This window comes from Lynx rufus, unplaced genomic scaffold (assembly GCF_022079265.1).
Source record: "Lynx rufus isolate CCGP_SWC_20201006 ecotype Redwood Valley unplaced genomic scaffold, mLynRuf1.p SCAF_8, whole genome shotgun sequence".
In the NCBI taxonomy this organism is placed as follows: Eukaryota; Metazoa; Chordata; class Mammalia; order Carnivora; family Felidae; genus Lynx; species Lynx rufus.
The window spans coordinates 105661747-105925229 of NW_025814896.1; the positions used below are offsets into that span (position 1 = coordinate 105661747).

The 263483-nt window shown below is 43.3% G+C and overlaps 3 protein-coding genes and 1 non-coding gene across 6 annotated transcripts; 2 read left to right on the forward strand and 2 right to left on the reverse strand.

Annotated features, from left to right (window-relative positions):
* Positions 1-23514: 23514 nt before the first annotated feature.
* On the forward strand, positions 23515-37086 carry ARID5A (AT-rich interaction domain 5A). Of its 3 annotated transcripts, none has more exons than XM_047068112.1 (7): positions 23515-23608; positions 31899-32014; positions 33488-33626; positions 33970-34022; positions 34504-34601; positions 34906-35065; positions 35485-37086. In XM_047068112.1, exons 1-7 carry the CDS (start codon positions 23605-23607, stop codon positions 36721-36723), a joined length of 1809 nt encoding a protein of 602 aa, XP_046924068.1. In that variant the 5' UTR covers positions 23515-23604; the 3' UTR covers positions 36724-37086. The 3 variants fall into 3 exon arrangements, with proteins under 3 accessions (XP_046924068.1, XP_046924067.1, XP_046924069.1); XM_047068111.1 differs by lacking the exon at positions 23515-23608 and adding an exon at positions 27808-28225; XM_047068113.1 differs by lacking the exons at positions 23515-23608; positions 33488-33626 and having other exon boundaries at positions 31925-32014.
* Positions 37087-50309: 13223 nt separating this feature from the next.
* Positions 50310-50720, forward strand: LOC124503959 (pancreatic progenitor cell differentiation and proliferation factor-like). The gene has a single exon (XM_047069209.1). It carries the CDS (start codon positions 50310-50312, stop codon positions 50718-50720), a length of 411 nt encoding a protein of 136 aa, XP_046925165.1.
* Positions 50721-59569: 8849 nt separating this feature from the next.
* MTA3 (metastasis associated 1 family member 3) lies at positions 59570-235352 on the reverse strand. The gene is made up of 17 exons (XM_047069159.1): positions 235325-235352; positions 233583-233650; positions 224289-224382; positions 176665-176791; positions 153485-153548; positions 150550-150667; positions 136781-136883; positions 132740-132839; positions 112662-112850; positions 103501-103575; positions 101459-101517; positions 96236-96360; positions 92439-92590; positions 91268-91490; positions 82050-82136; positions 79176-79322; positions 59570-62361 (listed from the first exon to the last, which is right to left on the reverse strand). The coding sequence occupies exons 1-17, from the start codon at positions 235350-235352 to the stop codon at positions 62252-62254; spliced, it is 1869 nt and encodes a 622-aa protein (XP_046925115.1). The 3' UTR covers positions 59570-62251.
* TRNAK-CUU (transfer RNA lysine (anticodon CUU)) lies at positions 202447-202519 on the reverse strand. The gene has a single exon. It is a non-coding gene; the product is annotated as a tRNA-Lys (tRNA).
* Positions 235353-263483: the final 28131 nt, after the last annotated feature.

Below are 263483 nucleotides of genomic sequence, written 5' to 3' on the forward strand. Positions count from 1 at the left end.
GTACTGCGTGGGATGAGAGCTGGGAAGAGGCCGTTGGGTTTTTCCAGGAGGAGGTCAGTGGTTGGAGGGGTGGTGGCAAAAGCCAGGGGGCAGCTCCTGGGGAAGTGAAGGTTGTGTGAGCGACAGGATCCTATAGGCAGTGAGTATAGCTGCAGGTGACAGAGGTTCGAAGTGGCTCAGCATAGAGGTTCATTTCCTTCAAAGTACAAGTTTGGGGGTGGGGGCTCCACTCCGCAAAGCCAGCACGGGCCAGGGCACTCCAACTCTTGCTTACCCTCGCTAGGGTACTGGCGTCCTCTCTGTGGTCCAGAATGCTTGCCCCACAGCATCGTGCCGCCAGCAGGAGGAAGGGGGGGCCGAGGCAGCACATGGCGTGCCCCCTTCCCTTCAAGGGCACAGCCAGGAGGGTTCCCGGGACCCCTCAATTCAGCTGGAATCCCATTGGCCAAAGCTTAGTCACTTGGCCACACCCAGTGACAAGGACTAGGAAATGTCGCCTTTATTCTGGACAGTCCTCTGCTCAGCTAGAAACTGGGGCATGCCGTTGCTATGAGAAGGAGAGAATGGCTATAGGAGGAAAAGCGAGCAGTCACAGGGTGCAGGGGAAGAGGGAGGGGGTGGCAGCCAGAGGGCAGCGGGTGAAGGAAGGAAAGCTTTGAGCATGAAAACGCCAGCACACGGGGGCAGGGCCACGTGTGTGCACCCTGCGGGGGCCTGGCCTGAGTGCCATGACGCCTGTACCCCATTGTGGAGGCGCTGCAGGTGGGTGGGGAGGGGAGCTATTGTTGCTGAGAACTGGCTAGGAAGACAAATCACTGGCCTTTCCAGCAGAATTTTTCAAGATTCCCTGGAGGTCCTTCTGGCCCCAAACCAAAGCCAAAATAGCATAGAGAGAAAGAAAATATTTTCTTTCCACTCCTTTGAGCTTCTGGCCATTGTCACTGGGTCCAGTGCCGGGACCATGGGCACAGTCCTTGGGGGAGGAGTGACCACCCTCCCAGACCCCTCCGCCGTGGCAGAGCCGACACTACGAATATACGGCCAGAGCGGGCTCCAGACTATTCTGTCCCTCTAGGGGCCTCTCCTCTCTCCAGGTGAGCTTTAGGAAGCAGGATAAGAACACACCCATTGCCTAGGAATGAAGGGGTTAGCAATGGGGGTGTCTCTGTCCTCACTGGGCTGTGCATCTATTGCCTTCTGCTGCCTCTCTCTGCTCCTCATTGTGTGTAGACAATATATGTCGGAGGGAAGGAAGACAGGGTCTTTGAATTCCGTCTCAGTAGGACGAAGTTGTCCGGAGGGTTGATTTCCCCCTGGGTCTTTTGACAATGGGATGCAGGCGTGTGCTTCGGGCACCATGTTGTGAGTTTACAAACGGTTTGCCCCTGTATGCTTCATTCTCTCCTTTTGTGAGGGGACACGTGTCTCATCCTTGGTGTGTGCCTTCACTGGGGACCTCATTAGCTCGATTCTTTCAGTCAGACAGTTGGCAAACATTCCCTGGGGCTCGTGTCAGCTAAGTACCACAGACTAGCTTCGTGTGGTGGCAGCACAGAGTCAGGTCTCTGTCACCCACGGGCTCTGGGACTTGGGCATGTTACAGATGGGGAAACTGAGGCTCAAGGTTGCGTATAGCTAGTATAGGTTAAACCAAGATTGATTCCAAAGTTCTTCATTCTTTTACTCATTCTAATGTTATTTATTTTTAAGAGAGATGGGGGGGGGGGGGAGAGGGAGAGAGGGAAAGCAGGACCCGGGGAAGGGCGGAAAGAGAAAGAGGGAGAGAATCTCAAGCAGGTTCTGCACCACCAGCACAGAGCCCGATGCGGGGCTCGAACTCACAAAACCGTGAGATCACGCCCTGAGCCAAAACCAAGATTCTGACGCTTAACCGACTGAGCCGCCCAGGCGCCCCCATTCTTTTACTAATTCTAAAACAAAGATAATTGGCTCCTGAGTGAAAGCACTAAAGGCATTTGAAAAGTGTGCAAAAGGTACTTACACATAGTTGGCAGCGTATGTTGTTTAAAACCCCATTTCCTTGTTCTCAGGTGTGTTCCGGATAGATGAGGTGGCCAAACCCGGGGCTTCTGGATAAGTGAGCAGGTGCCTCTCTGGGTGAAATTGCACACGGGCCATGTGTCTGCGGGAGCCACACTGAGAGCAGGGCCCATGAGTGAGCTTCCAGCCCCCTTGCACAGTGGGGTGAGCCCTTCTTAGAGCTGAAATAACAGGCCTGAGCTGAGCCTTCTTTTTCAGGTCCAGAAGGGAGACCCCTGCCTCCCCTCAAAGTCTCCGGGAAGAGGTCAGCAGAGGCCCCCATGTTTCTTTAGGCTCCTCTTGGCCCTGTTTCTTCCTTCTGCTGAATTCTCCTTTCCTGTGGATGTTTTCTTCCCTGCAGGCAGCACACCCCGAGATGGGCTCTTCCTTGGTTTTACGCAACTACCACGGGCACAGGCATTGGTGTAGACCCCTGCTGCACGAGAGGAGGGAGGATTCACAGCAGCAGAACACAGAGAACAAAGTGAAATGAAGCTTCACCGCTATTTTCACGGGTCCCGGGATGTCTCCACCGCCAGGATTTCTTGCTGTTTGTTCTTTAGGAGCCAAGGCCCTTCCCTTATCCCTCCAGGCCCTGTGGTCTTCCCGTGTCTCAGAACCAGCTCTCACCTCCTTACCCTCCAACTCCTGTTTATTTCCTATGCAGAGATGTTCAGCTCCCCACCCGCAACCCATGCTGTCTCCAGGCCTCACTCTGCAGGTCCCAAGACTCCCTGAGGTATTCTGCTGGCCATCCAGACCATCGCTTGCAGATTCTGGCAACATCCTGGACTCAACCGACACTGACACCCCTCCCCTTGAAAACACGGAGAAATGTAGAGTAAAATATTAACTGAAAGATAATAGAACCGCAGTGGAACTTTGAAGAAAGGGTGGGGAAACGCCCGGGTGTCTGGTGGGCAGAACGAATCTGTAGTCAGAGTTGAACTCTGACCCTGGATACGTGGGCCCTAATGACAGGGGCCAGAAGAATCAATGCCCTCCACGGGTCAAGGGGCGTGGCCTTAAGAAAACGTGGAACAGAGACCGCTGTATAAGCTAGAACACCGGAAGGGCTGCCCCTCAGGAAAGATTCTACCCGCCAACCTAGAGAACTGACAGTGAATCTCGTCTTGGCTTAGGGCTCTGGGAGAAAAGATTCCCAGGAAAAACCAAAACTTAAAACCTGAACTGTTTGTGGAAGTAGCATCTAAACGTATGCTGTCCACGGGGCAAAGAATTCCCAAGTTCTTGTGCCATTTAATTTCTTGTGAAAATTTAACACAAAAATATTCCCCGTGGGGCGCCTGGGTGGCTCAGTCAGTTAAACGTCCGGTTCTTGATCTCAGCTCAGGTCTTGGTCTCAGGGTCATGAGTTCGAGTCCTGCGTTGGACTCTGAGCGGGGCGTGAAGCCTGCTTAAAAAACAATAAAAAGGGGCACCTGGGTGGCTAGGTTGGTTAAGCATCCGACTCCTGATATTGGCTAGGGTCGTGATCTCGCAGTTGTGGGACTGAGCCCCGTGTCGGGCTCTGTGCTAAGTGTGGAGCCTGCTTGGGATTCTCTCTCTCCCCCTGCTCTCTCTCTCTGTCTCAAAAATAAATAAATAGGGGCGCCTGGGTGGCTTGGTGGGTTGGGTGGCCGACTTCGGCTCAGGTCATGATCTCGCGGTCCGTGAGTTCGAGCCCCGCGTCGGGCTCTGTGCTGACAGCTCGGAGCCTGGAGCCTGTTTCGGATTCTGTGTCTCCCTCTCCCTCTGCCCCTCCCCTGTTCATGCTCTGTCTCTCTCTGTCTCAAAGATAAATAAACGTTAAAAAAAATTTAAAAAATAAATAAATAAATAAACTTAAATTAAAAAAAAAAAATCTCCTGATGAACCCTTGAGGCCATTGTAGAAGTAAATACCAAACAGATCTCTGAGGCCCATTTTCCCAACTCAGGACACACGACTCCCACAGAACAAACAGCCTCACTGAAGGTGAGCTCACAAACACCAGGGACAAATCACATGAAGAAACCATCTACTGTGAAGGAGGGTCAGCAAGTATAATAAATAGAAAAGTCATTATCTCCAAGGATTTGGGATGATAGAACAAGCTGAAAAAGATGTCAAATCAGTATGTTAAACTAATTAAAAATATAAAGGAAGGAATAAAAAGGATAGTGAAAGAACAGGATACTTTGAAAAAGAACAGATCGAATGGATGAAACTTTGCTCGAATGGAAAAAAGATATGGACCTTCAGACTGAAAAGGCACACTGGATCCTGGGTAGGATAAATAAAAATAAATCCACATGTAGACACGGCAGAGCACCAAAGATAATCTTAAAAGCAATCAGAGAGGAAACACGGCTTACTTGAAAAGGACCAATAATTACACTGATTGCAGACAACTTATCCACAGTAATAGAGGCCATGAGATAATCCGTGTATAAATCTAAACAGTCATTGATTTTAGCATTGCTATGTTTATTGCAGCATTATTTACATTAGCCAAATGATGGAAGCAGCCCAAGTGTCCATCTATAGATGAATGGATAAAGAAGATGTGGTATTTATAGCCAATGGAATATTACTCAGCCATAAAAAGAATTAAATTTCACCATTTGCAACAACATGGATGGTTCTAGAGGGTGTAGTGCTAAGCGAAACAAGTCAGCCAGAGAAAGACAAATACCCTATGATTGCACTCATGTGTGGAATTTAAGAAACAAAACAAAGGAAAAAAAAAGAGACAAACCAAAAAACAGACTTTTTTTCCCCCCAAAAGTAGACTCTTAACTATAGAGAACAAACGGGGGGTTACCAGAGGAGAGGTAGGTAGGGAGACGGGGGAAATAGGTGAAGGGGTTAAGAAAACACTTATCACGATGAGCAGTGAGCAATGTGTAGAATTGTTGAATCACTGTATTGTACACCTGACCCTAAAATAACACTGTATGTTATACTGGAATTAATATTTTTAAAATTAAAAATACAACAAAAATGTCACTGATTTATACCACCACCAACAATAATAAATAATTTGAGATGTTAAAAATAAGATGAAATAAAATATTAGATAACAATGCATGGAAAATGAGAGGTGGGTAATTGGAGTTGAAGCCTTTTTTTTTTAATTTTTAAAAAATGCTTATTTATTTTTTTTTAATTTTTTTTCAACGTTTTATTTATTTTTGGGACAGAGAGAGACAGAGCATGAACGGGGGAGGGGCAGAGAGAGAGGGAGACACAGAATCGGAAACAGGCTCCAGGCTCTGAGCCATCAGCCCAGAGCCCGACGCGGGGCTCGAACTCACGGACCGCGAGATGGTGACCTGGCTGAAGTCGGACGCTTAACCGACTGCGCCACCCAGGCGCCCCGCTTATTTATTTTTGACAGAGAGAGAGAGAGACAGAGCATGAGCAGGGAGGGGCAGAGAGAGAGGAAGACACAGAATCCCAAGCAGGCTCCGAGCCTTTAGCACGGGGCTAGATGCGGGGCTCGAACTCACAGACCACAAGATCATGACCTGAGCGAAAGTCAGACGCTCAACGGACTGAGCCACCCAGGCGCCGCCCCCCCAATTGAAGCTTTTAAGATCGTTGGCATTGTTATGGGAAGAGCATAAAGATACTGATTAATTTCATCCCTTGTTAAGTCAGATGTGCATAATAGGGATGTAAATTGACCACTTAAAAGAATAAAAACCCAGTATGCAATATCCAAACCAGTAGAGGGAAAAGGGGTGAGCATGAAGAAAATTTGAAAATTTGATCAATCTAACAGAAGGTAGCAAAAGGAGAACAGAAGTAAAGCAAGAACATGGTAAATATAAGATAAATAAAAGAACAAGTTATGAAATATATCAATAATAACAAGATATGTAAAAAGACTAAAGTTGCCACTTACGTAGCAGAAATTCTTGGACTATATTTTTACAGCTCTAGCTATATGCTGTTTATAGGACATATATCTAAAACATAATGATACAGAAATATTGGAAGTATTTTTGTACTAAGCAGATATGAATCAAAAGAATGATAAATGTAGCAATATTAATAGTAGACAAAAGTCACTAATAGGGAAAAAGGAGTCACTATACAATGATGAAAAGAATAAGTCACCAGTAGACTAAATCCTGAACCTGACTACACCTAATGTCTTCAGAACATACACAACAAAATGGGGTACCTGGGTGGCTCAGTTGGTTAAGCAGTTAAGTGGCTCAGGTCATGATCTCACGGTTCATGAGCCCCCATCGGGCTCTGTGCTGACAGCTCAGCCTGGAGCCTGCTTTGGATTCTGTGTCTCCCTCTCTCTCTGTCCTTCCCCCACTCACACTCTGTCTCTCTCTCAAAAATAAATTAAAAAAAAAATTAGAATATACATTACAAAATATTTACAAAATTACAAGGAAACACTGGCAAAGCCACAATCATAGTGGCAGATTTTATTTTATTATTTATTATTTTTTTTATGGTGCAACTTAATAAGTTTTTATAAGTAGCATGGGGACAGGACTCCTGGGCAGAAAGAGCTGTAATTTTTGCTGTGTGAGTCTGGTGGTTATATACTTATTTTTTTTCCCAAATATAATTTATTGTCAAGTTAGCTAACGGTGTTTACAGTATAGTCTTAGCTTCAGGAGTAGATTCCCATGATTCATCACTTGCATACAACACCCAGTGCTCATCCCAACAAGTGCCCTCCTCAATGCCCATCACCCATTTTCCCCTCCCCCCCACCCCCCCCTCCCGCCATCAGCCCTCAGTTTGTTTTCTGCATTTAAGAGTCTTTTATTGGGGGTGCCTGGGTGGCTCAGTTGGTTAAGCGACTGACTTTGGCTCAGGTCATGATCTTGCAGTTGTGGGCTCAAGCCCTGAGTCGGGCTCTGTGCTGACAGCTCAGAGCCTGGAGCCTCCTTCTGAATCTATGACTCTCTTTCTCTCTCTCTCTCTCAAAAATAAATAAACATTAAAAAAAAAAACAAAACACAAAACCCTTGGATGTTTGAAATACTAAAAAAAAAAAAAAAAAAAAAAAAGTCTCTTATGGTTTGCCTCCCTCTCTGAGATTATTTTTTTCCTCACAGTGGCAGATTTTATTTATTTTTTTATTTAAAAAAAGTTTCTTTATTTATTTTGAGAGAGAGAGAGAGAGAGAGCAGGGGAGGGGCAGAGAGCGAGGGAGACAGAATAGTGGCAGATTTTAAACAAAGTGCTATCGACCCCAGGTCTCCCTTGCCCAAATCACAGAAGCTTTAAGATTACAGTCTTTTGGGGCGCCTGGGTGGCGCAGTTGGTTAAGCGTCCGACTTCAGCCAGGTCACGATCTCGCCGTCTGTGAGTTCGAGCCCCGCGTCAGGCTCTGGGCTGATGGCTCGGAGCCTGGAGCCTGTTTCCGATTCTGTGTCTCCCTCTCTCTCTGCCCCTCCCCTGTTCATGCTCTGTCTCTCTCTGTCCCAAAAATAAATAAACGTTGAAAAAAAAAATTAAAAAAAAAAAAAGATTACAGTCTTTCCTTTAACACAATCTAACTCTAGACATAATTCCTTCACCCGCCAGCATCTGTAAACTGAAGGAAGCGGTACATATTTTCCTCACCCTGTGTGAATAACTGCACACTTACTAGGCAGCAGAAATGTACATAGCCAGATGTTTTTATTCAAATAGTCATTTTTTTTCCCTCTTGCCACAAATGCGTGGACCTCAAGGGGTAGCAGCTGTCCCAGGATGTCCTTTAAACCTAGAGGAGCCCTTATTTTGGGGAGCCTGGGTGGCTCTGTCAGTTAAGCGTCTGACTTCGGCTCAGGTCATGATCTCACGGTTTGCGAGTTCGAGCCTCTTGTGGGGCTCTGTGCTAACGGCTCAGAGCCTGGAGCCTGCTTCGGATTCTGTGTCTCCCTCTCCCTCTGCCCCTCCCTTGCTCATGCTCTGACTCTCTCTGACTTTCAATAATAAATAAACATTAAAAAAATTTTTTTAACATAGAGGAGCACCTATTTTGCACTTAGGGTAGCTGTGCTCCTTAAGACACCGGGTTGCAGGGGTGCCTGGGTAGCTCAGTCGGGTAAGTGCCCGACTCTCGATTTCGACTCAAGTCAGGATCTCATCATGATTCTTGAGATGAAGCCACTGGGCTCTGCACTTTAGCGCGGAGCCTGCTTGGGATTCTCTCTCTCCCTCTCTTTCTGTCTGTCTGTCTGTCTGTCTCTCTCTCTCTCAAAATAAACTTTAAAGAAACCCTTCATATTAAAAAAAAAAGACACTAGGCTACAGTAATCTGAGTTTTTGTAAATTAAATCCTATTCCCCAGCACATAGATGGTTAAGAGGTATATTGCATATTCACATATTATAAATGAGCAAAAGTGAGTACTTTCAAAAAACCTTCAATATTATCTTATTCTACCTCTGGTTTACAGATAAGCAAATGAGACAGAGCAAATGAGTTTCCCAGGGCCCTATAGCCAGTGTGGGGACGGAGGGGCGCCAGCACCTGCCTTCTGACTTCAGAATTGCATTGAATTTCATGTCACAAAAACCCAAGGATGGTGGCTTAACCACATGGGGGCTCGTCTTGTTCAAAGGACAAGAAGCCCTGGAGTGGGAAGTCCAGTCTGTACAGCTGCTCAAGCAAATCACCAAGGATCCAGCACCCTTTCAGCCTCCTTCTGCTTCTTCGGCAAGTAGCTTTCTTCCTTATGGTTTCAAGATAGCTGCCTTACCCCGCTGCACCTTCCAAGCAGGAAGAAAAAGGAAGTGACAAAGAGGAAGGGACAGAGACTAGAACAGGAAAGTCAAACCCTCCTAGAAACCCCCAGCTGACTTCTTACATCTCATTGACCAGCACTAGGTTTCGAGGCCACCTCTAGCTGCAAGGGATGCTGGGAATTTATTTACTTATTTAATTTTGCCAGCTCCCCCCAGATCAGTGTTCCGCCATGTACTCCATTAACATTTGTTAATTGCCTACTGTTTCTAGGACTATACTCAAGCCCTCACCTCACCTCCAGCTACTCCAGGTACCTCCAGATTAGGACTTTTTTCCTCACCCGCATTGTCCTCACTGCATCATATTGTAGCTATCCTCAACTTGCCCTGGAAACTAAATTGTCAGCTTTTTGAAATCAGGGACTACAGTCAGTATGAAAATGACCTCCTGGAGGAAAGCACTTGTGAAGTCTGCTGAGCCATACATACACAAAGTGGGATTTTTATTGTCGATATCGATACTAATACGTTTTGCACAATCCCCCCCTCCCCATAGTGGCTCTGTCTTTGCACACATATGTGTTCAGCACATGGTTCCTCTATTGTTTAATACACCACATGGGCATTTCCCCTCCCTCTTCCTCTACCCCTCCAGTTTCTGCTGGGTGTGCAAGAGCTCAGGAATCATGGCCAGCCTCTAGGTACCCAGGGATGCCGTCTCCAGTGGAGAAAAGCAGCCCAAGCGGAGTGAGACTCCCCCCCCCCCCCCGTCAGCACTTCCTGATGTCCACCACAGGCCCCAGTCCCAGCCTGGCAGGCCTCTATATGAAGCCAGGGGATACGGGGTGTGCTGTGGGAAGGGAGAAAGTGAAGTGGAGAGGCTACAGGACAGACTAAGCCGAGGGGCGACGGAAGCAGGACCAAGCACAGATGAGGACTAGAGAAGGCCTTTGTCCCCCCAGAAACCAAAGCCTGCATTGTCCCCTCCTGGGGCTGGTGGTAAGGCCCCGCCCACCCCTGGGCCAGATACAATTCTGTCCAGCCCTGAGAAGACAGCAGGATGCAGGTTGTAAGGCTAGTGAGCCACACAAGGCTGATTTTTCACACATTGATCTCACTGTCTTCACATCCGGACTAAGGTGTTTCCATTTTACAGATAAGAAGAGTGAGGCCCAGAGGCTAAGTAGCACGCTAGGGGCCCGCACAGTAAGTGGCAGGACTGGAAGCTGATTTGACTCGGAGCCCTGAAGATGGGCGCTGTGCCTCCAGCTTAAGGCACATCCCTGAGGTGGCAGGTGGCTGAGGCAGTAGGGGTCAGACCAGAGGGAAGAGGCCCTACGAGGTGAGGTGCCTGGTTGCCACCCTCCCATCTATGGCTCCCTCCTGCCCCTCCACAGCCAGCAAGAGCAATTCTATGGAGCGCTGGCTCCCGTGGGCTCCCCACTCCAGGGCAGGATCCTCAACTCCTCCATCTGGGGGCCATCAGAGAAAGCTCCCCAGAATGCAGCAGACTGAGACCTGCAGCCCCCCTCTGCCTCCCAATCCCCCTGCGCTTGCTGGGAATCTGGAGCCTGCCCAGCTCTCTCTCTCTCCAGACCAGGGTGCCCCTCATCCCCAGGCCCTCCTGCCTTCTCGGTGGCCCCAGAGGCTCCCCCTTCCCTGTCTCTTTCCCCGCTGGTCCTCTGGCGTGGTGGTTGCTCCTGAGTTGTGTGCAGGGAGGCTGACACGGTGGGGGAGGGGGGCGTGGATAGAATGCCAGGAAGCCTGAGCCCAAGCTCTAGCCTTCATCTGCTGACCCCTTCCCAGAGGAGGCGTGACAAATTCAAATGAAGACAGCGTTTAGGCTCCCGACCAAGAGTCCTCGGGTCCTTGCAGGCAGCCCTGACTGCACAGACTTTTATGAGAAAGCAAATCGTAAGAAGACCATCTCCTTGGGAGGACTTCGTGGGGACAGAAACTGCACATTGGTGCCAATTCTGGCCCATTTCCGTGTCAACATGGACAGAATGTACAACGGCATCCAATGCTAAATCCCAGCAAAGAGCCTCAGTCAACGGTGTGGTTCCTCCGATTGCAATGACAACAACACAGATAGTGGCTCCATTTCTAGAGCACACACGGCTCCTCTTTCTAGTGCCTGTCATGACCTAGAGAGGTATTGCTGTATGTATTTTACAGATAAGGAAACTGAGGTTACTGAGGTTAGGTAACTTGACCAAGGTCACATATTTAGAAAGTGGTGGAACTTTTCAAAATACTAAGTTGGGGAAATGCTCGCCATTTGTACAGAAGTTTTCGATAAAGCATAAGAACGCAGGTTTCCAGTTAACCCTCAGTTACCCAGAAAAGTCAATTCCCCAGAATGCCCCTACATATGTGTGCACGTTGTGCCTGCCAGCCCTTGGGTATTTTGATTAACAGAGCTCTTCACAGGGGCGCCTGGGTGGCTCAGTCGTTTGAATGTCCGACTTCGGCTCAGGTCATGATCTCGTGGCTCGTGAGTTCGGGCCCCGCGTCAGGTTCTGTGCTGACAGCTCAGAGCCTGGAGCCTGCTTCGGATTCTCTGTCTCCCTCTCTCTCCTCCCCTCCCTCTCCCTCCCTCTCTTTCTCTCTCAAAAATCAAAAAACATTAAAAAAAAAAAACCCCAGCAAACAGAGCTCTTGATAAACAGGCCAGACCTGTTTATCAAACCAGTAACTGTATTCTTGTATCCTTGGAGACCCCCCCAAGAAAAAGGTAGCAAAACATACTCCTTTCAGAGCAACCTCAGGGAAGGGGCCGGGTAGGAAGCATCCATCACCAATGGAGGCACAGGCATCCATTCGGGTCCCCTCTCCAACCCCTGACTCTCAAGAGCAGCTGACCCAGGGTTGACAGGCCACCTCCCTGTACTCGTTGCAACGCTGAGGGAAAAGCAGGAGACTGGCAGGCACAGAATAGCACTCAGCCACCAATCTGCAGCGTGGCGTTGAGCAAGTAGCTTCCTTTCTCTGGAGCTTTGTTTTTTTCACTTGTAAAATCAGGAGTCAGCAAACTGTTGTTTAAGGTCTCAGTCACACATATATTTTTTTAGTTTTTTTTTTTTTAATTTAATTAATCTCTACACCCAACGTGGGGTTCAAACTCACCACCCCTGAGATCAAGAGCCCCGGGCTCTTCCAAATGAGGTGCCCCACATATTCTTTTTTTTTTTTTTTTAGGATTTTTTTTTTTCGTTTATTTATTGATTTTGAGAGAGAGACAGAGACAGTGAATGGGGGAGGGTCAGAGAGAGAAAGGGAAAGAGAGAATCCCAAGCAGGCTCCTTGCTGTCAGCACACAGCCTGATGCAAGGCTCGAACTCATGAACCATGAGATCACGACCTGAGCTGAAACCAAGAGTCGGACCTTTAACCCACTGAGCCACCCAGGAGGTCACACATTCGTTTTGTTTTGTTTTGTTTTGTTTTGTTTTGTTTTGTTTTGTTTTGTTTTATACAACCCTTCAGGGGCACTGGGGTGGCACAGTCCGTTGAGCATCTGACTTTTGATTGCGGCTCAGGTCATGATCTCACGGTTCGTGAGTTCAAGCCCCACATCGGGCTCTGGGCTGATGGTGTGGAGCCTGCTTGGGATTCTGTCTCTCCTTCTGTCTGCCTCTCCTCCACTTGTGCGCTCTCTCTCTCTTTTTGCTCCCACCTTTCTCCCAGGAGCCAGGGTCTCCCTTCAGCCCTCAGAGTTAATAGTCACCCACCCCCCTGCTCTAAACCATTTATAATATGAACATATTTCATGTCAGTGTTAGCGGCCACTCCAAGCCCCTAGAGTGGCCCCCTCCTTGGTGCCTTCCCCCTCCTCCGGACCTCCCTGGAACTTAGCAACTACAGGGGGATAATGCCAGGTGTTCTGGCACCAGTGGCCCAGCCCTGCCAGCCCCAACCAGCCCTGCCAATGGGCGTGTGTGTCTATGCACCTGTGTCCTCCTCACTTGGTCAGCTGACCCCACATGTCCCTGACCTTGGCCATGTTCTGTGCTCGTCCTTGCGTGGTGTACATCAGCCAGGCCCTCCAAGCCACTGCCGTCTCGTGTCTGTAGGCTCATCTGCTCGAGAGCAGCTGTGTTCCTGGCCCTTCCTGGGAGCTCCCGATGGTCCTGCTTACGGGGCGAATTTTGTGCTGAGGTGGTGAGCTGGGCTGAGGGGGCAGTGCAGCAGGCCCAGGCCAGGTGTTCTCGGTGGCCAGGAAGATGAACCATCAGCATCTCCTTTCCACACCTGTCCTAAGGTCAGAATGAACTTGAATCCAGCAAGGGCCCTGAACTAGAGAGTTTCTGTGACTGCAAAGGCTGGGCAGTTGAGTCGGGGTCCAGAGGGGTCAGAATCCACAAGCTGGATGAAGACAGCCCCCTAGGCCCCACCTGGCAGTCTAACCGGAAAAAAAAGATGAACTACTACATATGAATCAATGTTTCTCTCCCGGTTAACGACAATTCAAAAAAAAAAAAAAAATCTTGTTAATTTGGGCCTCACTGTGTCCACTAGGATGCTGGCCAGAAGGCTAGCACTGCTGAGCTAAGGGGCCTGGAAGTGACATTGAGTGTAGGGGGCTGTGTCAAGGATGTTGAACCTACTTGAGTGATTCTTTTCAAATTGGTTTTAAGCTGGTCTCTACGGTGGGAAGACAGGCCTATTGGAAGAGGGGGTAGAGGCCCCCAGGCGTGAAACTTCCAGGGAAAATTCTGAAGAGCTTCATACCTCTATCCTCAGGAGGGTGTACAGGCATTTGCAAACTGCTGGCGAGGGAACAGCAGAGGGAACAGAGGATGCGAACACACAGAAGCATGAGGGACTTGTTGAATGACCTGAGAAGGATGGGCTCAGGGCAGGGCTTACTGGGGTGGGTAGATGGAGTTCTCCTTCATCTCTGCCAGAGCACCCCAATCATCTGGGCCTCAAGGAGGATCCCCAGAAGGCCCCAGACGCCCAACAGAGCCTGTGGGACTGGAGGAAGCTCCATTTCCCCAACCAGCCCTTTCTGCCCTGAGCCCTTCCTGGCCCCTTTTCTGGGGAAAAGAACTATGTGGGGGCACGGGGCTTTCAGCGAAGCCCGAGGGGCCAGCGAGGCTCGGGCCCCGGAGCTCCCTGCCTGGCAGTAATTTGGGTCCCTGGGAAATATTGGCGGCCTTGGCTAACCGAATTATTCTTTCGGTTTGAACCAGCTCCCCCTTTTGACTCAGATCCGGCTGGGCAAGGAAAGCGCTTTCCGAAACTCCCGCCCCGTCCTGCCAGCCCAGACGGAGGGGGCGGGGGGCGCAGCGCAGCGGCTCCGAGTTGGGCTCCCGCCCCCAGTTGGGGGCCTGGGGTCCGCCCCGCCCCCACCCCCACCCCCACCCCCAGGCCGCGCCCTCTGCCCCCCTCCCCTGCGCCGCCCTACCCCCTACGACTGGCCCCTCCTCCCCTGGGCGCCCGCTGGGGCACCGGAGGACGGGGGCGCGAGCCTGGTTCACCAAGCACGTGCTTAAGGCACCAAAATAGAAAAAGAAAATACTTGGAAAGAATTTGATATTTCCAAACGAGCGTCGAAATCGCCTTACGGGAAAAGTCAGTCTTGTGGGACTTCTTTACACCAATGTAACCGTTCAGAGTTGTTTTTCTTTCAAATTACGCCACGGGGTGGGCATCCTGATCTTTTTCAGGGTTTAATGTCTACCCCCGCCCCGTCCCCAGGGGCCCTCAGGCCTCGGGGCCTCTCCAGCAGCACCCCATGTCAAATATTTTCGAGTCCGCGGGTCAAATCCCTGGGGCCACAGGGCTGCCCAGCTGTTATTTTGCAGAATTTCTCTCGCGGCTGCCCACTAGCAGTTCTGCTTATTGCTCCTGCCACTGACTCACAAGTGGAGGAGGGGATTTCTGAGCTGTTTCAAAACTTAACCAGAATAGTAGGGGGTTCATGCAGCCCTTGTTTATTTTTTTCAGAAAAGCCCCCAGAGCCAACAAAATATGACACATACAACAGAAGGGAAGGTGGGGTGGGCAGGGGCCTTCCAGGACCAAATGGCCTGCCTGCTTGTTAGAGCTAGACCAGGAGCCCAGGCTTCCTGTCTTTCTTCCCGGAGGCCTGGCTCATGCCATGCCTGCTGCTTTGCTCTGGGCTACGGAGAAGAGCTGGCATTTATGGAGACCTTCCTCCTGCCGTGCACGGTTCGAAGCTCCTTATAAGAAATAGCTCATCTAGAAGCTGTGCTGCCGTAGTTGCACTAGAAGGTGCGAGAGCTATTATTGTGCCATCCCCCTTTTACAGATGAGAAAACTGAGGGTGAAGAACTTCATTGACTTATGGAGAAAGATCCTGCTCAGCCACAGCAAGCCCCACGCTCACCAGAGTGGGGCTCCTGGGTGTCTGGAACTTCCCTATCGCAGAGGCCAGTGGGTTAGGAGCTTGGGGACTCTGAGATCCTGTAGGGACGTCCAGGATCCTGGATCCTGAGTGGCATCTAGGGCCCGAGATCTTGCTCACTGTCACCACCGAGGGTCCACCAGCAACAGGGATACCCAGCGCAGGGGCTCTGATCTAAGCCGCCAGCCTGGGGCCAGAAGGATGGAGAGACCACCAGACCTGCACAGTTACCCAGCCCTGGAACTCCAGGAAGAAGGGAATGTGTGTGACCTCAAGGTCAAAATATAGAGTATCTGCCCTTAAAAACTAGGAAGTGCTGCCCTGGGGAAGGCCTAGATGGTACATGGTGATGGGGGAGGGTGGTAGGACGAGGTGGAAATGGACATCCTGCCCTTTCTCCCTTCCTTCCCCTCCTTCAGCCCCCTTCTGTGGATCTTCATTATGCACCAGCTATGTGCCCACCCTCAATAGCCTCTCACTTGCTCCTCTTCCTTCCCAATTCCCTTTTCCACCAACGGAGATCTCCTGAGCCAGTGTGGGACCTCAGACAAGTCCCTTCCATCTCTGAACATCAGTCTCTCTGGAGGAGCAGTGGCCTGGGTGCTGTGGCCCTGCCAGCAGCATGGTGCAGGCTGATGGGAAGGACCATTCTTAACTGGGGGATAGGGCCTCAGTGGATGCTGGACAGTCACACAATGACATGGGACTGACCACAAGAGCACCAGTGTGGCAAATGTCACAGCAGAGGTATATGATGGGAGCACCGGGACCCAGAGGGGATGTGGATTCCTGCTTCATGTGGAGCCTTGAAAGATGAGCAGAGGTTCCTGGGTGTGCATGGCGGGACCTACTGAGCCAGGGAAGGGCCCTCAGACACAGAGGGAACAGCAAGCACGAACACTTGGGGTCAGGAACAGAGCATACAGCACCGGGAATACAGTCCTCTGGCTGTATTGCAAGATTGGTCAGGAGGGGTGAATGTCAAGCTGCCAGCATGCCCAAGAGCTGGGTGTACTGCAGGCCCAACACCCAGAGGAGCCACCTACGTGCAGCCTTGTGTCTTCAGCTGTGGCTAGTACCAGTAGTCGGGTCTGGAAGAGCCTGCTGAGGCCAAGGCAGGGAAGGAAGTCAGTTGCAACAGCAAAATCCCACAAGGCCAGCCCCATGGCTGAAGAAACCAAGGTACAGATGGACAGCTAGGGAGAGGCAGGAGGGCTGGACAACCATCTTCCCCTTTCGGAGGCCAAGGTAGGCCAACTTGGTGCCCCAGATGTGGAGAAGGAAGCCCCAGGGGTGTGGGCTCTAGTACAGGTGAGGGTGTACATATGTGTATGTGTTCCTATGTGTGAGCTAGGGGCTCCTCTGCATGCAGGATGCGTGTGCAAATGCACAGGTTTGTACACATGCTCTTGGGTACACAGAAGCAGGAAGGATGTACGGTGGGTGTAGGGAGAATTTGAGCTTCTGGTTGGCAGAGTGGGAAGGAAGGAGGGCCTGAGGTATAGGCAGGACCATTTGGATCTGAGCTCCCCTTTGGTTCTCCCTGCCAGGCACTGCTTCAAACATTGTTGGGATGTCAGGAAGGGAGGACAGGCCTCACCAGTGGCATTTGCAGGGCGGGTAATACTGAGATGATGAATGCAGAGGCCTGGCCTTCAGGCATGGGATTAGATGTGAGGAGAGGCATAGAGAGAGCAGGAAACTTCTAACGGACATGAGTTCTGGGAGCCATTGGGTCCCAGACAACTCCAAGCCTGGAAGATTTAGTTTGACGTTAGCAAGGTCCCATGCATTCCTTTGGGAATGCAGGAACTAAAGCAGCCTCTCCCACTCCCCCCCAAAGCCCAGGCTTGAAGTACTCAAGGGGTTGATGGAGACTGCTCAGGTTGGTAATGACTCACTTACCTTGCCCATAATTCCTCCTGGCATCCTGGCTAGACCCTAAGACCCCACCAGAGACTTCAAGACTTTAAAGCTACTACCTGAAAACTCAGAAAACTTCACCAGGTGGGAAGTCTCAGGGCCCAGCCCAGATCACCAAGAACAAGGCTTGGGGGTGGGATGGGGGGAATTCAACCTAGGTCTCCCCTGGGGGGCACAGGGCTGTGCAGAAGGGCCATTGGGGAAGATGTCTGTTGTGCTAAGAGATAGTTGGGATGGGGGGGGGGTGGTTGGAGGCTATTTAAGTATTTACTTCTTTACTTTCTTCCACAGGCTCAGAAGCACACTGAATTTGCCCTCACTCTAAGCTTCAATTATTCTGTGCTGCCTTGGGGGCCAGCTCGGGAAGCCAGTGGGCAGTCTCTGGGCCCCAGCAGCCTTACCTGGTAAGGATCCAGGTTAGGGCCACCGTGAGTGGGAGGATACCTGTGTCTGGCTCACAGCTGGCACGGAGTCTGGCACTCACCTCATGTTGTTGGCCCTGGAGGGGTCTCAGACAACAGGCTCCAGATGTGAAGAGGCAGCTTCTTGATCAGCTATCTCTCCCCAATTCATCATAATCCTGCCCTCAGGACTCCAGAAGCTGCGCTGGTGGTCATCGCCACGCCCACGACTTTGCTGCAAGTTTAAGGGAACTCCCAGGAGATCGGGGACCCCCATTTTCCTCGCTCCGTATCCCCAAGTCAGTCCCAACCCTTCATTCCGACAGTAGGCCTGCAGCTGCCGGGATATGAATTCTGGAATCCGGGAGGAAGCGGGAGGCACTAAAGAAAAGAGAGCTCCTCTGGCCTAGTCCCCCCACCATTCACCTTGCAGGGCTGCCCCAACGAGGGACACCGATTCTTCCGACAGGGGGCAGCTCCAAACTTTCCCCGAAGCCCTTACCAACGTAGTAAACTGAGGCCTGGCGGGACGCGAACCCCACCCCCCCCCACCCGCCGCCTTCCCCTCCTTCGCCCCCTAACCCCCCCCCTTCGCCCCCCACCCATAACTGACTGGTTGCCAGAGCCCAGGGTCCAGCTGTCAAGGCCCTGGCATCCAGCCCCTCCCCGGGGCAGGGCAGAGCAGCAGAGGCGCGCCAGCCGCGCCCCCTCCTGGCTGGGCTCCCGGCCGGGCCTCGGGAGCCTGCCTCTCCCCCTCTGATGTAAACTGATATTTTAATTCTCTTACAAGGAATGGTGTTTAGAGAAATGACTTAACCGGATTACTCATCGTCTATAATGACTTGGCCTGGCTCCGAGGCTATTCCTAGACATGACGCTTGAGGCTTTGATTCTTTCTTTCTCTGCTTGTGCTACTTTTTTTTTTTTTTTTTAATACCAAGAAATTACAGCCTTGTGCTCGCGGCGGCCCCGCCCCTACACGCCCCACGCACAGCATCCTGGGAGACGTAGTTCTCTCCTAGCCCGTCTGCCGCGCCGCGCCCCAGCTTTCCGCATCTTGGCCGGGGGCAGGCGTGCGGCGGCGTCCGTCCTGGGAACCTGCCTGTGATAGGGAACCCTACAGGAGAAACCCCTGTTGCGCGGCAACTGGGCAAGTCACTTAACCCGCATGTGCCTTGGTTTACTCCTCTGTCAAATGGGAGACAGTAGTAAACCATCGTGTTGAAGAGACAACTGAAATCTTATTTTAAGTAAAAGGGCTGGCTGCACAGACCCCAGGTTTTAAGAAGTCTTTGTCCTGTGCATATGTACTGACTTCCAGTCTACTTACTACTTTGTATCACAAAGTGACACAAAGAACCAGGCTTCAGTTATTCCCGTCCCTGGGGCTTAACCCGGACCTAGCGCACAGTGGGCCTTTCTTTACTCCTTACTGTTCGCAGATGAGCCTCTGAACTTGTCCAGCACTTACTCTCTGCTCCTCAGCGCCCTCAACTGTCATAAGCGGCTAAATACAGTGTCCACATCACAGGGTCGAGATGATACTAAATGACATAATTGACCTAAGATGCCTGGTATATCGTCTGATAAACATGGTCCAAGGCATTGCACCCTCCTAGGGCCAGGGTGTGGCTCAGTAACCGTGTGAAGAAGAAATTCTCTGCAGTCTATGAGGTTGGCAAGGCTACATCTTCTGATCCAAAAGATGAGACCTTTGTTCTAGTTGTGGCTAGGCCCTCAGGGCCTAGCCCAGTGCTGGCACATAGTAGGACGAACAACAAATGTTGGATAAATGAGACAGTACCCCTACTTTGTAGATGAGGAACCTGAGGATCCAACAGGTCAAGTGACTTGGTGAAGGCCACATAGCTGAGCTGTCTGACTAGGGATGGAAACCCCAATTTTTTCTCTTCGTCATTCCCCTCCCCCATACACAGGGGAATTGGCTTTCACCCTTCAGGCTCAGGAAGGGCAGAATCTCAGGTTTCCACCCAGCTAGGACCGTGGTGGGGTGGAGGAGCTCCCAGCCCAAGGCCTGGCCCAACAAAGGAAGTTGGTCCAGATTCAGCGAGGGCAGGGCTAAGGGGTGGGGGTGGGGTTAGAGGGAACAAGCAGTTGGGTGTAGACAGGGCTTCCAGTGTGGACAGAGCTTGGGGAAGCTAGTTTTCACGTGCCCTGGGGGAAAGTGGCCAAAACTCTTCCAGCTGGAAGTTGGGCCCTTGGCGAACTCAATCTTGGCTGGATCCCTGCCCCAGCACCACACCTCCTCACTCCCTCACCCCCAGCAGGTCCCCAAAGGCTGAAAGCTATTCTTGGCTTTTTCTAAAAGAGGCATTTGAAGCCATGAGCCAATTTTTTCCATTCCTGAGCTTGGGTATCATCTATTTTGGGCGTTTGTTGTTTTCCATGCGTCGCAATGCCACTGTGAAGCCGGCCTTTCCTGGACAGCTAGCACGAGGGAGCAAGGCAGGAGCAAGGCGGGGCCAGCGGTTAAAAATACTTCCCGCTTCATTTCTCCTTTGAAAACAAAGCCCTGGGGGCCTTTTGCAACTGCTGAGCCTGGGAACCGAGCTTCCCAGGGCAAAAACTGGCTGTGTGTTGTTTCCTGAGTGAGCTGGATGGGCTTGTGTGGGTCCCAGAAGAAGCAACACTGACTTGCTGTGTGATCTTCTGCAACACACTTAACGTCTCTGGGCCTAGTGGCCTCCTTTCTAAAATGAGGCCAGGTGGACACATCTTGAATGGTCTCTCCAGCTCTGTGAGCTCCTGGAGAAGAACCACCCCCAGGGCCAGATTTTCTTCCTAGAACTGGGCCAGCAAGGGGTGCTGGGACACGGAGGTCGCAGTTAGGAGAAGGCAGCTTTTAGCTTTAGCTCAGGCTCTGGGAAGGCTTTGTGAGCTTCTGAGCCCTGAGGTGTTCTAAGGTGGTCCTGAATGTTCTCAGAGGATTCATGTAATCGAAAAAAGATGAAAGGCCATTAAAGAGGGAGTTATTTAAAGATACTGTGATAGAGCCACACCAAGGCATGCAGCCCAGGAGTTATGAGACAAGCAGGTCCGTGTTCTGACATGGAGGGATCTCCAAAATCTATTGTTGGACAAAAAAGCAAGAACGGAACAATTAGAAATGTATCATTTGGGGTCTCTGGGTGGCTGGTTAAGCAATTGACTGTCGACTTCGGCTCAGGTCATGATCCTACAGTCCTGGGATCTTGGGAACGAGCCCCAAATCAGGCTCTCTGTGGGTTGTGGAGCCTGCTTGGGATTCTCTCTCTCCCTCTGCCTCTCCCCTGCTCGCACACTGTCTCTTTCTCTCTCTCTCTCTCTCTCTCTCAAAAAAAAAAAAAGTTTTATTTGTTTAAAAACACATAAAACAAAGCTAAATAATTTTTTATACCATGGATACATATATTTATGAACATGCATAGGGCACGTTCTGGAAGATTTTACCCAATCTGATAATAGTCCTTATCTCTGGGGCAAGGAGGGCACTGAATTTGGAGTGGTGTCAGAGAGTGCTGATTTGTTTGTAATGTTTTCCAGGAAGAATGCATTTACTAGTGGGGTTTATGTGTTTGCTTGTTTGTTTTTATTGAGACACACCGAAAGACACCAAGACATTGAGGGGCGAGGAGACTCCTCTCAGGCTGTCTTAGGCCGGGACCCCATGGACAGAGGGTAAAGGGGCAGAGTGGCTGTGGGCAACAGGTGGAGGTGTGTGAGATAGAGGCTTGAGCAATGGAAGTGTTTATGCTTTTAGGGAGGCAAATGGAGATGTTGTTCCCCTGCAAGATTTATTGGCCATTGTAAATTACGTTCTATTGCAAACAGTTGCCTCAGGAGGCAATTAAATTTAGATCATATTGTTCTCAGGTTGGCACAGGCAGGTGTTGACTTGCTGAGGCTTTGCACAACAGCCCCTGTCTGTAAGTGTGCGGTGGCCTGGATGGCAGAATAACCCTATTCCCTGGGGGGGATAAGCTGCTACTTTGTAAGGTAGTGAGTTCTTTGTCAGAGGGGCTAATCAATTCAGGAGGGAGGATCTGGCCTAGACTGTGACCCTGAGGGGAGCACGCAGGCTTCTGAACGGAAGCTCAGGCAATCAATCCTGATAGAATGGGTGAAAGTGGGACTAGAAAGGCCATTAAACTTCCTGATGGCATCCCATTGCAGGGCCGGCCACCACAGCCTCAGCTGTCCTGGAGAGTTTGTAAACTGGTAAGTGGGGCACATCATTACCATCACCATGATAACGACTGTTGTGAGCAGTTACTAAATACTGTCGGTGATGTGTCTGTTACCAAATCTCCAGGTGCTGGCTCTTAAGAACCAACCCACCGTGAGGGAGATGAGGGGGCTCACAGTGTTATCTGTGCTGGACTGAGCCTGCAGGAGATCTCGCCGCCAACCTGCAGCCCTGGTCCATTTGGGTAGGGGGGCAGTAATGGGTACCAAAAAGTTTGGTGGGTGCCTGGGTACGAGGGCTCCTCAACCACCTGTATTTCAAGTCTACACCTCACTCCTGGATTCCAGGACTCTGTTGAAGCTACTGGTGGGCGTCTTGCTGGCCCACTACTTCCTCACCAGCACTGTGTCTTTCCCTTCCACTCTCTCCTCAGGCTGTTGTCCCTGATTCTGTTAACGGCACTGCTGAGAAATGGCTGAGGTGACTGGTTAAGGAGGCTTGTTCTGGAGCCCCAGTGCCTGGGTTTCGCTCAGCCTCTGCCATTTGCCAGTTGTATCACTTGAGGCGAGTAACCTCCTAGAGTCTCAGTTTTACCCTATAAAATGGGGACAGCGATTTGATGGGAAATATCTAGAGTTGTACTAAAATAATCAACAGAAGAAACTGTGAGTGCCTACTATGTGTTAGGAACAGGGTTCAAGTCCTAGCTAGCCAAATGTTGAAACCTCAACCTCTTTTTTCAAACTGCCATAAAATATACGTAATATAAAATTTACCATTGTAGCCATTTTGAAGTGTGCATTTCAGTTGCGTTAAGGTTATTCAGGTTGTTGTGCATAGATCACCACCATCCTTTGCTCCTTTTTTCATCTTGCAAAACGAAAACTCTGTACTTACTAAACACCAATTCCCCTTTCCTCCCTTCCCCCAGCCCTTGGCAACCACCATTCTACTATTTGTCTCTATGAATTGGACTCTAAGTACCTCGTATAAGTGGAATATACTGTATTTGTCCTTACGTGACTGGCATATTTCACTGAGCATAATGTCTTCGAGATTCATCCATGTAGCATGTGTCAGAATTTCCTTTCTTTTTAAGGCTGAATGATGATACTCCATTATACGGACACACCACAGTTTATCCATTCATCTGTCCGTGGACACTGGCTTGTTCCCACCTTTTGGCTGTTGTGGATGATGCTGTGAGACGTTGGGCTCTCAAAGGTGAGCCTCAGTTTCCTCTTCTGTGCTGTGCACCTGGCCAAGTTACTCCTCCCTGCGGTGGAAGCTGCCTCCGCGGGCTCAGCAGCTCCTCGGGTGCCCATTCCACTCTAGCCTCACCCTCAGCTCCCCAAGCAGGGGTCATGCTCCCTTGTTGGAATGCTTTGTAGCTGCCAGTCCCTGGCCTTGTGACATCTGCAGACATTGCCCCAAGAGTTTCTGGGACCCCACAGAATTTTGACCAAAGGACTTGCTAGTTTGGGCTGGGGTCCTTGTTTAGCTAACACCAACCGCCTCTACTTCTATGTTGGGCGGGGTGGGAGTTGGAAAATACCCAGGACCCAGTTCAAGTCAAAGTCAGATGCACTTTGCTCAACCCACTCAGCCCCAGGGTCCCGTTGACGAGCAACGAGGAATTTTATTTCCAAGATTAGTTTTGTCCCTAGAGGCACAGGCAGCTGCGATTCCTGCGTGTCCTGCCTATCTCAGGTACCTCGGTCTCTGGGCCTGGGGAGAGGGAAAGCGCACTACAACTCCCAGAGGTCCTCGGGCTCAGGGGGCGGCCCCGGCCCCCGCGCGGATGAATTGGACCCACCAACCGGAGCCCAGAGCGGGGCGGGGGCGGTGCCCGGGCGGGGCGGGGCGGGGCTGTGGGGAGGAGGCAGGCTTGCTGCGCCAAGGGCCAGTTGCGCGGAGAGCGCGGGGTTGGAGAGCCGCGCGTGCGGAGGGCCTCGGGCGGGCGCCGAGGGACCTCTCCAGGCCATGGGTAAGCAGCTCCTTGGCCTGTCCCGGGACGGGGCTGGCGGCCTCGTGGGGAGGGCGAGGTTGCCCTGCCAGGTGCCCTCCGGGCCCTCGTGGCCATCCGGGCCCCCAGGAGGGGCGGAGCGGGGCCGGGGGTGGACTCCGGGGCGAAGGCGCGGGCACCCTAGCCCCGCTGGGGCGCCAGCGCCCTCCACCCTACGCGGGAGGGGTGAGGCTGGGTGTCGTCGCTCACTCTTCGAAAAAAGGAGAGACAAAAAGTTTTGGCGGCCAGGGGCTTCCCGGACGTTTATCTCGAAACTCTTTTCGTCGTCTCTTGGCTGAAATTTACCAAGTCCTGTACGGTTCTGTCATCCCACTTCCTGCTGTGGTTTCAATCTCGAGCTGGTCTCAGCTAATTTGTTGTGACAGGCTGTCCGCAGCAGTTTCTCTGCCTCCCAGCCCCCATTTGCCCCCCCCCCGCCCCGCCCCGTCACATCCCCGCGGTTCTCAGAACCCGCCGGCGCCGCCGAGAAGAGGCACCGGGGTCCCTGGGCGCGCGCGGGGCGCTTTCCACTGCGGCCGCCGTTTCCTGAAAGTGACTCTGCGCGGGTTTTGAAGAACTTGCTCAATGCACTTTGAAGAATCAACTGTTCCTCTTTCAGCAAAGGGGTGTTCTGATCCTTCGGCGGTTACCGGCTTCCCGCCCCCTACCCTTTCTCTTTCTCTTTTCTCTTCCCTTTTTCTCTTTTCTTCTCTGTTCTCTCTTATTCTTGTCTCCTGTCCACCTTCCTCTGCCCTCCCCCACTCGCCCGGCAGGAAAGAGCTATCTTCCCTCTTTGCTATCGTCCTCTTTCTTGTGTCTTCTCTTTCCTCGGGTCTCCTGAAGGGACTAGGTGGCGGCCCCGGGAGTGATGGGGTGGGGGGGAGCGAGAGAGTTGAAGCGCAGGCTGCGACCGTGCAAGGAGAGAGATGTTTGCCTTCGCGCTCAGCCGGAGCTGCGGAGTTTGGTGCATCTCGGTCCCTTCGCAGAGTGTCCGGGGGCGCCTTCAGGCGGGGTTCAGCCCCGCTGAAGTGGGTGGGGGGTGGCGGGGCTCTCTAAGCGCCGGACTCTGAGGGTTCAGGGTGCAGGTCCGGGGGCACTGTGCTGGCCGGGTCCAGCGTCCCTTTGTTTTCGGCCGGTCAGCTGTCAGGGAGGGGTCCGCGGGGCCGAGGGGAGGATAACAGGTGCTTCTCGCCCCCCGCCGGAGCACCACTGTTGAGGGAGTCAGCATCTCTGTGCCTACATGCCCCCTTGGGGCAAAGGAGGGGTAGGAGATAGTAACTAGAGAGTCTAGCGCCCAGAGTGGAGTTCCATACTCCGCCGGAGTCCTGGGGACCCGTCTGGGGTGTGTGGAACATAGAGTGGCAGAGGTGGAAAGGACCTCAGGGGATCAGTCCCTCTTCCTTTGATTTACAGATGGAGAAACTGAGGCTTAGCGTGAGTTCTGGCAGTGAGAGGGAGGCAGACCTCCCAAGACCTCTCCCCTCCCCCTTGCCCTCCTGTTACCTGATGGTAGGCCAGGGACTGCCCACACTCCCTCTTAGCCTCCTGGGGTCTCTACCAGGAGGGTGGAAACGCTGAAAGGCTATGGAGTGCCCCCTGGCAGGAGTTAGGCAGCCTTCCTCATGTCCTGGCTGTGTCTCTATTCGTGGGTCATGTCTTGGACAAGTCACTGAACCCAGTTTCTCCCTAGGTGGAATGGGAACACAAACTTAAAGTTCATGGGGACCTAGGAGACAGTCCTTACATGGAGCTGTTACTGTTATCAGATACCACCCAGACTTGGAGGGGGGGGACAGTGGGTATTCAGCCTATCCTGGCATAGGGTCTTTTAGGACATACCAGAGCTGACTAAGGGGGGACAAGAGTCCTAGTGCGGTTAGGAGACGGTAGTCTCACATTTGGAGCCCCCATGCCACCTACCTTTCTATATTTCTCTCAAGACTGTCGTCTTGGCCCCAGCTGCTCTCAAACCCCGTTTTCCGGTGCCCCAGCTGAGACACTGAGGCAGGGCTGGGGCAGAAGCTGCACCCTTCGGGGGTCCCTTGTCCGGCTCATGCGTCCTCAGCCCTTGGCAGTCCTCCCTCCCCAAACTGCCCACTGGAGAAAGCGCCGCACCGAGACTTTGCCAGGCAGCCGGCTCCTGGGCCACAGAGTGGACTGGCGGCCTCAAAGGCTGTCTTTGTTTCAGCTCCGGCTCAAACTAAGAGAAACTTAAGCCAACAACCTCAGGCGAGGTGGGGCTAGGCGAGGTGGGGCGGTTTCTGCTGGTTGTTATTGGGCTGCTGTTACCATTATTGTCGTAATTGACGCAATTGATGCAGTGCTCCCAGTGGGTGACTTTTCATGAAAGGAAGTGTTGCTTCCTTCCCATCACACCAAGGGTGAATGGGGCGGGGCAGGGCAAGAGAAAGAGAGAGAAGAGGAGAGGAGAGAGATACAAGTGGTGCGGTCTGGCACTGGGTCTCTGACGGGCTCTATGGCTTTGAACTAGTCACAGCCCAAGCCCCTCTCTGGGGTATCAGGAGCATCTGAGATCACGTGGTCTTACTGCACCCATGTGGTTGTTTATGGAGCACTTGTTCCAGGCCTCACGCTGCTCTGGACAGTGAGATACAGTGGGGAGTGAGCAGCACAGGCAGACCTCGGATCCCACTGAGGGGCATGGGTACACACACACACTTGTCTGTGGTTTGTGTCGGACGCCTTGTTTCTTTGTCCTGCTTAGAACATCGGGCCCATGGGGGTCTAGCACACCCACCCATGAAAGGGATACCGTAGTACAGAAGCAGTGGCTGACTTGGTAAAAGATGCAGCTCTGTGGAGCAGAGCCCCTTCCCACTCTTACCTGATTTCAGCTTGTCAGCAGAAGCCAGACTTTTTAGCAGATTAACAGGAGTGGTGTGACGGGAGATTGCTTCTTTCAGGGAGAGAAGCAAGCTTGCACCCTTTGAGCAGATAAGGAGCTTGGCGTCTCCCTGTTTCCATTAAAAAGTCCAGATCTCAGAGCTCAGTTTTGGGACGGTCAGACTGCTCTGGTTCTGAATCCCGGCTTTGCCACTAGTAAGCTGGGTGATTTCAGGCAAGTGATGAACCTCTCGGATCCTCATGTATTGTATCTGTAAAAGGGGGGAGATAGAACCCACTGGGTGGCTGGGAAGATTCAGTGAAGCGGTGTACAAAAATGCCTAGTCCACAGCCCGGCAGAGCACTGAGCTGAGTTGGTGGAGCGTATGATTTGGAAAGGGAAGTAAGGAATCGCTTGAGAACAAGTAGACTCCAGGGAGCGTCCTCTTTTGGAGTTAGTGACTGAAACTAACCTCTTCACTGCTGTGGTTTCAGGAGCTGGGGTTTAAGCTTGGACTTTAACACAAGCCATGGAGTTAAACAGATCAGATTCCTAATACCAGAAGGGCTTTGGGCAGCACGCCACCCCCAAGCACCCTGCCACCCCTGTTCACTCCCCAGTGAGGCACGGAGTCACAAGGGCCCAAGGGCTCAACTCCTGGCCCAACCAGCAGCCTCCTGTTCTCTTCCCAACAGTGAGAGGAGGAAACAACAGAGACTGTGGAGCCAAGTCCTGCTGTAGATTATCAAAGCTTTTCTCACACTGTTATCTAGCTGCCCAAAACACAAGGAGTAAGCTCAACAGAAAGCACACAGGGCCTTTAAGAAGGAACGTCTGAGGACAGCGAAGGGAGACCTGAATCTGGGGAGACATGTGGTCCTGAAAAAAGGAAGGTGCCGTATCAGAAAGGTGTTCTCTTTCTTCAGAGTAATTTCTAAGTTTAAATGCAATTCAACCAAAACCCCAGTGGTTTTTTTTTTTTTTTTTAAGGGAATGTGACAAATTATCCTGAAGTTCACATAATTATTTAAAAAGAGTAATGATGGGGGACTTGCCCTCTGGATAGTCAGTTGTTTTACAGTTAAAACAGCGTGCATGAGTACTGGCATTCCACAGTGAAGGAAACGGTAGAAAATTCCAGAAACGGTTTCAGGTGTGTTCCTTTCGTTCTTATTTATTTTGAGAGAGAGAGAGAGAGAGAGAGAGCGCTTGAGCACACAAATCAGGGAGAGGCAGAGAGAGAGGGAGAGGGAATCCCAAGCAGGCTCTGTACTGTCAGCACAGAGCCCGATGTGGGGCTGGATCTCATGAAACGGTGGTGAGATCGTGACCTGAGCCAAAATCAAGAGTCCGACCGCTTAACTGACTGAACCACCCTGGCGCCCCTCCTATAAATTCCTTATAAACCTTTAGATTATGGGGAGGGTAGCATTTCAAATCACTGGGGGAAGGGCATCACTCAGTCAATATTGGGACATGTAACCGTTGGGGGGAAATGTGATTAGATCCCCATCTCATACCTTATAGATTCCAGCTGTGTTCACAGTAAACAATGAAATCATCATCATCATTATTGTCATTATTGCTTCCTGGATGGAAAAAGCCACGTCTGAACGACATTCCTTTGACCAGCAGTGGTTTTCTTCTTGCAAGTTGGATCCACCTTCCCGTTACAGTGGGGCATCTGAGGCTTTGTGGCGATAGCAGGACAGTAACTCAGAGGTTCCTGGGCAGCAGCAGTCACTCAGGAGCAGGTGGGACTCTTCTGCCTCTGCAGGCTGGATGTGGTTGGGAGACTGGGATGGCCGGTCCCCGAGCCTCTTTCCTGCCCTGCAGAGCCGGGAGAGCAGCCCAGCCCTTCCTCAGAGCACTGGAAAGTATGGGAGCTGGGAACCTGGCAGGCAGGGGAACCCGCCTGTCACCTGTGGCAGGGGTTTCACACTTAGTTTTCCTAGCAGAACCCTCTTCCAAATGAAGATGATCTAGAACCCTGGGGTTCTATGACTTGGGGTAGCCAGGGACAGGACAGAGGGCACCCTGGAGAAGGAGGGAGAGGACTGTCCTCTCCCTCAGCTGAGGCTGTGGAAATGGGGCCCAGAAGGCCCTGCCAGGCAGAGAGCATGCTAGCCTGGTTGGGAGAGAGTGGAGGCTGAGTTCATTTGGGGACTCAGCTGGACACAGAGATAAAGAGAGTGTTTCCCTTTGTGGCTCTAGGCAAGAGCTCTAATCCTTTTCCTGTCTGGGGTTAAACGGCTCAGATTGGTGACCTCCTTTCCAGGTAACTTGAGTGCCTGGCTCCAGGAGATTTTCCCCTCAGTGTGGCCCAGGCAGAGCTCACCAATTCTGGAACCAAGCAGAAGGGATAGAGGTCCTCTGGCCCAGTGGCTCTCAAATTGGCTGCCCCCTTTAAGATCCCTTGGGGAGCTTTAAACTGATGCCCCTGCAGAGCCTTAAATCAGACTGGGGGTGGGGGACACAGTCACCAATGTCTTTAAAACGCTCCCTGGTGATTCTAATGGGTACTGATCCTACCACTTTATTTTTCTGCAGCTGAGGGCAGCCACTTACGAGGGTCACATACCAAGTTTGTAGGAAGGCTCCAGTGAGAAGCCCAGGATCACCACATGTAGGGACTCAGGGTGGAGAGAGTCCTTTGATGCTGAGAAGCTGAGCAAGCAGGAAAGAAGGCAGAGAGGGTGTGAAGACAGGTGGAGAGGGGCGCCTGGGTGGCTCAGTCGGTTAAGGGCCCGACTTCGGCTCAGGTCACGATCTTGCGGCCTGTGAGTTCAAGCCCCGCATCGGGGCTCCGTGCTGACAGCTTGGAGCCTGGAGCCTACTTCAAATTCTGTGTCTCCCTCTCTCTCTGCCCCTTCCCCATTCGCACTCTGTTTCTGTCTTTCAAAAATGAATAAATGTTAAAAAGAAAAAAGGACAGGGAGAAGAGCTGGGGGAAGTGGCTGTGCCCGTGACCTGGTGGACTTTAGGAATTCAGGGAGAGTGGCCAAAGGATTCCAGGGTCTTTCCCATTTCACAGAAGGGAAGACTGAGGCATAGGGTCACCAAGAACTTGGTTGGAAAGGCGTCAGTTGGGGAGGTGGGGGCAGGTCAGTTGTTAACACCTGGTTATTTCTGGATATTGACCATGTCTTGATTGGTCAGAAGTCAGCCTGAGAAGAAGGCCTGAGTGCCTTTCTCTTTGACAAGCCTTAGGATTGGTTTCTCTTCCAGGCTTATTTGGACTTCTCATCAAGGCTTTTTAAATGCTGGTGATGACAACAGCAACCACGATGGTGGCAAGGCCAGGCCACTTGGATTGGTGGTCACACAGACCTTACTTTGAACCCTGGTCTCCCAGGGAGACAAGCAGCTTAGCTTCTCTGGCTTCAGTTTCCCCCCTTTAAAAGGAGATCCCTGGGACGCCTGGGTGGCTTAGTCGGTTAAGCGGCCGACTTTGGCTCAGGTCATGATTTCACGGTCCGTGAGTTTGAGCCCCGCGTCGGGCTCTGTGCGGACAGCTCAGAGCCTGGAGCCTGTTATGGAGTCTGTGTCTCCCTCTCTCTCTGACCCTCCCCCATTCATGCCCTGTCTCTCTCTGTCTCAAAAATAAATAAACGTTAAAAAAATTTTTTAAAATAAAAATAAAAAAAATAAACGGAGATCCCTCCTGGAGGCCCCTCCGTGGCTCAGTCAGTTAAGCATCCGACTTCTGCTCAGGTCATGATCTTCGTTCACGAGTTTGAGCCCCACATCGGGCTCTGTGCCAACAGCCTGGAGCCTGCTTTGGATTCTATGTCTCCCTGTCTCTGCCCTTCCTCTGTTCTCTCTCTCTCTCTCAAAAATAAAGAAAAACATTAAAAAGAAATAAAAAAAACAAACTAAATGAGATCCCTCCTGAGGGCACCTGGGTGGCTCAGTCAGTTAAGTGCCTGACTCTTGATTTGGGCTCAGGTCGTGGTCTCACAGTGGTGAGATCGAGCCCCATGTCGGGATTCTCTCTCTTTTCCCCCTTCTCTGCCCCTTCCCCGCTCACGTGTGTGCACGCACACCGTCTCTCTGTCTCTCAAAATAAACGCTTTTTAAAAAAATGAGCTCCCTTCTGGGACTAAATAAGAGAACACACGTGGAAGAGCCAGGGACCCGTGCGGCACAAGCGAGTAGTTGCAAGCAGGGTGAAGCTTCCATGAGCGACCACCGAAGGGCACACCATCCCGTGGCCAAAGGTTCTGGCCTCGTGGGCCACGCTGGTGTGGGTTTGTTGTTGTCACGGCGATTCTTTTTCTCTGCAGGACAGAAAGGGGAGCTCGTAGGTGCCCAGTGGTAAGGATTTCCTGAGCTGGAGCAAACCGGGAAAATGGGAGCGTTCATACTAGGTTAACAAAAAGGAAGAGAAGGTTAGAAAGAAGGGGAGATCCAAAGCCCGGGGCTCCTGGTCTGAGGTGCACTGCCAGCTTGTCAGAGGGCTGGAGGCGGTTTCCAGTGTTTTTTGCAGGGACACGGGTGTTGTGCCCTTGCAACTATCAGCTTGTGGCTGCCCTTGGTAAAGTCGAGCGCCTCCTGCCCTCCATGCACGTTGTTGTGAGACACACTCCTTCTCACTGAAACCCAGCGCCTACTGTGTGGCTTCACTGAATTGTCAGGAAGCCACATGCGCAGTGGGCAGTTCAGTCTGGATGGCTGTGAGTGGCCGAGGGTGCCCAGCGGAGCAAGATGGTTGTGCTAGGCTGGGGTCTGGGAAGGGCCACCCACAAGAAGTGGCTTGTCAGGTGAGACCCTTGCAGGTGACAGGAGCAAGTGGCCTAATGAGGGACAGTTAGCCCTCTGCCGGTGCTCATAGAAAGGTCAGATGTTTCATAAACAGGAGCTTCTAGGCTTCTCGATTATTCCTGGAGGATCCAAGCACCCGCTGTGGTGCTCTTGGGCTCACAAACGTGGGAACCTCTGCAGCTTTCCCAGTTGGGCTGAGGTGCTGTGAAAACGCTCTGCCTGAATGTGGGGCAGGTTTTGGAGACAGGGTTTCCCTGAGCACCATGGCCCGACCTTACTCTCCTCTGACGTGACCCCAGGGTGGTTTAAATTTTCCTTCAAAGGATGTGGGGAGCTGGCTGGAACAGAGGAAGGAACAGCAGCAGGTGTGGGGCTCAGTCGGAGGTGAGCCTGGCAGAGAGGAGGGAGAGCAGAGTTGGCCACCGGGGTGAGCCCACAGGTGTGTGTAAAGGGCCAGCCTGTGTGCAGCCAGGGACCAGGAGGCAGGGGACACTTTGCCGAAGGAAGGGGAGGACTCGCTCCACACCTGGTGGGTTCAGATGGGGGATGGGAGGACCTGCCATCTCTCCCAGAGGACCTCTCCTCACTGCCTGTTCTTCTTGCCTGCGTCTCAAGTGCTCTCTCTCCCCCCTCCCCCACCCCTTCCCCTTCCCCTCTTTGCAGCACCTCCTGTCAAAGGGAAAAGGAAACAGTCAGAGGAGGGTGATCCCCTAGACCCATCTGTGTCCCCTCAACGCGATGGTGAACAGAGCAGGAGCCAGAGCCCCATCCATCTGGAGGTGAGTTGGGCGACCCCTGGGGGCCTCTTCCCTGCCCCTCCCCCCCCTCACCTGTGCACAGCCTCCCAGGTGAACTTCGGGACTCCCCAAGCTCTCAGGAGGATGTGTTCCCCACGCTCCAGTCTGCTGAGCCGGGCCCAGCCCTCAGGTGTGGGGAGCTGGGAGCCAGGGACAGGAGGATCCTCCCGTGACCCATGGCAGGGGTTTCAGACTTAGTTTTCCTAGCAGAACCCTCTTATCAAATGAAGATCTGCCTGGAGCCCCGATGAATGAAACCGATAAAAGCACTGTTTTAAGATGTAAAACCACGTGTACATCCGTGCATCCCTCCAAGTTTACAGCGTGGGTATTAGAGTCCCTCAGCGAGATCACTAAGGCCATTTCGGTGGGCAGGGTCTGAGAGGGAGCTGTGGGCGACCCAATGGAGCATTGGCCTGAACGTCCATTCGTCTTGGCCGTTTGCTTTGGTGGCACAGCCTGGAGTAAAAATCCTGATTCACGTAGAAGAGTAGTTGCAAATGGTAACAGTTTTTCACAGCTTGCGTGGAAGAGCTGCCGAGGGAGTGCCTTCATTCTGAGGCCTGCACAAGACCAGCTGCCTTGGTCTCCAGTGCGTCACAGTTTCATAGGTGACGCGTGAGTTTGTGTGCCATTCATTATCGGAGGTCTTCGTTCAGTGTCAGAAACACTGAAACGGTACTTGAATAGAATGTTTTGGGAATGCACAGCTGTCTGTACTGTTCTAGGCCCTCATGGTTTACATCCTTCTGGTGTTTGGGGCCTCCCCATCCAGGACCTGGGAGCTGTCTGCTCTCCAAGCCCTGAGCCCCAGCTCGACCATACCCCACTGCCCTGAGCCACCAGCCAAATGAATACCATCAGCAGACACTGCCCCTCTGGAAGCAGGAACCGAACGTCCTGACAGAAGTGTGTCAGGAACCCAGGATAGGGCTTCACCACCCTAAATTCAGCACGCAGACTGGCAGCTCAGAGAGGCAGGCCACCACAGCAATGGCTCAGTGGACACAGGACGCCGCAGTGCCAGAAAACACCAAGCACCTTTGCTCCTTCGGCTTGGGGACTCTGAGCCTGCCGCCAGGAGCTCACAGTCTGGTAGAGGAGCTGAGACACAGATAGAACACATCCAGAGCAAGATAGAGAAGTGCTCTGTGCTTGGAGAGAGGCCTGGGGAGCTGCAGGGCTGCTCCTGTGGCTGTCTCTGGAGCTGGGCCTCTGTGGACCCTGACTTGGGGTCCTGGGTACTAACAGCTGACAACTGCGTCTTTCTCATGCCAAGAGACAAATCACTCCATCCCAGAGCCGTAAGCTGGATGCTGGGAGCCTGCTCCCTCCTACGGGAGCCTGCGGTTGGGGACCACACGCTTCATTCCTCCCCAGCAGCCAGTGGCTCTGCCTGTCCCCGGCCACCCACCAACTGGGGGCTCATCCCAATGCCTCCTGTTCTTTCCCCAGGACTCCCCCGAGGCAGGCGGGGAGCGGGAGGAGGACCAGGAGCGGGAGGAGGAGCAGGCCTTCCTGGTCAGCCTCTACAAGTTCATGAAGGAGCGACACACGCCCATCGAGAGGGTGCCCCATCTCGGCTTCAAGCAGAGTGCGTCCCTGGGGTGCAGGCAGGGAGGGGGAGCCTGGCAGGGGATCCCATCCAGGTAGGGTGTCAGGGCAGGCACCTCCACTCTGGACACCCCTGGGTGATGCCAGCCCACAGAAAGGGCACCCCCCTCCAGGCACAGGGCTGCAGTGGGTGGGGCCGGATCTCTGTCCTCCTTGGCCACTGGACTGCCAGTGCACAGGGCCTAGGCCACCCATCCATTGCAGTGGCCCTGTCTGGGTGTGTGCTGGTTCTGTGCCTGCCTGACAGGTCCACGGGAATGGGCTGCTGGTTGTGCCCTCCCCCTACAGAGGCTGACAGGGGCCCTGCCCTCTCTTTTCTCCAGTTAACCTGTGGAAGATCTACAAAGCAGTGGAGAAGCTGGGGGCCTATGAGATGGTAAGGAGGCACCTCGCTCCTTGCCATGCTGCATCTCCCAGGCCTTCCCCACTGCACCCTGTGGGGTCCTGGGGAGGAAGGTCCCTGTCCCCACCTCCAGATAGGAGGCAGAGGCAGGGTCCCAAATCCTGCCCCTTCCCTAGCTCTCCTGCATGCTGTGTGCTGTGGGGGAAGAGGGCCTGCCTTGCTGGCTTGTACTTTGCTGCTCAAAGCAAGTTTTCCTGTCTTCCCATCTGTTCTGTCTTCCTCATGCTCCCTTTGCCTGGAAAGCTGCTGGGGCCAGCAGCCGGGCAGTGGCCCCTGGGAGGGAGGGTTGGCTAGCGGCCAGGCGAGCCCCTTCCCAGCTCCCCGCTGCCACTGCTGGGGGAGAAGCAGCTGCAAAACGCAGTCCCTGTCCCTGTCCAGTGGGGACCTGGAGCTTCCAGGACTCCACCAGCAGGGGAGGGTGTGCCGGTCGTGCCCTCATGAGGTGCCCTTGCAGGTGACCGGCCGCCGCCTCTGGAAGAACGTGTACGACGAGCTAGGGGGCAGCCCGGGCAGCACCAGCGCGGCCACGTGCACACGCCGCCACTACGAGAGGTACGGCCGGCCCGGGTGAGACCCTGCCTGCAGGACACCTCAGCCCTCACCTCGGGGCGGGGCGGAGCGGGGCAGAGCAAGACCTGGGGGCAGGGGGCAGGGTGGGGGGGGGGGCGCGGGTGGTAGGACGTCCACACCTCCCACTGGATGTACAAGCCTGAGCTGCCTGCACCGCATTCATCACCGCCCAGGCCCAGCTCGGCCACACCGAACGCCTCCTGGGCCAGATGAGGGAGAGAGGTGGGAGGTGTGGCACGTGCCTGCCAGGCTGGCCTCCTGGTGGACACGCTGTGCTCCTGCTCAGGCTGGTGCTCCCATACGTGCGGCACCTGAAGGGGGAGGACGACAAGCCACTGCCCCCTTCCAAGCCCAGGAAGCAATACAAGATGGCCAAGGAGCCCCGCGGGGATGACGGGGCCCCTGAGAAGCCGAAGAAGGCCAAGGAGGAGAAGCGGTTAGACCAAGTAAGCTCTGAGCCTGCCTGGGCCACCAGCTGACCCCAGGCCTCCCTGTCCCCTGGTCCCCTGCCAAACACCTCCCTCTTACCACCCACGTCATGGCCACAGAGCACCTTGCCCAGGGTAGCCAGAACCTACTCTGACGACAGATCCGTGGGGGGCTCCAGGGTCATGGTTGTGCCAGTTCAAATGAGAGGCCCTGTGGGGTCTGAACTCCAGCCCGCACCTCATTCACCAGGCCCTGTGTCCTGATACCATGCTGTGCCCGTTCAGAGGACCGGAGACCGTTTGAAAATTTTTCACAAAAGTGCTGGAAGAGTGAACAGAGGCTCTTGGGACCCCTCTGTGACTCTGCTCCACAGGGTCCCCAGGTCAGGGTATGTGGCTCACACCCAGCCCTGAGGTATGAACTTTTCTCATTCCAGATGATGCCAGGAAAGACCAAGACAGATGCTGCCACGGACCTGGCACAGCTTCCTAGCCAGGAGCCCCCCAGGGATGGCACAGAACAGCCAGGCCCAGCCCTGGGCACCTCTCTGCCCTTTGTGGGTGCCAGCAGCTGCCCTGAGGCCTACAAGCGGCTCCTGTCCAGCTTCTACTGCAAAGGAACGCATGGCATCATGTCACCACTGGCCAAAAAGAAGCTCCTGGCCCAGGTGAGCAAGGCGGAGGCCTTGCAGTGCCAGGAGGAGGGCTGTCGCCACGGGGCAGGCAGCCCTAATGGGGACCCCCAGGCATCCCCAGCTGTTCACCTCTCCGAAAGTCCTCAGAGCCCAGGAAAGCCAGCTGAGAACTCCAGGCACCGGCTGACACCTCAGGAGGGATTACAGGCACCTGGTGGCAGCCTCAGGGAGGAGGCTCTGGCCGGTCCTCGCCTGCCAGCCCCCATCTTCACTGGCTGTTTCCATGCGTACCCCACCGAGGTGCTGAAGCCCGTCAGCCAGCACCCCCGGGACTTCTTCCCCAGCCTTAAAGATGGGGCGCTATTAGGGCCCCCTGGCAAAGAGGAGGGCCTGCTGGTCAAAGAGCCCCAGTTGGTGTGGGGCGGGGATGCCAACCGCCCGTCTGCATTCCATAAAGGCAGCTCGAGAAAGGGCAGCCCCTACCCCAAGCCCAAAGCCTGCTGGGTGTCCCCCATGGCCAAGGTCTCTGCCGAGAGCCCTGCACCCCCACCTACCTTCCCTAGCATCCCAGGCCTGAGCAACAAGCGCAGCCTGGAAGAAGAGGGCTTTGCCCATGGTGGCAAGAAACTGCGGGCAGTGTCTCCCTTTCTTAAGGAGGTGGACGCCAAGGAGTGCGGGGCCAAATCCGTGGGGTCCGGCTTGGCCGTGTCCTGCCTGCTGGGCCCAGCGCTGGGGCCCACCCTCCCCGAGGCCTACAGGGGCACCATGCTGCGTTGCCCGCTGAACTTTGCCGGCACCCCGGACCACTTAAAGGGCCAAGCCACCCTTCCCTTCAGCCCCCTGGTCATCCCTACCTTCCCGGCCCACTTCCTAGCCACTACAGCGCCCTCCCCCATGGCCACCGGTCTGATGCACTTCCCCCCGGCATCCTTCGACAGTGCCCTTCGCCACAGACTTTGCCCAGCCTCGTCTGCATGGCACGTGCCACCTGCCACAACCTATGCAGCACCCCACTTCTTCCACCTCAACACCAAGCTTTAGGTCTGAGCCCACGGGGCTGTGCCGTGCTGTGCAGGGTCTGAAGTGCCCTGAGATGGGGAGGCACTGCCGGGGGTCTGGGCTGGAGCCTCTTCCCCGGGAGAGCTTGGCTGTGCCCAATGCAGGAACGTGCCCCCTGTCTGGGCAGCCTGGCACAGAGAGGGAGGCAGCGGGAAAACTGGGTTTGTCTCAAGGAAGCAGCCCAAGCCTGCAGGGCCGTGGGAGAAGATGGTGCTGGGCTGGCAGCTCCCAGCTAGGTCCCCAGAGCAGAAGCCAGGAACGTGGTGAAGGGCCAAGGAGCTGGGTAGCAGTTTGAGGTATGCAGGCTGCCCATGGAAAATCCAATAAAAGACCAATGCGAATTCACCCAGCCCTGAGGTGTGCATGGTTTGGACCTTCACAGGGGCAGGTGAGGCTGGGGCGTGTTCGTGGGTGGAGGCGTTGGTGACAGGGCTGGGGGAGCCAAGGAGAGAGACCTACCTTGCATCCACTCAGATCCAAAATGCCTCCACCCCCGCCGAAGAGCAGGGGGTCAAGTCTCCTGTTCATAATTCAGCAGGCTGCAACATTCGTCCTGTGCTTTCTGTCCCTTTCATAGTAGAGTCTCAGGGCAACTGCCTGTCAGGTGGGGGTCTGAGGCTCTGAGAGGGCTGGTGACTTGCCCTGGTTCCCCCAGGTAGTGACTGAGCAGAGCTAGCCACTTGGGTGTGATTCGAGTACTCAGAGCTAAACCACAGGACCCCAAACTATGAACAGCAGGAAGAGCCCTGGGGGCCAAGGGTGTGAGCAGGGAATCTGATTGGTCTGTCCTGGTGGTGGACTTACAGAGCCTGCTGCTCAATCCTCCCAGTGAGCCCCCTCACCTGCCCAGGGGTGGCCCAGGAGGTTCCCGATTTGGGTAGGCACCTAGAGGGGAAGGGGAGTGAAGGGGGCAGAATCTTGGCCTGGGCATCTGTGTTCATTAGATACGGTTGTTCTGGGGGCTCAGACCCTGCAGCCTAAACAACCTCCTTGCTAAAGGCTCAGTTTGGGGAGCTGTCTCAGTAGGAGGGAGGGCAGGAGGGCCCCTTTCAGAGGCTTCCCGCTCCTGCCCAGGCTGCCTGGCCTCAGAGGCCGGCACAGTAACCTGCTGAGCTTCATGTGTTCCTGCAAAGGCAGTGCTGCTCCAGAATGCAGGGATGGTAGGGGTGGGGGCCAGGCCCCCAACTTCCAGCCTCCAGCCTCAGATTGGCCAACGGGGGCCTTTGACCTGTGCGGTTGGAACTTTCCTGCCTTCTGGGATACTCATGACCTCAGGTCATGGGAGGGGCAATCTAGCGTGACGACTCCGCCCCCACCCCCACACTTAGTTAACAGATGTGTAGGCTGAGGCCCCCCCATGGGTTCTGTTTGCCCAATGCCACCGCTGAGTAGGACAGAACCCAGACTGGGGCACACACAGCATTTCTGACACCAGGGGGTGGGCTACCAGGGCTGAAGGCATCCCATCCAGCCTTGCCTCCAGCTTCCACCCCTGGAAGCTGCCTGTGGAGGGGGAGCTCAGATGGGCACAGGCCGGAGAGCTGCCCTCCTAGGGGTGGGGTAGCCAGAGGGTGGTGGTCACCGCTCCTGGCTCTGCTGGGGGTCCTTAGATTCCCCACCTCCCTCCTGGGCGATGCCAGATACCAGCCTGAGTAGCGGCATGACCTCCAGTCTTGAGCCCCCTGTTCCCACATGCTGCCCATGTCTCTAGGCTCCTGGAATCTCTGGTGAACAAAGAGGGGCGGGAGGGCTGAATTCTGCCACCCTCCCTGCGAGTGCCCTGGGTGCTGGGCCACAGGCCACGGGGTCAGATCCCCTAGGTAAGGGGGAGGTGAGGGCCACCTATTGTGTGCAGGGTCCTGCCTGAGGTGGGGCACGGCCACTGAGGTCCTTGTTATCTGCAAAGCCACAGTGCCCTCGTTCTGGCACAGAGGTGGGAGGTGCGCACCAGGCAAAACTTGGGCACAGGATGTTCAGAGCTGTGATGGTGGTGCCCTCTGCAGGCTGTTTGGGGGACTACGCCTTGTGGAGAGGCTGCGACCTGAAGTTGGCTCCTGAGAAGGAGGCTGTGGCCCTTGCTTGGGGGTCAGCAAATACCCAGGGCTCAACGTGGGCATTCTTCCTGGGAAACTTCTGCGCCCTGCATTTCCAGTGTGCCGCTTTACATGATTTTTCTCACTTGCCCCTCATGATTCTGGGGAAGGTACTGTCCTGATTTACAAACGAGGAAACCGCTCCGAGAGCCCTATTAGGTTCAGACGCTGCTGACAGGCAAGCCTGACTCACTGGAAGGACATCCTGCACGTGCTTCCTGGGCACTGCCGCCCTACGTGCACAGGTGTGCTCCAGGTTGTGCTGTTTTCATACCCTATTCCTTTGCATTCCTGCTGTGTCCTGACAGCCCTTGCCTCTGCCCTGGGGACCCACAGGCCAGCAGGACTGGCCAGAATCTACCGTTGGGGCATAAGCCATGTCTCAGGACCATTTTAAAGACCGCTTTCAAACTGTCTGTGGCATTCGAGCTGTTGAGGGTGGCAGTGAGGGCTTGCTGCGTGGCGATGAGTGGAGGCAACTCGGGAAGGAACATCCCTTTTCCTGGTGACCGTTGAAGCAGAAGGCCGTGTGTCAGGCATTCGACAGTGAGCTTCCATTCCTAGCGGGTTCCAGGCACTGGTTTAGGTGTTGGGATGGACACATCAGTGGACAAAACACTCAAGCCCCCGCCCTCATGGAGAGGACATTCTATAGGCGAAGAGGGGGCAGAAAATAAGTGAATCAAATACAGAGCATGTCAGGAGGAGTTAAGCCCCAGGGAGAAAAATAGGGCTGGGGAGGGGAGTGTGCAGTTTGTTTTTGCGGTAAAATGTAACTTAGCCTAACATTTACCTCATTCTGCCCATTATTAAGTGTGCGTTTGAGTGCACAGCGTACAATGTTGGGCTGCCATCACCACCATCCATGTCTAGGTTAAACAGGGTGGCCAGGAGTTCTCAGTAGAAGGTGGCATCTGAGCAGTGGCTGGAGGTGATAGGGGGAGCCGTGTGGCTCCTGAGGAGGGCAGAGGGAAGGGGGTGGGGACGAAAGCCCTGGGCAGGAGTGGGCACGTGCGTGAGGAACTAGAAGGCCTATGGAGTTGGAAGAGAGTGAGCTGGGGAAGAAACAGAGTTCCACAGGTGGCTGAGGCTGGATGTGTAGAGCCTTCTGGGTTCCAGTGTGAGCCAGAGCAGAGGAGGGTCATGGTCTCCAGCTCTCACAAGAGGCTTGTGGTTTCTGGGTGGGACCAGGTGCCAGGGGGTGGGGGTGGCAGGAGCCCATCTACAGAGACACAGGCAGCAGGCTTGGGCGCAGGTCCCGAGCGGGTGGGGGCTGTGCACAGCTCTGGTGAGTGCTTTTGTTCTCCTAGGGAGTATGCAGGGAGGGGGGGCAGGATGGAGGTCTGAGGAGGGAGAAGGGCAACTAGAGATCTCCAAGAGAGGGGGCAAGGCTACACAGAGCAGGGTGCGGGGGCTTCTGGAAAGCCCCGAGTTCCCACCCCAAGAGGCTAGTGGCGGGAGTTTCCATGGGACTAGCAGCGGTGAGGTGGTCTCCCTGCCACTTGGGCCAGCTGGATGCAGAGCCGGGACTTGCAGAGGGGGCACTAGGTGCCACGTGAGTGGGAGCTGCACCCGGAGAGCCGGCCGAGCAAGGGCGACCATGATGGGGGGCGGCAGAGAGGAGGCTGGGAGGATGCAGTGAAGGACCCAGGACGGGTGGGACCAAGGGATGGTTGGTCCTGGTGGCTTCAGAGGAAGGATGAGGAGATGAATGTGCTGAGGGAGGGCGAGGAGGCCCGGGTACGGGAAGCTCTGAAATCAGCACAATAGCATAGCAGTGGTTTGGGGCAAGGCCTACCTCTGAGTCTTTGAGGATCAAGAATGGAGGATGGGGAGGAGGGAGTACAGCAAGGACCCTAGTCAGGGTCTCCTGGCATGACCTTCAAAGGGGGGAGCACGGGGTCTGGAAGCAGGGCTTTGCTCAGCCACCCTCAGGGGTGTGTGAAGTGTCCCACACTGGAGGCGCGGCAGGGGAGCATCTAGAGGTGGGCACAGGGTTGGCCGGCAGAGGAAGCCCCACGGGTAAGAGATTTCCATTTAAACTCAAGACCAGAGCATGCAGAGAGTGGCCTGAAGATGTGTTTGGTTTGTTTGAACCGATGTGATATAAAAAAGGTTTTTGTAACTAGCTGTCAGCGTTTAAAAATCAAGAGATTTCCCATAAAAGTTTGGATATCGGGCTTCTCTTTAAAAATCAGAACCTCTGGCCACATGAGACCACTTCCTGGAGCTCGGTAAGCGCTGCTGCCCCTTGGACAGGGATTCCTGCCCATTCAGTACAGTCTCCCCGACGCCCCTTGTCCTTAACCCCAAGGGACCCAGTTCCAGCCAGGCCACCTGGTCTCTCCTCTGTTCAGGCCAAAGTCCTGCTGCTGCGTGGCCACTAGGGGGCAGCTTTTGTTCTTTGTTGTCCACAAGATCAGTTTCCTAAGCAAGAATGTCACTGCTGGGAAACTCAACAGGGCTTCCAGACCAGAGGGCAGAGCAGAGTCTGGTTGTTGCCAAGTCGTCTGTGCAGTGTCCCCTGGTGTACGGGGACAGGGGCAGGCAGTGGTGGGCTGGCCAGCGCATGGGCATGGGTCCCCGTCCTGCCCGAATCCTGATGAATCAAAAGGCTTTGTCCCTCCCTGGGCCACATCTGTGTGTCTGTGAAAGGAGTATGGTCACTTCTAGGTTCTGCCTGTGACCCAGAATAAGATGCAGATAGGCTCTAGTGACTGATGAAGGACAGGTGACCTCTCCCCCCCACCCCCCCAAATCCTGGTCCTGGAGGACCTCCCAGCTTCTCTGGGTCCCTGGCCACTCCCGGAAAGCCACTTCTCATCTGTGCACAGCAAGTGACAGCCACTGCCCAGCCTGTTTGTGAGGCCCCCACAGGGAGGGGAGGGGCTGCCGGAGGGAACAGGGAGAAGGGGCTCCAGGCAGGGGGTCTTAGAAGGATGGCTGCACCACTACCACCACCCCTGCCAGGCTTCCAGCTGTCTCCAGGGTTCCTGCTTGGCCTTGTCACCCCTCCCTTGAGGGAGCAACGGGGAAAAGATCAAAAAGCTGGAAACCAGAACACGGGCCATGAGATGACTCCCCCACAGATTCAGTGAGGGTTCTTAGGCCCTTTACTTGCAAGCAACAGCAAGGAACTCCCACCCAGGCAGGAAAGAGCCTGCGGGGCTCAGAGACCCCAGGGAGAACAGAACAACCACACACAGGGACCGTAGCCATGCATCTCTGGGGCACTGCCATCCAGGAGCTGGGGCCGCCTCCTTCTGGCTCATCTCTTCCCAACGATGCCACGCTGGTAGCTTGAACTAGGCCACAGTGAGAGCGTTCACACCCCCCAGGAACCAGCGTAGGTACGAGTCAGAGCATCCCCCTTCCTTGTCGCTCCGTGCCCCCCAAGCTTGGGGCTCCAGCATTTAACGGCACACGACCACCATCAGTGGCTAGGCCTCCTGGTGGGCCTCAGCTCAAGGATAAATTTTGAGGAGAGAGGATCTGATCTTATGTCCTGTGCTCACCTGTGTTCCTGAGGCACCAGCCTGTCATTTCAGAAGTGTATCCTCCAGGTAGACCAGAACAGTAGCAGCCACTGGTGACGTCAGGGGAATACACTCCCCCTGGGCTTCCTTTTCCCCGTCTATAATATGGAAGTGAGTAATTTCTACCTCGAGAGTTGTGGGCAGTTAGCGAAAGTGCTTTGTAAACTAAAGTTCTGGATGCATGTGAATCATCACCTCCTTCTCTGCAGTTCTGTCTGGCCCAGCCTGACCACCCCCTGCCTGCCCTGTATCTCAGGGCTTTTTTTTTTTTTTTTATAATTTATCATCAAGTTAGCTAACATACAGTGTATACAGTGTAGTCTTGGCTTCAGGAGTAGATTCCTGTGATTCATCACTTGCATACTCAGTGCTCATCCCAACAAATGCCCTCTTCAATGCCCGTCATATCGCTCATCGTCAGGGAAATACAAATCAAAACCACACTGAGATACCACCTCACACTGGTCAGAGCGGCTAAAATGAACAAATCAGGAAACTACAGATGCTGGCGAGGATGTGGAGAAACAAGAATCCTCTTGCACTGCTGGTGGGAATGCAAACTGGTGCAGCCGCTCTGGAAAACAGTGTGGAGGTTCCCCAAAAATTTAAAATAAGAGCTTCCCTATGACTCAGCAATAGCACTACTAGGAATTTATCCAAAGGATACATGAGTGCTGATCATAGGGGCACATGTACCTCAGGGCTTTTGAAATTTGGGCTTATTGCCAACTGCTCTCCTGCCTGGCTTCTGACTTAGAGCCATCCTGACCTTTGTGTCCCGTCTGGGTCTGGGACAAGAATGGTGAATCTGGGGTGCCTGGTTGGCTCAGTCGGTTAAGCATCCAACTCTTGACTTTGGCTCAGGTCATGATCTCAAAGTTCATGGGATTGAGCTCTGAGTAGGGCTCCACACTGACAGCATGGAGCCTGCTTGGGATTCTCTCTCTCACTCTCTCTCTGACCCTCTCCCCATTCAAAATAAATAAACATTGGGAAAAAATGATAAATCTGCTTCACCCCAGGTACCAACTCTCATTGTTCCTGGTTGCCTGCAGTTTTGGGTTGACTCAGTCTGAGAGTGATGCATTGATTAGTAATGTCTGCCAAGGACCTGGGAAGTGGAAGATACTTACCTGCCACAGAGTTGCCGTCCTCATCTCTCTCTCTCTCTCTCTCTCTCTCTCTCTCTTCATGCATGATCATGGGCCAACTTAGCGCCACGTCTCAGCTGCAGGTCCTGTGCTCACGAGCAAGGGTTGTGGGACAGAAGAGCTTGGGCCAGGGATCCTAATCCTAGAAGCCTGGGTTGGACATCACTTGCCTGGGTAGTGATCAGGGAGGCAACTTCTTAGGAGAAATCCAGATAGGTTACTCCCTCCCCTCCCAAAAGAGGTCTCCCCCTTCCCATCCCCATGAGCTGTGTGGAGAGAGGTAATTGATGATGAACTCCAAGAGTAGAGTAGAACAATTTTAGTGTCATTGTGGAGTGACTGCCGTGCTTTGGAGGTTTGTGAGAAATTAGTAGATGATCCATTAAAAGAATTCCAAATTCCAACTCTGGTCGGCTCACCTCTTCCATAAACTTGGCCCATGGCCCTCTGCCCTCAGGTTAAACCCCAAATGTCTTAGTTTAGAAGGCTCTTCCCTCAGTCTCCTGGCTCCATGGTCCTCCCAGCCTCTGTCTGGGTTAAGCCCTGAGCTACTACCTCAGCTCTGGAAGCACAGAAAACATCTACCTGAAGAACTTTTCTCTGCTGCTCCCACTACTCCAGCCTCACCCAGAAGTTTTCCTCCCAGAGCCTTACTGGGTTAGGTGCCCATCCCCTGTGCCCCCACAGCACCTAGTACTGCTCACATACTGCCACTGCTGGACCTGTTAGAGTCTGCACCCTCCTGCCACACCATAGGCTCCTTGAGGGAAGTCCGTGTTTCCCCCCCATCACCACCAATCCCCAGTTCTACCTAGCCCATAGGACAGGTGTCCTGGTCTCACCCTATTTTTTAGCCCAATTATTCTCAGAAACACTCCCCTTCAGAGTGTTCCCCAGCTGCTTCTGAGCGGTTCCCAAACGACTTGCTCAGGAGTCATCCCCAGGTTATTTCTAGAGAACTCTTCCTCACTCCATCAGCCTGAAATGCTGGTGGCCCTTAAGAGGAGCAGCTCTTCCCAAGTGACCTCAGCCAATTCCTTGCCTGGCTTTGGATAAGGGGTAGAACCCATCCTTGACTATTGCTTCAGAAATATGGGCCAAGCCCCTTCTCATCCCCCTACATACACATACACATACACACATACACACACACACACACACACACACACACACACACACACACACACACGACTAGGCAAGAATAGTAGCAAGATTTCATTAAACTTTCAGGAAAAACAGCAGGGAGGCACAACCCATAACTGCTTCCTGAAATTGCTACTCAACCTAACCCAGATGGTGCCACACCCAGTTCCAAAGTTACCCTCAATAGGAACCTTATGAGGATATCTATCCAGTACTTTTTTTTTGAAATTTTTTTAGTGTTTAGTTTTGAGAGAGACAGAGTGTGAGTGGGGGAGGCACAGAGAAAGAGAGGGAGACACAGAATCTGAAACAGGGTCCAGGCTCTGAGCTGTCAGCACAGAGCCCAACGTAGGGCTAGAACTCAGGAAAGGTGAGATCATGACCTAGGCTGAAGTTGGATGCTTTTTTTTTTTTTTTTTTTAATTTTTTTTTTCAACGTTTATTTATTTTTGGGACAGAGAGAGACAGAGCATGAACGGGGGAGGAGCAGAGAGAGAGGGAGACACAGAATCGGAAACAGGCTCCAGGCTCCGAGCCATCAGCCCAGAGCCTGACGCGGGGCTCGAACTCCCGGACCGTGAGATCGTGACCTGGCTGAAGTCGGACGCTTAACCGACTATGCCACCCAGGCGCCCCTGAAGTTGGATGCTTAACTGACTGAACAACCCAGGTGCCCCAGCTCTTTTTTTTTTTTTTTTTATGTTTATTTTTGAGACAACGCATGCGTGAAAGCGGGGGAGGGGCAGAGAGAGAGAGGGAGACATAGAATCTGAAACAGTTTCCAGGCTCTGAGCTGTCAGCACAGAGCCCGATGTGGGGCTTGAACTCTCAAACCGCGAGATCATGACCTGAGCTGAAGTCGGACGCTTAACTGACTAAGCCACCCAGGCTCCCCTATCTATCCATTACTCTTCACATTTCATCATAAGGGATTCACCCATAAAAGATCATCAATTACCACAGCATTTTGCCCACTATAACCATCCCATTTACTTCTAGGCTTGTAATACACACTCCAACCCCTAGAGGCACACTTACCAGCAACAAAAAGGGACTTGGCCACTTTCCACCCACTCACCCCCACCTCCACGGGGAACCTGCAATACCAGTGAGGTAAGTCTCAACATCTCCCTCCTTGAAAATTCCAGCTCCTGGCCTGGGCCTATATGTCAGGCGCCAGATCTCCAGCCACTCTCTGCAGCCCCAGGCAGCGCCATACCTTGGTCATTAGCCAGACTCACTTCCTGCCTCAGGGAAAGGAGGACGGGTTTGTCGGTCTTCACCCACTTTTGAGGCTCTTCTCTCTAAATCCTCATATCCAGTCCCAGAATCAACCTCTGCTCCTGGACCAGTGGTTAAAACTTTCGAAACTGGGAGGTGCAGGGACTTTGGGTCAGGGATAATGAAATAAAAGAGGCCAGAGAGAGATTTGGAGGCGCTCCTGGCCACACTGAAGCCTTCTGCATTCCTCCACTTTACATTTGCTGGCAGGATTTACTCCTTTCTGTTCACCTTCAGTTCCTTTATTCTATCCCTCGAGGGACTCCACAAGGGAACTGCTATGGTCTGAACGTCGAAAACCTAATGTCCCATGTGATGGGTATTAATAGATGGGGCCTTTGGGAGGCGATTAGGTCATGTGTGCAGAGCCCCTGCAAATGGCATTCGTGCCCTCATAAAAGAGGCCCGAGAAAGTTCCCTTGCTCCTTCCCCTTTGTGAGGGACAGTGAAAAGCCAGCCTAGAAAGCAGGCTCTCACCAAACACTGCATTTGCTGGCACTTTAATCTTGGATTTCCCAGCCTCCAGAACTATGAGAAATAAATTTCCATTGTTTATAAGGCACCTAGTTTGTGGTATTTTGTTCGAGTAGCTGAAACAGACTAAGACAAAACCTAGGAGGAAACTGTTGCTGTGTGCATGAACGTGTATACATGTGTGTAAGGTGCATGTGGGTATACATGTAGGGAAGTACACATGTGTGTGTAACTATCATAGCAAAGAAAATATTACCCATTTCCCCATGTCCCTTCTCATCACATCCCCATACCTCCCAAACCAGAACTTGGGACATGTGGTTTGACAGAAATTTTCTTTTTTTATAATGTTTGTTTATTTTTGAGGGAGAGTGCACATGCACAAGGGAGCATGGGGGAGGAGTAGAGAGAGGGGGAGACAGAATTCTAAGCAGGCTCCACACTGTCAGTGTAGAGCCCGACGTGGGGCTTGAACTCACAAACCATGAGATCGTGACCTGAGCTGAAATCAAGAGTCTGATGCTTACCGATCTGAGCCACCCAGGCACTCCTAGTTCTAGGAATTTATTATAGAAAATGATTGGAGATATTTGGCAATAAAGAAGAAAGGGCTCGTAAATGACAATCATACCTCTGGTGAGAAGACCGTCTGCATCTGTGGCATTGAAATTATGAATAGGAAGACTATGTAGCAAAATGGAAAAATATATATATATATATGTGCATATTATTACTATCATTTATTTTATTATTTTTTTAATGTTTATTTATTTATTTTGAGAGAGCATGTACTCTCAAGCAGGAGGGGAGCAGAGAGGGAGACAGAGAATCTCAAGCGTGCTCCATGCACAGTGCAGAGTCTGACTTGGGGCTCGATCGCATGAGCAACTGACGGAGCCACCCAGGTGCCCCAATTACTATATTGTTCAAATGAGTACTTAGTGGCACTCTTGGAATGTAGGCAACAGGAATCGTTTTGGTGATTTAAGGAATGTCTGAAAAGGAGACGGTGGCTCACAAACTTGAAGGACTAGAAGACGATCAGGACCTGGAAAGTGTGGGCCGGATCAGTGCATGGAGGCCTGGAGGCAGAGACCGGCTGAGTCTCCTGGGGACGGTGGGAGGAGGTGGCCAGAATGAATCTGTTCTTGTGTTACTGGGCTCACGATTAAATGCTTGATCAGAAGCATGCCTACACAAAGCGCAGCAGACTCTGTCAGTTAACCACCTAACACCATCCCCTATTTGCTCTTGCTAACAGAATTCCAACCAGGTCCAGGGCATCATCCCAGGATTCATGGGACATGATTAATGTAAGCCAGTCAGAACAATGCTGTTCCCCACGTCCCTAGCCTCCTGGCAGCTGGGAGCCATCACCCAGCTCTGACCACTGAGATTTGGTAGGGTCAAAATTGTATTCCCACCAAATTTATGTTAAAGCTCTAAGTCCTAATATGACTGTGTTTGGGGATAGGGCCTTTAGGGAGGTCATTAAGGTTAAATGAGGTCATAAGGGTGGGGCACTAACCCAATATGACTGGTATCCTTATAAGAAGAGACATAAGAGAGCTCCAACTGCCCCCTGCCCCGCTCCTGCCCCCAAGGACCAAGTGAGGATTTAGCAAGAAAGCAGGCATCTGTACTACAGGAGGAGAGGCTTCATCAGAAACCAACCCTATTAGACCTTGATCTTGGACTTTGTTGATAGCATCTGTGTGGTTGTAATAGACAGCCCATGGTCATCTCCAGAATGGTCCAACAATATCTACTCTCCTTCCAGGGCCAGGCCATATCTAATTGGACTAATGGAGCTGAGTCAGGGTCATGGCTATGCTCCATGGAGACCCTGCATGTCCTGGGGCATCCCAAATCTTTCTTGGAGCCTGAGGGAATTCCCAGAATCCTCCCCATAAATCCCTCTTTGAGTATAAACCGGCCAGAAGCAATTTCTGCTACTTGCCACTTGAACACCACCAGCCATCCAGGTCTCCTTTATGGTGAATGTCCAGGGGCTCTAGCCATGGGTCCCAGCAGCCCCACATCAGTGGAGTTGGGCTGAGCCTTGTCCCCCTGCCGAGGCAGTAATGACCGAGAAGACTCCCCGGGGCTTGTGCTGAGCTGGGCCACCTAACACCCCTCTGTGGCCAAGACGAGGATATTGGTCTTTGGTGGCCCAAACTGCTTCTCCATCACTTTTGCCAAAGCACACCCCTGGGGGCAAGGAACTTCTGGTCCCCTAGTATCCTGGGCTTCCAGTTCACAAGTAAGTGAAGGACTCTGTCCAGACAGTAAGTCAGGCCTCTCTGGTTTGTAATAGTGGGAGGAAGACGTGCCAGACAGTGGAGAATCTGAACCACTCCAGAGTTTTCAGTAAACATTGCTCAGTGTTCAGCTACATTTGAGAACTGGGAGCAAGAGGAGCCCTGACTATTCTTTTCTAGGAAAAACCTAGTCATGAGTTGTATGCAAACAATGCCTAGAGTTTATAAGGCAGTCCTTGCAGCGTCTTTGCCCCACTGTTGGGCCTTGTCAGACCGGTGCTTGTACAGAAAGCAAAGGAAAGCTAAATCAGACACCGTGGAATTTGGAGTCTAAATCAGAGAGAGAAAGAGGGAAGAGACAGGGCAATGGGAAGGGAGGGGGGAGTGGGGAAGTAGATAGGAAGGCAGACTTCTAGTGACCTGCAGGAGGGATGAGGGAAGGTGCTGATAAATGATATAATGGTTTATAGAGGTCTTGTCCTTGTTGGTGAAAGACAACAAAGCATCTAGTTTGCTACTCTTCTGTTTTGTGTATTTTGAACTCAAATCAATTTAAGAATCGGTAAGCACTGAGAAGAGAACGGCGCAGTGATAGGAAATGTTCAAAAACTGAGTTTTGTTTTTCTCTGTGTATTTTTTCTCTTGTTTTGTTTTAGACAGAGTGTGTGAGCAGGAGAGAGGGGCAGAGGGAGAAGAGAGGGAATCTTAAGCAGGCTCCACACATTAGCACGGAGCCCAACGTGGGGCTCAATCCCACAACCCTAGGATCATGACAAAGCCGAAATCAAGAGTTGGAGGCCCAACCAACTGAGCCACCCAGGTGCCCCTTTTCTGTGTATTCTTGACCCATGGCTAAAATTTTGGAACTGAAGCTATAATCCCTATTTGTATGTTTGTGTCTGAGTGTGTAGTATTTTCTTACCTTCAGATTATCAAATTAGTTAAATCACAAATCTCTTACAGGACCTCTATTCTGATTGAGACTTATTTATCTTAGAGATGGAGGCTTATATAAACTGAATATTCCTAAAATTCCTCCAACTTAAGGAAATTGAACTTCTAATACTTTCAACAAGCGGGGGTGGGAGGGAGGGAGAGGAGGAGGAATACACATTATGTTTAAAACAACTCAAATGTTTTTTAAGAATTCAACATCACGGGGCACCTGGGTGGCTCAGTTGGTTGAGCATCAGACTCTTGATTTCAGCTCAGGTCATGGTCTCACCCTTTGTGGGTTCCAGCCTGGCATGAGGTTCCCCCCTGATCGTGCAAGTGCATGCCAGTGCGGGGGCCTGCTTGGGATTCTGTGTCTCCCTTTTTCTGCCACCCCCCCCACTTATGCGCCCACAAACTCTCTCAAAATAAACTTTAAAAGAAAAAAAAAGAATTAACTATCACATAATTTATATATATTTTTTGCAAGTGACACTAATATTATTTTAACAAAAACAGCTATGTCTTCTCTGAATTGTCAGCATTAAGCTTAGAGCAGGATTTGTGGTGGAGCTGCCTTAGGCGGTCTCTGCAAATGGGTCCTTAGCATCCCGTGCCTGCCACGGTGATCTTGATCGAGCGCCAAGGCCCTCGAGGGGTCGCATGGGAGGTTTCCACTAGCCCACAAGCGACAGCATGGCAGCCATCCCCTCTAGCGGTTTGCTCATGGCCACCCACGACTATTACCGCTGCCTGGGTTCCACTGCCAGTAACAGCTCCTGTGGAGGTGCAGAGTATCCTGGGGAAGCCATCCCTCACCACCCCGGTCCCTCCAAGGCCGGCCCAGGTCACTGGATGGCAAGTTTCTTTTTTGGGAAGTCCACCCTCCCATTCATGGCAACACGCTCAGAATCTCCCCAGGCTTCCAGCGACTTGATCGCCTGTGACTTGACTCTGGAAGCCATGAGGAAGCAGCAGCCTGGTGGCCAGTCTGGCAAAGCGAACACCGAACACCAGTCCCCAGTCCCGAGAGGCCACTGGCCCTCTTCAGGAGGCGCTAGGCTCATCAGAGCCCCTCCTGTCCCCTCCTCTCTCCACATAGACTAGGCAGGCTGCAGCAAGTAGAAACAGTTGGGTTATTTTAGATCAAAATAACAAAACACCAAAAAGGAAGTTGAGAGAATCCCACTCTTTACTATCCAAGCCACACACAAGCCTTCCTGACACCCTGTAATCGTGTGCCTTGCACCAGGTGGGAAACAAACTCCAAGCGGTCACTTAAAAAAAAAAAAAAAAAGTATAATATAAGCTTACATTTTATTCTATTTAGGTGTGTTCTTCCTAAACTCCTACAGATTTACTGATCAAATAAGCTAGCACTGCTTTTATTTAATGTTTAAGAATATGAAACATTTATGGGGCACCGGGATGGCGTAGTCGGTTAAGCATCCGACTTCAGCTCAGGTCATGATCTCACGGGTTTTGAGTTCAAGGTTTTTGAGCTCTGTGCTGACAGCTCATAGCCTGCAGCCTGCTGCAGATTCTGTCTCTGTCTCTCTCTCAAATATAAAAAGATAAATAAATAAAGAAAAATAAAATTATGTTTAATCAAATTGAATCATTATTCTGATAACCTTTCATTTCAAGAGTAATTATATTTTGCTGTGTGTCAACTAGAAGATAGTGTCCGATAACTTTAGGTAACCTAAAAATCTTAGATTGATTCTAAATTGGGTTTGATAATGGATATTCATTTAATTCCTAAATAATTTTTTAGTAAAATAAAATACTGAAACATTATTTCAAGCATAAGTTTTAGTTTATGTATTTTTGCCTCTTTATATGGTACTGAAGGATGGATATATACATATATATATATATATATATATATATATATATATATATATTTAGGTCTATTAATAAACATGTTCATTTTTGCCACCTTGAGAAGTTGCAATATAATGGGTGTGTATGGATATAGAAAGTTGTACTTTTGCAGAAAGAAATTTACATGAGTTTGGGTCACAGCTGGCTAAGCACTGATTGGTTTTTTGACATGATATTCAAAAAAAGCTTTAGAATCAAATTATTATACTGATCCAAAATCAGAATTTGGCTTTCTCTGTTAAAATGACAAAATTTTCTTGGATTATCGGTCCTCTTAATAAGGACTTGGTTAAAAGTTTTCTTTATCTTCTAGTTATCTGCTTAGAGGGCAAAGATTCTGTGTCTTAAAAGAATAAATTCTTGGGGCACCTGGGTGGCTCAGTTGGTTGAGCATCTGACTTCGGCTCAGGTCATGATGTCGCGGCTCCTGAGTTTGAGCCCCGTGTCGGGCTATGTGCCGATGGCTCGGGGCCTGGAGCCTGCTTCAGATTCTGTGTCTCCCTCTCTCTCTGCCCCTCCCCTGCTTGCACTCTGTCTCTCTCTCTCAAAAATAAATAAACATTAAAAAAAAATTATGCTTTAGGTTGACTATATCATGTCCTTGATTATTTAAGAGAATAAAGTCTCACTTTTGAAAGAGCAAAGGTTCTTTACGATCATGTTTCCTTTAAAAATTGTTTTACTATTATTTAAAAACATTGTTAATGTTTATTTATTTCTGAGAGAGAGAGAGAGAGAGAGAGAGAGAAAGAGCAAGCAGGGGAGGGGCAGAGAGGGAGGGAGACACAATCCGAGGCAGGCTCCAGGCTCTGAGCTGTCAGCCCAGACCCCAATGCAGGTCTTGAACCCATGAACCATGAGATCACGACCTGACCTGAAGCGGATGTTTAAACAACTAAGCCACCCAGGTCCCCATGTTTTACTATTATTTTAGTTAATTGTGGGAGTCAAGGGGCACCTGGCTGGCTCAGTTGGAAAAGCACGCAACTCTTGATCTCAGGGTCATGAGTTCAAAGCCCATGTTGGGTGTAGAGATGACTAAAAATAAAAAAATAAACAAACTTAAATATATATATATGGTAGGGGCGCCTGGGTGGCTCACTCCATTGGGTGTCTGGCTTCGGCCCAGGTCATGATCTCACAGTTCGTGATTTCGAGTCCTGTGCTGACAGCAGAAAGCCCACTTTGGATCCTCTCTCTCTCTCTCTCTCTCTGCTCCTTCCCTGCTCACTCTCTCAAAAATAATAAATAAAAAAAATATGGTATCCAAATATTGTTTTACAGTAATCCATAATCCTACCTTAAGTGCTCAAAACTCCTGACGGAAGCTTTTGATATTTTGTCCTCCTCAAATCCTCTCTTAAATGCGTATAAATAAGTGAAAGAAGCCAATCTGAAAAGGCTACATACTGTATGTTTCCAACTAAATGACATTCTAGAAAAGGCCAACTATGGAGACAGTAAAAAGGTCAGTGGTTGCCCCGGGGCTTGGGGGGGGGGCAGGGAGGGCGGTGTGGGTAGAGGTGGAGAGTGGGGGAGCAATAGGCAGAGCACAGAAGAATTTTAGGGCAGTGAAAATACCCTGTGATACCATAATAATGGATACATGTCATTTATTTTATAAATAAAATCTTTATTAAAAAAATCAAATTCTGAAGATTATCTTTCACACCTAAAACTGTCTTTGAGATTTCCCAGAGGGTCTCCAGAAAATCATTTAGGATTTTTTTTTTTTTAATTTTTGTTGTTGTTTATTTATTTTTGAGAGAGACAGAATGCAAGTGGGTTGGGGCAGAGAGAGAGGGAGGCACAGAATCCGAAGCAGGCTCCAGGCTGTGAGCTGTCAGCACAGAGCCTGATGTGGGGCTCGAACTCATGAACCATGAGATCATGACCTGAGCCGAAGTCGGACACTCAACCGATTGAGCCACCCAGGCACCCCAAGGATTTTTCAAGTTTGTAAAAAGAGAGGTATTACAATTAGGCTTATCTGATACATTACTATTAATGAGTAGCACAGAAAGGTTTGTTAAATGAAGAGATGCCTTCATTCAGGTAAAATGTTATTAACATAAGATTTTCATAAATTGTATGCTGTACAGGAAGTTCTAGAGAACTGTCAGTGCCCTGTCTATGACAGGTTTCCATTTATCAGAGTCCTAGTGCTGCTTTGCCTGATATTAGACAAAAACAGGTTAGTGTTATTAATCATAATTTGTTAGTTTTTATTTTTATTTTTATTATTTTTTATTATTTTTTAATGTTTATTTTTGACAGAGAGAGAGAGAGAGAGAGAGAGAGAGAGACAGAGCATGAGCGGGGGAGGGGCAGAGAGAGAGGGAGACACAGAATCCCAAGCAGGCTCCAGGCTCCGAGCTGTCAGCACAGAGCCCGACGCGGGTCTTGAACCCACGGACCACGAGATCATGGCCTGAGCCGAAGTCGGCCGCTCAACCCACAGCAATCCAGGTGCCCCAATTTGTTAGTTTTTAAATTGTTAACTTGGTTGCAACTTTACTTCTTTGATTCAAATCTAGTACCTTGTAGGCCAGTGTTTTTTGCTTTTCAAGTTTTATTTATTTATTTTGAAAGAGAGAGAGCACAAGCTGGGAAGGGACAGAGTGGGAGAGAGAGGATCCCAAGCAGGCTCTGTGCTACTGCAGAGCTTGACACAGGCCTCGAACCCACGAACCATGAGATCATGACCTGAGCTGAAATCAAGAGTCAGATGCTTAACTGACTGAGCCACCCAAGTGCCCCGGGCCAGTGGTTTTTAAAAAATTTTTTTATGTTTATTTATTTTTGAGAGAGAGAAAGAGCGCCAGCAGGGGAAGGGCAGAGATAGAGGGAGACACAGAATCTGAAGCAGGCTCTGGGGTCCAAGCCGTCAGCACAGAGCCTAATGCGGGGCTTGAACCCATGAACAGCAAGATCATGACCTGAGCCAAAGTCACAGGCTTAACCGACTGAGCCACCCACACGCCCCAGGCCAGTGGTTTCTGATTAGAGATTCACATTGCTTATTGTGGGGTTTTATTAATACATAGGCATTTATGACCTAATCCAAATTTACAGCGTCTCTTTCCTTGATATTCTTAACATATTCTTGGTGTCAAAGGAAAGATCAAATCCAGATTTAGTAAGGAGAGATTTTATCTGAAGGATTACTACAAGGGTGGCAGTGGAGGGGGGACACTTGCAAGGAGGGGTGAGGGCCGGCATATGTGACTACTGCAACAGGGAGCACCCTAAGACCTGCTTGTGTCATGTTGAGTTAGGCAAAAAGAGCTTTTCTTTTATAGAAAAGAATGAGTGCCAGGAAGTGAGATGAAAGGCATTATAGGATAGTAAATCGGAGTGTTTTACCCTGAGGCCAGCCTATTTCACCCTGAGGCCAGGGTTTGTGTGCTCGCTCAGGCTGAAGGTGGGCCAAAGTTCAGGGGCCTATGGGAAGGAGAGACTCTTAACCAAAGTTTGGTTAAAAAGCATATTGTTGCCATTAATCAGTGGGGGACAAAACAATTCAGCTAATCCTTCATGAGGCAAAGCTCAATGAACTCCAAAAAAGATAAACTCAAAGAGACCCACCTGCACTGACACATATTAGAAGCAAACTTTCAAAAGACAAAGGACAAAGAGAGCATTTAAAAAGCAGTAACAGGGGCGCCTGGGTGGCTCAGTCGGTTAAGCGTCCGACTTCGGCTCAGGTCATGATCTCGCGGTCCGTGCGTTAGAGCCCCGCGTCAGGCTCTGTGCTGACCGCTCAGAGCCTGGAGCCTGTTTCCGATTCTGTGTCTCCCTCTCTCTGGCCCTCCCCCGTTCATTCTCTGTCTCTGTCTCAAAAATGAATAAACATTAAAAAAAAATAATAAATAAATAAATAAATAAATAATAAAAAGCAGTAACAGAGGAGTGAATCATCACATGCAAGGGGGCTCATTAAAATAATAAGCAGATTTCCCATCAAAAACTTTGGAGGCCAGAAGGCAGTGGACCAATATATTCAAAGTACTAAAAGAAAAATCTGCCAATCAAGAACCTTGTGTGTGGCAACTTGTCCTTCAAAAGTGAGGAAGAAATCAAGAAATTTCCAGCGAGGCAAAAATTGAAAGGGAGTTTGTAACCACAAGACCTGCCCACCAAGACATGATGAAGAGAGTTTCACAAGTTGAAATCACAGGACACTAAACAGTAAGTTGAAGCCACATGTAGAAGTAAAGATTTCAATAAAGGTAAATACATAGGTATGTATTATGTAGTGTTACTGTAACAATGGTTTGTAACTGTACTTTTGTTTGCCTTCTACATGATTTAAAAGACTAATACATTGAAAGAAAAACAATGATTAGTATAAAAGCTAATATTACTATAACTTTGGGTTCTAACTCCAAATCTTTTTTTCTACATAATTTAATGCATTTAAAAGAATCATTAATTTATGGTTTTGGGCACACAATGTATAAAAATGTAATTCTGTGATATCAACAACCAAAAGGGGTAGGGATAGAGCTATAAAGGAAGAGAGTTTTTGGTACGTTATTGAAGTTAAGCTGGTTTAAATTCAAATTAGAGTTATAACTTTAGCATGTTAAGTGCAATCCCCATGGTAACCACAAAGAAAATAACTATAGAATATACACAAAAGGAATTTAAACCCTTCACTACCAAAAAATTAACAAAAGACAAAAAATGACAGTAATGTAGGAATGAGAAACATAAAAAGCTATAGTGCATATAGCAAACAAATAGCACAATGACAGAAGTAAGTCCCCCCTTATCAGTAATTGCTTTAAATGTAAATGGATTAAACTCATCAATTAAAAGACAGAGATTGGCAGAATGGATAAAAACATATGATCCAACTATGTGCTATGTACAAGAGACTCACTTGAGATCCAAAGTCACAAGCAGGTTGAAAGTGGAAGAATGGGAAAAGATATTTCATGCAAATAGTAACCAAAAGAGAGGGCTATATTAATACCAGACAAAATAGCTTTTAAATCAAAAAATACAAAGAAGGATACTATATATTAACAAAAGGTTCTATACAGCAAGATGATAAAACAATTACAATCATACATGCACTTAATGACAGACCATCACAATATATAAAGCACAACTGGACAGAATTGAAGAGTGAGAAAGACAGTTCCACAGCCATAAAGACTTCAGTACCCCACTCTCAATAATGGGTAGAACAACCACACAGAAATAAGTAAGGAAACAGAACTCACCACAATAAACCAACTAGGTCTAGCTGACACGTACAGAACACTCCACTCAACAACAACAGAAAACACGTTCTTCTCAAGTACATGGAACATTTTCCAAGATTAGAGCATATGTTAGGCTGTAGATTAAGTCTCAACAGACTTAAAAAGACAGAAATCATAAAAAGTATATTTATCTACAACAAGATGAAGTTAGAAATCAATAACAGGGGCACCTGAGCTGCTCAGTCGGTTAAGCATCCGACTCTTGATTTTGGCTCAGGTCATGGTCACAGGGTCGTGAGATTGAGCCCCGTGTTGGGCTCCACACTGAATCTCCTGCTTGAGATTCTCTCTCTCTTTCCCTCTGCCCCTCCCCTGGTTGCTCATTCTAAGAAAGAAAGGAAGGAAGGAAGGAAGGAAGGAAGGAAGGAAGGAAGGAAGGAAGGAAAGAAGGAAGGAAGAAAGAAAGAAAGAAAAAAGGGAAAAAAAAAGGAAAGAAAAAAAAACCCACTAGGGACAATGAATCACAAACAGCCAAGTAGCCTGTTAAGCTGTAGCCAATCAAATAATTAAAAAATAAATAACAAAAGCAAAACTGGAAAATTCATGAAACTGTGGAAATTACAGTTTTAAGCAACCAATGGATCAAAGAAGAAACATAAGATAAATAAGAAAATACTTAGAGATGAATGAAAATGAAAACAATTAAAAGGAAAAATACAACTACCATAAGATCCAGTAATTCCACTTCTGGATATTTATCTGAAGAAAACAAAATCACTATCTCAAAAAAAAATATCTGCACCCCTATGTTCACTGCAGCACGATTTACAATATCCAAGTCATGGAAACAACTGAAGTCTCTACTGAGAGATGAATGGATAAAGAAAACGCGGGGTGTGAACACACAGGCACATACAGGAATATTATTTAGCCATAAAAAAGAAGGACATGGGGGCGCCTGGGTGGCGCAGTCGGTTAAGCGTCCGACTTCAGCCAGGTCACGATCTCGCGGTGCGTGAGTTCGAGCCCCGCGTCGGGCTCTGGGCTGATGGCTCAGAGCCTGGAGCCTGTTTCCCATTCTGTGTCTCCCTCCCTCTCTGCCCCTCCCCCATTCGTGCTCTGTCTCTCTCTGTCCCAAAAATAAATAAACGTTGAAAAAAAAAAAATTAAAAAAAAAAAAAAAAAAAAAAAAAAGAAGGACATGTTGCCATTTGTGAGAACATGGATGGACCCTGAGGGCATTACACTAACTGAAAGAAGTCAGACAGACTTTGAAATTTACCAAGAGAGTAAGTCTTAAAAGTTCCCATAAAGAAACAAACAAACAAACAAACAAACAAACTTGTAACTATGTGTGGTTGGCTATTAACTGAACTTATTGTGGTAATCATTTTGATATTATATATATGAAATGATTGTGTTGTACATCTAAAACGAATACAGTGTTATATATTAATTATGTCTCAATTAAAAAAAAAAAGAAAAAAAAAGAAAGAAAAAGAAAACTTTGCAAAGGAAACAAAACACCTAGCCTCTCTCTCTCTGACCCCAGGGTCTGTGAAAGCCCGGTGGAGATCCCAGGCTGCATTTCTTCTAGTGGTAACAAAGCAGGTCCCCCCGTCTCACACAAGGCCTGCTAAAACAGAAGACTGAAATAAGCCCTAGAGTTTCATAGAGAATATACCCAAGACCTCTCGGTTTCAATCAAAACCACTCAACGAACATACCATGAACCAGGAAAATCTCAGCTGGAGTGAGAAAAGACAACGGACTGTTAACACTGCGATGCCACAGGTATCAGAATTGTCTAATGAGGATTTTAAGGCAGTCAGCATAAAAATACTGCAGTGAGCAATTGTGAACACACTTGAGACAAATGAAAAAAGAAACTTCTCAGGGCTACTGTGCTCCATCTTGAGGGGTCCCCCTGCTCCCAACAAACCTTCCCTGACCACTAGTCCTGCCTTACTGAGCCCTCTATCCCAGAATTCCTGCAAGAATAGACACAGCCTTAATCACCAGGCTTCTGGTCTCTGGTAACCTTGTACGTGTCAGTCTTGCTTCTCTCGTGAAACCCTGGAAAGAAACTCGGTGTCCCTCTCTCTCTTTTTAAAAAATCTCTCACAAATCTCGGCAAAGAATAGGTGCACTTCACAGACAGGGGCTGAAGGGGTCCTTGAGTGAACGTACAGTGGCTCCTAGCACAGCACCTGACACAGAGTCTACACTGCAGTCAAACAGGTTTGAAGCAATAAAATGCACAACAGAGAATCATTTCTACAAAGCAGGTTTCGACACTCAGGAAACAGTGGAGAATGCCAGGCATTTGGATCAGGCTCCCTGTCCCTTTAACAAAACTCAGACATTTCTCTTCTACTTACAGGCCTGAGAAGAAGGTGCTGGACTTCCATCTGTGTAACGTGCAGCTCCTGGGTCCATGTCACCTGCTCGGTAGCCTTCCTCTCACACGGGGGCCCAGCACACAGCCCCACAACCCACTGGGCACAGCAGTGCAGGAGTGGTTGATGGGGAAGGTTTCTCCTCATACCTCCAGGCCCGGGGGACATAGGGGTCAACGGCCACCTCCTGGAGTGACCTAGCTTCATGTCCTCAGGATGTGGCTTATGAGACAATAGAGGAAAATGCAGACCCTGGGGAAAGGCCTCTGAGAGTCTCAGTGTGGCTGGGGGCAAATCAGCCTAACCAGCCTGGCCTGTGAGCTACGCAGGGGGCCAGGGAACCCAAGACAAGGAGCACCTGATGCTGAGCGCTGGGGCGAGCGCGCACTGAGCCTTCCGGCTGAGCCACCATCCCAGCAAAGGACAGCATAAAACCAGGCATAATCTCCAGAAATTTATTGGAAACACGATACAAACTGATCAGTAGACAGCATCTACTTACAGACAGACAGTCCACACTGCAATATCACGCTCTGAATGAATTATCCTGGGGAAACACTCATGACCACTGATGCATGGTCCAGGCTAGTGTTCTCTGGCAGGGAAAATCAGAAATTGGGGACAGAGGGAATGGAGGGGAGGGATGGACAGAAAACTAGGACATGGCTTTCCTGAGGGGAGTGGTGAGGTGGGATTGCTAAATGCGTAAATTCCCCCAAAGGAAAACAGGGACAGCCGTTAAGAATAAAGGCTTTCCCCCCTCCCTTCCAAAAGCATTCTCCTCTCTAGGTGAGTGAGAGTCTATGAACCCCCCACAGGGGCAGCTCCTCTGTCTACCCTCACCGGGGTCTTAGGATAGCGTGGGGACATAAACACCAGGCTGGACATGACACAGGGCAGACGGAGGCCACACACGTACCAGCCTGCTTGCCCTCAGACCCTCTCCTCTACCTCCCCCGCTCTGCTCTGAGTGGTGGGCCTGACCACTGCAGCGAGCTTCTCCTGGGACCCCAGGTCATCTGGCTTCCAGTGGGGTTTAACTAACGAGAGGCACCTGAAGAAACTACAGAGCACGAGGAAAGCAGAAGCCAGGCTATTTGTCCCCCACACCTGGGGAGCAGGGACCTTTCCGGCAGGGACCATGCCTCCCCATGGCCCCAGCTCCCACGAGATCGGCCTCTGTGGGCCCCAGTTCCTCCCAGTGGCTCTAGTCCCCGTGCTCTGGTAACATAGCCTCTCCCCATGTCCCACCAGCTTCGGGTGGTGGCAGTTTCCTGCTGTCGTTCTCCACCTCTGGGCTGCCCCTCATTCTCCTGTTCGGCCTCTCCGCTCTTCTTGTTTCTGTGTTCAACAGTTCTCTGGATTAAAGCTCCTCTGTTTTAAATACTTGGAGTGGCTTCTGTTTCCCCGGTTGGACGCTGACTGATAGAAATGGGGCTGTGGGCAAGGTACAGCTGTGAGAGGCGGGCTGAAAACCAGTCTGTCCCCCTCTTTGACACCATCTCTAGGAATGGACAGGTGGTGATGGCAGAGGGGGAAGATGGCTTGTGAACTTCTGTGTCTTCAACCAAGGGAACACAGATCAGGCTCAGCACAGCGAGTGCCACTGGGCACGTCTGCTGTGGCCGTGCAGACGGATCCCGCATGTCCACCCCACAAGCTCACTGCACAATGGTGACACTCAGGCCCCAGGAACGGGGTGGCTGGGAAACCCTCTCAGCACCAACTGCTCAGAACGGCCAAGGCAAAGGTTAGAGGCTCCTGGGTGTCGTTCCTCCAGTCCCTGGAGTGTTCAATCAGAATGCTGGGAACTTTCCAGAGATGAAATGGGAACGTAAGATCTTCGTCAACGGCCTCTTTGTAGGAGGATGCGGCTGCAGAACCTGGAGTTCTTACTACAAGGTGAAGAGCTTTCTTGGTACATGTGGCTCAATGCAAACTGCATGTGTCCCAGAGCTAAATGGGAGCTACATCTGGGGTGGGTGGGCTTCTCTGTTCTCCTTTCAGACCAGGCTTGGCCCCCAACTCCAAATCTCCTGGGCCTGGGTGAAGAGGGACTCTCCCAACAGGCAGAGAGAAGGAAGCTGGCAGCAGAGTCATGGGCAGCAGACTTTTCTCTAATCAACAGTCACATATCACATGGGTCAGGAGAGGTGCGCGTAAGGGCCAGGGAGCCATTGCACCTTCTGTGTCCGTGTGTGACAATAAATCCAAGGCGGGACACAAGACAGCCTTCCCATGTCTTTCTTTAGAGAGAACACGCCATGTGGCATGGGAGGCAGAGTGCCGGTTGCCTCTTCTCCCAGGGCTTTTTGGAGGGGGCTTCTCTGCAGGGAACCCTGAGGGCGATGCCTATCACCTCCGCCCTGCTCCCTGGACACCTCTGACACAGGCCTTCCATCGGGGCCCCAAGCCACAACCCAAAACAGCTCCAAGAGTTGGTAGTGGTGAGAACATCCCCAGGTCACCCTTGCAAAAGCCAAAGGTGAGAAGCAGCCCCTTAGAAGAGAAGCCGTCCATGCTGGCTGCAGAACTGGAGGGAAAAGGCAGCTCGATCTCTCGGCATCACCTTCAGCCGTCATCCACTGTGTTCTCTTTGCTGAGCTGAACCCAGCCTCTGAGGATCTGGATGTCTACAGTGTCGTCATTTTAGCGATACTGCACTCTGCTTGGGAGGTCAGGGCGGGGGGGTGGAGGTAGGGGAGAGTGTCAACTCAATTGTAGTCATTCTGTCCTGCAACCACCTGGCTGTCTGGCCATTTAGCCAGCTGCAGACCCCAGGGACAGCTGGAAGGCCAGACTCCAGTTTTCCTTCACGGTGCCGTGAGCCTGTGCCCTGCAGCCTGTCCCTGAAATGGAGGACAGGGGAGTGGCCAGACTCATGTGCCTGGGGGGGGGTGTGGGACACTAAGCTATTCCTGCTCCTGCAGCTGTGTGCACAGAGCCGCAGAATGGCCAGCCTGCCGTGCCAGCGAGGGCTGGTGCTGAGGGCAGACAGGAAGAGCCCAAGCCAGGGAAAACTGGGTCACAGGCACGTCTCCCGGGGCCTAGGCACATGTGTTCACAGAACTGTCTGGGCCAGAAAGGTGGGGGGCTCGTGGTCATACACACACACTCACCTGCACACACAGATCTCTCACTTCACCCTCGTAGGCCAAACAGATTCCGTCTGCTTAAAACAAACCTGGGCGATTTGCGACTCGTGGAAGGACCAACCTGGCTGCAAGTCCTTGGTGGCTGGCTGGGCTGTAAGGGAACAGGGCAGTACACGAATGGCTTGTCACAGTGATATACACGCTCGACTCCATTTAAACACCTGCTCTTGCTGGAGCTGAGACCAGGGAGAACCAAGCAGGACACCAGCCTCTCTCCGACAATAGAATACACGTGATATGAAGAGCTCACAGGCTTACCAAAAACGATTTTCTTATTTTTCTGTCAGAATCTCATAATTCTGTACCTAGGAAGGGTGGAGGAGGGGGAGCCGAATATAGAATGCAGGGGTGGGAGCAAAATTTCCCCGTTAAAAAATATAAAGATGAAGCCTATTGAGAGAAAGCCAAGTGACAGTAACGGCAAGGATGGGGGGATATCATGAACGGCATAAACACTGGCACATTTCTTAAGAAAAATCCATTCAGAAAGATGCCACGTCCCTCCTGTACACCATCGTGGTGCCTACGACAGGGCTGAGCGGACACATGCAGGGCAGCCGCAGATCGAAGCTCTCAGCAGCCCCACTGCCCGAGGAGCCGCTGGGCCTAGGAGCAGAGGGCTAGAGAAGGAGGAGGTGCAGGGGCTCCCTCGTCCCCTCAATTTTCAGGCAGGTCCCGCCGTGGGACAGTGAGGTCTCTGAGAGGAAAGCGAGGTGACACGGATTCACACATGGAGATGCAGCTTTGGGGACGTGCACTCCCACAGTTTCTTCCCCTGCCCCACCAAGTCTCCAGGGGGCACATGTGTCTGTCTCCCACTGAGATGTACTGGAAATGGGGCTGCCTCCTTCCCAGGCACGACTGTGAACATCAGCAGGACAGTGTAGCGAGTCTTGGCTTATAGGATGAAACAGGGATAGCTCAGTCCGACACGCAGCATGTGAATTCTGGGGAAGGAGAGAGGGTCAAAGTTAAAAGAGTTCTGATGGAGGAGGCCAGGCGCGAGTAAGGACAGAATCAGCCTTCCCACCAACAGTGTCACAGACTTCAAGGAAAGGCGGTCTGGCATTAATTCAAATAAAAGCTCACAGGGTAGTTTAAGGCTGGAGGGAAGTCTAATTGAGGCCAAGAAAATATGTGAATGACACTGAAGTATCTTAAAAGCTGGGTTTTGGATGGGCGGGTTTGGTGGTCACGGCCAAGGCATACAGCATACCAGGCAGGTGCTGATGGGCTTATCAAACCGACATCGAGGAACGTCTCTGAGCAGATACTGAGGAGTGGGGAGCACAATTAGCCTGGAGGAGACACAGTGTGATCTGAAGTCACCGTAATTCATCACGGTGATGTGGGCACTCAGAGGCTAGGAACACATTTTCCTACAGGAGGGGAGTGAACCCCAAACACCCACAGTGTCATAGTGGCCCCTCCTTCCCACCCCCTCTGCTTCCCCCCAAAACCTTCAACTCTCCTTCCCAGGGTTGGTTATCTAGAGACTCTCAACAGAAACAAGTAAACGAAAAGCAGAAGTGGCCTGCAAACCACATCATCATCGTCTGGTATCACTCACAAGGTTGTGAAACCTTTTGCTTGGTTATTAGGAAAGTGGCTGGGAGGGCACTGGGGGTTGTTTGCTGAGATGGGACCAGGTGCCCCAGCCAAGGAAGTGCTCAGACATGCTCTCCCATCACATGCCACTCTGCAACCAGGAGAGGACAAGGGACGCTCACCTTCACAGCCTCCCGCCATCCTGAGGAAGGTCTGCAGGATGGAGCAGAGCTGCGCCTTCACTTCATGAGCCTTTCTAGAATAGGGGAGATATATGTACACAGCCTGGTAGTTGATAGGGCTTGGCAAATATGTGTTAAATAAAAACCCAGATAATTGAGTTTAGGACTCAGGCTAACATTCGCTTTATTGAACTTACTATGGGATATATAACTGCATGATTTAACTTTCATCAGAACCTTGTGAGCATCAGAAAGGGTGGGAACTTGCTCGAGGTCATACAGTGAGTAGGTTGAGGATTTGAACCCAGATCTTCTTAATACAGGTCAAGATTTCCCTACTACACCAAGCTGCCCCATTTTCCATCCATCCCAGTAAGAGCATACTATCCTCTTCAGTGTCTAAGTGAAGGGTTATGTATGTGTCAGAGCCTCTGATATTTCTTAGGAATCTCTCTCTCTCTCTCTTTCTCTCTCTCTCTCTTTTTGCAGGGGGTGGGGGGGGGGTGCTCTGTCATTCATTTTTTTGTCCAGCCCCTGTGGAATTAAGCCATCTGCAAGAAGAGCCACTTGTAATAGTTTCCCAAGTTTTTGACCTGCCTTGGTGAACTGTGCTTTCTTTTATTTGTGCCAAACTTACCTGCTTCAGTTTCAAAAGCAACCCTCTGGTATCTAGGTTCACACCTGGCTTCTTCACGCTGGCCGTGGTTTTGAGATATGTCACCTCTCTGCATTCCTGGCCGAAGAATCCCAGTGCTTACCATCTGCCCTTGCAAGGCTATCACTTCACTGCCCCGCGCTTAGAGCTTCCTCAGTCCCACTGCATTTCCTTGAAGCAAGGAACAAGAGCCATATGCGGGGCCCAGACACAGAGGCCCCAACACAGCACAGAGCTCCAGGACAAAATGGACACTCCTTCTCAGGTCTCCTTCCTAGATGATATAGCCCAAATCATTTCCCCTTTTTGCTCATAAATACATTCTCAAAAGCATTAATCTACATTTGCTACTTCTGTCTATACTAACCCTGATTCATAAGCACTTGTTTTTTTTTTACAAACATTTCCCTCTCGGTTTAAACTATTCAGAAGTACTTCATGTCCACGGACTTGGAGATTCTACACTCTAACCAATGCAATGAAAGCAACCTTCTTGAAGGTTTCCAGCTGCTGGATTCTGAGTTCATTTCCATCCCTTCTGTAACCCAGAGGAGAAGCCACCATCAGAACTTTGGAGGCTGGAAAGCAGATATACGAGTGATAACAGATTATGCACTCAAGAAAGCCAAACCTGAAGCTGGCAGTGTGGAAAGCCAAGAACCCGATTTGTCTGAAGGGCCCTCAAGTGGCTCAGGAATTAACACTAGAGACCTCTGGCAGTGAGGGAGAGATATTGAAGCAGGGAGATTAGTTGAAGGCTGTTTGAGAAGCAGCTGGACCCCGAGAAGCCCTCCTGACTCCATACCCCTACGCAACTGCCTGCCTCCCACAAGTCTGAGTGTGTATCCTCTGAAGAGGACCCGACAGAGGGTCTCAGTCCTAGGGGACACTAGGCAACAAGCACAGTTGAGGGCAGGGCTGGCTACTCCAAACCTGAGGAATCAAGTGAACATATGCCTACTGGTGGTGAGACCTCCAGCCTTCTTCCCATTTAGCTCCCAGAAAGCATGCAGCTAAACCTTCAACTTTGGGGGGAGAGACTGTTCTATGGTATGGCATTTGTGTCCCCACAAAATTCCTATCTTGAAATCCTAATGCCCAATGTGATGGTATTGGGAGGGGTAACCTTCGGGAAGTGCTCAGAGGGCGTAATCCTCATGGGTGGGATTAAGGCTCTTATAAAAGAGACCCCACAGAGCTCCCTAGCCCCTTCTACCATGTGAGGACACAGAGAGGAGTCAGCAGTCTGATACCTAGAAAAGGGCTTTCACCAGAACTCAACCATGTCGGCACCCTGATCTTGGACTTCCCAGCCTCTAGAACTGTGAGAACTAAATTTATGTTATTTAAAGGTGATCCACCCACAGTATTTTGTTATAGCAGCCCAAATGGACTAAGATAGATAGGAAGAATCTTCTCTGGGAAATGTGACCAGCCTATGAGACCAGCCTATGAGATACTGGCATTTGAGTCACCGAACAAACAGTCCAGCCTGATCACCATACTGGGAAGTGCACTACAATCTCCCCCCATAAGCAGAGCACAGAGCTTTCAATCTGATTCTATTTCCCTACTCTTAAACATTCGTAGACAACCACAGGTCACCAGGGAAAAACCTGCAACATAAACGTCAGAGGCCAAAACAAAGAGCAAAGAGAAGAATTAAAATTGGAAGAAACAGACTATTCATGGAGAAGAAAACTTAAAAAACAGAAAATGCTATAAATATCCTCAGAGGAGTAAAAAAAGATACAGTATCCATGCAACACAAACAGTATGCTATCAAAAAAATAAACAAGCAAACAAACATGAGAGAGCCAAGGGGAGCTGGCAGGGAACCTATAGAAAGACTGAAGAATTCTGCATTCTATAATGGTGGGCTAATTTGTATTAGATTAACCCTCCAGCCAATAATAGTAACAAACTTTGGATAAAATATTAAAAAAAAAAACTCCTTGAAGATTCTGGAGAGCAACCAAAAATCAGGCAAAAACTGGAGGGCATATGATCCTTGAAAAAAAAAAAAGTGAGATTAGGGGAGATCCACTCTTAACTGGCTTTTCCTTTGTGGGCACGTTTTCCAGTACAAAAGGGAAATGGCTCAAGCAGAAAACTGCAATCTAAGCGGGCTGAAGAATCAGGGAGAGTTCAGAGTTTGAGGCTGCCAATACAGCTGGAAATACAGGAGGAGGTCCTGGAAAGGAAGAGGACAGGGAAAAGGGAAGCTGCCATATCTACATACAAATCCCCCTCAAATCATTGGCTGATTCTGGAACTATGCAATTGTGAGGTGGGACCCTAAGAAGCCCAGATGGAAACATCAGCTGGAAGGCTAACAAAGGCTGAGCAGCAACCTCAGCAGCTGTCTAGTACTGGGAAGACAGAGTTTGGAGTTCAAGTTCTGACAAGTGGGAAGGGCTGTGCAAACAACTTGGTCTTTCCGTTGAAATCTCACGGAACTCAGAGCAAAACTGAAATAGACCAGACCTATTAAAGCTTTAAACCAAGCCTGCATAAAACCAGAAGAGACTCTTGGATACTGACAACAAACTGAGGGTTGATGGGGGGTGGGGGAGAGGGGAAAGTGGGTGATGGGCATTGAGGAGGGCATTTTTTGGGATGAGCACTGGGTGTTGTATGGAAACAAATTTGACAATTATATTTTAAAAATAATAATAATATAAACAAACAAACAAACCAGACTGCATAGAATCAAAGTGACCTGCCAATTTAATTGCTTGCTAGAACAAAACGCAACACTCTGCAGTGGAAAATAACAGAATCCGGAGTCTCTAAAACTTATCATCCACACTGACCAGTATTCATTAAAAACTAATAGCCTGATCAACCCACCAAAAGAAAATACAGTTAGTAGAAAATGACTAATGAATGATTCAGATGTTAGAATTAGCAGATATGGATATAAAATATTCACTATAGGGGCACTTGGGTGGCTCAGTCAGTTAAGCATCCGACTCTGGATTTCAGCTCAGTTCATGATCTCACAGTTTAAGAGTTTGAGCCCCGCCTCAGGCTCTGAGCTGACAGGGAGGAGATCCTCTCTCCCTTTCTGCCCTTCCCCTGCTCTCTCTTTCTCTCAAAATAAATTTTTAAAACTTAAAAAAAAAACATTAAAAAAATAGATGATTGTTGGGCACTTGGGTGGCTCATTTGGCTAAGTGTCCAGCTTCCACTCAGGTCATGATCTCATGGTTTGTGAGTTCGAGCCCCACATCAGGCTCTGTGCAGACAGCTCAGAGCCTGAAGCCTGCTTTGGATTCTGTGTCTCCCTCTCCTTCTGCCCACCCCTGCTCACACTCTTTCTCTCTCTCAAAAATAAATAGATATTAAAACAAAATTTAATAGATAATTATTTAAAACCATAAAAAAAGAAAATATTCTCTATAAGTTTGTTAAAGAATCTATAGGGACACCTGGGTGGCTTGGCTGGTTAAGTGTCTGGATCTTAGTTTTGGTTCAGGTCATAATCTCATGGTGGGTTTGAGCCTCTCATTGAGCTCTGTGCTGATAGCACGGAGCCTGCTTGGGATTCTCTCTCTCCCCCTCTCTCTCTCTCATGTTTGTGTGTGCACACTCTCTCTCTCAAAATAAATAAATAAATAATCTTTAGCCAAAAACAAAGAGAAAAATAATCTATAAAAAAAAAGATGAATGTACAGTGACATGCAGAATGAACCTGGACCAATTTCTTACACCATACACAAAAATAAACTCAAATGGGTGAAAGACCTAAATGTGAGACAGGAAGCCATCAAAATCCTCAAGGAGAAAGCAGGCAAACACCTCTTTGACCTTGGCCACAGCAACTTCTTACTCAACACGTCTCCGGAGGCAAGGGAAACAAAAGCAAAAATGAACTACTGGGACTTCATCAAAATAAAAAGCTTCTGCACAGCGAAGGAAACAATCAGCAAAACTAAAAGGCAACCAACAGAATGGGAGAAGATATTTGCAAACGACATATCAGATAAAGGGTTAGTATCCAAAATCTATAAAGAACTTATCAAACTCAACACCCCAAAAACAAACCAGTGAATGAGTGGGCAAAAGACATGAATAGACATTTCTCCAAAGAAGACATCCAGATGGCCAACCGACACATGAAAAAATGCTCAACATCACGCATCATCATGGAAATACAAATCAAAACCACAATGAGAACCACCTTACACCTGTCACAATGGCTAACATTAACAACTCAGGCAACAACAGATGTTGGTGAGGATGCGGGAAAAGAGGATCTCTTTTGCATTGTTGGTGGGAATGCAAGCTGGTGCAGCCACTCTGGAAAACAGTATGGAGGTTCCTCAAAAAATTAAAAATAGAACTACCCTAGACCCAGCAATGGCACTACTAAGTATTTATCCAAGGGATACAGGTGTGCTGTTCCAAAGGGACACATGCACCCCCATGTTTATAGCAGCACTATCAACAATAGCCAAAGTATGGAAAGAGCCCAAATGTCCATTGATGGATGAATGGATAAAGAAGATACACACACACACACACACACACACACACACACACACACACACACACAATGGAGTATTACTCAGCAATCAAAAAGAATGAAATCTTGCCATTTGCAACTACATGGATGGAACTAGAGGGTATTATGCTAAGCGAAATTAGTCAGAGAAAGACAAATATCATATGACTTCACTCATATGAGGACTTTAAGACACAGAACAGATGAATATAAGGGAAGGGAAGCAAAAATAATATAAAAACAGGGAGGGGGACAAAACATAAGAGACTCTTAAATATGGAGAACAAACAGAGGGTTACTGGAGGGGTTATGGGAGGGGGAATGGGCTAAATGGGTAAGGGGCATTAAGGAATCTACTTCTGAAATCATTGTTGCACTATATGCTAACTAATTTGTATGTAAATTTAAAAAATTAAATTAAAATAAATAAATAAACGTTAAAAAAAAAAGATGAACGTAATGGGTAACAAGATGGTGTATTTTAGGAGAAATATAAAAAAACTAAAAGGAAATTCTAAAGCTGAAAAATACAAAATCTGAAATGAATAATTTGTTAGATGGGATAATAGCAGATCCAATACTGTAGAAGAGGGACGTGTGCTTGGCTCAGTCAGTTGAGCATAAGACTTGATCTCTGGGTCATGAGTTCCAGCTGCATGTTGGGTATAGAGTTTACTTTAAAAAAAATACTGCAGGGGCACCTGGGTGGCTCAGTCGGTTAAGCGTCTGACTTCAGCTCAGGTCATGATCTTGCGGTTTGTGAGTTCGAGCCCGCTTCGGGCTCCGTGCTGACAGCTCAGAGCCTGGAGCCTGTGTCAGATTCTGTGTCTGCCCCTCCCCTGCTCCTGCTCTGACTCTCTCTGTCTTTGAGTAATAATTAAACGTTAAAAAATTTTAAAAAAATACTGCAGAAGAATCAATGAATTTGAAGATCTCTAAAAAAAAAAATTACTTGAAACTGACAATACGTACTGTATGACTCCATTTATATAAAATTCTAAAAAATATAGTCTGTGGTGACAAAAAGTGGATCAGTAGTCACCTGAGATGATGTGGGGAGATGGGGTGGGTGGGAGAGTAGATTATAAAGGGGTACAAAAAAGTTGTTGAGGGTGATGGATAAGTTTATCAAGTATATAATGGATGGATAAGGGATTGTGGTATTTCCTGGGGTATACATATGTTAAACTTATCAAGTTGTACATTTATTGTTATTCATTTAAAAAAAATTTTTTTTAACGTTTATTTATTTTTGAGGCAGAGAGAGACAGAGCATGAATGGGGGGAGGGTCAGAGAGAGAGGGAGACACAGAATCGGAAGCAGGCTCCAGGCTCCAAGCTGTCAGCACAGAGCCCGACGCGGGGCTCGAACTCGTGAACCACAAGATCATGACCCGAGCCGAAGTCGGACGCTCAACCGACTGAGCCACCCAGGCGCCCCGTTATTTATTTTTTTAAAGTTTGTTTATTTATCTTGAGAGAGAGAGTGTGTGCAAGCAGGGGAGGAGCAAAGAGAGAAGGGGAGAGAGAGACTCTCAAGTGGACTCCGTGCTGACACTATGGCTGTCAGTGGGGCTCAGTCTCACACACATGAGATCATGATCTGAGCTGAAATCAAGAGTTGGATGCTTAATCGACTGAGTCACATAGGCACCCCTCAAGTTGTATATTTTAAATATGTGTAGTTGAGGGGTGCCTAGCTGGCTCAGTCAATTAAGTGTCCCACTCTTGATTTCAGCTCGGGTCATGATCCCAGGATTGTGGGATACAACCCTGCACTGGGCTCTGTGCTAAGCGTGGAGCCTGTTTAAGATTTTTTTTTCTCTCTCTCTCTCTCTCTCCCTCTGCCCCTCTCCCTACTCATGCTCTCTCTTTAAAAAAAAAAAATGTATATAACATATATATGTACATATATATATATGTATATCTATAAGAATATATATAAGGATCATTTCACAGTGATAAAAAGGTACAAAAGACCTAAGAATTCTAATTATATATATCATCAATAACAGAATTTCAAAATACTAAGGCAAAAATTGACAGAATAAAGGGAGAAATAGACAAATCTGGTTGGAATGTAAATTTGAGAAAGTCTCCCAGAAAATAGAGCAAAAAGACACAGAGAAAGAAAACTGGAGAGACAAAAGAAAACCGGAGGACCAGTATAGGTCTAATGTCCAATATCTTGACCCTTTCTTCTGCTGACTTTACAGTTCCAGATACCTTAAATGTGGTCAGCCTTGTTTCCCCAGAACTCACTCTTGGCCTTGCTCCCCGGCTGCCCTGGAAAGGGGCTCCTTGTTGTCACTCAGTGAAGCTGCAGTTAGACTGTCATGGAAACAGTCTTCTCAGATTATCTTCTTCAGGCACCTCCGTTTAACAAAGTTGCCTTCAAGCTTGCTCCTCAGTTTTACATTAATTGCTTTTCATATTCATTTATATGTAAATAATTGTTGATAAAAATAAATATTTGGTTGAGGGAGAAAAATGCATAAATTATAACTCAGATGTTTTCTGAGCTTAAAGAGTACTCAGTCATCTGGAAGGGAAAACAGGAAACAGGAAAAGAAAATAATAAAGAGCAAGTTTGGGAAGCTTAAAATGAACCCAGGGGGAGGTCTCCAAATCAACTGGGCTGTGACAAATCCTTCCATTTCCATGGCCCTGGGGGGCCCCCCCGCAGATTCAGAACACTCCTCACTTCCATCCTGGGACCCAAAGAGAATGCTCAGGAGGATACCTAAATCAGTTGATTTCAGGAGTTGATCTTTACTTCCTCGGGGTATCAAGATCTAATACTGATGTCCTAATGCCTTTCTCAGACATCTGTGTCTGCTCTTTTGATGGATGGGTCACACTTACTCTAAGGAAGAGTTGTTTCTCAGGGACCTAATCCCCTTCTTCTGCTGTCTCCCTCACTTTCCTTTCCCAAGCATCTACCTTTCCCCACAAAAAAACCAGGACCTAGCTCTCAAGTCAGGGGTTCCCTTTCTTTCTCAGAGATTCATCCTCTACATGTCACTGAGAATGGGAATACATTGGGACAGGTTGGTTAAAAAGGTTTCCTGTTGGGGCGCCTGGGTGGCTCAGTCGGTTAAGCGTCCGACTTCAGCTCAGGTCATGATCTCACGGTCTGTGAGTTCGAGCCCCACGTCGGGCTCTGTGCTGACAGCTCAGAGCCTGGAGGCTGCTTCCGATTCTGTGTCTCCCTCTCTCTCTGACCCTCCCCCATTCATGCTCTGTCTCTCTCTGTCTCAAAAATAAATAAACGTTAAAAAAAAAATTAAAAAAAAAAGGTTTCCTGTAATGACCCTTGCAGGCAAACAGAGATTGACTGAGGAGGCCAGAGCTGCCCCTGAGGACCCTTGAGTAACTACCATGGACTTCTGTCACTCTTCTAAGATCTCCATATTGCTGAGAGGGTATCAAGTATAGACCTCCGACAGGCTCACACACTAGTATTTCCCTCAGGAATAGGATAAAAGTATTCTCTGGAAGAAACTGATATTAGTAAACTCAGGAATGGTCCCAGGGGTGGCCGATTTGACATCCTTCCAGAATATTCCAAAACACCAAGTTGTTAATTACTCATGCCTAATGTACTTGGGTCTTTCTCTACAATGCCACCCTATGGCATCCACTCCCGATAATGCTTCCATGTCCCGAAACTCTCTAGATATATTAGGTACTCTGCTACAATTACTTGACATTCAATAAACCCTGGGGCCATAATGATCCATTGGAAAATACTGAAAAAAAAAATTCAAAGTCACTTTTATCTATTAAACCAGGTTGTAACATTACATCCTGAGACAAGGAGATCAGAGGCAAATCCAGGGGCACTTGACGTTCTTCCATAAACACTATTTTGGAAGATAAAAAAAAAACATGAAGTCTCTTGAAATGATATAAAAATGTTGACAGAAGGTGGCCTGGGCCCAAGTGTGCCTAGGAATGCCATCAGCTGTTGCTGGCAGTCTATTTTTGTTGGGATTTGTGAAGACAGCAGAAGCATTCCCAGAGCGCTCTCCCTGCTCTCACTGGTACAGTGGACCTCCCACCCCCCATTTCCCGGAGTTGGGATGCAAACAGCTGGAGCTGTTGAATCACTGAGTCAGAAACAAGTCGTCCAAAGGACAGTCTTCACACCCTAGATCATAATATTGTACTTAGAGGCATCCACATTGGATACCCTCTTCATAGGAGACTTAGAGAAATGATATTACTCAATGTGGAAAACAAATAAGGAAAAAAACCTGGATCTGCACTGTATTCACAGACCCCAGGGGAAATAAGCCAGAAGAGAGCAGATTAAAAAGGAGTTTATTGTACCATTCATCAATTTCCTTGGCTCAGATGCCCTGACTCCGTCCCACTGATAACTCACCTCTCTCCTGAGCCTATTGGCTTTGGTATACTCGACACACTGAATCCGGCTTCAGTCGTACCCCTGGGACAAAAGCTGTATCATCTCAGAAAAAGATGACAAGAGCACCCCTCCAACTGATGTCCCCTCGGTCATATCACTACAAAACAGAAGTTGTTCTCTAGGGTCCCCATTTGATAAAGACAGAGACATAGCAGGCAGACGCCTGTCCCTGTGCAGCAGAATAAAAGATCTGCTCCCTGGGGCGGGGAGGGCCAGGGCATCTTCTTAGGGGTCAGGAGAGAGGGGTCAGCCCCTCTCTCTCCTCCCTGGAGTGTTTTCTGACTCAGCCCTCATTCTGAAAAAGATTCCGCTGTCTCAGGATGGTGATATTCTATCCCCTCTGCTGTAGGGTCTCTAACTGCAGGAGCCTACACGAGGCTAAATGAGCCCTCTTTATCAATCTGATTTCCTGTCTTTAATACTCCCTTAAATAGCTTAATCAAAGGCAATTTCTCTTTATAGATACCGGGCCCTTCTAATGTGCAAATATACTTTGGAACACACCCATTTACTTCCAAGCAAACCCATGAGTCATTTTTTGGAAATCCTATGTTTATGTCAGAAATAAATGTAAATAAATGTGTTGACATTTTATTTATATACAATCCACATATGACTACAAAAACTTTGGTTGATATCTTAACACTTTTCAAAATAGCTCTTCTAAAAAGGGTGGGGGGATAGAATCTGAGCACTTAATGAATACCTACCATGAGTCAGAGTCAATGCTGGGTGTACCCTATAATTTAATTTAAACACATTTCACCTTTAGGTGATTCTGTGAATTTTCTCTTGTTTCTTTTTTCTCCCCTCTCTCTGACACTAATATAGTTCTTATGCCCTACATTTCAGAAAATGTAGGGGGTATGTTACGGGCAGAAAAGCCTCACAGAGGCAGGAGATGGAGGGATAGCTTTGATCAGACAATCATGGCTTATACCTCACAGTCTACGTACAGAAAAACACCTACTATGTTCCTCTCTATATTCACAAACACACACCCATCTCCAACATGCAGAAAACATAAACATCTCCCAGGTACTTGTTGCACTGAGCACACAAATCCTGGTCCTTATACACCAAGTGGAAACAACCCCAGATTGGAGTTTAAATCTCATCTCTGCCACTTGTTAGCAGAAACATTGTAGAGTGTGGCTTTAGCGAAATCCCTCAACCTCTTTGAGCCTGGGGTTTTTCATTATTAAAATGCATGTTATAACAACTATCTCATAAAGAGTTTGGAAGATCAGGGGCACCTGGGTGGCTCAATCGGTTAAGCATCTGACTTCGGCTCAGGTCATGATCTAACGGTTTGTGAGTTCGAGCCCCATGCCTGGCTCTGTGCTGACAGCTCAGAGCCTGGAGTCTGCTTCAGATTCTGTGTCTCCCTCTGTCTGCCCCTCCGCCGCTTGCACTCTGCCTCTCACATTGTCTCAAAAATAAATAAACGTTAAAAAATAATCTTTAAAAAAAAAGAGTTTGGCAGATCAAGTGGTATAAGGTAGACGCAAAATCTTTAATCATTATCACAACCCCATTAAGGCAAATGAAATTTGTACTTTACAGAGAATCTGAGTGATTCACCCAAGGCCACACAGGAAGTAATCAGAGAAGTGAGCAGTTAATCCTAGATGGTTCCAAACACTTAGAGGTACGTTTTCCCCCATGGCACAGAGAAATCCCATCTGCCCTGTTGCCCTCTCTTTTGGGCTCTCACACATGGAAAGGCTTTTTCCAGTAATTGCTCTTCTCTCCCCACTGATCTCAGGGCTTTCTCTACTCCCAGCTACGTGGAATTAACCAAGTCAGCCAAATGTGGCAGGTACTTGGCTCGCTGGCAATAAAAAGGTCACCAAAGCACCTGCAAGTCAGCAAAGGAGATAGGATTTGGAAAGCATGTGATGGCAGGCGGCACATTACTGGCCCACCGCCTGACGGGAAAGACTGGAGTATAGCGGACAGTGGTAAGGAGCCGTGTAAGTCTATGTTTTGAAATTTCATTCTTCCTGCCATTACTGACCCCAAATAATGAGGCTTCTTACGTATGCAGATTCTGTTTTCACCCTTGGAGTTTAAGTTCCAGTAGGGGAGTCACAGAGGCCTGGGTGTGGCCCAGTGCCAAGGGTTAAGCTTAACAGAAGACACAGAGGTCTGATTTCCAACCATTGGTGCCTTTAAGAGGCCAGGGCCAGATGAAAGACAGTGACTTTCAGGAAGATGATAAGAAGCTGCCCATCATTTAAAAAATTTTTGTTTAACATTTATTCATTTTTGAGAGACAGAGAGAGAGCACAAGCAGGGGTGGGGCAGAGAGAGAGGGAGACACAGAATCTGAAGCAGGCTCCAGGCTCTGAGCTGTCGGCACAGAGCCCAACAATCATGGCCTGAGCTGAATTTGGACGCTTAACTAAGCCACCCAGGCACACCCCCTTTTTTTTTTTTTTTTTTTAATGTCAGGTAAAATCCTTCCTACCAGCAGGAATCCAGAGCCTCTTTATCCATTATCATGAACTTCCAGCTGAAGGTGGAGGGTGAATAAAGGGGGGCAAGCCCCTGAGAAGGGGACAGGAAGCCCTAACGCTGAGATATCTGGATATTTCAGTACAGTCAGATTTTGTTTCCAGTTAAATTAGTTCTGTCCACCAACATCCTGTTTGGTGTGCTCATCTGTCTGGCATGCTGGTAATTAAGTAGCAATGCTAACAGATTTTATTATTGGATCACAGGGCGAGGCTTTTCCATGAGTTTGTATCCATCAATTCCAGCAAGTGATGGTATTGACTATCTCATGAAAACTCACTATTGGCCTAATTTTTTTTTTTTCCCTAGTACTTTGAGTTCACTTTGGAAGCTCAGGTTAGTCTGGATCCTATGTCCCAAGGAAATAAGAAATAGACCCCTTTATCCCAAGGAAAAGCTTCACTGGGAGTACAAAAATGGGGACATTTTCTACAATGTGTGTTTCCCTTACACTTGTCTCTCAGCTCCACCCCCATCCATTTAAATTCAGCTTAGTGACGCTGGGCCTGGGACTCTGCAAATACTTCTCCTTCGCCATCCGGCTCCCTGATACACCAGTAGGGGGTGCTAGAGGGAGGCTGTAAGGCTGGCAGCCACAGAAGGCACTTGCCGGGTCCTGCTCCCGCCTCACCGCCCCCCCCCCCCGCCCCCCCGTAGCAGGTGCAGTTTGCTCCGTTCCCAGCTTTGCTTCACGCTCCCAGAACCAGCCTCATCACACTTGAGAGATGCCAGCACCCGCAGAGCAGCGCCTTTCCTCGGGGCCTCAGTTCCAGCTCCTCGGGCCTCCTCGAGCCTCTAGCATGTGATAACCGCAACTGCTTGCTTTTGCTCTCCCAGCCCTAGGGATGGCGGCTGCTTCCTGTGCCCCTCACCATGTTCCGTCACCTATTCTGTCCTCCAAGACCTGCAATATTGACTTCTTACGTTAAGTTAGCGAGAACGACTTCTGCGTTTTCTACTTTGCTGACAAATGTTTGAGAGCCACAACTTCTTTTATAACCGTGGTTAAGAGCAAACTCTGAAATCAGCCACACCTGAATAGGAATCCCAATCCCTTTATGCAGTGCCTGGTAACTTTGGAAAATTTAATTTACTTCTCTCTAGGTCTCATTTTTCTCAATCACTTTCGTTTATTCAATCAACATTGATTAAACACATACTAAGTTCCAGGCACTGTGCTAGGCAGTAGAAATACAATGTTATGCAAAACAGTTAAATGCCCTGACCCCATAGAACCTTCTGTCACGTGAATCAAATGAGATAACAAAGGTAAGGCACATGTCATCCAGCCTTCCTCTCCATACCATGCCGGGAGAGCAAAGACAAAAGGGTCTGGAAGGATAAAGGTGTCTCAACAGCTAAGTCTTTCCAGAAAATGAGATGAGTGTCTTTCCCTAAACAAGGCTGAAGGTCTCCGAAAACATAACACCAGGGATTCATTGTATGTCCTGTCCATTCCTCCTGCTCGGAGCAGAGAAGCAATGACCTTGCAGCAGCAATCTTCAGAAGGAAATGGGGCAAACAGGCGTAGAGAGGGAACACTATGAGGTGGCATTTTTTTAGAAATTCTAAAGATATAGGTAGCTGTGATACAAGGAAAGAGCAACGTGAATTGCAATGCGGGGCTAGGACTGGGGCCCAGTGTGAGTGTGACCATTGGGCCCAAGTGGAAAAAGAGAGTAGAGAGGTGTTATTCCAACTGTAGTCATTACAAGAGTCTTCTTACCAGAAAGTGTAGATGTACATGCATGTGTATGTATCAAATGAACTGGAACTTAATTTCTGCTTTCAACAACAGGACTATACACCTAGAGAGGCCAGAGAGGTCATGAGGTGGAAAAGAAAGATCCCTGATTCCATTTAAACCTGAATCTAAAAGCCCCAGGCTGTGGGCAAGCAAAAGCTGGAAAGAAATCCAATCTCCACATTTGGACACAACCCGTCCTTAGTCTTCTGCTATCCAGATACCAGGCGTATTGTGGCAGAAATGGCCAGTGTCCTTGTTAGCGAAGAAGTATCCTGCAAGACTACTGTGTAGCTAAGTTCTTGAAAGTCATATCTATAACATATTGATATCCTATAAATGCAAACTAAACTCTTCACCCTCAATTTTTTATTCATTTTGACATCACTGTGACCACGGAAAGTCATACTGAAGGAAAACAACCACGGGAAACGATTACTAGAAGGTCTATTCCACATCCCTGCTCTAGGGCCTCATTATAAATAATTTACTGTCATTGAAGGAATTTAGAAGCCCTGAAGACATGAAAAGCCTGGAGAGAGTTTTACTCGTAAATAAATACCAACATTTCAACAATCAAGACAGCTTCAAATTCCAGGACTGTTGAAATGAACAGTATATACTGCCTGCATGATTTATTATGCTTGTGCTGATGGTCCAAATGGGGAGGATAATTCAATTCCACCTGAAGAGTCATTATAGGGCCAAGCCCCAAGAGAAGTACTTTGGGTAAGAGGTGATATTTCTCAGCTTTTCCATTTCGAACAAATTATTATTTCTGTATTTGAGACATCACCCAGGCAATCTCCTTCATGACTTGTAGCACTCTTGAGCAATTAAAAAAAATTTTATAAGGTAAAAGAAGTAGGGGACAAATGCCAAATGCAAAATGATCCGCAGAATGCTGAAGAACCCTCCCCCCAGAGAGCACGGCTGCCTCAGACATAAGGTGAAATCGTCCCTTCTGCTCAAGAAAACATAAATGAGCAGTGAGTATGCATCCCAGCAAGAACATTATCGCCTAGCAGAGGCAACCTGATAAATACAGACTTCCTCTCCAAACAAGTCTCCTCACAGGGAATGTGAGCAAAGGGCCCCTTCTGAGGTGAATATCACTTGGCAAAATGTCCTCACTGTGGCACGCGGCAGCCTTCCCTCTTCTCCCCTTACCACACATTCAGTTCAATTAGAGGGTAGGAGAACCTGTTTGCTACACGTCTTGCATTTGTCACGGGACATGCTGAGAGCCGACAAGGGCAGAGAGGCCCTGGCCTATCAGACCAGCACCCCCCCAGGATTCCTGGGCTTACATACCATCCAGGCCATTGTGATGACTGTAGTTCCTTTTCCCCAAAATGCTCAGAGACGTGTGATTTGGGGTGGTTAGCATCCGCTTGGTAGTGGGGGTTTGCAGGCTTGGTGTAGATCGAATGACATTAGGTTTCTTCGAAGGATGGATCTCTGGCAGGGGGAGAAAAGGTTTCTCAACTCAGAGCATGGTATTAAAAATCTCTGTGTGCACTTACATTGCCTAATAGGCACACATCTTACTTCTTAATGAGCTGAGAGTCAGTTCCTTATGAGCCAGCCTGTTTTCCCAAGGACCTCCATAATGATTCAGCTTCAAGTGCTGTTACCATGGCTTTCCTTATCAAAAGTGAGCTGCCTCTTCCTCTGCTAGCTGGAGCTCTGAGCTTCATGTTGGGAGTACAAGCAACAACGACAACAACAAAAACCACCAACAGAAAGCCACTGCCGCTTCAGAAGGTCACTGAAACACAGATTTACTAAGGGAATAAGGCAGCCAACTCTTCAAGGTTTTAGAAATGTAAACATTATCTGGAGAAGTAGCCTGACAGAGAAAACTAACTCTGCTCTATCAAAACAAAAACATAGCATGCAGCATGTCTGGGGTGTGAGAGATTTCTGAAAAACAAGATTCCTCATCTGGCTCTGCAACCAGGGTTTAGGACCAGGGTTAATCACGTCCAGTCCAGAACAAGTGGATACAGCTGAAACCTGACACCAAACTCCAAATTCTACAGTCAAGACATAGTGGAAGAAAAGCTTTGATGGAGGATATATCACACAACGATAACATGCATGTGGCATACTGTGTTTACATCAAGTATGTTGTTGTCGGCCACATAGCCCAGAATTACTTGCGTATTTCGGATAAAGCAGGAGGACAGAAATTGCAGCCTATAGGAACTGGATTTGAGGATCTCAGTCTGTTACTGAAATGGACCACCTCTTGTCCAAAGCTAAACCTGCTTACTGATTCTGAGTCACCAGGTGTGCACAAGCCACCCTGTCTTCCCAGGGGAGGGCCAGGATATCAGCCTCATTTCCTGAAACTCAGGAAAACGGTTAGGATTGTTAGAAGTACTATATCTTGGTCTGGTCAAAACTCTACACTCGCCCAAATTCAGGAACAGATCAAGGGCTAACCAAAATGGAGTGCTGATTTTTTTTCACCGTGGCATTGAAGGCTTGCCAACCTTTTCATTACAACTTCCACACTACACTCCTTCCAGACCAGATAACTTGCCTTTGGACTCACTGAACCCTTTATTTATGAAGTTCCCTTGGCCTCAGAAAGGAAAAAAAAAATTTTTTTTCCTATTGTTCTACCTATTTAAATACTACTTTATCATTCGAGGCTGAGATCAAATACTGCTTTCTCCAGTAGGCTGCTGGAACTCTCATCATCAGAAGTCACTCCTCCTTCTTTTAACTGTCCAATGAATATTGCCTGTAATTCCTTTATAGGAGCTAATCATTTGCTGAATTGTCCTTACCTGTGCACTTTCCCTACTAAACTAAGATTTTGGAGGGCAGAGTCTTACTCATCTTGGTGTTCCCCCAAATCAATTAGCATAGTGTCTTGTACGTAGTAAAAACTCAGAAATACGTTAGGTAGGGATGTGTTTCAGCTAGTAAGAAGAGGACGGCTTTGGGCTTATGTAGTAGGCACAAAGACCAGTTTGCCCATAGGAGGAACACACAATTACCCGTGGAAAAACTAATATGCAATGTTAGCTGCATATTAGAAATATGCAAATATTAGAAATAATTCTATTTCTTATGATCAGAGACTTTTCCTTGCATGGTGGGAGAAGGGGCTTAGTCTAGGCTTACGTCCTGCAAGGGAATACAGACAGCAACCTTCGAGGACTTGATCACCATGACTAGGTCCTGCCTATGATACCCAGGTGATGTTTTCCGGGGCTATCAAAGCAACTCTTTAGGCTCTGAGAAATAAAACAAGAAATAAGGTGACCAAGTAAAATCAAAGAGGGAGCTGTGAGCTTCTGACTTTTGGATGTGCTGATGAGGACGAAATAATATACCAACAAGGCTACACTTTGAATTTTAAAGGCGTGTCTAGAGTCTGAACACTTCATAACCGTGTATCTTTCTGACAGAGCAATAAGGTTCAATGCAACTCTGAGTACCTCTTTCACTTTTACTGAGAAAATAAAAAAAGCAAGAATATTAGAAGCACAAAAACATGCCATTATAGTTCCTACATATACCAGGAACCATTTTAGGAACCATTATTTTGTAAATTACCTTAACACTTGCAAAAAACAAAAAGAGGGCGACTGCCTACTGATTTTTACAAATACTATTCTTAATTGTGCTATTTCAACATGTATATGGAACCATCACCTTTGGCAACTTCCAAGTTAAATAAGATGATAAAAACCAGAAAGCAATACAAATGTTTCCCTTTCAAAGTAACTTTAATTGGTACATTAAAACCATAAATATTTTTTAAAGGTGGGTTAAAACCACTTTTATCTCATTAAAAAAAATAAGTCAAGTGGAAGGATTTAAATCAAAACATTAAGAATATTCATCCTCTAAAAATTTAGTGATTCTTATTTTCCTCTTTTTGCTTCATCTGTATTTATATCCATAAATATACATTTTTAATTAATGATTTTTTGGGGGAAACAGTAAACATATCCATAACTGTGTGCATGTGCTGTGTGTATATGTTTTGGTAATACAAAGAAAAGTTTCTAAAACAAAATAAATGGACTATATATAGGAAAGTATCCAATTTCAGCTACTTGAAAGGCTTGGATTTAGTTTAAGTGCGTCAATTTAGAGTAGCCAAATACTGAGAAGATACCGAAATTGTTGTTTGAAATTTTCCCTCTGTTAGAAAATACCCACCTAAGTACCCAATGATACATGCCAAAGGTTTCCTAGTGCTTTTGCTTTTCAGTGGGCTTCCAGATAGTTCGGCATGTCTGTCTGCATCTGAGGAGAGAAGGAAACACGGAGACAACCAATGAGGCTGATTTCGCTACCTATACTACACATACTGCAGAAAAAAAAAAAAAAAGGTGCAAGTGGACGACGATGCAAAATATCCACCAGATTCCTGCATAGTTTCCTTTGGGTTTGAGAAAACTGTTTCTAGTTCTGGTTCCCAATTACTGAATGAAGGATTTACCTGGAGAACACTCACTTTAAAGCCTCACAGGAGTATAGCTAACACACATCTTACACATGTGCTTTGTTTCTGTGTGGGCCTATCGGCAAAATAGTAAAAATATGCTTCCTTTCTAGCCATGGCATTGCTTCGATACAGTAGAAAAACTTCTGTGCAGTATGATGTGAAATCAGTCCTCATGTAAGATGAATCTGGCATAGAAAACAAAAACGACAGCTGACAGAGGCAACACACTTGGCCATCCTTGACCTATGGGAGTGAGGCTCCGCTGAGAAGTCTTCATCTCTCTTGATTAAACTCAAGTCCATTAGATAAGAGCCTCACGTGGGTAAAAGTGGGTCACTGGCTTTATTGCTGGTTTTCTTATCCTTCATATCCTACTGTGATGTCACTAGTGCTGAGATTCAAAAGGCTCCCTGTATGTAGACAGAGTATGTCATCCATTAGTCAGAACATTACAATACTGAGAATGGATATTAGCATTCATAGAAGTTCACATCACGTTCCTCATACCCTACCAGAAGACATTTCTGACGGAGAAAAATAAAGCATACCACACAAACACTCTCTGTGTTGTAATTAGCCGTCATTAGGGTGGCAGAGTAGATGTGGAACATGACTGCTCTCACACCAAAGAGTTAAGTTACGAAAATACAATTTGAAGGGACAAAAAAAAAAAGGGTATTAAAATGTTTTTTAAATTTGCAGGTATTGTCATAAAGCTTAACAAGGTAGTTTTAGCAGATATTATTTTGCTACGTTTATGCTTTTTCCCCACCTTCAAATACTTGACAAAAATGTTCTGTAGGTTTTCTGTGGCTGAGACCACATTTTTAGGCGTACCTACAGAAAATTGCTTTTGACATCCATAGGAATATTCTGCACTGTTAGTGTTAAAATGTGCAATTCAATCTGGAATCTCAAATCATTTAAAATTAAAAATTAACTTTTTCATAAGCTCTAGCCCTCTCACCAAGGAAACTACAATTTTTTTTAATGTTTTTTATTTATTTTTGATAGAGAGAGCATGAGCAGGGGAAGGACAGAGAGAGAAGGGGACAGAGGATCTGAAGAGGGCTCCATGCCGACAGCAGAGAGTCCAATGCAGGGCTTGAACTCAAGAACTGTGAGATCATGACCTGGGCCAAAGCTGGACACTTAACTGAGCTACACAGGTGCCCCACCAAGGAAACTATTTTAACTATTAAACAGAAAGAGGTGGGAAAATAGTATTTAAAAAAAAAACCCATTTATAATAAACAAAGCACACATTGCAGACAGCCTCAAGTAATAGGAATCTGAATATGTATCCCAAGTACTGGCTAATTATTATACAACCATGGATAACTATAAATGATCCAATTTCTTTTCTGGCTCAGTGGATTTCCTTAGGAAGGAAAATTATTAAGATACGAAAATTTTCACCTGTTGTTGAACAGTAGTGAAAAGATAAGAAGAAATTCTAAGCATATTTTGGAAGAGTAATCTAAATAAACATTAAAAAGCAGCATGGGGATTGCCTGGGTGGCTCAGTCGGTTAAGCATTAGACTCTTGATTTTGGCTCAGGTCATGGTCTCATGGTTCATAGGATCAAGCTTTATTTCAGGCTTTGTGCTGAGTGTGGAGCCTGCTTAAGAATCTCTCCTCCTCTCTCTCTGTGCCCCTCCCCCCCCAAATAAATAAACATTAAAAAAAAAAAAAGGTAGCACAAACCCTGCAGGGATCAAATACCTGCCAAATCACTAGTATTTAATACTAAATAATTCCTTCGTAATATTGCTAATTCACGCAAATTTCAAGTTATACTTGGGATGAGGACAAGAGAAAATTTTATTTTTTTTATGAAGGAAAGAAAGCTTGAATGAATCAGCCTGGTACTTCCTCTGTGTTTTGGACAAAGGCAATCGTTATATTACCAGTAATACGACTAACTTCACACTTTGTTCCCATGGATAAGGCCCAAAGGAAAACTGCCAATGTGGCTGCAGCTTCTAGACTCCCAAAGGACTATCACCTTGACAATAATCAACAGAATGGACAGCCTATCAAAGGGGTCACCAGCACAATACTAAAGATATTTCATTTGAAATTAAACTAATCTGCTTTTAATTTCTCATTAAATCAGTAGGATTAATGATGTGATGTGCCAAGTGACAATTTACAGAGCACCTGAGTGGGGGATCAAAGCTCTTTAGAAAGATCACTAATCGCCAGTATGTTTTAAAAGAAAGTAGTTGGTGGCAAGAATTCTCAGTCTCAACGATGAGGAAATCAGGATCAAAAGTGCTAAAACTAGCTAGTTACTGTTTGATGTCACAACTGCACGCATTCAGTGATACACTCTGAATATGCATGGGAAAAATACCTTCTGCCCCAAGGGAATGATCATAAACATAGGATTATCGGGTCCACACGTGAGTTGGTTAAACAGAATCTTGGTCTGCACTCAAGAGCACGCCGGTGGTGCCACTTGTCAGTTGGTCCTGGCTCTCAAATTATTCACCTAACTCTACTGAAACACAGAGCATTCATTAGGATGCGTTAAAAGTGCACAGATAAAACAAGCCGCCTGAGAGATGCCCAAAGAACCCAGAAGGAATAAAAATTTGCCCAGAAAGAGGGAGAACATGGGCTCCTCACTCAAATCACTTGGTTGCACACAGGCACATTTCTTTGGATTCCTAGAGTTGCATCTCCTTGAGGTAAACCTAGAAAAACACTATTGCTTTTATTGCAACTCATGGTCATTTTTCTAAAATGTTTTGGAAATGTGTGTGTGTGTGTGTGTGTGTGTGTGTGTGTGTGTGTGAGTGAGATGGTTGGGGGAGGGAATAAAATAGAAAAACTACAAAAAGTACACACTGAATTAAACTTCACAAAAACATCTCACATGGGCTTCCAAGACTGCTGTCAAAATAAAACCACTCATAGAATTTTCTTAAAGGAATTGCAAAAGCATTTCTATTTTTATGTATTTATAAGAAAGCTTCCTGCCCAGCGTGGAGCCCAACATGGGGCTTGAACTCATGACCCAGAGACCAAGACCTGAGCTGAGATCAAGAGTCTGACACCCAACGACCCGAGCAACCTAGGCAACCCTGCAAAGGCATTTCTTTCCTTTTTTCTTCCTTCCTTCCTTCCTTCCTTCCTTCCTTCCTTCCTTCCTTCCTTCCTTCCTTTTTTCTTTCTTGCTTTCTTTCTTTCTCTCTCTCTCTCTCTCTCTTTCTCTTTTTCTTTCTTTCCTTTCTTTTTCTTTCTTTCTTAATGTTTATTTATTTTCGAGACAGTGAGCAAGCAGGGAGAAGTGGAGAGAGAGGGAGAAAGAATTCCAAGCAGGCCTCGCACTGTCAGCGCAGAGTCCTACGTGGGGTTCAAACCACAAACTGTGAGATCATGACCTGAGCTGAAATCAAGAGTCAGATGCTTAACCAAATGAGCCAACCAGGCATTTTGTAAAGAAGACGTAAAACCTAGGTGCCATTAAAAGAAATGATAAATTCAACTATGTTTTAAAAAAAAATCTGCTTGACAAATTCATCATAAACAAAGTCAAAGGCAAAATGGAGGAAAATATTTGCACCATTTATCACAGATCAAGAGCTAACTTCCTTAAAATATAAAAGTTCTCACAAGTCAGTAAGACTTCTAATAGAAAACAGGCCAGGGGCAAAAACAGTTGACAGAAAAGGAAATACAAATGGTTTTCAAATATATGCAAATATTTCTAGCTCATTCAAAATGAGAAATGCAAACTAATATAACTTACGTGTCACCTGTCAACTAGTCAAGGGTTTCAAATATGAATAACACTGATGGCAAGGTTCTAGAGAAACAGGCATTCTCTGCACATCGTGGGTGGGAGCTCAAATCATAGTTTTTCTAAAGGTTACTGGGTAGTGACTATTAAAATCTCAAATGCATGTTCTTTGACCCACATGTTCTACTTTTAGAGGTCTGTCCTGTAACCTACATGCACATTTCACACATTAGTATGAAATGCTATCTGCATAAGGATATTTGTTGCAACATTACACAACAGAAAATAAATGGAAATAACCTAAAAATCTGTTTAATAGAAAACTGGTTAAAATAAACATACAACAGATTATGTTTATTGAGTGTTGACCCTTGATTTTGGCTGTCACAATCCCAGGGTCATGGGATCAAGTCCCGTGTAGGGCTCTGTGCTGAGCATGGAGCCTGCCTGAGATTCTCTCTCTACCCACCCCTCCCTCTTCCCCTCTCCCCTGCTTGCTGTAGCTAGTTGTTTTCTTTTTTAATTTTTATTTATTTTTGAGATGGGGGAGTGGAGAGGCAGAGACAGAGGGAGACAGAGGATCTGAAATGGGCTCTGCGCTGACAGCACAGAGACCGATGTGGGGCTCAAACTCATGATGAACCGTGAGATCATGCCTTGAGCCGAAGTTGGATGCTTAACTGACTGAGCCATCCAGGAACCCCTCATGTTTAAATTTTTAAACATAAAAAAATTTATTTTTAATTTAAAAATAAAATTAAAAATTAAAAAAAGCCAGGTGCAGAACAATGTGGACATTAACATCTGTATTAAAACACAAAAAGAATACACCTCCTTAGACTGGTATAGATACACAGAATATCTCTGGATACTTTACATGCTATGACAACATTTACACTCTGAAGGTGGTAGAAACGGGAATGACAGTAAGATTTGTAACCACTTTGTATCTTTAGAAAAATTTAAAGTATCCATTCAGAAATAAATTTTTATTACAAATAAACTACCCCAAATACCAAAACTATTCTCTCCTAATATTGGAATTTGAAAATTTCACACAACTGTATATAAAACTTTTGCTGAAAAATCCCTAGGGAAAAAAACTCATAAAATATATATTAAAAGCTTCTGAATACAGGCCCTTGGGATACTTCCAAAGTTGAATTAGCATCTTCAAACATAAAAAAGTGGCTCCAGGGGTCTCTCGAGGAGCTTCATACTAGGGAATGATGGTCATTCAAGTCACAAACCAGTGAGTCACCCACGCAAGCTACCAAGGTGGCAGGTCAACTGCTTGGATCCACTTCCCTTGGCACTTTAGCTTTATCTATGGAATGCTGCTCACAGAAACCTCAGTTTCTGAGGATCCTGAATCTCAAGTAGTAACCCTGTGCTCATCAGGTGTTGGGTGATTTTATAAATCTTCGATAAAATCATCGGGGAGCTCAGTGGTAATGTCTGATGGCAATAACAAAGGAGGAACACCATTATCACACTGTGGCTTTCTTACTGGGTGGGGTGGGGTGGGAAGAGGGGGGAGACAAGGGTGACAAGGGGGAGAAGAGACAGGCTGTCTGAAACTTGGCAACCCATGCTGTTGGTCTGCAAATCTTGTCAAGGACACAATACTTCTCTTTCTGCAATGTTTTGGTTTTTGGTCTACCAGTCCACGTTTAATAGCACTATCTATGTGGTAGAACTGGCTGAGGCATTGTGTATTAACGTTAGTAATAAGTAATGGTAAATGTTAGTAAGTACTACGTCATGGACTTATTATATATTTACATATAAAGGTGTATCATTGGGGCACCTGGGTGGCTCAGTTGGTTAAGTGTCCGACTTTGGCTCAGGTCATGATCTCGTGGCTCGTGAGTTCGAGCCCCAAGTTGCGCTCTGTGCTGACAACTCAGAACCTGGAGTCTGCTTCGGATTCTGTCACTCTCTCTGCCCCTCCCCCCACTCACATGGTCTCCCTCCCACTCAAATATAAATATTAAAAAAAAAAATTTTAAGTGTATTATTAAACAAATAGATATTTGGGGAATTTGGTTTTTTAAAAAAATCACCTTCTGGGGTGCCTGGATGGCTCAGTTGGTTGAGCATTCAATTTTGTTCATGATCTCATAGTTCATGAGTTCCAACCCCACATCAGGCCCTGCGATGATAGTGCGGAGCTTGCTTGGGATTCTCTCTCTGCCCCTCCCCTGCTTACTCTCTGTCTTTGAAAATAAATAAACTTAAAAAATAAAAATAAAAAATCACCCTCTCTCTATAGATCTCATATGTATATATTTTTAAACATGTTGATCACACTATATACTTAAGTTTTTAAAATTGTTTTTTTTAAAATAGGAAATGTACTCCCAGGGCTCAAAGGTGAAAACGTATAAAAGGATAAACAGGAGGAAGTCTCCTTTCCACACCTTTGCCTTAGCCTCCCAGTTTCCCTTCCCACAGATACTATTACTTCTTACATTTTCTCTGTGATACTTTATGGATATACAAAGATTCCCCTTTTTACTCTGTTTTAATAGTTTTCTTAATGAAAATAAAGGCCAGAGGGTGCTATTTTAATAATAATAAAAAAAACCAAAAAACAAACAAAAAAACCCAACCAAAAACATTTTCTCTAAAAGGATCAACTTGTTAAGCACCAAGTTACGATTATGATCTGCACCATCTGAGAATTTATCTCATTAGCTCTTCACTTCACTCTTATGCAGTCTGTCACCCCATGAACTCTGGCTAGGACACTGGCTGTGATGGGGTTGCCAAAGCCAGAAGCCATGGGAAGGGTCAGCTTGTACAGTGCTTAGAACTCTCAAGTTCCCAGGGAAAACGATTTACCTTCGAAATATTATGAAGAATTATTCTAAAATGCATCAACGAGAGCTCTTGATCCATCAATATCTATAGAATTACAGACTTTCATCTGACCTGAAAGTACATCCATACTGCATCATAGGGATTCTTAACTTTTTTTGAGGAGGGATGGGGGGGTCACCATTGCCCTTGAGAAACCAAGGAAAGCTTACTAAAAACATAAATACACCTATACATTCCCACTGGACCAAAGACACGGTTGCCTCCAGACATCAGGTTATTAACATCTCATCTTCTCTGTAACAAGCCAAGATCAAGGACCTGCTGAGGAGGTTTTAACAAGGTACATATAAGAAGGGAGAAGATGGTGTAAGAATCAATCAGACGCTAGAAGAGTTCATTAGTTGCCTGTCTGAAAAAAAAAAAAAAAAATATGGATGGCTGCTAAAACTTTGTAATTTTAAATTTCAAGGTAAAATTATTCTGAAAATCTGATCCTATACGTAACTTGACCAATGAAGCAAAATACACAATAAAATATGCTCCTTGAATCTCATCACAAAATGACTATTTTATTATTATTATAGCTATATGTTTATAGAAATAAAACACATGTAATTCAACCTTGGACCCCCTCCCCCCAACTTTTTTAGCAGCATGGCCTTTCAATTGAGAATACATAAAATGAGGTAACAGAAAAATATATTTCACTGAAGAATAATCAAAATAAAGGAAACCTGCAAATTTACTGAGAGACTAATGGAAGAGACATGGGAAATAGAAGCTTCCTCAGCTGCCAATTTAGTTGATGATGAATTCTCTTCCATTCATTGGAACAAACAGGATTTTGGATCCTGGCCAGTTTTAATGGAAGAATTTCATTCATTTCTTCTCATGTTTTATTATCCTGTTTAGTTAAGAAATTATATAAATGTGTTTTAAATCAGCTAAGCAGTTTAGATGAATGTAAATATTTTCCAGTTTCTTAAGATGGGTAAGAAAGTGATAAGAGCATAAATCCATGAATTCAGAAATGCTAGCATGAAATTTCCTATCAGCCTAAGTTCCAAATATACATGAGTCTAATGTAGCTAAATTTCCCTCCATGGGACTCAAGAGAGTACTACCATTTTCCACTCTCCTTACACAGCACTTTTCTTCTCCTTGTAAAGCTTTTACCTGTAAGTTGTAAAGCCTTTCAACCATTCTGCTGAAAATCACCTTTAGGAACAAAAAATGATTTTCAATCATCACTCCTTAAATGGATATCCTCTTTAAATCAAAATGGAACATCTCATAATAAATTTCTTTTCTCGCAAAGAAAAAGCATCTACTCAATGTTTATAAGATTTCCTCTCTGTTAAGCCAGACAACAAGTTTTCTCATCCTTCAGGGGAAGAAGCTGCATGGTCTAACATGTCCGCCAGGCATGTGACTAAATGTAGCAAGGCTAGAATCAGAGCCTAACACGCAAATTATGGACACATTTTAGGGGTACATGGTAATAACAGAACCACCCACAATTCACTGATATATAAAACCTTTGTTCTAAGCAAAAAAATGAAACATAAGCAAGACTGAACATGTTGGAAATGAGAGTAACAGTCATGGAAATGTTACACGGTAATATATGTATGATTATGAAATGGAAACCAAATTGGACGAATAGAAAGAATGCTCAGCCACAAATATGGTCACTAGCCTATAAAAACTAAATACAAATGTTCAGAAAATGCACCCACAGACACTCAAGTTCATTTACAACTTGTTAAATCTTCAAAGAATTGTAGTGTTTGTAATGCAGCTTTGTGAATTTCCATAATACTGTAGAACTGTAAAAGGTTCATGGGAAAGTGAGAGGTTTACAAAGACAGGCAATTTCTAATTAGCGTAAATTGGCAACTTTTATTCAAACCTAACGAAGCCAGGTAAGACTGGACTGCATGTCTCAACCCTGGAGTTGCGCTGTGACGCCATCCTTAGGGATTACGTGGCGACACTACCTTATAGGTGAAAGCGTCTCTTCAGTAAGGGTTCTTAGGCACTTCCATCACAAAACCTCACTGGGCAAGGGCACCTCCCACCAATTCTCTGCCGGGCACTATTCTCTCTGCAGAGGGACTGCAAGAGATTTCAGTGTCTCCTTTTCAGGTTGGCATGATACAAATGGCAGCAGACAAAAACAATGTTAAAAAAATAAACCAAATAAAAGGCTGTACACAAGAACTTATGTTTATTGCAAACAAACAAACAAACGAACAACAACAAAAAAAAAAACAAAAAAGAGAGATAGAGAAGGAGAGAAAATGGTCAGAAGCACGACACATAAGGTTAAGAATTTAAAAGCATCTTACATTCTGCCCTAATGGCAGCATAATTAATAGGAACAAACGGCCGTCTTGCTGCCTGCCGCAGCCGAAGGGTATTTTTGCAGACCTGACGAGCAAATTTTGTGAAATATGTAGTGTGAAGGAAGAAAGCTTGGCGGGTCTTCACTGCAGACTTGGGGCTCCCAGTGTTTCGAACTGGCATCCCCTGCATGGCCTGGCGAGACACATGACTCCTGACACGAGGGTCCTGCAAAATCAGACACCAATAGACATGTGAAAACCAGAATGCTATTTGCATCAGGCTCAAAAGAAAAGGCAATTTTAAATTTTCCCACTGAACTTAATACTCTACCGCCACAGGAGAGAATTTAAAAGTATGCACTTTTGGGAAGAGGGTCGGGGAGGTGGGAGGGTGTGTGATCGTATTTTTGTTTTTTAAGTTTTTATTTTAAACACACAGTGTTACATTAGTTTCAGGTGTACAACAGAGTGATTCCACACTTCCATACATCACCCTGTGCTCATCACAAATGCACTCTTTCCAGTATTTCTGTCTTTAAATGGACCTTAACAATCCAAAATCACATACGCAACAGTAAAAGTTGCCAAAGGTGTTAATTAAATTATCTTATTTTTTTAATAGTGAAGGAGTCCTGAAATCCTGTTAGCCCTTAAAGAGAAGTCTCCCTCTGAAAGACATGGGTCTATAGATGTAGACATTGCCTGGTATCTGCAACCTACAAGAATTTTACCAAAATTGTATTTCAACTCAAGATTGAGTCCATACCACTTTCTCGTCCCTCTATGATAGCCCAGGGCAGAAAAAAGGTTCAATTTGTATTTATTACTTTATGTAGTAAGGCATAGTTTCAACAGTATTCAAAGGTTGCAAACTGTTTTCAAAAAAGCACTTAAAACATTAAATTTGCAAGCTTTCTACTTATGCTAACACCTCCCACACACATTGTTCTTTTGTCTGAGTAATCACACAAGACCAGTATTTTGAGTACCTGAAAAAATCTGGTATGTCCCTGCCTCTCTCTCCACGCCCACCTTAAATCTTGTGGTGCTATATTTAGTTATAAAAAACAGCTTTGTTTGTTTTTAAGTGATCCTATACTGTACTTCTGTTTCCAAGGAGTGACCTAGCCGTTGAAATGACATTTCTCAACATAAAAGACTATTGCTCATATACCTCTGTAGTTGGGCTGGGAGATAACTTCTCTTCTTCTGACTGGGTGGGCATTTTCAGGCCTCCATATTTTTTCCAATAGAGCCAACAGGTTGCACACAATCTACACTGCATATTAGGTGGGCCCCAAGAATACCACTGATGAGACTGTGTAGCTAAAGATAGAGGAAAAATAGAAAAAACAAAGAATGCTATATAATTTGTAACATTAATACACCTACCATCAAATATTTTGAAAAATATTCCAAAGCCATATTTAGCTTACAATGTTATTTTTCTTTCCCCAGTCCACCAAGACAAACATAAAAGTCTAATACACACATGTAGTTTTCAAGATTCAGAATTCATTAAACCTTTTATTTCTATATATATGAGTGTCTGTGGCTCCTGTTAAAAGAGGCTATTAGATGAAGTATCCTATATAATATGCTGTGCTATCACTGAGGGAGTTTTGTTCATTAAAAATACTCTCTACTGTGTACATTTCTGGAAATGAGTTACCAGAAAGATCATTATTATTAGATTAATGTTTAAAGTCTAAATCTAGGTTTCCAAATTGATGGTTCAGAAACTACCTCAGAGTTTAAGGTGCTCAGAGGGGCCCCAGTGATTAGGGCAGGAATCTGTCAGAAATGGGTATGGGGGGCAACTGGGTGGCTCAGTTGGTTAAGGTCCAACTCTTGATTTTGGCTCAGGTCATGGTCTCACAGTTCATGAGATGGAGCTCACAGCATGGAGCCTACTTGGGATTATCTCCCTTCTCTCTCTCTCTCTCAAACTTAAAAAAAGAATGAAATAGGTATCTGTTTTCCATTTCATTATTTTAATCAATGAGCAAAATAATTATTTTAATATTTCTCCCTTTCAAAACAGAATACCTTTCAAAACCGTAAGTCCAGATCAAGTGAGCATAGCAGCCAAGATCACAGAATGCTTAAGACGTAATAACTCGGCTGATTTATCACTTAGCTAAACACTGCAAGCCTGTGTCGGTTTTGTTATGCAGTTTGAATTACTGCCACATGACATTTAAAGTATTCTATTCTCACAATGGATGAGAAGTTTAAGACAGAAAACACTGACACTGAAACATTAAGTTAATGAGGTACATAAAAATTATTATAATTCTGTAAGTTTGCCTTGGAATACTCTTCCTCTTGTAAGTTACCTTCATCAGGTCAAAATGTTCAAATAGCATATCAAGGTGTCAAATAACACTTCACAAGTCAATATCAAAAAGATAAAATATACTGACCATTATAATCAAACTGCTTCTTAGTTGTTGTTTTTTTAAAATTTTTATTTCAGAGAGAGAGTGCAAGTGGGGGAGAGGGAGAGAGGGGAGAAAGAGAGAGGGAGAGAGGAGGAAGAGGAGAGACAGAGAGAGAGAGAGAATATCTCAAGCAGGCTCTACACTCAGCACAGAGCCTGACATGAGGCTTGATCCCATGATCCTGGAATCATGACCAGAGCCTAAAATCAAAAGTCAGACACTCAACCAACTAAGCCACCAAAGGTGCCCCAAAGTCCTTCTCAGTTGATTGAGAATAATACTGTATACATATCACGTGTTATTTCTGGTAGACTCCTTGCAGATAGCAGGACCTTCCCTTTTATAATTTAAAACATTTAAGTCAAATAAGTTGATTTTTATTAACATGAATTTTAAGAATCCTAAATATTAGGCATGGACCTATTTTGGATTCTGAATATGAAATTTCACTCATATTTAAAGATACATTTTTACTCATGCCATGTCATTTTAATGTTTATCAACAAACATCTTTCCCCTTGCATAATTAACTCAAATTAAAAAGTGACAAAAAGAAAACACCATATAAAGATAAATTTTACATGTATAAGATACATTTTATGATAAATATTACTTAAGGAGTCTATAAAATACTAGAAAATAAAAACTGCTTATTTGTCATACACGCATAAAAATGACAGAATAATTATTTTAAGGGATATGTGAGACTACATGAGTCTAAAAGGGGTAAGACAGATTAGGGGTGCCTGGGTGGCTCAGTCGGTTGAGCGGCCGACTTCAGCTCAGGTCATGATCTCGTGGTTCACAAGTTCAAGCCCTGCGTAGGGCTCTGTGCTGACCGCTCAGAGCCTGGAGCCTGCTTCAGATTCTGTGTGTCCGTCTCTCTCTCCCTCTGCCCCTCCCCTGCTCATGCTCTGTCTCTTTGTCAAAAAAAAAAAAAAAAAAAAAGACAGATTAAGCCCCAATTTGTTTGTAGGATTTTTATTTTCATTTAAATATACATAAACTTCAATATCTAAGAGTTTCCAATTCAAAGGCATCCATGATGCAACACATAGAAAATTTTGACCAGAAGAATCTAATATTCCCAAAACAATTCCCTTTTGTGCTTCCGTGGTACAGAGAAATGGTTAGGCATGTACCATTTCTATGAAGTTGGCAATTTGACTCACACTTTCCTTGGTTTCAGGTAAGATAATTATATGACCTAGTTTTAAAAGTCTTTTCTAGACTTTGAAATCTTAAAAAATAAATAAATAGAAGTATTTTTCTAATGCTGAAGCTTGGCGTGGAGTATGGAGCAGAGGCACAAGTGTTCTTCATTCCTACGTCCTTAGGGCAGTAAGCTATGTTTATCCTTCCAAAGAGCTGCTGAGAGACAAAAACTGGGCACCAAGTAGCCTTTCAATAAAATTAGTTTCTTTCCCTTCCAGGCCACTTTGACTGTAAGGAAATATAGATTATAATGTCACTAATGTCCATTAAGAGATTATGTGGTTGTTTGAGATTTTATTTTGTAAATTTTATTTTGAGAAAGAGAGAGAGAGAGAGAGAGAGAGAGAGAGAGAGAGAATGCTCACGTGCTTAGGGGAGAGGCAGAGAGAAAGAAGGGAATCCCAAGCAGGCTCCGCACTGTCAGAGCAGAAGAGCCTGACTCGAGGGTCCATCTCACGAACAGATCATGACCTGAACTGAAATCAAGAGTCAGACACCCAACCAACTGAGACATCCAGGCGCGTCAAGATTTTAAATAATGTAAAAATATAAAAAGTGAGGGGTGCCTGGCTGGCTCAGTTGGTACAGCATGAGACTCTACCTCAGGGCTGTGAGTATGAACTCCATGTTGGGTGTAGAGATTACTTAAAAAAATGAAATCTTAAAACACACACACACACACACACACACACACACACACACACACAAAAACAAAACAAAACAAAAAACAAAAAACAAAAGGCAAGATAAAAAAAACCAAAAGTGTACCAATTACTTCATCTCACCAAACCAATTTAACATCCGGGTCAAATATAACGTCTGTCAGTGTCTGACAGGTTTTGACATGGATAAATACCAATAAATATACTGGGGCCCTGAAAGCAAAAGCAAACACCCTAGAACAGCATCTCCCAAACCAGTGTATTCTGAGGGAACCTGGTCTGAGGATTAGAAATAGCAGTTTATCCACACACAGGTCTTTCTGACAGGATTTTCTGGAGCCTTTAATTTGTCAAAGTGTACTAAGAAACTCCAAAATTGGATTTGCTCTATTCTGTGGGACTGTGGCTTGCACAAAGCTAATAACCACTCTGCGGCTTAGCAAACACGGCTGCGGAATACTCAACCAACACAGGACTCCACAGGAGCAAAGCAAAGGAAACTCAATAGCAAAATACAGTGTTCAGGCGGACGGGCATGTATTCGTTCCGCTGCTCTCTGAGCAGCACCGTGAAAGGACACCCCCCACCCCTCAGTGCCATCGCAAATGTGCCTCAAAGGAGAGAAGAAAGGCCTGCTGGAGAACTCTTACCGTAGCAGCTCTCACAGGCTCGCCCTAGGAGGGGGTTCTGTGGCTGGAATGTGGTCCCCACGGCTCCATTCACGGCACCAGGTTTGCCATTGCTGGCGGATATTTGGTTGGGATTTGGTTTGCTGCTTTCAATGAAATATAAAGGGAGGTGATAAAAATGACTTGTATAACAAGGCAAAAGTCTCTGTATCTCATCGTCGACTTAACTACATATAAATATCTGAAGGTTTAGTAAATAAGAAATAAGCTGGTAAAAATAAGGTGTTAAAATGAACTCAAACCATTTATCTTTGCAAAACAAGGCCCTGTAAAAACCAATCTCTTATGCCTGATAGAAAATAAATAGGGCCATTGGCTTTTCTCCATCCAAATACAATTTCCTTAGAACACCTTCTGCTGCTTTTAAAAGATACAAGTTCCTAAGCTTTATTACATGAAGCTTTATTATCATGAAGTCTCCTAAGAATAAAAGATAATTTTTGGGGTCAAATAAATGAAGCCAAAGCAGAGTGTTGTGTTTAGAGAAAACCACTGTGCCATCCCTGCTGCAGGTGTGAAAGCTGCAGACTCTGTGCGTTGTTGGCTCTTGAGTGGAAGCTGTTGGCATTTCAGGAGATTTAACCGGTTATGATAATAATTTCTACTGCTACATTTCAATTTTTATGAGGAAGACTACAATAGCACTTTAAATTAGGAAAGCCAACACAATTTATTTTGAGTTTTTCCTTTTAAGAAAAAATTTTAGGAAGAGGAAAAAGGAGACACCTATCAAGTATCTACATGTAAATTTCCCAGGCCATCCTTCCTTAGAAATAGGTAGCCCAGATTACCTTGTACTTACTGTGCAAACACGGGTAACTTTTCCCCGTGTAGGGTAAGCTAATTCCCCTGCTTATAAAGCCGGGCCTAAGAATACAACACAGGTGCACATGACATGTTCTCAATAAACTCATAATTCATTAAACATATTTATTCAGTGCCTAGTAAACAAAAGTGCCTGACCTCAAGGAGCTTTCATTCTAGAGGAGCTTCCACTTCTATTTACTAGACAGAAGATAAGCAAAATAAAGTGGCCAACTATTTGTCAGCAATGAATGCTGAATGACTAAATGCAGATTATAGTCTATGTCCCCACAGCTACTGAAATAATGAGAGTTCACAATTAACAACACACTTGGAGTTTCAACACAGAATTGGCTCAGGAGTTTCCTCTTTGCTGTTCTGTTTCTTCAATTCCATTTACCGGTGAAAGCCTATTGTATAAACTTGGCCTGATGGCAAATTACGATTTCTTTCTGGCATTGGTACTGTAACTCTTAGGTGACACCCCTCCGCCACCCCAGAAGAAATCATTTAACTCCGTGTGCACTGAGGTCCCTATTCTGTAACAGGGCCATTATTTACACTTCTAACCTGTGCCAGCAATGTGTTTTCAAGACAATTCGTTTTTTAAAACATATTTTAAACAAGACAGAATGCATTTTTCTTCTTAAAGTTTGCAGCTGAAAACATACACAACTAAAAGTGGTGATTTATAATGACTAAGATTTCTAAGGGTGTGTAATAATACTCAATTTTAAAAAATCTACTATATATAGATAGAAGTGATGGCCCCTTAAATCAAATGACTGGTATCAGAAGGCTTCCCCCCAAATATGAAAATTTCTGACATTTAAACCCGGGCTAAATATATGTGTTAAAAAAGAGCTAATACAAATTCACAATTGAGCTGCCTTAAGCAAACACAATTTTAGTTGTTCAATTGAATTTTGAATGTTATTTGACTGAATAAATCACTGATCTTCATTCTAATTGTAAAAGGAGAACAAGTGTGCAAAGACTCAATGAATATAGACGTGTGAATCACTTAAAATTAGTTCTGCAAATTCAAGTACCTACAGGTTAATTCTCAGGTGACCAACGAGGTCAATGCGACCATCTGAATAAACTTACTCTAAGACAAACATACCAAAAAAAGTTTTTAAAGCTGCATTATATGAAACTGACCTTTAATCTAATACCCAAACCTCTCTTCCCTCATCTGTACTCCAGATTCTACCCCTAGTGCCCTCCTGAGAATTTTGTACATTCAATTCTCTTTCCTGGACCCTACTCATGGTCATGTAAACCTATTTCTCCTACTTCAAAAACTCCTGGGGCGCCTGGGTGGCTAAGTTGGTTAAGCATCCAACTTCAGCTCAGGTCATGATCTCACGGTTCATGAGTTCAAGCCCTGTGTCGGGCTCTGGGCTGACAACTCAGAGCCTGGAGCCTGCTTTGGATTCTGTGCCTCCCTCTCTCTCTGCCCCTCCCTGCCCCCCTTGCTCTCTCTCAAAAATAAACATTAAAAAAACAAAACAACCAAAAAAAACCTCTGTTACTCTTTTCCAACCAGCCCCTCAAAGAGCTCTCTCAACTGACCTTTCCAGCCAGTTTCGTTGAGTGCTGCTAGTCCTGTCTGCAGTTCCTTAGTTCATATGCAGTCTTCACCATTACATTATAGATGACCAGTGACCTACCTCCATGTTGCTAAATTCCCAGGCTATTTTTCATCAACATCTGACATAATTAATTAATCTCTTTCCCTCCTTGAAATACACTCCTCTCTCAGCTTTTGTGATAATGCACACACCTTGCTGTCCTACTTTATTGAAATTCTGGATTTCCTCAAGCTTGGTCCAAGACCCTTTTATCTTATTCTTCCTCCGAATAAAGCTCATCCATGGTTTCAAACACAATATTATATGCTGATGGAGCTCAAATTTCTATCTCTAGCGCAAAACTCTCCCCCGAGCTTAAGACCAATATATCCGACATCATATTCAACACCTCCTTTTGGGATAGAGCAAATTCAGAACGACCTAACTTGCTTCTCTGCCAGCGTCTTAGCTTGGTGAAGAGCACAGTAACCCACCTTGTTGTGCTGGCCAGAAATCTGGGACTCTAGCTTGATATTTCCCCTCTGCCCCTCCATACAAGTCAGTCACCTCCAAGTGGTGGACCATTTCCAGGGCCACAACCCCAGGTCAAGCTACTGTCATCTTTCTTCTCTAAGAACTTCAAAATTGGTCTCCTTACATCCACTATTACTCCCCTTCCCCAAACCGTTTTCCAAAATATAGCCAGTGATCTTGAAGTACAAATTTGGTCATGACACTTTCCTGTTTAAAATCCATTTCCACTGTTCATCAGATGGGTAAACCCTGGCCCCTGCCAACCATACCTGCCTCCCATACCTCACCAGTCTCTTTATAAAAGCTATACTGCCTTTCTCTCGGCTCCTAAACTATGTTCTGCCCCTTCCAATCTCAGGATCCCCTTGACCTGGAAAGCCTGTACCAACTGGTTAATTCTTCTTCCTCCTCCAGAGTTCATTCAAACTCACTTCCACAAGGAATCTTTCCTGTCAGCATCAACAGAGTCTGGTCCCCTGGTGTAAATTCTCATAAAAGCTATTCTATTCTTCTCCATTACAGTACTTGTCACACTAGGCAACTGTTTGGCATCTGTCTTCCCCACACTAGAATGAAGCCTGTCTTCTTAACCTTTCTATCTCTAGTACTGAACAAAGTGCTCTGCGTATAGGAGGCTGCCAGGCTCAAAAGAATGATAGCATAACGTAATTCTCAATCTATTATTTGTTCCAAAATACTCGATTTCACAGTTAATTGTGAAATTCGTCAAAGGACTCAGATTCTTATCCAACTCACCGTAACTTCATACCTTCTATTTAGATAAAGATTTATGTAACTTTTTTTCAAGTTATGACCAGAAACTGTCTTGATCTTCAAAAACCATTCACTTAGATCAAGTTGGCACTGTAAATATTTTAAGTTCCGTGGGTATTACAATTTATGTCAAACCACTGAACGCTGCCACTGAAGCACGAAAGCAGACATAAACAACACATAAATGAATGAGTATGGGTGTGTTCCAACCACACTTTCTTTACAAAAACAGGCGTCGGGTCAGATATGGCCTGCAGACTAGAGCGTGCTGGCCTTTGACTTAAATTGAGACTCCGACAAAGTCAATGCAAAACATAACAGAAACAATTATCTGGGTTAGTAGGTGAAAACTGGCTAAACGTACTTTTCCTTTGCTGTGACAGCACCACAACGCACAAGAAAGCTGCCACGCTGGTCTCTGAAAATCTGACACATGAATCATAACACTGTTCTCTTTGGGGAGTTGCCCTTTTGCGAATTACTCAAATAAAATATCCTAAAACACTGGAAACTACTGCAGAAGGGACATTACCTCTCTGAATAAAAATTAATGAATCCTGTCAATTACATATTATCTGCCTTGAGATAAAAAAAAAATCATTAAAAAAAATCACAATTCATGGTCTATGAGGCCTCATATATATATATATATATATATATATATATGTATTAATATATCAAAATTCAATAAACAAAATGCTATGTATAAAACAACTACACTAAACACAGAGTGAGAAAAATCTTGGAGCAGTAGATAGCACTTTGAGAAAATTTCATTTTAAACCCCAAAGAACCTAGTATAGCACTAGGTGCTTGATAAACGAAATTTTCCTGAACAAATGAACAACAAACTCTAAAGATCTCAAAAAAAAAAAAAATTACAATTCATTTAAAATATAGCAAATGAAAAGCAAACTGGCATTCATTTTGATATGATAGTGATTTCTAAGCCCCCAAAATAATGATAGAACACCAGCCATGTGAGACAGCTGACATCTATTCATTACTCATCCAACAAAGTATGGTTCTTACTACTTTCTCTAATCCTTCTCCCAAGCAAACAATGTAAAATCCTCCACCAAATCAACAACCTCAAAAAGGCAATGTGAACTACCCATCCCCCAAAACTCCGTTCCATAACATAGTTTCAAAAGCTGCTTAGCTTTCTGAAACACATTTGTTTCAAGTAATAGAGTTTCACAGGTTAGTTTTCTGATGCTTTCCCTGCAACGTTCCTAGAAGTATACTGTGGGTATTTTATTTTCCCTTTAGTCCTTTTGTCTCCTTGGGGTTTCACCCATCAGCCAATTTTCTTTCTAAAAAAAAGAAAAAATCACTGTCGTGGTATAATGGAAAGCAAGTCTCATGCTTTGTAGTGGAAGAAAATAAGATACACAAAGAAATCCGAATTTAGCTGAAACTGACCAAAATTACATATTTTGTTTTGATAGAATTAATACCATGACAAATATTTAAAAAGATTTCCATTACTTACTAAGTTGGGATATACACTTGTTTCAGTTTACTCTCAGCTTCTGCTGCCTTTAGACGTTTCTAATTCAAAAGACAGATAAAATATTTTACGTACAAGGCTAATAATTATTGCCACTTCATTGTCTTAGAAAATTCACATGAAAATGAAATATTAAAACACCATTCGCACAAATTGCCATTTTAAGAAGGGCCTTTCCCTTCCTGTGCACATTAAACTGCAGTGTTCTGTAAGACAACTGACTAGATTCTGAGGTACAGACTGCAAGTATTAATAACATTTGAGACATAGGTTTTAAAAATAAAGCTGTAAACAAGTGAAGTTTCCACTGCTCCCTGAGTGAGTAAACAGGGCTCACAAGTAACCATTTTTACTTTTCAAATTTAGTTTCTACTTTCTTTACAGCCCTTCTGGGAGAAACACACACACTCTGCTTTAAAAAAATTTTTTTTTGAAAAATGATTAGTTTCCAAGGTCCATGCAAAAGAAAGAGACAACTCTCCCAAGTACAATTAAATAAACATTTATCCTCAAATGTTAAGAGATACGCAATAAACTTTAAAGCTGGCTGAACTCACATCAGATTTTAAAAGCCAAATGTAGGTAAAGGAATAGGGGAAAGATTACGTAATCATTTCCAGAAAATGATCAACACAGTAAATGAATATAAGCAAGGAAGGAAAAAAAAATACATGTTGTAGATATCCAAAAAGAAGACAAAACAGAATGTAAGGCATTCATCCACTTTCTCAATGAGGAGAAAAAAAAAAAAAAAAAAAACATTTAAGGCGACAACTTAAAATTTTTAGAGACAGAGTAGAAATTTTTGGAAATAATTTAATTCAAAAACCACTTTTCAACCACTCATGATGCCATCATCTCCACCACCTTTAAGGGACTTTTTTTGCCCTGAAAAATTCAAGTTTCCAGAGCACATGGTCTTCACTTCTACCTATGTTGTTTAAAATAAGCACTTTTGTATTATGATGTTGACACCAGAAATTTTTCAATAAGCCATGGGTATCTCTTCATTATTCATGACCTTGACAACTCGCTATGATCATTTAGTATCCAACACTTGTCACTGTGTGATCACATAACTTAGGGAAAATGATGTCTGTGTTAAATATATTTGCTCCTTTCTTTACCACCTCTAACCTATGACTAGAAGAATCTAAAAACAAGTATTGACTGAAGTCACTAAGGAAAATGTACCTTTCCCCCAAAGTAACAGTACTCAAAATAAGTAATTTAGAGATTTACCTCAACTTGGAACGTTAAGGAAAGACTCAAATTAAAAGATTCCTTGCTTTTAGAAATAATTTTGGAGAAAAACTTATGCACACTACCAGACCATCAAACTAGTAAGACTAACAGTTAAGGTCAAAGATGTATATATGACACAAATGTCATCTAAGGAGGTTTTCAGAAGATCTTTTAAAATATCTCAAACTGGGAGCGCCTGGGTGGCTCAGTCGGTTAAGCGTCCGACTTCAGCTCAGGTCATGATCTCACAGTGAGTTCGAGCCCCGCATCAGGCTCTGTGCTGACAGCTCAGAGCCTGGAGCCTGCTTCAGATTCTGTGTCTCCTCCTCTCTCTGCCCTTCCCCAGCTCATGCTCTGTCTCTCTCTGTCTCAAAAAGAAATAAAAACACACACAAAAAATTTTTTTTAAATATATCAAACTATATGGTTGATGGCTTTGGTCTGAATTTCTAATACTTCATAAAATGACCTCACATCTTAGGCCATTCCTATCAACTATACTCAGAAAGAGACAAAGCACCAGGCAACTACAAGGATAATACTGCCTCTCTAGTGGTTATCTCCCCTTGTCATCCTTCCAAAATATTTATCATAGTGACTTTGAAGTCAGAAAATACTAGAACTAAAATCTTAAAACAACATCTTAAGGATGTTAAAAACAGTATAGAAAAGAGAAAGCCAACAAATTTAAAATTAAGTGTATTGCTAAGAAATACTAAGATATAAAAAGAAAGCTCACTTTAATGCAATAGGATTGGTAGCAGTATGAAGAAAATTACCTGCTGCACATATCGGTCAGTAGTTTTCCACATGTAATAATATTCAATGATGCTAGTCAATGATTTCCAAGGGAGCTGAAAAAATATTTAACATGATAATGAAAACAAGGCATTACTGTAGGAACGGCTCTCTTTTTTAAGTCATGTTTTAAAAAATAATGAGGCAAATATCCACACGGAAGATTCACTCTAGGAGAAGTATTTGAGAAAACTAAAGTTAATTCTTAGCAAAGTGTACCCCAAACAAGTTACATTCAGTCAGAAACTCTAAAACAACACAGTCTATTTCTCAGCTCCCATTTTGTTACAAATGATAAACATTATGACTGATAATATTTCGGGACCTATTCAGGAAAGTTATTCTCGGGCTACAGGTGGCACTGAAGTAGTACAATGTTTAGAAATGACATTTAAATAGATTTAGCCCAAGTTACTTTAACTTCCAAAGATGCCAGCTACAACTGGGTGTCGTTTGGTCTCTGCAGTAACCGTTCTCATCTTTTCCAAAACTGCTTTATTTTCACCTATTTTGTTATAAATAAAATAAAACCTAAGCCTCTGAAAGAGTACACAGTTGAGTGCAGTCTTGCATTTGAAAAACAGGAAGCTTATCCTTTGCTATTTTCCATAATTATTCAAAACTGGCCAAATGAGCTCCCACTAAGGAGACCCACAACCAAAGAATATATTCAGGAATATGTCAGTATATTCCCTCTGTTAAAGGGAAATCTGTCAGTCATTCCAGATGCACATCGGAATAGATCAAACCTTCGAGCGAATGACTGTCAACGGTCACAGTTTGTAGCGGTTGCATCAGATTCTACAGATAGGTGACTCAGCACTCTCTCTGACTTCTAGCTAACTTGCCCTAATGCACCATCGGGGTTAGAGAATCAAAACAGTTCTTCCCAGACCCCACTGCAGCTAGAGGTCTGCTTGAAATCCATGTGTACAATATCCACACTATTCTTTAATCACCTCAACATTTCACTCACCTGTTTGCTATGAAAAGAAAACAGATGGGAGTTTTGAGAAAGGAAATTATTTTAAGCTTAACTGGATAGCAGCTCCAACAGCAGTTACGAATGTGGTCTCTTTAAAGGACCCAATCAGCACAGCCACTGGCATGTGCGTTGCAGCTAAAGCAAACAGTTTTCTACAACCCAACAAGCAATCTAATGGGAGTTGAAAGTGTCTGAGGGATGGGGTAAGGAGCCCATGGCAAGACCTCACATGGCAAGACCTCACAAGGCAAGACCTCAGAGGACAGTCACGGGCACAGTCCCCTAGGGCTTCAAGCAAGCTAAGACATCTTCATCTGCTAACTATTCTTCACCTGAGAAACACCCTTGGCGTTCATTTATTTACCTGGAAGCCTGAGAAAAGGAAACCAAGTGACTATGTAACCTGAGCTTCATCATCAGCCAGATTTTATCTGAGCCATCAAGTCCTAATCAGCTATGCTCAGCACCACCACTCTCTTATCAAGAAGTATAGTCCTGAAGGCACAAATGACATGTCCCAGTGTGTCTACTCCTGTTGCAGTATCATTTCTCCCTCAACCCTCATGGCTCCACAGAAGTTCCCTATGACCTGTCAAGGGAGAAGGAAAAAAGTCTGAATGTGGCAGATGGCTTTGCATGATATACTGGCATGAGCCAGAATTCTGCTGCAGCATTTTGGCCCCGAGCAGGGGTGGCTCTAAAGCACAGTGAAGAAGAAAGATCCTTTAAAAGGGCAGGGCATTAGAGTCACCATCTGGTTTCCTAGTCTGAGTTGAAGGAAAGCTGGCCAGAGGTACTCTGGCCATACCCACTCAGGGAGAGTGGTTATCTACCTGTCACAATGATCAGGGAGGGACTTGAAAGGAAGCAGATTAGAAAGTTGGTAACAATGAGGCTTAGGAAAGAGGTTTGTGGGACAGACACTTCTTGATGGGCCTAAGTGTGAGGATCTTTATATCCCCATGTTTATCAAAGGCTCCTTCTGGAGAGGAGGGTCTCTTATATCAAGAGGGCAAGATGATCTCTAGGGTTATCAGCCAGCCTCTTTCCCTAGCCACAACAATGATTGTTCAAAGGACACATCAACAAAATGGACACAGAGGCAAGCAGATTACATATGGGTACCCCCACATGGACATCCTCTCACCAAATCTGATCTGATTACTCCAGGTGTCCAATCTGCAAGGAACAATGCACACTGGGCTTCCAAAATGGCACCATTCCTGGTAACATGCCAGTTACATTAGTCTCTCAGCATCCTAGAATGAACACACATCTTGTTCTTGTTGAATAGACAATTATTCTAAATATGATTTGCCTTTTCTGCCTGTAATGCATTGGCTAGCAATACCAACCACAGACTAATGAATGACTTATTCTCACAAAACAGCTTCTAACTCAGGGCTCAGAACCCTCAGGAATAAAGGTTGGGTTATGCTACCAAGTTGAGAACTCTGGTCATCAAAGGTACTAAGGAGAGAACATTGGGGGAATTTGATTTTGAATGCCAATGAAGGCCTCAGGATGAGTTTCAGAAAAGAGAAAGGAAGACTAAAGAAGCTATCTATATTTCCTTCCCTGTTTATCATAATTATTTTCCTTCAGCCGCCCAATTCCTTTTTTTTTTTTTTTAAGAGAGTGAACGAGTTGGGGATGAGGGGCAGAGGGACGAAGAGAGAGGGAGAGGGAGGGAGAATCCCAAGCAGGCCCTAAGCTAGATAATGTCATTCCCACCTTAAAAATGAGAAGAAAAGACCCAGATAACCTACAAAACCATACCGATTCTTGAGCTAATGTTACAAGACAATCAACTGAACTGGATTCCAAAGTCACTCAGTACTCAAAGACTAGACTCATGAGCTACTTTTACTTTGGCAAAGCACCAATAAATAAATAAATAAATAAATAAATAAATAAATAAATAAAGATAACAAATAAAAACAAAGTAAGAAGAAAACAGTCAAAAATTTACCAAATTATTAAAGGTCAACAGTGAGCTAGGACAACTGTTGTAGCATCTATGGGATCTCTAGACACTAGGGGAATCCATCCACATTTGCCACGGGTCTCCATCAGGTGTTCATCAGAAAGATCTGGGCCAGAGCAGGAAACCTGAGAAAGCCCCTGTTGGTGGTGATGTAATTTGCACTTGATCTTAGCTAAAAGGCCGAGAAGTGGTGGTGGTGATGTAATTTGAATCTACACAAATAAATGAAGAGGAGCAGAAGTGATAACATTTTTAAAAATAAATAACAATACATAAATAAACATGGGGGAAAATATTTTTAAAAATCTCTTTAAAAAGATCACTGTCTAAAGCCAAAAAAGTTATAATTCACTGTGGGATTTAGAACATAGCCAGAATTATATATGACAAAAAAAGCACAAGAATGGGAGGGAGGAACTAGAAATATATTGTCACATGGTTCTTCTTCTTCTTTTTTGTTTTAAGTAAGCTCTACACCCAATATGGGTCTTGGGGCTTGAACTCACGACCTAGAGATTAAGAGTCACATGCTCTATGGATGGAACCAACCAGGCATCCCAATCACATGGTTCTTATAATCTATGTGACCTAAGTGAGTTTGATTGAAGATAGACTGTAGGACATTAAAGATGTATACTGTAAACCACTACAAAAATAAAAGTTTAATTGGTAGGTCACTAGTAGAAATAAAACTAGAATAAAAAAATTAATTTAAGGGGCACCTGGGTGGCTCAGTGGGTTAGGCATCCAACTTCACCTTAGGTCACGATCTCACAGTTAGTGGGTTCTAGCCCTGTGTCAGGCTCTGTGCTGACAGCTCAGAGCCTGGAGTCTGCTTCGAATTCTGTGTCTCTCTCTCTATTTCTGTCCTTCCCCCAACTGTGTTCTGTCTTTCAAAAACAAACATAAAAAAATTTTTTTAATTAATTTTAAAAAGGGGAAAAGAACAAAGAACAATGGGACAAATGGAAAATTAATGGGAAGATGACTGGTTTAAACCAAAACTTGTAATATTGATAATTACATTAAAGGTAAATGGTCTAAACAATCCAAGTAAAAGGTAAAGACTGTTAGACTGGTTTAAAAAAAAAAAAAAAGATCCTATTGTATTCAGTCTACAAAAAGCCCACTTCGAACATAAGTAAGACACAAATAAAGTGATGGAAACAAGATATACCATGTAATCAATAGAATAAAGCTGGAGTGGTTATAATAACAGACCTCACCATAAGGAATATTACCATGGATAAAGAGGCATGATGTAAAGACAAAAGGGTCAATTCATTATGAGAACATAACAGTCCTAAATGTATGTACCTAATAACAGAGATTCAACATAATTAAAGCAAAAACCTATTGTAACTGAAAAGAAAAACAGAAAAATTCACAATCATAGCTAGAGGCTTTCAATACTACTCTCTCAACAGAACAGGTAGACAGAAAATCAGTAAGGCTCCAGAAGACTTGAACACCATCAATAAATCTGACCTAAGTAGCATTTATAGAACATTCCACCAAATAGCAAAATATCTCTTCTTTTCAAGAGCACATGGAACATTCACCATAGTAAGACCATATACAGGATGAGAATCACATCTCAAAAATGTAAAATTTGATTTTTTTTACAAAGTTTACAAACTTTTTTTTACAAAGTTTTCTGATCACAACAGAATTAAACTAGACTGCAGTAACAAAAATATGTGAAAAAGATGCAAATACGTGGAACTTACCTCTAAATAATCCATGAGCCAAAGAAGAAAATCAGAAAGAAAAACAAAAAATACTGATGCAATGAAAATGAAAACACAACTTATCAAAACGTGGAGACAGGCCCTGTAGTAGTTGGGCCTGCTGATGTTGAGACAGGAGCACTGAAGAAACCCTCCCACATTCCAGGCTCCACATTAAGCATAGGTAAGAATTTGATGTCTGTGAATGTTCAGATCACCTCCTATTTATTGCTTCAGTGAGGGGAGGAGCCTGCCCCTCAAAACAGTATCAGACGGCCAGGACGTACAACACACGACACTGAAGACAAAACAGACGAGTCTGACTGGTTTATTAGTCACAGATACTCACAGCCCAGGGGAAGATGACACCATGTAGGGCCACAGCGAGTCACTAGGGGCTGTAGAAGTGAGGTTCTGTGTAACAAGAGGGTGAGGTGTGCCCTGGTTCTGGAAAGAGTTCCCAGGGGAAGATGTGACTGGCCTGTCTCAGTAATTCTGCAGGCTAGCAGGGAAGTGAAACCCATGAGGTTGAAGGCTGCGGGGGAGCTAGAACTGGGCAGGTGGGGAGTCTTTCATGCTGGTGAAGGATATATTTGGCAAAAGGAGTGGAACTCACAGTGAAGTTTTTGTGGCCCAGTGAGGCTCAAAGATATCAAGGCAGCACATGAAATTTTTGGTTAGGCCTTCCAATACAGCGGTACCCTGAAGGTAAACAGAACAACAACCAAATCCAAACCTGGTCCAACTACAGATTAGATTAATATATTAAAGGATTGGGTTAAAAAGGTAAGACAGCACACATGAATAGATAGGGATTTAAACAGAGAAAAGCATAAAAAAGAAAACATAAATGTTAGCAAAATATGCTAACATATTTGAAGAATTCCTTTAAGAAGTTTATCAGTATACTGGACATGGCAGAGAAAATTAGTGCACTGAAAAATAGATCAATCTAAATTATAAACTATACAAACTTGGGGCGCCTGGGTGGCTCAGTCGGTTGAGCGTCCGACTTCGGCTCAGGTCACGATCTCACGGTTCGTGAGTTCAAGCCCCGCGTCAGGCTCTGGGCTGATGGCTCAGAGCCTGGAGCCTGCTTCCGATTCTGTGTCTCCCTCTCTCTCTGCCCCTCCCCCGTTCATGCTCTGTCTCTCTCTGTCTCAAAAATAAACATAAAAAAAAAATAAACTATACAAACTAATACACAAACAGTAAACCTTAGTTCTCAGAAATTCATTAAAATAATTACAAAGAAAAATATACCCAGGTGCATTGTAGTAATAAAACTGCTATTAAACAAACAAACAAACAAACAAACCCCAAAACTGAAGGTAAAGACAAAATCTTGAGCACAAAGAAAAAGAAACATTCACATACATAAGAACTTCTCATCAGAAACTATGTAAGCCAGATAGAGATACACCTTTAGAGCACTGAAAGAGAAAAAGAAAAAAAATGAATTCTACAAAGAATACCATTTTTGGGGTGCCTGGGTGGCTCAGTCGGTTAAGCATTCGACTTTGGCTCAGGTCATGATTTCACAGTTTTTGAGTTTGAGCCCCACGTTGGGCTCCGCTGATAGCTCAGAGCCTGGAGCCTGCTTTGGATTCTGTGTCTCCCTCTCTCTCTCTGCCCCTCTCCTGCTCACACTCAGTCTCTCTCTCTCTCTCTCTCTCAAAAATAAACAAACATAAAAAAAAAAAAGAAAAAGAATAACATTTTTGTTAAAGAGGACAGGAAGACAATTTTAAGATAAGGCTAAAATCACTGTCAGCTAAGTACACTCTCAACAAATGATAACAAGAAAAGTTTCAACCTTAAAAAGATACTAGGAAAAGACAAAGCACTTCAGCACAAAGCAAGCTGAAGAAAGGAAATGACAAACGTAAAAGCGGAAGTTAATGAAACAAACAAACAACAACAAAAATCAAGCAAGCAAAAAACTGGTTCTTTGCAAAGGTCAAAAACATCGATTAAGTCCTTGCTGGACTGATGAGGAAAACTACCAGTATCAGGAATGTGAGGGGGCATCACTACAGATCCATCCCACAGATCTTCGAAGGATAATATGAAATTGTGAACCACTTTAGAACAATAACCACTTTATAACATTTTATGACAGGAGATACCTTTGTATCCCACAGCTATGGACAATGAAAACAGCCCTGGGAGGACCAGAGTCAAAGAAGAAGCTATGGCAACACAGTGGCGCAAAAGATGAAGAATAACCACACAAAAAGGATCACCAGGGAGGTAGGCTTAGCTGAGACACCTGGAACCCGCTAAGAACAAAGAAGAAGGGTAAAGGCTATCAGTGTAAGTGGGTGCCAGTGTGGTCCGCAGTGGCCCGCTCTGCAGAGGAGCCTGGCAGCCACTGCCACTGAGGATCTCGAGGACCTCAACAGCCTTCATGACAGCTGCAGACTCCCTGCCATGTGCACAGCTGAGGACTCTGTAGTATTTGTTGGCGTGGACTCCAGCAGCCTACTCTGCAGAGGAAACTGACGGCTTCTGCCACTGAGGTAACCAACAGATACTGACCTCCTAGGGAGGGAGATGCTGCTTCACCCCTCCCAGACGCTGCTGTGTCCCCACCCCAGGAACAGGGCTGCCAGCTCCCATCTCCAACCCTGTGCATATCTGGGACCCCAGAACTCTGGCCACTCCACATGCACCCACACTTCAGACCTTGGTTCCATGGTGGTTCTGCATGTGTTCACCTCTCGGTCACTGACACTGCAGGCTAGCCAGCACACCAGACCCCAGGCTGCTGTCACTCTGGGAGCATACATGCTCCGCTCCTGGTTCTGACCCAAGCTGATCCAGGCACCACTGCCATGGCAAAGGTATCCAATGCCAAGAGGGATCCCTTCGGCAATGACACACCCCATGGGGGAGAAAGAGATCAGGAGATCCCCAGCAGCCTTCACTGCCACTGCAGACACCCAGAGAATGGGCCGTTGAGGACCCCTGAAATCTTAACTGACAACTGACCTCAGCAGATGGAACTGAACGTACACTATGCTGATGGGCCTTCCCAAGAGCTGGAACCATCATACACAAGCTTCCCACACCCTTGTATCCACGGCAGGCGAAGGTCTCTCCCTCCCCACTAAAACCAGTCTGTAAAGTCTGGTAGAGGTGACTGATCAATCAAATGCACAAACATCAGCACAAAGCTATAAGAAATATGAAGTTAAGGAAGCATGACATCACCAAAGAAACAGTAATTTTCCAGCAACTGACCCCAAAGAAATGGAGAGCTATGATTTCCTGATAATAATTTCAAAATCATGGTTTTAAGGAAGCTCAGTGAGCTACAGGAAAATACAGATAGAACTGAAATCAGGAGATAGACCCCAATACCAGGAAAACAATACACGAAATAAGTTCAACAGAGAGAAAGAAATCCTAAAACAAACAAACACAAGTTCTAAAACTGAAGAATACAATGAGAAATGTAATACGGAACATCAATAATGAACATCTGTGAACTCAAAAACAGGTCATTAGAAATTATCCAAAGTGAAAAGAAGAAAAATGAAGGAAAAAGAGTATATCTAGTCAGTAGAAGGAAGGAAACAATAAAGGTCAAAGCAGAAATAAATGAAGTATAAACTAGAAAAACAAAAGATCAATGAAACTAAGAGTCCCTTTTTTGGAAAGATAAAACCAAACTGACAAACTTTAACGAGTCTAAAAAAAAGAGAGAGAAGACTGAAATAAATAAAATCAGAAAGGAGAATCAGAGGGGACGTTACACCTGATACTGCAGAAATAAGAAGGAATAAGAGACTGCTATTCACAATTATACACCAACGAACTGGATAATCTAGAAAGGATAATTGTCCTAGGAAGTTATCAATGGACTTCTCAAATAGAAATTTCCCCATTTCAAAGAGATTAAAAGCTTAATTAAAGAGAGCAATTCCATACATACAAGGACAAAAGGAAGTACATAAAAGTAGACAAGATTATCTAGTAATTAAAATGCAAGTAAGAAACTATGTATCATTAAGAGGAGTCAAGGAGGGAAACCCCATAAAGCAAATTTTCCATACTGCTTGCTACAGGTTGTTTCCATATTAAAGGGCCACATCAAACTCAGGCTCAACAATTAGTAAGATAACTAGAAAAATACAGAAGGTCCAAAGGAGAGCAACAAACTTAAAGCAGACCTCAGAAATATTTTGTGCAAATGGTCAGAAAAGCCATCCATATTTTAAACTTGGAACTCAGAGCCTCCTGATCCCAGGTCTTATAATTGCTTCCCAGAACAAATGTCAATTTCTCTCCCTGTAAGACTAGCCTTCATTCTATGTTGAGCAGATAAACATTACTACGTTGCAAGCTTGCTAAATGAATACTTTAAGGTTTACCAGCTTTTTAACAAAGATAAAATATTCTCATCCAACATTTTATGTGCAGTTTTCTACTTACAAAGTCTTGACGTATGTCATTGAAGTCTTTGCCATATTTTTCCAGTGCCTCTTCAAATAAACTAGCTTCAGAAGCTGACCACTCTTCCATTTCATCTCTGCATAAAACAGGCCCTCCAAGTGGTACTAAGACACTAATTGCACTGCTTAAATCATAGCTGTGCCTATACAATGTATCCATAGCATGAAACTAAAGAAAACAAACAAAATGGAGAGAAAAGATCAGTCAGAAATGCAAACTTGCCAGATTATTTAAGAACAGGAATACTAAAATGCATGATGCACTTAATTAACACTAATATACTTAGGTGTTTATTTTTTAAGTAACAAAATTAAGAAAAAATTTAAAAAACAGATTACCTATTTAAAATGTCATTGACTGATTTAAGAAAATGTTGATTTATAAGGTGTGTATTTAAAAAAATGCATTCATTTGTTACAGTAACCTAACCATGAAAATCTAGGGCCTCCAGGCACAGGTATTAACTGGGAAGCCAGTAAGTTTCAGCATCCTTTCAGTTAAAAGTGCCAGAATCACTTCACCTATTATACAGGGTTGTCACAGCCTTCCTTGACAAGGGAATAACAGATTATATATCAGACAGAGAAAAAATATTCCCAGGTTGGATTAAGACAATGACGCACTATGAACGAGAGTTACAGAAAACAATGGAATTGAGAATCAGGGTGACAAAACAGAACTACACATCCGTGTTACACAAACAAAACAAAACACATATCCATGTAAAAACAGTAACTGGTTGAGATCTTCTAAGACCAAGAACAGATGACTAGGCTTGCTTGAATCAGCTAGGCTGGCATGGGTTTCCTACATATTTCAGGAGAGAATGATATAAAGAGTAATTTGAAACGAGGAAAAGATAGATTAGGATAATATACCTGTTTTTTTTGCAAAAGTACCTTGGGTCTGGCTTATTTAAAACACATTCTTCTTCCATCAGAAGCTGTGAAGAAACTTAGGTTCTAAAACTTTAAACTTTGAAAAACCTGTGATGGTATTTCTACTGGAGAACCAGAAATTCATTCATAACATATATGCACATTTGTATATGTGGAAGGAAAACTGCAGAACAGGGTGACTGGCTCTGCTGTGTCTGGATAAGCATGTAGGTGTGGCCCAGAATTCGTCGGCAAGGTGACCAAATCCTTACCAAGTGAGGACTAGTTCTATTTAAACTTTCTAACATATGGGGGCACCTGGGTGGCTCAGTCGGTTGAGCGTCTGACTTTGGCTCAGGTCATGATCTCACTGTTCGTGAGTTCAAGCCCCACATCTGGCTCTGCGCTGACAGCTCAGAGACTGGAGCCTGCTTCGGAGTCTGTGTCTCCCCCTCTCTCTGCCCCTTACGCCCACTCACGCTCTCTCTCTCTCTCTCAAAACTAAACACTAAAAAAAAAAAAAATTTTTAACTTTCTACCATATGAAAGCCAAGTCCCGCACCTTGTACACCGTATCTACCGATATTAAAATTTTCATAAATGGGGATAGTATCACATCCACGTGGCAACATGTCTCTTAAAATTTAGCTGGTGAGTTCCCTACTACTCATACAGGAGTATAAAATAAACTCAAATATCAACAAACACCTGTTAAAGAGAAAAAAATCATTGGCTACAGTATGCATTAAAAAGACCTATTTATACTGTGATACATTAAGATACTGAATATGAATTTGTTGACAGAACTAAAGGTGGGATTCAGGACATACAGACATGTTTAAGGTACAGTAACTAACTGCTTTAATAAGGATTAACATCTCTCTTAAATAAATCACTGGATTCTACAAAACAAAAGCAAGGAGGAATCTCATTATCTGTTCCTTAGTCATAATCACAGCTAGGACCACTGATCACGTACAGTCTTTTGCTGTATGTGTCACAATCATGGAATAACTTCAATTTTTAAGTGAATTTCTTCTCACCTTTCCACAACAACGGTTACAAAAATGTTAGAATTTTTGATCTTTGGATCTTTACTCTTTGCCTGTGCTCTGCAAACTTCATAATCAACGAAACCCCACTTTTCTAGCTAAACTTCTCACTTGACAGACTCATCAGTTTCACTGTACTGTGCACTGTTAAACAAGTTTACATCACTCCTGAAATTATTTAGTTCCTAGATAACTGATCTACAAAAATGAAAGCGAAGTTCAATAGCATGCAGGGATCCCTTCAATGACTAATATATTACTATAAACAGTTATTTTTGAAACTAAATTTACAATGGATAACAAAACTGAAGATTAAATGGTATTCAAAATCAATAATTATACAAATTAACTTTGCTGCTGACATTCCTCAAGAGGTAGTAGTTCTTATAATTAACAGGTGCTCTGAAACCCAAAGTCACAAGACTAAATGAGTGTTTCTCAGCTGATATTATAGCAGCCACTCAAAGCATAAAAGGATCTTCGGTCTTTTGTTCACGCGAGGTGATGAAAAGGCTTCTCTTACAGGCACTTTTACAAATGACGATAGGCTATTATCTCATAGAGTTTCAAAGAACCAAAGTAACATCACAGGCGTTATAAGTGATTATGACCCAAATCTGAAGCGAACAGATTGTTTTAATGGTTCTGTTCCTCACGGAGTGTGTGTTACTGGACACCGAAGTCAGCAATGGCTTTCGGAAGACTAACCTCTGCACTGTCACAAATCAAGTGGAAAGAATGGGTCCAACTTATAGGCGACTGGAGGCTATGAAACCCCCAGAGTCCACTTTGAAACGCAGCCCAGAGGAGAGCGCTGTCATGATCAGTATGTGTAGAAAAAAATCTACATCCCATCAGACGTATGCACTATGGAATTCCCAGGGAATAATTTTATTTAAATTGATGACCAAATTCATAAAGGAAAACAGAGGACCACATTATGGGCTACAAGTCCATATTAACTCCATCTTTCTGACACACATAGGAGGCTCCTTCTGAATGGACTTTTACGGAGTTCAACATCACGCTAAAAAGCTGTAAGCAAAACACAGAATCTACCTTCTATAACATAACAGACAACATCAAGTGAAGACTCTCAGAAACAGGCTAACACAAGACATAGAGGAGTCTGACATCTGACTTACGGTTTATCAGTAAGATAACAACAATTCCAAGAGCTAGACATGTAAGAGAACACACTGGAAGATTCCATTTATATGAACTTTGAGAAAAGTAACAATCAGTGGTGAGAGAAGTCAGAATAATGATTCCCTCAGAAGGAGGGGGCAATCAATGACTGGGAAGAGGCATGAGGGAATCTTTTGGGATTCTGGTAAAGTTCTTTACCTAGATCTGGGTGGTCGATTACATGAATGTATACATATACACAAGTTTGCAAACGATGCACCTAAGTGTACTGAATACACTTTACTGTGTATACGCCTCAATTTAAAGTAACACAAAGAATTTAAGGAGTAAATGTAAAACAACAGAAAGTCTTCCCTCCAGATAAATACTTTACAAAGATTACCATGTTTTCAATAGAGATACAGATACACACAAGATCCATTCAAATCTAAATTTAAAAAATCATAAGAACTCAGCACAAGCTGTTCTCTCTGCCAAATAGTGGTGAAGGTGTTGTCATATTTCATCTCATTCATAACAGATGGAGATGACAAACAGAAGTATTTTCGGAGAAAGACTGACAATGAAAGCTTGGCAGTGAAATTCTCATCCTTCGCTCATTAAGTACAATCACACAACGGTAGACTGGATTATTATTCAGCAAATATTCACTCCCTCCCCTGGGCCTTCACAGAAGAGGAGTCTTCCACTCCACTGATGTGGAGCCTGGCCACGTGACCTGACTGGCAGATAAGATGTTCAAGATACGTGACAGAACAGAGCCCTGGCATGTGTTTGCATATCTAGGTTTGCCCTCTTGAAATACTGGCTTTTGTCACCCGAGGAGGAGATACACATGGAGCAGATCTGGACTCACACTGTAGTTTGGCGCCTAAATTGGCCCAGTCTAGTTCAGCAGAATCCTAGACAATCTGCAAAGGAGTATATAAGAAATTAATGCTTGTTGTTATAAGCCACTGAAATACTAGGCAGTGTAACAGATACTGTGTTTTTCCTTTTGAGAGTAAAGAACTTACTCACTCTGTGCTAGATGTGCTATCAGCTGTCACCTTTGGAATGATTTCAATTCAAGAAAGAATCATCACCCAAGATCATGCCCTTTTCCTGGCACAGCCTTTATCCAATGATGCAGGAGTATACAGGCTCAGCCCGTCACCCGGATTTGGGACAACTCTTAGAAGAGTCCCGTGGAGTCGGCGGAGGCTTCAGGTATCATAGCCCACTTTCTTCCTCTGTTCAATCCTGCCTCCATCCCTCCTCTTCCACAGGTTTTTTTTTTTTTTCTTAAATTTTTTAATGTTTATTTTTGAGAGAGAGAGACAGACAGACAGACAGAGAAAGGACGAACAGGGGAGGGGCAGAGGGAGAGGGAGACATAGAATCTGAAGCAGGCTCTAGGCTCTGAGCTGTCAGCACAGAGTCCGACGTGGGGCTCGAACTCACGAAACAGGAGATCATGACCTGAGCCAAAATTGGACGCTTAACCAACTGAGCCACCAGGCACCCCCCACAGGTTTTGATTCCTAATAAATTTCCTACATACAAATCTCTATCTTAGCCTGTTTCTCAGAAACCCAGCATGTAACATGTAGCATTATTTTGACAACAGCTAACTGATATACATACATATTCAATCCTAACTATTGATTTGGTCAGAATGTTACAAAAACTTTGCATGTGTACCTCCAGCACAAACTATAGCATTCAGAACACTAAATCTATTCAAAATTAATGAGCATATGGTTTTTCCCAAGCAGAAGGTGAATATAAACTCTCAGGAGTAAACCACAAACCATGATCAAGGCAAAACATTTTATATATATGTAAAAGAGAAGTATGCCATACATTCTCAAGTTTTGCTTCAATGCACAGTATTCAAAACAAAATCCCAGGGGCGCCTGGGTGGCGCAGTCGGTTAAGCGTCCGACTTCAGCCAGGTCACGATCTCGCGGTCCGTGAGTTCGAGCCCCGCGTCGGGCTCTGGGCTGATGGCTCGGAGCCTGGAGCCTGTTTCCGATTCTGTGTCTCCCTCTCTCTCTGCCCCTCCCCCGTTCATGCTCTGTCTCTCTCTGTCCCAAAAATAAATAAACGTTGAAAAAAAATTAAAAAAAAATAAATAAATAAAAATAAAACAAAATCCCTCATTCATCATCAAATTTGTTAAGACTTAGTTGTCATTCACTCAAATCAATCTCCAAGACACCCTGAGTCATGTCCTCATGTGTATTCAGACCTTTTGATTATCACAGGAAAGCTACAGGGCTAGTAAGCCACTGTAACCCCATGGCCCTAAATGTCCTTTGCATAAGCAGAACTGAAAATTCTTCCCCCCTGGCTCTGATTCTAGACACAAACCAGACAAATACAGTAAAACCTTGGATTGTGAGTAACTGGTTCTACGCGTGTTCTGCAAGACAAGAAAACATTTCTAATAAATTTTAACTTGATCAACGAACATTGTCTTGCAAAATGAGTAGTACATGATGCTGAATGTCACACAATCACAACTGAGCCAATGGTTCTTTCTCCCCCCCCCCCCCCACCCTCGCTCTGTCTCTCTCTCTGCGGGATTGTGGATGATTGTCTCCCATGCTTGGATGCTTGGGTCTCAGGCCACGGTGTTTGGCAGAAACCAGTGATTTTTCAGAACATTGGAAGGTGCCCACAGCTGGCACCAGTGTATTTTTTGTCACTTCAAAGCACCTATGGACAGTCCTTTGCTCTTCCATCCAAGAGTAAGCTTAGCAATGCCATGCTTCATTCTAGGTCAGGCCGCCTGCAGATATAGGCCCTTTCCTCTGCTGCCTTATTGCCAGTCACATTAAATACAGTAGATGACAAGAGAGTATTCATACTGTACTACAGTCAACATCCGTTAGTGATAGTGAAAGTCGTCCTACACAATAACCTCCCCTCTCGTCTTCCTCACACCAGCCACGAAGGTTTTCAAAGGTTAAGTATAGGCTAATTTGTTTATTCTTCTTTATATTTTATCTTTTCTTTATAATTTTGTAATGATTACAGCAGTGTAATCATTTTTAAATTTTTTTTTTTCAACGTTTATTTATTTTTGGGACAGAGAGAGACAGAGCATGAATGGGGGAGGGGCAGAGAGAGAGGGAGACACAGAATCGGAAACAGGCTCCAGGCTCTGAGCCATCAGCCCAGAGCCTGACGCGGGGCTCGAACTCACAGACCGCGAGATCGTGACCTGGCTGAAGTCGGACGCTTAACCGACTGCGCCACCCAGGCGCCCCAGTGTAATCATTTTTATATGAATATTTTGGGGTTGTGGAATGAATCATCTGAGTTTCCATTATTTCTTATAGGGAAATTTATTTTGATATACAAGTGCTCTGGATTACAAGCCTGTTTCTGGAATGAATTATGCTCACAAACCAAGGGTTTACTGTAAAACAACTATGTGAGGACACTGAAGAACAACCAATGCAAGCAAGGGGAGACTAAAATAATTCAGGAAGAATATGTATGACACGTGAGCTTCCACAATGACTTAACCTTTACCTTGATGGCATTTTCTAGACAGAACAGACAAAAACAGAAAGCTTCTTTTGCATTAGGCCATGGTAAAAGTAAGACCCATGGAGCAAAATGCTGGGGAGGATTATATTGCAGGCCCTAAAGGAAATCACAATATAGTAAAAGAATTGGCCTATGTTTCTCTGACCACAACCCCCAAGGCAATTAAGATAAACTTATGAACCTCCTTTCCTTGGAAATTAACTCACAAGTAAATGCAAAATTATAAAGTAAATTAGGAAATACTTAGAACCAAATGATAATGAAAATACTACATATCAAACTTTAGGACATATAGAGGTACATTTATAATCGTAAATATTGATGATGGAAAACTAGACAAAGTTGATGGGCTAAAAAATCAGTCTTAAAAAGCTGGAATGGGAGGGGTGCCTGAGAGGCTCAGTTGGTTAAGCGTCTCACTCTTAATTTTGGCTCAGGTCATGATCTCAGAGTCGGGAGACTGAACCCCACGTCAAGCTCCCAACTGGGCATGGAACCTGCTTAAGATTCATATTCTCTCATTCTGTCTCTCTCCCACACACACAACGCCCCCTGCCCCCCGCGCCAAAAAAAAGAAAAAAAAAAAAAAAGCTGGAACAGAAATATCAGAGTAAAGCCTAAGATAAGTAGAAGGAGGAAAATAAACAGGAAAAAAAAAAAACTAAATAGAAAACATATAATAATAATAAAAAAAACATACAGGGGCACCTGGGTGGCTCAGTCGGTTGAGTGTCCGACTTCGGCTCAGGTCATGATCTCACAGTTCGTGGGTTCGAGCCCCGCGTCGGGCTCTGTGCTGACAGATCGGAGCCTGGAGCCTGCTTTGGATTCTATGCCTCCCTTTCTCTCTGCCCCAACCCACTTGCATTCTGTCTCTGTCTCTCTCAAAAATAAATAAACATTAAAAAAAAATTTTTTTTTTAAAAAGGGGAGCCTGAGTGGCTCAGTCGGTTCAGAGTCTGACTTCGGCTCAGGCCATGATCTCGTGGTCTGTGAGTTTGAGCCCCGTGTCAGGCTCTGTGCTAACAGCTCAGAGCCTGGAGTCTGCTTCAGATTCTGTGGCTCCCTCTCTCTCTGCCCCTCCCCTGCTCATGCTCTGTCTCTCCTCTCTCTGTCAAAAATAAACATTAAAAAAATTTTTTTTAATTAAAAAAAAATACAAAAAAATCAACTCAATTAAAATCTCACTGTTTTAGATAATAAAAAAGAAAAGAAAAATCTGGCAAAACTGTCAAAAAAATGGGAAATGACATACATAAACAATAACAATGAAAAGCTACTTATAACTGGAGACTTACCAATTTATTCTAATTAAAGAATACTCCGAAAACTTATGTTGATAAATTTGAAAAGTTAGGGAGAAATGGAAATTCTCCTGACTTAACTGACCAAAATGGACTTAAGTAAAATAAAAACTTATTTTAATTATAAATCAAATTATAACCACAACCCAAACTAAGGGATGTTCTACAAAATAAATGGCCTGTACTTTGAAAATGCCACGTCATGAAAGACAGAAAGAATGAGGAACTGTTCTGGACTGAAAGAAATTAAAATGATATAACTAAATGCAATAAATGATTTTCAAGGGGATCTTAAAGCAGAAAAAAATTTTTTTGTTTTGTTATAATGAACATAACTGGAACAACTAGAAAATCTCACTAAAGCCTCTAGATTAGATAACAGTGCTACAGTAACATTCATTTCCTGCCTCAGTGATAGAAGGAAGAAAAATTTCATGTGTCATATGATTTACTGCAGTGGTAGTCTTATTAGTTTTAATTCTAATTTATAGCCTTGAGAAAATGGACAGTACTCTTAAATTTTAAGAAAACGTGTTTTAAAAAAATTACATGGATTCTCAGTTCATCAATTTTACACTCATTTTGAAGACTAGATTTCTAACGTAAGCTGATAAACCTAAAATTTTAATCTGAAGATTTATATATTCTGCAGACTACAATTCCTTTAAATGCTGTAATGACCATGAATTGCAATCTATCCTCAAATTCCCAGTACCCTCAATGCCCTAAATGAAATACGTAATTTCAACAGGACTCACAAATGAAGAGAATGAAATGCAGGATTAATGGCTAGCAATTTTACAAAGAGTTAATATCTGAAGAATAAAATTACCGTTGGTTAAGTCAACTTTCTATTTTCAAGAAAATAAGTTACTTACTTTTTCTAAGTTTTTCTTGAAAAAATTTTTATCGTAAAAATTACAGCTTGTTTTAAGGGGAAGATCTTTATTATTTTTTTAAAGTTTATTTTTGAGAGAAAAAGAGAGCACAAGCAGGGGAAGGGGCAGAGAGAGAGAAGGAGACACAGAATCTTAAGCAGGCTCTAGGCCTGCATCAGCCCAAAGCCTGACGTGGGACTTGAACTTGAACCAGGAGATCATGACCTGAGCCGAAGTTGGACGCTTAACCGACTGAGCCACCGAGGCACCCTTCAGGGGAAGATCTTTATATCATATAATTCTTCATATCAAATTCTATATTCTTGGGACAGGTACATCTGCAATTTGTAGTTATGCCTGTATACCCTCTTCTTGTCAACAGATAACCCCCTGAAGCAGTACAGATAGGTTTCATAGTATTATTCCCATTGTGGATGAAGAAACTCAGGCACGGGGAGGCTACATAACTTGTAGAAGACTAAATGGATCATAAGCTATAGGTCCAGGGGGAAAAAAAACCCCAGAGAATCATAAAAGTATATCCACTTGTACACCCATGTTCATAGCAGTATTATTCATAATAGCCAAAACGTAGAAGGAACCTACGTTTCTATTGAATAAACACAATGTGGTATATGCATATGATAAAACACTACGCAGCCTTGAAAAGGAAGGAAAAGATGACACAGGACAATATGGATGAACCTGAAGACATTATGCTAAGTGAAATCAGCACGTCACAGAAGGGCGAATACCGTGTGGTTCCCCTCCAATGAAGTACCCAGAGTAGTCAAAATCACAGCAACAGAAATTAGAACGGTGGTTGCTAAGGGCTGGGGAATAGGGAGTTGTTATTTAATGAGTACAGAGTTTCAGTTGGGGAAGACGAAAACATCCTGGTGATGGCTGCACAAGAGTGTGAATACTTAATGCGAGAGAACAATACGCTTAAAAATGGCTAAAATGGCAAATTTTTATGTTGTGTATATTTTACCACAGTTTTTAAACAAGTATGTCCAGTGCCAGAAACTTTCTATAACTCCTGGTCTTTAGACCGTGTGTGTTCAGCTCTGGTGACACAATGAAATTATTTTCAAATACATATCACTCGTAGTGATGAGATGCATTCAAAAAAGACCTATTAACATGCTAGATAACATTTTAATAGAAATAACATACTCCAGGGGCGCCTGGGTGGCGCAGTCGGTTAAGCGTCCGACTTCAGCCAGGTCACGATCTCGCGGTCCGTGAGTTCGAGCCCCGCGTCAGGCTCTGGGCTGATGGCTCGGAGCCTGGAGCCTGTTTCCGATTCTGTGTCTCCCTCTCTCTCTGCCCCTCCCCCGTTCATGCTCTGTCTCTCTCTGTCCCAAAAATAAATAAATGTTGAAAAAAAAAAATTAAAAAAAAAAAAAAAAAAAGAAATAACATACTCCAATGACCTATTTTAATAAGAACCTATTGTCTTATGTCCCAGAGAGAGAAACTAATTTATTCATTCTCAGATATTTACTGAACACCTAGTAAATATATCCCAGGAACTATGCTTGGTACTGGGAATTCAACAGTGAGGAAAAACAGGTATGGTGACTATATTGATGAATACTACAAGCTGATATGTAGGGAAGGGGAAGAAGAAAGAGAGACACGTTAATGAAATAATCACAAAAACAAGTGTTTAATTACAAATAATTAACATGGAGGAATGTTGTTGGCTCTCTCCATGAGCACACCACAAGAGTAACCTGCCCTAGACGGATAGATTAGACACAATTTGAAAACAGATTAAGAGTCAATTAGGTGGTGGGGCACCTGGGTGGCTCAGTTGTTTAAGTGGCCAACTCTTGGTTTTGGATCAGGTCACGATCTCACCTTTTGTGGGTTCGAGCCCAGCACTAGGCTCTACACTGTCGGTGCAGAGCCTGCTCAGGGTTCTCTCTCTCTCCCTCTCTCTCTGCCCCTCCCCCACTAGTTAGTTCTCTCTCTCTCTTTCTCACTCTTTCAAAATAAATAAATAAATTTGGGGAGCCTAGGTGGCTCAGTTGGTTAAACGTCCAACTTCCACTCAGGTCATGATTTTGTGGTCCATGAGTTCAAATGCCACATCGGGCTCTGTGCTGACAGCTCAGAGCCTGGAACCTTTTCAGATTCTGTGTCTCTCTCTTTCTCTGCCCCTCCCCTGCTCACACTCTGTCTCTGTCTCTCTCTCAAAAGTAAACAAACATTTTTTTAAAAACCCTTAAAAATAAATAAATAAATAAATAAATAAATAAATAAATAAATAACAGTTAATTACATGGGGCTGTGAGAGCATCCAAGCAAAGGGAACTAAAGTTGCAAAGGTCCTGTGGCAGGAGACAGACCACGGAATCAAAGGAAGGCTGGCTGGAGCCCAGAAGACATAGAGGAAAGGCTGGGGTACAGGACAGGACAGACTGGCCAGGCAAACCCCCACAGCTTTTTTTGACTCTTTTAAGGATCTGGGTTTTTATCCTGAAAGCAATTAGAGGCCAGTAAAAGGATGTAAGATAGGAGACAGCAAAATAAAAATTGCATTTTAAAAAGATCAGATAGAATTAGAGATATCCCAGAATGCAGTCTTCTCCCTAGGAAATCAACACAGCCTGACCTTTCTCAGAACCAGACTCAGCATCAAAAATCCTGTTTCTAGCACTGAGTCTGTCAGAAATTAAATATGAATCTTTATAGAAGTTACTTCACCATTATCCCTAATATGATCTATCCTGGAAGATTTTTGAGGCCCCAAACAACTCAAAAAACTCTTTTTCTCAGATCTTTTCCTCCAACTTGCTTTAGTCCTCAGAGTTCAAGGAAAAGAGAAATCTAGCACTTCTTTAATTACCTGTTTTCCGAGACTGAGGCTATGCTCTGGCGATAGCTCCCTACCAATGCACATGGCACCCTCCGCCCCGTAACAGGCCTGGCCCTCCGCCAACTACCTACAGACCACTTCGGGGTTTACTGTGCTCTAAAGGATTTTGTTTCCACAATGGGGCGAAGGGAGGTCAATGTAGGTTGTAAACTGATTGTTTTTTTTCTTTGCATATTGTACAAAGGACACTTTACATCTTAATGAAATGAGGGTGAAATCTAGGAAGCCTCCATGACAACTTCAGTGTTGTAACAATTATAAATCTTATCATGTTTCTTAGACTAGCACTGTTTGAAATTCAGTCTAGCTATGATTGTAACAGGTCTCAAAATAAGGAAGTCAGACCTAGCAATCTGCAGGCATCTTAATTACCTGCTCCCCAAACATTACTGGTGATTTGACAAGTAGCATGCAGAGTATAGGATAAACAGATGCTTCAGATTAAGAATGCTGACAGTCAGCTGCAGTCCCTTACAGGAAAAGCCACAGTGAAAATCACCTAGGACAGACCACTGGAGTTCCCACAGTTCTGTAACCGTGCCCTCTCTGCAGTAAGAAGTCTTCAGAGAAAGTCTGGTCACCTGATGGAGAAAGGTACTAACCACATCTGTATAGGTCTGAAAACACTGAAAGGAAAATAAGAACCTGACTCTCCAAATTCAACTGAATGATGAATCTAATTTTCATTTATTTTTTTAAATCTAATTTTCGGGGCGCCTGGGTGGCTCAGTCGGTTAAGCGGCCGACTTCGGCTCGGGTCATGATCTCACGGTCTGTGAGTTCGAGCCCCGCGTCGGGCTCTGCGCTGAACACTCAGAGCCTGGAGCCTGTTTCAGATTCTGTGTCTCCCTCTCTCTCTGACCCTCCCCCGTTCATGCTCTGTCTCTCTCTGTCTCAAAAATAAATAAATGTTAAAAAAAAAAAATTGAATCTAATTTTCATTTCATGGTACAAAACAACTTACCAGCTTCTCAAATGATCTTTTTTGGAAAACAATCTGCAAAACTCACATTATCAATGTACAAGTAATCAACTTTTAACCACTCCCACTCATTTCCATACAGGTGCCCCAGGATTTTATATGTTAACATCAAAGAGGAAGGCATGAAGCTACCAGGCAAAGAGGACTAAAGGTGCAGGACATGGCATCTGAAATCACAAAGTGCATCAATTTCCTCCTGCTTTTGTGACTTCTGAAAGATATCAATTTCATGGCACTGAAAGTAATCTAGACACAAGAGCAACATATAGAAAGAGTCCAAGTACCGCTGAACCTAGCTTCCGTTAGAGCAGGAAACCAAAGCATTTCAATGTTGCAGACAGAAGACCAGATCTTCAGCGCTGCCTAATCCGATGCAAACAATAACAATGATTTTTAAACCCAAGCCATTTTAAGGAGAGTGAAACAAAAAAGATGTAATCTGGGAGAGAGAATCTCAGGTAGGAGTCAAGAACAGATCCAAATCCTGTCTCTGAAACTGAAACCAGCTGTACAAACATGACAAACACAATTCCCTGAGCCTCTGAGTACACTTCTGCTTTAAAAAGTAACAATTACAGGGGTGGCTGGGTGGCTCAGCTGGTTAAGCGTCTGACTCTGGATTTCAGCTCAGGTCTGATACCAGGGTTGTGGGATCGAGCCCCACATCACATCGGGCTCCACGCTAAGCACAGAGCCTGCTTAATATTCTCTTTCTCCCTCTGCCTCTCTCGCCCACTCCCGCACTCTTTCTCTCTCTAAAATAAAAAGAAGCAACAATTATAGTAGTAAACAATTTAAGATGGTAGATATAACACAAAGTGTCTTCCTAAAAGTGCTGAATACTAAAAGAAAAAAAACAGAAGAAATGCAAACATTGGAGGGTGTGAAAGCATCCAGCCAGAAGGAACATGTAGGCAAGTGCTGCAAAAGATAAACACAAAATGATGTTTAAACTAATTAAGGTACATAGGTTGTGTTCTCTTTAAAATGCTTCTTTTATAACCCGCCTTCACTGACAGAAACAAATACCGAATCTTTAAAAACTCTGCCCTCTTAGGGGGCACCTGGGTGGCTCAGCTGGTTAAGTATTTGACTTTGGCTCAGGTCATGATCTCACAGCTCAGGAGTTTGAGCCCCACATCGGGCTTTGTGCTGACAGCTCAGAGCCTGGAGCCTGCTTCGGATTCTGTCTCCCTCTTTCTCTCTCTGCTCCTCCTGAGCTCGTGCTCAGTCTCTCAAAAATAAACAAACATTTAAAATAAAATAAAGACTCTGCCTTCTTCCAAAAGAAATTCACCCGCTGTCCCACCAGTCACCACCAGTGGGAAGCAGAGAGTTGCTGTAGCCCGAAGCAAAAGCTCACATACCTGCTCTTCACCTGTTCACACCTATCTTCAGGCAAATCAGCCCCAACTATCACAGGGCTCTGTACCATCTCAGAAACAGGTTCTCCCTTGTCACTCCTCAGAGGGTGGAGGGAATCTGCTGCACTACAACAGGGTGAGCATCCCCAGTTATAATCTGGGAAGCATTATCTCGGAAGATGAGTGTTAAACCATAAGACAGTAGCTATGTAAGTAACAGTATATCTATACAAGGCACAATCACACAACATTAAAAAAAAAAATTCCAGGGGCGCCTCGGTGGCGCAGTCGGTTAAGCGTCCGACTTCAGCCAGGTCACGATCTCACGGTCCGTGAGTTCGAGCCCCGCGTCAGGCTCTGGGCTGATGGCTCAGAGCCTGGAGCCTGTTTCCGATTCTGTGTCTCCCTCTCTCTCTGCCCCTCCCCCGTTCATGCTCTGTCTCTCTCTGTCCCCCAAAAAATAAATAAACGTTGGAAAAAAAAATAAAAAAAAAAATTCCAGATTCTCATGATGATATGAAAAAGTATTTATTTTATATTGTTAGGGAATATGTGGTGGGGGAGGCAAAGTACAAAACTCTGATTTAAATGACTTCCACTATGTGTTAAAAAAAAGTTCACATGGGGGCACCTGGGTGGCTCAGCCAGTTGAGCATCCAACTTTGGCTCAGGTCATGATGTCACGATTCGTGAGTTCGAGCCCCATGTTGGGCTCTGTGCTGCAAGCTCAGAGCCTGGAGCCTGCTTCAAATTCTGTGTCTCCCTGTCTCTCTGCCCCTTCCCCACTCGTGCTCTCTCTCTCTCTCACTCTCTCAAGAATAAACATTAAAAAAAAAAAGAAAAAGAAAAAAAATGTTCATGTGGGGCTTATCAGCTTTTGTATAATGTGGTACTTGTGCAGGGACAGATCAACAAAACAGAGAAGAGATAACAAATCCAGAAGCAAGCCTAAGCATATCTAAAACCTTGAAAAAAGAGGAAGGAAGGATTACAAAATCATGAGGACAACAAATTCAATAAAAGGTATTGAGATGACTATTTTCCATATGGAAAAAAAGACTCCTATACCTCATTCAAGTCTCAAAAATAAACTCCAGATATATTTATAATCACGAATATGAATACTATTTTTAAACTGTTAGAAAAAAACAATGACACAAGTGAAGAATGGACAAAGGATAAGAATCTAAAATATAAAGAAAAACCACAAAGAGTCAATAAACAAGAAAACCTGCTTAACCTTATTAAGAAATACAAATTAAAATGAGGGAAGCATCAGGTTAGTAAAAATCTTAGTCTGAAAATAGCCAATGTTGAAGCCAATGTAAGAAAATGGATGAGGACAGGAAAACACTCATTGACTGCTTGTGGGATTATAAATTTCTACCAGGGCACCTGGGTGGCTCAGTCGGTTGTGTCTGACTGTTGATTTCGGCTCAGGTCATGATCTCACGGTTTGTGAGATCGAGCCCTGCATAGGGTTCTGCCTTAACAGGGCAGAGCCTGCTTGGGATTCTCTCTCTCCCTTCTCTCTGCCCCTCTCCATCACATGCTAGTGCGCGCGCACACACATACTCTGTCTCTCTCAAAATAAACACACATTTTAAAAATAAATACATAAATTTATTTTTGCCTTGTGTAGAATAAGTTGGCTGTGTTTGGGCAAATCCAAAGTGATCAGTGCCCTATGAATCACTATGAATAACTATTTCCATTCTAGTTATGCCAGAGAGTTCACATACACACTCACAAAGGGTATGTGTTGGGATTTTCAATGCAGCATTATGGGTAGTAGCAAATGAAAAATGTTTTGAAGGAGTCCAGATGTTCATCGGAAAGAGAATACATAAGTAATGTGGTGTAGTATTCCATGAAGGAGTACTACAAATACTACCCAGTGGTTAAAATGAGTGAACTAGGGGTAAAAAAAAAAAAAAAAAAATTAGGGGCACCTGGGTGGTTCAGTCGGTTAAGAGTCTGACTCCGGCCCAGGTCATGATCTCACAGTTCGTGAGTTCAAGCCCCGAGTCAGGCTCTGTGCTGACAGCTCAGAGCCTGGAGCCTGCTTTGGATTCTGTGTCTCTCTCACTCACTCTGCCCCTCCCCAGCTCATACTCGTACTCTGTCTCTGTCAAAAATAAATAAACTTAATAAAATAAAATAAAATAAAATAAAATAAAATAAAATAAAATAAAATAAGTGAACTAGGTATGTGTTTATTAACATGGCTAGAGAGCAGTAAGAGGCAAAGAGCAAAATGTCACAGAGTAAATTGAAACACATGCAAAACAAACTTTATGTTGTTTTCAGACACACAAATACATAGTGGAACCAGAAAAATTAGATACACAGCAAATCTGTTATAGTGGCTGCCTCTTGACAGGAGGCAAGGGTGATGGGCATTAGAGGTACAGATAGAGGATGCAGAATAGGACTAGGGAGACAGTATTAGAAATTATAATTGTTGAGATTTTTTTTAATCCAAAGAACTAAAACACTAACATTTGTTTTGGGTGGCTCAATACATTATCCTCCGTACTGTTCTGTAATTTGCGGGTATTACTGTTCATAATACACGAAGAGTGGCTGAAAGGAAATATTACGAAATGGTAAGAATATTCCACTCTGGATAATGAGTACAAGACTTTTTTTTTTTTTTGCCTGCTGCTGTACTAAATTTTGCAATTTTTCATAATAAGCATACACTAATTTTATAATTGGGAGAAAAATCTTGAACGTGGAAAAATATACAAGTGGTGATTAGATTCCACATTACTTTGGTTCGCATAAATATCTGTTGACAGGATTTTGAAGGTTTTTACAAATGTGACACTGTACTCTCACATCTTTGGTAAAGTACAACCTCTAAACAACCAAAATATAAACCTATTTTGAAACCCCGAAACTTTTATGGAAAACATTAATGTACCAATGGAGAACAACTTGCTTCTATGAACAACATTCTAGTCTCGAAGAAAGCATAAAGAGAGGTGCTCCATGATGGCTACAGACTGTTCATGCTTTCACCATTATCTATACTGTAAGAAAGCACTGTAAGAAACAAATTTGATGTGAATTCTGCATGAGTTTTTACATTACTGCAGTATTTCGTTGAAAGCATTTCAAACTGGAACATAATGAGAAAGTAGTAAAACCTCTCACTGTATTCCATTCCATCAGAAAACAAAATTGAGGGGCACCTGGGTGGCTCAGTCGGTTGGGTGTCAACTTCAGCTCAGGTCATGATCTCACAGTTTGTGAGTTGGAGCCCCACATGGGTCTCTCTGTGCCGACAGCCTGGAGCCTGCTTCTGATTCGGAATCTCTCTCTCTGCCTCTCCCCTGCTCACACTCTGTCTGTCTCTCTCTCAAAAATAAACAATAAAAAATTTTAAAAAAGGGAGCGCCTGGATGGCTCAGTCGGTTAAGCCTCCGACTTCAGCTCAGGTCATGATCTCGCGGTCCGTGAGTTCGAGCCCCGCGTCGGGCTCTGTGCTGACAGCTCGGAGCCTGGAGCCTGTTTTGGATTCTGTGTCTCCCTCTCGCTGACCCTCCCCCATTCATGCTCTGTCTCTGTCTCTAAAATAAATAAACGTTAAAAAAAAATTAAAAACAACAACAGCAACAACAAAATTGAGACTTTTAGGAGTGGACTTGAGGAAACCTGTCATGAGGTACTGAGTGCCGGTATCCTAAGTAACAAGATTTGGATTAGCATTGAAGTACCTGAGACAGAAAAGAGTGGTCCGATTTTGGATATATTTTGGGGAGAGAAATTCCAGCACTTTTTGATGCATTTTATTTGGCAGTGATTATGGCCTGAAGAGGTGAAAGGAAAACATGATTGGAAAATGTATTTCTTTATACTATAAAACTCTGATAAATTTAACAGGAAAAAAATTATTGCTCATGTTTTTCTGCATACTCTGGGCAAGACTGCATTTGTAGTCATCATCAACAGAGCATAGTAATGACTTCTTTTTTTTAGTTTATTTGTAACATTTATTCATTTTTTGAGAGACAGAGGGAGACAGAGCGTGAGTGAGGGAGGGACAGACAGAGAGACGGAGACACAGAATCTGAAGCAGGCTCCAGGCTCTGAGCTGTCAGCACAGAGCCCGACACAGGTCTCAAACTCATGAACTGTGAGATCATGACCTGAGCTGAAGTTGGACACTTAACTGATTGAGCCACCCAAGTGCCCCTTTTTTTGGTTTATTTTGAGACAGAGCGAGAGAGTAAGAGAGAGAGCGAGCGAGAGAGCGCAAGCGGGGGAGGGGTGGAGAGAGACTGGATGTGAGCTCAAACTCACAAACCATTAGATCATGACCTAACCCAAAATCAAGAGTCGGACACTTAACTGACTAAGCCACGCAGGCACCCCCACAGTAATGACTTTAAAGAGAATACCTAGATGGGAATGCAAGCTGGTGCAGCCACTCTGGAAAACAGTATGGAGATTCCTCAAAATACTAAACATAGAACTACCCTACGACCTAGCAATTGCACTACTAGGCATTTATCCAAGGGATACAGGTGTGTTGTTTCGAAGGGACACATGCACCCCCATGTTTATAGCAGCACTATCAACAATAGCCAAAGTACGGAAAGAGCCCAAGTGTCCGTCGATGGGATGAATGGATAAAGGAGATGCGGTATATATATTCAATGGAGTATCACTTGGCAATCAAAAAGAATGAAATCTTGCCATTTGCAACTACGTGGATGGAACTGGAGGGTATTATGCTAAGTGAAATTAGTCAGAGAAAAACAAAAATCATGACTTCACTCCTATGAGGACTTTAAGAGACAAAACAGATGAACATAAGGGAAGGGAAACAAAAATAATATACAAACAGGGAGGGGGACAAAACAGAAGAGACTCATAAATATGGAGAACAAACTGAGGGTTATGGGAGGGGTTGTGGGAGGGGGGATGGGCTAAATGGGTAAGGAGCACTAAGGAATCTACTCCTGAAATCATTGTTGTACTATATGCTAATTTGGAAGTAAATTTTAAAAAATAAAAAATTAAATTAAAAAAAAAAAGAGAATAACTAGAAACTAGTATTCAAAAGAGACAGGATGGATAACATAGTGTCATGAGTTATGGTGTATCCAGCATTAAATAAATAGCTGCAGAGGCAAGAAGATCTACATTATTTATAATAAAGCAGCCGTGAAGAGATATGTTATTATGAAAAAATATGAGATATGTTATTATGAAAAAAAAAAAAAAAACCTGAAACTGAAAGTTTCAGTTTCAGTTTTTTTTTTTTTTTTTAAACTGAAACTTTTATTACATGTAATGGATATCGGTCAAATAACCTCACCAAAACTCAGTTTTCTTATCTGTAAAATGAGCACGTTATCATGCTTGTCTCAAAAGGCTGTGGCAATCATATACAGAAAGTAACTTCAATTGGCAAACATCTGGGGCGCCTGGGTGGCTCAGTTGGTTAAGCATCCGACTTAGGTTCAGATGATGATCTCGTGGTTCATGGGTTTGAGCCCCACACTGGGCTCTCTGCTGTCAGCACACAGCCTGCTTTGGGTCTTCTGTCCCCTTCTCTTTCTGCCCCTCTCCCACTCATACTTCCTCTCAAAAATAAACGTTTAGAGAAAAAAAGAGTTCCTTCTCACATTAAAAACTGTAAAGCATTATATTTGATACATAACGATTTAAGTACATAGATAGAATATGAGGAAAAAAGCATACAAGTGAAACGAGATGGGTCAGAATGTTTTCCCCAGAATATTTTTTTATTGTTTCACACCTATTCCATCAGCAGCCATTCATATTCGTCGCAGCTCACAAACATAAGCGGTGACTTAGGATGAGACACTCTACCCCCAGTTAACCAATCAGCCAAGTCAAATCAACCTAGCAGTCAGCAGGGCTAAGAGCCAGAAAGCTCTTTCAACAGAAAGCTCTCCCATCCATAACACTGCTATACTGGCTTTAAAATTAAAGTAGCAGAGGGAATAATAACCTCTAAATTTCAAAAAGCATCTTACCAGGGTGATGTCTCGAGAAGCTGCAGCTGCGCTCATATGCAAACTAGGCTGCCTCACAGAACTGCTGCAATCAAGGGCTCGAGCAAACGTCCCAACAGCACTGAATAATCCACAAAAAGAAAGAAGAAAAATTAAGGCAACATTATTTTTTTATACTTAAAAAAACACACTTGGGTAGTGCGTGAAAATTGTAAAAGTCAGTGCTAAGGATCCAGGGGCTGCGAGCTGAGGTCTGAGTGTGAGTCTCAGCCTTGTCTGCAATGGGCGTGTGGCGCCTTGGACGAGATGCCTCAGTTTCTTCCTGTGTAGAGAACAGTGGTGGCCAAGAAGTGCACTACGTTTGTCTCTGCTACAGTTCTTTTTGGTGGGGGGGTGGGGGGGAGCTCGTTTCCTTCTTGCTCTTGGTGTGGTCATTTAGGGAGGATCCCCCGGAGGGGACTGCACTAGGCAATCTGCCTCGGGGACTTAAGAGAGAGGGGACAGCACACTACGAAACCAAACCTCTTAAGCATCTAGCAGTCTCAGAAAGTCGTCATTCCTGAGTGTACTGGCCTCCAAGAGAGGAGGTAATCCCCTAAACAGGCAGTGGGGAATTATTTCCCATGTCCTTTTATGGTTGGGGCTCATCTTGGTCAAGACTTTTCTTTACACAGGAAAACAGGTAAATTTACACAGGTAAATAACAAATATAGCTGTCAGGTGGGTATGTGCTATGGAGAAGAAGAAGAAAAAAAAGAAAAGTCAAACAAGTTCTTAGATGTTTGAGAATCAAATAGCCAATGAAAAGTATTTTCTTTAAGATTTAAGCATTGATAAGCCAATTAACTATATATGGGTCATTATAATGAAATTGAGAAAAAGTGATTTGTGTGCCATAAAGAAGGGAAAGATCTATCATGAAATGCCATGGAGCAACCAATTTGGTATTCAACTGTGCTCAAAAAATGAGATGTAAGTGAGCTGCAAAGTTTGACTATTACTGCAAAACAAGTTCTGACCACTTTTTTTTAGCCTAAATTGTGAAATCCCAGGAACATTTTTACCTTGAAATGAGGTATCATCAATTGTAGCAATTCTTCCTATAAATAGGGCTCAAGATGTAATAGATTTCCACTTAAAAAACAAAACAATTACCACAACACTTTTTTTCACTTAATGATTTAGAAGGCCTTCCCATAAAGCATGAAATAAACATTTAGACCTGCTGCGTGTTGTGTTTTATTTTATTTTATTTTATATTTTATTATTATTTTAATTTCTTCTCTCCCTTTATTGTGTTTTAAGCATGTTAGCTGAGGAAAATTTTTTAATGTTCTGATTAACATAGAACACACATGCATAAAAACACACATTGCACAGCTATGCAGTAACTGCAAAGTGAAGCCATCCATGTCACTAACACCCAACTCAGGGTACGGCAACCGCACCCCAGTAGACTCCTCCTGCTCCTTCCCAATCTGTATTCTCTCCTTCGTCCCAAAAGAGAACCACCATCATGGATTCTAACATCATGGGTTAGTTTTGCTCATTTGAAAACTTAACAGAAGCACATACTATGTACTCTTTTCACATGCAGCTTCTTCTGTTCAAAATTATGTCTGTGGGCTCACCCACACTACTGGTTATAGAGGCGTTCATTCATTTTCCTTGCTATGGAGCATTCCTTTCTATGATGCCCCCTCCCCCTCTGTTGTTGATGGACATCAATGCCCAGTTTGGGGCTACTCTGGGTAGTGCCATGAATGCCATCTGTATATGCAACTTTTGGTGCACAGGTGTATGTATGCAATTCTGCTGAGTATACAGTCAGGAGTGAAACTCAAAGGATGTGTAGGTCAGATGAGAGCAAAGTGGTTATACCAACTTACACTCGCACCACCACAATAGCAGGGTGCTGGTTGCTCTACCTACCAATGTTTGGCACTTTCGAATTTTCACCATTCTGGTGGAATGTGCAATGGTATTTGATTATGGTCTTAATTTGTATTTTAGACCATTTAAAAAAACAAAAACAAAAATTGAGGGGGTGCCTGGGTGGCTCAATTGGTTGAACATCTGACTCTTGATTTCAGCTCAGGTCATGATCTCAGAGTCCTGGGATCAAGCCCCACATCGGGCTCTGTGTTGAGCATCCAGCCAGCTTAAGATTCTCTCTCTCTAGGGGCACCGGGGTGGCTTAGTCAGTTGAGTGGCTGGCTTCAGCTCAGGTCATGATCTCGCGGTCCGTGGGTTCGAGCCCCGCGTCGGGCTCTGTGCTGACAGCTCAGAGTCTGGATCCTGCTTCAGATTCTGTGTCTCCCTCTCTCTCTCTCTGCCCTTCCCCGACTCCACTCTGTTTCTCTTTCTCTCTCTCTCAAAAATGAATAAATGTTAAAAGAAAAAAAATTAAAGATTCTCTCTCTTTCTCTAAAAAAAGAAAAAAAAAATGAAAAAGGCACCAGGTGCATCTCCTTGGTGTCTTTCATGCTGGCTTGAAGGAAAAAGGAAAAAACAAAGAAAACCAAATTTGAAACTGCAATGTCTACTAAATAATCCCAGATCTGGGTAACCTGCCTGGAGTCTAGGCCAGCGGCTCCACCAAGGATTCATTTCCACTCTCAAATCTTCAATCTCCTCGATCTACTGACTGGCTTCCCCAGCAAGGTACATCAGGTCTCCATCCGAGCACCAGTGGCTAGGTGTCTGAGTGCTGGAGTCCAAACGCCTGGCTGCTGACATGACGTGTGACTTCCATGGTGCCAGGCACCATGAACAGTGCTGTCACGTCAACTGTGCTGTCATGTCAGGGTGCGGTGAGACCCTTTTATCCTTTGGGTCATGAAGAAAGTTCAACAGAAAATTAGAGAACATAGTGAAGACCCTTGTGATCACATCTGTATCTACTGGGTTCTACTATTTTGCCAGACTTGATTCATTGTTTAAGGAAATAAATATTAGAAATGTTGTTAGAGCCTCCTATACACATCTCCCACATCATACATACACATGACATACATATTCATCTATATGGCCATTAATGAAAACATGGTTTGTTCATGGTATAACTTTTTAAGTGATCATACTGTGTGTACCCTCACTCAACATTAGTTTTGAGATTTATCTCTTTGCTATATATCCCTCGAATTCATTTTCATTATTGAATATACTTCAATTCACTTACCAAGTGCTTGTTGACATATTCTTAGGGTTTTTTTTTCCCCAATTTTCCACTATTTACACTGCTATGATACACTCACTTACTTGCTGCTTTGCAGTAACTCTGCCATGAATATCATTTACTTTTATAATTGAAACAATAAAAATACATTTTTGTCCCATTCATTTTCTCAAAGGGTGTGTGGTGGGTCAAGTGCGGAGAGCCAGCCAGTCAGGCAGCCAGGCTTAAGGCTCTCAAAGAAAGTTATACGCTTAGCAACAGGCCCTCCTCATACGTGGGTGCAGTAAGAGGAAGGCAAGATGCACATCATTATGGACACCTGAACAATCCCCATCTAGCGTCAAAGAGATAACTGCTTTAATTAAAGATATGGGGATTCAGGTGATGAATTTCATCTTCATACTGTTCTGTAGTGCCCAAAGTTTTACCAGAAGAAATTATTATTTTCTTAATCGGTAAATTAATAAATATATTTTCAAACAAAAACTAACAATCATACTTAGGAAGTGGTATGATATATATTTCGGCTTTCTTACTTAACTAGAAAAAGAATACAACCAATGGAAAAGGTAGAATACAAAGAAAGAAACATACATACACCTATAAATTCTTACAAAAAGAAATTTCTTGGAGTTGGGGGTGGTACAGTTGGTTTAAATGCCCAACTCTTGATCTCAGCTTAGGTCATGATCTCACAGTTCGTGAGTTTGAGCCTCGCATCGGGCTGTGTGCTGACCCTGCTTAGATTCTCTCTCTCTCCCTCTTTTTCTCTCTCTGCCACGCCCCCGTTTGTGCGCACGCGCTGTCAAGTAAAATGAACAAACTTAAAAAAAAGAAAAATGTTTAAAAAAAGAAATTTCTTGACTCAACAGTGCCATACTTACCGTGCTACAACTAAAAACTGGTCAATCTGTCGATCTGTAAGTGGGCTATTTGGATCCCAGACTTTAACTTCCAATTTGGACTGTTCCCTCTCATCGGATTCTCCTGTCCGAGAACAAAAGAAATGGAGTCTTGTTACTTAACAAGGCAACCATTGCATTCCGTCGAGGACTGTGGGCACTACTGCGTTCAAAATTTGGTACATTCTTTCAGCAGATGGACAACATTTTGTAAAGTGAACACTGATAATAATACAACGAAACCAACCACAGCAGATTTTCATTTAGTTAGTAACATGTATTTCCTGGGTACTTGCATGTGTGAGGCACTAAACCTCATGCTGAGGGATATAAAAACAAAACAAAAAGCACGCCTGCTATGAGACGCTTTCACTGGTAAAACTAACACATAAGTAACTATGATACAAACGAAAAGAAACGTGTCATAAGGACATACAGAAAAGGCTGTAAAATTCTGACAATGAGAGGCATCACTTCAGACAAGCTAGGGAATGATGTCATAAAGGGTGTGGTATTTCTGCTAAGAACTGAAGGCTCTGATTGCACCAGCAGGGAGAAGGACTTAAAGTAAGAAATAAGAATGTGAGCAAAGTCATGTGGCTTTAAGATGTGACAGAAAAACAGCTCATTTTGTCACAAGCACATTAAAGGGAATGGGAGTAGATAACTAAAAGAAGGTTACGAACATAGTACTGAAGATTCTACACAGATTTTACTTCGAGGCAATGAAAAGCACCAGCCTTTTCAGTAGGAGAGTGGCAAGACCAGAAGGAAACTTCATACCTCACACTTAGCAATGGTATGTGATGAAGACAAAATATAGTGCTGACGATGATGACAGACAGCAAAGACAGGAGACAATGTGTAGCAGGTAAATTTCAAGTCTTGAGAACTGCATGCATAGGGTCGGCATTAACAGAAAGCAGGAATGCTAGCAGGGCTGAGGAAAAGACTGACAATAACGCAGGATGCTTGCTTTATTTTAGGAATCTCTCACAAGGAGATAGAACTGTCAGGCGGGACTCAATGTCAAGACAAAGGATAGTAACGGAAAAGAGATGTGGGAAGCAACTGGAAGTCCGATTTACAGCTACGGGTTTCTTATTAGGCTGGGGACTGATTTTGGCTTTGTTTAGCTTTTGATTTATGAGGCAGAATGCCTTGCACTGACTGATACACTCTGAAGCTAAACATCCCTGGTGACAATCCTAGGCTATGAGCCTCTAATGTGCTCAGTCCTAGCATAGGAGCAAGCAGGAATCAGGCTCAACAGGAGAAAGGGGTGGAGGAGGGTGGCAGGGACCCAGCCTTTCCACCTGCAGTCTCCTAAGTCAGCCACTGCAGTCAGGGTGGGGCTTGCCCTGCCTTGTTCAAAGGCAGGTAACCACAGAGCCAATCTCCACCCCCAACATAAAGAAGCACAAGCAGAGCAGAGCGAGTACTAGATCTAAAGTGTTTGAAAGGACTTTGGTTTTCATTGTTTGTTGCTTACAATTCTCAGCAACCTAAGCCAAGACATTCAACATCACCTCACAGTTAAAAGCCAAAAGATTTGCCAACTGTATGAAACTTGAGAGTAGAATCACACAATTACACTTCCCTGTAATCTTCAAAAAATAAAACTTAAGATAAATAATAACAGTACGAAAGATAATAATGGTAAATAACACAGGATGATTAAATGATGATGGTATCCAGTATTAAGCCCCTGTCACATTATATACTCCAGAATGTAATGATAAAACTGGTATTTACGTTTCAAATATAAGTTAATTAAGTTGACACATTTCAATCCCACCCATACATTCTACAGCATATAGCAGAAAGAGAATTCTGTGTAAGAATTCTAAACAGGGGCACCTGGTGGCTCAGTCAGTTAAGTGTCTAGACAACTTTGGTTCAGGTCTTGATCTCACGGTTTGTGGGTTCGAGCCCCATATTGGGCTCTGCGCTAATAGCTCAGAGCCTGGAGCCTGCTTCAGATTCTGTGTCTCCCTCATTCTCTCTCTGCTCCTCCTCTGTTTGTGCTCTCTGTCTCTCAAAAATAAACAAACATTAACAAAAATATAGCAGCAACAACCACAACAAAATAATAAATATAGAAATGTTCCTGGGGTGCCTGGGTGGCTCAGTCAGTTAAGTGCCTGACTTCGGCTCAGGTCACGATCTCACAGTTTGTGAGTTCAAGCCCTGCATCGGGGCTCTGTGCAGATAGCTCAGAGCCTGGGGCCTGCTTCAGATTCTGTGTCTCCCTCTCTCTGCCCCTCCCCCTCTCATGCTCTGTTTCCCTCTCTCTCTCTCTCAAAAATAAATAAAGATTTAAAAAAATTAAAAAAGAAATGTTTCTGGGGTGCCTGGGTGGCTCAGTGGGCTAAGCATCCAACTTTGGCTCAGGTCATGATCTCACGGTCCATGAGTTCTAGCCCCACGTCGGGCTCTGTGCTGACAGCTCACAGCCTGGAGCCGGCTTCGGATTCTGTGTCTCCCCCTCTCTCTACCCCTCCCCCACTAATGCTCTCTCTTTTTGTCTCAAAAATAAATAAACATCAAAAAAAGAAAAAAAAATTTAAATGAAATTTTCCATATCTTGGGGTGCCTGGGTGGCTCAGTTGGTTAAGTGTCCAACTCTTGATTCTGGCTCAGGTCATGATATCACAGTTGTGACATTGAGCCCTGCATCAGATTCTGTGCAGTAATTTTTGGAATGGTCTTGGTGACTGTGGTATGAGCCAGAGATGGGACCAAGACTACTGGTCATGTTCACGCTAGTCATTGCAATAATCTCACCTCACTCTTTCATTTATGATTATCCAGGCAATCAGTCCAGTCCCAGTCTCATCCCACACCAGCTTACGTACATCTTCCTAATCTCTGAATTCTTAAAAAATGTATTTACCAACTAATTACACGAATGTATATATAGCACCTTATTTTTGCTTCATAAATTTTTCATAATTTTGAAAAAAATGTAGATTTAGCAATGATTTTAAATGTGGTATCCCTAATCCTCCAGCTACCTCAAATTTTAAGGTTTCTATTAAATATGGATGAAAGAAGAAAAGAAACAAAAAAAAGAAAAAGAAAAAAGAAAATTCGGACAAAGTACTTCTTCAGTATAATCACCTAAAAGTACATAATAGAGTTCAAAGACTCTGAAGAACTAAAGCTATATGGAAATCATCTTATAGGCTCTTTCCTGGATAATTGGAAATATTCTTTGTTCTAAACACAATTCATTTTCTTTGCACCAATCATCAGAGTACAATACTTGTCATGCTATTATTAAATTCAGAAACACACAAAGATGCCATTAGTCACCATTTTTATTCAATATTGTTCTCAAAGTTCTGGCCAATGTTTTACGTTATCAATCAAAGGAATGATGAGTTACTAGAGACAAATACTGTACATCATTTACGTGTGGGATCTAAAAAAGCAATACTCATAAAAACCAGAGAGTGGAACAGTGGTTACCAGGGGCTGGAGTGTAGGGAAATTGAAAAGGGAAAGATGTTGTTTTGGGATACAAATTCCAACTGCTAGAAAAGTAAGTCCTGGAGATCCAATGCATAGCATAGTGACTATAGTCAATAATACTATAAACTTCAACGCTGGTAAGAGACTAGATCTTAATTGTTCCTGCAACAAAAAAGAAAGGATAATTGTATGATGTGATAGCAGTGTTAGCTAAGCTATAGGTAGTAATCGCATTGCAACATATAAAGTCAGCAAATCAACACTCTGTACACAAACTTACACAATGTTATGTGTCAGTTATATCTCAATAAAAATATCTTATAAAAAATAAGTAACTAGAAAATATCTATATAAAAGTAACTAGAATGGCACAATAAAAATAGAACATAAAAAATCCAGTGCCATTCCAAAGAAAATATAATGTAAAAAAAAATTATGTTTTTGTTGCTGTAATAGAAAATATAACACTAAGAAACAAAACTGGAGTTATGTTTATATAAAACAAAACTTTTAAAGAAACTTTCAAAGAAGATAACTTGATTAAAAAAGAGGGAAGATTTAAAATCCTAAGGATATCATTTTTGTACAAGTATACCAACAGCCTAAATTTCACAAAATTTACTTTGAAAGCCAATAAAATAATTTGAATAGTAACCACCACAAATCCAAGAATAATAATAAAAGAATTAACTAGGGGCACCCAGGTGGCTTAGTCAGTTAAGCATCCAACTCTTAATTTTGGCTCAGGTCATGATCTCATGGTTCGTGAATGAGTTCGAACTCCACACTGGGCTCTGTGCTGATAGCAGGGAGCCTGCTTGGGATTCGCTCTCTCCTTCCTTCTCTGCCCCTCCTCCTCTCGTGCTTTTCTCTCTCTCAGGATAAATAAACTAACAAAAAAAATTAACTAAATTGGATGGGACTATAATATATAGCAATAGTAAATAAATAATTTACTGGCACAAAAATAAAAGCATAGATGTAGACTAGATCACACAACAATTTATACTTCAAAATTAAGTATTACTTTTTTTAAGTTTATTCGTTTATTTAGAGAGCAAGTGGGGGAGGGGCAGGGAGAGCGAGGGAGAGAGAATTCCAAGAGAATTCCACTATTAGTGCAGAGTCCAAGGTGGGGCTTGAACTCATGAACCATGCGATGATGACCTGAGTCAAAGCTGGACACATAACCAGACATTGTCTAACGTCCTCTGCCCCAGGTGAGAATTACTGTTCTACACGGTTGCAATTAACACCTGCTTACAACCAATGGGTGGTGTTTGTAAGTTAGTTAACATCCACCACATTTGTTGCAAAGTGTATTCTGCAAAATTACACACTAAAAAAAATAGGGCTGTGGAAAATAAAACTTTGAAAACCTATTAAACTCCGTAAGCAGAGCATTAAAAAGAAGTAATAATCATAATAAAACTACTAGCACAGTTACATCCCCACTGACATTTGCAACAAAAACAATGGTTGGTTGACTCTTTTATCTCCTTAAATCCTGGACTCATACCTCCTCCAGTGAGATGTAAGTCGTATACAGCTTCTACATAATTAAAAAAACAAAAAACAGGGTACAGGTTTGTTTTTTTTTTTAAACAATAGGGGGAAAATATTGTCAAAGCCCCCTTCATCTGTAACTCTTAAGCTTCCGCACATAGTTTTATCATAGTGGAAAGTGCCACAGATTTTGAAGGTGCTAAACCAGCCTTTACACGCACTAGAGGAAAGCACTTCTTGCAGAATTTGCATCTTTTTTTTTTCTCTTAAACTGTCTTCATCTGTGAGAATACCTGCTTCCTTGACTGCTGAGAAAAGTCTCATATAAATTGACCCACTTCCACGCCGTACTGACATTTCCCTATTTATCAACTGCATCTGAATTAATTGCAGAAGAGATTATACGAATTTAATTCTTATAACTCTCAAAGACAGACATGTCTTGAAATGCCCAAATATCAACAAGAGTTATTTAACTGATGGCAGGAGACAGTGGTGGCCAGGGGAGAAGCAACTGTGGCAGTGAACATGAGTGTCGGGCACTTTGCTAAATGCTTTACAGGTCACTTCCTCGGATCATCACAACACTGTGATGTGTGCGCATACATATTTTTCTCTTTTCAAAGAAGAGGAAATGGGGGTGCCTGGGTGGCTCAGTGGGTTGGATGTCCGGCTTCGGCTCAGGTCATGATCTCGCGGTTTCTGAGTTCAAGTCCCCCGTTGGGCTCTGTAACAACAGAGCCTGGAGAGCCTGGAGCCTGCTTGGGATTCTGTGTCTCTCTCTCTCTCTCTGCCCCTCCCCACTCCTGCTCTGTCTCTCTCTCTCTCTCACTCTCTCCAAAATAAACATTAAAAAATAAATAAATAAATAGATAGATAGATAGATAGATAGATAGATAGATAGATAGGAGGAAATGGGAACTTAGAGGAGTTAGTTTTCCCAAGGTGACTCAGCTAAACATATTATTGCCAGGTTTTGCACAAACCTACAAACCCACAGTCATTTCAGTTTATTAATTTAATGTTACTATAATACTTTTTTGCAGTTACAAATTTTAGTATGTAAAAAGATTTTGTTGAAATTTTCAGTATTACAGTGAAATAATAATTCAAAACTTCCCACTATATGACATCTTTTTCAATGGGAAATTCTCCAGGTGGTTATTTCAAACGCAACAGAAGATTTAAAATCTCAAAGAAACCTTTATCTTCCCTTGCAAACTACATACTGGTCTTTCCAGATCTCAAGAGTTTGTTAGATGGTGGGTAGCCATAAGCGAATTTTTAAATTCTGAAACTACAAAAAGATGTATTCACTAGCAAGACAAATGCCACAACAACGTCTTAGAATCCCAAGACACATTCACAAACAAAGCAAGCCTGTTATATATTCTGGCATGGTGTTGATGCTGCCACCTACTGGGGGTATTAATTCAGGTTCTATATCCCATGCCAATGCAAATTGGAATATGGCCACTGGTCAAAATGTACCCACTCAAGAGTATCAAAAGGGTTAGTAAACAGACTCTGGCAACTCCTAAACATCTGTTGAGTATGGTATTTTCTGTATTTAATTTCCCTGCAAACAGGTACTAGCTATGTATATGATGGTAATGTCATATTTTCCTTTTTTTTTTTTTTAAGTTTTTATTTATTTTTGGGAGAGAGAGAAAGAGACAGAGACAGAGCTCGAGTAGAAGGGCAGAGAGAAAAAGGGAGACACAGAATCTAAAACAGGCCCCAGGCTCTGAGCTGTCAGGACAGAGCCCAATGTGGGGCTTGAACCTGTGAACTGTGAGATCATGACCTGAGCCCAAGTTGGTGCTTAACCGACTGAGCCACCCAGGAGCCCTACAAGAACTATAACTATTGGTATACCCATTTGTCACCCTATACCCTCTTCCCTGAAAATATGTTACTTACAAAAAAGGAAGCTCTTGATATCTTGCATCTAGTTAGTTGCCTGATTACAAGTGAAATGAAACATCTTGGATATGCTAAATGCTTTAGGCTCAAATAAGAATCCAACGTGACTTCTTCATTTATGATGAAAAATGTGTTGTTTTTCTTTGTTACAGATGAATACTTACAGCTAACAAATTATAAACTTAAAAATAAACTTAATGAGAAATATATAGAATCTATATGACTAAAACTATATTGAGAAAAAACATTAACATAGGGAAAGGGAGGGAAGGAGGGAGGGAGGGAGGGAGGGAGAAAGAGAGAGAGAGAGAGAGAGAGAGAGAGAAGTGAACCATAAGAGACTCTTAACTCTAGAGAAGAAACTGAGGGTTGATGGACAAGGTGGGTGGGAGACAGGCTAAATGGTGATGGGTATTAAAGAGGGCACTTTTTGTGATGAATACTGGGTGTTATATGTAAGTGATGAATCACTGAATTCTACAACTGAAACCAATTTTACCATATATGTTAAATAACTTGAAACGAGAAAGAAAAAAAAAAAAAAAAGAAAAACAAAACCACAAGACCCAAAAGTAGCCTTGGAGAAAGAAAAAAAGACATCCCTTATTTCTAATTAGGACTTTTCAAAACCATCAAAAGTCTGTTCCCTCTAAATTAACTGAAACTCCAATAGACATACTTAAGAAAGATTCAAGCTGATAATAAAATTCATTTAGAAAAATAAGAGGAGAATTAGCCTCACCAGATATTACCACACACTACAAAGTCACTATAATTAAAACAGTGAGTTATTAGAGCATTAACAGGCAAACAGACCAGTGGGACAGAATAAAAATCTCAGAAACAGACCCATGTAGACACAGAGAAACAGACTCAATATTATGAAATGACCAGTCGCCTCCCAAAGGAATAAATAATATTAATACAATTTCAATCCGAATTCTAATGAAATCTGGAGGGAAGAATTTGACAAACTGATGAAAAACTTCAACAGTCAGGGGGGAAAAAATCTCTGAGATGAGACACCTCCCCACACTGACACACACACAGAGGATATTTTAAAGAACAATGAAGGGAAACTTGTTCTATAATAAGAGATGGATAAACTTGGATCTATCATCTATTACACAATGAAACATTGAATACAATTTCATGGATCTATATATACAGTAGCTATATAACAAACTGGAGAACATGTTAAATTAATAACAGTGTTTAACAATGGGCAAAGAGGGATGATCTAAGGGACTACTTTTTGTTTTTAGTCACTTGCACTTTCACTTTCACTTTGCAAATTATTGCACAATTTGCAATAAAGTAATTTTAAAATCTAAAAACTGGGAAGAAGCGAAGAAAATACAGTGGAGCCCTCATTGTTATACTATATTGCAAAGGGACTTCGTCAAAGACACCTCTAACTGTGTGGTTTATCTGGCGATTCTGACTATATGATGAAGAGACAGGACTCGGAAAGAAGCACTGAACAGCAGCCTTCAGCATGTAATTCTCTCAATCCTGAGAGTTACTGGGGTATCTCAAGAGATTCAATGGGGACTTCTCTCCCACCTCATCCCTAATAGCCAGGCTTTTCTTATTTTATTTACGGTCATATTGTAGGGTGTTTCATCTGGACAAAGGATTCCATTACCTAAATAAAGTTTGTAACCACCCACCCAAAAGACTGCCAGGAGAAACACTATATTAAAGGCAATTAAGACTTGTTGATGAGGGGTGCCTGGGTGGCTCACTTAAGCCTAGGATTCGACTCTTGATTTCAGTTCAAGTAATGACCTCAAGTTCTGAGATGGAGCCTGGTGTCGGGCTCCATGCTGAGCATGGAATCTGCTTGGAATTCTCTCTCTCTCTCTCCCTCCCTCCCCCACTCACTCTCTCTCATGTGTACATGCTCTCTCACTCTCTAAATAAGTATATAAACATTTAAAAAATCTATGAAATAAAAGATCTATTATACAAATGAACATTTAGTCACATTTTTTAAACATAAAGTCTGCCTTTGTCAGAGAACTGGTACAACTCTTCAAATGCTACAAGCTGTTAAGAATCATTCCTCTTACAAATAAGAACTTCAAGTCTGGTTTGAGAAGAACCATAGAATAAATTATTGCATTTTATGTATCATTTTGTTTCCTAAAATGATAGGAAATCATTTTTTTTTTTTTTTAATATTCTAATCTAGGTAGAGACTCCTGGGTGGCTAGTCGGTTGAGCGTCTGACTCTTGATTTTAGCTCAGGTTGTGATCCCAGGGTCATAGGATCAAGCCCTGCCTGGGGCTCTGTGTTGAGCATGGAGCCTGATTAAATTCATTCTCTCTCTCTCTCTCTCTATCTCTCTCTCTCTCTCTCTCTCTCTCTCTCTCTGTCTCTCTCCCTCTCCGTCTCCCTCCCCGCCCTCCCCCCACCGTCCCTCTGCCCAGCTCATGCTCTTTCTAAAAAAAAAAAATGCTTGGGAATGCAAGCTGGTGCAGCCACTCTGGGAAAACAGTATGGAGGTTCCTCAAAAAACTAAAAATAGAACTACCCTACGACCCAGCAATTGCACTACTAGGCATTTATCCAAGGGATACAGGTGTGCTGTTTCGAAGGGACACATGCACCCCCATGTTTATAGCAGCACTATCAACAATAGCCAAAGTATGGAAAGAGCCCAAATGTCCATCGATGGATGAATAGATAAAGAAGAGGTGATGTATACACACACACACAGACACACACACACACACAGACACACACACACACACAATGGAGTATTACTTGGCAATCAAAAAGAATGAAATCTTGCCATTTGCAACTACATGGATGGAACTGGAGGGTATTATGCTAAGTGAAATTAGTCAGAGAAAGACAAAAATCATATGACTTCACTCCTATGAGGACTTTAAGAGACAAAACAGGTGAACATAAGGGAAGGGAAACAAAAATAATATACAAACAGGGAGGGGGACAACACAGAAGAGACTCATAAATATGGAGAACAAACTGAGGGTTGCTGGAGGGGTTGTGGGAGGGGGGATGGGCTAAATGGGTAAGGAGCACTAAGGAATCTACTCCTGAAATCATTGTTACACTATATGCTAACTAATTTGGATGTAAATTAAAAAAAATTTAAATAAAATTTTAAAAAATGCTAATCTATGTAGATATGCTTTCCAAATAACATCACACTAACCAGACTTTATGCCTTTCAGGGGTAAATACCATATTTAAATAGTTTTCTGGATAACAGGAACTTGTGAGTTTCCATGATCTGATTCTTCTGCCCACTGTTACTTGAAACATCCCAACTTCATGACTTGGTTCAGCATTTATCTCTCCACGAGCAATACACAATTTCTAGGCTTGCTATACATCAGGGCGTATGCTCAGTGCTCAAGGGAGAACCACACAATCAATACCCGAGTGTTGATTTTAAAATTTCTGAAGTCAAATAATAAAAAATAGTATAAAAGATAACATGAACGACTGATCTCCACAGTTCAAAGATGGGAGGGACTGGGGTTCAGGAAGGAGTGACAAAGGCTGCTGAGGGGATGCGGAACTTGGGCTGGGGGCCTACGCACACATGAGCACTAAGGACCTTCCTGGCTTTTGGCCTGTGCACGGATGGACTTGCCGAACTACCGCACTTGGAACATACGCTTTTGTCCAAAACTCACAGAACTGCTCACTAAAAATGGTGGCATGTACTATGTATAAATCATACCTTAATTAAAACAAGGGAAAAACCCACCACCTGTCAATGACTACCTGGAAGACAATTAGGCATTCTGTATAAAATTTCAGACATACATGCCCTAAGACTCAGCAATTCTACTTTATTTGCCAGTTATATCCAGAGCACAAAATTATCCATTATACTCATTATAGCACTGTTTATTAATTTTAAACATCAAGGTTTTGGCGGGGGGAATAAAATGTTTAGTGAACAATTAGGTACAGAGATATAAGTCTAACATCAAACATTAAGGACTAAAGATGTAAAAATTCCTTCTGGAAGATAAACTGATTTGCACAGATGAGAACATCAATGAATGCAATCTCTCAACCTATAATAAACTGATTCACTACTCTCAATCTGTTCAAAATCATTTCCAAACACAGGTGAGTGCAGACATGGCGTTCTGTTCTTCAAGCTTAATCTTTATTGACTGACTTTTCCTGGCACTTAAGTTCAGGAAAACACAGATGACTGTAGCCTGGCATTATTCACAGCCACCACGGACACCAACGTGTACAATTCTCACACTCTATCTTGAGTATCTATTGATTTAACTCTTCTGCATACATTTTCTTAGAAGTATGACAAGGTAAAGAGAGAGAAGAACATACGGAAGAACTCCTATGTTTTTATAAAAGTTTAGATCGGGGTGCCTGGGTGGTTCAGTCTGGTAAGCGTCCAACTTCAGCTCAGGTCATGATCTCACCGTTCGAGAGTTCAAGCCCCGCATCGGGCTCACTGCTATCAGTGCAGGGCCCACTTCAGATCCTCTGTCCCTCCCTCTCTCTGGCCCTCCTCTACTCGCACTACTGCTCTCTCTCAAAAATAAACATTTAAAAAAAAGTTTATTTTAGCAATCTTTACACCCAACATGGGGCTTGAACTCACGACCCCGAGATCAATAGTCATATGCTCCTCCGACTGAGCCAGCCAGGCACCCCTGGCAGTACTTGTATGTTTTAATAATCAGGGGGCAAAAACAAAAAGTGAAGGCCTTTTGGTGAGTAACGCAAATCGTAAAGACCTTAAAGGAAAAGACTAAGAAATCCCAAACTTTTGTATGATAAAAAATAAAATATATTTAAATTTAAAGTCACTATTAAAAATTTTTAATCAAATAATTAGGTCTGTGGGGGAGAGGTTTATAATCCTTGTAGACTTCTGTGTTTGCTTACCTTTAGTAGTCAAGTAATTCTTGCCAATACATAAAAAGATAAACAACCAAGTAAGTAGAAAAAGCACAAGATGGGGCACCTGGGTGGCTCAGTCCATTCGGTGTCCGACTCTTGATTTCAGCTTGGGTCATGATCTCACGGTTGTGGGACTGAGCACCGTACTGGGCTCCGTGATCAACTTGGAGCCTGGTTAAGATTTTCTCTCCCCCTCTCCCTCTGCCCTTCTCCGGCTTGCATGTGCGTTCTCTCCCTCTCCCTCTCTCTCTCTCTCTCTGAAAAAGAGTGTGCCTGGGTGGCTCAGTCAGTGGGGCATCCGGATCTTGATTTTGGTTCACGTCATGATCTCATAGCCGTGTGATCGAGCTCTGAGCCAGGCTCTGTGATGACAGCACCGAGTCTGCTCGGGATTCTCTCTTTACTCTTTCTGCCCCTTCCCTGCTCTCATGTGAGCTCTCTCTCAAAATAAATAAACTTTACAGTTTAAGAAAAAAAAAGAAAAAAGAGAAAGAAAGAAAGGGGTGCCTGGGTGGCTCAGTCGGCTAGACATCCAACTTCAGCTCAGGTCATTATCTCATGGTCTGTGAGTTCGAGCCCCGTGTCAGGCTCCGTGCTGACAGCTCGGAGCTCGGAGTCTGGAACCTGCTTCAGATTCTGTGTGTGTGTGTGTGTGTGTGTGTGTGTGTGTGTGTCTGTCTCTGTCCCTCCCCCACTCATGCTCTGTCTCTCAAAAATAAATAAACATTAAAAAAAAAAAAAAAAAAAAAAAAAGAAAAAGCCCAAGAAATTTAAAGGCTAAAGATAACTAGGGCAAGCATAATTTCAATTTTAAAACAAAACAAAACAAAAAACTCTAAGACAATTATATATCAAAATGTGGCTTAAAAATGGAGGGTGAAAAAATTCCTCATAATCAGTGTTGGTGAAAGCACCTGGTTCTTTCATAATATAGTAACAGTCGTTTTGAAGAGCAAAGGAGCATTTTCAGTATGTAAAACGTATATACCATTTCACTTCCAAGAAGTTATGCTTGAAAAAAATATATAGGTATAGCTTTTCTAGCAGCATCAATTTGTAACATTGAAAACATAAATGCCTAAAAGTCTACCAATAGGGGGCTGGAAGAGGGAATTATAGTACATCCACGCAAATTTAAGACCTGCACAGTTAGTGAAAAGAATAAAGGTCACTGTACTCATAGGGAAAAGTACTAAAGTTACGCGGTTAACTGAAGAAAGCAGTTGCAGAGTAACATATGCAACACGGCACTGCATGTGGACCCTTCCTGGACGGAGGGTAAGCCAGCGTGAACCAAATAAACACACCCGAAACGCCCATAGTGATTAAATATGGGTTTGGAATGAAGGAGAGCAGATGGTGTTCATTTCCTACATTATACATTTCTGTGTTTCATTTTTTAATGTTAAGAATGTTTACTTTTGAAATCAGAAAATAAAGGTTTTGAGTGTACAGTTTTAACAGGAGAAAGAAAAATTTGTCTTGTTAGGAAGATATTTTTGAAATGCAAAGCTCTGAATCTCTCCAGTACATAACTACCCAGATTAGCCCAAATCCCCACCAAAACATAACTGTTCACTAGATTCCAGGCACCTCAGTTAGATGATTTAGGAGCATTCAGGATTTCAAGGCATGTACATATCACATGAAGACACAACTTCAACGATACGAACATTCTAGAAGTTGCATTTAAAAGGAAAACACAGCCAGAAAACTCACAAAAATGTAAAATAAAAATCAAACAATTGATCAAATAAATTATTTTCTGTTGTTATTTGTTGTATTTCTACAAGGGGAAGAACTTGTAACTTTTAAACTTTAGCCCAAAAGACATTTCTCCTGTATGTGGAAAAGAATATTTGAGTTTCAAGACATATTTGTTTTCATAGGACTTGAAACCCAAAGGAAAACATACCTTCTAAGAGCATTTCTGGAATGTCTGCTTGATATCTAGGTCCCACTCTGATTTCACCTTTGTCAGCTAATAGTGTTTTCACTGAAGGGTCGTAGACCAATGAGTAGAAAAAGGTATCCTGAGAAAAAATGACAGAAAATATCTAGGTAAGCTCAACTCCTTCTACTTTTTATAAAGCAATGAGGCCAATGTCATGATAATGAAATCATAAAACTTCAGAGAGTATATAAAATTTCCTTTTGGTGAATAAATTCATGAATCTTGAAGAAGAGAACAATGTTAGGGTCATCATGTAAAACAGTGTAAAATTAAATCAAGCAAAAAACAAATAGCATACAATAAAGGTAGATTATAAAGTTTTGTTGTTTTAGTCTAAAAGAAAACCAATGAACTGCTCTAAAACAGATTCTGAGCTAGCAAAGCTAAGCTCTAAGTCAAAGGTAAGACACCTGAATCAAGCAATCATTTAAATCTCTAAAGCCCACACCAAACAACGAGGACACAAGGCGCCCTTACTTCTGGAGTGTCCACCCACATTTCATCAACATACTCAAATGGATACACATTTCACATTAAAGTTTAGAAGAGCTGAGCTTACATACAGTTTCCTAATTAAAATGTCACATTGCATTATTTCATGGAGCATCTATTAATTCCAATTCTGCAGTTCTCCTTTGAATCCTGAAACATTCATATTTATACATAAATAGGCATATAAACATCACTACCTACCACCACCGGCACACCCACCAACTTTCCAAGGTTCTTTAAAACGCAAAAAGGCCCTAGTTACTGCGTCTAATGGATAAAATGACCAGGCTACCAGGCCTTTGCTGAATTCTGCATCACTACTGGAGGTCTTAAAAGGTCTTGTCCCTGTTTCCTGCTATGATTCTGAGGGTTATCTACTATACAACTCTCTGCATTATATGCTGGAGGGGTCTGCTCCTACCATCAGCACTTTACCAAGACCGTGCCGAGCAAGCTACAAATAAGAGATAATCTACCAGATTGTAAAGCTTTCTCCTTACAGACTGTGTGATAAAGGGAAAGGAGAAAAACAGACAAGGCGATACCATCCATTCAGAATTCTTCTGCATGGGTCACAGTCAGAAGAAAAGACTAAAGAATCAAACACAACAATATGACAATTTATGCATATAAAGAAAAGTCTACCTGGGGAAAAGAAAAAAAAATCTGCAGAATATATAAACCAACCTGCTCAATAGGCTGATGGAGGGAGATCAATATGTAATCAGAATTGTTTGTTTTGTAAGACGGGAGCAACAAAGAATGTTACTAGGGTGACTGACGCTACTGCCATTGGCACAGTATGGGCCTTCAAAGTACACATACTTCTGGTCACTTTTATTGTGTAAAACATGTTAGTATAGTATTCTAGAAAAATGGGATTTTGCCATACTATACAGCAGAATAAAATGAAATTATTACTTAAGGCCACAAAAGTTGCTTAAGACTCCTTAAAGTTACATGTGCCAATATGGGAAATCGCTTAAAATGTAAAAGGTAATGTTAATTTTTCTAAAAGGAAAACATTGTGATTAGAAAGTTGTCCTTTAAGGGGTACCTGGGTGGCTCAGGTTAAGCATCGACTTTTGATCTCAGCTCAGGTCTTGATCTCAGGTTCCTGAGTTCAGCAAAGATACCACGTTTTTTAAAAAATTACACTGTCTTAACAGCCAAATACACCAGTAAAATAAACTGAAACATACTCATGTTTCCTCCTTTTATTCCTGCTTCTATGAACTAATGGTAACATCTGAGCATTCTCTTTATCCATATTATTTTCCACATGTTGACTGACAACAAACACTATTACCTTCTTTTCTAAATTTCACAAGAGTAAGTTATAAAGACTATCAACCTTTTTTCTGCCTTGAACATTTACCTCCTCTTAGTTTTCTCTGTTCAATTTTCTAACGTACAGTAGTTCCACATGTCTGCATCAATCCTTTCAGGGACAACACTTTTAAGTATAATAAAAATTTTGGGGGGGGGGCGCCTGGGTGGCTCAGTCGGTTAAGCGTTCGACTTTGGCTCAGGTCATGATCTCACAGTCCGTGGGTTCGAGCCCCGCGTTGGGCTCTGTGCTGACAGCTCAGAGCCTGGAGCCTGCTTCCGATTCTGTGTCTCCCTCTCTCTCTGCCCCTTCCCCGCTCATGCTCTGTCTCTCAAAAATAAATATTGAAAAAACATTAAAAAAAAATTTTTTTTAATATATCCCTTTAATTCTTTAAACGCACGCATACATACATACATACATACATACATACATACATACATACAGATTTGGGAAAACAAAAACATCATGCAACTATAAAGGTTAAATCTTAAAATGTCAACAGTAAAAATTTTCTCATTGTGGAATATTCTGTTTACAGGAATTTCCTCCTTCTAATGAAGTATATGCTCTCACCCAACTTGTGAAAATATGTTTAAAATGTTTCTTGTTGAAGTTCACAGAAGGAAACACTTGTAGTTGACAAAGAATCTTATTGAGATTCTAGGAAAGAAAGCAGACCACCAGTGCTAGGATCTCATCTGGAAAAAGCCTAAAATAAAAACTCTTTATTTAAACAACAACAAAAACAAAAAACAGGGAGGAGGATTGAGTACACAAAAGTCATTTATTTCATAAAGCCAAAAATATTTCTACTGCTACCAACTACATCATCATACCTTATAAAGTCTTTCATTACCAGCTTAAAAAAGACGGCACAGAAGTTTTTGCCAACTCTTCTCTCAGTTAACCAGAAAAATAAAATTATCCAAAAGTATTCTGGTCATTACACTTTTATATAATGCTGCTCTCCCGGTGCAATAGTTTGGTACAAGAAGAAATACATTTAAAGGTATGGGCTTCATGTGAAATCAAGGGGGAAAAAAAACATAAATAAGTGCAATTGTGAATTACCTCTTTATCAAGATATGACAATACTGACTCTGTCTCATTCAGAAGGGCAACACTGCATTTTCCCCTGTTGAAAAAGGGAAAAAGTGAATGAATGTCAGAAAGGCCACCTCACCTTCACATCGATGACATATACAAAGTCAGGAATATTCAGAATGTAAAGTTACTATTAAGAAACTAGATGGCAGTTACAAATACACGTAAATGTGTACACTTAGACTCGCTTTACAATCCTGGTGTTGTAGAACATAAAAAATAAGACTGTTTTTGTAGGCATTTACTGCGAGGCTAACCTGTGGAAGGAACTGTTGTTAGGCAGTAAATTTTATGACATAAAGCACTTCACGGGTATTTTCTAATTATTACAGAAAGAAAAAAAAGGAGTACAATGAAACCTTCGTATTAAAAGTGAGTTTCTGAATCTATAAAAAGTTAATATGAGGTGATTTTATACAAGGACTCTTTAGACAAAGACTTCACCATGCAAACCAGCACCTAAATAATCTTCGGATTTTTTAAGTGGCCACTGCATATGAGGACCTAAAAATAATATACATTCATCAGGATTAACTAGCTTACCTTTATTGACCTTGCTCTAAAGCCTAGTTAAAATTTAAATACACTGCTATAAAGTAGGGGGCAAAATAAAGATCTACAGATTCAAAGACCTTGAAGTCTGATGGCATTTACCTTTGATCACAGCCCTTGGTGTGAGTTTGAAAACGAATGTCTATTAAAAAAACAAAAAACAGTCTTGTCCAGACTTGAGAAAAACTGAAGTTATCCAAGTAGAGGCATTTATTACAAATACGTTTTCAATTATCCTCACTATCTTGAAAAATTCTGTAGACCTACAAATTTAACAGGAGAAATTTGGTAGACAATTCAAGTTACAGATAATTGGTTAGGACTCACAAAATATTGTTTAAATGCCAAAATGTTATTTGATTTTGTAAACAAAAGTCACTTCTTGCTCCCCACAAAATAACAAGCAAAAACAAATCGTCACATATACACTGAATGGGAAGCTAAAAGAGCAGGCTGTTGGAACACCAGAGTGAAAAACAATTCAAAGGAAAAGATTACCAAAAGCAAAATAAAATGTAAAAAACACTAACACAAAGGTCAAAAATTACAGTTCACCGAACATTTTCCAAATGTATATTCCTTAAATTTAAAAAAGTTTAACCCTCATAAAAACATCTTTTTCTGGCAATCATCTATAGTTAATATAACTTCAAAAGACTTCTGAGAACATGTGTTATTTCCATATTATCTTCTCAAATCTCTAACTTAGCGAGAGTTATAAGGGTTTTTGGTTTTTCTAGTATATTTTATTCATGCAAATTACTGAAGCAGAAAAATTAACATTACTTCGGAGCATATAACAACACTCACAGTCAACAATTCCCTGACATGCTCGTGGAAAGGACAGAATAACGAGCAGGGAAATTGCTCCGCTGAGGTTTGCACATCTACAGCTGTCACAGAAGAACTTCTGTGACCTGTGTGTGTGCTCCTAACACATGCAATGTGCATAAGTGGGTTTCCAAAAATAGGTTTCGTGTAGGGTTTTTTTTTTGCCTCTGCAACAGCTGACAAAGCAGTATTTCTAACATTTAATACTTAATTACCTAGAAGAAATAAAATCTTGTTTTTTAAAGGTCTCTAAAGCCACTTTTTTTTTTAAGTGCAGAGGAGCAAAAGCTGAATGTCATCTTAATAGATACCACTTTCTTCAACGGTCACTTGAATTTCAAGGGTTAACAGACACTGAAAATTTACACAAACAATACAGCCTACTTAAGAGTTTCTTCCATACTGTGTGAAATGACAAGAGGATTTAAACTGAATCATCAAACCACTATTTTCATATTTATATTAGGAGATAAGAAAACACTGTTATGTACTCTTTTAGAGATACAACAGGACTGCAAAATCAAGAGGATACCCAGCCAACCTAAAATACAAGTTATTTGGGTTAATGTAGCTTTTATGCAAAGATGAAAAAAATAATGCATGATTTTTCATCTGTAAGTTTTCTTTACCGCAGCTATGTATTTTTCTCCCAAATTAAAAATGAAAATCTGAGGGGCACCCGGGTGGCTCAGTGGGTTAAGCATCCGACTTCGGCTCAGGTCATGATCTCGTAGTTCATGTCTCGTAGTCTGAGACCCACCTCAGGCTCTGTGCCAACAGCTCAGAGCCCGGAGCCTTCTTTATGAGTCTGTGGGTCTCCCTCGCTCTCTGCCCCTCCCCTGCTCACGCTCAGTCTCTCTCTCTCAAAAATAAATAAACATTAAAAAATTTTTTAAAAGGAAAATGAAAATCTGACACTTAAAATATTCAAATACATATACTAACAGCTAACAAAGCAGGAAGTTGAGTCAGAATTATTTTATGAAGTAAATATGAATATGTAATTAACAGATGTACTACCACGCCAAGAGTTGTTGATAAAGGTAGCTTAAAAAGAGATGTAAAGAGCTGGCTTCCTTTATGCTGAACAAATCTTGGCTCACAGAAAAAGAAAGAGGATGAATTTTAAGCTAACCCCAAACTAAAGGAACTATTATCAAACGGTGAATATAGATAACCCAACTGATTTATGCTGAATCTCAAGCAATGACCCTAATTGTGCTCTTCCACCATACTTTAGTCCGTAAAGAACAAAGATACCCAAACATGACGATATAAACATAAAACACATCAAAGACCTTAATACGAAGAAAAATCACTCCAGGCCTGTATAATTATTTATGTTGCTTTTCTACAAGCAACTATATACAGTAACACAGAATTTTTCACTGAAAAAGGTTTTAAAAACATACTCTGTTTGCTTCAGAAACTGGGCAGGGTGTTGGGACAGAGAGACATGTGAATAAATAATTATGACACAACGCAATCCTGTGTTTAATGGCAAGTTCTGATCAGCCTATCTGCTTAACAGGATGTTCAGTATACTCCCACAGATTCAAAAACCACATGCAAAAGGCGCACCCAGGTTACAGATTTATTTAAAGATGCTACCTATTTGTATACATGAAAGAAGAAGTTTAAATTAGCATCCATTTCCCCAGTGCCTAAAGACTTTCGGTTCCATACCACTCCAGCTTGTAGAATAATAGTGCAGGACCACCAGGGTCCCTGCTTAGGAAAATGAAAATTTCTTAGTGTCACACCAGATTTATTGAAGCCGAACATCTTGGGGAGGGATCGAGAAATCCTCGTGGTTAGGAAGAATCACCAGGTGATCCTTAGTCAGATTTACTGAATCCAAAGATCTCAGGGAGGGATCAAGGAATCTACATGGAAAAACAAGCATCACCCGGTGATTGTTAGGCATAATGAACTTGAAAAACCCCTACTACAGATGCAGAGTCTGACTAAACTTTCCTTGTTCAATGAAAGACAATAGTTTTTCATGATAGAAAGGCATTTTCTCAATGGCCTTATGAGTCTTACAGTTGTTCTGGATTCTGAACATTTTCTCATATTGAAAACAATGCTAAGTTCTGTGATTGGAAATTCAGTGAACAGACAGTTTTAAACAGTATTTAATCCAAATTTTTAAAAAATGAAGTTCAAAGATCCAAAATGCTTTCAGAAAATGATATTTCACAACAGCAATACTGTAAAACAGGACAAAAGGAGATTCAAAATTCTGAATGAAAGGATTCCCAAACCAAAATTTAATGCCTAAAAAAAATCAGCAGCTAAGTGTAGAAAACATTTTCACGATAAGCAAGGACTCAGAATTTTTTACATTTTAGAAGACTAATTGAAAGGAAAGGCAAAAGGGGCACCTGGCTGTCTCAGTCAGTAGAGCATGTGATTCTTGGTATCAGAGTCATGAGTTCGAGTCCCACATTGGGTATATATCTTACTAAAAAAATAAAGAAGAAGGAAAACAAAGGCAGAACAATTATTAAGTCCAAGGAAAACAAAAGGCTGTACAAGAAAGAATATGTGGGGAATCCTTACATGTTCGTAAAATACAATGACTGATTATTAAGTTAAAGAATAATTGTGATATATTGGAAACATGAGGGAAAGGAAATAGAGAAGAGAAAGCAGAAATTTGTACAATTGAAAAAGTAAGAGTAAGCAGTGTAAGAGAGGTATAAATGCAGGAAAATGACTATGCTGGGGGGACTCTGCTTATGACTGCTTTGGATACTATTACACAGCTATATACATATGTTTGATTTTTAAAAATACAATTTAGGGGCGCCTGGATGCTCACTCAGTAAAGCGTCCGACTTTGGCTCAGGTAATGATCTTGAGGTTCGTGGGCTCCAGCCCTGTGTCAGGCACACTGCTGTTGGTGTAGAGCCTGCTTTGGATCCTCTGTCCACCCCCCCCCACCCACCCCCCACCCCCCCCGCGGCGTCCCGGTCTCTCTCTGCCCCACCCCTGCTTGCACTCTCTCTCTCAAAAATGAATAAACATTTTAAAAACTCTAACAAAAAATCTTAAAAAAAAAATACTATTTAAATTTAAAGTAACAGGGGGGATCCTAATTAAATGAAGTGCATAAATTTATATACATAATATATATACCAAGGAAGCAAAGATTATTTACCATGACTCTATATTAGGTTTTCTAAACCTTGGCACTATTTTTTTTAATGTTTATTTATTTGTTTTGAGAGAGAGAGCGCGAGCATGCACACACAGGGGAGGCGCAGAGAACCCCAAGCAGGGAGCCAGACCCATGAGACCATGACCTGAGCTGCAAAGAGTCAGATGCTTAACCAAACGAGCCACGCAGGCGTCCCTCGACCTTGGCATTATTAACACGTGAAGCCAGGTAATTCTTTGCTGTGGGGGGCTGTCCCATGCACGTACGGTGTTAGCAGCATCACTGGCCTCTGCCAACTGGGTAACAGTAGCTCCCCCACACGTAGCTGAGACAACCAAATCTTCCCAGACTTTAATGAATGGTCCCCAGGAGACAAAACTGTCTCTTGTTGAGAATCACTGGTCTGCATTATAGAACTGATGAACCATGGGCTAACTATACCTTAATAACAAACACATAAGGACTGTGTCATAGAAGTGATATAAGTGAAAGAATATGATTTTATGGATCTTTAGACTATAAAAAGAAGGACAAAAACAGAGAAAGAAATCTGGAATCCTTCAAATACTTCTATTTAAAGATACATTTTCTAATACTTCTTTAACAGATGTTAAGAAAAACTAAAGAAGGCCAAAAACAAAAACAAAGATGATTCTGCAAAGAAAAGTGACATGTAGTGTTTTGAAAAACTCATTCTATTCTGTCTGTGGTACGTAGAGAATGCCAAAGCAACAAAGCTTTGGCATGATTCTGGAGATTTGATAACAAATATGAAACAAACTACAAAAAAGGAATTCAAGGGTGAAAAAATCCTTCTCTTGGTGCCACTTTTCCCTTTTATGGCTAGGACAAAGTGGAATGTCCAAAAGAAGGCAGTAGTTATTAGGAAGATCCTCTTCCCTGGGACAGGATGACAAACTGTTTTGATTACCAAGGCCCTTCCACAACCATGCAGGATAACATGTAAAATATACGCTTTTCTGCACTGGGACTCTGGTCGGAGAAAGAAACACTTCAACCCGCAGAGGATAAAATGATCCTTTCAAAGTAAAGATTTTACCATACAAAGACAACATTCAAGAGAAAGTGTGCTAAACACATGGGCTTTAAAATGTTAAACTGTGGGGCGACTTAGCCGGTGAAGCTTCTGACTTCCTCTCAAGTCCGGCGTTGGGTTCTGTGTTGACAGCTCAGAGTCTGGAGCCTGCTTCGGATTCCGTGTCTCCCTCTCTCTCTGCCCCTCCACCTCCCCACCCACCTCCCCAATAAATACACATTAAAAAGAACGTTGAACTGTAATACGATTTTTCTCTTCACTGTATTTTTTTTCTCACATCCTTCCACTAAGCAATCCTATGAGTTTATGCACACTAATTAACTTCCTTATGTTAGTTTCTTAAGCAACACTACTTGTACTCTTCAATAGTATCATTTTCGCTAATTCAAATTGTTTACAAATAGCAATAAAATTGCAAAAAATCTAACATCTTAAAATACTGGCATAATAAAATGTACAGGAAGAAAACTGCCTTATTAGAAATTTTTTTAGATTCCGAATGAGATCCTTTAACATTAACAGCTAAACTGAAAAGAGTCTGTTAATTCAAGTGGAGTGCTATTTCATTATATAATTAAAAGTTAGCAGGTACTGGGGTGGCTCAGTTGTTAAGCATCTGACTTCAGCTGAGGTCATGATCTCACAGTTCGCGAGCTCAAGTCCCACAGAGAGTGAGCTGGAGCCCGCTTCGGGTAAAAAACGAGACCCACTTCTCTCTTCTCTCTCCCCCTGCCCCTCCATCACTTGCACCCTCTCTCTCAAAAATAAATAAATAAATAAATAAAAAGAAATTAAAAATAAAAGTTAGCATTACTATTTTTCAATAAACATAAGTCTTTTAAAAATTGTTTTCTCAGGGTGCCTGGGTGGCTCAGTCAGTTAAGCATCCTACTCAAGTCAAGTTCTCGCAGTTGGTGCTCGTGAATTTAAGTCACTAAATTTAAGGCTCTCTGCAGTCAGCTTCAGATCCTCTGTGAACCTCTCTCTCTGCCCCTCCCCTGTTTGCTCTATCTCAAAAACAAATAAACATTTAAAAATAATTGTTTTCTCAAGTTGCCTGACTGGCTTAGTCAGTAAAGCATGTGGGATCATGAGTTCAAACCCACATCAGGTGTAGAGCTTACTTAAAAAAATTTGCGGGGGGGGGGAGCGCCTGGGTGGCTCAGTTGATTAAGCATCACACTTCTGATGAGGTCATGATCTCACAGTTCATGAGTTCAAGCCCTGCATCGGGCTCTGTGCTGACAACTCAGAGCCTGGAGCCTGATTCATATTCTGTGTCTCCTTATCTCTCAAAAATAAATTAACACTGAAAAAAACTTTTTTTTAATTTGGAAGAGAGAATGAGCAACAGAGGGACAGAGCGAGAGGGGGAGAGGGAATCCCCAGCAGGCTCCATGCTCAGTGCAGAACCCAACACGGGGCTTAATCCTGTGACTCTGGGTTCATGGCCTGAACTGACATCAAAAGTTGGACACTCAACCAACTGAGCCACACAGTTGCCCCCACAAAAAATTTTTAATTGTTTTCTGGGAATATGACAAAAAAGGCCTCAACAGACCTAAATTTACAAATTACAAATCCTTTTACTTGAATCTCCCTGTTTTGATCAACACAGAAATATGAATGAATACAAAATCCAGAAAATATAATTAGGAGATTTTCATCTATTTTACTTGTTATGACTTATTTTGTACATCTTCACCCAATCACGCACATGTGAAGGGACCTATGCCCAAGTTTATTCTTTGCAGTATTATTTTAACAGCAAAAAGCTAAAATGAACCAAGTATCTATTAATTAGGATTAAATAAATTAGACATATGAAACAACTATAGAAAAGATGAAGCAGATCCTTATTATCTGATATGGAATTATGCCCAAGATATTTCATTTAAAAAGCACAATGTATAGGGCACCTGGGTGGCTTAGTCGTTAAGCATCTGACTTAGGCTCAGGTCATGATCTCTCCGTTTGTGAGTTCGAGTCCAACATTGGGGCAAGAGCCCCGCTTCGGGTAAGCTTGAGGCCCGAATCCGGTGAGCATGAGACCTGTTTCAAGTGAGCCCTACTTCTCTCTCTCTCTCTATCCCTCAGCCCCTCACTCAGCTGCAAGCCTCTCTCTTTCTCTCTCTCTCCCTGGGAAAAAAAAAAAAGCACATGTAGAAAGCAAAATGGAGTCACTCAAGGTAAACAGTGACTTATGTCAAGCAGTGACACAAACAGCCAAGGGTGTTACAGCTAAGACCAGATATCACTGAAACCACCACAGGCTGATGGCATCCAAAACTGATAACCAGAGCAAAGCCAAGAGAGTCTGGAAGAACTAAGAGCTGATAACAAGAAGAAACCTGCAAAGGCCCAAGACTGACTAAACTGTGTTTTCCTAATATTTATTTATTATATTTTAGAGAGAGAGAGACAGAGAGAGAGAGAGCAAGTGGAGGAGGGGCACAGAGGGAGACAGAGGATCCCAAGCAGGCTCTCTGCTATCAGCCAGATGTGGGGGCTCGAACTCCTGATCTGCGAAATCATGACCTGAGCTGAAGTCAGAGGCTTAATGGACTGAACCACCCAGGTGCCCAACTAAAACTCTTTAAAAAGGAAGGACTTGGGGCGCCTGGGTGGCGCAGTCGGTTGAGCGTCCGACTTCAGCCAGGTCACGATCTCGCGGTCCGTGAGTTCGAGCCCCGCGTCGGGCTCTGGGCTGATGGCTCAGAGCCTGGAGCCTGTTTCCGGTTCTGTGTCTCCCTCTCTCTCTGCCCCTCTCCCGTTCATGCTCTGTCTCTCTCTGTCCCAAAAATAAATAAACGTTGAAAAAAAATTTTTTTTAAAAAAAAAGGAAGGACTTCGCAGCAAGCTGTCAGAGTCTCCAGATGCTGAGCCTTCCATGATCTGACCACATTAAAAAGGCAACTCCCGAAGGCTATGCCTGACTGATCTGTGACCCTAACAGAGATGCTCCACTGGTTGAATGAACATAATACACAGTAAGCACCAAGAGCTGACCTGGATGGGACCGAGGTCTGATCTCAACTACACACTCACAGACTGACTTTGCATTTGGTTCGTTAACTTCTTATCCCTAACTGTATCTTGCTTGCTGTGTGACTTCGTATTGTGCTTTGCTCAGTGTGCCCTGTACTAAGGCAAGTTGAACACATAGTGAAATGTCACTGAGTTTGGAATCCTAAACCTGCTTTACAATTGTGTTTACCTTGCCGTGACTGAATAAAGCTGCACTATGGAAAGACACGACTCATACAGGAGTCATTATACCATGCTCACAACATAGAATAGCATCACAATTTATTCCATGATTTACTACAGACACAAACATACACACTTCTTTGCTTCTATATGTATGAATTGTTTCTGGAAGCATATGTAAGATTCTAGAAACAGTGATGGGCTAGGGGACTGTATAGGAGTGAGACACTTTATTGTGTACCCCAGATTTTGATTTTGAACCATGTCAATATATCACATATCCCTCCTCAATGTTTAAACTTTGAATATATTTTTTATTATTTAAAAAAAATTAACATTTATTTTTGAAAGACAGAGACAGAGCACTAAGTAGGAGAGGGGCAGAGAGAGGGAGACACAGAATCTGCAGCAGGCTCCAGGCTCTGAGCTATCAGCAGAGAGCCTGATGCGGGGCTTGAACCCACAAACGTGAAATCATGACCTGAGATGAAGTTGGACGCATAACTGACTAAGTCACCCAGACGTCCCTCGTTATGATTTTTTAAATGCGTATTTTGAGAGAAAGAGAAAGGCAGAGAGAGAGAGAGGGAGAGAGAGAGGGAAGGAGGGGGGGAGAGAGAAAGAGAGAGAGAGAGAGAGAGAGAGAGAGAGAGAGAGAGAGAGAGAGAGTGAGTCCCAAGCAGGCTCCATGCTCAGCACAGAGCCTGACATACGGCTCAATCTCACGACCATGAGATCATGACCTGAGCCAAAATCAACAGTCTGATGTCTAACTGAGTGAGCCACCCAGGTGCCCCACGTTTTTCATTACGATTAAGTGTATGCTTTAATCTCCATCACATATTTCCCTCATTCTCCTACCCACCTCTCCTATGGTACCCATCAGTTTGTTATCTATAGTTAAGAGTCTGTTTGTCGGTTTCTCTCTCTTTTTTTTTTTTTGCTTGTTTTGTTCCTTAAATTCCACCAATGAGTGAGATCATGTATGGTATTTGCCTTTCTCTGACTGACTTATTTCATTTAGCATTATATTCTCTAGCTCTATCCATGTTGCTGCAAATGGCAAGGTTTCGTTCTTTTTTATGGCTGATTCATATTCGTGTGTGTGTGTGTGTGTGACATCTTTTTTATCCATTCATCTATCAGTGGACACTTGAGATGCTTCCAGTTTGGTTATTGTAAATAATGCTGGGGTGCATCTAAGTGGCTCAGTCACTTGAGTGTCCGTCCAACTCTGATTTCAGCTAAGGTTGTGCAATCAAGCCCCATATCATGCTCCACACTGAGCAGGGAGCCTGCTTAATATTCTCTTTCTCTCCCTCTGCCCTTCTCCCCCACTCTCTCTCTTTCTAAAATAATAACAACAATAATAATGCTGCAATAAACAAAGGAGTGCACATATCCCTTTGAATTAGTTTTTTTTTTTTTTGTATTTTTGGGAAAATGCCCAGTAGTGAGATTACTAGATCATAGTGTAATTCTATTTTTAATTGTTTTGAGAAATTTCCATACCGTTTTCCAGAGTTGGTGCACCAGTTTGCATTCCCACCAACACTGCAAGAGAATTCCTTTGTCTCCACATCCTCACCTATACTTGTTGATTCTTGAATTTTTGATTTTAGCCACTCTGACAGGTGTGAGGTGTTATCTCATTGTAGTTCCAATTTTCATTTCCCTGATGATCACTGATGTTGAGCATCTTTTCATGTGTCTGTTGACCATCTATATGCCTTCTTTGGAGAAATGTCTCCTCAGATCTTCTGCTCATTTTTTAATGTGCATTATCTGTTTTTTGGGTGTTGAGCTGTATAAGTTCTTTTATATATTTTAGATCTTAACCCTTTATCAAATATGTCATTTGCAAATATCCTCTCCCATTCAGTAAGCTGCCTTTTGGTTTTGTTGATTTTTTCCTTCACTGTACAGAAGCTTTTTATTTTGATGTAGCCCTACAGTTTATTTTTGCCTTGTATTACCCTTCCCTCAAGAGACATATCTAGAAAAATGTACAGCTGATGACAGAGAAATTACTGTCTATGCTCTCTTCAAGGATTTTTATGGTTTCTGGTCTCACATTCAGGTCTCTAATCCATTTTGAGTTTATTTTTGTGTACGGAGAAAGAACGTGGCCCAGTTTCATTCTTTTGCACATAGTTAGCTGTCCAATTTTCCCAACAGCATGTTGAACAGATTGTCTTTTTCCCATTGTATATTCACTCCTCCTTTGTCAAAGATTAATTAGCCATATAACTGTGGGTTTATTTCTGGGTTTTCTATTCTGTTCCACTGATCTTTGTGTCTATCTTTTTATGCCAGTACCATACTGTTTTAAGTATGACCACTTTGTAATATAACTTGAAGCCTGGAATTATGATACCTCCAGTTTTGTTATTCTTTTTTAAGACTGCTTTTCCTATTAGAAGTCTTTTGTGGTTTCATACAAATTTTAGGATTGTGTGTTCTAGTTCTGTGAAAAATATTGTTGGTATTTTAATAGAGACTGCATCAAATCTGTACACTGCTTTGGGTAGTACAGACATTTTAACAATATTTGTTCTTCCAACCAATGTTTACATCTTCAAAAGGAGGGGGCTGATCAATTTTCTTGTGATCCCGAGAACCACAAAAAAATCTGCTCTATTATCCATTACCTTTGGATACCAGGTTACTCCCAGCACTCCTTCAAACCATATATGGATATACTATCCCCAACCATACCAATTCCTAAACCCATCTACTCCCATAAACTCTAATCTATTAACTATAGCTTTGCACTCCTGGAATACTCTTTTGTTTAAAAAACAACTCTGGGGGCGCCTGGGTGGCTCAGTCGGTTAAGCGTCCGACTTCGGCTCAGGTCATGATCTCGCGGTCCGTGAGTTTGAGCCCTGCGTCGGGCTCTGTGCTGACAGCTCAGAGCCTGGAGCCTGTTTCAGATTCTGTGTCTCCCTCTCTCTCTCTGACCCTCCCCCATTCATGCTCTGTCTCAAAAATAAATAAACGTTGGGGCACCTGGGTGGCTCGGTCGGTTAAGCGTCCGACTTTGGCTCAGGTCATGATCTCACGGTCCGTGAGTTCGAGCCCCACTTCGGGCTCTATGCTGACCGCTCAGAGCCTGGAGCCTGTTTCAGATTCTGTGTCTCCCTCTCTCTCTGCCCCTCCCCTGTTCATGCTCTGTCTCTCTCTGTCTCAAAAATAAATAAACGTTAAAAAAAAAATTTTTTTTAAATAAACGTTAAAAAAAAATTTTTAATAAATAAATAAATAAATAAATAAAAATAAAAACTCTGCTTATAGATAGGCAATTATTGTTCATTTATTAGTCTCTGATATGTATAACCACCTAAAAGAAAAATTCTACCTTCAAATACTATTTGTTCTAGGTAAAACATGAATCAGAAAAAAAAAAAAAAATTCAAATTCCAGCTTCCGAAAGTGGATGGGGCACCTGGGTGGCTCAGTCAGTTGAGCACCCAGTTTCACCTCAGGTCATGATCCTGCAGTTTGGGAGTTTGAGCCTCTCATCAGGCTCGCTGCTGTCAGCACAGAACCTGCTTTGGATCCTCTGTCCCCTTCTCTCTGACCCTCCCATGCTTGTGCTTGCTCTCACTCTCTCTCAAAAATAAATAAACCTTAAAAAAAATTGGATGGAAAGGTCTTTTTCAATGGTGAATAAACTTATCAGAGTCACTCTGCATTTCCCAGTTTGATAACTCCATTTCACAAATAGACACAAAGGCACAAATCCCAGTACTATAAAGTGTTATTTATTTAGTGACCTAATTGAGAAAAGTTTAACAGCATTCTTTTTTTGCAAAAGTTTACTTATTTATTTTGAGTAGGGGGGCAGAGACTCCCAAGCAGGCTCCATGCTCAGTGTGGGTGGGACATGGGTGGGACTCGATCCCAAGACCCTGAGATCTTGACCTGAGCCAACATCAAGAGTTGATATCAAGAGTCAGACGCTCAACCGACTGAGCCACCCAGGCACCCCAACATTCTAATGGGGAAGAAAGGTAGTATTTTTAGAGTCTCAACAGAATAATAATGAATTAAATGACAGGCAAAGCCCATCCATTCATCGGAAAAATGGACATTTGGGCTCTTTCCATAGTTTGAGCCTCTGAAATTAAAAAAACATTTTTTATGTTTATTTTTGAGAGAGAGAGAGAGAATGAGTGAGAGAGGAGAGACAGAGATAGGGGGAGACACAGGATCCAAAGCAGGCTCCAGGCTCTGAGCTATCAGCACAGAACCCAACACAGGGCTCCAACTCACAGACTGCGAGATCATGACCTGAGCTGAAGTCGGCGTTCAACCAACCAAGCCACCCAAATTTTCAACCCCAAATTCAATACCAAACCAATTATGCATCATGTGTATAGAACCACATCTCTATATCTAGTTATCAATTCACAAGAAATATGAGGGAGAATGGAACATGGTAAAGAACCAAATGGGGATATAGTCAGCAAATCCAAATGGTAAGAAACAAAACCCTTATTTGGTCACAAAAATAGCAAGGGCAGGGGCACCTGGGTGGCCCAGTCAGTTGAGCCTCCAACCGACTCTTGATTTTGGCTTGGGTCATGATCTCGTGGTGGTGAGATTGAGCTCCAAGTAGGGCTACCCACTGGGCGTGGAGCCTGGTTAAGATTCTCTCTCTCCCTCTGTCCCTCCCCTGCTTGGAGAGTGAGGATGCTCTCTTTCTCTCTCAAAAAATTAAAGATATAAAATCTAAAAAAAAAAAAAAGTAGAGAAAGAAAGAAAAAGAGAAGCCTTCATTTATTTTCCCCTGTAACCACCCAAATGACTTGGCACCATTTCCTGAAAAGACTTCTCGTTGCAGTGGTTCCTTCATCAAATATCAAGTTGTATTATATATGTGGGTCTGTTCTGGCTTTTCCATTCTGTTCCACTTATTTCTCAATCCACTTATTAATACCATCTTGCTTTAATTACTGTAACTATATAAATGTCTTAATATCGATTGATATAAATCTCTAACAGTTTTTGTTCAAGACTGACTTTGTCAATGGTTCTCAAACCTTCTGATCTCAAGATCACTTTACATTACTAAAAATCATTGAGGACCTCAAAGAACATTTGCCTCTGTGAGTTACATCAATCAATATTTACCATGTTAGAAATTCAAAGTGAGAAAAATTTAACATTTACTAATTTATTTAAAATAAAAATGAACATTAGCAAATACTTGTTATGAACAATTACTGTCTTTTCCAAAACAAAAAACTTTTCATGAGAACAGTGGCACTCTTTTCATTTTTGCCTATCTCTTCAATGTGTTGCTTAACAGACAGCTAGATTTTCAGGTTTATTTCATTTTCAAAAGGCATCCATCAACCACTTGTGTCTAAATAACCACAGTTTGTCTTTCAGTGGTTACTGCAAGTAATAACGGCGCTCTAGGAAAAAGCAGGTAGTTTGGCTTACATTTCAAAGACTGTCATGAGATTTTTTTTTTCTCAAGATAACTATCACACTTTCAAACATGACAGAAGTGATTTACATGTATTTCCCATTTCATGAGGCAGAATGTTAAAGAGACATTTAATGGTAGTTAAACCACTGAAACAGTGATGGTTACACAGCATCGTCACTATACTGAATGGCAGTGAACTAGATCCTCTACGTTGCACAATGGTTAATCTGAGGTGTTAATTTTTCAGTTTTGTTTTAGGACATGAGGGATTCAGATTTATTAAAATAATAAATTGTACCATTTTGTCAAGAGCATTCTTTTTGTTGTTTAAATGTTTATTTTACTTATCTTGAGAGAGAGAGAGACAGAGAGAGGGAGGGAGGGAGGGAGGGAGGGAGGGAGGGAGGGAGAGCACGCAAGTGGGGGAGGAACATAGAGAGAGGGAGAGAGAGAGCCCCAAGTAGGTTCCACACTGCCAGCCCAGAGCCCAACACGGAGCTCAATCCCATGAACTGTGACTGAAATCAAGAGTTGGAAGCTTAACTGACTGAGCCACCCACGCGCCCCTTGTCAAGAACATTCTTAAGTGGAACTTGTCATTTTGGTTATTGTTTGTTTCATTGCAAATTCACAGAGGTGAAGAATACAGCGATGACTCTAGCACAATTTAGTGCCACTGATGCGATTCACACTAGGTTTGCCCACCACTGCTTTTGCAAGACTAAAACAGTATAAAGGTGAATAACATCTTACTATTGTTATAAAATAGTTTTGATTTCACAAAACCCCTGAAAGGGTCTAAGGGACACTCAGGAGTCCACAAACCATGATTTGAAAACACTTTGTTTTCACTATTCTTGGTTCTTTCCATTCTCATAAATTCTAGAATCAATTTCTCAATTCTCAATTTACACACACACACAACACACTTGCTGAGCCTTTCCTTGAACAGCACTGAATCTTTAGATCAATTTGGGGAAAACTGACATATTTACTTAAGTGCATTTACTTAAGTCAAATTCCTTCAGCAACCCTTTGTAGTTTCCATGGTGAGTTTTTATAGATCTTTCCCCTTTTCTTTTTTTTTTTTTTTTTTTAATTTTTTTTTTTTCAACGTTTATTTATTTTTGGGACAGAGAGAGACAGAGCATGAACGGGGGAGGGGCAGAGAGAGAGGGAGACACAGAATCGGAAACGGGCTCCAGGCTCTGAGCCATCAGCCCAGAGCCTGACGCGGGGCTCGAACTCACGGACCGCGAGATCGTGACCTGGCTGAAGTCAGACGCTTAACCGACTGCGCCACCCAGGCGCCCCTCCCCTTTTCTTATACATCTTTCTTTAGATTTATTCTAGGTGTTCAATGCTTTTCGATGAAATTGTAAATGGTATCTTCTAAAACTTAGTTTTCTAACTGACCCCTCTTCACACCATATACAAAAAACAGACTTAAATACAAAAAGTGAGGAACTGGCTGGCTCAGTCAGAGGAGCATATGACTCTTGATCTCTGGGTCACGAGCTCAAGCCCCATGTTAGGTACAGAACTTACTTAAAAAAAGAAATGGTTAGGGGTCCCTGGGTGGCTCAGTCAGTTAGGCATCCAACTTCAGCTCAGGTCATGATCTCGCGGTTCGTGAATTCGAGCCCTGCATTGGACTCTGTGCTGACAGCGTGGAGCCTGGAGACTGCTTCAGATTCTGTGTCTCCCTCTCTCTTTGCCCCTCCCCTGCTCGCTCTCCCTCTCTCTTTCTCGCTCTCGCTCTTGCTTTCTATCTAAAATGTATAAACATTAAAAAAAAATTTTTTTATGATTAAAAAAATACAAAAGGTGAAACAGCAAAACTTCAGGAAAACATAGGCGAGTACCTTCATGATCACAGGAAATCTTTTGCCTGCGGTAACACTTCAACTTGATTTTGAATGAGCACTCTTCCTGAGTGACAAAGTATTCTTACTCTAGTTTCATTCTGCTCCTTCACGTATATCAAACTTCTCAGGCATGTCTGTCAGCTTCTCAAGAATGGAATTTTTCCAGCCTTTATTTAACTATCCTCCCCTCCTCCTGCTGTTCCATTGTTCCTTTCCAACCACATTTCTCAAATATTTAAAAACAAACCAACCAACCTAGAAAGAGCAAAGATGACACCAGTGCCGCTGAAGAATAAGCACAAGCTGATGAGAGAGGAAGCTACACACAAGTAACGCGGCGCCTTTGCCGTTCCACGTCCGTTCCAGCAACCCGCAGCCAAAATGCAATGGCTACACAGAAGATTAGAAAAGAAAAATGCACTAAGGATACACCAAAATGTCGGTGCTGCTGAATGGAGAACTACACGCGTGTGTTTGTGAGTGTATGATAGAGACAGTGTGTATCTTTTTCTGTATTTGACATTTCAACAATAAGTTATAATTCTTTCATTATCAGAAAATAAACAACAAAAGGTTTTTTTTTTAATTTTAATATGCAGTAATGTTGAAGGAACTACAAAATGGGAATATTCATAATATACTGTGGTGGGAATATAAACTGACAATAATTTGTTTTTAATTTTTTAAATGTTTCTTTTTGAGAGAGAGAGACCAGAGCGTGAGCAGGGGAGGGGCAGAAAGAGAGGGAGATACAGAATCAAGAGTAGGTTCCGGGCTCTGGGTGGACAGCACAGAACCCACATGGGGCTCGAACCCACGAACCATAAGATCATGACCTGAGCCAAAGTCAGACACTTAACTGACTGAGCCACCCAGGCACCCCTAAACTGACAGTAATTCATTCTTTCTTTCTTTCTTTCTTTCTTTCTTTCTTTCTTTCTTTCTTTCTTTCTTTCCTTCCTTCCTTCCTTCCTTCCTTCCTTCCTTCTTTCTTTCTTTTTTAAACATTTATTTATTTTTGAGACAGAGAGAGACAGAGCATGAATGGGGGAGGGTCAGAGAGAGAGGGAGACACAGAATCCGAAACAGGCTCCAGGCTCTGAGCTGTCAGCACAGAGCCCAACGCAGGGCTCGAACTCACGGACCGTGAGATCATGACCTGAGCCAAAGTCGGACGCTCAACCGACTGAGGCACCCAGGCGCCCCAAACTGACAGTAATTCTTGAAGAAAACAGCATTTTGCAAGAAAATATTTGAAAAAATATACCCCTAAATTAGAAACAGGTCTGCTGGGGGCACCTGGGTGGCTTAGTCGATTGAGCGTCTGACTTTGGCTCAGGTCATGATCTCATGGTTCATGAGTTCAGTCCCCACGTTGGGCTCACTAATGTCATCCTGTAGGCGCAGAGCCTGCTTCAGATACTCTGTCCCTTTTTCTCTCTGCCCCTCTCCCACTTACGCTCGCTCTCAAAAAAGAAATAAAATATTAAAAAAAAAAAAAGAAAGAAAGAAACAGGTCTGCTATCAAACAGTAGGTATAGTTAATGATACTAATTTACTACTACTGGAGAAGGGAAGATAAAGAGGAGTACTCTCAGTGGATTTCCATCTACTCTGTCTTCATCAGAACCAGCCATGTTAAAGATGAATGCAAAATGGCATTTTCCCTCTCTAATGCCCAAATTCGCAAAATTTAAAATAAACTTCTACCCATTATATGTCTAATGTGTTTTCACATTTCAGAAAAAATGGAAACGTAGAAAACCATAGAGAAGAAAGTTGCTTGCATTTTCTGATATTAAAACAAATCTGAAATCTCTCAAATACCAAATTCCTATTTACATTCATGATATAGATACATGCTTGCTAAATGAAAATGATCTCATTTATTCATAAAGTAAAGATCACTGACTAAACAAAATAAAACAATTCTTCAATAAACATATCAGTATATATCTCTCCACAAACTTGCATCGAGAACTCTGGTTAAATAAAATCCAAAAAGTAGACCTGTTAGGTCAAAGGATATGTACACATTACAATCTGATGTTTCCGATTATACTAACACTCAAATACAGGAGAGTTATTTATCTTTTTCCCTACCCTCACAAACAATGCACATCGAGACAAGAACTATGGTCTTCCATGCCTCAAATTTTAACTCTTGTTCGCTAGAAACTTCCATTCTCCCTTTCTCATGGCTGCTATGTACGGCTCAGAAATTCACTTTATTCAGTGACAGTATATACACAAAAACAATTTCCTATCCTCCTCTGCCTAGTCCTCCTGGTAAAAGCTTGATGTTGACTCTGAGTACCTCACTCTCCCTGAGAGTCCTGAGCAACCTGTGATTCCAGACATCCAATCTTTAATTCTTGTGAAAGGAGAGAGGCACACAATCTAAAATGTCGTTTATGATCAGTAATAATTAAGAAGACATTATTCTATTATCTGTTGATGATTTTCATTTCCTCAAAGATAACAAAGTTAAATGACAACTATGCAAGCTTCAAATTCTGACTGGCTATTTTGTGCTGTGCTGTGTTCTGCAGTAGGCAGGAAAAAGATAAAGATACCGACCTTCAAGAATCTAACACTCTGGGGCGCCTGGGTGGCTCAGTTGGTTAAGCATCCGACTCGATTTCAGCTCAGGTCATGATCTCATGATTCATGAGATCCAGCCATGTGTTGGGCTACTTGCGTTTCTCTCTCTCCCTCTCTCAAATAAACTTTCAAAAAACAAAAAAGGAATCTTACACTCTAAGACAATGTCTAGACAAACCTAGACAATCTAGACAAATTATACCTAAGCCATAAGATTTTTATCAGCTGCTCAAGATACTTTTTCAATTGAATTAAGAAAGCTCCTTGTTTTGGACGTGAGGAGACCATGCAGAAGCAACAGGGTACCACATAAACCATGAAAAGTTTATTACACATTGTGGCTACAGCCAGTCTTCCACAGAGCAATAATGGTGATTATGATGGTGGTGATGTTTATATTCTGGAATCCTAACCTAAAATTTGTTTAAAAGGATAAGAATATAAGGCTTTCTCCAAAGTACCCTGCCATTAAAGGACTGCTTGAACACTATGTGCACCTATGTCTTTCAGACTTATCCTACAGCTGACATCACATTTAGGTTCTGGAATAGGTTCTCTGGACTTCTTAAAAAGCATAGTCAAGGGTTAAGCAATGAGGTAGACAGGATCCTTACCACAGATGCTCAGAAAGAGGGCCAGGTCTGCAACACGGATATAATGGTTTACCTACCACCACTTACTTTTCCTAACAAGACAGACTTAAAGAACGAATCATCAGGTCCAAAAGCCCTTACTACAGGAAAAATTTGAGGCCAATAATCAACAGGTATCTAAGAAAATGCTTTTAAGACACAATGAAGCGTAACTTCAAAGGCTATGATCCAGATCCCAAGGTTGGCAAACAGGTAAGGACTGGCTCTTTTTACATGACTGACTACCTGCACCAGAGGCTTGGAAGAGACATTAACCATTACATGTACGATACTGTAATTAGCTTATAAAAGGCCAAGCTCTTTGTGTTCAAGATGTGGAAAAACTGACACTGGAACACATATAAGACACATCCATGACTGAGGCACCCAATCAAGTAAGTAGTTCCTACTTGCCACCACGTATGTAGCATTGTAGCATCATCTTTTAAATTTTTTTTTTTTTAACATTTATTTATTTTTGGGACAGAGAGAGACAGAGCATGAACGGGGGAGGGGCAGAGAGAGAGGGAGACACAGAATCGGAAACAGGCTCCAGGCTCTGAGCCATCAGCCCAGAGCCCGACGCGGGGCTCGAACTCACGGACCGCGAGATCGTGACCTGGTTGAAGTCGGACGCTTAACCGACTGCGCCACCCAGGCGCCCCTAGCATCATCTTTTAGTATAATAGTACAGTCTATATGCTTAACTTAGTTTTTAGTTTAGTTCTGTCCATTTGACCTGAACGTATAAATAGAAAACTTACGTGAAAAAATAAAATATCAAAGAACCTACCTATCCAACAGGTAACTCAACAGCTTTGTTTTTAATCTCTGATGCTTTTCTAACACTTACAGTCATATATACATCGTAATGCTGTCTATCTGCAGCCAGGTGGTCTGGTTCAATTTCTCAATCTGCCATTTAAACCTGTGACACTGACAAGTTACTTTATCTCTTTGTGCTTCAGTCTCATCTGTAAAATGGGGATAATAACAGAACCTACTTTATAAAGTGATTGTGGGGATTAAATAAAATACATATAAAACAACTGGAACAATATCTGTCACAAAGGTTCAATGAATGTTAGAATTTTTGAAAGCCAAGTTCAATAAATACAGTCTATCTGTGAGACTGAATACAGTATTATATACCCATAACAGGTCTAGCAGCTGCATAACAATTTTACAGTGCTTTAGAGTGTCTGTAGCGTATAAGCTATTACTAATGACTTAAGGCACCGTGCATGAAACATGCTGCCTCTCTCCTTACCAACACCACCCCCCAAAGAAGTGTTCCAAAGACACTTTCATTGTTCAAGTCCTATCTAGCTCACAAACACAAGGTGAATCACTAAGTGTCCAGAATTGTCCCAGTCCTGGTTTACTCTCTCTCTGCCAGCGGAATCAGAAGGAACAAAGAGTGGTCTCCATACCACTTTGAAAAGCTTATACTATCCAGTGAGTATTGCTGCTCACACACTACAAAGGCATTCAAGAATGTTTTCTCCTACATTCCATGTGGCACTGAGGAAATTCTGGGCACTTGATAATGTCCCTGGAGAATAAAAAGCCAGTATTCACCGAATTACTGCTCTTTGCTGCCAAAGAACAATGGGACTTGAGTAATTTTCTCCTGTTATAGCAGAAATAGATAGGGCATGACTTCAACATTAGCAAAATGTGAAGATCACTCCAATGTGTACTTGTTCCATGCATCAGCCTGTGGGCTGGTCAGCATGGCTCCAGGCTTTGGCCGGAGACTATCCCTAACCCCTACCACTTCAGCTGTTAGAAAATGAGAGCAGATGAGAAACAGATGAGAAAGAGTGGCTATGAACTATTCCCTCTCAACTTGGAAAAAATAAAAAAATAAAGCCTCAAATGTTTAATAATTCAAAACAAATTACTGGTAAATGCACCCAGTAAACCCCTTGAATTTCAAAGACGGGGGACCTCACCTTATCTATCAAGCACTTAGTAAGGGCCTTATTCTAGAATATATTCAGGAAATATGTTCAACAGGGACTGAATGAATGATCATGTATTCTACATAATTTCTATGTTCAACACACGGGTGTCTTGCTAATTATATTCCAATATACTCTCTTAGTTCTATGGATGACAAAAAACACATTACTAGTTTTTCCATTCCAAGCAATCTGTTAAAGGAAACATTACTTATAAACATTCTAAGCTATCAGGACGGTAAATTAAAAATGTACTTTCGTGTTTTGGGTACATTTTTAAAACCATTTGTCAGATTCTCATTCTGGCAGGATTCTTATGACTAGCCACATTACTTCTTGAGCTTAAAATGAATCTGTAGATTCTAGTTTCTTCCAATTAAGTAATAAATGCATATGGCTCTCGAACATTATTAGTTATATATGTCTTTAAGAAAATTATGAAATATGTTTTCATGTTCCATCTGGACAAAAATAACTTACTTTCCTACTTCTTAAAATACCCCACTGGTAGGTAAAATGACTGTTTCCATATTACCTGGCCAGATCCAGATTATTTTTTCCAGCAAAGGACCTAGTCACACAGAATACACTAACTCTAGCCAATCTAAATACAGTGTCCCCTAAAAAACCTAATAAAGCAATGCTGTGATGTTAACTACTAAGATCAAGTTATTTCTGAAAAGATTTAGAGCACGAGGAATTCCAGTATCTGTCATACATTTTCTGCTTTAGAAAATCTGTGTCCGTTTCTGAAAAGGGAAATATGCACAAACGTCCTGGGAGCTGGGTGTGTGTCTGTGTGTGTGATACGAGGACCAAATCACAGCTTAAGTCTCCAAATCTGTCTTAGCCTAAAAAAGACAGATTCAGTACCCACACTGGGGGTTAAAGAAGAGGGGCCAATTTTTGAAATAAAGACTTAATACCCTGTGATTCCTTATATAAACAGTTGTTAAGACAATCATGACTGGTAGAGAGGTGAATTAAAGAAGCAAAGATTGTGAACAAAAGTTGAAGAAATTTCTTTAACACGAAGGGGACAAAAACCCTGCATCCCCTCACATGCCCCACCCCTGCACACAGCCACACACACTTGTTCCCTCTGAGTGAAACACACCCCACAGTCTCTCCAAGGTTGACTAAATGCCAAGTTTACCTGACCTTGAGAGTCAGTAATTGTACATCTTCTAAGTTCAAACATTTTGTTAGACATCCGAGATGTTTATGCTTGAATTTTACCACTTCCAGCATATCATAAAAGATACCACCATTCATCTACAGCCCCCAAAACAACAAACCAGGGACAAAATGTTTTCACTTTTGCTTACCGTCAATGCATAGAGCAGATGCAAGTAAGTAATAAAAAACAGAAACTTTTTCATCCCAGAGTTCCTCAATAGAAAATACGGTCTACAAAACCAAGAGTCACCTGCCTGGGAACCAGATCTTGTGTTTCAGTTCTGGAATTCTAATGACTGACTCCATAATGTTCTAGAAATCTGGTGAAGACCAGAATTTCCTAAAATACTGTTTGCTGGATACTGTTCTGTAGGATGCTAACGGATACTCAAATAAATTGGGAAAGTCTGGATTAAAATAAAGCTAAAATGGTTACTTTACTTGAAAACACTCACAGGGCTTTAATATGGTAGTAACACTATAAATTTCCAAGATAAAATTCCATTATGAGACCTAGAATAAACTAATTTGAGCAAGATCATGAAAAGAGTTTGGAAATGCTTCAAAGAAGGCTGTTTTGTATTTTTTCTGTCACAACATTATTGAATACTTCATATCAACTTCTAAGAAGTTCTTACCTGATATGTGTTGCAGGCAGAGATTCATACTGGCGAGACAAAAAGAGCTCTCTATGTTTCAACTGATGTTTCTGTTTATCAGTCAAGTCCGCCTCAATTGTTGTTTCAGATTCTTCCTCAATTTCTTCTACACAAATAAAATTCAAAGAATGCATTATTACAAAGCACATTATCTATCTGGAAATTAAGACAGACCAACCTTCCATTCAATATTTTCTTCAAACCAACTGATTTTATTATTTTTTATTTTAAATTTACATATTTAATTTGTTATTTGAGTTACAACCATAAAATAACATTAACCAGGCCACAAACAAAGACGAAGAATTCCAATTTTAAAATGGCAGATGGGGGCACCTGGGTGACTCAATCAGTTAAGTGTCTGACTTTGGTTCAGGTCATGATCTTGCAATCCCTGAGCTTGAGCCCCGTGTCGGGCTCTGTGCTGACAGCTCAGAGCCTGGAGCCTGGTTTGGATTCTGTGTCTCTGTCTCCCTCTCTCTGCCCCTCCCCCAATCATGCTCGCAGGCTCACGCGCTCTTTCTCTCTCTCAAAAATAAACATTAAAATATTAAAATAAAATACAATTAAGATGTACCAATATTTCAATGACAGTAAAAATGGAAGCAATAACGACAAAAACTTTTGACTAAAAAAAGTTTTAGAAGATGGAAAGCAGATAAAAACAAAAGAAAACAAAACAGAAAGTATACGCTTAGCCAAGAGAAGGAAGTGACAATCTATATATGTATAGACAGATGCAAGGAAGAGGCAAGCACAAAGCTTGAGGTGCCTTAACCCTCAAGATACCAAAAAGTACAGTGAGAAAGGAGGAGGCGAGAGACAAAGCCAGGAGGAAAGGTTGAAAGTCCATCTACAACACTGTAACTAAATCCCAGAATACTCTATTTTAAAAAGAGAACAATCAGAAAACAAGAAATAAGATAATACTTTTTAATTTGATAACACAAACAAAAAAGCTAATAGAAGGATTATAAGGTACTAATTAGGAAATCTCCCAGAAATTTCAACACTAAGACATAGAGATAAATACGTGACAACCAACAGATTTTAAAAAATTAAAAGATACTTTATAAAGTCCAACATCCCAGGAATAAAAGTTCCAGACAGAAACAAAAGAGAAAACACATTTCATTATCTCTTTTGGTGGGGAGAGGGAGTGGAGGAAGACTTATCAAAGAAATGATTCAAGAACATTTCCCCTTACTGAGGAAGAGGACCATCCAAACTGAATTTCTGGCACACTTAATTTATTTAAGTGCTAACATGAGATCACGAACGCTTACAGAAAAGAAACATAGGTCACATGCAAAGAAACTAGAATCAGTGTGGAATTATACATGAATAGTAATACTATTCCATCCTAAGATGCTAAAGCAATGCTATCCAAGAGGGAAAATGACAGTCAACCTAGAACCATACTTCATTTTTTGTTTTGTTTTTAATTTGAGAAAGAGAAAGTGCGCACATGAGCAGGCGATAGGAGCAGCGTAGCAGAGGGAGAGAGAATCCCAAGCAGGTTCCAAACTCAGCACAGAGACCAACATGGGGCTCAGCTCTGGGATCATGACGTGAGCTGAAATCAAGAGTCGGACACTAAACCGACTAAGCTACCTAGACGCTGTGCTTGTAAACTGTAAATTATTTATCAGTCTGGAAACAGAGTAAGAACAATCTTTCTTTCATTCAACCAAGATTTATTAAGTGCCCAAACAGGCACTTGTTGAAGTGTTGGAAACAAGCCGTGAGCAGAAGTTATTGAGAAGCAGCGTTGGAAGCAAGGGACAGGAGACAGCAAAGTTTTACATAAGTTTAAAAAAAACTGTATTTAGGGGCGCCTGGGTGACTCAGTCAAGCATCCAACTTTGACTCAGGTCATAATTTCATGGCTCGTGAATTCGAGCCCCAAGTCAGGCTCTGTGCTGACAGCTCAGAGCCTGGAGCCTGCTTCAGATTCTGTGTCTCCCTGTCTCTCTGCCCCTTCTCCACTTGCTCTTGGTCTCTCTCTCTCTCAAAAATGAACATTTAAAAACTAATATTAGCGGCATCTGGGTGGCTCAGTTGGTTAAGCTTCCGACTTCGGCTCAGGTCACGATCTCACGGTTAGTAAGTCTGAGCCCCAAGTCGGGCCTTGCACTGACAGCTCAGAGCCTTGAGCCTATTTCAGATTCTGTGTCTCCCTCTCTGCCCCCTCCCCCGCTCACACTTGGTCTCTCTCTGTCTCTCAAAAATAAATAAATGTCAAAAAAAATTTTTTTAATTACAATAGTAATAAAAATTTAAAAGCTGAATTTACTGATCTTATTAAAGGGGTGTCTGGGTGACTCAGTCGGTTAGACGTCTGACTTCAGCTTGGGTCATAATCTCACAGTTTCTAAGTTCGACCCCCATGTCGGGGTCTGCACTGACAGCTCAGAGACTAGGGCCTGCTTTGCATTCTGTGTCTCCCTCTCTCTCTCTCTCTGCCCCTCCTCTGCTGCCCCTCTTCCGTTCACACTCGCTCTCTCTAAAATACACATTAAAAACAAAATCTTTTTAAAGAAAAAAAATGACCAATGTCATTTACAGATATAATTTAAAATAATTTTAGATACAAAAGTTTCTTAATATAAAAGCTCTCAGGGCTCACAGATCCTCTGCAGTCTTACTTGGACCAGACTGTGTGGGAACATCAGGGGCACTGAGGACTCAGCCAATGATACTACTGGAAGGGGGTGGCGGTGGGGATGGGGGGTTGCTCTTCATGCAGGAAGAGTTTAAGTTTAGGACTCAGAGACTTTAATTTTGGGACACTGATAGGCAACACACACACAGAGACACAGAGAAATATATACATGTGTGTTATATTTCTCCCTATTCTTCTAAGTTCCTATTTGGGGACCCAGAACCATAAAAGGGATTTTACCACATATAATTCTCTAGTTATAGCAGAGCTTTTGAACTGCATAAGGATAATGAATGGGCTAAGCATCAGATCTTTTCTACAGTGCTTTCAAATTTTTAAAACTCTTTAATTGAAAATGAACCTGAAAAACTGACTTAGAGAAAGATTCACCTAGCTCCAAAAAAAGACTAAAATGATTTAAAATTCTTTGAATATTCTTTTTAATGAACTACTCAAACAGAAACACAGCCCTAAAAGAGCCATTTACTTGCATAGGCATTTCACCAGTGGAATCAATGAAGTTACTGCTGCATTAGCAATATCAGCACCAGCAAATATCACGTATCAAATTATACCCTTTACTTACTTAGGATTTGATAAATTGTTGTTCTGTAAAACTCAAGCTAACTGAATTCTAATGTGTACCCTGTACAGCTAAAACCACAACAAACTTTACCAATAAGAGCAGCAAATCTTATTCCCTTATACAACCTCTGACTGCAGGGTGGAAAGGCCTAGAATCTCTTACGTGCAACCACAACAAAAACCGAAATCACAACAGTACCTAAAAGTCACCTTCCAAACTGTACTAGTTAAACTTCATTTACATATTTTTATAAATTTACATTGGCTTCTGAATAGGAATGATTCTCAAGCCATTAAATCCTAAAAACATTAAATGGTCACAATGGCAAAACCGGCATTTAGGCAATGAGAAATTTTAAAAGACCTAATATAATTATCATCAGAAATTGAGTACATGGTAATATATTCTTAATTTTTCTTAAACCGTTTTACCAAGCTGATGAAACATCAAATTTGCTACCTTCTAACAGTTATTGAAGTATAAGTCCCATACTCTATACAGTGATAAGAGAGATTGATACCAAATTAGTTACTATACTTTCTTTACAGCTGGAAAACTTTCCATACAGTTTATGAGTAATAAGGCACTGACTGGAAGCACAGAGGGGAGAAAGAGTAGAGAAGGAAACTGAACAATGGGGATTGTATAAAATTTTAAGGAGCAATATAAATATCACTATACTTAATACTGGTATCTTCTGGGACACCTGGGTGGTACGGTCGGTTAAACGTCCAGCTCTTGATTTGGGCTCAGGTCATGATCTCATGGTTTTTGAGTCCTGTGTCAGGCTCCATGCTGACAGCACAGAGCCTGCTTGGGATTCTCTCTCTCTCTCTCTCTCTCTCTCTCTCTCTCTCTCTCTGCCCCTCTCCCCCCCTCGCGCCCGCTTGCTCTCTTCTCTCTCAAAATAAATAAACAAACTTAAAAAAATACTAATATCTTCTGTTTTAGTAGTATGGGCCACATAATACACAACCCACCAAGGCTCTTACAAATTTCAAAGTTTTAGACTGCAGGATGAGAAAGAAGCCATGGCCAAAAATCTCAGCAAGGCTAATTACACATGCAGGCTGAGAGGGGATGGGACAAAGTGAGTACAAACACTGTCCAAGAAGTGGGGATCAGAGAGCAAATCAAACTAGCCAAATACTCCAGAATATCAGAACATCCAGCTATGGGATTTGGGAGATCAGTCTTTTCAGCAGTAGGTTACAATCAGGAACTTGGGCAAAGCTCTAAAGAATGGGCATGTGACATACACAAGACCAGAGCCAGCCACTGATGAATTTAGGTATCTGAACAAGGGACAGAAGGGAAGGAAGGAGCAGTCATTACTGATTCTAGGTACTTCTGGACTTGAAACTGGGTGTTCTTCAGAATAGACTGGCATTCTAGTAATTCCTACCAGTTAGTTGGGAGGTGTGGAGGGGGAAGTAGACAGGAGGAGAGCCCTCCACAGACTTTTCCCAAGCTTCCTTAGGTCTCTATTTTAATGGAATATCAGCCCACAATGATAAGATGTTACTGGTACAGACCGTACAGAAAAGCAGGTGGTTAAAAATTTGTCTGTAGTTGCATTTAACAAGTATCCAAATGTTTGAAGGCATATTATTGGGACTGAAAATAGCTCAGTATTGATGTAACTCAAGTTTGCCTAGTAAGAAAAATAGTTCTGAAAAAAGGAATAAGCAAGTTGAATAAAATTAGAAGGATTTTGTGACAATTGAGATTTCAAGAAACTATCTGAAGGAAGAAAAACAGTTTGACAGTTTAGAGACAAATATTCAGTAAAGAAAAATCAGTTATATTTCCATCATTAGCAATGAAAAATCCAAAACTGAAATTAAGAAAACAATTTCGGGGCGCCTGGGTGGCTCAGTCGGTTAAGCATCCGACTTCAGCTCAGGTCATGATCTCGCAGTCCGTGAGTTCGAGCCCCACGTCAGGCTCTGTGCTGACAGCTCAGAGCCTGGAGCCTGTTTCAGATTCTGTGTCTCCCTCTCTCTGACCCTCTCCCGTTCACGCTGTCTCTCCCTGTCTCAAAAATAAATAAATGTTAAAAAAAATTTTTTTTTAAAAAGAAAACAATTTCATTTACAATGGCACAATAGGAAAAAAATACTTAGAAAAATATTTAACAAAGGACAAAACTTGCATACTAAAAACTACAAAACACTGTTGAAATAAATCAATCAATAAATGGAAAGACTACGTTCACAGACTGAATGACTTCCTATGGTTAAATGGCAATTCTCCCTAAACTGATCTACAGATTCAATGCAACCTCTACCAAAATTTCAGCAGTCTTTTCACAAAAATTGACCAACAAACCCTAAAATTCATTCAGACATATAAGTGACCCATAACAGCCAAAATAATTTTGAAAAAGAATTTAAAAGGACTCTCACACACCTCCATATTTCAAAGCTACAGCAAGACCGTGTGGTATTAGCATAAGGACAGGCATATACATCAGAGGAAGAGAGTCTAGAAATAAGCTCATACATTTATGGTTAATTGATTTTGGACAAAAGTATCAAGACAATTCATTCACGGGACGCCTGGGTGGCTCAGTCAGTGTCCGATTTCAGCTTAGGTTCCTGAGATCGAGCCCCACAACAGCTCTGCTCTGACAGTGTGGAGTGGAGCCTGCTTGGGATTCTCTCTCTCTCTCTCTCTCTCTCTCTCTCTCTCTCTTGCTCTCTCTCCCCCTCCCCCTCATCTCTCTCAAAATAAATAAACATTTTTTTTTAAAAAGACAATTTGTGGGGGAAAATATCTTTTTTCTACAAATGACACAATTTTTTCCTACAAATATCACACTGGTTTATGAAGAATGAAGAAAGAATGAAGTTTCACTCTCACACCATATACAAAAATGAATGCAAAATGAATCAACCTCCTAAATTTAAGAGCTAAAATTATAATACTCTTAGATAAAATACAGGTATAGACCTTCATGACTTTCGACTAGGTAATGGTTTCTTTACTATGGCACCCTAAAGCATAAGCAACCAAAAAATATTTATGAATGGAATATTAAAATTTTTGTACTTAATTGATAGGACACTATCAAGAAACTAGAGATGGGGCGCCTGGCTGGCTCAATCAGTAGAGCATGTGACTCAATCTTGGGGTTGTAAGTTCAAGCCCCATGTTGGGCACAAAGCTTACTTACAAAAAAGAAAATAAAGTAGAAACAATCCACACCACAGAATGGGAGAAAATATTTGCATACATGTTTCTGGTAAGAATTTAGTATCCAGAATATATAAAGAATTCTTACAACACTTAAAAAAAAAAAAAACCATTAAATAGTGGGCAGAGGATTTCAACAGACATTTGTCCAAGAGATATACAAATGGCCCATAAGTAAATGAAAAGATGTTCAACATCATTAGTCACTAGGGAAATGCAAATCAAAATATACTGAGATATTTCAAACCAACTAGGATGACTACAATCAAAAAGATATAACAAGCATTGGCAAGAATGTGGAAAATTGGAATCTTTGTACATTATTGGTGAGAATGTAAAATGGTGCAGCTGCATTGTTAAACAGTTTGGCAGTTCTTCAGACTGCTAAACATAGTTACCATAAACCAAGTATTATTCAGCCATAAAAAGGAATGAAGTGCTGATGATTTATTCTACAACATAGATGAACTTTGAGACATTATACTAAATGAAACATTATGAAAGTGAAAGACACAAAGGGCCATGTACTATATGATTCCATTTATATGAAAAGTCCAGAATGAGCATATCCAGAGACAGGAGGTAAATGAGTAGTTGCTAGGGATTGGGTGGAGGCGAAACGGGGGAGCGACTGATAACAGGGATGGGTTTCTTTTCGGAGTGATAAAAATGTCCTGGAATTAAATAATGGTTATGGTTGCACAAATTTGTGACTATACTAAAAGTTACCAAATTGTATACAATTTTTATTTAAAAAAAAAGTTTTTTTTAACGTTTATTTATTTTTGAGACAGAGAGAGACAGAGCATGAACAGGGGAGGGTCAGAGAGAGGGAGACACAGAACCTGAAACAGGCTCCAGGCTCTGAGCTGTCAGCACAGAGCCCGATGTGGGGCTCGAACTCGCGGACCGCGAGATCATGACCTGAGCCGAAGTCGGCCGCTTAACCGACTGAGCCACCCAGGCGCCCCATTTTTTAAAAGACGAATTATAGGGGATATGAACTTATCCAAAAGCAAAAGAGCTAAACTTGAGAAAAAAGTAAAATAAAATGCAAAAGGTCAGCGGAGCCACCATCTTCCAGAAGGACCAGCACAAAGGGAAAGAGGCAGCACCTGCCGTATGTTCCCTAGGCCTTTAGAAAACATGGAGCTGTTCCTGTGGCCACATCCATGCTCATCTACAAGAAAGGTGATGTTGCAGACATCAAGGGAAGGGGCACTGTTCAAAAAGCAGTGCCCCACAAGTATTACCATGGCAAAACTGGAAGAGTCTACAGTGTTGCCAGCATGCTATTGGCACTGTTGTAAATCGGCAAGTTTGGGGCAAGATTCTTGCCAAGTGAATTAATGCATGTATTGAACATAGTAATAAGCACTCTAAGAGTAGAGACAGCTTCCTGAACCGTGTGAAGGAAAATGATCAGAAAAAGGAGGACGCCAAAGACAAAGGTACTTGGGTTCAACTGAAGCCCCAGCCTGCCCCACCCGGAGAAGCGCACTTTGTCAGAACCTGTGGAAAGAGCCTGAGCTGCTGGAACCCATTACCTATGAATTCATGGCATGATAGTTACTTAAAAAAAAAAGGGAGAGAAAGAGAGAGAGAGAGACCTCTGGACTGTAAAAACATACACAAACACACAATGCAAAAAAGGCCAAAAGAATAAATTTCAGTACAGTCATGTAATGAAATTCTATTCAGTAGCTAAAAATGCATGAATGATTCCAAGTACGAACATGCATGGATCTCAAAAACTTGATGTTGAGCAAAAAAGCAATCTGTAGAAGGATACATATGTACAATAACATTTATTTTTTTAATGTAAAAACAGTGCTCGATAAAAATACACATATGTATAGCAAAAATATAAAAACATGAATGGAAAAAACACACCAAGTTAAGACATCAATTCACCTATGGAGAAACTAGGAACGGAATGGGGTTGGGAAGGCATACACATGACACTATAAGAATATGAAGCAAATCTGTGAAAATATTAAGAGAAGACAAACCTGGCTGGTAGATTCATAATTAACACTACATTATATCCTCTTTTCTGCTTCCTAAAAATACTCTGAAATAAAAAGTAACAGGACCCAATAGAAGGGTAACAGTCCTTTTCCCTGTACCAAAACTCTAATCCAGGTTAAGCTCTATTTTTTTTTCCTTCATGGAAATAACATCTATAGTTGATAATCATGTCTTTCTTTTTTTAATGTTTATTTATTTTTGAGAGAGAGAGAGAGGGGGAGAGAGAGAGAGAGAGAGAGAGAGAGAGCGAGCGCAAGCAGGAGGGGGGCAGAGAGAGGGAGATACAGAATCTGAAGCACACTCCAGGCTCTGAGCTGTCAGCACAGAGCCCAACTCAGGGTTCAAACTCATGAACCATGAGATCGTGACCCGAGCCAAAGTCCAAGGCTTAACCAACGGAGCCACCCGGGTGCCCTGATAATAATTTCTTTAACCTATATCTTTGTTTTCTTCATCTCTTTCTATCACCTTGCAAAAATGTAAATTTCAACTGGCATTAACCAATTTCTGAAATATATGCAAATAAATATACATATTTATAAATATTAAATATACAAATAAATTTTGGTTTTGAAAATTAAAAAAGGAAGAGAGCAAAATAGAAAAGTAGGACGGCTTGGGAGATCAAAATCAGGCAGGAACTAAGAGTCCAATGCTTTTGTAAAGAAATGCTCAGTCAGTTAAGCATCCAGCTTCAGCTCAGGTCATGATCTTGCAGTTCTGGAGTTAGAGCCCTGCGTTGGACTCTGTGCTGACAGCTCTGAGCCTGGAGCCTGCTTTGGATTCTGTGTCTCCCCCTCTCTCTGCTCCTCCCCTGTTCGTGCTGTTTGTGTCTCTCTCTCTCTCTCTCTCTCTCTCTCTCTCTCTCTCTCAAAAATAAACAAACATTAAAAATTTTTTTTTATTTTAATGCATGAGGGGCCCCTGGGTAGCTCAGTTGGTTAGGTGTCTGACTCTGGATTTTGGCTCAGGTCATGCTCTCACAGTTTGTCAGGCTCTGTGCTGACAGTGTGGAGCCTGCTTGAGATCCTCTCTCTCTCTCTCTCTCTCTCTCTCTCTCTGCCCCTCTCCTGTTTGCTCTTTCTCTCTCAAAAGAAACTTAAAAAAAGAAAGAAAGAAAGAAAGAAAAGAAAGAAAGAAAGAAAGAAAGAAAGAAAGGAAGAAAGAAAGAAAGAAAGAAAGAAACACATGATATAAACAAGAGAGAATACTGGAGTAGATGAAAAGTTACCAGAAGTAAGAAGATCAAATGTAAAGTTGGAAGAAGTCTCTGAGATATGGTACCTGATCTATTCAGACTTTCGCCAATCTCCATGCAGCAGAATCCCCTGCTCTTTGCCACAAAGCAGAACCCACATGAGCTTACGTACTTGTGACAGAATGTCTTGCACTACAATCCATCTGATTTACAATCCCTTGAGAACAAAGCTGGGCCATTTATCTTTGTATTCATGCTCTTTTACTCATGGGGATTCAAGAAATGTTTATAAGAGACTGGGTAAGAATTATCAGGTAACACAAGTCAGTGGCTGCAAGGACAGATGCACAAAGTTAAGACATAAACACTACACAGAGTAACTACCAAAAAGTTACTGTTCAAGGGGCTCCACTTTTCACAATTCTTTCAAGATCTAACAAGGTGGATGGGAGATCAGGCTTCAGAGTCACACTTGAATCCAAAGTCTAGTACCCAATGCTCCCAGTTATGCGACCTTGGGCAAGTTATTTACTCTTTGTAATCCTCAGTTTCTTTATCTGTAAAATGTGTACATAATTCTTCCTCCCTCATAAGGTTACTGTAAGTATTGAGATAATGCACATAAATTGCTTAGCACAATGTCTAACACAGAATTAGATTTTAAAAACTGCTATTACTATATATTTTTTGTTATTACTATTTTTTGTTTGTTTTTTATTTTTTGTTTTTTTGGAGAGAGAGAGGCAGAGGGAGAGGGAGGAGAGAATCTTAAGCAGGCTCCATACCCAGCATGAAGCCTGACACAGGGCTTGATCTAATGACTGTGAGATCACGACCTGAGCCAAAATCAAGAGCTGGAGGCTTGACCACTGAGCCAGCCAGGCACTCTGCTATTAGTATTTCTGTTTTTTGGGTTTTTTTGGTTTTTTTAATGTTTACTTATTTTTGAAAGATAGAGAAAGAGAGAGAGCAGGGTAGGGGCAGATAGAGAGGGAGACACAGAATCCCAAGCCGGCTCCAGGCTTTGAGCTGTCAGCACAGAGCCTGATGCAGGGCTCAAACTCACCAACTATGAGATCATGACCTGAGCTGAAGTTGGATGCTTAACCAACTGAGCCACTCAGGCACCCCTGCTATTACTATTTCTTAAATGACATTTAATATGATCTTTGACATCTGGAAAACAATTCCTATATTCTAAAATAAGGTTCTTGGGGCACATGGGTAGCGCAGTTGGTTGGGCATCCGACTTTGGCTCAGGTCATAATCATGGTTCATGGGCATGGGGCCTGCTCTGGATCCTCTGTCCCCATCTCCCCCTGCCCCTTCCCCACTTGTTCTCTCTCTCTCAAAATAAAAAAATAAGCTTTAAAAAATAAATTACCAAAAAAATGGCTCTTCATTAAGAAGGCAAGTCATATTAAAATAAAAACAAATTAAAAATCTGTTTTCACTTTTTTTGAAAAAGATTTTATTTGTAGGTAATATCTACTGTTTTTAAGCTTTTTAGTCTCAGAACTACTTATTTCTTAAACCGTAGGACCTCAAAGAGCGTTTGTTTAATGTGTTATATCTACCAATACTATATTAGAAATTAAAATGAGGAAATTTTTTTTTCCTGAGAGACAGAGACAGGGAGAATGCCTGCGCAAGAGGAGGGGAGGTGCAGAGAGAGTGGGGGTCAGAGGATCCAAAGTGGGCTCTGCGCTGACTGCAGCAAGCCCGATGTGGGGCTCAAACTCACAAACCATGAGATCATGACTGAGCCGAAGGCAGACGCTTAATCAATTGTGCTACCCAGGCACCCCTAAAATGAAGAAATTTTTAAAACACAAGAAATTACAAGCACACAGTCCACATTATCATGAGAGTGATGATGCCATTGCATGTCATATAGTCTCTGGAAAAACTCAGCTACGTACTCATGAGAGAATTAGTGGAACAATTAAATGACAACTTCAGAGTTATTATGAAAATTGTTCTGTCCTCCAGACCACCCTGAAAGATATTCAGGAGTGACTGATCTCTGCAAAAGAATTACTAACTGAAGTCTAACCTGAAAAGAAAAATAAAAACTGCCTGAAGCAAGACTTTTTTACTTTATTGAATTTAAGAAACCTGCTACAAATTTTATCTTCACATTGTATGATATAATGACTCATAAGTTGTTCTACAGCAAGTTAGGATCCCATCAGAAATTTAAGCTATTTCTGCTTTACATTTATTTATTCAAAGAACACTGCATCTGGCAAAGGCTGCCCAATCTTATAATATATTCAAAGTCCATCTGGAATTTTATACAGCCTTAACATGCCACCATGCATTTTCCCACTTGCTATCAATTTTTAAATTTAAGTAACAAAACAAAAGGATTAGAAGTAACCAAATTTTCCAGCATCACCAGACCACCATCCTCCCCAAATCATTACGGACACAGAAGCCATCATCTTCCTACGACGCAACTCACCTTTCTCCTCTGCTTTGATTAAAAGAACAAAAAACAAAACACAGGGGCGCCTGGGTGGCCCAGTTGGTTGGGCAACCGACTTCAGCTCAGGTCATGATCTCACGGTTTGTGGGTTCGAGCCCCGCGTCGGGCTCTGTGCTGACAGCTCAGAGCCTGGAGCCTGTTTCAGATTCTGTGTCTCACCCTGTCTCTGCCCCTCCCCTGCTCATGCTCAGTGTCTCTCTCTCCCTCAATAATAAATAAACATTTAAAAAACAAAACAAAACAAAACACAAAACCCCCAGTCACTTTCAATCACCAATGGAATCAAAACTAAACTTTCATGGCTGAGAAATTTCCCAATGATCAGTCCTGCCATATGTTGGACCTATTCCCCTCCCAACCCTACCCTTTTCCTGGGAAAGGAAAGAAAGGAAAAAAAGGAAAGAAAGGAAAGAAAGAAAGGAAAGAAAGGAAAGAAAGAAAGAAAGAAAGAAAGAGAAAAAAAGAAAGAAAATTTATTGATGTGCCTACCAATGTGTTCTGAGGATATCTGTGAGGAAGACATAAAAGTCCTGCCCTGATATGGGGCACCTCTGGGCCTCAGTTGGTTGAGTGTCCAACTCTTAATTTTGGCTCAGGTCACGATCTCATGGCTCCAGAGTTCAAGCCCCATGTAGGGCTCTGAGCTGACAGTGAGAAGCCTGCTTGGGATTCTCTATCTCCTTCTCTCTCTGACCCTCCCCCACTCGTGCTCTCTCTTCTCTCTCTCTCTCTCAAAATAAATAAATATACTTATAAAAAAAAAAAAAGTCCTTCCCTGATAGATTATAGTTGACCCAGGATCACAGATAAAAATTTATTATCTCAAGTGTGGTATTATAAACTTCTGTAGGGTGCTCCAGAAGTAGGACAGAGGAAACTAATGTAACCTGAGGGGCCAGCAGAGCCTTCTGTGAAGAAGCATAGCTTAAGTGAGACCTGAAGGAAAAGGGGGGGTTGGGGTGGGTGGGTCCCCATCATTTTTAAACTAGAGAACGCAAGACTGCACAAGGCTGGCCCAGGCCTTATCTGTACTTGAACTTGGCTAGACCATGAGAATTTCCTTCTTCAACTACCTTCACATCTTGTTGACTAAATCAGTGGAGAGCCTCATTTAGGGTGACTGGAACTGTCCTGGTTTTAAAACTGAAAGTTCTCTGTTCAGAGAACCCGTCAGGATGGTTGGTCACCCTAGCTCTCATTTTACTCAACCTGAGTATGACCCTTTGGCCTAATGAAAGAAAACTTACGGTCTCATAATGGTGAAAATTTAAAAGACTAAAAATACCAGATCTCATTAAGAACATAAACCACCTGGAATTCCCATACGTTAACAAACAAAGTAAAAGCTGGCCGGACCACTGTGGGAAATTTTTTGGCAATATCTACCGAAGTAAATTTACACCCACCCCATAAACCAACAATTCCACTTCTAGGTATTTACCCAAGAGTAATGAGAGTTTAAGTACACCAGAAGACTGGTACAAGATGTTCCTAGCAGCTTTGTCATAGGAGCCAAAAACTGGAAACCACTCAGATGTCCATCAACAGAAGAAGGAATACTACTGGGCCAGAGAAAGGAACGAGTGATAACAAGCAAGAGCACCAATGGATCCCACAAGCAGGGAGCTGAGGGAAAAAGTGAGGTAAAAAAGGGGCGCCTGGGTGGCGCAGTCGGTTAAGCGCCCGACTTCAGCCAGGTCACGATCTCGCGGTCCGTGAGTTCGAGCCCCGCGTCGGGCTCTGGGCTGATGGCTCGGAGCCTGGAGCCTGTTTCCGATTCTGTGTCTCCCTCTCTCTCTGCCCCTCCCCCGTTCATGCTCTGTCTCTCTCTGTCCCAAAAATAAATAAACGTTGAAAAAAAAAATTAAAAAAAAAAAAGTGAGGTAAAAAAGAGCAAATACTGTAGGTATTCCATCTGGATGAAGTTAAAAACTTGGCAAAACTGACAGATGGTGGGTAGACATCTGAACAGTGATTACCTGTGGGAGGCAGAGGGCAGTAAGGACCAGGAATGGGCATAAGGAATCCAATAGGGTATTAGAAAGATTCTCTATCTTGAGCTGAGTAGTAGTAATATGGAGGTTTTGTGGTTTTTTTTTAATGTGTATTTATTTTTGAGAGAGAGAAAGAGAGACAGAATGCATGCACAAACCGGGGATGGGCAGAGAGAGAGGGAGACAGAGGATCCGAAGTGGGCTCCATGCTGACAGCAGAGAGCCCGGTGTAGGGCTCCAAATTCCAAATGGTGAGACTGTGACCCGAGCCGAAGTCAGACATTTAACCAACTGAGCCACCCAGGCACACCCAGAGCTGAGTACGTTTTATGTGTACATAAAAATGTACACGTTTAGAAAATTTACTGACCTGCACACGTCACCCATTCCATTGTATTTTATATCTTGACTTAAAACAATTTTTTTTAAAGAACTAGGACTTATGCTTCTGTACAAATGAATTAACAGGGACCAGATCTACCCTCCTGTCAGAAACAACCAAAACAATTCAAAATTAATAAACAATTTAAACAGCAGACAGCGGACAAAATACAGGAAACATCAGTTTTCTTAACACGGGACCACTGGGCATCAGGTGATGAAGAAGAGTAATTCTTGAGAGACAGGAAGCAAACAAGAGATGAGCCCCCTAACATTACTTAACTGCCTTGAGAGAATTTCCTGGCAACAATAGAAGGAGAAGAAACTGAGGCGAAGCCTGGCAGAGTCCCAGAGTTAGGGAGACAAAGCTGAGCAACCAGGGAGATCAAAGCAACTAGAGAGCAAAAGACAGAGTACCAAAGAACAAAGAAAACTTGACACTGGAGGGGGTGATCCTCGATCTCAATACCAATCAAAGCACATGAAGAAACTACCAGAAGCCAAGGAAAGAATCATTGGAAAAGAATCAGAAGGAACAGTGCCCAGTGATCACACAGGGCCATGAACAGATTTGTTCCCAAACAGCTACACTGGAAAAACTCGTAATTCACAGCATATTGGGTAGAGTACACAGAAAAGTCTTGCCTAAGTAATGGGGAACAATTAAGCCCTAGATTGAGCTCTGACTGCTCCATGTTCATTTAACAAAGATATGAAAGTCATAAACACAATAACCAAAAGGATCAAACTGTTTCCAAGTAACCTGAGTGCATCCCAGAGCAAAACTCAGTAAGATTTACAGGAATAGGAAAATATCCAGGACGCAGAAGAGTAAAATTTACCATGTCTATCACACACCTAATAGAAGGCCTAAATTCAAGACTGCCCATACCAACTGTAGGCAGAGTGAAGACACCAAAACTCTCTTACACTACCTATGGGAATATAAAATGGTACAATTACGTTGGCAAATAGTTCACGGTTTCTTAAAAAGCTAAAAATACCCCCTATCACATGGATAAAGCCATTCTACTCCAAGAGAATGTATGTCTGTACAAAAACTTGTAAACAAATAACCACAGCAACTGTATCTGTAGTAGCCCAAAACTGGAAACAAGTGAAATGTCCAATAACAGATGAGTGAATAAATAAATGGTGGTACATCCACACAATGGACTGCTAGGAACAAATCATCAGTGCTGACAGACATACTGTGTTCATGGATTAGAAGACCTAACATTGTTAAGATGTCAATTCCCCTCAAAGTGATTAATGGATTTAACACAATCCCAATCAAAATCCCAGCATGCTTTTTCTACAAGTTGACAAGCTGATACTAAAATTCAGATGGAAATGCAAACGATCTAGAATATAGCCAGCCAAAAGAACTCTGAAAATGAGAAATCAAAGTTGGAGGGCTAACATTACTTGATTTCAAGTATTAAAAAGCTACCATAATCAAAAGCAGATTATTGGCAAGAAGAGCAACAAATGGATCAGTGGAACAGAACGGAAAAGCCAGAAACAGAGCCACACATACGCGACCAACTGATTTGACAAAGGCACAAAAGCAGTGCAAACGGAGAAAAGTGCAAACCTTTCCCACAAACGGTGCTGGAGCAACCGGATATGCACACGCCCCTTGCCCCACAAAGAAAGGAACTTAGGTATGGATGACTTGCACTACATATAAAAATTAATTGAAAGTGGGTGGTAACTTAAATGTTAAATCTAAAACTATAAAACTTCTACAATACAGGAGAAGACTAAATGACAGCAAAGCATGAAAGTAAAATTGATTCATACTTTCTGGAAGGCTCTTTGGGAACATGTATTACTAAAAACCTTAAAAACTGTATACACATGCTCTCTGAATCATACAAAAAGAAAAAAAAAGACAATCCCCAAAAAAAGGTACATTTATTTACTAGGACAGTCACTGAAGCGTTTTTTCGATTCCTTTTTCTCTGTAAACTACTAAACAATCAAAAATAATTCTACAATGGTACACTCTATTTACAGTTGTGAATTATGTGACATATGAATTACCAATATAAGAAAGATGAGCCATCCCATACTATAAAATATAACCTTTTTCAAAGCTTTAAGCCATATGGAAACCAAGGACCAGAAAATTTATAGTCTACCGTGGACAAAATGGAAACAAGAATCAATCAGAGTAGAGGATTACAATAACATTTCTTACAGACATTTTCTGCAGTTTATTTCCCTCTGGGAGCCTTTCACTAATGAGCTTCATAATTTCTCAAAATTTCTTATAATCCTGTCATCCTTTCCTATCCTATTTATAGTCATTTATATGAAAAGATATACAGTCATAAGCAAGTTTTTTAAGTCTTTTCAAATAAGGGGAAATAAAGAAAACATTTCCCCAACTATACAGAGTACTGAGTAATCTGAAAACCACCTCAACAAAGGAAATGGACTTGCTACTTAAACTAGAAAAACACAACAAAGGAGTCAACCATATTACACCTGAAAGGCAAAAAAAAATTATATAAAAACCGGAAATAACATCTTTTATTTTTGCTATCTCTAGAGATGTCTTTCCAGTATCCTAACCTTTAATAATTTTTCGACCAGGTTGAAATTAATTCCTGCCAGGAAGCATAGTTTCACCCACACGCATTTCCAATACTCTTAAATGTAAAAGCAAGTTCGGCCAACCAGCTATTTTTACAACCTTGCCACAAAGACTCACAAGTCCCCACAGAATGAAAATATTCATGCAGCTTTAAAGACTAATGTCAAGAGTGGGGAAAAAACACAAGACAAAGCAAGAGATCGTGGAAAAAAAATTGTGCTAAAAAGAATGAATTTATAAAAAATCTTTATTTATGCAACGAAGCTACACAGAACCAAGATATTGTATCAGATGGTGTCCAAAGCTATACTTTATTCCAAGATCTATAAATACTGGCCAACAGAAAGGTTTAATTTGGCTGTGAAGAAATGTAATTTTTCCACTAAACTATGGGCAGTGGGGAGAGGAGATCATGCTCATAAAGTGGTATGATTGGAAAAGTAACCCTTTAATCGAGGTAAGAACTCTAAACTATTCTTATTTAACCTAAGATACAGTTTACCCTCTATCTTTCACTCAAGGGAATTAAAAAAAAATTCAAGAGTTGATCTGATATGCAGTATCAAACACAGTACACGGAAAACACAAAATAAATAAGCTTCTTTCAACATCATATAGCAACCTAGCCCTCAGCAGTTCAAGGTCTTCCACCAGTGAAATATAATACATCCTTTGGAAGTTTAAAACATTAATGCAAATTCCAATGTGGGTTGAAAACAATTGCTGATTAGAGTAAACATGTAATGGTATTTCATCATTCTATTTCTATATCAGAATGAGAGCTCATCACATAACATTTCTATTCTACCAAGAATGATTTTATTCCCCATTCTTTTTTACTAGTTTAAGGACAAAAGTAGGGCAGAAGAAAGTCTTTTCCCTAAAAACAACTTGAAAATACGCATTCTTGGAATTTAAGTACTTCTGCCTTTCCCTCCTCCAAAAAAGACTCAAACTACAAAAACAAGTTTACATCTAAGAAATGTTAAAATTTAATAAATACTAACAGGGGCACCTGGCTGGCTCAGTCAGCAAAGCATATGGCTCTTAATCTTGGGGTTGTGAGTTCGAGCCCCACGCTGGGTGTAGAGATTATTTAAATAAGTAAACTTTTAAAAAATACTGATAATGTTATGCCAAGGGAATTGACGAAGGGCCTTTTAAAGGGTGCAGCATTGAGCCTGGGTGGCTCAGTCGGTTGAGCTTCCAACTTCAGCTCAGGTCATGATCTCACGGTCTCTGAGTTCGATCTCCGCATTGGGCTCTGTGCTGACAGCTCAGAGCCTGGAGCCTGCTTTGCATTCTGTGTCTCCCTCTCTCTCTGACCCTCCCCCATTCATGCTCTGTCTCTCTCTGTCTCAAAAATAAAATAAAACATTAAAAAAAATTTTTAAAGGTGCAGCACAGGACCTGGGACAATTATTCTGAGCATCAGTTTACAAGGTGTGTAGAGGGGTAGCTCTCTGAGGGAAAGAGGGCACCCGGAGGGCTTCTGAATGACCACAACTTCTCCGTAACTGTAAGCATCTTCATTAGGAAATATGTAAGACATTGTTGCTGTATACTAACCTCTGCCAATAAGTGCTGTACGTATTAAGTAAAATACCTCTTCCAGCTAACTCATAGCTCTTTACCCTGCCCTTGCCCGCTTGTGGATGGTGATGGTGGTGGGGGGTGGATGGTGGTGATGGAGCCGCTGATGGCGGGGGAACAGCAACATGCTCCAGGAAAGATACACGGTGAGGACTCACTGTCCCACACAAGGGAGAGGCCCTAGGCAATGGCAACAACCAGTCTTGTGGGGTTGTGCTTCCCAAACGTGCAAGGGGCACACTGCTGCTCTTCACTGTACACCCACCCACACACTTCTATTCGTCTTATACTTTTTATGACATAATGGGACCTGTGCACTATAGCCCTGAAAGGGGAAACGTTAAGTATGAAAAGAGAAAATGTTTTAAGCCCACCAGCTCTCTATAATGCCTTAAAGTGTTGTTTATTAAACACATAGAATAAAGCCAAGAGCCCTTCTTATATCTTGGATGAAAAAAACAAGATAACAGAGGAAAAGAATAGAGACTATCTGGACTCTAGGTCTAGGATCTGTGTTGTGCCACGATGCCTACTTGGCTCGTAAGGGAAGGAATATGGCCCCTGAAAGCCTTACGATAAATGGGTGAAGGCAGAAGCTGCCATCAAAGATGCCTCTCACCTCAGCTCGGCAACAGAACTGGCCAGATCCAAGAGGATTTTCCTAAGTATTCTCTCCGCCTCTCTGCAAGAAGACTTTCCCATCTATACCGTCCCATTCTTAACCAAAATTGTCATGATACAATTCTCTTTACTCTTTTGTAAAATGTATAGGTGACCAGGGTACTCAAACTTGTGAATGACCATTTCCTAAAAGCATGTGGTATCACTTTAGAAACCCCCCCAACAGGGGTCAGGTGTCCTTCCTAGGTATTTCACCTCTGCCACAGCACTTACTACACCGTGTTAAAACACCACGTGCCTGCGACCCCAGGACAAAAGGCTTTCAGAGCACAGAGTAGTGTCTGGTCACTGTTAACATACCTAGCACCAAGAACAGACACTTGCTCATACAGAGATGCTCAGTGGATTATTTACTGAAGGAGTAAGAACAAGATATTGGAAGGAACATGGCCCACTAAAAAGAAATGGATTTGGGATTTCCAGTTCTAGTTCTAGAATGTCACTCACTTGCTTGATGTATAATCCTGAATAAGGTATACCAAACACGGCAATAATAATCCTTATCTACCACCATCACGATCATCTATCAAAATGCCACTACAGTAAATATTTGGATTTTCTCAACTTCATTCCTTCCCTTTGGAGAGATCTGAAAGCTTAAAGCGAATTCCTAGTTTCCCACACACAAAAAGTTGTGCAAGGAACTGGCATAAAAGGTATTGAGAGGCTATGAGCCCAATGAGGCTGTGGTCACCTTCCTGAGACCCTTAGCAGTTAGTCAGGAGCGGCTGAAAAAGTGAAGCTTTGATGCAGCAACGTCCATTCTCAGGTGTCATGAAAGGAGTGAGCGTCAACAGCTTCTGGATATGACCTCTACAATCTTGGACTGAGGCTTCAGGTGACCACTGCCAACTTCCACTTTCCTGGCTCTGCAGGACAACTGAAAAAGCACGCTGCCAGCTTAGCTGCAGGGAAAGCTTCAGAGGGAGCAGCTTCCCATATGGGTCAGTTCTCTGAACTGTTACGGGAGTCCTCCTGGGGCCGAGCCTAGGATACGACCTTCAGTCTTTCCATTATTTCATAAGCACCTAATTCCCAGTAATAGATCATATGTAGGCTGGTTTTTGTTTCTCTCAAATGATTCCGACTGATATAAAAAGCACTGTTTTCTGCATACCTCATGATTTGCCAGGTACTTTATTCATTGTATTCCACATAACTCTCAAGACAAGGAGGGTAGGTAACAAGGTAGAAAGTATTAGTAAGCCCCTTGTAAAGAGGAAGACACTAAGGCTCAAAATGATTGATTAACCCAAGGCACATGACAAAATCAACATTAATATCCATGTCTGGCTCCAAAACTTGTTTTTCTACACAGCCAAATTGGACAAACATAAAATGGGGTATAGCCATATTTACCTTCTCCAAAGTAAATTTAAAAAAAGAGATAAATAAAACAGAAAAGCAGCAATCAGAGGACAGAATATTGGTCTGTCTAGGTAACCTTGGGTCAAGGACTTAGCCACAAAGTACAGTTTGAACAGATTACGTATAATAAGGTCCTTCCAGGTCTAAAATTCTATAGTTTGAAATGCAAAATGAAAACATACTTTGAGCAATTCTAAATACAGGCTACACGCACACGCGCGCGCACACACACACACACACACACTCACACACACACAAGCACTAATAGAAACACAGGTGGCAATAGGAAGCTACAGAATTCAGTGTGTTATTACTATACCTCAATGCTCAATGAAACAATTTAAAAAGTAATCTGTGGAAAATTTTAGATTAGCTACTGACTACAAAAATTATTTTCATTCAATTAGTCATATGAAAATACAAAACAGGAGTCTACAAATTAAGTTGAAGCTAACACAAACCTTTAAAGAAGCTTAACAAAATCTAATTATTGGAATGCCTCACTTAATAATCAATAAACAATGTGACATCAATTTTAAAGTATTAATAAAGTACTAGCTTTGTTTAGGGGCAGCTGGGTGGCTCAGTCAGTTGAGCATCCAACTCCTGATTTTAGCTCAGATCATAATCTCACGGTTGGCGAGTTCAAGCCCCGAGTCAGGCCCCACGATGGGTAAGGAGCCTGTCTGGGACTGACTCTCTCTCTGCCCCTTCCCTGCTTGTAATTGAATGCGCACTCCCTCTCTCTCAAAATAAATAAATAAACTTTTTTTTTTTTTTTAAAAAGGGAAGTTTAAAAAGATAATAGCAGCCATTAACATTCAAAGTAACGGATCAATAAGAAAATGTGTATCATAAAACATAATTAACTTGTCAAATAAGAAGCCTCGGTAATATTTACAGTTGATAATAATCTGGTTAATGAGACACAAACTTGCCATAACTGCTAATTATAAAATGTCATTCCCCAAAATAAAAACATTTTAAACAGCAAGAGAAAAATGTCCTTATAAATGAACATTTATTACTTTTAAATTTTTTTTTTTTCAACGTTTATTTATTTTTGGGACAGAGAGATACAGAGCATGAACGGGGGAGGGGCAGAGAGAGAGGGAGACACAGAATCGGAAACAGGCTCCAGGCTCCGAGCCATCAGCCCAGAGCCCGACGCGGGGCTCGAACTCACGGACCGCGAGATCGTGACCTGGCTGAAGTCGGACGCTTAACCGACTGCGCCACCCAGGCGCCCCGAACATTTATTACTTTTAATGCTGTAACAAAAAATAGATTTTTGTGCCAACTCCAATCAACTGGTAGTAGCTGCTTGGAAAGGACTGAGAAGGGTCTCCAGGGGCAGAGTTAGGGCTCGGTGTCTCAGATTTGCCATATTTGGCCCTGGACTCCGAAAAGGAGAATGTCAGGCTGACATCAACGTACCTACACACGTAACAGACTAGACTAAGAAGCAACAGACCTATGCGCTATACTCTCATAATGTCAAACTTCCTAAGAAAATACAACAGACATCTAGAATTCGAATATGTTTAGCCTTATCCCTGCTAATAAAATTTGTGGTCAAAGTACAAAAACTGGAATGAAGAAAAAGTTCTTCAAATGCCAGGGTAATTTCTTTTCTTTTTTAATGTTTATTTTTGAGAAAGAGAGAGAGAGAGAGAGGGAGAGAGAGAACATGGGGGAGGGGCGGAGAAAGAGGGAGACACAGAATCCGAAGCAGGCTCTAGGTTCAGAGCTTGTCAGCCCAGAGCCTAATGTGGGGCTAGAACCCATGAACCATGAGGTCATGACCTGAGCCAAAGTCAAACGCTTACCCGACTGAGCACCCAGGTACCCCATCTTTTTTTTTCTTTTCCTTAAGTTTATCTACTTACTTTGAGAGAGGGTGTGATAGGTGTCGGGGAGGGACAGAGAGGGAAACAGAGGGAATCCCAAGCAGGCTCTGCACTGCCAGCACAGAACCCACTAACCTGAGATCATGACCTGAACCAAAGTAGGACACTCAACCGACTGAGCCACCCAGGCACCCAGCCAGGGTAACTTTCTATTGTATTTTCCCTTCTCTCTTTAGTATTCCTCTTCCGAGCACAGCTGGCCCTTTAACATCATGGGCTTGATGTGCAGGGGTCCACTTATAAGTGGACTTGTTTCAATAAAAACAGCATATAAATGTATTTTCTGTTCCTTATGATACACTTAATACATTTTTTTTCTCTAGCTTACTTTATTGTAAGGAGACAACATACAATACGGATAGCATACAAAATGTTAATTGACTGTTTATGTTATCAGTAAACCTTCCAGTCAACAATAGGCTATTAGTAGTTGAGTTTTTGGAGAGTCAAAAGTTATATACGGACATTTTACTGTGCAGAGGATTGGCACCCCACACCCCTGCACAACTCAAGAGTCAACTCTACTACAAATTCGACAAATGGGCTGAACGAATCACGAAATAGACACAGCTGCTAATGAAATAAGTCACCAAAGTATTATATCACAGAATTCTCCAAATAAGCCACACAAAAGGGCTAAGAAATAAAAGAATGACACCAAGTGAACAGAAATCACCAACTTCTGTTACTAGGAATTCCATAAAGAGAACAGAGAGAACAGAAGGACAACACAGGGACACCTGGGTGGCTTAGTCGGTCAAGTGTCCGACTTTGACTCTGGTCATGATCTCATGGTTCGTGAGTTCAAGCACCGCATCAGACTCTCTGCTGACAGCGCAGAGCCTGCTTCAGATCCTCTGTCTCCCTCTCTCTCTGCCCCTACCCTGCTTGCGCTCTCTCTCTCAAAAATAAAAATTTTAAGGGGCGCCTGGGTGGCTCAGTCGGTTAAGCGTCTGACTTCAGCTCAGGTCATGATCTCGTGGTTCGTGAGTTCAAGCCCCACATCGGGCTCTGCGCTGACAGCTCAGAGCCTGGAGCCTGCTTCAGATTCTGTCTCCGTCTCTCTCTGCCCCTTCCCCACTCATGCTCTTTCTCAAATATAAATAAAACATTAAAAAAAATTAAAGTTTTAAAAATAATAAAATTACTAAAATAAATAAAGAACAACACAGAAACAGTAATCTTAGATGAAAACACTCCTGAGCTGAAAACAAAATAAAGGTCCTCCCTCACTTCAACATATTTACCAAAAATAAACAAAATGGTTACTGAAATAAGTCCAACATGTAGACACAGTCTGGTAAAATTTCAGAACACCCATTCTAAAGGAGAAAAGCTTCCAGAGGACAAAACATGTTACCTACAAAAGAGTGAGAATCAGACTGACATCAGACTTCTTATCAACAACACTGAATTCCAGAAGACAATGAGGCAATTGCTCCAAAGTTCTGAGAGGAAACTATTTTGAACCTAGAATTCTATAAAAAGCCAAACTAGCATTCAAGTGTGATGGTAAAATAGAGACATTTTAAGGCAGGCAAAGATTTAGAAAGTTCACCACCCACAGACGCTTGCTGAAAAAAACTTTGATAGCGACACATTTCAGCAAAGCAAAACACAAATGTAATTCAAAAATAAAGATAACTTGGACACAAGAAACGGTAGCAAGAGAACAAATGAGTAAAACGAAGATATAAACCTTAAAAAGCAGCTATGTAATGTAAGATGGACTTATATGTAATAAGTACTGAGAACAGTGTCTGGTACGATGTGCTGTTATTAAGTCATCACTACTTAACTCTAAAATTCCGGAACAAAATGCTGTATAATGTCAACATTGGAAGGTAGAGGACAAGGAAGACAATGTACGCTCAATGTTTTTCCTTATTCTAAGGGGAGAATAACTGGTGGGAAAATATAGGGTTAACCGCGTCCGTTTAAATGTAAGGATATGTTTTTTTCCTTTATTGACTTAAAGATTTTCCCATTACAAATTATTTTAACAAAACTTAATAGAAAACAGGCTTAAACAGAAAAGGAAATATAAGGTGGCCTCTATAAAAAAGCCACGCTATTGTAAGAAATGTAAAATAAAACTATACCAAGGTATCATTTTTTTTTTACCCATTAGATTAGTAAGGATCAAAAGCCTGATAGTAGGAGCGCCTGGATGGCTCAGTCGGTTGGGCGTACGACTCTTGGTTTCAGCTCAGGTCATGATCTCACAGTTCGTGTTTGAGCCCCACATTGGGCTCTGCGCTGACAGTGCGGAGCCTGCCTGGGATTCTATCTCTCCCTCTCTCTCTGCCCCTCCTCCCCCCCCAAAAGTAAATAAATAAACTTAAAAAAAAGGCCCGACAGTAAACGTATTGGAAAGGGATTAGGCACTCATTCACTGATGGTAGGTATAAACTGGTACCCTGAGGCAGGCAATTTGGCAATGTTTATCAAAATTACAATGTACAACCTTGAGACCCCACAATTGTGATTCTAGGAATCTATCCTAAATATAGATACTCTGTTCATACATGCACTAAATGATATGCACTCTGCAGAATTGTGGAACAGTAAAGGATGATAAACCCAGTCCTCCACCAGTATATAGGGGTCAAATTATAGTACAACCTGTGGAATACAATGCAGTCAGTAAAAGAAAGTAATAATATGGAAGGATCTCCAAGATAAATGAGAAAAAAAGCAAGGGCCAGGAAAAGTAATACAGTGCATCAGAAGTCTTCAAAAGGTGAACTTGAACCCCTCTGTGAGTACATGAAGACATTCCATGGGACACAGCAACACAGGTTTAAGGAAGCTGATTTTTTTTTTAAGTGATGAAGATTTTTTTTAAGTTTATTTATTTTGAGAAAGAACGTGTGCACGAGCAGGGGAGGGGCAGAGACAGAGGTAGAGAATCCCAAGCAGACTCCCCACAGCCAGCACACGTCCCAACACGGGGATCCAACCCATGAACTATGATATCATGACCCGAACCAAAATCAAGAGTCAGTTAGATACTTAACCAACTCTACCCATGCAACCTGATATTTTTAATAAGCTATAGGCCCAATGTGGGGCTTGAACTCATGACCCTGAGATCAAGAGTCACATGCTCTACCAACTGAGCCAACCAGGCACCCCCCTAAAGAGATCAATTTTTATTTTTATTTTTAGGAGATCAATTTTCATTTACTTTTTAAAATGTTTATTGATTTTGAGAGAGAGCGGGCCTGCATGCATGCAAGCAGGGGGAGGATCAGAGAGACAGCACAAGAGAGGATCCCAAGCAGTCTCCACACTGTCAGTGCAGAGCCTGACAAAGGGCTCAGTCTCACAAAAAACTGACTGAGCCACCCAGGCGCCTCCAGGAGACCAATTTTTAGATCAACTTCCTCAGATACTAGTTCCTGTTCTGCCTGAGAACTAGCACAAGGTAGAGGCACCTGGCTGACCCTTCTTTTCTCATTTCCACGACCCTCTTATCTCTCTACCACCTTCAACCTTACACTGAAACACAACCCCGGAGAGTAAAAACCAAACAAACACACAATTTAATCTCTAAGAAGCCACTTTAACCAAAACATCAGAAACACACACAGTGGGTTTTGTGTCTTATACATATTTCAGTTACAAAAGAAGTGTGGTATTAGCATTGGGGTATTTGGGTATTGGGATGTTATGGATTCAGAAATATTTAAGACTATGGCATTTCATGTCTCCCTACCAAATTGATAATGAACAATTTCCATTTAAAGACTTCACTTTTGGGGGCGCCTGAGTGGCTTGGTCAGTTAAGCATCTGACTCTTGATTTCTCCACACTGGGTATGGAGCCTGCTTGAGATTCTCTCTCTCCCTCTGTCCCTCCCCAACTGAATGGTGGTCAAAAAATACCATCACCCCAGGGCACCTAGGTGCCTCAGTAGGTTAAGCATCCAACTCTTGATCTCAGCTCAGGTTATAATCTCATGGCCATTAGCTCGAGCTCTGCATCGGGTTCTGCACTGACATCGTGGAGCCTGCTGGGAATTATCTCTTGCTCTCTCTCTCTCTCTCTCTCTCTCTCTGCCCTTCCCACTCTAGTGCTCTCTCTCAAAATAAATACACTTCAAAAAGATGGGGTGCCTAGGTGGCTCAGTCGGTTAAGCATCTAACTTTGGCTCAGGTCATAACCTCACAGTTCGTGGGTTTGAGCCCCGCACTGGGCTCTGTGCTGACAGCTCAGAGCCTAGAGCCTGCTTCGGATTCTGTGTGTCCCCCTCTCTCTGGCTTTCTCCCGCTCACTCTCTCTCTCTCTCTCAAAAATAAATAAACGTTAAAAAAAATTTTTTTAAATAACATGTCCACTATACTTCACTACAAAATAATTTTTTAAGACATTAAAAAAAAAAAATCACACCTGAGAAAACAGTCCCAAGAAAACAAAACAAAACAAAAAAACAGGTGCCAGGCTAGCTCAGTCAGTAGAGCATCAACTCTTAATCCCAGGGTCTCTTAATCCCACGGTTCTGAGTTCAAGCCCCATGTTGGTTATAGAGCCTATTTAAAAACAAACAAAAAAGAAAAGAAAGAAAAGAAGAAAACAAGGAGTGTAAAAACTAACAAGACCATCACAGCAAGACTCCAAGCATTCTCAAAAGTCTATCTTAGAAATCAGAAGGAAATGGCTGCCTTGGATATGCATAGTACTCACTAAAACCGCAAAAAAAGAGACTCCAAAAAAGTCAGTGTGATTTAGCTGCCTAGTTTGTCAATGAAGACTGGCTTGACCATTAAGGTTTACTGGTGATCATTTTCCAGGATTGAATAAATGAAATCTGTAGTTCCAACAATCTGATGAAAATATATTTAATAAATATCAATTTACATATATTTAAAATTTTTTTTTCAACGTTTATTTATTTTTGGGACAGAGAGAGACAGAGCATGAACGGGGCAGGGGCAGAGAGAGAGGGAGACACAGAATCGGAAACAGGCTCCAGGCTCTGAGACATCAGCCCAGAGCCTGACGCGGGGCTCGAACTCACGGACCTCGAGATCCTGACCTGGCTGAAGTCGGACGCTTAACCGACTGCGCCACCCAGGCGCCCCCTCAATTTACATATATTTAAATATATTTTAAGTATATACATAAAATTCATAATCTTCCCAGACATAAATTTAAAATGTAAAGGTTTATTTATTTATTATTGTTTTTTTTCAATGTTTATTTATTTATTTTTGAGAGAGAGCACATGAGTAGGGGAGGGGCAGAGAGGGAGAGAGAGAATCCCAAGCAGGCTCCATGCTGTCATCACAGAGCCCAACATGGGGCTCGATTTCACAAACTCCAGGATCATGATCTGAGCCAAAATCAAGAATCAAGACACTTAACCAACTGAGCCACCCAGGCACCCCTAAAATGTAAATGTGTATTTAAATGAACATTATTTCAACTTCCTCCAACATTTCTGAATATATTAGTTTAAATAAGGTCCTGGGGGGCCTGGGTGGGCAGCTAAGGTCTGACTTCAGCTCAGTTCATGATCTCACCATCCTTAAGTTTGAGCCTCTCACTGGGTTCTGTGCTGACAGCTCAGAGCCTGAAGCTTGCTTCGGATTCTGTGTCTCCCTCTCTCTCTGCCCCTCCCCTGCTGGCTCTCTAGCTCTTAAAAATAAACATTTTTTAAAAACTTAAATGAGGTCCCTATGATGGTTAATTTTGTGTCTCAAATTGGCTAGGCTAACCATTGCTCTCATTCGAAATATAATCTAGGTGTTGCTCCCAAAATATTTGGTAGATGTGATTAACATCAGCTGAATCTAAGCAAAAGAGAGTGTCCTCAATAATCTGGGTGGGCCTCATCTAAACAGGTGAAAGCCGGGGCGCCTGGGTGGCGCAGTCGGTTAAGCGTCCGACTTCAGCCAGGTCACGATCTCGCGGTCCATGGGTTCGAGCCCCGCGTCGGGCTCTGGGCTGATGGCTCAGAGCCTGGAGCCTGTTTCCGATGCTGTGTCTCCCTCTCTCTCTGCCCCTCCCCTGTTCATGCTGTGTCTCTCTCTGTCCCAAAAATAAATAAACGTTGAAAAAAAAAAAAAATTTAAACAGGTGAAAGTCCTCATGAGCAAAACTGTATTGCTCTGAGGAAGAGATTCCACCAACCAGCCTACCAGTCAGGATTTCCAGCCTCTACAATCATATAAGCCAATTACTTGCAATAAATCTATTTATGATTTACATAACCAGTTGGAAATAATATAGGTGTGTGTAAGTACACAGGAGGTATGTATGCGTGTGTGTGTGTATGTGTATATGTATACGTATAAAATCTACAACTGGTTCTGTTTCTCTGTATATATACGTATAAAACCTACAACTGATACAATTTCCAATAGATAAAAGAGTAAGAAGTACAATTAACAGTCATTTGTTAGGTGTTGTTGGTGTTACTGTGCTTCTCAGAAAATGAGACCACGAAGGACTCTAATCACTGGTTAATAAACCTCTTCCAAGTCTGGTGGTTTCAAATTCTCTTCTTTCAGCAAAACTGAAGGAGGACCTAATTGAATTGTCAGCTACTAAACCATTATTAAAAATCACTTTTGATGAAAATCTGCTACATGATTTTTCACATACAACTCAGAAGAACCAAGAAAGAGACACTTGTAAGCTCTGAGGGCAGAGATTTCTGTTGCTTTGTTCCCTGCTTATCCCTGGAGCTTAGAAGGGTCCAGAACATAGTAGGAGCTCAAAGTACATTCGAAAAATGAATAAATGAGCAAAACTCCACCATTCTCATCTAATAACTTAAATGAAAACATTTTGTCAAAAGCTACATCTATAAACCCAAAAATCACAAAGAGAAAATGCCAAACCCTGTCTCATTCTAGCAATGAGTTACATTTACACAAGCATTCATTAACTAATTGGGAGTGAGAGGAAACCCCATCTATCTTGTTAAGAGATGATTTCCGGTAAAAATGTATTTTTATGTGTAATAATTATCATATTTTTAATAATACTAGTACTGTAATAAATCCAAAAGAAATTTTTAAGACTCTGAGCCTTATGAACGCAGGAAATATAAATGTTTTTAATTTTTATTTATACATTTTGTTGCAGAGAAGGATATGATGATGATAAAACTTTCATGCATAAAATACATTAGGCTAAAATTCTGTGGCAAAAACAAAATGGAAAGGAGCTCAAGGAAAAAAAAGGATCACATAAAATTTCAAACTGTTAGAATAGAACTGGTTCTCCCTATTTTTAACCTGTGATGGTGGGCAAATTGTTACATTCTTTCTTTTCCACTGGAATACTTTATTTATTGTTTACTTTTTTAGAGTAAGTGAGTGAGACAGAGAGAGAGACAGAGAGAGAGAGAGAGAGAGAGAGACAGACAGACAGACAGACAGGGAGGGGCAGAGAAGGATCCAAAGCAGGCTCCACACTGACAGCACAGAGCTCAATGTGGGGCTCACGCTCAGGAACCGCAAGATCATGACCTTAGCAGAGTCAGTCGCTTAACTAACTGAGCCACCCAGGTGCCCCTCCACCAGAATACTTTAAAGTGTGATATAACAATTTATTTTTAAACATCACTGTTTACAACATATGAAATATTACATCTTTGCGACTATTTTAAGTAAGCTCTACACCCATCATGGGGCTTGAACTCACAACCCTGAGATCAAGAGTCACATGCTCTACTGAGCCACTGAGCCAGCCAGACACCTCCACAACTATTTTAAGCTTTAGATATCAACTTTGTATTTTTTTCATTTTTTTTTTATTTGAATAAAATTGGCACACAATGCTACATTAGTTTCAGGTGTACAATACAGTGATTTGACAAGTTTTACATTAGGCTGTGTTCACCACAAATGTAGTTATCATCCATCACCATACAACCAATTACAATATCACTGACTATATTCCTTCTGCTGTCTTTTATTCCCATGATGTATTCATTCCATAACTGGAAGCCTGCATCTCCCACTCCCCTTCACTAATTTTACTCATCTCTCCACCCCCACCCACTTCTGACAACCATCAGTTTTTTCCTCTATATTTATAGCTCTGGTTCTGCTTTTTGTTTGTTTATTCCTTTGTTTTTAAGATTCCCATATGAGTGAAATCACATGGTATTTGTCTTTAACATTTCACTTAGCATAATACTCACTAACTCCATCCATGTCGTCACAAATGGCATGATCTCATCCTTTTTTAAGGCTGCATAATATTCCTATGTGTGCGTGGGGGGTGTGTGCGCGCGCATGTATTGTGTGTAATGTGTGTTCATCTTCCTTATCCATCCATCATTGGGATACTGGGTTACTTCCATATCTTGGCTACCATAAATAATGCTGCAATAAACATTGGGGTGCATATATCTTTTTGAATTAGTGTTTTTGCTTTCCTTGGGGACGTAGGCAGTATTACTGGATTATATGGTATTTCTATTTTTAAATTTTTAAGGAATCTCCATACTGTTTTTCACAGTGGCTGTACCACTTTACATTCCCACCAACAGTATACAACAATTATATGTCAACTTTACAGGGACACCTGCATGAGTCTGTCAGTTGGGCATCCAACTCTTGATTTTGGCTCAGGCACGATCTCACAGTTTGTGAGTTCGAGCCCGTCAGGCTCTGCGCTGCAGAGACTGCGTGGGACTCTCTCACTCTCTCTCTCTCCTTCTGTTCCTCTTTCTCTACCTCTCTCTCTCAAAATAAATAAACTTAAAAAAAAAAGATGTCAACTTTACAGTGTATAGGAGAGTAAAGGTTTTTTTAAATAATTAAGGGAAATAATTTTGAGAGCAAAAAACATAAAAACCACTATACTGTGCCATCATTTTTGTTTAAAAAAAAAAAGGTTGGGAAAATGCATGTATACACATATATACTATTTCCTTCTATATACATTGACTTTTCTCTAGAAAAGACACCGGAAACTAGTAACAGTGATGATCTGTGGGGGAGATTTAGGGCTTTGGAGACTTGATGTGGGGAGTTTTTACACTATACTTTGGTACCCTTTAAATGTTAGCCCATATTCAAATATTACCTTTCAAAAAACAAATTTTTAACAAGTAAAATAAATAAAACGTGAAGAAACAAAAAAAATGTGAAGGCAAGTATTACAAGACTACAAATAGGATGAATGCTTTCCTAAAAAGAAGAAAATCTGATAAAACCAATACAAGGAAAGGAAGGAGGGAGAAAACACACACAGGAGTTAAAATAAAATATGATTAAATACAAAAGAATTAAATATCCTTACTGAAGTTAGAGACCCTCGGAATGGGTTTAAGGAGACCAAAAAATGAAAACAAAATTAATCCAGCTATAAGTGGATTAAAGAGATATGACACTCCAGATTAAAAATAAAAGGATTAAAAAATGTATAAAGTAGGGTGTCTCAGTCAGTTAAGTGTTGGACTCTTGACTTCGGCTCAGGTCATGATCTCACATTTGTGGGAGTGAGCCTCCCATCAGGTTCCGTGCTGACAGTGCGAAGTCACTTGGGACTCTCTGTCCCTCTCTCTCTGCGGGGCTCGAACCCCACAAACCACCAGATCATGACCCCAGCCAAAGTCAGATGCTCAACCAACTGAGCCACCCAGGTGCCCTGGGTAGGCATAGAGATTACTTTAAAAAATAATAAATTACCTCGATTTTTTTTAAAAAAAGGATTTACTAGAAAACACGAAAGAAAACGAACAAATCCGACTTTTTCCCTCTCCATTCTTTGTTTTCTTCCCAGTGTATGATGGCATCACTTTGCCAAGGTCCATATAAAGTTCTATGAGTCTTATAGATATATTTGGGAGAAATTTAAACATTTACAACATTGAATACTATTTTCAAGAACAAGCTACTGAATTTACAACTTCTACATTTTCCCGTTTCATTAATTGTTGCTTTTATATTTAAAAATTCCTTCCCTCTTTTGGATTTTCTTTTTCTCTTCTATCTCAATGCCTGGCTTTAATAATTACTTCCAGTCATTTTTTTCAAGGTGTGCTTTCAGTCTTCAAATTTTCTTTCTTTCTTTCTTTCTTTCTTTCTTTCTTTCTTTCTTTCTTTCAATTTATTAATTTTGAGAAAGAGAGTGAGCAGAGGAGGGAGAGAGGGATGGGGAGAGACAGAGAGAGACAGAGACAGAGAGAGACACAATCCCAAGCAGGCTCCATACTGTCAGCGCAGAGCTGGAAGCAGGGCTCGAGCCCACAAACCATGGAATCATGACCAAAGCCAGAATCAGGGTCAGACTGTTAACCAAGTGAGTCACCCAGGCACCCCCTGAATTTCTTTGGAGTGTCACTCTGACCTCATCCTACAGGTTTTTAAGATATAGTACTTTCATTGTCATTCATCTTGGAATCACTTGCTATTGAAGATTTTATTTCTCCTTTAGCACAAAAGTTGGCTATAAGCATGTTTTTTAAATTTCTAAATTGGATACTCACATGGCTTGTTATCCTTTTATTGTTGTTTACTTCATTGCCTTGTAGACAGAATGTTACTTGTGCATTCCTATTTTTGGTATTTGTTAAAAGGTTTTCTTTGGGCCTCATTTATAGATGAATGTTATGAATAACAGTCTGTCTTTTAACAGGAGAATTTATCCCACTCACATTTTTTGTCATTTGATATGTGTGGCCTCATTTTGGCCATCTTGTATTTATTTACCTTATTGTCCTTTATCCATCTTCTCTTGAGTTGGGGTCTATTTGGGACCATTTTAAATTCATCTATTAATCTAGTAACAAAAGTGAAGTAAAATCAATGTATTTTTCCATTGGTTATCCTTAAATCAAGATATAGTGAATATAGTAATCTATTATTCAACATAACTGAGGGGCACCTAGGTGGCTCAGTTGGTTGGTTGAGCGTCTGACTTTGGCTCATGTCATGATCTTGTGTGTTGGCTCATGGGTTCAAGCCCCATGTTGGGCTTTGCACTGACAGCGTGAAGCCTGCTTTGGATTCTGCGTCTGCCCCTCTCTCTGCTCCTCCCCTGCTCCTGGTGTGCTCCCTCTCATCTCTCTCTCAAAAATAAACATTAAAGGGGCGCCTGGGTGGCTCAGTTGGTTAGGCATCCAACTTCGGCTCGGGTCATGATCTCATGGTTTGTGAGTTAGAGCCCCGCGTTGGGCTCTGTGCTGATGGCTCAGAGCCTGGAGCCTGCTTTGGATTCTGTGTCTCTCTCTCGGCTCCTAACCCGCTCATGCTCTGTCTCTCTCTCAAAAACAAATAAACATTTAAATAAATAAATAAATAAATAAACATTAAAGAAAAGAAAGAAAAAGAAACAGGGGCAACTGGATGGCTCAGTCAGTTAAGCATTCGGACTTCAGCTCAGGTCATGATCTTGCAGTTCTTGAGTTTGAGCCCCACATCGGGGTCTGCACTGACAGTGGGGATCCTCTCTCCCTCTCTCTCTCTCTGCCCCTCCCCACCTTGTGCACGCATGCACACTTTCTCTTTCTCTTAAAATAAGTAAACTTAGGGATGCTTGGGTGGCTCAGTGGGTTAAGCATCTGACTTCAGCTCAGGTCATGATCTCACACAGTCTGTGAGTTCAAGCCCCACATCAGGCTCTGTGGTGACAGATGAGCCTGGAGCCTGCTTCGGATTCTGTGTCTCCCTTCATCTCCCTCTTCGGATTCTGTGTCTCCCCCTCCCCCACTCACACCCCCCCCCAAATAAACATAGAAAAATTAAAAATAAATAAACTTTAAAAAAAGAAATATAACCAAATACCTATTATCTTCCCCTTCCCTCAGAAAAGACTTGTATTTCCCTACTCTACTTATGCTTTTAAAGTATACTTATTTATTTTGAGAGAGCGAGCATGCAAGCAGGGGGACCGAGAGAGAGGGGGCAGAGACAGGGGTGGGGAGACACAGACTGCCAAGCAGGCTCCCCACTGTCAGCGTGGAGCCAGATGTGGTGCTCAAACTCACAAGCTGTGAGATCATGACCTGAGCCGAAATCAAGAGTCAGATGCCCAACCGACTGAACCACCCAGGCGCCCCCTCCTCCTGTTTTGTTTTGTTTTTAATGTTTATTTATCTTGAGAGAGAGTGTGCAAGCAGGGGAGGGGATGAGAGAGAGGGAGAGAGAGAATCCCAAGCAGGCTCCACACTGTCAGTGCAAAGCTTGATGTGGGGCTCAAACTAATGAACCATGAGATCGTGACCTGAGCCAAAACCAAAAATCAAGACTCAACTGACTGAGCCACCCATGCGGCTGCACCCCACTGCTCTGTGTCTAATGATCTGATAAATATAAACTTTTATTCCTAAATTAGATATTTGTATACTAAAAAATACCTTTATTGGATCACTCATATTGTCATTGAATTCTCAACTTTAAATAATTTGCTCTTCTACTAAGAAATATAATCCTCATTCTTTTATTGGTAACTTTCTTTTTTTTAATATTTATTTTGAAAGTGCATGCACACATATGCGCAAGTGTAGGAAAGGGGCAGAGAGAAAGAAAGAATCCCAAGCAGGTTCTGTACTGTGAGAGCAGAGCCCAATGTGGGACTTGATCTCCCAAACCACGAGATCATGACCTGAGCCAAAATCAAAAGATTGGCCGTTTGGCAACAAAGGTTGGGCACCTTTTTTTAACTTCTTAAACTTTACAGGATCCTCAGTTTTTCTTTGGTGTTCTGAAATGAAGTATCTGCAACTTTTTTTTTCATTCAATCTAAAGACTGTCCTTTAATTCTGGGGAAATGTAATTCTTTTTAATAATTTCTCCTTTTCATTTATTTTCTTTCCTTTCATTTATTTTGATTTTTAATGTTTATTATTTATGTAGAAAGAGAGAGAGAGTGTGTGCATGCAAGAAGAGGGGCAGAGAGAGAGGAGAGAGAGAAGAGAGAGAACCCCAAGCAGGCTCTGTGCTATCAGCACAGAGACTGACGTGGGGCTCAATCCCAGAAACCGTGAGATCATAACCTGACGGACCTCAAGAGTCGGATGCTCAACAGACTAAGCTGTTCAGGTGCCCCCTTTCATTTATTCTCATTATTTAAATCCATCAGTGTCTTTATCATTCAGTCCTTCTAGTCATTCTTTTATTTCAACAGGCATTTTTAACTTCCCCAAAACATGTTCTTATTCTGATTCTTCATTTATAACTGTATGTTTTACGTAGGATCAACACTTATACACATAAATATATATGTATGTAGAAATTCACACATGAATATCTATAAATTTCGCCTTTTCACAAATTGTTTCAAACCTGGGGTTAAAACTTACATATTCATATCATTATTAGTTTCAACTATATATTGTGCCATCTGTCTATGTTGACATGTGTAAGTGTGTTTTCATTTGAATGGCTGAAGGGATTCCAGAATATGTGCAGTAAATAAAGTTTGTTTAGTTTAGTACCCTATTGGTGGACACTTAGGTATCTCTCAATTTTTGCTATTACAAAGGCACATTTCCTTGAGTACTTGCCTATGATTAGTATCCAGTAATGGAAATACTGAGTTTTAATTTTGCTAGGTATTCCCAAATTCTCCCTTAAATTCCAGGTCAAGGCAGTATCAATCTTAGCATAGTATAAATAATTTTAACTTTTTTATTACTTGAAACTTTAATCTCTAATTTTCGGGAATTAAGGAAAAATTAAGTATTTTTAAAAAAAATTTTTTTAACGTTTTTTTATTTATTTTTGAGACAGGGAGAGACAGAGCATGAATGGGGGAGGGTCAGAGAGAGAGGGAGACACAGAATCTGAAACAGGATCCAGGTTCTGAGCAGTCAGCACAGAGCCCGACGTGGGGCTTGAACTCACAGACAGTGAGATCGTGACCTGAGCCCAAGTCAGACGCTTAACCGACTGAGCCACCCAGGTGCCCCATTAAGTATTTTTTTTACGTAAGCTCTATGCCCATCATGAGGCCTGAACTCACAACCCCTACAGGGTATAATACTGAGTGAGAGATAAATACCGTACGATTTCACTCATATGTGGAATCTAAAAAACAAAACAAATAAATGAACAAACAAAAAAAACAAACTCATAAATGCCAAGAACTGGTGGGTTGCCAGTAGGGGAAGAAGGGCAAAATAGGTGAAGGGGATTAAGAGGTACAATTCTCCAGTTATAAAATTAAAAAGCCATGAGGCTGAAAAGTACAGCATAGGGCATATAGTCAGTAATACTGTAACAGTGTTGTATGGTGACAGATAGGAGTCACACTTATCAAGGAAAGCATAGCATGATGCTATATAATAGAACTGTCAAATCACTATGTTGTACATCTGAAACTATTACAAGAACGTTAGACACCTGATAGATACGCAGTATATAGCAAAAGGCAGTCCAGTACCAGAGCACTGATTCACACGACTTTCAATGTCCCTCTGAACGTTTATACAGGCGAAAGACATGACTGTTACTTGAAACTAGGGTGAACTCCATTTTATGGATGAGAAAGAAGTATTTTGGATGCGGTTTTAATATAACTGGATTTTCCAGGAATGCAGTCATCATATAAAAAGAGACGATTTTGTGGTGTTCAGAACCTACCAAGAGCACCATTCTGAAAAGTCTCCAGAGTTCCTAATATAACATTTCAGTCTAATCTATAACTGCTGCATTGCTAGCAATACCATGCATGCATGCAGACATTTCATAATTCCACGGTCTTCCACTATAGTCATGCCCCACTATTTACACAGACTGAAATACAGTATGTATGATCTTATTACATTACATATTCCATTATTATAGTCTATTATTTTACGTTTTTTACTTTATATATCAGTTAGCACATAATATTGTTGGTTTTGTTGTTTACATTATAAGTTATACTATCGATGGATTTCACGTCAGAATAATAAAGAGGGTATTTTTCCCGACTTGTGCTCACTGTGGCCAAAAATTAAGTAAGAGGAAAATATTCAGTGTAAGTCAATGTATCAAAAGAAAACAAGGTTTACTTAAAGAAAACTAATAGTTCATTAAATATTTTTAGTAAACAGTCATAAACTTTGATATTGACCTTAAACTGTCATCGAAATTACACAAAAAAAGAAAATCTATTATGATCCTGTTCCAGTTAACTATTGCGGAGTTACGAATCACCCTAAAACTTGATGGCACAAGACAACAACTATTATATTTTGCGCACAAGTTCAGTGGGTAAGGAATTCGGACACAGCACAACAGTCTTGCTTTTGCTTCACAATGACCAGGGCCTGAACAGGAACTCAAATGGGTGAGGCCAGATCAACTGGCTCCTTCAGCCACATGTCTACCACCTGGGCTCTCAGCTAGGGCTGTCACCCATGGCATCTATCCATAGCCTCTCCATGTGGCTTGGCCTTCTCACAGTATGGTGGCTGACTTCCCAACAGGAGTATTCTGAGAGCAAACATTCCAAGGGAACCAGGCAGAAGCTGCACGGCCTTTTATGACTTAACTTAGCCTTGGGAGTCACATAGCATTACTTCCACCACACTGTCACACCACACAATGACAGAGACCCCATCTAACAATGGAAGGAATGTCAAAGAATTTGGGGACCACATTTGAAAACCCTCACAGATTCTTTTCAGCCAACCAAGATGCTAAAACAAAATGACTGATAGTCTGGCTGTTCAGATCTATTCCCCTCGCTGCTGAGTTTAAAGCCACAAATAATTGTATCAACAAATGTAATGAATAAGACACATGAAGCCTCAAAAAATGATCAAGACCAGGTTCCCAACAGTAAAGAACTTAACATTGAGCACTCAGAAGGTACAAACTGTGTGCTAAGACCAGGAAAGAAAGCTGGAAAGGACAATGCAGATATATTCAAAATAATCGGTTTCAGTATTTTAACGATCAGTTGTGATTACTGGTTACAAATCTTTTAAAAAGAGGTGCAATTCTTTCTATAAAATCCTACTTAAGTCCAAAATACCTATAAAATATAATAAACATTCTATATCTTTTTAATAATTATAAATCATGTACTACAAGAATCTTTAAAAAAAATTAAGTTCCCAATACGCCCTTTGACACCAAAACATTTTATGAGAACATGACTCAGACCGGGATGAGATAAGAACTGGGTATAGAAGTCACGTCACCTTTTACCTGTAACAAATCTATAACCTTATCGATTAATAAGATTACCACATCCTGAAATGTCTCATTATTTAAAATTTTAAGAATAATGTCAAGGGGCACCTGGCTGGCTCAGTCGGAAGAATATGTGACTCTTGGTCTCAGGGTCACAGTTCAAACCCCACAGTGGGTATAGAGATTACTAAAAGAAATAATAGTAATAAACCTAAAAGAAAAAAAAGAATGTCAAAAAAAAAGAAAAAGAATGTCAACACTACTTTCTGATTCTACTCAAAACAGTAACACAAAAATGCCAAGAATTATTAACAACATGGTAACAATATGAACATGACTTAAGGTAGGTAGGATCAGCCTCTTTCCAGTTCTCTCCAAGAGCTAATCCTGGTTTTATAATTTTGAGTTGGAATAAATATAAATTCCCATCTTTTTTCCTTTTCTGCCTTCACAGAGCTCCAAGTGTATGCTTATTGTAGTGGAAACACAAGAGTAAACAGAATGAGCATTCATCGGAAAATAACTATTTTCACTCACTTCCCTGTGTCCCAACTTCAGCCCACAGTAAGTGACATAACAATGGAAAAGCTGGGAAGAAAATTCTAAGGAAGGAAGAGAGCAGAGCGGTAAGTACAGTAAACACTTTACCTTCTGCCAAACAGTTTAAATAAAAAGAAAGGTGACATAAAGTTTAACTTTCTAAAGCTTTGCATTTTAAGAATCACAATATAAAAGTATACGATATGTTGGGGCACTGGGGTGGCTCAGTGGGTTGAACGTCTGACGTCAGCTCAGGTCATGATCTCAAGGTTTGTGAGCTGATCCCCACCTCGGGTTCACTGCTGTCAGCACAAAACCTGCTTCAGATCCTCGGTCCCCCTCTCTCTCTGGCCCTCTCCTGCTCATGCTCTCTCTCTCAAAAATAAATAAAACATTAAAAAAAAAAAAAACACTTTAAAAAAGAAGTATACGTCAAAAAAAAATCTAAAACTATAACGAATATAAAGCTATATAAAATATAAAAAAGTTATCAAGAATACCAATGAATTTCATATTTGAAAATTCCAACAGTCCTAAGAACCGTGTCCATCTGAAACTATTTTTTTTAAAACAAAATTCCTTTTCTAATAGAAATGCTTTTTAAAATATGTACTCTGGCTTTTAGTGAAATTACCTTAGGAAAGAATTGGTAATAAGACTATAGTCTGACTTCTTTTCATCCTTATAAATATACTATCATCAAATATCCAATCTGTTAAAAGTACATGGTAATCTAGATATAGCACCGCCCTCTCCCAAAGAGTCTCTCCCTTAATGCTCAGACTATGGTCACTAAGACCATTTCCCAGTAAAAGGAACCAGGGCTCCAGAGATGAGGTCTGGGGCAAGAAATTTAAAAGATGAGCCTGGAACATCTTGTCATATCAAAAAAGCAAGTAACATAACAAAGACTACAAAGATCATTTCAAAATGATCCAAGAACCCTTCTCTTTCCAGGATACCAGGAATCACCTCATTATTTTTGAAAACTGGTAATAACTGAAAAAAGGAAAAAGCACATCAAGACTTTAATTCAACCTGCCTTTCCTAGAAGAGCTGAACCTGAAGATTAACATGATAGCTGACACAGGGAAAATTCTCTTCACAGAAATAGTCTATGCCAATAAATTAGGGGATAAGGGGCACCTGGGTGGCTCAGTCAGTTAAGCATCCAACTCTTGATTTTGGCTCAGGTCATGATCTCATGGTTCGTGGGATCAAGCCCTGCATCAGGCTCTGCGCTGACAGCCTGCTTGGGATTCTGTCTCTCTCTGTACTCCTTCTCAAAATAAATTATAAACAAACAAACAAACAAATAAATAAATAAAAATGAGGGTATGATAGAATTACGATAGAAAGCATAATTTTCACAACTTTAATGAATTAATCTAGGCAAACATCAATGATTAACATTACAAAAAGATACCTTAAAAATTCTGAGCCTGATAGGCTCAGTCAATACAGCATGTGACTCCTGATCTCAGAGTTCTGAATTCAAGCCCCATGCTAGTTGAAGAAATTACAAAAAAATAATTCTTTAAAAAAAAAATTCTATTTTTTTCGCTTTAAAAGGCATTAGTAGGAAATTTTGCAAAACCTAAGTCTACAGATTAGAGTATTATCATGCTTGGTTAGGTAAGAAAATCTGCTTGTTTTTAAAAGATATACACTGGGGGCGCCTGGGTGGCTCAGTCGGTTAAGCGGCCGACTTCAGCTCAGGTCATGATCTCGCGGTCCGTGAGTTCGAGCCCTGCGTCGGGCTCGGGGCTGACCGCTCAGAGCCTGGAGCCTGTTTCGGATTCTGTGTCTCCCTCTCTCTCTGACCCTCCCCTGTTTGTTCATGCTGTCTCTCCCTGTCTCAAAAATAAAAAATAAAACGTTAAAAAATAAAAATAAAAAAAATAAAAGATATACACTGAAGTATCTTTAGGAATTAGGGGAAATATGTCTTCAACTTAAATGGCTCAAAAAAACTAGTACGTATATAGATATAATAGAGCAAAGAGTAAAATGTTAACATTTTGGGAATCTGGGTGGAGAATATATGGGATTTCTTGGTAATGTTTTTAATAATTTTTCTGTAAACGTTATTTCAAAGTAAAGTGTTAAAAAAAATGAGACACAGGAAACAATACATTATGGACATCATGGGAGAAGTACACAAATACTACCTCATGAAGTAATCTGGCATCCCTTACCCCATTTCCCCTCCAAAATAACCATGTGGATTTAGATCCTCTAGAATCTGGACCTAACCATCTGTCTACAGAAAAAATGTGGTAAAGGACAGAACAGAGATGCAATAAACAAACTCCAGACCAAAGGAAATTCCTGTGTAGGTGAACAACCTGCTATCTTCAACAGAACGATGAGGGATAGAGGGAAAATATATGAATGAATATCTACACAAAAATTTGTATATGAATGTTCACAACAGCATTATTCAAAATAACCAGAAAGTGAAACAATCCAAATTGTCCTTCCACTGAAGAGTAAACAAAATGTATATCCACCCAATGAAATACCATTCAGCTATTAAAAAAAAAAAAAAAAAAAAAAAGAATGAAAAAAAGGGGGTTGCCTGGGTGGCTCAGCCAGTTAAGCATCCAACTTCAGTTCAGGTCATGATTTCATGACTTCATGGATCCCACTTCGGATCCTCTGTCTCCCTCTGTCTCTGCCCCTCTCCCACTCAAGCTCAAGTGTGCGTGTGTTCTCTCTCTGTCTCTCTCTCAAAAATAAATATTTATAGGGGCACCTGGGTGGCTCAGTTGGTTGAGCATCTGACTTCAGCCCAGGTCATGATCTCGTGGTTCCTGAGTTCAAGCCCCACATCGGGTTCACTGCTGTCAGCTATCAGAGCTGAGCCTGCTTTGGAATCTCTGTGCCCCTCTCTGCCCCTCCCCTGCTTGCACTCTCAAGGAAAAAAGAAAGGAAGGAAGGAAGGAATCAATAGATAGGAATTCAGGCAGTAACATGGAAAAAACTTGAAAACATTATGCTAAATTTTAAAAAGCCAGACAAGAAGACACATTATTAGAGGCACCTGAAGGTTCTTGATCTTGAGGTCCTGAGTTCAAACCCCTGGTAGAGTGTAGAGCTTACTAAAAAACAACAACAACAACAACAACAACAACAACAACAACAACAAAACACCTACCCACACACATATTATATGATTCCATCAAAGGAAATGTCCAGAAAAGGCCAATCTATAGAGACAGAAAGTGGATCAATGGCTGCCAGAGGCTGAAGGGGGAATGGGAAGTAACTGATCTCCTTTGGGGATGATGAAAACATTCTGAAATTAGACAGCAGTAATAGTTTCAGCTTTGTGAATATACTAAAAGCCACTCAATTGCTCACTTCAAAAGAACAGATTTTATGCTATGTGAACTATGTATCAATTTAAAATAATGAATGAAGAGGGGCGCCTGCGTAGCTCAGTGGGTTAAGCTTCTGACTTTGGCTCAGGTCATGGATCTCACAGTTCCTGAGTTCGAGCCCCGCTTCATGCTCTGTGCTGACAGCTTGGAGCCTGGAGCCTGCTTCAGATTGTGTCTCCCTCTCTCTCTGCCCCTCCCCTGCTCATGCTCTGTCTCTCTCTCTCTCTCAAAAACAAATAAACATTTAAAAAAAATGTTTTTTTAAATAATGAAGAAAAGAAATTATAAAAGAAAAATGTGAAAACTAACTAGATATTTCATGAGCATGTTTACAGAATCCCAAATGATCAAAGAATGCTAAAATGAGTAGGCTAAAGATTAAGAACAAGGTATTCACATAGTTGCTAATAATCTCCCCCCAAATAACTTACTAAATACAAAGGGACACCACCTTGACCAAGTCATCAAACCAAACACAATCAATATTAGGACAAACCCAATTATGTGTCTCCTAATATAAGGCATGGAGAGGGATACAGTAAGACTTCCATGGCATCCCTACAAAAATTACATAGCCTGCAAAAACAAGAAAATACCCTAAATCTAATCATGAGGAAACATTAGGCAAACACAAATTGAGCCATGTTCTACAAAATAACGGGCCTGTTTTCTTGAAAAATGTTAAGGTCAAAAAACACACAAAAAAAGACTGAGGAACTAGCTCCATATCAAGGAGACAGGACAACAAAATACAATGTGTGAGTCTGGGTTTTATTCTAAACTAAGAAAAATAGGGACACCTGGGTGGCTCAGCTGGTTAAGCGTCTGACTCTTGCTTTCAGCTCAGGTCATGATCTCACAGTCTGTGGGCTCCACGATGACAGTGCAGAGCCTGCCTGGGATTCTCTCTCTGCTCCTCCCCTGCTTAGGCACACATTTTCTCTCAAAAATAAATAAACAAACATTTAAAATAAGTAAATAGGGGCGCCTGGGTGGCGCAGTCGGTTAAGCGTCCGACTTCAGCCAGGTCACGATCTCGAGGTCCGGGAGTTCGAGCCCCGCATCAGGCTCTGGGCTGATGGCTCAGAGCCTGGAGCCTGTTTCCGGTTCTGTGTCTCCCTCTCTCTCTGCCCCTCCCCCGTTCATGCTCTGTCTCTCTCTGTCCCAAAAATAAATAAACGTTGGAAAAAAAAATTAAAATAAAAAATAAAATAAAAAATAAAAAAAATAAAATAAAATAAAATAAAATAAAATAAAATAAAATAAAATAAAATAAGTAAATAAAGGGCACCTGGGTGGCTCAGTCGATTAAATGTCCAACTGCGGGTCAGATAATGATCTCATGGTTCATGAGTTCAAGCCCCACATCAGGCTCTCCACTGGTGGGGCAGAGCCTGCTTGGGATTCTCTCTCTCTCTCTGCCCCTTCCCCACTTGTGCTCTCTCTCTCAAAATAAATAAATAAAATTTATAAATAAATATAAATAAACTAAGAAAAAACATACACAGCTATAAAGAACACCATTAGTACATAAAATTTGATTACGGACTATGAATAATGGTTTTGTGTGAATATTAGGTTTCCTGAATTGTTTACTATACTGTGGTTATGTAAAATAATTTCCTTGCATTTAGGAAAAACACACTGATGTCTCCAACTTACTCTCAAATGATTCAGTTTATATATATAATAAGAATAATAAAGTCAATAGGGCAAAATGTTAATTGCTCAATCTGGGTAGAGGCCATATGGGAGTTCCTTGTATGTTCTTGGTACTTTCTGTAAGTTTGAATGAGGCCATATCTTTTAGAAATACATACTGTAGGGGCGCCTGGGTGGCGCAGTCGGTTAAGCGTCCGACTTCAGCCAGGTCACGATCTCGCGGTCCGTGAGTTTGAGCCCCGCGTCGGGCTCTGGGCTGATGGCTCAGAGCCTGGAGCCTGTTTCCGATTCTGTGTCTCCCTCTCTCTCTGCCCCTCCCCCGTTCATGCTCTGTCTCTCTCTGTCCCAAAAATAAATAAAACGTTGAAAAAAAAATTAAAAAAAAAAAAGAAATACATACTGAAGTATTTACAGATGAAATGGTAACATTTCTCTGATGAGCTTCAAAATAAGAGGCAAGTAGGGGTACAGATGAATTAATTGGTCATTGATTGATAACTGTTAAAGCAAAGTAATGGAAACATCAGGTGGATTACACACTTCTCTGTACTTTTGTATATTTGAAATTTTCTGTAATAAAAAGTTTTAAAGGAGTCGAAAATGGAAAAGTTTTTTTAAACGGAGAAAACGAGGCTCAGGAAATTTAAGCCCAGTTTTGAAATCTTTCAAATACATGATGCTCTCTCCATTAATCCTCCTATAAAACCTCTTTATACAGCAAGAACTATTCAAGCAGTTTTATTCTCCCCACCTGAAATTTTGGTCAATAACAACAGAAACACAAGATACTTCTGACTCCACCATACCTAAGCATATAGCTACCTCTGAGAATAAACTCAATAGAAGAAACAAGCAAATGTAGATAGAAGTAATCCACCCAATGATCTACAAATTGCTCAGAAGGTAGAAAAATCAACTGAGGAGCACCTGGGTGGCTTAGTCGGTTGAGAGGATGACTTTGGCTTAGGTCATGATCTCACAGTTGGGGAGTTTGAGCCCCACATCGGGCTCACCGCTTTCAGTGCAGAGCCTACTTCTGATCCTCTGTCTCTTTCCCCCTCCCCAGCTCACGTTCTCTCTCAAAAATAAGTAAGACATTTAAAAACAGAAAAAGAAAAACCAACTGACATTTTTTTTTTTATGTTTACTTATTGTTGAGAGGGGGGAGAGGGAGGAGGGGCAGAGAGAGAGGAAAACAGAGGATGCAAAACAGGCTCTGCACTGAGTGGAGAAAGCCCGATGTGGGGCTTGAACTCACAAACCGTGAGATCATGACCTGAGCCAAAGCTGGACGCTTAACCTGCTGAGCCACCCAGGAGCCCCCTCTCTAAATCTCTTTTTCTTTTTTTTCTAAATCTCTTAAATTTGATTTCTAAGGGTCAATACCAAGGGCCTATTCAATTCTGATTTTCTACATCTACATGCCTAAAATAGCACAAAATGTGGCCATGCTGAGAACAGTCAGCAGACAGGGCGCCTGGGTGTCTCACTCATTTAAATGCCTGACTCTTGGTTTTGACTCAGGTCATGATCTTGCAGTTGGTAAGATCGAGCCTTGACTCAGACTCTATACTGACAACAAATAGCCTGCTTAGGACTCTATCTCTCCCACTCTCTCTGCCCCTCCCCTGCTCATTCTCTCTCTCTCAAAATAAATAAGCATTTTAAAAAATAATAAAAAGTAGTACTTTGGTCTCATACAGGAAGGACAAACAGGAATGCCCTGAATCTGTCAAAATATAATTTGTAATTATAGAACAACTCATATCATAATAAACACTTTTTATACAATAAACAGAAATTTAAAAACACTATGAACTACAGCAGAAAATATAGTAGGAATTTAACTTATGAGACAATCAATCTTCCAGGTTAAACCAGCAACACAGTGGGTAAATAATTATCACACAGGCACAGAATAAACCTGTGCATGCAATAGCCTCTCCTACCCCATTACCGCAACACTCCAAAAGCTTCAGGATCCCCAAGACCAGAGTATTACAGATCACAGTGTCAAACTGAAAAACACACAGACATATGGTCCTAGTCTCATATATTTTGTAGGGCAAAAATTACTTTCAAAATTAAGTATTGTACTGGGGCGCCTGGGTGCCTCAGTCGGTTAAACGTCCGACTCCTGGTTTTGGCTCAGGTCATGATCTCACAGTTCCTGGAGTTTGAGCCCGCGCTGACAGTGCAGAGCCTGCTTGAGATTCTCACTCTCCTTCTCTCTGCCCCTCCTGCATGCTGTCTCTCTCTCTCAAAATAAATAAATAAACTTAAAAATAAAGTACTATACTTATGTTTCACATATGTCTTCTTTCTTAAAATTTAAGCCACTTTTTTTTATCATTGTGTTTATTGTTTTAAAAAATTAAAGGGGTAGGGGTGCCTGGGTGGCTCAGCTGGTTGAGCGTCTGACTTCAGCTCAGGTTATGATCTCAACGGCTTGTGAGCTCTGAGCCCCGCATCGGGCTCTGTGCTGACAGCTTGGAGCCTGGAGCCTGCTTCAGATTCTGTGTTTCCCTCTCTCTCTGCCCCTCCCCCACCCATGCTCTGTCTCTGTCTCAAAAATAAATAAACATTAAAAAAAAAATTTTTTTTTAATTAAAGGGGTAGAGCACCTGGCTAACTCGGTAGAGCACGTGACTCCTGATCTTGGGGTTGTGTTCAAGCCCCAAGTTGGGTACAGCGATGATTTAACAATAAAATGTTTTTAAAAAATTAAAAAATAAGTTAAAAAGATTAAAAATAATAAAAAACAACAGGAGCTGAAATACATCAAAGCTGTTGATCACGGTGGAAAAACATACAATAAAGATTAATCTACAGGGGCGCCTGGGTGGCTCAGTCGGTTAAGCGGCCGACTTTGGCTCGGGTCGTGATCTCGCGGTCCGTGAGTTCAAGTCCCGCGTGGGGTTCTGTGCTGACAGCTCAGAGCCTGGAGCCTGTTTCGGATTCTGTGTCTCCCTCTCTCTGACCCTCCCCCGTTCATGCTCTGTCTCTCTCTGTCTCAAAAATAAATAAACGTTAAAAAAAAAAAAAAGAAAAGAAAATATATACTAAAACCAAGTACCACTGAAAAATTACTCCCATCTAAACTAAGAGGAAGACAAATGGAAAGGCAAAAAAGTACAGGTAACAAAAAGTATTTTTCCTCCTATCATGGAAAACAAAAAACTTCAAACATTTTTTAATTAAAACAAGACAATTAACTTACTAGCATGCTTGTCTGCAAGCATTATAAGCGTGTTGGAAATATCTCGCCGTCTATAAAAGCACACTACTTTTGCTTCCACGTTGCCCGTTGCAGTCTAAGAGAGAAGAAAAATAAAAGTTATCTGTACCGAAGAATAGACTCAAATAGTTTACAAAACAAAACTAAATACAACACGGGGCGCCTGGGTGGCGCAGTCGGTTAAGCGTCCGACTTCAGCCAGGTCACGATCTCGCACTCCGTGAGTTCGAGCCCCGCGTCAGGCTCTGGGCTGATGGTTCAGAGCCTGTTTCTGATTCTGTGTCTCCCTCTCTCTCTGCCCCTCCCCCGTTCGTGCTCTGTCTCTCTCTGTCCCAAAAATAAATAAACGTTGAAAAAAAAAAATTAAAAAAAAAAAAAACTAAATACAACACAATTACAAGATCAATCTCATTTACACTGTGCCAACCACAACTGCAGGATAATCAGAGAGCTGAAAAAATTCAAATGAGGATGTGCAGCATTTGCAAAGGTTCCAAGTTAAACTGAAATGTCAAAATTAAATAACTTACTAGTATCAATTAATCTAAAGTGATCACACCCCTTTAATGACTAAAGCCAGATGCTTAAATCTGCTTAGCCCTGAGAAACTAATCCCCCAAATTTTCAGAGCCACAACGTAACTTACTTAAGACAGCAAAACATATCCCACTCCCAGAAGCAGAGGCTAAAAGTAAAATCATCCAGCCCTCTCCAGAACACCCCCATGTTTCATGATGGTGAAGCCCTGTAGGTTCGGGCAGCCGTCAGACAGAATGGAGCAGAAGACCTGGAAAAGCATTCTCCAGCCCTGGTTAAGTCTATGAATCTGTAATAGTCGATCTTCTCAGCAGTACTTAGTTTACCTTCACATATGAAAGTATTAAAATCTCCGATTTATGAATGCTGAAGTTCTTATTTGTTTTTGACTACAGTCTAGAATACAACCAATATTCAGTTAGGTTGTAATTTGCTGCAGCTGGGGCCCAGGTTCCTACTCTCCTCCTATTCCTTATGAATTCTGAGAACTTTCAAGGTCAGTCATTCGTTACAAAGTTCCTTGTAAAAACACATAGATTACAGTAAAATGCTATTGTGATTTCCAATTTCAAACAAATATGAGAACAAATTTTCAGAATTTCTCTGGGCTTACAGATATATTCAGACATAAAGAAATAAGAATATACTTATGCTACAGTAAATTTGTCAATTTTATGAAGTTCAGCAGCAGTATTTTAGAGTGAGAAATAGTCATGGAGAAATATTGCCCTTTGAATTGAAATCATATTAAATCCTAACCAAAGTGCTTCTATATTTCACAATATTGTGATCAAATACATCCTCCAGAAGTAATGATCCAGCAATCTAATAAATGAACAGGTCAATACTTCTTGTAAATAAAATCTATCAATGACTACAATTATAAGCTCTTTATCAGTTTTGTTTTAAGACAAAAGCACATTCAAAACCCAAAGCAAGTGTCTAATGGCATATTTTTTCTGCCTTTCTAGTGAGTTCCTCCACTAGGAATACTCTATAAAAACGAATTCAAAACTGCTTGGGGTGGAGGGGCACAGTTCAAAATAAACAGTTTTGGGGCACCTGCATGGCTCAGGCAGTTAAGGACCTGACTTTGGCTCAGGTCATGATCTAACAGTCTGTGAGTTCCAGCCCCACATTGCATTGAGCTCTCTATTAGGGCAGAGCCCACTTCAGATCCTCTTGTCTCCCTCGCTCTCTGCCCCTCCCCCACGCATTCCTTTTTCTCTCTCTCAAATATAATAAAAAACAAACATTTCGGGGCGCCTGGGTGGCTCAGTCGGTTAAGCGTCTGACTTGGGCTCAGGTAATGATCTCACAGTTTGTGAGTTCGAGGCCCACATCAGGCTCTGTGCTGACAGCTCATGGAGCCTGCTTACTTGTGCTGTGTCTGTCTCTCAAAAATAAATAAAAATGTAAAAAAAAAAAAAATTTTTTTTTAAAAACGTTTAGGGGTGCCCGGGTGACTCAGTCGGTTGAGCGTCCAACTTCGGCTCAGGTCACGACCTCACAGTCCGTGGGTTCCAGCCCACATCAGGCTCTGTGCTGACAGCTCAGCCCGGAGCCTGCTTGAGATTCCGTATCTCCCTCTCCCTCTGCCCTTCTGCTACTTGTGTTCTCTCTCTCACACACACAGAAATAAATAAATAAACTTAAAAAAATAAAATTTTTAAAATAAACGTTTTTTAAAAATTTAAAAAATAAAGTCTCTTCTGAACCATGTACACACTTGGCCATTAGGTATTTTGCAACTACAGTGTTCCTCTTCCCCTCCACAAATACACATACAAAACACACACACACACACACACACACACACACACACACACACACACACACACACACAAAACCTCCAGCATTCCTCTAAAGTTGAGCTACTCAATGCATGGTCCAAGACCCACTCTACAACTGTTGCTGTGTAATGAAATGAGAACTGACAGTGAGAGTGTGTATTAGAGCATCTGATAGTTAATTTTAATCTGTTGAACCTACTAATGAAAAATGAAGGCTTGTGGTTTTATAAGTTTATTTTAAACTTCATTTTTCTATTATTTATTTTCATTTTATAAAAGCAGTCTGAAATAGTGAACATTCTTTTAATGTTTATTTATTTTGAGAGAGACAGACAGACAGAGTGCGAGCAGGGGAGGGGCAGAGAGAGAGGGAAACACAGAATCCGAAGAAGGCTCCAGGCTCTGAGCTGTCAGCACAGAGCCCAACTTGGGGCTTGAACTCACAAACCGTGAGATCACGACCTGAGCCGAAGTCAGATGCTTAACCAACTGAGCCACCCAGGTGCCCCAGATAGTGAACATTCTTAAAAATCTTTCACCACAAGGTGCCTGGGGGATTCAATCAGTTGGACATCCAACTTTTGATCTCTGCTCAGGTCATGATCTCTCGTTTCATGGAATGGAGCCCCGTGTCGGGCTTGGTGCTGAGAGTACAGAGCCTGATTGGATTCTCATTCTCCCTCTCTGTCTGCCTCTCTCTCTCCCTCTCAAAATAGATAAATAAACGTTAAAAAAAAAAAAAATCTTTCACCACAAATAGTTCTCCAAGCACTGCTCTAAAAACCTAGGTTAGGAGTGCCTGGCTGGCTCAGTCAGTAGAGCATCTATCTGACTCTTGATCTCAGGGCTGTGAGTTCGAGCTCCACATTGGGTATAGAGATTACTTTAAAAAAGTGAAAAAAAATTTGGTATATATAAAAGTCTGGCTATTCTTTCAACTCACCACATTTCTTTTGAGACCTTCCTCTGTGCCCAAGCACTGAGCTAAGCTCCATGGATACATAGTGCCCACCCTCACGAAGCCTCCACTCTAGCAAGGATGTCTATTCACATCATCTCCTTTCCAACCCTCCAAAGCCCAGTTGGAATCATGTCCCTCACCTGATTAGAAACCTTCACCAGTTCCCCGCAACTAAAGCATAAATGTAAAATGTGCCTGACAATATTGCCACTCATATTTTCCTTTACAACTTCCTTTCCCCTCCAGACTCTACTTCTCTCACTCATGGAAGCAGGAAGAGCAACCCACTGGGGGAAGGCAGAGGAAAGGGGGTAGAGTCCTAGGAAAGAAGGAAAGGAGTCCAACAGGTGAAGCATGGAAAGCTGAGTGTCCAAGAAAAAAGAAGGACCAGGGAAAACCATATAGGTGGGAAAAGCAGGGACATGTGTAAAGAAGAACCCCCAGTGGATGTCAAATTTTCTTCTGTATTCTTTTCTCCATGTGCATTGCAGCCTCTTAAATCCCGTTCCGTCAAGCATGTTTACTGAAATATCCTCTAGCAATAAGGGGCTTTTCTTAAGCTCTAAAATCATTTTAGTCATACTCATGTCTGTTTCTATCCCAGACTTAGAAGGTACATTATTAAACACACACACACACACACACTTTCCATTTCAAAACGTCTGTGGTTTGCTCAAACTAAAGAACAAGTGAAAAGGTGCTTTCCCAATTTCTGTCCTTTTTCCCAAGAGATCTAAAATGGTAGGAGAGGTCTCAACCTGGGTTTCATGAAAGGGCTTTGAGGGACTCTCCTGAAATTATGTGCAAACGTAGTTGGAGGCAGAGGGTGTCATCAGATTCTCAAAGAAATTAGTGATTCTCCTCTCCCCCCCCCCAAAAAAAAACATAAGACTAGAAACAGTAAAATGAATCTCAGAGCAAGTCATAGGGCTAATAAAATATACAGAATATGAAGATACACACAAATAATACAGCATACACACCAAAAGAATTTTAGTAGCAAATAACAAACAAATTTTTCCACAAGTTTAACTTCCCAAACTTCCTGACACTACACTATTATGTGCACACAGCTTTCTCTCAACATGAATGCAGATGCAATCTTTTTTTTTTTTTAATTTTTTTAATTTGAGAGAGAGAGTAAATGCCAGAGTAGGGGAGAGGAACAGAGGGACAGAGAGAATCTTAAACAGGCTCCATGCTCAGCACAAAGCCCAATGCAGGACTCGATCCTACGACCCTGGGTTCATGACTTGAGCTGAAATCAAGAAGTGGCCACTCAACCAACTGAGCTCCCCCAGCCACCCCCCACTGCCCCGCTGCCCTGGAGGCCAGCAGATGCAATCTTTAGAAGTAGGAGCAACATCCAACCTAGATAATGACTAAGTAAAATATATTGAAAGTTGTTTCTATTTTAATCTTATATTCACCCTCCAAAAGATTATCTTCACAAGGGGCACGTGGCTGGCTCAGTTGGTTAAGCGTCTGACTTGGGCTCAGGTCATGATCTTTCGGTTTGAGGGTTTGAGCCCCGTGTTGGCCTCTATGTTGACAGCTCAGAGCCTGGAGCCTGCTTCAGATTCTGTGTCTCCTTCTCTCTCTGTCCCTCCCTCACTTGCACTCTGTCTCTCTCTCTCTCTCTCAAAAATAAACACCAAAAAAGATTTTTTTTAATAATAAAATAATTAAACACACACACACACACACACACACACACACACACACACACACATTCTATTCAGAAGATAATTAATAGGGGGGCGCCTGGGTGGCTCAGTCAGTTGAGCGTCCGACTTCAGCTCAGGTCATGATCCCGCAGTGTGAGTTCAAGCCCCGCATAGGGCTCGGTGCTGACAGCCCAGAGCCTGGAGCCTGCTTTGGATTCTGTGTCTCCCTCTCTCTGCCCCTCCCCCACTCATGTTCTGTCTCTCTCTCTCTGTCAAAAATAAAAGTAAACATTAAAAAAATTAAAAAAAAAAAAAAAAAAAAAAAGAAGATAATTACTAGAGATGCCTGGCTGGCACAATTAGAAGAAATGCAATTCTTGATCTCAGGGTCATACACCCATGTTAGGTGTAGAAATTAAATAAATAAAAACTTTAAAGAAAAAAAGAAAGGACATTAACCTATTTTAGTAACTATCTTCTTAAAATTTATTTATTTTTGTTTTATTTTTCTATTAAAAAAATTTTTTTAAGTTTATTTATTTGGAAAGAGAGAGAGAGAGAACAAGCGGATGAGGGGCAGAGAGAAGGAGAGAGAATCCCAAGCAGGCTCCACGCCACCAACGAAGAGCCCAATGTGGGGCTGGAACTTAAACTGTGAGATCATGACCTGAGCCGAGATCAAGAGTCAGACACTTAACTGTGCCACCCAGCGCCCCAAATTTTATTTATTTTTAGTAATTTCTACACCCAACATGGGGCTTGCACTCACGACCCTGAGACCAAGAGTCGCATGTTCCACTGACTGAGGCAAGCCAGGCACTCCTAGGTAAATGTCCTTTCTTATCCTGGCTTATTAATTGGAACATATCAAGTACTCTTAAATTCATTACTGGGATTTTCCATCATGTTAATTTTCCCCACTTTGCCAATTTGACCTATGCTACTCTCAGGGCCTGTATCTGGAACATTTGTGTGGCTCTCTCCCATGGCTACCTTTCTCATCCTTTAGGACTCAACTTCAGTGTCCTTAAAATTCTTTCCCCTTCTGGGGCACCTGGGTAGCTCTGTAGGTTAATCATCCAACTCTTGGTTTAAGCTCAGGTCATGATCTCATGGTTTGCTTCGTGAGTTCAAGCCCTTTGTTGGGCTCTGCGTGGACAGTGCAGAGCCTGCTTGGGATTCTCTGTCTCTCTTACGCTCTCACTTTCTCTTGCTCTCTCTCAAAAATAAATAAACTTCAATGAAAAAAAAATCCTTTGCCCTTCTATCCAGAAGGAGTGACCCCTGTTATTCTCTATGTTAAGATCCTGGTTTATTTCCTTCTCAAAAGTTAACATCATTTTCACTATTTTTTTTTTCATGTCTGGTAACTTGTCTTTCATGTGTCTCCCTCATGAGACTATGAGGAGGGGCAGAAAATAGGTCCATATTGTTCACTGTTGTGTATCAGCTAGACTAGTGCCTGGTACACAACAAGTACTCAATAAATATTTGTTTAATGAATTCTTTAAAATGAGAAATCTTGGGGCAACTGGGTGGCTCAGTTGGTTGAGCGCCCAACTTCAACTCAGGTCATGATCTCAGTTTGTGGGTTCGAGCCCCACATTGGGCTCACTGCTGTCAGCCCAAAGCCCACTTGGGATCCCCTGTCTCTCCCCTCCTCTGCCACTCCTCCGCTTGCACTCTCTCAAAAGTAAATAAACATTTTTTTAAAATAAATGAGATACCCTTTCCATATCCCTTCAAAAATAAAGGCCCGATGTAAATATTCACTATTTAATACTAGTCAATCTCACTTATTTACCAATAATCCATCTATTTAAATTGCCACTGTCTGAAATTACAAACTGTAGTCTCACAGTTCAGTCATCCCTAGCCTCCCAAAAACCATTATTATAATAAGGACTCTCTGCTGAAAGCAGAGGACCAGGAAGAAGTTATGGATGGGAAGACAAGGGTACTTTCTTTTTTTTTAATTTTTTTTTTTAATGTTTTTACTTATTTTTGAGACAGAGAGAGATAGAGCGTGAGCAGGGGAGGGGCAGAGAGAGAGGGAGACACAGAATCCCAATCAGGCTCCAGGCTCTGAGCTGTCAGCACAGAGCCCGACGCAGGGCTCGAACTCACAGACCACGAGATCATGACCTGAGCTGAAGTCGGATGCTTAACCGACTGAGCCACCCAGGCGCAACTCTTTTTTTTTTTTTTTTAAAGTAGGCTTCATGCCAGCGCAGAGCCCAATGTAAGGCTTGAACTCACGACCCTCAGATCAAGACTTGAGCTAAGATCAAGAGTCAGAGGCTTAACAGACTAAGCCGAGGCGCCACTGTTTTTCAAATATAATTTATTATTATTATTACTATTTTAAGTAGGGCCACACCCAGCATGGAGCCCAACACAGGGCTTGAATTCACAACCCTGAGATCAAGACCTGAGCTGAGATCAGGAGTCGGATGCTCAACCGACTAAGCCACTCAGGTGCCCTGAGGGATACTTTTGAAGTGAACAGTGTTATGACGACAAAGGAGTGTGAAATGAGCCAAGTTCAAGCTAGAGGGTGCAATCCAGTCATATTACCACTGCATACCTCTAAACAACACTCCATGATGCGTCTACCTTAAAGGTTTAAGGTTGAGGCTCAGAAAAAGTAACAAATGTGAATCCCCAAGATTATACGCTTCCAGAACACCATGTCCTGATGTTTGCAAATTTAGCACAGCTGCAATTTTCCTTCTAATTGTGGGATACTTTGGCTGATGATTGTCTCACTACCGGACCTATTTTTGTGCACCCCTGAATTCCTAAAAGCGCATATCTAAAAATGCCTGGCAGGTAGCAGGTCCTCAGAAATATCTGTAAAACGAACAAATCAAAATAATTTGTAAACAGTAAAAGCTATGTGCAAGCATTAACATCAGACATTGGAGAAATCCATTAATTCAACAAATAATCACTGAATGTCTTAACTATGTACCAATCGCTTTATTCTAAGGCACTTGGGATGCATTAGTGAACAGAAAAGATCACTACACACATAGAGCTTACATTCTAGTCTGAGAAAACAGGCAATGAAAATAAACACAATAATTAAATATACTTGAAGGTGACAAATGATATGGAAAAAAGAGCAAGGCAGAGCAGGTACAGGGGATTAGAAATGACTCGGTGGTCCTAACGTGGGTGCACATGAAAACAGCCAAGAATCTACTGTGCTGGCAGCCATATGAGCAAGGCAGAGACCCTGAAAGTGGAGGTCAGAGGGGTAGGGAGTAGCCAAAGAATACCAGTCTCACAGGCCAACATTTCTCTTTTGTATCCTAATTAATTTTCTACATAAACTGATAAACAGCTTCGAGTTGCCTACACCTTTACATCAATAACGTAAAAAAGGTTAAAATGACACCCCAACAGTTCCCACCCACAGACTGATCTAATCCTGAGACCATTCTCTTCATTTGGCGGTAGTGGTCTCAAAATACGACAAAAGTTTTACAAATGCGAGGTCCACAGGGTATCTCCAGAAGCAAACCAAGATCTCGGGGCTCATAAACCAGAAATGCCCTAAACCACACCCCACTTCCTGGGGCTCAGAACTGGACCAGCCTCCAGGTGGTACTTTGGGGGAAAGGTTTCAGCTAGATAGTCCCAACATTTTAACACTATGAATTCTCATAAGCTGTACAAATAAGCTTCACAGTTGGTTTGGAGGAAAACAGAGCATCATTAGTAATCTATGGTTCATATAGTTTATGACTGTTTTCATAAGCCACCATTGCATTCATATGCAAACAGTCACAATGCTTCTGATGTCCTGGACACCAGCGACCAGGGACAAACCTTAATATAAAAGTTTTATTTACCTAAGGCCTAAAGTAGGAAGCTACTTTGCATTATACCAAAACTGTATTCTTATTAGTTGGTCTAGTCCAGAATTTTACAAATTCCCTTCAATATTAGATTTCATAGCTTCCTCCTTCTAAAGATGGAAGAGGAAAATCATGATTCACTAAAAAGGGAGAAATACAATTATGACTCTAAATATAAAAAGGGACTGAATTACAGGAGTGATCTGCTCTGAGAAGCTCCGAGCAATGTGAAGAAATATGCAGATGTTAAATACTCAGTAAATTTAATATCACAGGTAATTATAAAAAGTAAAAGAATATTCAGAATCCTGCCTAACTCTCTAATCTGCAATCTCTACTTTCAAAGACTCTAGGACTGAAAGTAAAATCACCTCTTATGCCCTTTACCTAACTACCCTTCAATGGAAAACAATTATTTTTTAATATTAGAATCAAGAAAGCTCAGTGTATACCTTGTTGAGTTCTTCTATCCTTCTGATGAGGTACGGGTTACTGGAGGAATTCTCAAAGTAGACATAATCTGTAATTAAAGGAAGTAAAGAGCTTAATCTTTTCAACAGAAAGTTCACATTTGTCAATCTATGACTTTCTATATTAGGCAAATTCACTTTCAAAATGAAGTGCAGACTTCGTTCCCTGATAAAAGCAAATTTAGTAATACAAGTTTAATATATTTTCTCATATGCCTACTATTCACAGACCCTTATTTTCCTCTAATATTTTCATTTCAATTCATGTTTTATCAAGTTCTCCTAAACTTTCACACCACCCATCACTAAATAATAAACAAACAGACCCCTCTTATCATTAAGTAGTCAGAGCTGACTAAACATGTCTTTTATGCTGTAACTGCTCCCCCATCTTTTCCCTCAATCCAATTTACCCTGGAGTATGCTTCTCACATAAAACTATTGACCTAAGACAAATTTAGAGCATCTTGAAAAGCTTAGCAGCCCAAAGTACATTTCAATCACTAAAAAAAACAAAGCGAAACAAAACAAAAACCAATCAAGTGAGCTGAGCAGGTAAGAGGAAGCACACTGACAAACTTTTCCACAGGTCTGAGATGATGGGGGGGTAGAGGGGTGTACAGACATGAAAGGGGGTTCACTTTCTGACAGAGCTCTCTAGAGATGATATCAGGCTTTTAAAAAACTCTTTACCATATTTAATCCAGATCCATGCAGGGTTGTGTTGTAAAGAAATCACAACCGGCTTTCAATAAAAAGGATAAAAATTTTCAAGTGTGGCTTTTCCTCTCATCTAATAGGCTCACTGGAAACTTCCCACTGTGTGTTTATTTGAAAGGTTGGGCTGCGTTGTTATTGTCTATCTCAGTGGCTCTTTCCCGTCTCTCTTCTGCAAAGTGGCCTCATTTGGCCAGGCCATTCCCACCACCATCCATCAGGAGCTCACTAATGAGCAGAGAAGAGCGAGTCTCACACACAAACACGCCACTTATCTGAATTATTATTTTACCAAGAAAGAGGGAGGAGGGCGTCGTGAGTAGGGAGAAAGTTTGTTTGACCTTATTTCTCTCTCCTGCAGAAGGCTGGGAAGGAGGCAGACACCAGAGCAAACGTCCAGGCAGAGCTCAACTCCCCACCTCTGGCTGCGGTGCCCTGGCCCCACTGTGTCCCATCTTGGGGGGCTGGGCAAGAAACGGGAGGGGGGTGAGGAAGGAGAGGTGCAGGGCCCCGTCCCCACAAACAGGCCCCTGGCTGTGCCCCTGGCTGAACCCCCATCGCCCCCACCCCCACCCCACACTCCCACTAAAGGGGAGAAGGAGTAGAGGAGGGGGGATGTCCCCCCATCCTCTCCAACCCCCACAGCCTGGAAGCCACGCGGGGAAAGACCACCCTATCAGGGGGTTCGACGGCCCATACCCAATGCGGGTGTCCTGGAGGGGGGCGTCTGAGGATTCACACCCCCAAGTACAGGCCTGGCCCTAGAAAACTGAGCGGGGGTGGGAGCGAGGGGCAGGGTGGGCGCCGGCCCCCAGCCGGCCACAGTCGAGGGAGGGGCGGGTGGCGGGGGTGGGAAACCCCGGCCCCTTCGGCGGGCCCCGGCGCCCCCCGCCCCCTGCGCCCTCGGCCGGGTCGCCCGCGGCTCCCAGCGGTTAGGGTGAACTCGCCCCGATCCCCCACTCCCGAGCCCGCTCCCAGACGGGCCGGGTCGGGCCGAGCTTTCCTACCTCCGACCCGGTACATGTTGGCCGCCATGTCCGCCCGCCCGCCCGCGGAGCCCGAGCCGAGCCCCGCCCGCCGCCGCCGCCGCAGCCGCCGCCGCCGCCGCCTCAGCCTCGGCCGCCGCCGCCGCCGCCGCCGCCGCCTCGCCACGGGGGGGAGGGGAGGGAGGGACCGAGGGGAGGGGGAAGTGAAGGGGAGGGGACGCCACGGGGTGGGGGCAGGTTACCGCCCCCAGCGACGGGCTTGCGAGGCCGAGTGGGCCGGGCCGGGGGAGGTCGCTGCGGGGCCAGCAAGGACTTGGGGCGGGCGGTAGCTTGGGGGCCCTTGCTGGAAGTGGAGTACCCTAGGGCAAGGGTCGTGGCCGAAGCAGAGGCCTGTACTCGCAAAGGCGGACCTGGGGCTGTTAGAGAATTGGGGCGGGGGCAGGGGCTCAGGCTCTCCCGAGCCGGTACCGCCTCAGCCAGTGTACCCTGTCACCTGGCCACCTCCAGACAGGTCTTCCTCCCTGCCCCGTCCCTGGGAGACCCCTGTATGCGAGACCTCTAGCACGTGGGCGCCAGCCTCAGGGCAAACACTTGGGTACAACTAAGTGCACGCCGCAGAGCACCTTCCTCGTGGTGACGTTAATGCAGTGGTCCTGGGTCATGCACACCTTGGGGCCAGGAGGACTCCAGGTGCTTCCAGCATCCTCAGGGAAAGCCCCAGCTGGGGACAAGTGTAGAAAAAACTGACGCCCTCCCAAGTTTACCCCAACTGCATTGGTAGGTCTGTCAGCGTTCATCCCAAAACCGGGTTGAACAGAACCCACTCCCCCCCACGTGGAGGCCTCACCTCTAGACAGGCCCTACACACTGTGCTGCCCTGCCAGGAAAAGAGGCCCTTAGAGAAGGGAGTCGGGGGTTCTTTTTGCCCATAGGGGAACAGGACCCTACCTTTCACCACCAACCACAAAGGAGGAGATAGTTTTAGTCACCTTGCCACTGATGCACTGTTAACTAGTTATGTGTCTAAAGCTTTTAAATCATTATTATTTTCCCATGCTAATACTCTAGGCAATCCCTGTATTCTCAGCCTTAATTCCCTCACAGGAAACTAACAAAAAACAAATAGAGTTGAATCTTCGCTGGGGCAATCCCCCAAATGAACGCAAACATCTTTCTTTAAAAAGCCAATCCATTCCAAACTGCTCCCAGGCATTGTCATATAATCAGCATAAAGATGATCCCTCCCCTTCCTGGGCTGTTTGGAATTTCTGGTGATTTACAGCTACATGTTGGTGACTCTGGGTGTGGGGTCTGTGCAGGGATGGGAAGTGTCCTAAGAAAAGATTGTGTTTTGTTTGTATGGTGATGGCATTTGTGATGGTCCGTTATCACAAATTACTAAGGTGAAAAAAATAATTTTCTACATAGCTGAGGCAAAGTAAAAAATAAAAATAAAGCACCTTTGCCTGAATCACCTTGATTATGTGTGACCCAAGTTTCTTCAGATATAAAATGGGAACATTAATTCCATTTCACAGGTGAGTTGAGAATCAGTTGTGATGATATATGAAAATGCTTTATAAATCATTCAGCATAGAGCACTATGTAAATAACAGGTGTCTGTTGCTTTTTATTAACTCCATAATGTTTCAGATTCCCAAGGGTTTTATACCATGGGTACAATGTGAGCCTGTGTCAGCTCTTCTGAACCAGAGAAAAAAGCAGAAGTGTTCTGTTATGCGCACTGAATAGTTGTTGTTTATCATAATCCTTTTACTGGACATCCCACGGAAAACATATTGTGACATAGCTGACATCACTGTCTCCATTTCTGTGCTGACACAGAAATAAATAGGTTGAATAATTCACCTGGAGTCATCCAGTAAACTGGTAGCAGTATTGAGATTATAATTCAGCCCTTTCCTCTGGCCTACAATTCTCTAAACCAAAAGCCTTTTTCCAAGTGACAAGGCTACCTGAAAACCATAAACTACAAAGGAACAGATCACAAGCTTTAAAGCCTTTGACCATTCCATCATTTTTAAATAAATGAGCACTTTTTCCCCCTTCCAAATATTTCTGTATTTCTGTTAGTTCCGTACTGCTCTCTCATTTCCCCAACTTTGTGCACCTTAGCAAGTATTTGTGGTGACTGTACTAACCATAGTTAATGGGCAAAAGGTGCCAAGAAAACTTCCTCCATCTATACCCACCTCCTCTCCTTAGGAACAGTCTTATCCAGAAGTCCCCCATTGAAAGGTTTCAGAGACTTGGGGGGAGGAGCAGGAAGTACGATGGTGCCAGAACCCAGGGCCTTTTCCTTCCTCTAGATTTTGTATATTCAACCTCTTCCACCTCCAGCTCCTGGGCCGGTGTCTTCTACATAGTACATGCTCCATATCTGAAAGCATAAATACCAATGATGGGCTCAGTATAGTTAGAGAACTAGGTACTGATTTGAATGCGAGGATTTTGTCTATGAAACTTACATACCTCCTAATATCAAAGAGGTACTGCCATAATGGAGTTTTGCAAATGTTTGGAGATTAAAAGAAACCCTCAAAGCAGAGAAAGGGTGGAAAAGCCTTTACCTTCAAAGGAAGCAAAGGTACCTCTACCTCCGGAGGCTGTGTGGTTCAGATCACCACAAACTTGTCATCAACCAGCCCAAACTTCACTCCTAGTTTGGCTATTTAGCTGTAAGACCTTGAGCAAGATACTTATCCTCACCGAGCCTCAAGTTCTTCAAAATACGATTAGGGATTGATACCTATAGCAAAGTCTTGTGCTTAAAACAATAAAGTGTTTGGCACATGTTAAGAGTTTCCTATATATTAGGTCCTTTCTCTCTATGCCAGCCACCCTCACCGCTAAGGAAGAGGTGTCTCTCAGACCTTGCCAGAAATCCCCTGGCAAATCCAACCTTCCGTGGGAAAAATTTTCTGGCATGGCTATTGTGATTAAAGAATCATTGTAAGGGGGGAGGGGGGAGGGGGGGTGCTAGGTGGCTCAGATAGTAAGCATCTGACTCTTGATTTTGGTTCAGGTCATGATCTCATGGTGAGCAGGGAGCCTGCTTGAGATTCTCTCTCTCTCTTTCTCTCTCTCTCTCTCTCTCTCTCCTCTCTCTCTCAAAATAAATAAATAAATAAATAAATAAATAAATAAATAAATAAATAAATAAATAAATAAATAAACAAACAAACAAACATTGAAAAAAAAAGAGAGAGAATCATGGTAAGAAATTGTCTAAAGGCCCATTGTGTTCCTGTGTCAGTTTCTAGCATCCCACCACTTAGCTGAAGAGAAATGGATGCTCAAGAAAGCAGTAAATGGGGACACCTGGGTGACTCAGTCAGTTGCGTGTCTGACTCTTGATTTCAACTCAGGTCATGATCCCAGGGTCTTGGGATCAAGCCTCAGGACAGGCTCCAAGCTGAATATGGAGCCTGCTTAAGATTCTCTTTTTCTCTTTTTCTCTCCCTCGGCCCCTCTGCCCCTTTCATAAGAAAGGAGGGAAGGAAGAAGTAAATGAGACAGAGTTGATTTTTGTCTCAATCTGAGGATAAGAGTTTTCATACAGGTTCTACAGAGCTGGCCAGAGACTAGAAGCTTCGTGATATTGAATTCAGGAAAGGAACTTGGGTAGGAGGGGGGTGTCTAGAATCTAATTAATCTGAAATTAGATGCCAGGTTTTGGATAAAGGATTATATCTTATTGTTTGTGTTTTCTATGATTTGTTTCTCTCTCTGTCTTTTTTTCTTTTCTTTCACTAACTTGTTTTGTTATTTAGTAAAATTCTTTTGGAAAAAGGCCAGCCTGTCTCAGCTATTCTAAGGAGGTCCTAGGTTTTAAAGGCACATGTGCTGTATCCTAGGAGAAAGCTAAGCATATAACAGCAAGAATCAAAGCGGGGAGCCCCCGAGGGAAAGGAAATGAGAGTCAGGAGTTTTGTAGCTTCTAGAGTCAAGGAGCATCGCCTTCCATCCATCCCTGTGCTGAAAACATGAAGCTCAGGGCTAATCTCAGAAGGTCTTGGTTTTTGGAAATGTGCATTTTAGGAGTCCATGGTTTTCTCATGCCCTCCAAGGGGATCTGGCTCAGCCATTGGGTTGCATCCACAGGAGGTTCCTACTCTAGAGGCAGCATTGCTTCCAGGTAGCAGAAAAGGGACCAGAAATCACAATGGGGACAAGCATGAGCCCCTGGAAGGTTGAACTAATTGATCTTAAAGCTTCCCTTTTTTAGCTGGCATAATGCTATAAATTTGGATGGGGAGATGGCTGGGCAGTACAGGGTGTGGAGTTAGGAAAACGAATTATAAGGGGCAATGGGAATGTCTAAGGGATTTAACAGGGAGTGTTTATAGGAATGACACAGGCTGCAGTAAAGAGGATTCGACAAGATGGAAGGGTCTAGGCAGGAGACCAGTTGGTAGGTTGGTGAGGAAACATGGTGAGGTTGGTAGGTTGGTGAGAAGGGATGATGGCTTGACCTAGGGTAGAGGCAGGGGGATGGGAGAAAAGTAGAGGGATTTGAGAAAGATTTAGGAGGTAGGGGTTATGGGATCTGATGACTTTGGAGAGGTAGAGTATGAGTAACTGGGTGGGAAGAGGTATGATGCAGTGAGTTTAAAACACTAGAGTAGGGGGGCACCTGGCTGACTCAGTAGGAAGAGCATGCAACTCTTGATCTCAGGGTCGTGAGTTCAAGCCTTACATTGGGTGTAGAGATTACTAAAAAAATAAATGAACTTAAAACTTTTTTAAAAGGTTTATTTTTTTTATTTTTTTTAATTTTTTTTTTAACGTTTATTTATTTTTGAGACAGAGAGAGACAGAGCATGAACAGGGGAAGGGCAGAGAGAGAGGGAGACACAGAATCTGAAGCAGGCTCCAGGCTCTGAGCTGTCAGCACAGAGCCCGACTCGGGGCTCGAACTCACGGACCGCGAGATCGTGACCTGAGCCGAAGTCGGCCGCTTAACCAGCTGAGCCACCCAGGCGCCCCTAAAAGGTTTATTTTTAAGAGAGAGAGAGAGAGAGAGAGAGAGAGAAAGAGGGAGGGCACGAGTGGGGGAGGGGCAGAGACCGACAGACAAAGGATCGGAAGTGGGCTCTGTGTGACAGCAGCAAGCCGGATGTGGGGTTCCAACTCATGAACCATGAGATCATGACCCGAGCCAAAGTCAGATGCTCAAACTGACTGAGCCACCCAGGCGCCCCTAAATAAATAAACTGTTAAAAATTAATTAATTAATTAAAGAAAATACTGTAGGGTAGGCAATTTGGGGGAGGAGGGATAGTTGACAGGTTTAATGTTGAACAAATTGTGTTGTTTTCCTTTTGGAAACATCCAGGTAGATGTTTCCTCTTTAGGAAAGAGGTGGACAAATAGGCCTAGAGCTTAAAAGGGAGATCTGCAGTGAAAATAGCCTCTTCTGTGTCACCATCTACACAGAGCCTGCCTGTCTTGTCTAAGGAGTAAACCAAACCCTGGCCCCAGGGGAAGAAGCAGGTTCCCTGAGTCCTTCAGCTTGGGAAAAAAACAGGTTTAGCAGGTCCGGGTTCAGGAGATCAGAGTCCAGGTCCAAATGTGCAAACAGGCAGGGCATGGGCAGACAGCCACACAAGTCGCTGACCAAGACAGACAGTGAAGATGAAGGGGAATGCCCAGGGCTGACCATCTCACAAGGGTCAGTGAGCAAAATTCTCAGACTGAGATAGAGAGTTCCGCTCCCAGCTCTGGAAAAGCAGCCAGGGTTGGGGAGAAGGAAGGAGGAAAGCCAGAAAGAAGAGGAGAAGGGAAGGGATCCAGTCTGAAAAAGCAAACCTGACTACTTTCTACCTTACCTTCTTGCCTCTAAGATCCTATGGTGGGTTGAATGGTAGTCTCCCAAAAGATACGGCTTGTGAATGGGATCTTATTCAGATAAAGGGTATTTTCAGATGAAATTAAGTTAAGGATCTGGAGATGAAATCATCCTGGATTAGAATGGGCCCTAAATCCAATCACAAGTGTTCTTATGGGAGACGGGAGACACAAAGTGAAGAGGAGAAGTCCATGTGCAGGTGGAGGCGGCGACTGGAGTTACTCAATCATAAGCCAAGGAATACCAAAGACTGCCAGCAACCACCAGATACTGGAGAAGAACTATGGAATGAATTCTCCCTCAGAGCCCTCAGAAGGAATCAACCCAGAGTGTCTGGGTGGCTCAGTCAGTTAAGTGTCCGACTCTTGATTTTGACTCTTGATTTCTACTCAGGTCATGATCTCATGGTTTTTGAGTTCAAGCCCTGCATTGGGTTCTGCACGGACAGCAAGGAGCCTGCTTGGGATTCTCTCGCCCTCCCTCTCTCTGCCCCTCCTCTACTCATTCTCTCTGTCTCTCTCTCTTGCTCTCAAAACAAAATAAACTTTTTTTTTTTTTTTTTTAAAGAAGGAATCAACCCCGCTGACATGTTGATTCCTGGGTTCTGGCTACCAGAACTGTGGTGAAAATATGTTTCTGTTGTTTGAGGAAACCCAGTTTGTGGTAATTTGTACAGCAGATCTAGAAAACTAATACAGGTGGTATCCACAACTCAATTTTAAGTAAATATAGATTCATCCAGAAAACACTGAACACTACATGCAGAGACAAAGGGATGCAGAAGAAAAGAGGGACACAGAAAGAAAGGAATCCAATACCACTTCATCTAAGTCCTATTCAAACCAAAGATGGCAAAAATTTTGTACCAAATTATATAGGACGACACTTAATCATGCAGGCTGTTGTTCCCTCTTACCCCAGTACTATAATAGCTTTTTTAAAAAAATGTTTCTTTATTCGTTTTTGAGAGAGAGTAAGAGCACAAGCAGGGGAGGGGCAGAGAGAGAGGGAGACACAGAATCCAAAGCAGGCTCCAGGCTCTGAGCTGTCAGCACAAAGCCCGGCGTGGGACTCGAACCCACAAACCGTGAGATCATGACCTGAGCCAAAGTCGGATGCTTAACCAACTGAGCCCCCCAGGCGCCCCTGTTATAGCTTTTCATTGCCATTTACCTATTCTTTCAGATGAACTGTGTCTTCGTGGTAAGATCGGTGAATCCCATAGGTATAGGCCACTTACTGCATTTTTTTATCTTAAAAAATGTTTCTTGGTTGTAAGTGATGCTGGGCGTGATAACATGGTCTGAAATAAAGACTTTTGAAAGTTAAAAAAAAAATCAAAAAGATCACTTGAGCTGCAGTGCAGAGGATAGACTGTGGGGAATGGAAACAGGGAGACTAGTTAGAAGGCTAACATAGTTCAAGGAGGAAGAAGGTGACAAACGTTTGGAATAGAATTGTAGCTGTCATGGCCCAAGGAGTTGTTTTTTTTTGTTTGTTTTGTTTTGTTTTGTTTTTTTGTGGGAGATACATTTTCAAGGCAGAGCCAACAGTTCTTGCGGAAGGATTGGATGTAGGAGATGAGAGGACAAAATCATAGATGTTAGTACTTCCAAATGCTTATAGATATCTGTTCAGAGGTGTTAAACAGACAAGCAGATGTGGGCTCTGGAGCTCAGCACAGAGACACAGGCTAAAAATGCAAATCTGTTTAGGCAGTCCATGAGGCTGGGGACTGGTCAGTTCAGCTGAGAGAGAGTGTAGATGGGGGAGGCAGGCAGAAGCCTACACCCTGGGGCAAGCCAGCATTTTGCTAGCAGGTTCTGTATCCCAGCTGCACCAGAGGAACTACTTACCATACCGGTCCCACCCCCCAGAGATCCCGATTTAATTAGTGCAGAGTGGACCCTGATTTTCAGCCAAAAGAAAAAAAAATTCTCAGGTTATTCTGAAATACAGTCAAGACTGAGACCTACTCAGAGAGGCACAGAGGAGGACTGAGGGAGCAGTGAGGTAGGCGGGAGAAAAGCCAGAGGAGTACGGGTCCCAGAAACCAAGTGAATAAGGGAGGGGCTCAGCTGTGACAAATCAGAGCAACAGATCATCGACCCCTGGATTTGACAAGGTGCTGGTCATCAGAGACCAACTCCTCTTCCAACATCTTTCCTTTGGTGGCTCCTGACTCTCCAGATACCTAGGCAGCTCAAAATGGATTAGTAGAGTTTGGCCCTAGAGATTCTATAGAGTGGATGACTCCAAGGACAGAGAGTAGGGCTTCTGAACTCCCCAGACTGAGGGATGAAGACTAGAGTTTGCTCTTTTCATCAGCTCCTTTTATGTTTATCTGTGGTTTATAGCAGCTGCCCTTTCTGAAAGAGACTGAGGGGGAAAAATATATTAAAAAAAAAAGAGACTGAGGGAAGTTTATTTGCACTCTTGATTTCAAAAAGCACAGACTATGTGGAAGGGCTCAAAGCTATACTTTGAACTCCTGGATAAATAAATCGTTGTTTATGTTTCCTTTTATCTCTGCGAAGTTTTGGAGGAAAAAAGCACAAGTATTACAGAGCTGTCCCAAGGAGCTTCTTTTACAAAGCCAAAGCCAGGACCATATCATTAATGGCAACTAACACAGTGCTCCCCACCTAATTGCATAGATCAGAGCACTGAGGGGTTAGCTCCAAAAAGAGGGCACCTGGAGGCAGTTTAATCTTTTTGAGGTTTTGGCAAAGGACACCCAGGACCTGTCCAGCCAAATCCCGTCATTGGTTCCTTTCTGTAAGAGGAGAAAAAGTGTGCATCTCCTGAAGTCCTAACTTTCCCCCCAGGCTCCTGGTATAATGGGGTGAAATTTAGACTGTGTTCTTGGAATAGAAGGCAGAACCCATGTTACAAGCCAGAATTCTGGAGGTGAAAGGAGGATGGAAGGTTCCACTATTTCATGGAGTCTCCTTAATACCTCTGCCCTTGAACTCAACTGCCTCCTTTTATTTGGTATCCTGATTCTCTGCTCTATATTCACACAGGATTTAGGTTGGACCTGTTCTAAGTGGCCCTGACGTCTCTCCAACAGGTTGAAGCAACCTCGAAGGTGGAGTCCAAACACTCTGTGGCATCAGTGTTCCTGCCTCTTCCTGCTTCTCTCACTCTCCCCACCAGCGAGAACCCTGCACCCCCTCATGGCCTCTCAGATCTGCCCTGTGATGGGGAAGCACAATGACTCCATCCAGGAGTAGCTTCGAGGAGAAGCCTTTAGGCTCAAGATGGACTTCTCTGTTCTGGTCCAGCTTCTCCCAAAGCGACTGCAGCAGAGGGCAGGCCCTGAGACTTGAGGGATGGCATGACTCCCAGCCAGTGGCATGTTCCTGGGATCAGATGCATTATTTATGATGCTGGTGTCAGCATGGCTCCCAGGCACCAGGGGAAATGGAAAAGGCACTTGGGCCTGGGCTGATTAAACTAAATATTTAAACAGGAATCAGGAATTGAGGCAAAATTCATTTTTCTTCAGTAAGGCAGAGAGCGCCACAAATGACTTCAAGGCTGGGGACTTAGTAAACACCATGCTGATCATCAGGGAAGACTGGAGGCCTCTGGTCCTCCACAGTCAGCTCCCAGTTCCCTCTCTGGGGCAGATCTCAAGGGTTTGCAGGGGACTTGGGAGTCAGAGTAGGGGAGGAGAGATGAAGGAATAGGGGAATGGTTTGAGACGTTGTGGGAATGAGATTAGGAAACACCAGGACAAAAGTCAGACTGCGTTCATGCCTCCAGCTGCTGCTTCTTTCTCCAGAGACTTCCATTTCCTTGTCTCCCAAGATCTGTTCCATTGCATTTGCCCACATTATCACATTTATCTTTTGATTAGTCCGAAGGAGGGTGGTGGGGTGTCAGGCAATCATGGACCAACACTCTTCTCTTAATTCTTCTTCTTTTAAAAAATTTATTTTAGGGGCACCTGGGTGGCTCAGTCGGTTAAGCGGCCGACTTCGGCTCAGGTCATGATCTCGCAGTCCGTGAGTTCGAGCCCCGAGTCGGGCTCTGTGCTGACAGCTCAGAGCCTGGAGCCTGTTTCGGATTCTGTGTCTCCCTCTCTCTCTGACCCTCTCCCGTTCATGCTCTGTCTCTCTGTCTCAGAAATAAATAAATGTTAAAAAAAATTTTTTTAAAATTTCTTTTAATGTTTATTTATTCTTGAGAGAGAGAGAGAGAGAGAGAGAGAGAGACAGAGCATGAGTGGGGGGGGGTGGGCAGAGAGAGAGAGGGAGACACAGAATCCGAAGCAGGCTCCAGGCTCTGAGCTGTTAGCGCAGAGCCCGACATGGGGCTTGAACTCACAGACTAGGAGATCATGACCTGAGCCGAAGTCAGACACTTAACCGGCTGAGCCACCCAGGCGCCCCTTCTCTTAATTCTCATCTCACCAGAGACAGGTCCCAGTCAGGAAGCCAACCTCCATCCACTTGCACACTAACATACTGGAGACTGTGCACAGACAGCCCACATGGGGTCTGGGCCCTCCATTTACAACATCCAGAAACCTCCAGATTTGAGCAAAGATGAGATTTGAAAAGGAAATTTCCTGGTGGGAAGAAGCCCTTGTCATTTGGTTTGGCTCTTCCCGCCGTGTTTTTTCCCTCCCTGTGGGGTCCATCACTTGTATTTCCACACCAGTCACCATCCCTGGCCCCCAGGGATGTGATTTTCTCAGTCCCAGCATGAACATGCTCCCTTCACCTGTCCTCTTATTACAGCTGAGACAGGTTGACATTTTCAAAATTAACTTTTGTAAGAACTTAGGAAAGAAAGGGAAATAATTGCAGAAAATACAAATGAGTAAGTTCAATTCAATTCAACGTTTATTGAGAGTCTTGTGCTTAGCCAATATGCTGTACTCTGAGTTACCTTGATGGTTAAAATAGTGTTCTGGTCCTCAAGGAGTTCACTGCCCAATAGAAGAGGTAGTCATGAATATATGGTGAGGTATAATCTAATAAGATAAGGGCCATGTTAGCCCAGATTTGGGAGCAATTAATATGGTGTGCTGTAGGGGTAGGGCTTCCAGAGAAGGCTTTAAGAGAAGGTAATATTTGGGGTACCTGGGTGGCTCAGTCTGGTAAGCATCTGACTTCAGCTCAGGTTGTGATCTAGCGGTTCATAGGTTTGAGCCCCGTGTCGGGCTCTGTGCTGACAGGTCTCGTAGCCTGGAGCCTGTTTTGGATTTTGTCTCCCGCTCTCTCTCTCTCTGCCCCTCCCCCACTAGTGCTCTGTCTCCTCCCCTCCCCCCCCCCTCAAAATTAAATAAACATTAAAAAAATAGAGAGAGAAGGTAATGGACCTTCAATTAAAATGAAGATTTTGCCTGGTAAAGAGTCAGAAAGGACATTCCGGTCAAAGGAAGCAGCATATAGAAAGTACACACAATGAGGGGCGCCTGGGTGGCTCAGTGGGTTAAGCGTTCCACTTTGGCTCAGGTCATGATCTGTGCTGACAGCTCAGAGCCTGGAGCCTGCTTCCAATTCTGTGTCTCCCTGTCTCTCTGCCCCTCCCCTGTTCACACTCTGTCTCTCAATAATAAATAAAAACGTTAAAAAAAAAAGTTTAAAGAAAGTACACACATGGCATATAAGAACCAACTGCAAAGTTGGTTCAAGGCCAGATCGCTAAAGAGCTTAACTTGATCATATGGTGCCTATAGGCACTGGGGAGCTAACATGATTATGTTTGTGTTTAAGTAAGAAGTATAGTAGTGGCTAAAATTTAATAAACTGGCATTTTGAATTATGCCACAGTCTCCTGTGAGTTAAGCATAAATATATGAAGTTTCTAGACCTGCAGAACTGACAACTGAGCGTGGGCTAAAGTATCATCACCCCATGAAACGGCCAGGCTCCCCAGAAGACTTACTTTTTCTTTAAAGTTTATTTATTTATTTTGAGAGAGAGAGAGCACAAGTGAGGGAAGAGGCAGAAAGAGAGAGAGAGGGAGAGAGAGAATCTCAAGAAGGCTCCACACTCAGCACAGAGTCTGTTTATTGTTGAGACAGAGAGAGACAGAGCATGAACGGGGGAGGGGCAGAGAGAGAGGGAGACACAGAATCGGGAGCAGACTCCAGGCTCCGAGCCATCAGCCCAGAGCCCGACTCGGGGCTCGAACTCACCGACCGCGAGATCGTGACCTGAGCTGAAGTCGGATGCTCAACTGACTGAGCCACCCAGGCGCCCCTCAGCACAGAGTCTGAATGTGGGGTTCATACTCACCAACCACAGGATCATGACCTGAGCAGAAATCAAGAGTCGGATGCTTAACCAACTGAGCCATCCAGGCGCCCCATTGGAAACATTTTTTAATTAAGAGAAAATAAAAAAAAACAATGACATAGACACAAAATGATAGAGTAGAACTTTCTGAAGTCAAGTTTATCAGTCCAAAAATTATCACTTCTCTTGGGTGTTAGGACTGCACCCCTTTCCCTTGCACTCATCCAGGTGCCAATCAGCTGCTTGGCACAGAGGTGGGGGAAGACACTGAGGCAGAGGGGAAAGACAGAACGCCTCCCCACCCTTCTAGTGCACCCCAGATGTCTGTTCCTCTCTGAGATATAGCCTTATTCCACCCCTGAGTTCATGACACAGTCCTCTCCTTAATAATACATTTTTTTCCTTTAAACTAACTTTGTTAGCTTATATAAACCAAAAAAAAAAAAAAAAACCAACAAAAAACAAAAAAAACAAACGAAACAAAACACCAAACTTAACTAATATAGCTAAGAAGATATCAGATCACAAATCCAGGCTGAGATGAAACTTTTGTGTGGAGACCACAGGGAGCCTCTGAAAGGTCTTAAGCAAGGATGTGACAAGCATCTTAGAAATAACTCTCCAGAGCAGCAAGGAGGACAAATCTGAGAAGGGTAAGATTAATGCAAGTAAGATAGGGAAGCTGAAGGGACTCCATCTTTAGAAAGGCTCTGTCTCTGTTGCTTTTCTGCTAGCCCCCATTTACTCACGTTCTATATTTCACCTTGCATCTGAATAAACCAAAGAAACTATGTTCCCGCTCCAAGGGGGAGACAAGAAAGTTGATCATTCTCTGAGTTTCATCCTAGGCCCCCAAATACCTGACAACGTCTAAAAAGAACTGGATCCCCAACACGTTCCAGGACATTAGCCTCGAACAAACCCCAGTCGACACTGGCATCAATACCCCCTACCTTTGGTAATTTATGAAATAACACCAATTGTTCATTTGACGGCCATTTTTGATTGGACTCTGCCCTGGATTCCTGAAGGAACACATACCGTGGACCCCTTTCCAGTATAAACCCCTTAACCCCAAGTGACGATGAGACTCCCTCTCCTCTCCTCTCCTCTCCTTTCCTTTTGGAGTCTCTCAGACACTCTGTCTGCTATGCTCTATTACTCACCCTCTTCAATAAACTTTGTTTTTACTTCTTCCTGGCTCATGTTTGATTTCTATCCTGTGCTAAACCAAAGACCCTTTTGGCTGGTCCTGTGGGGGGCCCCTCTGGATCTCTGGACCTGGCCTGCCTAAGCTCAGTTACAGAAAGCATTTTTAATAGTTCAGTTTTTGCCGAAAGCTTTTTAAAAAAAAGATTTTAGGGGCGCCTGGGTGGCGCAGTCAGTTGAGCGTCCGACTTCAGCCAGGTCACGATCTCGCGGTCCGTGAGTTCGAGCCCCGCGTCAGGCTCTGGGCTGATGGCTCAGAGCCTGGAGCCTGTTTCCGATTCTGTGTCTCCCTCTCTCTCTGCCCCTCCCCCGTTCATGCTCTGTCTCTCTCTGCCCCAAAAATAAATAAACGTTGAAAAAAAAAATTAAAAAAAAATAAATAAAAAAAGATTTTATTGTATCTTATTTTGAGGGGAGGGAAGGGCAGAGAGAGAGGGAGAGAGAATCCCAAGCAAGCTCCACGCCCGGTGCAGAGCCCAATACCGGGCTTGATTTCATGACTGTGAGATCATGACCTGAGCCCACATCATGCCCTGAGCCAAAATCAAGAGTCGGATGCCAAACGGACTGAGCCACCCAGGTGCTCCAGGGTTTTATCTTTAAGTAATCTGTACACCCAATGTGGGGCTGAACTCACAAACCCAAGAACAAGAGTCCCATGCTCTACTGAGCCAGCCAGGCATCCCACAGAAAGCTTTTTCAGTAGTCCAAGTGAGAGATGGTTTTAAGACCGCCTTCTTCATATTCTGTTCTTAACTTGCGGATTGACTTAGATTCACTTGCATTCTGAATTATTCATTAATTACCCAAGAGAGAGAAGTAAGGAATAACTGGATCCCTACAATGGCTACAAGATTCTACCCCTCTGATTTATACCTCTATCCTTTCTTCTCTACTATGGTCTTTTGCCTATCAGCTCCCTAGAGCTCAGCCACACTGGTCTCCTGGTTATTCCCTGGCTATACCAGACACTCACCAGTCTCAGGGCCTTTGTAATTCTGCTTAGCCCCCAAACTCCCTCCCTCACCTGCTAACATCTTAACTCAAACACTACTTTCTTATTACCACCTTCTCAGCCATACTATTTAAAATTGTAACTTCTACCCAACTCCCCAGCACTCCATATTGCTTCCTCCTGCTTTATTGTTATCTGACATTCCACATATTTCACTTATTATCTGTTCCTTCCACTAAAAATGTCATCCCTTTGAGGATAGGTATGTTTCTCTGTCCATTTTATCCACAGATATCTCCTCAAGGCCCAAAATAGCACCTGGCAGGCAGAAGATAATCTAGAAATACTTACTGATTTAATGAGTGAACCGAACTTGAAGCTGTATTGGAGAAAGTCCTTCCCATCCACTATGTTAACAAGGTATTGTGTGCATAAAAAAAGTAATCTTCAGTATCTCTGTAACTTAGATTCCTTAGCACAATATTCAAGGCTAGTCCTTTAAAATCTGTCCCTGGGAAAGGGCTAGTATCCAAATCTATAAAGAGCTCACCAAACTCCACACCCGAAAAACAAATAACCCAGTGAAGAAATGGGCAGAAAACATGAATAGACACTTCTCTAAAGAAGACATCTGGATGGCCAACAAGCACATGAAAAGATGCTCAACGTCGCTCCTCATCAGGGAAATACAAATCAAAACCACACTCAGATATCACCTCACACCAGTCGGAGTGGCCAAAATGAAGAAATCAGGAGACTACAGATGCTGGCGAGGATGTGGAGAAACGGGAACCCTCTTGCACTGTTGGTGGGAATGCAAACTGGTGCAGCCACTCTGGAAAGCAGTGTGGAGGTGCCTCAAAAAAATAAAAATAGACCTACCCTATGACCCAGCAATAGCACTGCTAGGAATTTACCCAAGGGATACAGGAGTGCTGATGCATAGGGGCACTTGTACCCCAATGTTTATAGCAGCACTCTCAACAATAGCCAAATTATGGAAAGAGCCTAAATGTCCATCAACTGATGAATGGATAAAGAAATTGTGGTTTATATACACAATGGAGTACTACGTGGCAGGGAGAAAGAATGAAATATGGCCCTTTGTAGCAACGTGGATGGAACTGGAGAGTGTTATGCTAAGTGAAATAAGCCATACAGTGAGGGACAGATACCGTATGTTTTCACTCTTATGTGGATCCTGAGAAACCTGGCGGAAACCCATGGGGGAGGGGAAGGAAAAAAAAAAAGAGGTTAGAGTGGGAGAGAGCCAAAGCATAAGAGACTCTTAAAAACTGAGAACAAAGTGAAGGTTGATGGGGGGGTGGGTGGGAGGGAGTGGAGGGTGGGTGGTGGGTATTGAGGAGGGCACCTTTTGGGATGAGCACTGGGCGTTGTATGGAAACCAATTTGAAAATAAACTTCATATATTGAAAATAAATAAATAAATAAATAAATAAATAAATAAATAAATAATACATACATACATACATACATAAATACATAAATAAATAATAAAATCTGTCCCTGGGGTGCCTCGCCGGCTCAGCCAGTAGAGCACATGACTCTTGATCTTGAGTCTGTGAGTTCAAGTCCCACACTGGGTGTAGAGATTACTTAAAAATTAGGCTTTTGGGGCGCCTGGGTGGCGCAGTCGGTTAAGCGTCCGACTTCGGCCAGGTCACGATCTCGCGGTCCGCGAGTTCGAGCCCCGCGTCAGGCTCTGGGCTGATGGCTCGGAGCCTGGAGCCTGTTTCCGATTCTGTGTCTCCCTCTCTCTCTGCCCCTCCCCCGTTCATGCTCTGTCTCTCTCTGTCCCAAAAATAAATAAAAACGTGGAAAAAAAAATTTAAAATAAAAAAAAAATTAGGCTTTTTTTATTTTTTAAAAATGTTTTATTTCTTTTCGAGAGACAGCGTGAACAGAAGAGGGGCAGAGAAGGGGGGAACAGAGGATCTGAAGTGGGCTTTGTGCTGACAGCAGCAAGCCCACGTGGGGCTCAAACTCACACACCCCTGAGCTGAAGTCAGACGCACAACCACCTGAGTCACCAGGTGCCCACCAAATTAAATCTTTTTTGAAAAAAAAAAAAAAAAAGTCTTTAAAGATAAATACGTTAATTAATTTAAAAATCTGTCCCCAATTTTCCCTTCCCAATCTCCTGTCTCACGCCTTCTTCACGTACCCGACCCACCAGCACCTTGAGCAGGGCACGGACTTGACTCAGCCTTGACCTCCCACATCTACATTCTCAGAACCTGGCCTCCCCTCCCTCCTGCTCCACTGGACTAAACTCTCAGTTTATACAAAAACTCCTCCCCAGGGCACAAACCCCTCACCAAACTATTGTAACACCACAGTTGTTTGGGCCTGTCCCTCCACTGTTTCAAAGGGCTCCAAACCTGGCTGATCATCAAGACCTCGGGGCAATTTGTTTTCTCGTTGGTTTTCTTTTTTTTACTAGACTCCCAGACCCCACCCTAGACCTATAACATCTCTTTTCGGAAAAAAGATGATCAAAATCTGGTTGCCAGGTTAGAATGCAGGCAGTGGCCACCCCTAGACTTGATTATACACATTTTGCTACAAAAACCCATAGAGGTCCAGGGAAATGCAGGGTCTTGCTTCAGGTTTCACAAAGCCAAGTAGGCGAGAGGAAGACATCCTAATTCAGGGCCCAGGACTGCCAGCATCCCACACAGACTTCTCACCCAGTGTGGGACCAGGCCACACCCTCCACTAATCTCCTGGCTGCTTTTGTTTGAGTGGAGCCACTTCATTAGCATGTAACAATGGAGACATCCAAGGTGCCCTCCTGTTTTCCATTTACGATTTAAGTGCCGGCAATCACCAGGCGCCTCCATTGTCATTGCTATTAGCTGAACTTAATGGTCTTTTCTTAAAACTATAAGGTCCTCCCTATCTCCCTCCCTCCCCCCATCAGGTTATTTGCAGAAAAATTCTGGAATCCGCCAATCACCTTTTCAGGAATGGCTCAGGGAAGCTTCATTTAAGTAGTACCATTATCATTGTGATTAGCGTGATCCTGAGCCCTTCCTTCATTTCTTGGAATTTTTCTTGGGAGGCAGATTCAGGATACTCTGCTTAAAAGAATTTCAATAAATAGAATTTTGGGTTGGAAGTCTTCCCAACTGCCGTGAGACTGTAAAAACAGGGGTCTCAGGTCAGAAGTCCTGGTCTGGAATCTCAACTCCACCTCTCACTGACTTGGGGGGCTGAAACCTCCGGGCTTCGATCTTCACATCCATAAGCTATTTGCTCTTGTATCCCAAACTTCTGACGATCCTAATGCAGTCTATTGAAAATGGGTTGTAAACTTTAAACCCTCTCAAAAACCTGCCATGTACCAGACACAAAGCTTTGCACGTTTTCTCTAATGAGTTAGGCATTCTGTTCTAATTTTCCGCATAGGAAATCGGATTCCTCCTTGACATCCCTCCTTGTGTGCACACGTCCCCACCTCCCCATTATTAACTCCCAACACCTCGAGTCTATCTGGGAAACTCCAGCCCTTCCCTCCATCCCAGAAACATGGCCTTCATTGCCCAGGTAGTTCCCCCAGAGCATTTCTCTCCTGAATTACTAACAAAGCCTTGCATTTTCTTAGGTTCTTTCTATCCTCCAGAGGGATCTCTTTGTCCTGCAAATCTCTCGAGCCACTCCCCTAACATGCTCCACTGCTCCCCCCACAGTTGGGCTGAGCTCGAACCACCATCCCCGACCTCCCTCCCCTGACTGTACTTGCTCTGCTACCCCACACTGAGAAGCTAAACACCGCCCGAGCTACCCCTGTGTTCCTTCATCTCCTAGCCTTTGTATTAGCTGATTCTCACCCCTTTGACTCTACCTGGCAACTCCTACTGGCAGCTAGAAGCACCTCTTCCCCAAGCACATAGGCTGATGGATGTTCCTCTGTGTTCCCTTGGCACTGGGCTGCATAGCTCCATTACTGCACATTACATTTCTGTTCATGGCGCTGGAATGTACATTCTGGCCTCTAGGTCGGCAAACACTTGCATGGCGAAGAGTGAGAAATTGACATTAAGGTGGCGGAGGGAGGGCATGAAGTTGTAATGACTGGTGCGTAATGGCAGATGAAGCTGGACAAGAAAAACTAGAAAATTAAGAGTCTTGATGGCTAAGAAACTTTGGGTTTTACCCTGTAGGTGATCAGGGAGTTTCTATGCAGAGAGTGACAGTGGATTTATGTTTTTAATGAGATATAGTCTGATTCTACTGTGGAAAATGAACTGGAGGGCAGAGAACAAGTAAGGAGGTTAGGGTGGAGGCCATTGCAACAGTCCAGAAAAGTGCTTCACCAAAGAAGGCAGTTGTGGGGGTGGAGATAGGAGACGGAAGGAGAGGATACAGGGAAGCTTGGCAGTAGAGGGAAATGCCATCAAGTGTTTGGTTATGTGGTAAACACGGATTTGTAGGGGAAGATAGTTTTGATTTGGTCATGATAAATTTGGACTATTTATAGCAATATCCAGCTTGGTTGGAAATATATCTAGAGCTGAATGTAAAGCAGAGCTATGATAAAGATTTATGAGTCTTTTCTATACAGGTGACAGTTAAAACCACAGAAGTGGAGAGGATCGCTGAGGGGAAAATTGTAGAATGAACTAAGAATCTAGCACTTTTTCATATGTGTCTCTTGTTACAATGTCACAAATCCATAAATCAAGTGACATTAGTTAATCCACTTGAGAATTCACTTGAGGATAACTCTTCTGGGATTAAAAATCTTGATGGTCACATGACCAGACTGTTTTCCACAGCTGTTATCACATGGACCTGGGGTAATAGAGGCCTCTATTCTGTGAGACCGGAACAAACCATTGTGTTAATCAAAGGATGGAATGTTCAAGGTCAGATACTAGTTGGTTGTCAACTACCAGCCATTGCCAAGGAGCCAGGCAAGAAATGGACCAGGTGGTCTTTGGTGTTCTGTACCATCCTCTTCACATTTGAGGATCTGTAACAGAAAGCTCTCAGGAAAGGGGCGCCTGGGTGGCTCAGTCGGTTAAGCGGCCGACTTCGGCTCAGGTCATGATCTCGCGGTCCGTGAGTTCGAGCCCCGAGTCGGGCTCTGTGCTGACAGCTCGGAGTCTGGAGCCTGTTTCAGATTCTGTGTCTCCCTCTCTCTGACCCTCCCCCATTCATGCTCTGTCTCTCTCTGTCTCAAAAATAAATAAAACGTTAAAATAATTTTTTTTAAATAAAAAAAAATTTAAAAAAAAGCTCTCAGGAAAATTGTAACAACATAAGCCCATGACCTATATTTTCCTTTTTTTTCTTGTAAGTGTTTATTTTATTTTGGGGTGCCTGGGTGGCTCAGTCGGTTGAGTGCCGACTTGGGCTCAGGTCATGATCTCAAGGTTCATGGGTTCGAGCCCCGCATTGGGCTCTGGGCTGACAGCTCAGAGCCTGGAGCCTGTTTTGGCTTCTGTCTGTCTGTCTGTCTCTGTCTCTCTGCCCCTCCCCCCTCCCCCGCACTCTTTCTCACTCTCTCAAAAATAGACATAAAAATTTTTAATGTTTATTTATTTTTGAGTGAGAGAGAGAGAGCACGTGGCACGGGATGGGTAGAGAGGGAGAGAAAGAATCCCAAGCAGGCTCCCGGCTGAGCGCAGAGCTCAATTTCAACGCTGGGCTTGAACTCGTGACCGAGAGATCATGACCTGAGCTGAAATCAAGAGTCAGACGTGTAACTGACTGAGCCACCCAGATGCCCCAACCTACATTTTCTGAGAACTCACCCACACTCCCACCCTCTGCACAGAGCAGGGGATCAGGGTCATGTCTGTCATTGACAGGGGAACAAGGGAAAGACCCCTGACTCAGGGGAGTCAGTTACTCAAGAATGTGAGAGTATGACAAGTACTCTCGTGAGTCTCTGTACTTGATCTAGGAGTACATACGTTTTGGAATTTTGGCAGGGGGAGGTCAGCTATCTTTTCTGTGAGCACAGAGGAAGTTCATCTGCAGAGAAAGCAGAATAAAGCAGGGAACATCAATGTAACCCCTGAAAGAGAGAGATAGGCAGAGACAGGGAAAATATGCTAAAAAAAAAAAAAAAATGGAGAAAATGGCTGCCTTGGCTCCTCACAGCCCTCCATTTCCAGATTTCCCTCCCAAGGCCCTTGTTTTTTTTGGACCCATGGCTTCTGTCTTCATTTTTGCCTAAGCCGATCTGAGCGGGCTGCTGTTATTTACAACCACGGAGCAATCGACAGTAGCCATCTAGGAAGGGGCCTCAACGGGAGAAGTGGTTAGAATAGGTATTACGGAGAAGACTTGGAGAATACCTAAATCCTATCAAGAGGCTGAAGTATATCCTTATGACTGAAACGGATTTGGTGAAAGCTATAAACCAATCAACTGTTACTTTGACTGAAAAAAGGATACTGCAGGGTACAGGAGTGTAGTACAAAATGGGTGCTTTGCAGTGTTTATTGAATGGCTAAAACTAAAAGGCAAATATCAAATGAGGGGAGTGATTCACCATAAAGGGGAAATACTTGTTCTACTCACATCATTTTCACTTCTCATTTTAACGAAAGTTCTACGAGGCTAACGCCCACTATTGGCTGTAATGGGCATTATTTTGTCTGTGTACAGCTGGGCCCTTTTATTTCCTTCACCCCACTCAACCCCTGTAAGTGGACAGGACGTGTGATGCACGCTGGACCATCCAGGGTCCTTCTCTGGCATTTTGAAATTTCCAGCCAGAGAGTAAGGAAGGCGCAGCTCCTTTCTAGTGGTAGATGTGAGGCTCGGAGGCTGATTTGGTTGCCAAATTCCCAGCTGAGCCCAACAAAGCCACTGATAGGCATACCTGTGCCATGCTCAAACGTGAGGTATGAGGGAACCACTATCCTAATCACCCAATTTGCCGATGAGGCAGGATTGCCGTAGAGATGGTCTACAGCCTGCCTCTGTGTGCATAGACTTGATTGGCTGTATGCCCTCTCCATCTTCGTGAGGCAGAAGGGGAGATCTTTGGAGGGTCAATGCTCTATACCCTATCTTTTATCTACATGGTCATGCTGAAAGCTGCAGGACAAGTCTGTGAATCCTTTCAGAATGATGCAGATCATCAACAGGTACAAATGTGTTACTCCAGTATTCATTTTCCTCTTCTTAGTGACACAACAATGATTTTACTCAAGGCAGTAACTCATCTTTCTCAAAGGCATTTCTTGGGGAGCCCGGGTGGCTCAGTCAGTTAAGTGTCCGACTTCGGCTCAGGTCATGGATCTCTCAGTTTGTGAGTTCGACCCCTACGTTGGGCTCTGGGCTGACACCTCAGAGCCTAGAGCCTGCTTCAGATTCTTTGTCTCCCTCTCTCTGCCCTCCCTCCCTTGCTCTCTTTCTCTCTCTCTCTCAAAAATAAACATTAAAATTTTTTTTAAAAAAAAGGCATTTCCCAGTGTCTCTTGAAGTTGGTGTACTATGTGACCAAGTCTGACCAATGAAATGCAGGTAGAAGCATTATAGGGTACTTTGGGGGAATCTCCCTAAAAAGAAAGAAAAGATCTTAGTCCCTCCCTTTTCACTTTTCTTCTGCCTGGAACGTGAATTCTAATAGACCTCTTGAACCATGAGACAATAAACCAAGGATAGCTCCATTGTTATTCAGGACCTGAATGCTTTTTTTCTTTTTTTTTTTAAATGTTTATTTATTGGCAAGCCTGGGTGGCTCGGTGGGTTAAGCCTCTGACTTCAGCTCAGGTCACGATCTCATGGTCCGTGAGTTCCAGCCCCCACGTTGGGCTCTGTGCTGACGGCTCAGAGCCTGGAGCCTGTTTCAGATTCTGTGTCTCCCTCTCTCTCTGCCCCTCCCCTGTTCATGCTCTGTCTCTCTCTGTCTCAAAAATAAGTAAACATTAAATGTTTATTTATTTATTTTGAGAGACAGAAGGGGCACAGAGTGGGAGAGAGAGAGAATCCCAAGCAGACTCCCAGCTGCCAGTGCAGTGCAGAGTCTGATGCAGGGCTCAAACCCACGAACAGTGAGATCATGATCTGAGCCGAAACCAAGAGGTGGCCACTTAACTGACTGAGCCACCCAGGTGCCCCAGGACCTCAGTTCCTGGGGCCTATCTTGTTGCCCCATCTAGCTTATTGCCTCACGGTCCAAGATAGCTGTTAGAAATCCATGCAATGCTTCTCACTAGGTTCTGTTGCATGTAACAGACTAAGTCCCCCCAAAAAGTAGCAAAACAAGACAGAAGTTTTTATCTCTCAAAAAATTTTTTTCCTCGGTGCCTGGCTGACTCAGTCAGAAGAGCATGTGACTCTTGATCTAGGGATTGTGAGTTTGAGCCTCGTGTTGGGTGTAGAGATTACTTAAATAAACTTAACAAAAATTTTTTTCGTTGAGAAATAAAGTCCTGTCTTATTTATACAACCGTTATTTGGGGTTTTGTCTATTACAAGCAACTGAACTTAATCATCCATCAAGTAACCTAGAGTGGGCACTGGAGTATATTGGAGGAGTCAGTGATGGGGCCAGTTCCAGGCTCACTGTGAGTAAGGGTACTGTCCCATGGGAATCTGCACCCCACCTTCAGAATCTTCACAAAATTGTCAGGGCCTTCCACCAAGCAAACTAGGTAGAGAGATTCCATCTGAGCTACTTCTGAGAGAAAGGCTGAAAGGGTGTTACTCTAAACGTTGCCTCCCCATTGAGTGTAAGACTTCAGGTTCCATCTGGAATGGTCCCTGCTTCTTTGTTTCCTCACCCTCTCTCGAGGGCCTAGAATCTAGACCGCCACTATGCATATCCATAAGCCATATATGCAATTTAAAAATTTCTAGTAGCGACATTAAAAAAAAGTAGGGGTGCTCGGGTGGCTCAGATGGTTAAGCGTCCGACTTCAGCTCAGGTCATGATCTCACAGTTCCTGGGTTCGAGCCTTGCATCAGGCTCTGTGTTGACAGCTCAGAGCCTGGAGCCTGTTTTGGATTCTGTGTCTCCCCCTTCTCTCTCTGCCCCTCTGCTGCTCATGCTATCTCTCTCTCTCAAAAATAAATAAGCATTTTAAAAAACATTTAAAAAAAAAAGTAAAAAGAGGGGCACTTGGGTGGCTTAGTTGGTTAAGCACCCGACTTTGGCTCAGGTCATGATCTCACGGTTTGTGAGTTTGAGCCCCGCATCAGGCTCTGTGCTGACAGTGCGACCCTGCTTCGGATCCTCTGTCTGCCCCTCTCTCTTCCCCTTCCCCCTCACAATCTCTCCCTCTCAAAAATAAATAAACGTTAAGAAAAAGCAAAAAGAGGTAAAGTTTATTCATTTGTTTTAAAAGAGAAAGAGAGAGAGAAAAAGAGCTTGAGTGGGGGAGGGGCAGAAAGCGGGAAAGAAAGAGAGATTCCCAAGGAGGCTCTGCGCTGAAAGATCACAGCCTGAGCCAAAGTCAGGCACTTAACCAACTGAGCCACCCAGGCACGCCTGGTAAAGTTTATTTTAATAACACAGCTTACTTAAGCCAGAATATGCAAAATACTATCAATTTCAACATAATCAAGGTAATCAGTATAAACAGAATCATTATAAACTATATCGGATCGTATGTAATCAATAGAAAAATTATTAACAAAATGTTTTACATTTGGGATGCCTAGCTGATTTAGCCAGTAGACCATGTGACTCTTTCCTTTAAATTTCATTTATTTTGAGAGAGAGCATACGCCAGCAGGGGAGGGGCAGAGAGAGAGGGGGAGAGACAGAGTCCTAAGCAGGCTCGGGGTGAAGCCTGATGCAGGGCTCAATCTCATGAACTGAGAGATCATGACCTGAGCCTAAATCAAGAGTCAGGTGCTTAACCAACTGAGCCACCCAGCTGCCCCAAGTATGTGACTCTTGAGCTCGAGCTTATGAGCTCAAGCTCTACCTTGGGTATAGAGTTTACTTAAAAAAAAAAAAAAAAAAAAAGATATTTAATGTCTTTTTTTGTTCCAAGTCTTTGAAATCCAGTGTACATTTTACACTTACAATGCATCTCAATTTGGGCTGGCTACATTCAAGTGTTCAATAGTTCCATGTGGTTGTAATTTGCCTCTGTTTATAATCTCATGGTGAGGTTTTTTTTTTTTTTTAATTTTTTTTTTCAACGTTTATTTATTTTTGGGACAGAGAGAGACAGAGCATGAACGGGGGAGGGGCAGAGAGAGAGGGAGACACAGAATCGGAAACAGGCTCCAGGCTCCGAGCCATCAGCCCAGAGCCTGACGCGGGGCTCGAACTCCCGGACCGCGAGTTCGTGACCTGGCTGAAGTCGGACGCTTAACCGACTGCGCCACCCAGGCGCCCCTCTCATGGTGAGGTTTTTGCCTCTCTGCCTGACTCTTTTGGATTGATGCATGAAAAAAAATTTTTTTTTAAATGTTTAGTTTTGAGAGAGAGAGACACACACACACACAGAGAGTGAGCGGGGGAGGGGCAGAGAGAGAGGGAGACAGAATCTGAAGCAGGCTTGAGGCTCTGAGCTGTCAGCACAGAGCCTGAGGCAGGGCCCTAACTCACAAACTGTGAGATCATGACCTGAACCAAAGTCGGGCACCTAACTGACTGAGCCGCCCAGGTGCCCTGATGCTTTTTTTTTTTGCTGTGTTCTTGGATCTTTTAGATCTTCTTTGCCTCTTGGTCCATATAGTCATGGACCAGCCTCATCTCCATTCCGTGCCTCACCTGGACGACCTGATGTCTAAAAGGGAAGTTCCTCTGGTGCTTTTCAGTTATATGGCTGATCCTTCACACTGGCAGTCTCACACCATTGCTACCCAAATGCCAACAGTTAAGATCTAGCAAAGGAAACAGAAAGCTCGGGAGGCAGAATCACCTGATGAGTGAGGTTATTCTTGATGTTAATCACTTGGGAAACTGGCAAGTCCTCAGATTGGAAATCAAAACTGGGACACAGGGTAAGGTCAGGTGCAGAAGGGCTTTCTCTCTTGGCTCTCAGTTGCCCAATGGATATATGAGGTCATCATATTGCTCTTGGCACCTAAGGACAGGCAAGGACCTGGAGTAGGAGGGATCAAGGCCAGGGCTGGTGCAGTTGTATGAATTCCTGTGGATAGAACTGTGATTTTCAAACAGCACTCTCTGAAGCTCCTCGTTTGTGGAGATCCTCTGGGGGCTACGTGGAATAGGATGTAAAGGGAGTGAAGGGGATGCCTAGCGGATAGAACTCTATGCTCTCCTAGCCCTCCCTCAACCTGAACAGGGCTTCTTTTATCTACTCAGACATTAAGGTTTTGCATAGTAATTTATTTTTTAAACGCCTCCACTACTTAAAAGGAAAAAGCCCAAAAACCTGAAAATGAGCAAGATAGGAAAAAAACAAAACAAACAAACAAAAACCCTGATGCTCAGAGAGGGTATGTGATTTTCCTAAGATTACACAGCTAGTCAGTGGTAAAGCCAGAATTCAAAGGTCCAGGTCTATCTCATAAAGCGATGCTCCTTTTACAAGAGACATAGGTAATTTCCTTGGCTCACTACAAAGATATGTGGTGCTTAGAGAGTCCAGAAACCAAGGAGATATCTCATGGAAGAATGAAGCTTTCACATGTAGTGGTAGGATCTGGGCGTAATGAACTCCCACTGAGAATGTCCCCTAACAAGCAAAGGAAAGGAAATCTTAGGGCTCTGCAGAAGAATTTTGACATTTTTATTTTATTTTTAAATGTTTATTCATTTTATTTTTATTTTTTATTTTTTATTTATTTATTTTTTAAAACATTTTATTTATTATTATTGAGAGAGACAGAGCGTGAGCAGGGGAGGGGCAGAGAGAGAGGGAGACACAGAATCGGAAGCAGGCTCCAGGCTCCGAGCTGTCAGCACAGAGCCCGATGCAGGGCTCGAACTCTCAGACTGCGAGATCATGACCTGAGCCGAAGTCAGACGCTTAACCGACTGAGCCACAGGGAGAGAGAGAAAGAGAGAGAGAGGAGGGGGGGAGGGGCAAAGATAGAGAGGGAGACAGAGGATTCAAAGCAGGCTGTATGCTAACAGCAGAAAACCCAATGCAGGGCTTGAACTCACAAACTGCGAGATCATGTCAGATGCTCAAGTGACTGAGCCACCCAGGTGCAACATTTTTACTTATTAAAAAGCAGTATTTTAGGGGGTGTCTGGACGGCTCAGTTGGTTAAGCACCCAACTTCGGCTCAGGTCATGATCTCGAGGTTCGTGAGTTCGAGCCCTGTGTTGGGATCTGTGTTGACAGCTCAGAGCCTGGAGCCTGCTTCAGATTCTGTGTTTCTCTCTCTGCCCCTCCCCTACTCTCTCTCTCTCTAAATAAACATTAAAAAAAAACGGTATTTTTTTTTTTATGAAGAAGAAAAAGTATTTGAAATATGTCAGAAGACTGAAGTTTGAGTCAACATGCCTTCCCTAGGCTCTTCAAACTTGCATTATCTTTGTCTATTTGTAATATCTGGAGGTCAAGACTTGTGCCTTAAGGGGCTCATAGCTGCATATGAGCATATTCTCAGGGCCACATCCAGCTGTTCTCCTTCCAAATTGAACATTCAACATACTTTTTCATTAAAAAAGAGAAGGTAGGGGGCGCCTGGGTGGGTGAGTGGGTTGAGCATCAGACACCTGATTTCCGTTCAGGTCATGATCTCAAGGTCATGGGATTGAGCCCCTCATTTGGCTCTGTTGCACTGAGCATGGAGCCTGCTTGGGATTGTCTCTCTCCCTTTCTCTCTGCCCCTCCCCTGCTCACACCCGCACTCTCTCTCTTTCTCTCTCAAAATAAAACATAAAAAAAAAAAAAGAAAGAAAGAAAGGAAGGAAGAAAGGGAGGGAGAGAGAGAGGGGAGGGAAGAAAGGGAGTGACTAACATGAGACAAAGCCATGCAGGCCTCCTTAGTATTCCTGCAACACACTCAGCATGTTGCTGCGTCAGGGCCTTTGCACTCCTCTCTCTTTCCCTCTCCTCCAAAAGCCTCACACCTAACCCCTTTCCTTCACTGAGGTTTCTGCTGAATGGAGAGGGTTTCCTTGACTACCTTATCTAAAAGCCTTAACCCTGCTTTTTCTTCATAGCATTAATCAGCACCTAACATATACTTACTTAAAAAAATATATATCATTAAACTTTATTTCGCAGTTTTGAGGAGTATTGGTCAGGTACTTTATAGAATGTTTATATTTACTTTTTTTGTATCATCTCCATTTCTCCATTAGAACATAGGCTCCCAAACTACAGAGAGTTTTGTTCATTGTTGTATTCTCAGAAAATACAACAATGCCAGGCACATAGGGATTTCTCAATAAATGTTGAATGGAAGAATAACAAAATAAATCATGGCCCAGACATAGGGGGAGGGGGGGCTCAGAAACACAGGCCATCTTCTAGAGGGCCCAGAGATGAGGGTGAATGCAGCTGCCCTCGGGGTGCCTGTCATTTGTCTGGGTTCACATGGCAGAGCACAGCGAGTGTTGGCAGGGCCAATAGAAGTTCCAAGGAATGCATTAGTCATCTTGGCAGGACCCTGGAGGCCTAGGGAAGTGTGGGACATAGGCCGAGCCATGAATCTTGGTCTCACCCATGATTTCTTTTTTTAAAGTAAGCTCTGTGCTCAATGTGGGGCTTGAACTCACAACCCCAAGATCAAGAGTCACATGCTTTACCAGCTGAGCCAGTCAGTTGCCCCAAGATTTTTTTTTTTGTAATCCAAGCACCTGCGATCATTTATTTAATCGATGCAGTTTTAATGGGTCCCACAATTAGTATAATAGTATAACCAAGTGCCTGTTGGTTCGTCTTCAACAAGACTTGACCACGGTCACCTTTGCTAGAGTCGGCATGCCCTGGTTGAAGAGGTACTTTAGGATGGCCA

What these genes read in the sequence shown, in the direction of transcription:
- ARID5A (XM_047068111.1), top strand. Translation starts at nt 28,024, where the DNA reads ATGAAATCATCATCATCATTATTGTCATTATTGCTTCCTGGATGGAAA. An exon ending in ACACGCCGCCACTACGAGAG is followed by an intron (nt 34,602 to 34,905) that starts GTACGGCCGGCC and finishes GCTCCTGCTCAG; the next exon opens with GCTGGTGCTCCCATACGTGC. An exon ending in AGGAGAAGCGGTTAGACCAA is followed by an intron (nt 35,066 to 35,484) that starts GTAAGCTCTGAG and finishes TTCTCATTCCAG; the next exon opens with ATGATGCCAGGAAAGACCAA.
- LOC124503959 (XM_047069209.1), top strand. Translation starts at nt 50,310, where the DNA reads ATGGCAGCCATCCCCTCTAGCGGTTTGCTCATGGCCACCCACGACTAT.
- MTA3 (XM_047069159.1), bottom strand. Translation starts at nt 235,352, where the DNA reads ATGGCGGCCAACATGTACCGGGTCGGAG. An exon ending in AGCCTGTGAGAGCTGCTACG is followed by an intron (nt 92,591 to 96,235) that starts GTAAGAGTTCTC and finishes CTCTATCTTTAG; the next exon opens with CTACACAGTCTCATCAGTGG. An exon ending in CTCCCAGCCCAACTACAGAG is followed by an intron (nt 91,491 to 92,438) that starts GTATATGAGCAA and finishes CTGATTTTGCAG; the next exon opens with GACCCTCGTGTCAGGAGTCA.